This window comes from Panthera leo, chromosome C2, assembly GCF_018350215.1.
Source record: "Panthera leo isolate Ple1 chromosome C2, P.leo_Ple1_pat1.1, whole genome shotgun sequence".
Taxonomy (NCBI): Eukaryota; Metazoa; Chordata; class Mammalia; order Carnivora; family Felidae; genus Panthera; species Panthera leo.
The window spans coordinates 114,637,875-114,926,232 of NC_056687.1; the positions used below are offsets into that span (position 1 = coordinate 114,637,875).

Consider the following 288,358-nt stretch of genomic DNA (forward strand, 5'->3'; position numbering starts at 1 on the left):
CCCATTGCTCTCCTCCATGAACACTGTCAACAATACTCTGTCAACACTTGCTCTGTGCCAAAGCTGGGCAGTAGCCTGGGGCAAAGGGGAAAATGCTTCTCTCTTTGGTGCCTGCTCTGCCTACATCCTCCTTTGAGGGCAGCCACCCTGTCCACAGCCTTTGCTGATGTAAGTAAGCATCCTGAAAGCAAGCCATGTTGTATATCAGATGACCTCCATGCCCTGGACCCAGCAGAAGGAATTGGGACGGGCACCCAAGCCATGGGCAGCCTGTTGTTACCCTACTAGCTTTGACTGAGCCATGAGTGAAACACTATCCAAATGAGATTGGTGGTCATTCCTGCTTGAGAATCTCAACTAGGAAGCCAAGAATGAAGCAACCCAGTCACTGCTTTCAGGAAAATAATTAAAGGATGAGAAAGGATGCCAAAATACTGAGAGTATCTGATTACTCCACCAAGCCCATAAACTTGTCATATCCAGCACGCTCTTTTCTTAGGTCTCCCAATGACTCCTCAGTCCTCTTGTAAACAGACTTCTGGAAGGTCAACCCCACCAGTTTGTCAGACACGTTCAGACTGTCTCAGTCTTATTCAGATTCAATACAGCATCATACCTTGAGTGGACCATGAGTAGACAGACGTCAGCTGAACGACTCTACCACAGAACTGGAAACATTGTCTGAGAACAGGGGTGCAGCCAAATGCAGTACAGTGTATGTATTATTAAATTATTAACACAGCCATCCAAAATTTTGTTTTTATTTATTTTTTTAATGTTTTATTTATATTTGAGAGAGCACAAGCAGGGGAGGGGCAGAGAGAGGGGGACAGAGGATCTGAAGCAGGCTCTGCTCTGACAGCAATGAGGCGATGTGGGGCTTGAACTCACGAACTGTGAGATGTTGGCCTGAGACAAAGTCGGATTCTCAACCAACTGAGCCACCCAGGTGCCTCCCCCAATTTTGTTTTTAAAGAGCATTTGCTAATGATTTACTTTCAAAGAAAAAAGCTGGATACAAATCTATGTGGGAAGTTTGAGCTCAAATTTTTAAATAACCATCTGATTACATGTAGACATGTATAAAATTTCAGATACAGACCAAAAAAGACAGGAACAATACCTAAATGTTAACAGTTAAGAATTATTCCCTAGTGATGGGATTATGACTTATGTTTTTTTATTTGAAATTTTCATTTGAAAATGTATTTCTTAAATAATGAGAACAAAAATCTCATTTAAAAAGAAAGTATCCTCTCATCCTATCTGTAAAATCTGTTTAAAGAGCTGAGAATAGAGAAACCCTAAACATGAAGGCATGTGTGTGATAGCCTTTTTTTTTTTTTTTACTCTTTTCATTTTCTAATTCTCAGAGAGACTGACTATTGCTAGCTCATTTTAATTAGGAATGAATTCTGCTTTATACATTTATGCTTTTATATTTGCAATTTCTCTCTTATTTCTTTTGCTTCAATCTCAATGTAATTTTTCTGACTTCTTAAATTCAATGCCTAGCTTATCAATTTTCAATCTTTCTTTTTCTCTTCTTAAAATAAGCATCTAAGACTTCGTACTTTTTCTGTAAGTACCACTTTGGTTGCATCTTCCAAGTTTTGAAATGTTGTATTTTCCTTATTACTTAGTTATAAATATTTTCTACTTTTCTTTATGATCTTTCCCTGTCTATGTGTTTTTATTTTTTTTTATTTATTTTTTTTTTTTTAATTTTTTTTTCCAACGTTTTTTATTTATTTTTGGGACAGAGAGAGACAGAGCATGAACGGGGGAGGGGCAGAGAGAGAGGGAGACACAGAATCGGAAACAGGCTCCAGGCTCCAAGCCATCAGCCCAGCGCCTGACGCGGGGCTCAGAGCCTGACGCGGGGCTCGAACTCACGGACCGTGAGATCGTGACCTGGCTGAAGTCGGACGCTTAACCGACTGCGCCACCCAGGCGCCCCTGTCTATGTGTTTTTAAATGTGCTTTTAAAATTTCCAATTATGTGAGTTTGGGCTTTTTTTTTTTTCATTGATTTCCAGCTTAGTTATATCGTGATTATACAATGTGGTGTATATGATTCTGATACTTTGAACATTTTTAAAACATGTTTTATGGTTACTATTTGTAAATATTTTATTTACTTTTTTTAATTTTATTTTTTATTTTTTAAAATTTACATCCAAATTAGTTAGTGTATGGTGCAACAATGATTTCAGGAGTAGATTCCTTTATGTACTTTAAAAGTATATGTTTATTCAAATACTGGGTTCAAGATTCAATAGTGTCCATTAGGAGAAGTTGTTAATTTTGTCGTTCAGATCCTTGGTTTCTTTTTGGCTGTTTGCTTGATCTATAGTATCTATGAAGATTAAATGGGTGTATGTATGTATACTAATTTGTATAATCTTATTTACATATTATATATAATATAAATATAGAATCTATTTATTATATATTATTTATCATATATTATATTATAATTAATTATATATTAATATATTATATATTATAATTATATATTATATTATATATTTATTATATGATTATATATTATTATGTTATATATTATTAATATATTATCTATATATTATATATTATATTATTATATATAATAATTATATTATATATTATTATATAGATATATAATAAGTAAATATATAAATACACACATATCTCAGAAAACAGTGTTTGGCACATGGATACAATTTATAAGTAGTCTATAACGTAGTGGCTTAAAAAAATTTTTTTTAATGTTTATTCATTTTTGAGAGACAGAGTGTGAGTGGGGCAAGGGGCAGACAGAGATAGGGAGACACAGAATCTGAAGCAGGCTCCAGGCTCCAAGCTGTCAGCACAGAGACCAGCACTGGGCTCAAACTCACAAACTGCGAGATCATGACCTGAGCCAAAGTCAGACGCTTAACCAACTGAGCCAACCAGGCGCCACTATAATGTAGTGGTTTAAAGATGTACTATGGAGTCAGAATGCTCAGATTCAAATCTGGGCTCTGCCTTATTAGCTGTGTGATCCTGGTCAGGTTTATTTAAGGCATTTGTGCCTCTGTTTCTGAATTTGTAAAGTAGGAATAAGAACAGAGCTGTGTACATTTTGAGTTGGTACATATAAAGCTCTTAGAACCAGGGTGACTCAGAACCCAGTGTAGTTGGAGCAGATTTGCAATGTCTAGGACCTGGAAATACCACAGCTACAACAGAATGGGAAGGGAGTGAAGAAAGGTCCTAAGGTTCTAGGGAGAGAATAGGGTCAGAAGTCTGGGGAGGGAAAGGTAAAGTAGGCAAAGGTAAGAGCAGGCATTGCTAGGCTAGAGAAAGTGCAAGAGAGGCGAGCACTTCATTTTGTCGTTTTGACGCATGTTTGGAGAGTATAAACATAATAGCCATCATAATCTGATTCCTAAAACCCTAGTCTCTGGTGTATATACTTCCATCCCACTGAAAAGGTACAAGGAGGGGGTGTCTGGGTGGCTCAGTAGGTTAAACATCTACTCTTTATCTCAGCTCAGGTCTTTATTTCAGCTCAAGTCTTGATCTCAGGGTTGTGAGTTCAAGCCCCACGTTGGGTTCCATGCTGGGCATAAAGCCTACTTAAAAAAAAAAAGCTACAAGGAAAGGATACAATTATGAAAACTACAACTATTTATATTTAGAATGACTCCTGCTAGTTCTGCTTCCTGCTTTGTGAGATGAAGCTGGAAGTTAGGGACAAGATTCCAGTCCCAGAGGAACTGGGATACCTGGTAGGAAACCAAGGTAAGAAGTCAAGCTTGAGTGTGTGTAATTGGGCAGATAGGGCAGGACACACAAACCTGGCTACTAAAATCCTTTTACTACATGTGATGCCTGGCTACCCTGGCCAGAGCCAGCCCATGCCTGACCCAAGGAACAAAACCAGTTCAAATCAAATGTTTTTTCTGCATTAATATGAAAACACACACACACACACACACACACACACACACACAATCTGATTTCACTCCTGCCTGAAATCACACTAAATTTATAATAAAGGTTTTTTTTAAGATGTAAACCAACAAATATTCAGAGATTAGGGGAGACAGCAGCAATAAAATTACAGAAGCTACAAAGCATACTGATAAAACATAACTGACAAAACCACCTTAAAAAAACATGAAAATCCCAAGCTTTAGGAGTAGGGGTGGTAAGCTGAGAGCCAGCATAATTTACATGTCAGAATCTTCAAAAGACTCCCCGATGGATAGCACCAGATACATCTGGAACTGGGAGTAAAGGAAGACCAACGAGAAGGATTGGGTGAGTCCCTGTATCCCTCTCTATGTCACTGGAAAATGGCAGACACTTGAAAGTTTATCCTCTGGAAAGGGTAAAAGAGAGGGTCTCTGAGTTCACCAAAGAGATGGATATTACACCCAAACTAGAGAGATTAAGTGACTGTTACATCCTGAATGAGGGATACTGAGACACACCTGCCCCAAAGCCCTTTTAATCCACTCAGATCTCAGAGTAACTATTAGCCAGAACTTTCCCTTCTAAGTTGGAGCCTCTTGTAGGGAGTCTGGCCAGTGCAAGAGCGAAAACTTAGATACTAACTGTGGTAGGCTGAATAATAACCCCCCAGAGTGTCCATGTCCTAATCCCAGGGGACTGTGAATATGTTACCCAGAAATGGACTTTGTAGATGTCATTAAATTAAGGATTTTAAAAAGGGGAGATTATCCTGGATTACCCAGGTAAACCCAACATAATCACAAAGGTCATTATAAGAGGGAGACAAGTATCACTTTCAGAGAAAGAAGATACAAGGACAGAAACAGGAATCGGAGAGGAGAGAAGCTGTCAGGAGGGGGTCAATCAAGGAATGCAGGTAGCCTGCAGAAGCTGGAAAGGTCGAGGAAATGGATTCTCACCTAGACCTCCAGAAGGAACTTGGGCCTGCTAACCTCTTGATTTTATAACAGTGAAACTGATTTTGGACTGTCATTCCCCAGACCTGTATGATAATAAACTTCTGTTGTTTTATGTTACTATGTTTGGAGTTATTTGTCACCACAGCTATATGAAATAATATAGTGGCATTTGCAATGCTTCAATAAATGGCTCACCCAGTTTACCCAACAATGAAGTTCAGAGTCAATAAGCACACACTCAACTTCCAATTAGCTCTTCCCTTCCTTCATAATCATGAGCAGATAGGCAAGGGCCCTCACACATCTGAGGAACACGTCTTACATGAAAGATAGAGACTTTTGTTTTAGTCTCTATCTCTATCTAAATGAAGACCTATTCAGAGGAAACCAATTTGGAAAGACGAAAACTTTAAAAATATATATATCATGCATTCCTCAGGAAGATGAGAAGATTTTGTGTTCATGAAGGAAGACAAGAATTATATATTTTTTAAAAGCATTCAATGAACAACAACAAAACTCTTAGAAATTAAAAATAAGATAGCATAAATGAAAAACTCAGTATAAGATTTGGAAAATGAAGTCAAGGAATCACTTAGAGACTAGAGCAAAAAGAATAAGATTTTTTTAAGTGAGCAAAAACTAAGGAAAATTAGAAAACTAGTCAGTCTAAGAAGTCAACACCAACTGATAGAAATTTCTGGAAAGAAAGAACAGACAAGATGGAAGACAAAAATAACAATGCAAGAAAATTTCATGAAACGGAAGAGCATGACTATCCATATAGAAAAGTTATTCCAAATAGAGTTTTAAAACCCCTGATTGAAAGAGGATATTCTACAAGCTTTCAGAGGAAAAACGGAACAGGTCACATAGAAAGTATAGGGAATCATATTGGCTTTAAATTTCTAATAGCTAAATTAGAGAACAACTGGAGCAATGCCTTTAAAAGGAAGGAAATAATTTTGAAGGAAATTATTTCCATGATACATGACATTTTCTATGAGCAACTTCTCAAAATATCACCTTCCTGGAGAATGCACTCCACCAAAATGAGAGAATTCTTCCTCCTTGAAGAGGAAGAATTAAGATTCAGGAAACAGGAGATAGAACACAGAATAAAAGTGAGGGGAATTCCCAGAAAGGAGGAAAAGTGTGTTCCAAAATAACACCTGTTCACCAGGTGTAGAGCAATAGTCCCCTGGAGCAGTATGACTTGAGACACAAATATACATCAAGGGCAGTGATCACAAAGAGCCCTGATGCAAACATACTATCCTTTAACTTGAGGACAGTATGCCCGAGTGAAATTTGTATCTATACCTGGTCTGGCTTACCCATGTGCTGATGATGTTCCTGCTCTCCCTTCTGTTGTCCACTCTTTCAATCAGCTGAGGACCCTCAGCACTTCTGCAAAGTGCTCCTCTGCCAGCTCCTAAGAACTGAGAGGCCATGGGACTGTTCCACTTATCTTCTCCCAAGAGCCTTCAGCCAAAAGTTATACAGTTGCCCTTTTCGAACACAAATGGGTTTATGTTTGCTATTAATTTTTTTCTTCAAAAAGAAACAATATATTGTTTAAGAAATAGATATCTTAAATAAAATGATTACAGAAAAGAGCAGTTTACTTTCCAGAGAATGAGCTGTGTTCACCTAGGCCAATTCAAACCTCTCCCTGCCTGTTCCTGGGTCTTTGACAATAAGTTCTGGATTTCATACAAAATGGTTTTTTGGAAGTCGGGGGAATTTTAGTTCAAGGAAAGTCTCAAGCACAGCAGTGCAGGAACTTGCATTAATATTGAGGTTTGGTAGCCTTTCCCACTTTCTCCAAATTTGTAAGCAATCATATGTGCAACCTAGATCATGTCCTCCATATTCTTCCATGTGCCCTGAGGTGTTTGGGCACCCTTAGGATCTCTGGTTCTGGTAGAGTTCATGACTTTCCCTCTAGGCACTAAGGTTAATATATTTGAGTGATTCTAAAGATTTTTATAAAAACTTATTTTTATTTACAGACAAAGTTGGGAGTCTGAGATCTTTAGAGAACAACTCACTATAGTTTCTGGACTACCCTTCATCCCTTTTATTTTCTGTGAGAATCTGGTTCTCTGTTTCCAGAACCACTGTATCTAATGTCGAGATACAACAGAAGATACTCAATGGAAATTGGCACTCCTTTAGGCTGGGAGCTGTGGTTTCGTCTGCAGACCACGTACATAGATCCCTGCCGAATGAGTACCACTGAGCAATCTTGGCCTCAGGGCGTCCAGTTACAGCTATTCCTGAAGGGCCTAGAAAAAAGAACTCTGGAAAACCAGCAAATGTGAAAGCTTCCATTCCAGGGAGCAGGAAGAGGTACTCTAGCTGAGTCCTGCAGCTCTAGGGAATCCATCGGGTCCACCGTGGTGGAAATCTCCAGGAGTACAAGTGCTGACTGTCATGGAGGAGTCTTCCATCAGCTTCTCCAAACTGGAAAATGAAGCTCCTAGGAGTCATTTGGTGTTCGTGGCTATGACAGGGCCCATCTCACTGCTTAACCTCTAAGTTTAAAGCCTACTCTTCCCCTATTTTGGCAGAGGCAGCAGTATCCAGCCTAGGGGAAAGACAGGAAGATGGAAGAGGAACATTTGCCGGAATCCTGGAGGCAGTTCTGAGTACCTTGCGTCAGCTTTTATGATACTACAACCCCCTAAGGATGAGTTCTTTTGTGCCTGAAGATCTAAAAGGAGAGCCAAGGGGAAAAACTATGGCTGACTCAGAGTTCAGGGGCCCAGATTATAGCTCTTTTGGAGCTCAGTGATCAGAAATAGGGTTTGATCCCTTATGTTAAAGAGTCATAGTAAAATCATTGAGTAAAAAGTATGTTTGGGGAATATGATAATTATTTGATCTCAAAAAGCACTTTTGAAATTGTAAATTACAAAGGGGTAAAGATACCTTTTTAATGGAGATATCTGACATCACTTTCTCTAAGTGACCCAACTGAATGTAGGAGGCATGTCGGTGCCTTTTGCATTTCCCCTAAGTTCACCCCATAGGGCCTCTGCAGATAGTTCCAGTATAGGCAGACAACTTTCTGCATCTAACTGAATATATTCTCTGGATGTAGGGACGTGCTTATACAGGAAACAGGGAGGCCAGAAGTGCCTGGGAGTCAATACCCCAGCAGTGACCTTCAAGCGAGTAAATTTCATAACCTCCATGCTTTTCGATCTGATAGTTCTGAGGGGGTACTATTCAGTTTTTCAAAGAATCCCCAGCCCGACTGAATCCCAGCTACCCACAGCATTAACTCACTTTTTGGCTTCTTTCCCTTCTTTGATTCACTTCCCAGTGCCAATTAAATGTAAATATTGCAGGATTTTAAAGTCATTGAAAGTAATGGAGAACTGCTCAAATCACACACAAGGTTTTGACAAATAAGGATTTGGCAGGTTAGGTTAGCAAATGTTTGAAGAAAAGTAAAAAAAAAATTATGACAGGTTATATGTGTCAAAAGAATGATTTGAATATGATAGATTAAGAGATGCCCTTAGGGGGCGCTTGGGTGGCTCAGTTGGTTAAGCGTCTGACTCTTGGTTTCAGCTCAGGTCATGATCTCACGGTTCGTAAGTTCAAGCCCCACATCGGGCTCTGTGCTGACAGCATGGAGCCTGCCTGGTATTCTCTCTTTCCCTCTCTCTCTGCTCCTCCTCTGCTCTGTCTCTCAAAATAAATAAACTTAAAAAAAAAATTTAAAAGGATGCCCTTAGTATTCCCTTCAATATTTAGCAAAATGACCCTATTTGTAAAGGTACTACATATATCGAAAGTGAAATGAAGGAATCTATATTGTGCTCTCTTAAAGCTTTGTTGACAAAAATTATAACATTTAAATCCAAATAACACTTGATTTGCTTTTGCCTCATCCTAAGATTTTGTCCAGACTTACAGGCCTAATCAAAATTGTGTGTTAGTGCCGGGGTGCAGGTCATGATCCCAGGGTCATAGGATTGAGCCCCTACATCGGGCTCCAATGAGCATGGATACTGCTTAAGATTCTCCTTCTCTCTCTCTCTCTCTCTCTACCCCTCTCCCCCAGTCATACTTTTTTTAAAATAAAAAATAAACAAATAATTTTAAAAATTGTGTTAAATATAGATTAAACCATGTAAAACTTATTTTTAGAAATAAAAAAGTAACATTTAAACTGATATAAAATAAAATAAGCTTATTTTCCCAATTGGTTTCATTTCTTTTTTTAAAAAAATTAATGTTTATTTATTTTTGAGAGAGAGAGAGAGATTGAGAGAAAGAGAGCGTGTGTGAACAGGGGAGGGGCAGAGAGAGAGAAGGGGACACAGGATCTGAAGCAGGCCCCAGGCTCTGAGCTGTCAGCACAGAATCCAACACGGGGCTCAAATCCATGAACCATGAGATCATGACCTGAGCCAAAGTCAGATGCTTAACCAAGTGAGCCACACATGCCCCTATAATGTAGTGGTTTAAAGATGTACTCTGTTTTCTTTGAAGAATTCTGATCTACAAAATCACAGTTTGCTCATTCTTAAAGATATTAGGGGAACCTGGATAGACAGGACTAGCCAACATTGTACTGTTGTGGGAGGGAAAAAAGTTTTCTCATGCACAGTTGTGTCATAGTTGCACCTGAAAGTAGGAAGTAGGAACATTATGAAGGATATGCAATGTGATGTCCCCAGAGCCATCAGTTCCTGGTTCCTTCAAGTCACTATCTTATATCTTAGTCTGAAAACCATGAGCGAAGTAGGTAAAACAGTGAGGCAAAGTGACATACAGTTTTATGAATATGGAAGGATCCTTTAAAATACTGTGGCACAACAATTTGTAATGAAGAGGAAAATGCTTGAAGTACAGAGAGGATAATCTGATTTTTCAGCGTAGCACGTTGCTTATGAACTTGAGCCCTGGAGCCTGAATGGCTGGGTGTTCAAATTCTGGCTCCGTCTCTAATTGGCTGTGCAACCTTGGGTGGGAGTCTTACCTTCTTCCTTCTGCTTTACTTGTCTCACTCTTGAGGTGGTAGAGATTAAATGAGTTAGATTCCTCAAGTGCTTAACACATGTAGAAAGCAGACCAAAATTGTCATTATTGTCACTCTTATTGTTTTTCCAGGTCACAAAGCCAGTTTCAGGGTATTCTACAATGCATTCATTCAACAAACATTCATTAGGCACATACTGTGTGCGAAACACTGTTCTGGATGCTGAGGATACATCAACAAACAAAACCAACAAAAATTTATGCCCTAATGGAGTTTACATTTGGTAAGAAGAGACAGACAACAAACCTGATAAATAAGATTTGATAGTAAATTGGAAGATAAATGCTATGGACAAAAGGAAAAGTAGGGGGAAATCCCACATGCTGGGGAGAGGGGAGGTGGAACAGGTGTTGATATTAAATCATATGGTCAGGGTAGACCCCACTGAGAGGGTGACATACATACATATTTATTTATTTATATTTTATTTATTTATTTATTTATATTTTAAGTAGGCTCCACACCTAACGTGAGGCTTGAACTCATAATCTTGAGATCAAGAATCACATGCTCTACCAACTGAGCCAGCCAGGCACCCCAAGACGGTGACACTTAAATTAAAACCTAGTGGATGTGAAGAAAGGAGCTATGAGGATACCTGAGGGGATGCATTCAGGCAGAGGAAGTGTCAGCGCAAGAGGCTTCTGTTGCAGGTGTGGCTGGTAAGGCTGGGGAGCAGCAAAGAAGCAAGCCTGGTCAGAGCAGAGCAAGCAAAGCAGAGAAAAGTGGAGGTGGGAGAAAAGAGGTAACAGCAGGTGAAATCCTTAAAGAGCTTTGAAAGTCATAGAAGGGACTATGGATTTTATCCTGCAGGAAATGGAGAGCCATTGCAAGGCTTTGAGAAGAGGAGTGACCTGATGGAATTTATATTTTTAAAGGGTCACTCAGGCTGTGTTAAGAACAGACTGGAGGGAGGCTAGAGCAGAAGCAGGAAACTATTTTGGAGGCTGTTACAGTTCCCAAGAGGGACACAATGAACGGCTTGAACCAGGGAAATGTTAGGAGAGGTGGTGAGAAGTGGCTGGATTTTAGATTAAGTAAAACCTTGGATTGCAAGTAAGTTGTTCTGTGAGTGTTCCGCAAGATGAGCAAACATTTCTAATACATTTTAACTTGATAAATGAGTGGTGTCTTGGAATACAAGTAGTATGTGACACGGAACATCACATGATCACAGATGAGCCAATGATTCTTCTCTCTCTCTCTTTCTCTCTTGCTGCAGGATTGTGGGTGATCATCTCCCATGCTCAGATGCTTGGTCTCAGGCTGCGGCGTTTGGCAGAAATCAGTGATTTTTTGGAACATTGGAAGGTGCCCACTACTGGTACTAGTGTTTTTCTGTTTGTATTTTTTTTGTTTGTTTTGTCACTTCAGAGCACCTATGGAAAGTCCTTTGCTTTTCCATGCAAGAGTAAGCTTAGGAAGGCTTTGCTTCATTCTAGGTCAGGCTGCCTGCAGGTAGACCCTTTCTTCTGCTGCCTCACTGCCAGTTACAGTAAATACAGTATATGACAAGAGTTTATGAATACTGTACTGTAGTCAACATCTGTGCGAACGTATACTATGGCTCTATGCAGAAAAAGGTTGAAAAGAAAGGAGGTAAAAAGATGGAGCTGATTACAGTGGAAGTTAAGAAGGAAATCATCAAGAAGTGTTAACGGGGTATGCGAGTGGCCGAAATTGCAAGATTTTATAAGAAGTCTACGTCTTGCATCTCGTCTGCAGAGGAGGGGGAGAAAAAGGCAGAGGAATACCTCACTTCAAATGAGATTAGGGAGATGTGTAAAATGTGGGAAGCAGTGCAAAATTTTGTAGGAAAGCATCACCCGAATAAGGCTGTAGCAGTGAGAGCGATGAATCTGTTTAACGACAATGCAATGTCACATTTACGCGAAATCCTCAAAAGGAGGCAAAATCAATTGTCATTGGATAGGTTCCTTGTTAAAGTGGCACGAAAAGGGAAAGATTCCATTGAGCCAATAGATAGCAGTGATTCCGTTAGTGATAGTGAAAGTCGTCCTACACAATAACCCTCCTCTCTCTTGTCTCCCTCATACCAGCCATGAAGGTTTTCAAAGGTAAGTGCAGGTTAATTTTTCTTCATCTTTTGCATTTGCTTTATTATTTTGTATTATATTAAATTATTGTATCATTTTTATATGAATATTTTTGGGTTGTAGAATAAATAATCTGAGTTTCCTTTATTTCATATGGGGAAATTCGCTTTGATAGGCAAGTGCTTTGGATTACAAGCATGTTTCTGGAATGAATTAGGCTCACAAACCAAGGTTTTACTGTACACTTTGAACAGGTGACAAACTGAATGTGAAATGTGAAAAGGAGAGGAGATAAGGCTAAATCCAACGTTTCTGACCTGGCTTAGAAGGCTGAAAGTGCCATGAACTGAGATGAAAACGGCAGTGAATAAAATGGTTTTCGCAGGATGAGCAAGATCGGTTCAGTTTTGTGATTCTTCTTCTTGTTTCTCTACAGGTAAGATATTTTCCTCTTTCTGGCTTCTTTCAAGATGTTCTCTGTAGATTGAGTATGATATGCTTAAGTATAGGGTTTTGTTTTTGTTTTTTGGTATTTATTCTAGCATTTGTTTTCTGAGCCGTTCGGATTTGTAGCTTAGTAGTGTCTGTCACTAAATTTGGAAACTTCTTGGTCCATATTACTTTAAATATTTATTTTAGTCCATTTCTTTCATTCTTCTTCTGGCCCTCCAATTTTGTTACATTTAAAAATTATCTCATAATCCTGGAATATTCTCTGTGTGTATGTGTGTGATTTGTTTGGTTTTTTGTTTTCATTCTTTTTTCCTCTTTGCATTTCAGTTTTGGAAGTTTCTATTGACTGATCTTTAAGCTCACTGATTCTCTCCTTGGCTGTGTCCAGTCTAATGAAGCATCAGAAGCACTTTTTTTTCTGTTATAGTATTTTTGATTTCTAGTATTTTCTTCTTCTTCTTCTTCTTCTTCTTCTTCTTCTTCTTCTTCTTGTTATTATTATTATTTAGAATTTTCATCTCCCTGCTTGCATTACTTCTCTAATGGGTTCAGGAAAAGTTGTTGATTTCCAGTTTGTCCAGTGTTTCTTATTGTAAGGATGGTAGTGATGACATCCAAGCTCTTAACATGTTGGAGCTAAAAATGAAAGTCTTAGAAATTCATATTTGGGCATATTGATATCGAGATGTCTATGAGGTTGTTGTTACTCAAAGTATGGTTCATGAATCTGCAGCACTGGCATCCCCAGAGAGCCAGCACAGAAATGCAGAATATTGAGCTCTACCCCAGACCTACAGAAGCAAAATTTACATTTTGAAAGATCTTCAGACTTTTATGGGGATTCATCTGCATGTTTGAGAAGTGCTGTATTAAACAATTAGGCGGAGAGGTCCAGGTTGGAGACATAAATTTGTGAATTTTAGTCATGTTGACAATATTTTATTTTATTTGGAAATTTTTCTCTTAATGTTTATTTTTGAAAGAGAAACAGAGCATGAGGGGGGAAGGGGCAGAGAGAAGAAGACACAGAATCTGAAGCAGACTCCAGGCTCTGAGCTGTCAGCACAGAGCCCCACACAGGGCTTGAACTCACCAATCGTGAGATCATGACCTGAGCTGAAGTTGGTCACTCAACCGACTGAGCCATCTAGGCACCCCTATAATATTTTAATAGTAGCTATGTCATAGACTTTTTTTCTAAGGGAGATTAGCCTCAATGCACTCCAACCAAACCACAGGAATTTACCTATAATTGAATAAGTTGTGTTTATTGCTCGTTGCAATGTAAGACAACACATACCGTGGAGAACCACGGAGTATCTCAGACAGAAGGTGTTACAAAGGACGTATAGGATTGGTGCTTGTGTTAGGTGATTTAAGGGATGTTTAAAGAAGTAGGGCTTTAGGGGCACCTAAGTGGCTCAGTCGGTTGAGCATCCAGTTCTTGATTTCAGCTCAGATCATGATCTCACGACTGAGATTGAGCTCTGCACCTAGCTGAGGGTGGAGCCTGCTTAGGATTCTCTCTCTCCCTCTCTCTCTGCCCCTCCTCTATCTCTCTCAGAATAAATAAATAAGCATTAAAAAAAAAAACGAAGCAGGGCGTCTGGGTGGCTCAGTCAGTTAAGCATCTGACTTCGGTTCAGGTCATGATTTCATGGTTCATGAGTTTGAGTCCCATATTGGGTGAGCTCGAGTCCCACTTTGGGTGAACAAGAGCCCCACTTCAGGTGAGCCTTGCTTCTCTCTCTCTCTCTTCCTCTCTCTCTCTCTCTTTCTCTGTCCCTTGTGAGATTCTTTCTCTCCCTCTCTCTCTGCCCCTCTCTCACTTGTGCCCTCTCACTCTCAAAAAAAAAAAAAAAAAAAAAAAAAGAAAGAAAGAAAGAAAGAAAGAAAAGAAAAGAAAAGAAAAAGAAAAGGAATCAGGGCTTTGCTCTAGATTGGATGCAGTATTGATTCTATGATTCAATATCTTAACAAAGCAGTCAGTTATAGCCAGGATAAGAGAATACTTGGTTATTTTAAAGGTTTGGGCAATGTTTGTGTTTTTCATGTGTGTTCAGACATTACTTTGGAGTGGACTTGTTTTTGTCTTGATCCATCATAATCACAGTAGTGTTGTCTGATGTACTTTTCTCTTTATTCTTCATTTTCAACATCTTCCCACTATTTCATTCTATGCCTTATTTTGTGGGCATCTAGTCTCTCATGGTGTCTACCCCATACTCTGAAAGCTTGTGGTTTACGTATTTTTAACCTGAGAAGGACACAGGGCTCTAGCTTAAGTGTACCTCTCTGACCCAGCTAATAGTTGCTCTACTTATTTAACTCTTATCTGGTTGATAGTTGCCCTGAGTTGCCCAGAGTACCAGGCGGGGAGGTTAGTAGTGAGAGCATCCATTAGGCTTTAAGGCCTGGGTTTAACTTTGACAATAACACCTAATTGCTTTGGTAAGTTCCTTACTAGAACCAAGTTCTAGTTTTCTCAATTACAAGGAGCCTAACAACTTTCCTTTCAGGATTTTCTGACACAATTAGAGTTACTGTTTAGAAAGTGACTGAGGATGTGACTTTCAACAAATGGTGGCTATTGGTAGAAGAAACAGAAAGAATGGAAATGGGTGGAAAAGTTGCTAACATCTACCCCACTGTCTTTAAACTCCCCATCCTGCCCCCACATCATTTACATCCCATTGGTCTACCTTGTTGGAAGATACAATTAGAGTTTTATATTCTGAGCAAAACTTAGCATTTATTGATTAATGTAGAAGTACATATGCTTAAACTACTGAAGCCAATTAATAAGGTCACATGGAAGAAATATTTGACTTGGAATCCCGTGATTTCTATTTGAACCCTGCCTGGCACCATAACTTGGAAGTGTAAATCCTGTGGCAAATTACTAGGCCCTCTGAACTTTAGATGCTTCATGTATTAAACAGGTATAAGGGTTGGGTTGAGGGAGAGTGTTTTGAAGATAACATTTTGAAGAATACTTTTAAAGGCATTTTGTATATTGTAAAGCTTTTAAAACATAAGGTGCTATTATCATTAGGTCCCTGTGCATATTTTCATGTGCTCTATTTATTCTTAGACTTATTTTTAGCTGTGGAATAGAAAAACCAGGAAGGAATCCAAATTTTCCTCCAAGGTGTTTGAGCTTATACATTTGAGCCAAATTCAATAAAGCTTAGCTAAGTAAGTTGCCTTATGTTCTTGGGATACAAACCAAGAATATAATCAAATAATGGTTACCAACTTCAAATACTGCTGTACCAAGACGGATGTATTGAGGGCTATGCAGGAAGGGAAGGGCAGAAATTTTTATTTTGCCAATCCATAAAATATAACATTATCTAAGAAAAAGTACCTCCTTCCAACCTCCTCCCTACCCAACCACCACCACTACCACCACACAAAAAAAAAAAAAAAAAAAAAAGAAAAGAAAAAAAAAGAAGTCAGTTTCCCTATTCATTTGTTGAGAAGAAGAAGAAGAAAAAAGAATATTTACCAACACCATTTTCATTGTCTGAGGGGAGGATGTTTAACTTTCTTTGACAGACTAGAAGCTAGGTCCTCACTGGACCACCAAACTTTGATTATTATTACCCTCATGTTACAGATAAGGGGACTTGGGTTCAGAATGATTATGCAACTCATTCCAAATCACACAGCTAATAAATGGTGGAGTTGGGAACTGGAGATAGATTTATTTGATTTGAATACACTAGACTTTTCATTTCTTAGGGTACTTACTGAGTTAAAAAAAAAAAAAACAAAAAAACAGTCAGCTGAATGGGTCTTCTATTATCCACCTTCCAGAATAAAATTAATGTTTCTGGGAGGATGAGGAAAGAAGTCACAGAATTTCAGGATAAAGAGACATTAGAAAACCCATTTAAGGGATCTTGCCGCCCCTACGTGATGGGTAGATTCTTCCACAGCTACTGGTCTAGACCACAGGGAAGGTCCTAAGGTTCTTCCATATCCAGAGCTAAATATGTGAACCAACTATTCCAACCCATGGATTTCCTCCTTGAAACCATAGAGCCCATCTTAAACTCCTCTCTCTCATAAGACCCACATGTCTGACCCATGTCTGGATCTTCTCTTCAACCCTTTCAACTGTTTCCCAAAGGGTGCCACTTGTGAATCCTTTCCTCTTGATTTTTCTATGGGCAGTTTCTCCACACACCGAGGTCCCACCAGGCCCAGCTTTTCTGAATTTCTTCCAATGTCTTCTGGTGACCTTAAAACCTACCAAAGCAGTGGACTGTTTACCCAACTTCCTTTTAATGTTTGTTTATTTATTTTTGAGAAAGAGAAAGAGAGAGACAGAGCTCAGGCAGAGCAGGGGCAGAGAGAGAGGGAGACACAGGATCTGAAGCAGGATCCAGGCTTTGAGCTGTTAGCACAGAGCCTGACATGGGGCCCCAAACCCATGAGCCATGAGATCATGACATGGGCCAAAGTTAGGTACTTAACCAACTGAGCCGCCCAAGCGTCCCAGCCCAACTTCCTTTTAAAACTCACCTAAGAATTCACAAATGTGAATAAGTTTTGTGATACAACAACATAGAAGTTTTGATTTTGGTAGAATTTAGCAACTGTTGCTTATGAGGAAGATTGATAGCCTCTTTAAAAAAAATTTTTTTTAATGTTTATTTGTTTTTGAGAGAGAAAGACAGAGCATGAGTGGGGGAGGGGTAGAGAGAGAGGGAGATACAGAATCTAAAGCAGGCTCCAGGCTCTGAGCTGTCAGCACAGAGCCTGATGTGGGGCTCAAACTCATGAACCATGAGATCATGACCTGAGTTGAAGTTGGACGCTTAACTGACTGAGCCACCCAGGTGCCCCTATAGCCTCATTATTTTTTAATGCAAGAAAGAAAAAATGCAAATACTTTGATTTTTAGAATCAAGTAATATAGAAATGCATTCTCCTTGTAAGAAATAAATATAATAATCCTATCTCTTCTCAGTGCTGTATGTGTGTTTGATATGTACCCCCCCCCCTTTTTTGGCACTTTCTTAAGTTAGTATAGACATCAGTCTGAACACCCAGGAAAAATATACTTTGATCTTGTATGTTTTAAAAAATAAAGAAATTACATTCATGATAAAAACATGTTGCACTTAAAATGAAAGAAGTAGACTTCTAGGCAGTGATATGTAAAGGTGTCTCAAACATGTAGTTGAGAAATAAGAGCAAGCTGCAAAATAATACATGTTATATGATTGCAATGCCTTAATATTCCTAAGTGTGCATTTCTAAACCTAAGTCAGAATACCACTCTAACTGTTGAAAGGCATTGTGGCTTTCTAAATGGAAAGTCTCAAACAAGGTCTAATAGTAACAGATATCCCAATATATGATGACACATAAATCAATGGCAAAGACTCCTGTTCCTTTCCTTACTTACTGTAACTGTGGCAAAGGCACTCTATTTATTTGTTCCAAAAAATTTAGCATTTATTCCTTGACATTCCTAGAGGATATACAGAATAAAAAGAAGAAATCTGTACAATTTACAATCTGTTGGGAGTAAAGAAAGTCCATGAAAATTTAAACAACAGTACAAAACTGTGTGGTTAACTACCAGGCCTGGACACTGTAGCTGGTGAATTCAGAAAGAGAGAGGTGTCTATAGGCCGAAATAATCATGGCAGTCTTCACTGAGGAGGTAAAATCTCAGGAGGCTTGAAAAATGGGAAAAATTTGGATAAGACGAGGAAGGGAGAAGGGGAGGGAGGAAATATCAGGCTGGGGATTGGGTGTGCATATTATCAGATGAATTCAGAAAGCCCACTCTAACAATGGGGAGGAAGAAGGTAAATAACATTTGCTAAAGGCTGACTGTGTACCAGGCTCCTCATGTGTCCCCAAGGTCCTCTATAATGTGTGCTGTTTTATCTAATTTTCACAACTTCCTAATTGGGAAAGTAATTGTTACTATCATTTGATAAGTGAAGGAATTGAGCTCCACAATTACACACAGGTTACACAGCGGGTTAAGTGGCAGAGTTAAGTAAAATGCAAACTCAGAGCTGTCTGATCGCGGTGCTCAGGTATTCCTCCGCACCCTGCTCTGTGTCCCTACTCAGTCAACTTCCCAGAGAGAAGGGATACTGAAGTCGAATTATGGAGACGAACTTGGAATATCAGATTGGGAGCTAGATTATGGATAGTCTTCGATCTCAAGAAATTTGAGAATGATGTAAAGTATTAAATGACAAGGAATTTAAATTAGCATCTAGAGGAACAAATTATTAAAATTAACATATAATGAAGAATCGGGGAATGGTACATAGATGGACTGGAACAGTGGGAAAGTGGAGGCTGGAGAGTAAACTGCAGACAATTCCAGTAATTTAGGAGTAGATAATAATTGTCCCGGGATGATAGATGATCTGGGTAGCCTATGTACCCAGTAATTCAAGCAAGCTCTAATACTGGCGAAGAATCAGTGTTCTCTATTGGTTGTGCAACATTTTACCCAGCCTGACTAATGAAAACTAAATGCATTTAGAACCAAAATGACGTATGTGTAGATGAAACACATGACGGACTCTTATGCAACCCTGATTTATGTAAATGGATACAAATAAAGGAAGAAAGCCTGGATTATAAAAGAAAGGCAGGCATCACTCATTTAGCCTCTCCAGGCTTAGGGCTTCAAAATGAAGGCCCTTTTACCATTAATGTTTCTGTTTTTTGTTAGTTCTCCAGGTTGGGCAAAAGATAGGCACTACAGCATAGGCATCAAAGAAACCACTTGGAACTATGCTCCTACTGGTAAAAATATGCTCAATGGGAAGCCTTTTTCAGAAGATCAGTAAGTAATACCTTTGCAGGGAAAAGTTGCTATCAGAAACAAAAGTTGATAATTGTTATTCACTGATAAAATGCTGATGAAAAATTTCCCATGATTGACCCTTTAAGGGCACATTTGTTATTAGAACCACTTCCTTTTGTTCCTTTGTTTGTTTGTTTTCTGTTTTTGCATTTATTTATTTATTTAGCTAAGCATAGCACGGAAGACAGATATTGATAGAAATCAGAAATCATTCCTTTAAAAATTTTTTTAACCTTTACTTATTTTTGAGAGACAGAGAGAGAGCATGAGCAGGGGAGGGGCAGAGAGAGAGGGAGACACAGAATCTGAAGCAGGCTCCAGGCTCTGAGCTGTCAGCACAGTGCCCAACACAAGGCCAAACCCACAAGCCGTGGGATCATGACCTGAGCCGAAGTCAGACGCTCAACTGACTGAGCCACCCAGGCACTCCAAAATTATTCCTTTTAGAATTGTCACCACTCTTGCCATCATGGAACATTATTTCAGGGATCATCTCTAATTCTGTGATTATCATCAACTTTGTGTGGTGCTCAAGATACGAAACAACATTTTTTCTTCTGATATGGAGGGTGTGATGGAGATTGTAAAAATTGCAGCTGTCTTCTTGATTTCTCTTTTCAAATAATTGGGAGGAAGAAATCTAGAGGTTATGGACGGGGTTCTGATTTACCATGTTTGTTGGCAAAATGACCCTAAGTCTACCAACAAATATACAAATCCATTTAAACATGTAAATAATTCTAAGTCATAAGAATTGATCTAATGCTCGAGATCTAAATTACCCTTCAAGTGAGGTTAGAAACCTTCTTGTGGCTTAGTACAAAAAATTTGTTAAGTCCTGCAAACCAAAATGCCATGTATATTTGTATTTGTATTTGATCTCTTCATCACATACTCCAAACATTCTCCTTGCCTACAGTACCTTTTTTTTTTTTTAAACTCCCTTAGCATTTTCTCTAGTGTCTTGAATTTTGTCTATCAAAATCAGACTGCAAATCTTCTTACTTCTAGTTTGAGTTGATTTAACATTTTTTCTTTCCTGTCAAAATATGTTAAAGTTCTTGCTTTTTGTTTCTTTATTTTTTACAGAGAGTTTCAGTCCTATGTATATCTACAACGAGGCCCAAACAGGATAGGATCTGTTTATAAAAAGGCTTTGTATTTTCAGTATACTAATGACACATTTCAAACGATCATTGAAAAACCATCCTGGTTGGGATTTTTAGGTCCAATAATTAAGGCAGAGACTGGAGACTTCATTTATGTACATGTAAAAAATTTTGCTTCAAGAATCTATAGTTTCCATCCTCATGGACTCAGCTACACTAAAGAAAATGAAGGTAAGTAGATTCTCTTACCTTATATTTCTGAGTTGTTGTTTATGGAAAGTATGAGCCCATCACATCAGGGAAAGCAGGGTAATTATCAACTAGTAGTCATTTGGGATGAATGCAGACTCTTACTTTTGATGTCTTTAAAAAAATTTTTTTTAATGTTTATTCATTTTTTGAGAGAGAAACAGAGCACAAGTTGGGGAGGAACAGTTGGGGAGGGGCAGACGGAGAGGGAGACACAGAATCCAAACAGGCTCCAGGTTCTCAGCTGTCAGCACACAGCCTGATGCAGGGCTCGAACTCACGAACCGTGAGATCATGACCTGAGCTGAAGTCGGACACTTAACTGACTGAGCCACCCAGGGGCCCCTGATGTTTATATCCAAGACAATCCTTTTTCATTTTCTCATCTTGAATAAGTGACTACTCTTCTGCAATTCCTGGGAAAGAAAACATACTTTTTACTTTTCACTAGTAATAATAACACAAACTAACTATATTCATGGCTTAATGGAGAAAGCATGGGTCATTTTCACTATTTTTTTTTTGGGGGGGGGTAGGAGACACTCATGAGAAAATGTTAGGTTAGCAGAAATACTATTCTACCCCCACCTCACTTCACTTCCTCATGGATGAGGATTAGCCTCTTGAAAACATCAGCATCAAGAGCAATGATTTTTTTCCAGACAGTATCTTGTCTCCCAAACATCAACACTCACAGTTGCCTAATGGTGCTGGAAAAAGGAAGGAAAGAAAAAGCCAACAAAGAAGGTTTTGTGTTCAGCGTGGAGAAAGGAGGGTCTTGAAAGATGGGTAAATGTGTGAGCAGTTGACCATGCTTCCAAATCGTCTATTGAATGGAGGAATTTTATTCATAGTTATGAGGGCTCCAGCCTCAAGAGAGAAAGATCTGAGGCAAAATTCTAGGAAAAGAAGAAAGAAAGAAGAGAAAGCCTCCAGATTCAGAACTGGGGTGATAGCTCAGGGTAACGTAAGCTATACAAAGGGCCACTTTTGCACTCTAGTGGACTGCTTGGAGGACACATGGATGCCTCTCGATGCCTGGGGTCCCAAGTCTAATTTGCAGTGAAGAGAATAGGGAAGGCAACTCAGGAGCCCAGACTTCTGTATCAAAGGTCTAGGCATATAGTAGATGCACAGTAAATATTTCTGGAATTCATAATAATGGTGATAATGGTATGCAATCATGCTGCTTGCCTCATTCCACTTTAGTCTAGAAACTGGACAAGCCGGACATTCAGGTGGATGCCAGTTAAAGAAGAAGAGACAGGAAGCAGGAAAGAGGAGGGGAGAAATGCTCACTTGATTCTAAAAATGCAAATTAACATACATTTATGGCTTAACAGAGAAGCATGAGTCACATTCAAAACAGTGCTGCCCAATAGTTATTGTGACCACAGTGCAGATTATGTTTTCTAGGTGCTCTCTATCCTGATAATACTACAGGATGGCAAAAGGAAGATGATCGCCTGGAGCCAGGGGCACAATATACTTACAAGTGGTATGTAGAAGAAAAACAGGGGCCTGGCCCCAATGACAGTAACTGTGTGACACGGATTTACCACTCCCATGTAGACACTCCAAAAGATGTGGCTTCCGGTCTTATTGGACCAATTCTGACTTGTAAAAGAGGTAACATATTTTTTCAAATCTCATTGTAGCAATAGAACCAGAATAAGCGGGCTCTCCCTCGCTCTCCTAGTGGAATTTTTCTATCAAATGAGCTCCCTTTTCCTGCTTTGACCTTGATTCTCCAGTCGAGAAAGTAAAGTTGCTCTCTCAGACTCTGAGCACTAGATGGCGATGGTGAGTCCGAGGCCTCAGTTCAAGTTCAGTGACGCAAGTTGGTCACTAGATGGTAGTCAAACCCGGTAAACTTCACTTGGTGCCACCTTTTCACAAAATGACCCCTTTCTCCTACAGAAATATGTTGAATCAGCAGAGTGCAAGAAAGTAGGAAGATGAGAAGTTGTCTGCCTATTCCTTGCATGCTTTGCTCCTTACGGTTCTGTCTGTAGATGTGCAAGATTTTACTTTTATATTTTAAGTTGAATCAGTTAGAATCACCAGTTTATCTCGCAGCAAAAATAATTATTGCAAAAAGCAAGTTTTGTTGTTCTTTATGTTTCAGGCACACTGGATGGAGACACCGAAAAAAATATCGACAGGTCTTATGTTTTGATGTTATCTATAACTAATGAAAACAGTAGCTGGTATATCGATGAAAACATTAAGAAGTATACTGAATCCGGCAAAGTAAATGCTAGTGATCCTGGCTTCCAGGAGAGCAATCAGATGCACTGTAAGATTAAAGAAAACTTCCTTATTCATAATATCCTGTAATTCTAACTTCTGTGGTTCTATTTAGTGATTTCCTTTTGTTCAAGTTTGTGTGGTTGAGTCTACATTTTCCAGTTTTTCGCCCAGGGCACACTGGTTGATATGCAAGAGTTGTCTAGTAAGTCCTGCTGGTTTGCAAAGTGTCGTAGCACATAAAGTTAGGTAGGTGCATATGTTTTCTATAGTCTGATATTGATCAAAAGTGCATGGGAAATACATAGGAAGGATGTAATTTTAAGGTAATAAAATATTATGGAAGAACAAAAACATAACTGACCAGATATTTTACGAAAATGTGTTTCTACATAGGATTTTTCAAAAAAGATGCTCTCGTTATCCCAGTCACCTCTATCCTTGTTCTCTTCCTTCTGGGACTTAGCTTCTTTCTATTCTTTTCTCCTCAGCTCTACTCTCTGCCTTCCAGCTTACCTTCCTCCTCTTTCCTCTAATCTCTGTGCTTCTAACACTTCTGATTATATAGATATATATAGATATATAGATATTGATAGCCTCTTTGTGTGTGAAACATAAATCAAATCCTCTGGTAGATTATGCGTGAGAAGAATGCTGACATGGTGAGGTTTGTGTAATATGAGGAAATGCGCAGAATGTACAGCATGTGGTCCTGATCTACCACGTGTGATAGATCAAGGCACGTTTGTTTTCTTGGCTTAGTTGGTAGAGCACGTGACTCTTGATAATCGGGGTCGTGAGTTTGAGCCCTGAATTGGGAGTAGAGTTTACTTAAAAATAGATAAAGTAAAATAAAGTATATGTTGGTTTTCAGCAATAAACGGATACATGTATGGAAATCTGCCCAATCTCACCATGTGCTCAGAGGACAGGGTCAAGTGGTATATTGTTGGCATGGGTGGTGTGCTGGACACACACCCCCTCTATCTGCACGGACAAACTCTGATATCTCGGAATCACAGGAAGGACACCATCACCGTCTTCCCTGCCTCACTGGAAGATGCCTTCATGGTGGCCAAGGGCCCTGGAGTATGGAAGCTGGGATGCCAGATATATGGTAGGGATTTATTACCTTTATGTAATATAGGTTCAGAGAACTTTCAAGATTACAACCCACCACGGATGCCTTATCTTCCAAATGGAGAAACTGATTTCTAGGGAGGTGATGGCATTGCCTTTTGGAAAGTCGGTAAAGGGATTAGAACTGGAACCCAGGTGTCTGACACTTAACTCCATAAAAAGGAACCCTTTTAGATATACTAGGATGTTTTGTTTTGTTTTTACAAAAAAAAAAAGTTTTGTATTTATTCGTTGGTGAGCCTTATGAAAAGCCTGAATGTCATAGCACATATTACCATTTGTCTGTTTGTTTTTTAGTTGAGAAAACAAGTTTCAAGAAGTTAAAACACTTGCACAAAACCCTATAAGAAGAATTGCCAGGAATTATGTAGGATCAAATGATTCTAACCCAGAACTCAGGAAACCTACGTATTTTCATTTATTTACCTCTTCATTCACAGTCTCCATTGAATAACACGATGGCCAGTTATGATGTTATTAATCTTTTCTATTCTTAAATAGGATCAAACTGTACACATAATCTTGCAAATGTTTTGTTTTACCTTTCAATCAAAAAACATCGTTGTTATTAGAACTGAAGAATTTCACTTTTCTTTTTTTGTACAAAAATGGGGTTTACTTCTCTGATCAAAACCCATCTTTTTCTAAGTCTCATCCTTTGGTTAGCATCATGCTTCAATTAATTACTTAAAGAAGTATACAGCAAGTATTTATCAGGATTTGTTATATGCTGTGGCCTTCCTAGGGCTATGGGAAAGAGAACCCCATGAAGTTCCCATAACTCAAGGATCGACTTTAATGATTAGAAGTTTCTCACTTAGAGGGGCACCTGGGTGGCTCAGTTGTTTGAGCATCTGATCTCAGCTCAGGTCATGATCTCACAGTTCGTGAGTTTGAGCCCCACATCGGGCTCTGGCTCTGCTGACAGCTCGGAGCCTGGAGGCTGCTTCAGATTCTGTGTCTCTCACTCTCGATGCCCCTCCCTGGCTCACACTCTATCTCTCTGTTTCTCAAAAATAAATGAAAGTTTAAAGAAATTTAAAAAAAAGTTTCTCACTTAGAAAGGAATATCATTTTCAGGTGAAAATGTACACTCAGCCCCACTCTTCCTAGTTATTTACTTTGCAGACGGTGTCTTCAAGTCAGGTCTGGCCCTCAACTCTGCTGAAAAAATAGGGTTGGCCCTAAGCACAATTGAAGAAATTTCTTAGAGTTCCTTGTCTGATTTGATTGACTCTATAGCTTTTCGTGTGTTTAATCAATCTCTTTCTGAGTCCTAGAATTGTTTGTGGTTTTAAAAATTTACCTCCACTCTTTTAAAAGTGTTTAAAATTTATTTAAAATTTTACTTTATGTTGTTAGTAATTACAGGATACATGGGTAGACTTTTGCTGGAAAGAAAGGAAGGACAGAAAGGGGAAGGAAAGAGGTGGGGCGAGGATTAGGTGGGAGACAGCAGGCAGAAAGAGTGAAAGTCTAATGTGATGCATGTGGGCCAGCTTGTGCTAGCTCAAGAGGGCTGAGAGTTAAGTCAGCCAAATGGTAAACTCTTGGTAACTTCAGACTGCCCACAGTGGGAGTGTTTAGACCACAAAAATTAGCAAATAAATCAAATGTTGTGTTTTTTGTCTTTAGAGCGTCTAAGAACACACCGTTAGTCCAACCCTCCCATCACCATCCTTGTCCCTCCCAGACATTACACCCTGGGTACGAATACTTGGAAACCTGTTTCCTATGCATTTTCACATAATGTATGTGAACATGTAGAAACAAAAATACATAGCTATATTTTGTGTTTTGTTTGACATAAATAGTTCATATTGCATATAATTTTCTACTATTTGCAATCTTTTCTATGACATTTCTTGAAATTTTTTCTATGGCGTTCCCCATACATCTAACTTGTTCTTTTAAATTGTTGTATAGTTTTCCATACTGGGAATGTATCCTGAATTGTTTAACCATTTACCTACTGATTGGCATTTGAATTGCTTCCACTTTTTTGGCTTATCACCAATTTTATAATTTACATATTTTTTATTTGTATCTTTCTATGTATATGCAAATATTTTTCTTAGTTGACTACCAATAAGTGAAATTATATACTGGAAGGTGTTTAATTTCAACAAATTCTGTCAGATTGCCTTCCAAAAAGTTACCCTAATTTACACTGCCACTGACAGTGCTCTGAAATCAAAGCACAAGACTGATGCCTTCATGGAAATGTTCCTGCCTTGATTTTCTTTCTGTCTGCCAACTAGTTAATCTAATAAATCAACTAATTCATTTGTGACTGATGGTAGTAATTTTATACCCATGAGGAAAGATGTTTTTGGCCAAATAGACTCTCAAATTCTTCCTGGTACACAGGTGCCATCTTCTTCTAGGGTTTGGTCCAATGGTGGTTATTATTCTTTGGTAATATATGTTCCTCTAACATTATCTTGGTATCCTGCTTTTTGTACTTGCTTCATACATTTTAGGTTTTTACACAGAGTCTGGAAGTAAAATGCTTTGAGTTTCTCAAAAAAGGAGACGTTGCAATATTATTGACTAAAATACAAAATATATATGGAATAAGAAAAATGTTTTAATAACATTCTCTACTTGGGTTTACTGTTTTTCAGATAGCATGCAGGCCTTTTTCAATGTAACGAATTGCCACAAACCTTCAATAGATGTTACTGGGACACGTATTATACGTTACTATATTGCTGCTGAAGAAATTGTTTGGAACTATGCTCCATCTGGTATAAATCTCTTCACTAAAAAAAATTTAACAGCCGCTGGAAGGTAATCATTCAGGGATTAAAATATTTATGATTAAATAAAGATAATTGAACTTTTTCATAACCAGCTACTCTTAAAAAGGATTTAAGTAACTTATAATAAAAAGGTACTGATAAAATAAAAGTAGACAAATAATTATATGGGTAATTAGAAAATATTGAGTCGAAGGATCACTACTACACAAAATAGTTCTCTATTTTACCTGTGCCTTGACAGCCAGTGCAAAGTAAAACATACTTGCTCATTGTTTTTTCTTAGCACTAAATTTTAAAATAGATTTATTATGTATAATTATGAGACATAGTGGATAATGTCATCAATAACAATTTTACAAAGATTCAAAAAGTTGCCATGTATAATTTATACTTTCTTGCTAAGGTCTAAAGGCATAATTAAATAATTTCCTGTGAAATTATTTTTTTTAATTCTTTTAAAATTAAGAATTTAATTTCTTAATTAAAAGAAGAAATGAAATTCTTTTTTAAATTATTTTTTAAAAATTCTTTCCTGTGACATTCTTAAGTCACATTTTATAAATATTTTTTATTTAATAACACCTAAGACTATATTACCAGTTGCTTTTTTAATGACCCAAACTAAGACCAAAATACATTACTGTGGCATCAGCATTTAAAAGTACACAAAAAGTCTTTCTGACTTTTATATTTACCAATTCAAAGATTACAGGAGTTTTATTTATTTAAAAAAAATTTTTTAATGTTTACTCATTTTTGAGAGACAGAGTGATAGAACATGAGCAGGAGTGGGGCAGAGAAAGAGGGAGACACAGAATCTGAAGCAGATTCCAGGCTCTGAGCTGTCAGCACAGAACCTGATGTGGGGCTCAAACTCATGAACCATGAGATCATGACCTGAGCTGAAGTTGGATGCTCAACCAACTGAACCACCTAGGCACCCCAAAGATTATAGGAGTTTTAACCCTTCTGGTCTGTTGAATGAGTTATATGTCAGAAAATATCAAGTTCTAAAACCACCAAGAAATATTTCCCATTATATTTATTTTTCTCCAACTTGCTTACAGAAAATTTGAGAAAACTAAGAATGTTATATCAAGTGAATATTTTTTGTTACATCTTAAATGCTCATCAACAAATTACTCAATCCGTGTAATGGAAATTTTATATTAATTGTTAGAAAGATATCTGGGCTTAGAGAAAAAATTAGATTCAGAGTTAGGTCCAACTCTCATTGTATATTAACTAAAATAGGTATGAATTAGTAGATTTCTTTCTTTCTTTTTTTTTTTTTTTTTTTCTTTTTTCAGCTTGCTTGATTGTCCTGGCTATGAAATTCTCTGATGTCTTAGTATGACAAGTCACTACTTCACTGCTAGGGAATACTTTTTCTCAGGGGACCCAACTTAATTTTATCATAATAACGTTTAAAAATAAGAATGACATCTCTCATCTTAATATTCTAGCATCTCTGCACATAGTTGTTTAAAAAGTAGTGTTTGTTACTACCTGACTGAAAAAGAATGTCTTTTATTCCAGTAGAAAGTGTGAACTACCAGGTAGACAAAAATACCCATGCATAGATAAAAGGCTGAAAAGAAATCCATGGAAAATGTTGACAGTGATTATATGTAGATAATGGGATTATGAAGATTTTTAAAATTTTCATCGTATTTCTTCTCATTTTTCAAATTTTCTAAAATTAACATGTGTTGCTTTTATAAATAAATTGCAAGTACTTTAAACCAGATATATGTAGATTCTTACTTTCTTTTCACATGATCACTGTTAATTTGAAAGTTCTTTGTGTATCTATTTTCTCTGCACAGTGAATCCCAGGTATATTTTGAAAAAAGCCCAACCAGAATTGGAGGATCTTACAAAAAAATAGTTTACCGTGAATACACAGATGCTTCCTTCCGAACACAGAAGGCAAGAGAAAAGCACCTTGGAATCCTTGGTAAAATTCTATTCATAGTTTGCAGGGTTATAAACACTGTTTGTACATATTCTGTGCAATCAAAATAGAAATTTTAGCTGTCATCTTATAACCTTATGAAAACAATACATTCTGATTCACGCAATTCTAAACTATAGTCTTTTATTTCTATACATCCAATAAGATTAATATATTCATATGATCCAAAGTGACTTTCTAAAAAGACCCTGCATCATCTAGAGCTCTTGAAGTTGGAAGTGTTTCTGGTTCATGACATCATCTCTTTAATTTGTTCCTAAAAGAAACTTACTCAAGTAACATACCTGACAATTGTGTTTGTGAAAACCGAGAACAACTGCTAATTCTGTTGGTTTCTAGGCCCTGTCATTAAGGCAGAAGTGGGACAGACCATCAAGATCACTTTTTATAACAATGCTTCCCTGCCACTCAGCATTCATCCTCATGGACTACGTTACAACAAGAGCAACGAGGGCTCATTCTACGAAACACCTGGAGGAGGTAAGTATAGCTCAAGGGAGGTCCAAGCAAGCCATACTGCAGTAGAATGTCATTTGGAAAATAAAACTCCTCCTGGGCGCCTGGGTGCCTCAGTTGGTTGAGCCTCGAACTTTTGATTTCTGCTAGGGTCATGAGATTGAGCCCCGCAGCAGGCTCTGCACTGAGCATGGAGCCTGCTTGGGATTCTCTCTCTCTCTCTCTCTCTCTCTCTGCCCCTCTGCTCACTCACACAAGTGCGTGCGCACGTGCACTGTCTCTCAAGTAAATTTGAAAAATAAGATCAAAAGAAAAGAAAAATTTTCCTAAAATCATTATGAGCCCACTTTTCACATCATAACAGCTCTGTGTCCTTATTATGGCAGTAATCCATCCCTAACACCTTTCAACTGCCACCCAAGGTGCTATGAGGTGAGCAAGATACAGTCTTTGCTCACAGAGATCTCACAGTCTAGCCCAGGGTCCTTCTGGTGTTAGGTCCTATTTCACAAATATTTATTTCTTACTAGGTATCCCTCCACCCTCCTCACATGTAAATCCTGGCATGACATTTGTCTATACATGGGAAGTTCCAAGAGATGTAGGTCCTACCTCCGTGGATCCCAACTGCCTGACTTGGTTATACTATTCCTCAGTAAATATGACAATAGACATCAACACTGGCCTTGTAGGGCCTCTTGTTGTGTGCAGAAATGGAAGTCTCGGAGAGGACGGCAAACAGGTGAGTCATGGAACTATGTCTGGTTATGCCTTGGTGAGAGGTTGCCTGAGACAGAACTGCAGGGGAAAAGCAATGTGGCAATCAACAGTTTCAATTTCTTCTGTGTGCTGATTCTCCCAATTCTATCCTTTTCTTAACTCCAGGCCTGTATCTTCCCCTGCCCGATGAACACCCACCCTACCATGTTCCAGATACCTCTAATTCCACTTGACTGTTTTAACTCTTTATCTCACTCTGGACAACCACTACCTGCCCCTCTCTCCTGTAAATCAGCCTTTTTGCCTCTACTCTGTCTCTTAGTTAATGACATCACCCAGCCCAGGACTTCCATCAACAACTCCTTTCTCACCTTCAGTATTAGTCACCAAACTCCCAATACCCCTGCTTTTTTGAGGCACCATCTCCTCTTTCTGAATTTCTTTAACCTCCTGACTCCTGTTTCCACTCTCATTCTGCTTCAGATTAGCTCCACAACCCTTCCTTCCAAATCCAGCTATAACAGTCTCCACACGAAAAATCATTTTATAGTTTGTTGCCTCAGAAGTCAACATACGAGGCCCTGTTGATCCCTCCAAATCCATGCCTCCTTCCCTGCCACCTGCACACACAATTCTGGCTCCACTGCAAAATTAGCTTGCTAGTTCCTGGGGAAGAGAGTCTAATTCACATCTCTTTGATTTTGCCCTCTTCTTTTACCTGCTGAAACGGGAGACATTTTTAAAACTCTGAAGGTCTCTTCCTGCCCTTCACACAATATTCACTAATTAATGTGGTTTCTGCAGGTTACCATAGTTCCTTGTGTATGTTTCTGTTGGAACACTTATCTATGCAATTATGTTTACTGGAATTTCTGTCCCACTAGACTATAACTTTCTTGAAATCATAACAAGGTTTTATTAATTTTTTTGGAACAACCACAGCCCCTCTCTGACATTGTAGGAGGTGCTCAATAAATGCTTGAGGAATGAATTTCCCTTGTTCCTCACTCAAAATGAACTAATATCCAATTTCTTTTTTGCATTTTTCTGCATTTTTTATTGTATTATCTTCTCTTATGATTTATAAGGTAATAAAGCCTAATAAATCCCTCCAAATAAATATATGTATAATTGAATGTATATTTTACTTAAAAATGAGACTATATATTAATAGGCATCCACATAATGAAAGTGTTTCAAGTCTCATAATTCTTACCGTACATATAATTTTTCTATTTATACAAAAATATAAATATGTGTACAAATTTAATTTCTTCATAAATGCTAAGAATGCAGACTTCTTCATAAACTTCATAAACTTCTTCATAAATGCTAAGAATTCAGACGTTTCAGAATTGAAAATATTTTACTTACTTTCTACAAAGCATCTCATGAAAAGCCACTATACACATCTATGATCACACAGTTTAATTTTATGAAGTTCAGATGTAGGGCCTTGTAAGTTCAGAGAAAAAGCTTTAAATGCAAATAGCTGTAGATAATTCTTGACTTCTTAGTTCTGTGATAAATCCATTCACTGGGATTCATGCCTTTATATAAAATGTCCATAAGTGGATTTTTTCAGAAGTATACAAATCCCTTTATATAGGAAATCCTATGTACATATCAACTATTTGACTAGACTTTGTATATAGACTATATTTCACATCTATTCCTTTTTCTATTCTCATCCACAGAAGGGAAAAGACAAAGAGTTTTACCTGCTCGCCACAATATTTGATGAAAATAAAAGCTATCTCTTAGATGAAAATATCAGAACATTCACTACAGAGCCTGAAAATGTGGATAAAGAGGATCCAGACTTCCAAGAGTCTAACCAGATGCACTGTAAGGGAACATTCAGTTTATAAGACAAATGTATTAAGAGTTGTTTAATTTCATTGAGCCTAAAGGATTATGGATTGTTTAAGAGAGACAAACATTTTCCCCCCAGAGTTTTGGCTACTATGTTTCATGTTTCTTTTAAAGTTAATTTCCCCACAAAAATATTAACTATTAAAATGGTTATGTTAAATTCAATTTACTAAATATTTAACAATGCCTTTTTGGTGCACTATATTGTTTAGCTATTACTAGATGTGAGACAGAAAATTCATGTATTTTTCTACTGCCAAATTAGTGGTATAGGTGGGTGGAGTGTTTATTGAGTTGGTTAGTTAGTTGATTGGTTGGTTGGTTGGTTGGTTGGTTGGTTTTTGAAAACTGTAGGTATAGGGGGAAAGGACTGGTCTAGAATCTAGAGACGTAGACTCTGATCTTAACTGCTCTCAATATTAGCTCAATGACACTGGACAAATAATCGCCTCTTTGGCATTAGTTGCCTTAAGTCTAAAAGAAGGGGTTTAACTCAATCTTGAGATTCTTACATGAATGAGCTGCTTTATGATTAGTCCTTCACTGAGTTTCAAGAGATGGCAAGTTATAATAAATTAAATATTCTTTTCTTTGTCACAAATGTCTTGTAGCCATAAATGGATACATGTACGGAAATCTGCCTGGACTGGATATGTGCTTAGGAGACAACATTTCATGGCATGTTCTTAGTGTGGGATCAGAAAAAGACTTACATGGAATATATTTTTCAGGAAATACCTTCACTTCCTTAGGATCAAGGGATGACACCATCCCTCTGTTTCCCCACATTTCCCAGACACTTTCTATGACACCAGATTCCTTAGGTAAGTAGTGGATATTCTCTTTCAGACAGAAACATGTCCAAATTTTGAAAAACAGTGTCTTTACATGAAGTGAATATTGTTTGTACAGAAAAAAATGAACGTATACAAATGCTTAAAAAACCTTTCCCCTGCTCCATTTAATTTATAGGAGCAGTAGTATATCATTTTCCAGGACATAAAAATAGCCTTCATCCCTCTCAGTTTTCTCTTCTTGGGCGCCAGACTCCTCACTCCTCAAAATCAACCCACACTCCTCAAAAGCAATGAAGATGCCTTGAAGAATTTGAACTTGTTTTCATTCTATTCTATTCTCCATTTCTTACTCTTCTGTGCATTTGCTTCCCAGGCCTCCCTTCTGTTCCTGTCTTCTCTCTGCCTTTGCTCTGTAGGGAAATGTTTTCACTTCAGTGAGGTTGATTGTTGATGGCAAAAAAAAATTTTTTTTTAATAATATTTTTTTTTCGTTTATTTTTGAGACAGAGAGAGACAGAGCATGAATGGGGGAGGGTCAGAGAGAGGGAGACACAGAATCTGAAGCAGGCTCCAGGCTCTGAGCTGTCAGCACAGAGCCCAACGCGGGGTTCGAACTCACGGACCACGAGATCATGACCTGAGCCGAAGTCGGACGCTCAACCGACTGAGCCACCCAGGCGCCCCCCAAAATTTTTTAAAAGTCACCCCATATCAGAAAGTTGTTAGGGGTGTCAGGGCCGACCCTTGATCATCCTATAGAATAATGCTAATTTCACTCTTGAGCTGCCCCCTGCCCCTCTCTGCCTCACCCAGGATTCTCGTTCCTCTTTACACTGTTCTGCCTTCTTCTTTAATCCATAGCTCTTATCAGCTTCCAACTCCATCAAAGTTACCTGCTGTGTTTATTGCTTACCACCCTCCCAGCAAAATAAACCCTAAGGACAAGGATTTTTAACTGTTTTGTTCATTGATGTTTAGAACTATGCCTGGCATCAAGATAAATAAGTATCTGTGAAATTAATGGAAAACAAATAAGTGGACTGTTTTACTATATTACATTTGGGGGTCTATATCCTATAGATGACTTCACAGAGAAATCTGAACCCAGAGCTTTACCCACTCATTTCTTACTTGCCTCTAGGAACTTTTAATGTGGTTTGCATGACAACAGAGCACTATCTAGGAGGCATGAAACATAAATACCACGTGAGGCAGTGTTCGGAGGCAAACCCTGATCAAACACAGTATGAGGAAGAGAAAACCATTTATATCGCAGCCGAGGAAACCGAGTGGGATTATTCTCCCAGCAGGAAGTGGGAGAAACAACTGCAGCATTTACAAGGAGAGAAGTATGGCCCGAACCCGGAAGGGTTCATTCTGGAGTCCCCCAACCTTACTTTTTCTGTCTCACACATGTACGTGTGTGTGCGTGCATTGTGTGTTTGTCTGGTGTGCCTTGCGCGTATGGCGTGCATGTGTGTGACAGGCGTGTGTGCGTGGTATGTGTGAGGCATGCATGTGCTTAGGATGTGTTCCACTGCAAATAACTTCACAGACTATCCGTGTGTCATTCCTTCAATTATAAGTGGCTTCAAGTCCTCCTAAATATCTGCATCACTTACTTCTTTCTATGCTCTGTTTCTTCCTGTCTTTCTTTCAACTTCTTGCTTCCAATCTTCCTCAGGCGTGTTACCATCCAGTCTCACCACACTGAGGTGTCATAAACGTAACTTCAACTACATTTAACCTTTGGCAGATTTTCTTTTTGTCTTCATTTGTTTCTGTCAATCTCTCTTCTTTTGGGAACCTCAAACTGAAGACTCTCATTTTGTGTGTGTGTGTGTGTGTGTGTGTGTGTGTGTGTGTAAAATTTGATTTCTTTCTCTGACTTTCACTTACACTATTTATTCATTTATCAAAACTAAAATTTCATCCTGAAAATATGTTTTGAAGTACAGAGTGAATAACCAACAGCCTTACCAGAGGTAATTTTTTTTTTAAGGAGAATTACTTTCCATGATAAAGTAACCTCTAGACTTTAATCAGTTGTGCTATTTCAATAAGGAGTCCTTCCACATGAGAATTTGTCTACTTTAATGGTTAAATTAACTAGTTTTGTGTGTTTTTTGTTTTTGTTTCTATTTCCATAAAGCAAAACAAACATATATTTGGATAAAATATATCTTGGGTCCAAATACAAGAAAGTCATATACCGTCAGTATGATGATATCACATTTACGAATCAAACAAAAAGAAGTGAAGATGAAAAACATCTGGATATACTAGGTATTGACACATAAGATTGGTCTTCAGGTTTTTCTTCTTGTCTTCAGCCACTAGAGACTGTTGCAAATGTGAGGATATTGTCAACCTCCACCTTTACAGAGGAAAGTGCCTATAATTCAAACTTTAATTTGTAGATAGGCAGTTTTTTAATCAAGCAAATTGATTCAAGTGCTGTTTCACAGAAAATGAAGAGACCCATAGAAAATTAATGTGGTCAGTTTCAGATTACCTGACTTTACCCTGAGAACCCAAGAATTCTAGAGAGACCTTATAAGTAGCATTAGGGATCATTTCACTGATACTAAACTGAAGCCCAGAAGCCCTACAATAGTGAAGAAGGGACCTCTTTGTTTAAGTGTTTAACTTAAACACTTGAAGTGTTAATATTTAGTTTCATCTTCTGTCCAAGAGTGAGGAAAATTACAGCCCTTTCTTCTACCCTTGACAGGTAAGCTAAGGAAATTATAAATCATCCCAATGCATGTACATGTAATATCTCCCAAAGTCACACAGCATTTCCAGAGGTCACATGATGTTTTCATTATGTCCAAAGACATTTCCATATGTTGCACAGTATTTCCAAAAGTCACATGGCATTTCCATATGCCCAAATTTTATTTGGGTCTTGATATCTGTGTGACTGTCTATTGGAGGCTATTTTCTGGTGTGGGACCCTGAGAAGATGGATTTACATGCAGTTATAGAAACTATTACTGTTCTTGGCTCCTCATTGGCCTCATGAACTTCCCTCTTTGTGACCCCAAGAAAGAGGTCTATGCTATCCAGTTCCTACTGCTATTGGGTGGGCTCCTATCTTTAGTAATAGCAGGTCGTTAGTTTTCACTAGGATTCTGGCTGAGTGCATCAAGATAAATAACATAATGTGACCCTCTAGATTCCATTATTATTTATACAAAAAAGGAAAAAACTTTATGGAAAAGAGAAAACAAGCATAGTGTTTGAGAAAGTGGGATGGCCATGGGGACAAAGAAAGGATGTCCCTAGGTACCATCTAGTGTCCACCAGGTATCTTCAGGGCTCTGATTCAGTAATTATAGCACAAGTTTGAAGAGAATTCTTACTGCTTAGTTCATCTCAAAACCAGAATTTTTAGTCACTGATATAATCTGCTCTAAATAGAAAGAAGATTTAAAAGAAATTTTTTACCTCCAGTTCTTGACCTGGATGGAAGGGAGAGAGAGTACAATGAAGGGATCTTCAGTCTGTGAGAAAAAAAATCACCCTTGGTCAATAAAAAGGCCTTCCAGCTCCTCCTAATTCTCCACTAAAGGGGGAAAGAATAAAAGGTTTCAATGATAAGGTTGGTCAAGAAAGAATATAAAAGATTTCACTTCTAAATTGTGTGTTTTTGTAGGCATTAACTGATGCTCACCAAAATAAGTTTTCTAGAGACTTAAATTTTCCAGGCAAAAACATGTTTCATAAATCAGCAATGATCCGTTTGTTGAAAGTGTGTTTTATTTGGCTGCGTGTTAAGGAAAAAGGATAAAAATAAGTCACTGTATAAATACTTAAGGGGACAGATGACTCATAATTTAAAATAAATAACAATTTATTGTAACATTATAACATTTTCCTTTTTATATTCCCTAGGTCCTATAATATTTCTCACTCCTGGTCAAAAACTCCGAATTATCTTTAAAAATGAAGCCTCAAGACCATATTCAATTCATGCTCATGGAGTGAAAACAAACTATTCCACTGTTGTTCCAACACAGCCAGGTAACTGCTTTGGGAGAAAGAACAGTTTCAAAGCTTTTATGCAGGACTATATGCTAATGTTCTTTCTTAAATACTGGTGTAGTTCTAGATGAGAGAGACCAGTGAACTAGTAACAAGATTCTAAAAGAGTTTAGGAGCAAGTTCCTTTCACAAGTCTTGAGTTGGCTTCCAGGATGGGTGCCATGGGCAAAACTCCCCAGTTTACACAATTCTGTCCTAGAACCACCTTCCTTCCCAGCTCTCCACCAGTCTAGCTACCAGGTATTCTCTTTCTATGCTCCACCTCTCCAATTCAAGTGCTAAAGTAGGAGTTGAATATAAGATGTAGTGTGGGAAGGAGGGGGCAGGGGAGAGAATTGAACCACTAAGAGGAAGTAATGAACCTCATGTGCTAACGTTTCTATGGCATCATCACTATACAGCATGCCATTCCACATGCCTCATACAAAAACAAATGCTTTTTAATATAAATGCCCAAGGAGCAGACTCTGAAATGAAAATTTGTGTTCAGATAGTGCTCTTGGGATCAAAGGCAATGGAGAGAAAGAGAAGGAAACAGAATTGGGTAGGGGGAGAGGTTAGGCAGAGATGCAGCTTCAAAAGAAATCACAGCCAACCCAGAAGTTCTGAAGATAGGGTGGCATTCAGCTGTCCTGAGGTAGGGTGAGAAAACTGGGCCTTTCTGTCCCTGCATCTGTCATTGCATGCAAGGTTGGGTGAGGTGGCTCTCTTCCCCCAAGGCTATCCTGAAGGGGGTAGACAGCCTATGGAGCAAACGTTCCTTCATTCTTAAAGGGGATCTGAGTGGGGCATCTGGAGCGTCTACCATATTTGCCCACCAGAACAAGTAATTCTGGGAATTGAAGGTATCACCTAAAGAGCCAAATTCAGAAAGGGAAGACATGTGGGACAGAGGGATGAAAGACAGATTTTGATGGGAGGTGGAATATTCCCTTCTGATTTTAAAAAAGAGATGATCCCATACTGGTGTCAACATGAATCTCCTATTAAGGGAGTTCGCAAGTCAGCACTCTTCTCATTAGTCAGAGAAGGATCACATTACCTACTTTCCACAAACACTTATGAGTACCTGCTGTGCCCAGGCACTGTGTGGTGCTTTGGAAGGGGAGGGTTGGTACTAAGTAGATTGATTGTTAACAATTTGGAAGCAGGGAGGCTAGGGATAGGAGTGGATGTGCTTGGGAAAATTAATTTAAGCCTCTGGAAGTGGCAGATGCAAGATCATTCAACAAGGGGCAGGGGTGGGAAGAGAGGTCCAAAAGAACTTTGCTGAAATAGGCAAGAATATAGGATTCAGAGTCAGTAGGGCTAATGCAAATGCTTTGGGAGCAGGGAAGAGCCACATTTGATCTATAAATTGGAAGGATCAGAGCTGGAATTCAAAACAAGTTCGTCACATTTCAAACCCCGAGTTATCTTCACTGTAGTAAATATTTGCAGAATGAATGAATTAGATATTTAATGACTGCCGTTTTTCAATGACAAAATCACTATAAGGTTTTGCTTCAGTAACCCTGAGAACGTAATGGCTAGCAGTGATGGTTACATCAACTTCACCCTGTGGCCCAAGTAATGCAACACCAATGGCTTCATTTTGCACCATCTTGTCTAATCCCTAAATTCCCATTTTATGTGCATGAGAAAACAGAAGCTCAGAAAGTGTAAACACATTGGCTAAGACCAAAAAAAAAACAGTAAATCCAGGAGTAGAAAACTAGGACTACACTGCCTAATATTTGTATGGCTTTAGGGTTTGCTCATTATCTGGGTTCCCATAAACACATATGCTTTAAAAGATTCTGTTTATATACACCGTATTTGTCTGTTTTAGGAGAGATCCAAACATACATTTGGCAGATTCCTGAAAGAGCTGGTCCTGCCTCAGAAGACTTTGAGTGCATACCTTGGTTTTACTATTCAACTGTGGATGTGGTTAAGGTAAACTTTAAATCAGGTCATGCTTTTCCTCCTATCTCCTCTTAGAAATTATAATGGAAGAAAGAAGGAATTTAATTGTGTTAAAAAAATATTAGTTCTTTGTAATCTTTCTTTTTAAGTAACCTAAATGCTGCTCAGCTTTTATTCTACATAGGTTTGCATTTTTCACGAGCAAAATCATTGCATTATGATTACTTAGATTCGTGATACTTTCCGAAATGCCACTGTGAGCTGAAAATATAATAATATCCTCCTCTTTGTTTCATTGGCTGGGATTTGGATTACAGAAGACAAAGTATGGAATTTAAAATTCTCTGATTTAATGAGAAATAGACACATACACATATATATATTTTTAAAACCATCAACTCTGGAGTTCAGTTTATTTGCATTTAACAACAACAACAAAAGTTTCCTCTCCAAACTTTTAGTTATTTTGGCCCTCTCTCTGCCTTGCACAAGAATCTACGCAGACATTCAACCCAAAACCAAAATGAGTATAAACAAACCAAGGCTCCCAGCTGAAAGCAGCTGTGGGGGCAGAGGCATCACAGGAGAAAGGATCTAAGACCTTTATACTGCCAACCAACTCCAATGCCAAGAAATTCTAATTAAAATCAAAGCTCTGGGTTTTGTTTTTTTTTAATTAAAATTTCAAAAATAGAGCTAAATCCACTGAGGAATGTGTCTGAAATCCCTTTTAGGAGTTAGCTATTCTCTTTAGACTTCAACTCGAATGAGTGGGATGATAATTTTTCCTTAATCAAGGATTTAACATGTCAAACATTTTACTCTTTACTCTCAGGCTTAGAATCCTAATAACTAAAAACTCAGCATCTGACCTCACTAGAACTAACCTTTGATTCTACTTGTTTCACTGGTTGGGGGAAATTTTTAGTTCTGGGCACAGTTAATAATCTTGCTTTCCCTCTTCAGGATCTTAACAGTGGACTGGTAGGTCCTTTGATAGTATGTCGCAAAAACGCCAATGCCACCTTAGTTCACCGTGTTCTCCACTTCATGATTTTTGACGAGAACAGATCCTGGTACTTTGAAGAAAACATCAATACCTATTCTTCAGAACCAAACAAAGTAGACAGGAATGATGAAACTTTTTACCTCAGCAACCAAATGCACGGTAATGTCCACTCACTGACTCATCATCTGTGGTCCATAGGTTGTTTTCCACAAAGGAACAAATGAAGGTTCACATTTGTCAAACTCAGCACCTCAGAGAAGATAGTCACGTAGAGCTGTTGTGCAGATCATGTGGACCAGGGGTTGGCAAACTATTTTTCAGAAACGGCCAGATAGTAAAGAATTTAAGCTTGGAAACTGTACAGTCTCTACCATAAGCTATTTTCTACTCTGCCATGGAGCACAGAGTTACCCGTAGACAGGATGTCAATAAATGGATGTGGCTATGAGCCAACAAAACTTCATTTAAGGACACTGAAATTTGTATTTCATATAATTTTCCCATGTCAGGAAATACTCTTTTTTGTTTTTGTTTTCAACCATTTAGAACTTTAAACCTATTACTCATGGGCCATAGAAAAACAGGCAGTGAGTGGGCTGGATCTGGCCTAAGGGCTGTAGACTTAACAGTGTGGTAAATTCCAGTGCCTCTGGAGCCATGTGGGTGGGTGATGTAAAACCAAGAATACCAGTTATAATTTCTGAAGGGCTTTACTACGCACATTTCTAAGTATTTTACTGGGATGAACACAGGTAGAGGTGGGGCTTGAGGCACACTGGAGAGCACATGGCCCCACCTGATTTTCCCACCAGGGAGAACTTTCAAACACCCCACGCTCATCAACCAAAATTCTTCTATAGTTTGGTTATGATTAGGCATGTCCAGTTTATGTCTTCCCTCCCATCTAGAATCATAGTAATGAGACAATTATTCAAATAAAAAGCACATACACAATCTCAATCACAGTCATACTCAGACTTCTGGTCCCAGTCCTTCCACCTGAGGAAACTAGGGGGTACGACTAGATAAGGGATCTTTAAGTAAGGCAAACCCAAATGTGATCTTTTTCAATTTCTTCATCCCCCCGACCCCAAACATATATAGAAAATTTAAAATTAACCCAAGGACTGTATCCTTGCTACCCATAATCATTTAATAAGCCTCATAGAGGGCTTGGAGTTCCCTACTGAGTGCTAAGGAGATACAAAGGCCCATAAGATGAGGCATCTTCTCTCAAGTTGTTCACAGCACAGGGGCAGCAGACTTGTGCATTGTTACAACGCAAGGCTGACTTTGGGGGGATGCTGAAACAGAAATATAAACACAGTGCTGTGTTTTAAATTCCAATTTGGAAGAAAGGCTTCATGAAAGGGAGGGGACTTTCTAGTTGAGTATTTAAAGATGCACGGGAGTCTGTTGAGTAGAAAGGCAGGGGAATGACATTCCATGTAGATGGAAGAATAGGAACTAAGAAAGAAAAGAGAAAGCCAACAGGATTGTGCAAGACCTTGAATAGCCTGTTAAGAATTTAGACTCCATCTAAACTGGGGTTTCTCAAGCTTGCCACTATTCATATTTTTGGTCTGATAACTATTGGGGGTGCTCTCCTGTGTATCGTGAGATGTTTAGCAGCATCCATACCCTTTGCCCCTGGGAAGCCAGTAACACCTTCCTGCAAGTTGTGCAACACAAAATGTCCCCAGGCATTGCCAAATGTTCCCTGCAGGACAAAATCCTCTTAAGAACCACTGTGCTAAAGGCAGCAAGGGCACTGAGTGAGGGAACAACAGAAATAGTTGTGTACCACAGGGACAGCTCTGGCAGTCAGCTAGGAGTGTGTGTTCCAGGTATAGTCCATGGAATAGCAGCATCAGCATCACTTGGGAGCTTGTTAGAAATGCAGAATTTCAAGCTAAACAGACCTAGTAAATCATAATCTGAATTTCAACAAGATAGGCCAGGCCACATACACATTAAAGTCTGAGAAGCACTGTCTAAAGCAGAGTCTCCTAGTTGTTTCTAGAATATCCCTCCATCAGCTAAAAGGATTAGAACCCAACCTCCATAGATATATGGTTATAAATTATGTATTTGTACCTTTGTATTAATGCATTTTTGGCATTTCAAAAGATGAACACAAAATAGAAGGGTAAAAAAGGAGGATATATTTATAAAACACATATAACTAAATCAATATTTTCTTCCTATTACCCTTTGGAAACCACACCTATAGAGGATTAGACAGAGGGAAGGAAAGACGAAAGGCCTGGACCTCAGTCAATGGACATTCTAGTCATACCAGTGACAGATCACAAAAGTCTGACTTGGAGCAGTTAAAGAGGAACACACTCAACTTCATTTTCTTTTTTTTTTTTTTCTTTTTTTTTTTTATTTATTTTTGGGACAGAGAGAGACAGAGCATGAACGGGGGAGGGGCAGAGAGAGAGGGAGACACAGAATCGGAAACAGGCTCCAGGCTCCGAGCCATCAGCCCAGAGCCTGACGCGGGGCTCGAACTCACGGACCGCGAGATCGTGACCTGGGTGAAGTCGGACGCTTAACCGACTGCGCCACCCAGGCGCCCTGAACACACTCAACTTCAAAGCATCTTGTGATCATCTTAAATATACTTTAAATATGTAGACATCTTTAAGTATCCATCAATTCAAGTATTCTTAGTTGTGAAATATTCTAGTTCAACCTAATTATGTTAAAGCAAAGTCAATGCCTCATTTCTTCAGGCAAGGAAAACTCTAGCGTTAGACTTATCCATGAATGGATGGCTTGGTCACATTTAACAGCTTCCTTAGGCTGACTTTAAAATCCTCATGGCCTCTGAAAACATCTGTGATACTTCTATGAGGTGTTTTTAAAAGAAGCCTACATTATTTAAAACCTTTGTTGAATATAATAAATTGTGTCCCTCCACAGCAATTAATGGAAGAATGTATGGAAACAACCAAGGTCTGACGTTCCATGTTGGGGATGAAGTGAACTGGTATCTGATTGGCATGGGGAGTGAATTTGACCTGCACACGGTTCACTTTCATGGCCACAGCTTTGAATACACGGTAAGAATCCTGGACAGCTTCGTTTAATTATTGTGGTGTCTGGTAAAGTAGTCATTGGGGCAGCATGGCAGGATAACAGGACTAGAAAGGAAATGACTAAGCCAGAACTGAAATTCAATATCTACAATCTATACTATATCAGGTGCATGTAAATAATTATACATTCAGCTCTTTGTGCCCTACGAACACTCAATAAATGCTTGTGAATGCATGACGTGCCTTTATTACTCTAATCTGGTGTCACTTGTTAGATAAATAAGACTTCTATAATCACCTTTAGTTTCACCCTTTATATCCCAACTTTTTTTTCAAACCCTCAGTAACATAAAAGAAAAACACTTTGAACACTCATACACATCTTATCACATTTTCTCTCTCTCTCTTAGTTTTCTGAACCAAACTTCAGAGCTTGCTTCAGATTCTGTTTCCCTCTCTCTCTTCCCCTCCCCCACTCACACTCTGTCTTTCTCTCTTTCTCTCTCAAAAATAAACATTAAAAAATAAAAGTATCACTTTCCTCTTGTAATTAATAAGTAATGTGTGAAGTGACTTTTTTTTTTTTTTTACATATTTTATTCTCCAACCGTATTTCACCTTGTAGCTTTAAGAAGGATTCATCGATGATTCTTGCTGGAATCAAATTTTACAGTGGGAGTTACAAATGGTAACTTTCTACATCTATCATTCCTTCACTAAGGTAAATTGCAAACATCACGACTCTTCACCCCTAAATACTAAAGCCATATGCGTCCTAATACTAAGGAGAATCTCTGCCCCACCACAATAACACTATCACGCCTCCAATGTTAACATTAATTCAGTAATATAAGCTAACATATGGTCCATTCAAATATCCCCAATAGTCCCCAATATGGCCTTTATAACTTTTTTTTTTTAAACCAGGATCTAATTATTTATACATAGCATTTGGTTGTCATTGTCTTATCTTTCCTAAAAGAAGAGACCTTTATTTTTTTTTCTCAATCCTTCATGCCATTTCATTTTTGGAGGGTCCAGGCCAGTTTTATAAAATGTCCCATATTCTACCTTGGTCTGAGGGTTTCCTCATAATTGGATCCATGTTAAACATTCTAGACATGGACACTGCGTATGTGATATTATGTGCTTCCCGGGCATCACATCAGGAGGTGCATGATGTCAATAGGTGCTGACACTGATGAGGCTTTTTTGATAACTTTATTATGGTGATGCCTACCCTTTCTCTCCATTTTAAAAGTATTATCTTGGGGCATGGGTATCTCCGTTGGTGAAGCATCTGAACTCAGCTCAGGTCATGATCTCACAGTTCATGGGTTTGAGCCCTGCGTCAGGCTCTGCGCTGACAGCTCAGAGCCTGGAGTCTGCTTCGGGTTCTCTGTCTCCCTCTCTCTCTTCCCCTCCCCCACTCACACTCTGTCTTTCTCTCTTTCTGTCTCAAAAATAAACATTAAAAAATAAGAGTATCACCTTCCTCTTGTAATTAATAAGTAATCTGTGAAGTGAATTTTTTTACATATTTTATTCTCCAACTGTATTTCACCTTGTACCTTTAAGAAGGATTCATTGATGATTCTTGCTGGAATCGAATTTTACAGTGGGAGTTACAAATGGTAACTACGTCTATCATTCCTTCGGCATTTGTTAAGAAAATAAAAATGTGGAATTAGGTGATAATTGACTTTATGGTAACTTGTTTTTTTATAATTATCTCCATCTTTTTCTACTTTGTGTAGTCTTAGTCTCTTTATATCTCTGTCAGAATTGCTTTCTCCCACCCCACAAGTCATCCTCTTTACAATTATTTCTTTACTGACCACTTTTGCCTGGCCATTTCTCTAATTTATTACATTTTGAGTTTTACCCTTCCCCTTTGCAGTGTCCAAGTCAGTGTCATGTATTTGCTTAGGGAGAATTTTCTTTAGCTCTTCATCCTTATCTCTTAGATAAATATTAATGCACAATTGAGGGCTAATTATGCATTTGACACCAGAAACATTTAGTCTAGCCACTTGGCATAACACAGTCCATTTTTTGGCATCGATAAAAGTTTCAGATAAAGCTTTTCTGGATTCCAGATGTGTATTATGTTTGTGGTTTCTTTATTGCTCAGGGCCTGTTAGACTAATTGAATGAATGCGCTTGACTTGATTTGCACAAAGCTTTATTGGTGTGCTGCTTTCTTTTCTGTCCTTTAATGAACAAATGTATTCCTCTCGAACCTATTTGTTTTGCTTTAAAGCTATTTTTTTTTTTATTCTGGGGGATTTTATATGACAAAGTAGACAGAATAATATAATGAATTCCTTTACCCACCACCCAGGCTCAACAATCATGACCTTCCTGTACTTCCATCTACATTCCCCATATTTTTGAAGGAAAAGCCTAGGTATTAGGGTTGTTATTCATAACTGTTTATGTTAGACACTTTAAAAATTAGAACAAAAGAGAGAGATTTAAGCTTTGGCTATAGTTTTTTTTTACAGTACATTTGATGTTCAGTTCATATCAGTTCAGTTCAGCAAATGCCTCTGACATTTCTAGAACCACGCCGAGTGTTGTGTGGATAAGAGGAAATCAAAGAGTTAGCTTTCAGGGGCTAGCTCTACACAAATGATCGTACCATAAGGCATCAAATTAAGTGCAATTTATGGTAACATTCCTCTAATGATAATTAAAGCTAACCTTTATTAAGTGCTTCTTATGTGCCAAATACTATGCTTAGTTCTTTGCATGGATTGCTCATCCAACCTTCAGAGATAGGGACTATTTTGTCACCATTTTATAAGGGAATGAAATGAAGGATTAGCAAGGTAAAGAACTTTCCTATAAACAATAAGTGGTAGAAGGGGGACTTGTGTTATGCCCAGAATTCGTGATCCCCAAAGACCACTAGGGAGCCGAGTCCGATGTAAAAGCAAAAGAGCCTTTATTCGAGCTAGCTCGAGCTCAATCCCCTACCTGCACCGACGCAGGGGTGAGATACCAGGGAGAGAGCGAGTTTCAAAAGGACAAAGGTTTTATTGGGGCCTAGGGGCAGTTGGTGAGGTAATGGCTGTGGCCTCAGCCGATTGGCTGGGGAAGGGTCCGAGCCCTGTTAGGCAGGTGAGGGGGGGGTTACTCAAGGGGAGGAGGTGTGGTCAAGGTGAAGGACACAGAACAAGATGGAGTTGGCCGGCGTAGGCCCGCCCTTTCACTTGAATCCCCATCTCTCACTCCAGAGTCCCTCACTCTTTTAAGTTTATTTATTATTTATTTTGAGAAAGGGCATGTGCACAGGAGAGGAACAAAGTAGGGGGGTGGGCGCGACAGAGAATCCCAAGCTGTGCTGTCAGCACAGAGCCCAGCCCCATGCTTGATCCAACAACTGTGAGCTCGTGACCTGAGCTTTGAAATCAAGAGCCGATGCTTAACGACTGAGCTACCCAGGTGCCCCTAGAGTCCCTTATCCATACGCTTCACAAAACTGCTCTTTTCAGAACAATTCTATTAAATTGAAGAAACAAAATGAACAAAGAAAAAAAAAGAAACGAACAAAAAATGAGACTCTTAAACACAGAGAACAACTGGTGTTTGCCAGAGGGGAAATAGTTGGGAGGATAAGCGAAATCAAGGAGATTGAGACTACATGATGAGCACTGAGAAATGTAGAGAATTGTTGAATCACTGTATTGTACACCTCAAACTAATATAACACCCTACGTTAATTATACTTGAGTTAAAAAAAAAAAGAGACTAATCCTATTACCTAATCCTATTAAAAGAGTAATAATATCACAAAGCTTAGTACCAGCTGCTGTCAGCTCTAGCCATTCACCCTAAACCTATCACAGATGATCACATGTAGCCTTCCCCTCCCTGGAGGTGGAATTTAGTTATTCCAGCCTTAATGCAGCCTCTGAGCTTTACTCCCTGGAACTCCTGGGTATACCAAAGCAGCCCTCTGGGGTTACTCACTTGGTCTTGGAACACCCAGTCAGTCACCTGTTTCCTAAGAATATGGTCTCCCTTGGTGACAGGGCTCCAGGTACATAGTGCACATTTACTGGTGCCTAGGACATTGTCCATTCTTAGTTAAAATTGGTTCATATCGTTCTCTGCATTTTCTAACATCTTAGAAATGTATCCATGTGACCCATATTGTCACCATGCCAAATTAATCTTCTTAAATAACAGTGACTCAGGCCCCCACTTTGCAGCCAGGGGGAAACAGCTTTGCCTCCTTCCTCTCTATTCTCCAATATCTCCAGGGACTTTTGAGAGCCTAAGTTTCTAGTCACCTCCCACTCTCACTCCCTACTTCCATTCATCTCCCTTGCCTCTCGCCTCCCTCCTGTGGCTGGTATTTTCTTATCTCTGTGCAGCTCCAGAGTGGGACACATCTCCATTTCCTCTGACTCCCCTTAACAACCACAAAAACTAGGCCATTATGGGTCATAGGCTCTTAGCGAAAGTTTAGAGGTAGATGAATTCTTTTTTTCCCCAATACTCCACAATAAAACATTTACCATGTGACATCAGACACCCCTGTCTTCAGTCATCCCTCTGCTATGCATCATCGAGAAATATTGGCCCTGCAGCTCTTTCTCTCACCCTCAGGACTTCTTTCCCCACACTCTTCCTCTCCAGACTTGCGTGACATCTGTTCTCTCCTCAAATTATTCCAGACTCCATCTTGAACTGCATTCTTCAACATGCCCCCATCCTTCAAATACCTCTCATTGCATTGTAGAGAGCACTTCATCTCCTTCCTAGGCTCTTCCAAATCCATCCTAATCCAGCCAGGCCAGGCCCCAGGGCTTTATCTTTCAAAATCAAAGTAGCTCACAGAGGAGGTGGTCTCCTAAACATCCGGTTCTCTGCTTAGGAGAAAAAAGAGCCACTAAGGCCCTTAGTCTTCAGCCCCTGGCCCCAGAAAGCAGATGAGCTTCTCTCCTTCCTGTAGCCCTGAGGTTTCCTGATTAGCTACACCTCAAGGAATGATCATCATGTCACTAATGTCCTTAGAAATATTTCTGTGAAAACTTTTGGTATTTGTAAGACCAGATGTTGTCTGAAATCTAAAGCATTCTTCTGCAGGAAATGCTGACAAGGTATCTGACACTGATAATGACACGAGGTCCCTTCAGACTGAGATATTTCTCTGTGGCCTGTCCCTGAAATGTTCTCAGACTTGCTTTTCCTCTAAACCCTCAATTGAACTCAGAGGAGACATGCAATGTCACCTAATGCTTTCCAATTGTCATCTAACAAAGTATATTAGAATTGATCAAATGTGTAAGTGACTAATCTCTTTTATAAGTTATTTAATGGTGTTTTGTCTCCTTATTGAGGATGCGGGACTGTATCGCTCTGATGTTTATGACCTTCCTCCTGGAGTATATCAGACTGTAAAAATGTATCCAAGAGATGTTGGCACCTGGTTATTTCATTGCCATGTTAGTGTTCACATTGAGGCTGGAATGGAAAGCACCTACACTGTAATCAGATGAAAAGGTAAGCCAACTTAATTTGAAGCGATCATATTTAAATAAATTCTATGTTTATATAAGGATATCTTATCCATTGAACATTTACATGATGTGAAATGCTACTCATTCATTCAAAGGTTACTGTTTTGAGATGACCAAGAAATTCTGGTTTTATCCTCTTCTCAAATTTAGATAACTGTTTCTGATCTGATTAAAGATACTCTGGAGTTAAATATACTATTTCCAGATTCATGTAATATACACATAAGGATTTGAACACACACAACGTATAGAAAATTAAACACAAGTGACTATTGAGCTTGTAAAGATATGTAACTTTGCTAATAATCAATATCACTTAAAATTGCATTTAACAACAGTAAGATACATTTTTCAAATAAGAAAGTTATTGATATTAGGCTATATATACATATATAGCCTATACTTTGGTGTAAGTGTGAAGGCTTTCGACAGCTCCTGAAAAATCTAAATAATGATTATGTATTATTTCATATTCCAGTGATACTTTATTTCTTCTCATTCCCATCTTCCCCTTTCTCCAACACATTTTACTAGCAACTTAAGGATTAAAATATTATCTTTGTTTCTGATTTTTCATCAGCTCCTTGGTTACTTAGGCCATTACCCATTGGTCTCTTGATAGAATGATTGTAATATTTCAATGCAGTTACTTCTTAGAACATTATGAAACATTCTTTTCCACAGCATAAATATCCTTCTGATATGAAGATAAGTCCATGAGCAGACCTACAGTGGCTGAAGAAGAAACACCAGGGATGAAGGAATCTAGAAGGGCCTGATTGAAGACTTTCATGGCAATCTACTAGGGAAACTGCTGGAAATAAATTTTTTTGGCCAACTTTGTATGTGAGCTGCTTCCTCTTTCTTTCTTTTTTTTAAATTTGTATTTAATTTATTTGTTTTAATTTATATCTAAGTTAGTTAGCATATAGTGCAACAATGATTTCAGGAGTAGATTACTTAATGCCCCTTACCCATTTAGCCCATCCCCCCTCCCACAACCCCTTCAGTAACCCTCTGTTTGTTCTCCATATTTAAGAGTCTCTTCTGTTTTGTCCCCCTCCCTGTTTTTATATTATTTTTGCTTCCCTTCCCTTATGTTCATCTGTTTGTATCTTAAAGTCCTCATATGAGTGAAGTCATACGATAGTTGTCTTTCTTTGACTAATTTTGCTTAGCATAATGCCCTCTAGTTCCACCCACATAGTTGCAAATGGCAAGATTTCATTCTTTTTGATTGCTGAGTAATACTTCATTGTATATACATACCACATCTTCTTTATCCATTCATCCATTGATGGACATTTGGGCTCTTTCCATACTTTGGCTATTGTTGATAGTGCTGCTATAAACATGGGGGTGCATGTGTCCCTTCAAAACAGCACACCTGTATCTCTTGGATAAATACCTAGTAGAGCAATTGCTGGGTCATAGGGTAATTCTAGTTTTAATTTTTCAAGGAACCTCTATACTGTTTTCCAGAGTGGCTGCTCCAGTTTTTATTCCCACCAGAAGGGCAAAAGAGATCCTCTTTCTCCGCATCTTTGCCAACATCTGTTGTTGCCTGCGTTGTTAATGTTAGCCATTCTGACAGGTGTGAGGTGGTATCTCGTTGTGGTGTTGATTTGTATTTCCCTGATGCTGAGTGATGTGGAGCATTTTCTCATGTGTCGGTTGGCCATCTGGATGTCTTCTTTGGAGAAGTGTCTATTCCTGTTTTTTGCCCATTTCTTCACTGGATTATTTGTTTTTTGAGTGTTGAGTTTGATATGTTCTTTATAGATTTTGGATACTAACCCTTTGTCTGATATGTCATTTGCAAATATCTTCTCTCATTTTGTCAGTTGCCTTTTAGTTTTGCTGATTGTTTCCTTCGCTGTGCAGAAGCTTTTTATTTTGATGAGGTCCCAGTAGTTCATTTTTGCTTTTGTTTCCCTTGCCTCCAGAGACGTGCTGAGTAAGAAGTTGCTGCGGCCAAGATCAAAGAGGTTTTTGCCTGCTTTCTCCTTGAGGATTTTGATGGCTTCCTGTCTTCCATTTAGGTCTTTCATCCATTTTGAGTTTCTTTTTGTGTAAGGTGTAAGAAAGTGGTCCAGGTTTATTTTTCTGCATATCTCAGAAAATTGCACCACTTGCTGAAAAGATTGTCTTTATTCCATTGGATATTCTTTCCTGCTTTGTCAAAGATTAGTTGGCCATATGTTTGTGGGTCCATTTCTGGGTTCTCTATTCTGTTCCACTGATCTGAGTGTCTGTTTTTGTGCCAGTACCATATTGTCTTGATGATTACAGCTTTGTAGTATAGCTTGAAGCCCGGGATTGTGATGCCTCCTGCTTTGGTTTCCTTTTTCAAGATTGTTTTGGCTATTCGGGTCTTTTCTCGTTCCATACAAGTTTAAGGATTGTTTGTTCTAGCTCTGTGAAGAATGCTGGTGTTATTTTGATAGGGATTGCATTGAATATGTAGATTGCTTTGGGTAGTATTGGCATTTTAACAATATTTGTTCTTCCTATCCAGGGGCATAGAATATTTTTCCATTTTTTTGTGTCTTCTTCAATTTCTTTCATAAGCTTTCTATAGTTTTCAGTGTATAGATTTTCCACCTCTTTGGTTAGATTTATTCCTAGGTATTTTATGGGTTTTGGTGCAACTGTAAATGGGATCGATTCCTTGATTTCTCTTTCTGTAGCTTCATTATTGGTGTATAGAAATGCAACCAATTTCTGTACATTGATTTTATATCCTGAAACTTTGCTGAATTCATGGATCAGGTTTAGTAGCTTTTTGGTAGTATTTTTTGGATTTTCTATATTAGAGTATCATGTCATCTGGGAAGGGTGAAAGTTTGACCTCCTCCGGGCTGATTTAGATGCCATTTATTTCTTTGTGTTTTCTGATTGCTGAGGTAAGACTTCCAATACTATGTTGAATAACAATGGTGAGAGTGAATATCCCTGTCTTGTTCCTGACGTTAGGGGGAAAGCTCTCAGTTTTTCCCCATTGAGGATGATATTAGCATTGGGTCTTTCATGTATGGCTTTTATGATCTTGAGGTATGATCGTTTTACCCCTTCTTTCTTAAAAGTTTTTATCAAGAAAGGATGCTGTAATTTGTTAAATGCTTTCTCTGCATCTATTGAGAGGATCATGTGTTTCTTGTCCTTTCTTTTATTGATGTGATGAATCACATTGATTGTTTTTGCGGATATTGAACCAGCCCTGCATCCCAGGTATAAATTCCACTTGGTTGTGGGATTTTTTTAATGTATTGTTGGAGCCTGTTGGCTAATATCTTGTTGAGGATTTTGCATCCATGTTCATCAGGGAAATTGGTCTATAGTTCTCCTTTTTAGTGGGATCTGTGTCTGGTTTTGGAATCAAGGTAATGTTGGCTTCATAGAAAGAGTTTGGAAGTTTTCCTTCCATTTCTATTTTTTGGAACAGCTTCAAGAGAATAGGTGTTAACTCTTCCTTAAATATTTAGTAGAATTCCCCCTGGAAAGCCATCTGGTCCTGGACTCTTGTTTTATGGGAGATTTTTGATTACTAATCGATTTCTTTACTGGTTATGGGTCTTGTCAAAATTTTCTATTTCTTCCTGTTTCATTTTTGGTAGTGTATATGTTTCTAGGAATTTGTCCATTTCTTCCAGATTGCCCGTTTATTGGCATATAACTGCTCATAGTATTCTCTTATTATTATTTTTATTTCTGCTGTGTTGGTTGTGATCTTTCCTCTTTCATTCTTGATTTTATTTGTTTGGGTCCTTTCTTTTCTGTTTTTGATCAAACTGGCTAGTGGTTTATCAGTTTTGTTAATTCTTTCAAAGAACGAGCTCCTGGTTTCATTAATCTGTTCTGGGTTTGTTTGTTCGGTTTTTTTGTTTGTTTGTTTTGATAGCATTGATTTCTGCTCTAATCTATTATTTCCTGTCTTCTGCTGGTTTGGGGTTTTATTTGCTGTTCTTTTTCCAGCTCTTTAAGGTGTAAGGTTAGGTTGTATATCTGTGACCTTTCTTCCTTCTTTAGGAAGGCCTGGATTGCTATATACTTCCCTTTATGACTGCCTTTGCTGTGTCCCAGAGGTTTTGGGCTTTGGTGTTATCATTTTCATTGGCTTCCATGTACTTTTAATTTCCTCTTTAACTTCTTGGTTAGCCCATTCATTCTTTAGTAGATTGTTCTTTAGTCTCCAATTATTTGCTATATTTCTAAAATTTTTCTTGTGGTTGCTTTCTAGTTTCATAGTGTTGTGGTCTGAAAATATGCATGGTATGATCTCAATCTTTTTGTACCTGTTGAGGGCTGATTTGTGTCCCAGTATGTGATTTATTCTGGAGAATGTTCCATGTGCACTGGAGAAGAATGTGTATTCTGCTGCTTTAGGATGAAATGATCTGAATATATCTGTTAAGTTCATCTGGTCCAGTGTGTCATTCAAAGCCATTGTTTCCTTGTTGATTTCCTGTTTAGATGATCTGTTCATTGTTGTAAGCAGGGTGTTGAAGTCCCCTATTATGTTATTATTATTAATGAATTTCTTTATGTTTGTGATTAATTGATGTATGTATTTGGGTGTGCCACATTTGGAGCATAAATGTTTACAATTTTTAGGTTTTCTTGGTGGATAGACCCCTTAATTATGATATAATGTCCTTCTTCATCTCTTGTTACAGTCTTTATTTTAAAGTCTAGATTGTCTGATAAAATATGGCTACTCCAGCTTTCTTTTGTCGACCATTAGCATGAGAGATGGTTCTCCATCCCTTACTTTCAATCTGAAGGTGTCTTTAGGTCTAAAGTGGGTCTCTTGTAAACAGCATATAGATGGATCTTGTTTTCTTATCCATTCTGTTACCCTTGTCTTTTGATTGGAGCATTTAGTCCATTGATGTTTAGAGTCAGTACTGAAAGATAGGAGTTTATTGCCGTTATGTTTCTTGTAGAGTTGGAGTTTCTGGTGGTGTTCCCTGGCCCTTTTTAGTCTTTGTGGCTTTTGGTCTTGTGTGTGTGTGTGTGTGTGTGTGTGTGTGTGTGTGTGTGTTTTCTCCTTTCAGAGTCCCCCTTAAAATTTCTTGCAGGGCTGGTTTAGTGGTCATGAACTCCTTTCAGTTTTATTTGTCTGGGAAACTTTTAATCTCTCCTTCTATTTGGAATGACAGACCTGTTGGAGAAAGAATTCTTGGCTGCATATTTTTCCAGTTCAGCGCATTGAATATATCCTGTCATTCCTTTCTGGCCTGCCAAGTTTCTGTGGATAGGTCTGCTGCTAACCTGACTGTCTTCCCTTGTAGGTTACAGACTTTTTCCCCCTTGCTGCTTTCATGATTCTTTCCTTGCCTGAGTCTTTTGTGAATTTGACTTATGATATGCCTTGCTGATGGTTGGTTTTTGTTGAATCTTATGGAAGTCCTCTGTGGTTCCTGGATTTTGATGTCTTTGTCTTTCCCCAGGTTAGGAAAGTTTTCTGCTATGATTTGCTCACATAAATTTTCTACCCCTTTTTGTCTCTCTTCATCTTCTGGTACCCCTATGATTCTGATGTGGTTCCTTTCTAATGAGTCACTGATTTCTCTAATTGTTAAATCGTGCTCTTTTGCCTCAGTTTCCCTCTTTTTTTCTGCTTCATTATTCTCCATAATTTTGTCCTCTATATCACTGTTTTGCTGTTCTGCCTCATGCATCCTTGCCACCTTGGCATACATTTGAGATGGCGGCTCAGTTATAGAACTTATTATTTCATTCTGACTAGTTTTTACTTCTTTTATCTCTGCAGAGAGGAATTCTAATCTATTTTCAACCCCAGCTAGTATTCTTATTATCTTGATTCTAAATTCTGGTTGAGACATATTTCTTGTATCTGTGTTGATTAAGTCCCTGGCTGTCATTTTTTCCTGCTCTTTCTTTTAGGGTGAATTCCTTCGTTTCATCATTTTGAAGGGAGAAAAGGAATTGATGAGGTTAAAAAAAAATAAAATTAAATTAAAAACAACACACACACAATAATCAAATAAATGATGCTAAATTCTGGGTATGTTTTGTTCTGGTTATTGAAAGGAGTTTGATAGATTACAGAAAAAAGGGGGGGGAAGGAAAATGTTTGAAAATTTGAGAAAATGAATACAGTGAAATAGAATAAAATGAAATGATGGAAGTAAAATAGAATTTGAAAAATTTACAACAAGGTAAAAAATATAGTAGAAAAAATAAAGAACAATGTTTTTAATAAAAATTTAAAATAAAAATAATTTTTTTCTTTCTGTATTTAAGAAGAAAAGAAACAAAACAAAAGAGAATTGAATAGATGGGCCAGTGAACAGACTGAAATACGATTGAAATTACATTGGTTTCCCCTTGAAGTCAAACTATGAAGAACTTTATAGTCTGTAAACTAAGCAGGCAGAGAGATTTTCGGTGTTCCTGAAGAGCGAGGTTGGCCCACTTGGGCGGAGCTTAGTGTAACGGCTCTGTACTCCACTAGATGGTGGTGCTTAGCTTACTGGGGTGGATTGTTGTGGGACTTGAATGTGTGTTTGTGCATGTGGGGGAGGGGTGAAAGTGGTGTCACCCAGCTACCCAGTCTCTAGTATGGGAACTGTGTGCTCTCCCATACCAGCAATCATGCACCTGTCCTTTGTCTCCGGCTTCCGTCCACTTCCCACTTTTACACTATCTGTGACCAAGCTGTCAGGTTGCCAGGTGGCACCTCTCTCCTGAGTTTTATCTCAGATGCGGCTGTTTCCCGACCCCTCACTTCTGAGGGACTGTGGCTTTGACCTGCTCAGACCTTCTGGGGGAGGGTCTCACTGAGCAATGCCCGGGTGCTGGCTCCATCCAGGAACGTTGGTGGAACCATGCTGTTGCCGATGCCCAGAGACTGTGGTTGGGTGCCAGCCCACTACAGAAAAAATTCACATGATCATGTAGCAGCAGTGTTTCAGAGATTATGAAAATCACAACACACATCTGGTGCCAGGCTTCCCCCTAATGACCTTGTTCCAGCACCAGCGAATGTGGTTGTTCTCTGGGGTCTGCTGGGACCAGGTGGCCACACAACCTCTACCAAATGTCCTTCCAGCAGAGGAACTGCTTCTCCCCATGTGGCCCGAGAACCTCCTGGACCCACTCTGTTCCTGCGGATTCGCCCTTCCCACCAGAGGACTGCCAGGTATTGAGCTGTAGTTTCAGACTCTGCGCTCCCCCTGTTCATAGAGTCTTAATGGAATTTAAACCCTCTCCTTTCTCCTTTCTCCCTTTTTAGTTCAATCCCTGCGGCTTTTTCCACTTTTCCACTTTGTCTCCAGCTGTTTTTGGTGGTGGTGGGGGAGGGTCCCATACTCTCCCCCCACCCCCATCTCCGTCCTCTCTCTGCAAGCAAAAACAACTCCCTGCTCTCTGCAGCTACTCTCTCCCCAAGTTCACCTCTCCGAGACATGTACCTGTTGAGTTCTGTGGTTCAGGTTGTGCAGATTGTTGTGTTAATCCTCAAATCAGTTTTCTAGGTGTACAGGATGGTTTAGTGTTGATCTGGCTGTATTTCATAGATGGAAGATGCAAAAAAAACTTCCATGCTGTTCTGTCATCTTGGTTCCACCTGCTTCCTCTTTCTGTAAGCTGTACCACTGGAGTAGAGTCTGCAGTGGTGTAACAAGGCTTTCAACACATAGAAGTGGGCTTGGTCAAGAGGAACAAAGACAGTGGCTACAAACTGAAGTCTAGCTCAATTAAAAAAAAAAAAAAAGAAGACAGGACTAAACTGCAAACATCAAAAAAATGAAGTTCTCATAGTATGGGTGAGAATTTGAGTCAGTCTTTAAAATACAACTCCATATATTATTGGAAGTGGCAGGTTACAGTATGTATAAGTACCAGATTTCCAGAACCAAGAATGAGGAGTCATGCTCTCACCTTGTATCTAGCAATATTAACATTTGAGATGTGTTCTGCTGCAAGTAACAGGAGACCCAGCTAAGAGGGGATTATCAGTGGTGTTTCTTTCAAAATTTTAAGAAAGGAGATAGGTGGCTGCTAGGGTTGGTTTAGCAACTTGATGATAAAAGGCCAGTGTCTTTAATGCCCTTGGCCTTTCCCTCATGACTGTTGCCTTGCAGTTGCAAGATGGGTGCTGCAACTCTAAATCTTGCATCCACATTGAAGGCAGAGAAGAAGAAAAAAAGAGTAATAACTGACTGCAGCATCTCCTTTTATCAGGAAAGTAAAGTCTTCTGAAGAGACCCAGCTAACTTCTTCCAATGTGTCATTGGTCAAACCCCTGTTATCTGGCTACTCCTAACTGATTAAGGCTGGGAAAGAGCCTTTGTAGCCTTAGAGGGAACAGGAAGTAGGGACTAGACATGTCTTGTGCATTGGCTAACAGCTCATGCCTTAGACAATAGCTAAGAATATTTGAAATCAGGAATTGGTGAAATAAAAGGGTTCAGCATGGGATTTGAAACCAAAGCCAGACTTTTCATTCCTTTTACTTTTTAACTTTGTAAATTCATAAGTAATATATAAATACCTGGAGTCTTATCAATCATATCATTTTGCCCCAAAATACTCTAACTTGTGTCCCCAGAAGTGTACTTTTAAAAATTAATATGCTAATAATGCTATTATAACATTGGATAAAAGTAATAATACTACTTCACTCTCTGTTGTTGAAACCAATGAGAACCTATGAAATATGGATGCAAATAGCCATCCCTCCCTTTCCCACAAGAAACATCCAAGTTTGAAAATTTTAAAAGAATTGCTGACAAAACTACACTACTCTTTAATTTTTGAAGATGTTGCCCGAAATTCACCAAAAACAATGCTTAATTCATCTACTCGTTCACTTAAGAGCACAGTCCTAGACTTTGAGATTCAGAGATGGACAGGAGTCATAGTCTAGTAAAATAAACTCTATTTTAATGGATACATGAAGTGTGACTTGGTGAATGGAGTTGAATGGAAAAGTCCTCAACTGCATGCATTCTTAACAGGAAGAGTCAAAGACTAAGAATGCATCAGTGGGATGTGTCTCCAGCACAACTTTCTGCTCTCATTTTAATGATGAGTACTCATTATTTCAACAGAAATATTGTTAGTGCAAAAAAAAAAAAAAAAAAAACAAAGAAAAAAATAAAGGAATATGCCTTAAGAATATACACTCTTTTGGTCAAATTCTATACTTACCAAGAAATTTTTTTCCCATAGTTTGATTTTTTAAGTAGACTTATAAACAAAAATTTAAAAACCCCAATAATATATGAACCACCTGGCTGGCTCAGTCAGTAAAACATGTGACTCTTGATCTCAGGGTGGTGAGTTCAAGCTCCATGTTGAGTGCAGAGATTACAAAATAATAATAATAATAATATATACACATCCTCCTTTACTTTTAAATGAATACATTACCACATTGATTTATTCTCCAAGTTTGTTTGTAATCAGTGAGCCCTCTAAATCTAGTCATCTTTTTGTCAACTGACAAAATGAAGGTTCTAAATTTGCCAGCTGCCAACCAAACCCTGGCCGGAATCCTTCCACAACACAGAGAGACTGAGAGGCCCAGCCCATAGTCTGGAACCATTCTCTAATGCCCAGAGGATCACAGTGCATCTCTGGGTCAGGCAGGCTTATATTTGAATTCCATCTATTCCACTTGCTAGATATGGGGTCTTCAACAAGGGATAAAATCTCTCTTATCTGTAGTTTCCTTGTCTGTAAAATGAAGATAATAATAATAATATCTATTTGTGGTATACTGTAAGCAAAATAATGGCCTCCCAAAGATGTCCTCATCCTAATCCCCGGAACCTATAAGTATGTTATTTTACATGATAAAGGTGAATTAAGGTTGCTAATCAACTAAACTTAAGATAGAGAAATTATTCAAGGTTATCAGGTGGGTCCTTAATAGTAGAAGAGGGAGACAGAAGAGAAGGTTGGAGTGATGCAATGTAAGGACTCATCCTGCCATTGTTGGCTTTGAAAATGGAAGGGGGCTCTGAGACAAGGAATGTGGGCAACCCCTGAAAACTGGAGCAGGCTAGGAAAAGGTTCTCCCCTAGAGACTCCACAAAGGAATGCAGCCCCACTGACCCCTTCATTTTAGCCTGATGATACAGACATCTGGTTTCTGACATATAGGCCTGTAAGATATTAAATTTATGTTGTTTTAAGCCATTGAGTTTGTGGTGATTCATTAAAGAAGCAATAAAAAAACTAATATATCTATCTAATTGGTTGTTTTGAGGATGAAATGAAATAAAATGTATAAAGCACTGTGCTGGCACACAGTCATCATCTAATAAATGTTATTGACTGTTATTATAGTTAACATTTATTCATTCTTTCAATTTTTATTAAGTTGTGTGTCAACCATTATGCTAAATGCCTAGGATTCAACACAAAACAAGGCATAGTCATTGGTCCGCCAAGAAAGCCCAGTCTAATTGAGGAGACAGTCACATAAACAGATAATTCCAATAAGAAATATGCTTTCATCATGTTTTTAACTTTCAATATTTTATGATGCTTTGACATCTTTGGGGGATCATGCTAGTTGGGAAAAGACTGTCATCATCTTTTGTAAATTAAGACCCAGGCAGATTTCTAAGTGTTAAGAGCTATACAGAATGTATTACCCCAGCATGGAATAGAAGCAAGAGGGAATGGGGTCAAACATGGCAAGAGAGGAAGAAAGTCACATATTTGAAGTTGCATGTAATTAAGCCTTGTGAATAAGTTATTCTTTAATCTTTTATAAAAGTAATTCTAGAGGAGCCTGAGTGGCTCAGTCAGTTAAGCCTTGGACTTCGGCTCAGGTCATGATCTCGTGGCCCGTGAGTTGGAGCCCCACATCAGGCTCTGTGCTGACAGCTCAGAGCTTGGAGCTTGCTTCAGATTCTGTGTCTCCCTCTCTCTCTTTCTGTCCCACTCTCGTGCACTCTCTCTCTCTTGCTCTCACTCTCGCAGGTAAATAAACATTAAAAAAATAATTACAAAGTGATTCTACTATTTTGGTTCTCTTCCATTGCTAACAAATCATATGCTTTGATTTCTACATTGTGCATGGTAGTAAGAAAACAAGAATGGCCATTAAAATATAATGCCATTAAAAAACAAATCTCCTCCATTGTAATGTACACATCGACACCAGCAAGGCTTTTGTGGGATTAGAATCTAGGCTTTCTCTTCCCCCGCCTGTGACCCCTCTACCTGCCAGAAGGTGATGAGCCTAACCTTGACCCACTAATGGGCAGCCAAAGGGGATGGAGCAACCAGAGCCCCATCTATGTGACACTCCCTAAATAGTCATGAACTGAGCAGTAGAGGAGAAGATCAGCCAAGCCGGTGCTATACTAGTTCAAGTCAGGGGCCTTGTTATCAGAGTTCTTCATGTGACCCCACTCGCCGATAACATTCCAGAGTTGCACAATTTCCTGTAAAAAGATAACATCATGGTGGTCTGACTGGTCATGAACAGACTGCTATTTTATAGTGAGTGTTTCCTGCTGTCACAGAGTGAAAGACTGTCCTTGGCAGTTTGTTTCTCAATAATTCTGATTTATCATGTTAAAAGCTTCATGGATCAACCAAAAAGAATCTGGGGGTATAAGCAGGAAATCTTGCCAGAACAGAAATAAAACAAAAGCTTCCTTGATTTTAGCCATTATCAGCCCCAGGACCTTAACTGCTAAATGCACATAAGACTCACCCAATCCAGAAATCTTTCAGACAACAACAAAGAAAGAAAGAAGGAAAGAAAGAAAGAAAGAAAGAAAGAAGAAAGAAATTGTGGAAAATGATTAAAATTTGTGTGATGTAACTCTAAGTATGCAGTGATTATTTATAACAAACTACAAAGATATACCCCAGGGTTCTGAGATAACAACCTTCTGACAGACACAGCCAAGTGGATAAGCTACTTGGTCCCGTCTAGATTCTTCTCTTCTTTCTTGCAATGCTCCAAGTCAGCTAAGCCTCTCCTGGTGGGCCCTCTGCTCTTCTTGTGTCACCCCAGTTTGTGCTGCTGTGACACATTTCTGGAGTGCAGAAATTCTCAATTGCAGCATTATTCAAAGTTCACTTTTGAGTACCAGCTCTGGAATCACTATAAGATTTGCAGTGTTAAATGACCCTGTCAATGGCTGGTTGCTTATTAGCCCACAGTGCTTATTTAGACAGTCCTGAGGCTCAGCGCATTCTCCCTACTTCCTGCCACTCAGCAGCTTTATGGGAAGGGTAACTGTCACAAAACAGGACAGAAATGTGGACTTCCTGACCTTCTCTGCATTGCAACATAAAATATTTACTCCCACTGGCCAGGAGTATTACTGTTTAACCATTTCATTTCACCACCAATATAAGTGGTGCTAGAAGTATACATTCTGGAGCCCTCCATAGTACTACCTGAGCTGCGTGTGTGTGTGTGTGTGTGTGTGTGTGTGTGTGTGTGTGTTAATTAATTAATTTATTTATTTGGTGGGAATGGGGTAGACTTACTGAAAAAAGTGACTTCAGGGATTATTGCTGTGATCTGATCACTGTCCTCCCATCTCTCAGGGCTGAGTTTGAGCATGGAGTAGAGAATGAGAAAGAAGGAAATGCTCGGAAAGCTATTGGCTCATACAGTGGCTTTGTGCCATTCTCCCTTTGGGAGTATGAACTGCTAAATGATGTCCCCTCCAAGTAGAACATTTGGGAATAGGAGCCCCTCTGGACACCAATGTTTAAAAGGAACAGCATCTTGCAAGGCACAGATTTTGGCCAGTGTTCCTCTCAGTGGACATGAGGGCACAATAGTTAAAGGTGGCTCTAGAAGGAGGTCTTGGGGCATACCGAGCATTGGAACTCAGTTTTCTGTATCAGGGCAATTAGTTAAGATTATTATAAGCTGGTGGGAGAAGTATCTCTATGCCTTAACTTAGTAGATCATTTCAATTACCATTCGGACAATAGTCCTCCCAGACTGAGGTTTTACAGGTGAGGAAACTGAGGTTAAGTTTCTTGCCTGATATGACATGGTGCCATCAGATTTTGATCTTCATCCTGCTGTCTTCCCTGGTACTTACTATTGTCCTTCTCTGATTTTTTTTTCCATAGCACTTGTTGCTAATACTAGCTGTTTCTCTCTTCATTTGTACATTACCAGTCTCTTGCAAGCAGAACATAAGCTGATGAAGGTAGGGTTTCATGTCTGCTTTATTCACTGCTGTATCTGCAGCACTTGGAACAGGGTCTGGCACACAGTGGGCTCACTCACTAATACTTATTAAATTAATGAATTATGCAAACATCAGGGTTCTTTCTCCTATGCCAATCTATTTCTATAAATAACTTGGGACAAATACATAAAATGCATTGAAGGATTATATTAACAAAAAATGTGCAGTGTTACAACCAGGATTTTCTGTTAATAAACTTGTATTCACTTAGGCTAATAAACCCCTATTTACTAAGACCAACCTTTGCCTTTGAAAACAGATCTACTTATGTCTGCTTTCTTTAATGATAAAACAGAATTATCACCCCCTGTTATGCTCTGCTAGTTATTTTGCATATAGTAATGCAGAATAATTTGGCAAACTTTCTATGCAGATGTGTTAAGAGCATACAAAATAGATAAATCCTTCACAATAAGATTCTTATTGTGGGATACTTAAATTTGGCATGCTAAATATCGTACTTCATCTCATCAAGTTGCAATCAAGTATTGTTAGCCATTTCAAAAGTAAAGAGTGACACATTTTAATCCATTTTGCCTAATTTCCTCATGATTTATTAACAGTTCACTGCGAGCAGGGCGCTGTACTGTGGCATATTGTTCGAGGAACAAAGGGAGCATTTAGAGATGATTTTTGCCCTCCTGGAATTTACACAACAAATGGAGGAAAGCAGAGTTATGCACACTCTAGCGGCTCCAACAATAACTGTTGGCTTTTTTATTTGTAATCAGAGAAGCCTGGCAACAGAAACCTTTTTTTTCCCCCTGGGCTTACGAGAACTGAGCCGAAGTGGGAAACGTTATTTGCTTTTACGAAACAATTTACTTTTGTGCAACCTGAAGATGTGTCAATCAAGCAAATAAAGGAAGAAAGCCTTATTTATAAAATTGCCTGCTTCTGATTTCACTTTGTTGCTTCTCAGGCTCCACGAGGGAAAAAAAAAAAAAATGAAGATTTTGCTGCTGGGTCTTTTTCTACTTTTATATAGTAACTCAGCCTGGGCGAAAGAGAAACATTACTACATTGGGATTATCGAAACAACTTGGAACTATGCGCCTGACAATGGGGAAAAGAGACTAATTTCAGTTGACAGGTAAGTCACTATTTTTATTGTGTACAGACCAAATTTATAAGTTATCAATTAAAAAATAAAGGGAAGAAGATAAAATGTTTTATTAATTTGTTGTATATGGAAACTGCAAAATGTGGACTTGAAATCCGGGAAACTAATAAAACTCCTCTAAATTCCTGGGCACGTTTTGGTGGGGGTGGGGTGGGAAGGCTGCTCGACTGATTTCCCCTTGGTCCTGGGGGATCTGTGTGGGCTTATTACCTCCTCCGGTCGATGTTGCATCTTTCATCAGGGTTCAGTCTTCTTGTCTGTTTGTGCAGAAGTACTTTAATTTAAATAACAACAGTACAAAATGTTATGTTGATTATACCATTTATTGATTATTAGCAGGTAAGACTAAAATGATTTTTAATCCTTTAAAACATCATTTATAGAAATCAAATACAATTTTAATAACCATGACTGTGCTTAAGACTTGTTAGTTGACTCGCAGTTAATTAAGTTTCTCTCTCTCAGCGTTAGCATGCTAATCTGGAAAATGGCGATCACAAAACTACCTCATCGGGTTCTTTGAAGAGTGGGTACACGTAAAGCTCTTAGTACAGTGCGAGGTACATCAGACATGCACAAAATATGTGAGATAGCTATTGTGATGCTCTCCCCCCCGTCAAAAAAAACTCTGTAACTTAAATGTTTTCGTGTTTCAGGTGAAAGCCCTCTTATTTCAAGCAATAGTCAGCATACAATATAGAAAAGCATGAGTATAGCTCTTGATGTTTTTATAATGAAGTTTATACTGAGGTCATCAGTCTTAATAATGCCAATTAAACATTTGTCACCAAACCCCATGTTTACTACTTTTAAAAATGCATTTTAGGGTTGCCTAGGTCAGTTGAACATTCAACTTCAGCCCAGGTGGTGATCTCACGGTCTGTGAGTTCCAGCCCCGCGTCGGGCTCTGTACTGACAGCTCAGAGCCTGGAGCCTGCTTCAGGGTCTGTGTCTCACTCTCTCTCTCTCTCTCTCTCTGCCCCTGCCCCACTCACATTCTGTCTCTCTCCCTCTCTCTCAAAAATAAACGTTAAAACAAATTTAAATTAAAAAAAAAATCACCAGGACTCATCTCCTAGCAATAAGAGATGCTGGAGAAAAGTTACCCTCAGATGTGAATGGGCCTAAGACTGAGCGGGCCAGGGTCGTCTGGTGACAAGAGAGGAATTCTGTCTTTGCACTGTGAGCTTTGCTACAGCCGTATGCCAGACTAACACTGTACTCTTGCTAACCTCCTTGCAGCACTGAGTACTGCAGGAATCTGCTTTCAATCTCAATGGTCTTCAGTGCCTCAGAATTTTGCTGTTGTTAAAACATCCACTTGTTAAGACCATTTCTGTTAATACGAATGCTGCAGCTTTAAAGAATTCACACCCCTGTCCTATTTTCCTGTGCATTTGGATGCCCTTGAAGTCTCTCTGAGCCTTCCTGAATCCATTTTTCTATTTCATTCTAACAAAATGGAAACCACAACAATTAGAAAATGGAACCAACTGAGAGAAATAAAACAAAGGATGCCTCTTCTTTGTTTTTCTAACTTCCAGCTTGGCTCCCTTCCCATCAAAAGGGTTCATTTTTCGGTGAACAATCTGGAATCCTGGAGTTAACACAATCCAGGAAAAGTGGGGTCTTTGGTATGTGGTGCCAACGATGAGATCCTCATGGTCGATGTCCTCTGGTCAGTCCAGTGCGTGGTGCTCTGCTGTTTCCAACACCTGCTGCCACTCAAACTCAGCCTCCAGGACCACCCCTGCCTCCGGCACTCAGGCTTAATCGGATGTCCTCATGCAACTATACCAACAGAGGTCTGGCCGCCACCAGGGTATGGCCTGGAAACAGATCCTGCCACCCTTCTGTCTCACAGTCCCAAGAAATCCCACTGCCTCTGGGATTAGGCAGCTCTCTTTTCTTTCACTTCGGAGCCTCCCACTCAGGTTACCCATGAGCCCAGAGCGGCCTGCCTGCAATAGAACACAGCTGGGTGTTTGTTAGAAACTATGAATGTCTGGGCCCTGCCCCAGAGGCAAGCAATCAGAATAAATGGGGCTGGGGCTCAAGAGCTTGCATTTCCTCAAGGGCCTCAGTAGATTCCTACGCGCATCAAAATTTAGGAGCTACAGCTCTAGAGTTTTGAAAAACTGGGCCTTTAACCTTTGCAGCAAGGGAAGTCCAGAGCTTCCAGACAAGCCCTCCTCTCGTCTTGAAGAAAAGAAGGAGAAGTATTTCTCACTCTTTCCGAGGAGCTTACAGCTGAGGACACAAAGTTTATTCTTCAGTCAGATCAGCCGGCTCCACAGGAATTAAGAAGAAATGGTGAGGCATCAAAGATCCCTGAGGTGAAAGTCCGCAGCACACACACTCACACGAAGAAGCACAACCCCCAGATCATCAGCCTGAGTGTTAGCAGTTTTTATTCTATCGGAGGAGATCCCATTTGTGGAGGGGCTTGCCAAAGTCCAGGTTTTCGGTGAGTCCTCCTAAATGGGTAGATGGTGTTACTCACCAACAGATCCCAATGAGCTACTTAGAGCCTTCTGTTAAGGACAGCCTAAGAATCACTTTAAAAGTGTGATCACCGAACCCACTTTCTTTCTTCCCTTTTCTTTTCTTCCTTTTTCCACCCACCCCCGCCCCGCACTACAATTTACTTTGCTAACATTTTTAGAAAGTTTCGAGCAACTACTAATCAGCCACAAAGCAGAATATAAACATTCACTAGTCAAACATTTTCGGTAGCAAGGGATTAAAAGAACATAAGGGTAATTTGCAGCCAAAGGTAATTTTAAAACCCACATAAACTGCACACATCAATTCCGATCTTGATTTAGTGCTGCTAAAGGAAATAAAAAATGTAGGATTAGTATAGCATCATTAATTTTATGTATTTAGGAAAACAAAATATATACACACTCTGAAGTCTCAAATATCCGGACTCACTGCTTATAAACTCATTTTCTTCCGGTAGCTGAAAGAGTAATAGGTAAGGTCTTAACTGCTTTACCTGCATTTTACTTTCACTTTGTATTCGACTTCATAGTGTTTCTGTATTGTAACATAAAAATCCTGTAGAAAAATAGTCTGGTGAGATACACCATATATTAATGGTGGCTTCACACATGATTTGCTGCTATCACACCTGATGCGGGACGCCTCACATACTTAAAATAGGAGGGTAAGTGCCAGCTCACCTCTTCATTTTTGGAAGCACCCCTACAATAACAGGCAAACATTTGATGTGATATGGTCATTAATTTCTCTTTAATTACATGAGATGTTATAATGTTATCCCCAGAAATGATGGCTTCTGATAGAGTTGTCTTCTTTTCTTTTGCAGGGAACATTCAGATATCTATCTTCAAAATGGCCCAGATAGAATTGGAAGGTTGTATAAGAAGGCCCTTTATGTTCAGTACACAGACAGAACTTTTAGCACAATTATAGAAAAACCTGTCTGGCTGGGGTTTTTAGGCCCTGTTATCAAAGCTGAAACTGAAGATCAAGTTTATGTTCACCTAAAAAACTTTGCCTCTAGGCCCTACACTTTCCATCCACATGGAGTAACTTACCATAAGGAACATGAGGGTAAGTTCAGCTCATAGTCTAGCTGGAATTTCCTCGTAATTTTCAGTAGGAGCACTTTTTTTTTTTTTTTTTAACATCTAAGATTATGGCCTCCCCTCCTGGAGAAGATGTGTAAGTGTGTTACTATGCTGTGTTTCCCTTGGTTGCACTTGCTTGTGTGAAAGAACTCTTGGGTAGACTATACAGTGAGAGGCAGCAAGAGCTGGGACTTCCCTACCAGTGCCTGGCAACTCGCCAGCCAAAGAGAATGAGAGGACTAGGCAATGTGCATGAAGGCCTAGAAAAGGCAAACATCCAGAGGGAAGAAACAGGACTCAAGATAGGGGTTGTCTTAACTCTAAAGTTCCTACATGTGACCATACTGTGGTCATTGTCATGTAGCATCCTAACTCTGGATTAACTCTGTCCTACCTAAGGCAGTCTGAGTAGTCTCTTGCATCAGTCAAATGGTACACATGGCTGGATGACCCCGGAGTCGCATCTGAGATACAATTAACGGAAAGGTCATTTGAATGTAGGACTTAGAAACCTTAAAGATGGTACAGGAAGAACAAAGAATAGGTTTGGTGTCTGATATCATTTTTAGTACTTGTTGATGATAATGATAAAAAGAGGTGGGGTTTTGTTATGGATAAGAGCGAGGACTTTGAAAGTAATAGACAAAGCTTCAAGTGCAGCCTTGTCTTTCACTGGCTGAATAATGATCTCAGCTAAGTTACTTAAATTCTCTATGCTTCAGTTTCCTCATATATAAAATAGGGACAATGATGTACATGGTAATAGCTCAATGAATGTCAGGCATTATCATAAGCAAAAATGCGGAGACCATGTTAATTGAAATTATAAGGATTAAGTTTGGAAATTAAGATAAAATTAGAGCTTTAAAATTATTAGTTTTCTTTTTTACAGAGGCTTTGCTTTAGAGGGTGAATGTTTTGACCATATATTTTTATTTGTTTTTCTGAAACAAACAGTTACATTCATAGCTTAGAGGCTGACTGCCATCTTATTTCTTTTTTACAAATTCATGGCATAGTAGGGTATTAATCATTTTTAAGGCATGGTAGTTATATTGTCTTCATGTTAAAGGAAAAAACAGTTCTTATCCTTTAGAGGTATATATTCAAGTATTTATTAGTGAAATGATATGATGCCTGGGATTTGCTTTACAATTAATTTGATGGTGATGGGGTTAAGAGTGGGTGGGGGTGTAGATGAAACAGGATTGGTCTTGAGTTTATCATTATTAAAGCTTGGTTGATGGGTAAATGGAAGTTCACCATATTATTTCCTCAACTTTTACGTATTTTTGGAAATTTCCAAAAGTAAAAGTACAGAATTTTTAAAAATCCATAGTTAGTTCATGGGCGGAAATTTGACATCCTATAAGATGTCTCAAATGATAAGAGAGAGTAGCCATTTTGTTCATACTTCCATACCATGACCCCAGAGCAAAAGTGGTTCTTTACACTGCAAACCAGAAGTCACTATGCTCTATTACTACTCCCTTAAGATTCAGTAAGTATTCAGTAAGTTAAAAAATAACAACCAGGGGCGCCTGGGTGGCTTGGTCGGTTAAGCGTCCGACTTCGGCTCAGGTCATGATCTCACGGTCCGTGAGTTCAAGCCCCGCGTCGGGCTCTGTGCTGACAGCTCAGAGCCTGGAGCCTGTTTCAGATTCTGTGTCTCCCTCTCTCTCTGCCCCTCCCCTGTTCATGCTCTGTCTCTCTCTGTCTCAAAAATAAATAAACGTTAAAAAAAAATAACAACCAAATTTTTGGTGAAGCTTCCAGACCCCCTAGTCATTAGCCTCTCACGCTTGTGTGTTCAAATAGGACATCACTACATTCCCAAAGGGGCACATACTACAAGTTGAATACACATTTGCCAAATAAATTAATGGATCATCTATTCTCTCTTTTAAGTTCAAATACATTCACTTTGTAACTTCACTGCGTATTGCTTCTTAGGGGCCATCTATCCTGATAACACCACAGATTTTCACAAAGCAGATGACAAAGTGCATCCTGGTGAGCAGTACACATATGTAATGAACGCCACCCAAGAGCAAAGTCCTGGTGAGGGAGATAGCAATTGTGTGACCAGGATTTACCATTCCCACATTGATGCTCCAAAAGATATTGCCTCAGGACTCATCGGACCTTTAATATTCTGTAAAAAAGGTAAATTTTTTCATTGTTGCTCACAGTGTATGACCAACAGGCAAGAGACAGAGGAGTTTGTTTTTTAACATAGAAGTCAAATCTTCTGTGTTATGACTGAGTAGGTAAGGTTGAGAAGGAGTAAATCTAGATAAAAAGGGGAAAAGAACAGGGCAGGAGAAGAAGAAGAAATAAATGGAACAAGTATTCACACCCATTACCACGCTGCAAGAAACATGCTCTCCTGGAAGATAGGTTTGCTGTATCCAGTTTCCAACAGTGGTGTTGAAGAGATGTGTGACTTTACCAGAAGTGGCTCCCTTAGTGGCACTCCATGGTGCTAGATCTGTAGTTATCTGCATTGCGTTGGTAAATATAATATCACAGTAACTATTTCCAGCATCACGAAAAAGACAATGCAGCTCAAGAGCTTGAAATCCAGGGGCATCTGAGTGTCTCAGTCAGTTAAGCATCAGCTCAGGTCTTGATCTCACAGTCATGAGTTCAAGCCACACATTGGGCTCCACACTAGGCATGAAGCCTACTTAAAAAAAAAAAAAAAAAAAAAAAAGAGCTTGAAAGCTAATTCTCACTTGAACAATAATGAGTTACCTTCAAAGACTTATTGTCTTAGTTTGTGGATGTATGCACCAGAAGATATACACACAACTTTGAATTCCAACCTTCTCATTTGCCAAAAAAGCATTGAATAGTTACGTGGTCAATGGGCATCCAGATATATGAGTATCTGTAAGCTCAGGATACTGAACATAAAGTTTCCTGGTGTTTCCATCTGTAAAACAGAAGTGACAAATCCAGATTGGGGGTGTATTAGAAAAGTAAAATTTTAAAGCTATAAATCACCTGCTAAAAATACATGCTAAAGAGTAACTTCTACTAAAATAGTAATTTTCACTTCAGATTCTCTGGATCAAGAAAAAGAAAAAAATATTGACCAAGAATTTGTGCTGATGTTTTCTGTGGTGGATGAAAATCTCAGCTGGTACCTATATGACAACATTAAAACCTACTGCTCTGAACCAGAGAAAGTTGAGGAAGATAACGAAGATTTCCAAGAGAGTAACAGGATGTATTGTAAGATTACAGAAAGCGTGTTAACTTAATCTTATTTTTCTTGATCCATTAAGTCTGCTAGATCTATTCCTTCACATGAATAAGTAGTGTGTTTCTAATCTCTGGCCCTGATAAGAAAGCTTATTAAACCTGCAACTTCATATTTAGCTAAACAGATCAAATCAAAACTCTGTGCCAGGTAAAACTGGATACACCAAATTGTTCCCAAACTAATAAGGAGAAAACATCATCAATTTTGGTTTAATGTATACGTATGTTATATTTATTTATATGTTTGTTTATTCTCCAAACTCATTCTAAAATTTATTTGAGGCTGCCTACAATTATTAAACTAAATGCTGAAAATTATCTTTATATCATAAAGCATTGAACTATACTTAAGATAGCTCAAACTACAGTTCTAAAAGGTATTTCTTTTATATATACATTGTCCCTCTGCATCATTTTTTTTCTATCTTTTAATTCACTTTATTTCTTCTAGAAATGCTTTCTTTACTGCCTAGGCTCCTCCTTAATTCTCAGACTCAAAATAATGAGCTTAGTAAGGTTGTCTATCACTCAGAATTTGCATAAGAAATTAAATCTCTTAACACCAACTAGACCAATAAGTATGGCTTTTTGTTTGTTTGTATTCAGCTTCTTCAAAATTACCTTTACTCAGAAACCGAGAATACAAAAAAAAACTACCAAAGCAGAAAAACTAACAAAGTGCAGATTTTTCCCCCCAACTTTTGTTTATTTCTGGCTGGAAGGTCCCCTTTCTATACTTCAATCCTGCCTTTGTTATGCACTAACAAAATAGATGTTAGAAAAAGATACTCAAGGTCTAGTCTGGATAGGTCTGGTCGTACCTCTGTTGTATCACATACATTCATGGTGTTTCCCAGAACCAATTTCTATCTTATCTCTAGGACCACCCAGTTTGAATAGTGATCCTAGGTTTCTTTATTTTATTTTTATTTTTTTATATGAAACTTATTGTCAAATTGGTTTCCATACAACACCCAGTGCTCATCCCAACAGGTGCCCTCCTCAATGCCCATCACCCACTTTCCCCTCCCTCCTACCCCCCATCAACCCTCAGTTTATTCTCAGTTTTTAAGAGTCTCTGATGATTTGCCTCCTTCCCTCTCTGTAACTTTTTTTCCCCCTTCCCCTCCCCCATGGTCTTCTGTTAAGTTTCTCAGTATCAACATAAGAGTGAAAACATATGGTATCTGTCTTTCTCTGTATGGCTTATTTCACTTAGCATCACACTCTCCAGTTCCATCCAGGTTGCTACAAAGGGCCATGTTTCATTCTTTCTCATTGCCATGTAGTATTCCATTGTAGATACAAACCACAATTTCTTTATCCATTCATCAGTTGATGGACATTTAGGCTCTTTCTATAATTTGGCTATTGTTGAGAGTGCTGCTATAAACATTGGGGTACAAGTGGTCCTATGCATCAGCACTCCTGTATCCCTTGGGTAAATTCCTAGAAGTGCTATTGTTGGGTCATAGGGTAGATCTATTCTTAATTTTTTGAGGAACCTCCACACTGTTTTCCAGAGTGGCTGCACCAGTCTGCATTCCCACCAACAGTGCAAGAGGGTTCCCGTTTCTCCACATCCTCTCCAGCATCTATAGTCTCCTGATTTGTTCATTTTAGCCACTCTGACCGGCATGAGGTGATATCTCAGTGTGGTTTTGGTTTGTATTTCCCTGATGAGGAGTGACATTGAGCATCTTTTCATGTGCCTGTTGGCCATCTGGATGTCTTCTTTAGAGAAGTATCAATTCATGTCTTCTGTCCATTTCTTCACTGGATTATTTGTTTTTTTGGGTATGGAGTTTGGTGAGTTGTTCATAGATTTTGGATACTAGCCCTTTGTCTAATATGTCATTTGCAAATATCTTTTCCCATTCCGTTGGTTGCCTTTTAGTTTTGTTGATTGTTTCCTTTGCCATGCCGAAGCTTTTTATCTTCATGAGGTCCCAATAGTTCACTTTTGCTTTTAATTCCCTTGCCTTTGGGGATGTGTCAAGTAAGAAATTGCTGCGGCTGATGTCAGAGAGGTTTTTTCCTGCTTTATCCTCTAGGGTTTTGATGGTTTTCTGTCTCACATTCAGGTCCTTTATCCACTTTGAGTTTATTTTTGTGAATGGTGAATGGTCTTCTGCATGTTGCTGTCCAGTTCTCCCAGCACCATTTGTTAAAGAGACTGTCTTTCCACTGGATAGTCTTTCCTGCTTTGTCAAAGACTAGTTGGCCCTACTTTTGTGGGTCCAATTCTGGAGTCTCTATTGCATTGGTCTATGTGTCTGTTTTTGTGCCAATACCATGCTGTCTTGATGATGACAGCTTTGTAGTAGAGGCTAAAGTCTGGGATTGTGATGCCTCCTGCTTTGGTCTTCTTCTTCAAAATTACTTTGGCTATTCGGGGCCTTTTGTGGTTCTGTATGAATTTTAGGATTGCTTGTTCTAGCTTCAAGAAGAATGCTGGTGCAATTTTGATTGGGATTGCATTGAATGTGTAGATAGCTTTGGGTAGTATTGACATTTCAACAATATTTATTCTTACAACCCATGAGCACAGAATGTTGTTCTATTTCTTTGTATCTTCTTCAGTTTCCTTCATAAGCTTTCTATAGTTTTCAGCATACAGATCTTTTACATCTTTGGTTAGGTTTATTGCTAGGTATTTTATGCTTCTTGGTGTAGTTGTGAATGGGATCAGTTTCTTTATTTATCTTTCTGTTGCTCCGTTATTAGTGTAAGAATGCAACTGATTTCTGCACATTGATTTTATATCCTGCGACTTTGCTGAATTCATGTATCAGTTCTAGCAGACTTTTGGTGGAGTCTATTGGGTTTTCCATGTCATCTACATGGAATATCATGCAAAAAGTGAAAGCTTGACTTCATCTTTGCCAATTTTGATGCCTTTGATTTCCTTTTTTTGTCTGATTGCTGATGCTAGCACTTCCAACACTATGTTAAACAACAGTGGTGAGAGTGGACATCCCTGTCGTGTTCCTGATCTCAGGGGGAAAGCTCTCAGTTTTTCCCCATTGAGGATGATATTAGCTGTGGGCTTTTCATAAATGGCTTTTATGATGTTTAAGTATGTTCCTTCTATCCCAACTTTCTCAAGGGTCTTTATTAAGAAAGAATGCTGAATTTTGTCAAATGCTTTTTCTGCATCGATTGACAGGATCATATGGTTCTTATCTTTTCTTTTATTAATGTGATGTATCACATTGATGGATTTGCGAATATTAAACCAGCCCGGCAGCCCAGGAATGAATCCCACTCGATCATGGTGAATAATTCTTTTTATATGCTGTTGAATTCAATTTGCTAGTATCTTATTGAGAATTTTTGCATCCATATTCATCAGGGATATTGGTCTGTAGTTCTCTTTTTCTGCTGGGTCTCTGTCTGGTTTGGGAATCAAAGTAATGCTGGCTTCATAGAATGAGTCTGGAAGTTTTCCTTCTCTTTCTATTTTTGGAACAGCTGGAGAAGGATAGGTATTATCTCTGCTTTAAATGTCTGGTAGAATTCCCCTGGGAAACCATCTGGTCCTGGACTCTTATTTGTTGGGAGATTTTTGATAACTGATTCAATTTCTTCGCTGGTTATGGGTCTGTTCAAATTTTCTATTTCTTCCTGTTTGAGTTTTGGAAGTGTGTGGGTGCTTAGGAATTTGTCCATTTCTTCCAGGTTGTCCAGTTTGTTGGCATATAATTTTTAATGTTATTCCCTGACAATTGCTTGTATTTCTGAGGGATTGGTTGTAATAATTCCATTTTCATACATGATTTTATCTATTTGGGTCCTCTCCCTTTTCTTTTTGAGAAGCCTGGCTAGAGGTTTATCAATTTTGTTTATTTTTTCAAAAAACCAACTCTTGGTTTCATTGATCTGCTCTACAGCTTTTTAGATTCTATATTGTTTGTTTCTGCTCTGATCTTTATTATTTCTCTTATTCTGCTGGGTTTGGGGTGTCTTTGCTGTTCTGCTTCTATTTCCTTTAGGTGTGCTGTTAGATTTTGTATTTGAGATTTTTCTTGTTTCTTGAGATAGGCCTGGATTGCAATGTATTTTCCTCTCAGGACTGCCTTTGCTGTGTCCCAAAGCATTTGGGTTGTTGTATTTTCATTTTCATTTGTTTCCATATATTTTTAAATTTCTTCTCTAATTGTCTGGTTGACCCACTCTTCTTTAGTAGGGTGTTCTTTAACCTCCATGCTTTTGGAGGTTTTCCAGACTTTTTCCTGTGGTTGATTTCAAGCTTCATAGCATTGTGGTCTGAAAGTGTGCATGGTATGATCTCAATTCTTGTATACTTATGAAGGGCTGTTTTGTGACCCAGTATGTGATCTATCTTGGAGAATGTTCCATGTGTACTCAAGAAGAAAGTATATTCTGTTGCTTTGGGATGCAGAGTTGTAAATATATCTGTCAAGTCCATCTGATCCAATAATATATTCTGTTGCTTTGGGATTCAGAGTTGTAAATATATCTGTCAAGTCCATCTGATCCATTAATCATTCAGGGTTCTTGTTTCTTTATTGACCATGTGTCTAGATGATCTATCCATTGCTGTTAGTGGAGTATTAAAGTCCCCTGAAAATACCACATTTTTGTCAATAAGGTTGCTTATGTTTGTGAGTAATTGTTTTATATATTTGGGGGCTCCTGTATTCGGTGATAGACATTTATAATTGTTAGTTCTTCTTGGAGGATAGACCCTGTAATGATTATATAATGCCCTTTTTCATCTCTTGTTACAGCCTTTAATTTAAAGTCTAGTTTGTCTGATATAAGTATGGCTACTCCAGCTTTCTTTTGACTTCCAGTAGCATGATAGATAGTTCTCCATCCCCTCACTTTCAATCTGAAAGTGTCCTCAGGTCTAAAATGAGTCTCTTATAGACAGCAAATAGATGGGTCTTGTTTTTTTATCCATTCTGATACCCTATGTCTTTTGGTTGGTGCATTTAGTCCATTTGCATTCAGTCTTATTATAGAAAGATATGGGTTTAGAGTCATTGTGATGTATGTAGGTTTCATGCTTGTAGCGATGTCTCTAGTACTTTGTCTCACATGATCCCCCTTAGGATCTCTTGTAGGGCTGGTTTAGTGGTGATGAATTCCTTCAGTTTTTGTTTGGGAAGACCTTTATCTCTCCTTCTATTCTAAATGACAGATTTGCTGGATAAAGGATTCTCGGCTGCATATTTTTTTCTGTTCATTACATTGAAGACTTCCTGCCATTCCTTTCTGGCCTGCCAAGTTTCAGTAGTGAGATCCGTCACGAGTCTTATCGGTCTCCCTTTATATGTTAGAGCACATTTATCCCTAGCTGCTTTCAGAATTTTCTCTTTATCGTTGTATTTTGCCAGTTTCACTATGATATGTCGTGCAGAAGATCGATTCAAGTTACGTCTGAAGGGAGTTCAATGTGCCTCTTGGATTTCAATGCCTTTTTCCTTCCCCAGATCAGGAAAGTTCTCAGCTATGATTTCTTCAAGTACACCTTCAGCACCTTTCCCTCTCTCTTCCTCCTCTGGAATACCAATTATACGTAGATTATTTCTCTTTAGTGCATCGCTTTGTTCTCTAATTTTCCCCTCATACGCCTGGATTTTTTTTGTCTCTCTTTTTCTCAGCTTCTTCTTTTTCCATAACTTTATCTTCTAGTTCACCTATTCTCTCCTCTGCCTCTTCAATCCAAGCTGTGGTAGCCTCCATTTTATTTTGCAACTCTTTAATAGCATTTTTTGTCTCCTCCTGGCTGTTCCTTAGTCCCTTGATTTCTGTAGCAATAGATTCTCTGCTGTCCTCTATACTGTTTTCAAGCCCAGCAATTAATTTTATGACTATTATTCTAAATTCACTTTCTGTTATATTGTTTACAACATTTTTGATCAGTTCGTTAGCTGTCGCTATTTCCTGGAGTTTCTTTTGAGGGGAATTCTTCCGTTTTGTCATTTTGGATAGTCCCTGGAGTGGTGGGGAACTGCAGGGCACTTCCTCTGTGCTGTCTTGAATAACTTGCATTGGTGGGTGGGGCCGCAGTCAGACCTGATGTCTGCCCCCAGCCCACTGTTGGGGCCACAGTCAGACTGGTGTGTACCTTCTCTTCCCCTCTCCTAGGGGCGGGATTCACTGTGGGGTGGCGTGGCCCCTGTCTGAGCTGCTTGCACACTGCTAGGCTTGTGGTGCTGGGGATTTGGCGTATTAGCTGGGGTGAATCGGCAGCATGCACAGGGGCAGGAGGCGTAGGCTCAGCTAGCTTTTCCTTCAGTGATCTGCTTCGGGAGGGGCCCTGCGGCACCGGGGGAGAGTCAGACCTTTCGGAGGGATGGATCCGCAGAAGCACAGTGTTGGGTGTTTGCGCAGTGCAAGCAAGTTCCCTGACAGGAACTGGTTCCCTTTGGGATTTTGGCTGGGGGATGGGCGAGGGAGATGGCGCTGGTGAGCGCCTTTGTTCCCCACCAAGCTGAGCTCTGTCGTCTGGGGCTCAACAACTCTCCCTCCCGTTGTCCTCCAGCCCTCCCGCTCTCTGAGCAGAGCTGTTAACTTATAACCTTCCAGATGTTAAGTCCCGCTTGTTGTCAGAACACACTCCGTCTGGCCCCTCCGCTTTTGCAAGCAAGACTCGGGGGCTCTGCTTTGCCGGCGGGCTGCCCCTCCACCCCGGCTCCCTCCCAGCAGTCCGTGTAGCACACACCGCCTCTCCACCCTTCCTACTCTCTTCCGTGGGCCTCTCATCTATGCTTGGCTCTGGAGAATCCATTCTACTAGTCTTCTGGCAGTTTTCTGGGTTATTTAGGCCGGTGTGGGTGGAATCTAAGTGATCCGCAGGACGCCATGAGCCTAGCATCCTCCTACACTGCTATCTTCCCCAACATTTTGGCATATAATTTTTCATAGCATTCCCTGATAATTGCTTGTATTTCTGAGGGATTGGCTGTAATAATTCCATTTTCATTCATGATTTTATCTATTTGGGTCCTCCCCCTTCTCTTTTTGAGAAGCCTGGCTAGAGGTTTATCAATTTTGTTTATTTTTTCGAAAAACCAACTCTTGGTTTCATTGAGCTTCTCTACTGTTTTTTTAGATTCTATATTGTTTGTTTCTGCTCTGATATTTATTATTTCTCTTATTCTGCTGGGTTTGGGGTGTCTTTGTTGCTCTGCTTCTATTTCCTTTAGGTGTACTGTTAGATTTTGTATTTGGGTTTTTTCTTGTTTCTTGAGATAGGCCTGGATTGCAATGTATTTTCCTCTCAGGACTGTCTTTGCTGCATCCCAAAGCATTTGGGTTGTTGTATTTTCATTTTCATTTGTATCCATATATTTTTTAAATTTCTTCTCTAATTGCCTGGTTGACCCATTTATTCTTTAGTAGGATGTTCTTTAACCTCCATGCTTTTGGAGGTTTTCCAGACTTTTTCCTGTGGTTGATTTCAAGCTTCATAGCATTGTGGTCTGAAAGTGTTCATGGTATGATCTCAATTCTTGTATACTTATGAAGGGCTGTTTTGTGACCCAGTATGTGATCTATCTTGGAGAATGTTCCATGTGCACTTGAGAAGAAAGTATATTCTTTTGCTTTGGGATGCAGAGTTCTAAATATATCTGTCAAGTCCATCTGATCAATGTATCATCCAGAGCCCTTGTTTCTTTATTGATGCTGTGTCTGGATGATCTATCCACTGTTGTAAGTGGAGTATTAAAGTCCCCCTAGGTTTCTTTAAAGGGTCTTGGGCCATTCTGCCTTCAAATTTTTAGGTCTTTGTGGCTCTTTTACTGGTCCTTACTATCCTTCCCCTGGATTTCTTCTTTTTGCCGTCACATCTCTTCCAATTTTGACTTATAATCTCTAAAAAAGGAAAAAAAAAAAAAAAGCTTTCCTTGTGTTCTTATGACACAAGGAATTCATGTTCACTGTAGAAAATCAGCAAAGTCCTAACATGCAAAAAGAAAAAATCAAAATTAATATTACCACTATCAACATGATATGTGATTGATTATGAAATAACTTTCAGTCTTTCTTAAATTTACTCTGTGTGTACATTTTGTATATATGCACATATATATGCATTCATTATATTTACAAATACCCATATATACATACTAATACACAGCTACACAGCTAATGTGTATAGCTTATAACAGAGAAAAAATAGGTTTCATCTTCATTGTTGTGTTCATCTGCTAATGTGTTGAGAAAAATCCTGAGACTGAATTCAGGTCCAAAATAAGAGTGTTATGATTGATTAGCAATGTCTGATGTAGGTACGGAGGAAGGAATAGCAGTACATGTGCCAGGTATTTTCCAATCCAAATTGATATCTATTTCTATAGAGATAACTATTACCATCCCAGGCACCAATGTTTTTAATCACAATCTCTGATCTTGACTTACAGCTGTGAATGGATATACTTTTGGAAGTCTCCCAGGACTCTCCATGTGTGCAGAAGACAAAGTAAAATGGTATCTTTTTGGCATGGGTAATGAAATTGATGTGCACTCAGCTTTCTTCCACGGCCAAGTGTTGACTAATAAGGACTACCGTATTGATACAGTCAATCTCTTTCCTGCTACCCTCTTTGAAGCTTTTATGGTGGCCCAGAGTCCTGGAGAATGGATGCTTAGCTGTCAGAATCTAAACCACCTGAAAGGTAAGGCATCTTTACCTGAAATGAGCTTTCAGCCAAAAAAAGAGTCATGTATCTGTTACACTACTAATGGGGTGATAACTGGGAATCAGAATCTAAAAGTAAATAAAATTTTTTAAAAAAGAATCTAAAAGTTAAATATCTTTAGAATAATCTGAGCTTTGAACTGGTAACTTAATTTTATTCCTATGATGGTATGTATCATAATATAATAAAAAAAACTGAAAGACTAGAATTTTACAAAGTAATGAAATATGAAAATATATTAATTTGAGAAAAAGCATAACTGGCCCTGAATTACTTTTCTGTCCTAAAAGTATAGGTACACACTGAGAAGTATATACAACTTCTTCACTTTGTTAAATACACAATATTGTAAACACCAGAAGATTTATATACTGTGCTGAAAAGTAGTTTGTTTGTTTGTTTGTTTTAATTTGGTTCTATCAAACACAACCAACTTTGTTCTTTGAGTCCAGCTACTCCTTGGTTTAACTTGCTAAATACCTCCTTCATCTCTTCAACATAAGAACATTCCCTGTTCTTGAAAAATACTAGTTTGTAATATTGATCTCCTGAAGAAACTAGCTTTAATCTGGGTCTTTTGGCATGTTACTCTGACCTTCAAATATAATCTCACTATTAAATGTCACCTTGGTCTCCGAAGACCCAGCACAGCAGGTACATAACCATTTTGTTTTGTCCAAGAACAGTAATAATATATGCTCATTCTATTCCTCCTCCTCCACTCCACCCCGTCCCTTAAAATATGGCAAAGTCTCTCTTTATTACTTGTCTTTTAATGTGTCCTTTTTTTTTTTCTCATCGAAAGACATCCCAAGTGAAACTCCACAAAGATTGGTACAATATTTTTTGAAAAATACTAGTGCTTAATATCTCTTCTCTGTGCCATAAGGAGAAGTTTTACTGCTCAGATTTTCCATCAGTAATTTATTTACAACTGTTTACTATCATTTTTAATATTGTTTCTAGCTGTCTATTTCTTCAGTTTCCATCTGTCATTTCATCAGCGGTGTTTACAAGGCAATAGGAGGGAGAAACATTGGCTCCATTAACCAATGTCTCCTTCCATGTGATTTTCAGCTGGTCTGCAGGCCTTTTTCCAGGTACAAGACTGTAACAAGCCTTCACCAGAGGACAGTATCCTTGGGGAAAATGTCAGGCATTACTACATCGCTGCTGAGGAAATCATCTGGAACTACGCGCCCTCTGGAATAGACACCTTCACCCAAGAAAATTTAACAGCACCTGGAAGGTAATTCAGAAGAAGGGCTATTATTTCAAAGTATGCCTCCCAAAGAAAAGAAAGAAAAGAAAGAAAAGAAAGAAAGGAAGGAAGGAAGAAAGCATAAAAAACTGATTCAGCAATTAACATTTTAATTGGTACCTGAAACTGAGTAAATAGACTGCTAAATATTTACTAAGGTGTTTGGTATGAGTCCAAGTTTGAGAAATATGACTTTTGAGTCCACGAAAAAATGGATATAAAAAAGTTATCAGATAGTCGACAAAATCCTCAGAAAATACTGAACATAATTAGACTAATTAATTTATTTACTTTTCCTTCATGAAAATACAACATTGTGCAATCCAGCAGCATTAAGTACATTCACAAGGTTGTACAATCAACACTATCTGTTTCCAGAACTCTCATTGTTCTAAATAGAAAGTCTGTATCCATTAAACAGTAGCTCTCTAATCCCTGATAACTTCTACTTTCTGTCTCCATGAATTTGCCTCTTCTAGGCACTTACTACAAGTGGAATAACAATATTTGTCCCTTTTTGTCTGGCTTATTCCACTTAGCATGTTTTTAAGGCTCATCCATGTTGTAACATCTATGAGAATCTCATTCCTCTTTAAGGCTGAATAATATTCCACTGTATGCATATACCACATTTTATTTATCCATCAATCTGTTGATGAACATTTGGGTTGCTTCTACTTTTTGGCTATTGTGAATAATGCAACTATTAATGTTGAAAGTACAAGTATTGTTTACATCCCTGCTTTCAGTTGTTTTGTGTACATACTTAGGAATGGAATTGCTCAATCCTATGACAATCCTATTTTTAATTTTTTGAGGAAGAGCCGTACTGTTTTCCACAGTGGCTGTTCCATTTTACATTCTTACCAGTAATGTGCAAGGGTTCCAATTTCTCTACCTACTTACCAATATTTATTTTCCATTTGTAAAATAATAGACATCTTCTTGGGTGTGGAGCTCTAGCTTATTGTGATTTTGATTTGCATTTTCCTGATGACTAGTGATGTTGAGTATCTTTTCATGTTCTTGTTGGTGTTTGGAGAAGTCTGTTCAAGTCCTTTTCCTGTTGTTGGGTTGGGTTCTTTGTTTTTGTTGGTGGTGGTGGTTGTTAAAGTATATGACTTCTTTATATATTCTGGATATTAATCTCTAATCAGATACATTGTTTGCAAATGTTTTCTCCCATTCATTAGGTTTTCTTTTCACTTTCTTAATAGCGTCCCCTGGGGTACAGCAGCTACTCCTGTATATGTCTAGTGAGTTCCACAGCCTCCCAGCCATTCTTCCCTGCTCAGTCTTCCTTTCCTACTGTCCATTAACCATAAAGCACCCAAAGTGATCTTTTAAAAGTGTTGATGAAATTATGCCACATCCCTGTTTCAAGTCTCTGCTCAAATATCACCTCCTAAGAGATGCCTTCTTTGCCACCTATCTACTTGGAAAGGTTAACTAACTTACTCAATGATGCATGACAGGTCAATAGCTGGGCCTGGCTCTACCCAGGTCTCTGATTCCTGAAGCAGAAATTTAAGTCCCAATCTACACTGACATCCAGAGGCAATGACTCCAAAGCTGTATCACCAGCCCAGAAGGCTCTTGTAAATTGCAGATTTGCATTTTTAATTGCTTAAAAACACCCTGCTTAGATGAGGTTCCTCCAAATCAGCATGTCCACATCTGAACCATTGTTTTCTCCATATACCTGAATTTCCTCCTCTCTGTGAATACTATCATTATCCATCCATCAGTGAAGCCCCAAACCTGAGTACCATCACTGACTCCACACTTCCCACTGCCTCCTTCTCTCCTCATCAAGTACTATCTCACTATATCCTAAACATCTCCAAAAAGTGTCTATTTTTTCCTCACCTGAGGGATCCTTTTAAAACACTAATCCTAAATGTTTACATATTTCAAAGCTTTCCCACTGCTCTGGGATGGAGTACTGAAATTTTAGCAAGGTCCTGCTGTCCACCCCCCATCTTTCCAAGCCTCATTCTCTCTCTTCTCTCCCATTCTCTCTCTTTTGCCCTGCCCTGAACACTGTGCTCCTGTCATATTTTGTAAAACATGACATATTCACTCTTTCCTCTGAGTCTTCCCATAGGCTATTTCCTCTGTGTAAACACCCACCTCATTCTCCCCCACCACCTATACTTCATCTTTTTTTCAAATGTTTATTTATTATTTTTGAGAAAGAGAGAGAGAGAAAGAGAGAGAGAGAGAGAGAGAAAGAAGGGGGGCGCAGAGAGAGAGGGAGACACAGAATCTGAAGCAGGCTCCAGGCTCTGAGCTTTCAGCACAGCAGGGCTCGAACTGACCTGCGAGATCCTGACCTGAGCCAAGTCAGTTGCTTAACAGACTGAGCCACCCAGGTGCCCCTATACTTCATCTTTTTAACTCTACTTCTCTTCTAGATAGTTTTTAAAAATCATTTTCTTTGGAAAGCCTTTGGAGCCTCTTCCTACCACTTCCCCCAACCCCAGGAAAACTGCCGCATAACACCCTGTGCTTATTGCATGTTAATTGTACATGCAATTAATCAATAATATTGATATTAATATCAATGTTATTACATTGATTGGCTCACAGTCTGTCTTCTCTGTCAAGTCCATGTGGACAGGGATGGGTCCAGCTTACTTATGGTTACACCATCAGCACATACCAAGGTTCCTGGCCAAAAGCATGTGTCTTCTACATTTATTAAATGGAAGAAGAGATGAATGGGATGACTTTGGCAAGTCAAACACCTCTCTGAGATATAATTTCTCTATTTGTAAACTGGGGAGAATAATGCCAACTTTGCCGCCTTATTATGGGAGTTTCAAATAATAAATGAAAGCTCCTAAGTACCTGGCGGGTGCTCATATGCAATAAACTAGCTATTGTATTTTTAAAACTTTTATAATTTGTTAAAAAGATACTATCGTAGAATAGCTAATAACTATCAGGGGTTGATGCGAGCCATCTTAAAATTGTTTCACTTCACTTGAAAAAGTGAAACCTCTACACCATGATTCTCCACTCTTCAGTTGAACGTCCTTCTGTGAAGTGCCTAGTACCATCTGCTTCTTTTTAGATATTTGATAAATAATGAATAATAATTACCTCTGAGCACTGGTCATCATTTTTCTCTTCAGTTAGTATCCTATATGAATACCTGCTTTCTGTTTTGTTTTCAACTCCACTGTTAAACCCTTTTTCTCTTGGCAGTGCTTCAGAGGTATTTTTTGAACAAGGTCCTACAAGAATTGGAGGATCTTATAAAAAGCTGGTTTATCGTGAGTACACAGATGCCTCCTTCACAAATCAAAAGAAGAGGGGCCCTGAAGAGGAACATCTTGGCATCCTGGGTGAGTCCATGCAGAGTATCGATGACTATTATACTCTTCTCCTGGGCTACCCAACCTCAGAAAGAATAGAAACTTCAAGAACTGCAGTATGATTTCTATGTATAAACTAGAGTTGTGGAAGGTCATTCAACTATTAAATGTAGCAGCTAATTAATTTTCCAATGTAAATTACCAATAGTAAATCATCATTAAAAACTATGCTAGCTTCAAATAATGATTTTTTTTTCTTCAAGAGTTAAGGAGAATTGTGTATTTATGACTTGGTTTAAATTGACAACAAAGCTGTTAGCCTCTGTTCTTAGCTGAAGGTACACTTCCTTAGAAATAAAATCCAGGCTATTAATGAAAGAGGCTGCCTCTGTCATAGAGCCTTGTCCACAGCCCAGAGACCTGTTCTTGCTCAGGCTTTCAGGCAGAATATAATGGGTGAGCACACAAAGTCTAGATTCAGACTATCCTCACTCCTCACCTATTAACCATGTGACCTTTGAAAGTACTCAGCTTGCTCTGCCTTCTTTCTGTAAAATGGAAACAGTAATAATGATAACAGTCCTTACCTCATAAAAGTGTTGTAAAGATTAAAGGAGTTAATACACATAAAAACTCTGAAAAGCACATGGGAAGCTCTCAATATCATCTTATATATTACATAAAATATGCACTATGTATCTATGTTTTTATTCTATATTTGGTAATAATATTAATTTCGGTGAAGAAAAATCCACAAAAGTGTTACTCTTCACATCCAAGACAATTTAACTTACCCTCTTAGGGTGATCAAGGTTTATAGAACACCCCTGACTCTTGGGACAAATGTCACCCATCTGGCCAACCGAAGACGAAGATGAAAAGAGTATCTACATACTGAATAGTTTCTTGTAGATGTATAAAGCCGGTGAACTGACTTGGATAAAAACAATAATAAATTTTCTTAACCTAAAGTCGAATCAAAAAGCCCTTCTCATCTCTTTTGAGCCTCGCCATGTCAAATTGATAATGGAGTTTTAAAAAACTAGGTTTTCCATTTCCCACAAATAAAATGTTGCTTCCAGTGGTTTCTGCCAGAGGATAAGCCAAAGAACAACTGTCTTATGTACTCTGTATGTTATATACCAAGGGAGGGTAATAATGTTCTCTTTGTCCCTAGGTCCTGTCATTTGGGCAGAGGTGGGAGACACCATCAGAGTCACTTTCCATAACAAAGGAACATATCCCCTCAGTATTGAGCCCATTGGGGTGAGAGTCAGTAAGGACAATGAGGGCTCATACTATGCCTCACATCACAACCCCTCAAGTGGAAGTGAGTACAACATTCTGTAACCAAATAATATTTAATAACCCACTGTGCTGGTCACCAGGGAAAACTGTCCTGCAAAAACTGAAGGCAGGATCTTCCAAGGAAACTGCTCATGTATCATTTTTAGGCATCATGGCAGGAAGCCTTCCTTCCATGGCAGGAAGAGGAAGTTAACCTCTTCTCCTTCCATTTCCAATTGGTTTATGGAATTTTGTTCTGCCTTAATAGGATGATTTTTAACAGTGCTGTTAGTAACTAATTAGGATTACATCAGTTATACATTTCTGGAGTACTCCTCGGGTGATTTTTAAATTTGAAAATGTTCTTGCAATTATAAGATTAGATGAATACTTGAATATTTGAAAAATATAAAAAGGTGTAGCCAACAATATTATCTATAGTTCTACAGACAACCGTATTATATTCTTGTATAGTTCCTCTACTCTTTCATCTGGGTACCTATATATTTTAAATGTGGTTGAGATCACAGTTATATAAATATACTTATCATTGTAATTTTGTACTGAACTTGTTTCTTTAGCATCATAAGCATGTTGATATCATTTTAATAACACAAACTATTCCATTTTATGCACATATTTTGGTATTTGTATATGTCAGGGCTGGCCGAAGAAGACTAGTGCCTTTGTCACCACTTGCAGTATGACTGTGGGCAAGTTATTAAGTCTTTCTGGCCTCACTTTCCCCAAGTATACAATCAGGAGATTTGAACTGGATCATCTGCAGTTTCCTTTCAGTTCTAAAATTATTTTCAGTTCAGTATCATTCAATAGAAAATGTGTGGATTACCTCCTATTTTCAGGTGTTGTTCTAGCCAATAGAAATATAGAGACAATGCTTGCCTTTCAGGAAGGTTAAGTTCCATTGGGTGCTGGGGTGGGGGCAGGGAAATACACACAATCTAACATTAAATGTGCTGGGCACATTCTCAGGGGCTCTCCTAGTCTCTTCAGGCTGCTATAACTAAATACCACAGACTGAATGGCTTATAAACAACAGAAATTTATCTTTCACATTTCGGGATACTGAAAATCCAAGATCAGGGAGCCAGCGTGGTTGGATGAAGACCCTTTTCTGGGTCTCAGACTTCTCATTGTATTTTCACAAGGTGGCAGGGATCAGGGAGCTATGTGGGATCTCTATTGTAAGGGCACTAATCCCATTTAGGATTACCTTGATCACCTTCCAAAGGTACCACCTTCTAACACTATCACATGGGTGTTAGGGTTGCAATATGTGAATTCTGGGAGGACACAAACATTCAGACCATAGAGGCACCAATCGCAGACTGGTTAAGAGGAGGCTTCCTGGAGGAAATCACACCCATCCGTGACCTGGCACAGGAGCACAAGTGGGACTCCATTCAAGGAGGATTTCATTCTAATTCATAATAAGGAACTGAGAAGTGGGTTGTCTTAGTCTAAACCCAGTCTACTTTGTGGCTCAAATGGCCACATTAGAAAGCATATTTAACCTCTCCATTGTGACACTTCTCACAGGTGTGCCTCCTTCAGCCTCCCATGTGGCACCTCAACAAACATTTACCTATGAATGGACTGTGCCCAAAGAAGTGGGGCCCACTTACAAAGACCCTGTCTGTCTATCTAAGATGTATTACTCTGCTGTGGATCCCACTAAAGATATATTCACTGGGCTTATTGGGCCAATGAAAATATGCAGGAAAGGAAGTTTACATGAAAATGGGAGACAGGTAAGTCCAATCAGGGAAAATAAAAATGATTTCCCAATCCCTTTGAACTATCATTATTAAAGGGAAAATTCTGAGTTTTGAGGCAGTAAGGATTTTACATATGATGTTCAGTTTAAATTTTTCTCAGGCTCATGAGAGCTGTACTATGTGGAGTTTCTCTGGCTAATGTGATTATTTCAAGAAGAGCTGGAAACAAACTTTCTTTGGAATCCAAGGTCTTTTATGATATATTTAGACTTCAACACACAAATTTAAAAAATGGTAACAGGTCACTCAACATTCACTGAAGAAAATATTGCTTAAAACATTTTTTAGAAAGAAGGAAATGGCCATTTGACCAGGAAATAAAAATATGATGCAGGTATATTTCTATCTCTGAACTATTTTACTATGAACCTTTAAAAGATAAGTACCCTCTTAAAAATGCCTTCAATATAATTGTCATACCTTAAAATCATCATCGTAATAATCTCTTAGTATTATCAATTTTTTATCAAATTTTATCAAATTTCCAATCAATGTATTCATATTTCCCCAGTTGCCTCTTAATTATTTCAATTTTGTTGTCTGAATCAGTACCCAAACAATTACGCACATTGCAAATAAGTTGTTATGTTTCTCAAGATTATTTCCTTGCATTTTTTCTGTTGCAAGGGTATTTATCTTATGGCAGTTTCTCATGCCTAGATTTTACTGATTGCATTCCTGTAGCATGTTTGTTTCTCTTTCTCTCAATTTCATATAAATCAGTGGCTAGGTCAACAGGCTTGATCAGATTCAGGTTAGATTTTTTTTTTTCAATACAACTTCAAGTGTGGTACTGTGTACTTCCATCAGGGGGTATATAATATATAATTGTCTCTCAGTTGGGAATATTGTCAGCCACTGACAACCATTTCCTAGATTCATAAGCCAACAGGGGTTGCACAATAGTAAAATTCTATTTTACTGTTCTATGGTGGGTGCCACCCACCCATCATTCTTCTTTATTTATTAGCCAGTATACCTCCATAAGTGGGAACTTCCCTTAATGGATTGTTTGGTTAGCCTGAGGTTCATATCATATAAGCAAGGAATGACCAATGTTTGATTCTTTCCCTTTATTTACAAGTTTTCAAAGTAATAGTTCTCCACTAGCATACTTCAAAGATTCTTCATAATTTCTTTTCTTTTTTTTTTAAAAAAATGTTTTTGATGCTTATTTATTTGAGAGAGAGAGAGAGAGCGAGCATGAGCAGGGGAGGGGCACAGAGAGAGGTAGACACAGAATCTGAAGCAGGCTCCAGGCCTGAGTGGTCAGCATAGAGCCTGATGTAGGGCTAGAACTCATGAACCACGACATCATGACCTGAGCTGAAGTCAGACACTTAAACGACTGAGCCACCCCAGGTACCCCTCTTTTCTTTTTGAGTACTATTGTGAACTCACATATTTAAGTATATTTGGTGTGTTTGAATTCATTGCCATTATCCCTACTGATGCCCAAAGTATCCTATTTTTTGCCCCTGAGGGGATTTGTTCAGGTTGACTCCTTGATTTTTACATGAACTTCATAGTCTTTGCAGCTTCCTTGATTTCTAGTATAAAAGGCTATTTAAGGTTCATATTGCACATTTTCTGAGCCAGACCTGGGATCAGCCATTTCTCCCAAAAAGCCCTAGTTCTTTGGGTAAGAAATTATTTTTTGAACCATAATCTGAAGACTTATGGGTGCTAATTTCCATTGGCCTAATCATTGTTTCTAAAGGCCTTTTCAATGGGCAGAACTGGGGGGAAAGTTTAAGATAAAATTCATCATGAGTTTATACTAATACTTTTTATTCAAATTCAGGTCTAAAGATTCTTTTTGTGTGTTTTTTTTTTTCACTTAACCTTATTAATCTTACATGTGTATCTCCCTTTAGCTGCACCGAAAAATCTTAGTTCTCAATGATACCAAGATAAATATTCACTCAATTCTTCACACAATATACCTACCACAGCCTCAGAATCACAGTTACAATACCAGAACCAACAATATAATTACTGAAAACAATTTAAGATTTGTTTGCTGCCCTTTTTTGTCCTTCGAATAGATCCCACTGGAAATATTCAGTCAAATGACAGAGTTAAAGTTGCTTGAAATAGTTCTTCTCTGCATAGTTTTGCCACCCACCAGATACACAGGTTTATTTAATTTATTTTACTTCTATTTCTTTTAGGAATTGTCTTTTAGGAATAATAATTACAATATTATTTTATAATTATGTAACATATTCACCTGGTTCCAACATCAGATCTACAAAAAGATGCATATTCAACAAAGTCTAGCCTATCCTTTCTCCCCTCTCATCTATTCCCTTACCTCTTATTTTTTGGCTTTATGGTTTTAGCTTTATGGTTTTTACCTTATGGTTAATAAACCATAATGGAAACCATTTGTTTTCCATTATTCTTTTGTCAGCTTGATGTTTTAGAACATTTTTTTCTTTTTTTTAAATTTATTTATTGTGTAATTTACATCCAAGTTAGTTAGCATATAGTGCAACAATGATTTCAGGACTAGATTCCTTAATTTCCCTTACCCATTTAGCCTATCCCACCTTCCACAACCCTTCCAGTAACGCTCTGTTCTCTGTTTTTAAGAGTCTTTTATGTTTTGTCCCCCTCCATGTTTTTATATTATTTTTGCTTGCCTTCCCTTGTGTTCATCTGTTCTGTGTCTTAAAGTCCTCATATGAGTGAAGTCATATGATATTTGTTTTTCTCTGACTAATTTTGCTTAGTACAATACCCGCTAGTTCTATCCACGTAGTTGCAAATGGCAAGATTTCATTCTTTTTGACTGCCGAGTAATACTCCACTGTATGTATCTATCTATCTATCTATCTATACACACACATATATATACATATACATACATATACATTGATGGACATTTGGGCTCTTTCCATACTTTAGCTATTGTTGATAGTGCTGCTATAAACATTGGGGTGCGTGTGCCCTTTCAAAACAGCATACCTGTATCCCTTAGTTAAATACCTAGTAGTGCAATTGCTGGGTCGTAGGGTAGTTCTAGTTTTAATTTTTTGAGGAACATCCATACTGTTTTCCAGAGTGGCTGCCCCAGTTTTCATTCCCACCAGCAGGGCAAAAGAGATCCTCTTTCTCTGCATCCTCACCAACATCTGTTGTTGCCTGAGTTGTTAATATTAGCCGTTCTGACATTAGGTGTGAGGTGATATCTCATTGTGGTTTTGATTTGTATTTCCCTGATGAAGAGTGATGTTGAACATTTTTTCATGGGTCTGGTAGCCATCTGGATGTCTTCTTGGGAGAAGTGTCTATTCATATCCTTTGCCCATTTCTTCACTGGATTATTTGTTTCTGGGTGTTGAGTTTGAGAAGTTCTTTACAGATTTTAGATACTAACCTGTTTTCTGATATGTCATTTGCACATATCTTCTCCCATTCCGTCGGTTGCCTTTTAGTTTTGCTGATTGTTTCCTTTGCTGTGCAGAAGCTTTTTATTTTGATGAGGTCCCAGTAGTTCATTTTGCTTTTGTTTCCCTTGCCTCTGGAGACATGCTGAGTAAGAAGTTGCTGCAGCCGAGATCAGAGAGGTGTTTGCTTGCTTTCTCTTTGAGGATTTTGATGGCTTCCTGTCTTACCTTTAGGTCTTTCATCTATTTTGAGTTTATTTTTGTGTCTGGTGTAAGTGGTCCAGGTTTATTTTTCTACATGTCGTTGTCCAGTTTTCCCAAAACACCATTTGCTAAAGAGACTGTCTTTATTCCATTAGGTATTCTTTCCTGCTTTGTCAAAGATTAGTTAGCCATATGTTTGTGGATCCTTTTCTGGGTTCTCTATGCTGTTCCATTGATCTGAGTGTCTGTTTTTGTGACATGTAGTTCTCCTTTTTAGTGGGGTCTTTGTCTGGTTTTGGAATCAAGGAAATGCTGGCTTCATAGAAAGAGTTTGGAAGTTTTCCTTCCATTTCTGTTTTTTGGAACAGCTTCAAAAGAGTAGGTGTTAAGTCTTCTTTAAATGCTTGCTGGAGGGGCGCCTGGGTGGCTCGGTCGGTTAAGCGTCCGACTTCGGCTCAGGTCATGATCTCGCGGTCTGTGAGTTCTAGCCCCGCATCGGGCTCTGTGCTGACCGCTCAGAGCCTGGAGCCTGTTTCAGATTCTGTGTCTCCCTCTCTCTGTGCCCCTCCCCTGCTCATGCTCTGTCTCTCTCTGTCTCAAAAATAAATAAATGTTAAAAAAAATTTTTTTTAAATAAATAAAAAAATAAATGCTTACTGGAATTCCCCTGGAAAGCCATCTGGCCCTGGACTCTTGTTTTTTGTGAGATTTTTGATTACTAATTAAATTTCTTTCCTGGTTATGGGTTTGTTCAAATTTTCTATTTTTTCCTGTTTCAGTTTTGGAAGTTTATATGTTTCTAGGAATTTGTTCATTTATTCCAGATTGTCCATTTTATTGGCATATAATTGCTCATAATATTCTCTTATTATTGTATGTATTTCTACAGTGTTGGTTGTGATCTCTCCTCTCTCATTCTTGATTTTATTTATTTGGGTCCTTTCCTTTTTCTTTTTGATCAAACTGGGTAGGAGTTTGTCAATTTTGTTAATTCTTTCAAATAACCAGCTCCTGATTTCATTGATCTGTTCTGTATTTTTGGTTTCAATAGCATTGATTTCGGCTCTAATCTTTATTATTTCTTGCCTTCTTCTGGTTTAGGGCTTTATTTTCTGTTCTTTTTCCAGCTCTTTAAGGTGTAAGGTTAGGTTGTATATCTGAGACCTTTCTTCCTTCTTTAGGAAGCCCTGGGTTGCTATATACTTCCCTCTTATGACCGCCTTTGCTGCATCTCAGAGGTTTGGGCTGTGGTGTTATCATTTTCATTGGCTTCCATGTACTTTTTAGTTCCTCATTAACTTCTTGGTTAGCCCATTCATTCTTTAGTAGGATGTTCCTTAGTCTCCAACTATTTGTTACCTTTCCAAATTTTTTCTTGTGGTTGATTTCGAGTTTCATAGCATTGTGGTCTGAAAATATGCACAGTATGATCTTCATCTTTTTGTACCTGTTGAGGGCTGATTTGTGTCCCAGTATGTGATCTATTCTGGAGAATGTTCCATGTGCACTGGAGAAGAATGTGTATTCTGCTGCTTTAGGATGAAATGTTCCGAATATATCTGTTCAGTCCATCTGGTCCAGTGTGTCATTCAAAGCCATCGTTTCCTTGTTGATTTTCTGTTTAGATGGTCTGTTCAGTGTTGTACATGGGATGTTGAAGTCCCCTACTATTATGGTATTATTATCATATGGTATCAGTGAGTTTCTTCATGTTTGTGATTAATTGATGTATGTATTTGGGTGTGCCACATTTGGAGCATAAATGTTTACAATTGTTAGGTCTTCTTGGTGGATAGACCCCTTAACTATGATATAATGCCCTTCTTCATCTCTTGTTACAGTCTTTATTTTAAAGTCTAGATTGTCTGGGGCGCCTGGGTGGCGCAGTCGGTTAAGCGTCCAACTTCAGCCAGGTCACGATCTCGCGGTCCGTGAGTTCGAGCCCCGCGTCAGGCTCTGGGCTGATGGCTCGGAGCCTGGAGCCTGTTTCTGATTCTGTGTCTCCCTCTCTCTCTGCCCCTCCCCCATTCATGCTCTGTCTCTCTCTGTCCCAAAAATAAAAATAAAAAACGTTGAAAACATTTAAAAAAAAAAAATAAAAAAAAATAAAGTCTAGATTGTCTGATAAAATATGGCTACTCCAGCTTTCTTTTGTCGGCCATTAGCATGATAGATGGTTTTCCATCCCCTTATTTTCAATATGAAGGTGACTTTAGGTCTAAAATGGGTCTCTTGTAAACAGCATATAGATGGATCTTGTTTTCTTGTCCATTCTGTTACCCTATGTCTTTTGACTGGAGCATTTAGATCATTGACATTTAGAGTGAGTACTGAAGATATGAATTTATTGCCATTATGTTTCTTGTAGAGTTGGAGTTTCTGGTGGTGTTCTCTGGTCCTTTGTAGTCTTTGTTGCTTTTGGTCTTTTCAGGTTTTTTTGGGGGGGGGGTTGTTTTGTTTTGTTTTTGTTTTGTTTTGTCTTTTGTCCCCTCAGAGAGTCCCCCTTATAATTTCTTGCAGGGCTAGTTTAGTGGTCATGAACTCCTTTAAGTTTTATTTGTCTGGGAAACTTTTAATCTCTCCTTCTATTTGGAATGACAGCCTTGCTGGAGAAAGAATTCTTGGCTGCATATTTTTCTGGTCCAGTAGATTGAATATATTCTGCCATTCCTTTCTGCCCTGCCAAGTTTCCGTGGATAGTCCTGCTGCAAACCTGATCTGCCTTCCCTTGTAGGTTAAGGACTTTTTTTCCCTTGCTACTTTCATCATTCTTTCCATGCCTGAGTCTTTTGTGAATGTGACTATGATATGCCTGCTGATGGTCGTTTTTGTTGTATCTTAGGGAAGTCCTCTGTGCTTCCTGGATTTTGATGTCTTTGTCTTTCCCCAGGTTAGGAAAGTTTTCTGCTATGATTTGCTCACATGAAATTTCTACCCCTTTTTGTCTCTCTTCATCTTCTGGTACCCCTCTGATTCTGATGTTATTTCTTTTTAATGAGTCACTGAGTTCTCTAATTATTATTTTGTGCTCTTTTGCCTTAGTCTCCATCTTTTTTTCTGCCTCATTATTCTCCATAAGTTTGTCCCCTGTATCACTGATTCCCTGCCTGCTTCATCAGTTCTTGCCACTGTAGCATCCATTTGAGATTGCAGGTCAGTTATAGCATTTTGTATTTCATCCTGACTAGCTTTTACTTCTTTTATCTCTGCAGAAAGGGACTCTAATCTATTTTCAACCCCAGCTAGTATTCATATTATCATGATTCTAAATTCTGGTTCAGACATCTTTCTTGTATCTGTATTGGTTAAGTCCCTGGCTGTCATTTCTTCCTGTTGTTTATTTTGGGGTGAATTCCTTCATTTCCTCATTTTGAAGGAAGAAAATAAATTAATAAAGTTAAAAATACTAAAATTAAAAATTAAAAACAACGCAAATCAAATAAATTATGCTACATCCTATGTGTGTTTTGATCTGGTTGTTGAAAGAAGCTTGATAGATTAGAGGGAAAAAAGGAAAGAAGAAAAAAAGGAAAACATTTGAAAATTTGAAAAATGAATACAATAAAATAGAATAAAATGAAATGTTGAAAGTAAATTGAATTTTAAAAATTTACAAAAAGTAAAAAATATAGTAGAAAAAAATTAAACAAATTTTAATAACAATGGAAAATAAAAAAATTTTTCCTTCTGTATTCAAGAATAAGAAAAGAAAAGAAAAAGAAAAAAATTATTGAATAAAAGGACCAGTGAGCAGAATGAAATACAATTGAAATTACATCTGGGGGATGTAAATTACATTCTATGGGAACATAGAAGTCAAGCCAGGACACACTTTATACTCTAAGCAGGTGGAGAGACTTGTGTTTGTCAAAAGAGCTGTTGGCCCAGTTGGGCGGGGTTTAGTGTAATGGCTCCATTTTCCACTAGATGGCGCTGCTTAGCCTACTGGGGTGGATTGTTGTGGTTAGTGTAGGCGTGTATACACATGCGTAGGAGCAGTGAAAATGGTGTCACCCATGTACCCAGTCTCTAGTATCAGAACTTTGTGCTCTCACTGACTTGCAGTCAAGCACCCCTCCTTTGTCTTCTGCTTCTTCCATCTACTCCCTGCGTCTACACTTATTTGTGACCAAGTCGTTATGCTGCCAGGCAGCAACTCCCTCCTAAGTTTTATATCATTTGGGGCTGTCTTTTCCAACCCCTCACTTCTGAGGGACTGTGGCTTTGACCCACTCAGACCCTCTGGGGGAGGGTCTCACTGAGCGGTGGCTGGATGCCTGCCCACACCCAGGAATGTTCCCAAGACCTTGCTGCTGCTGCTGCTGCTGCTGCTGCTGATGCCTGGACTGCATGTGGCTAGGTACCAGCCCACCCCAGAAAACTTTTCTGCAATCTTGTAGCAGCAGTATTTCAGATATTATGGAAAATCATAACACATATCTGGTGCCATGCTTCCCCCTTAACATCCTTGTTCCAACACCAGTGAATGTGGTTGTTCTCAGGGGTCCTCTGAGCCCTTTGCCTGTGAGGAGGTCACACAATCTCTACCAAATGTCCTCCCAGCAACGGAACCACCCTCTCCCCCCCCCCCATGTGGCCTGAGGACCCCAAAGACCTCACTCTGCTTCTGGAGATTTGCCCTTCCCACCAGAGATCCACCAGGTATCAAGCTTCAGAGTTTCAGACTCTGTGCTCCCCTTGTGTATAGAGTCTTAATGGAATTTAAACCCTCTGCTATCTCCTTTCTCCCTTTTTAGTTCAGTCCCTGAAGATGTTTTCACATTTCCACTTTCTCTCAAGCTGCTTTTGGAGGGGGGGTGCTTTTCTTATATTCTCCCCCCATCTGTCCTTTCTCTGCAAGCAAAAACAGCTCCCTGCCCTCTGCAGCTTCTTTCTCCCCCAGTTCACCTCTCTGCACTGCATACCTGCTGAGTTCTGTGGTTCTGGTTGTGCAGATTATTGTGTTAATCCTCAAATCAGTTTTCTAGGTGTGCAGGATGGTTTAGTATTGATCTGGCTACATTTCAGGGGTGAGAGACGCAAAAAGAACATTCATGCTATTCTGCCATCTTGCTTTTAAAATCAATTTTTAGAACACTTTAAGGTTAATAGCAAAATTAAAAATAAAGTACAGATGGGCATCTGGTTGGCTCAGTCAGTTGAGGGTCTTACTCTTGATTTTGGCACAGGTCGTGATCCCAGCCTACTTAAGATTTTCTCTCTCTCTCCCTCTGCCTCTCTTCCCTGCTCACACACACACACACACACACATACACACACACTCTCTCTCTCTCTCTCTTTCTCTCTCTCTTTCTCTCTCTCTCTCTCAAATAAAATAAAATAAAATAAAATAAAATAAAATAAAATAAAATAAAAAGTAATAATAGTGCAGAGATTTCCCACATATTCCCTACCCATCCCCCACACCCTCCTCCAATACCAACATTTCCAACAGAGCGGTGCATGTGTTACAATTGATGAACCTACACTGACACATTGTTATCATCCAAAGTCCATAGTTTACTTTAGGGTTCACTCTTGGTGTTTACATTCCATGAGTGTAGACAAATGGATAATGACAAGTATCCACCATTACGATATCATGTAGACTATTTTCACTGCCCTAAAAACCATGTGTTCTACCTATTTATCCCTTAATGTCAATCCCAACCCCTGGTAACCACTGTTCTTTTTAATGTCTTTATAGTTTTACCTTTTTCCAGAATGTTATTTAGTTGGAATCATACAATATATGGTTTTTCAGATTGACCTCTTTCACTTGGTAAAAGACATTTTAGTTTCCTCCAAGTCTTTTCATGGCTTAATAGCTCATTTCTTTTTAGTGCTAAATAATATTCCACTGTGTGGATGTACCACAGATTATTTATCCATTCACCTACTGAAGAACATCTTGGTTACTTCCAAGTTTTGGCAATTTTGCACAAAGATGCCATAAACACTCACGTGCAGGTTTTTGTGTAGACATAAGTTTTCAGCCCCTTTGGGTAAATATCAAAGAGCCTAATTGCTGGATCATATGGTAAAAGTGTATTTAGTTTTATAAGAGATCACAAAATGTCTTCCAAAATGGCTATCCCATTTTGTATTCCTGGTGGAAATGAATGGAAGTTCCTGTTGTTTCACATATTTGCCAGTATTTGGTGTTGCCAATGTTCCAGATTTTGGTCATTCTGATAGGTGTGTGGTGATATCCCATTGTTGTTTTAATTTGCATTTCCTTAATGATATGTGAAGTAGAGCATCTTTTCATATGCTTATTTTCCATCTGTGTATCTTCTTTGGTGAGGTGTCTGTTAAGGTGTTTTGCCTATTGGTTAATTGGGTTGTTTGTTTTCTTAATGTTGAAGTTTTAAAAGTTCCTTGATATTTTTCATAACAGTTCTTTGTCAGATGTGTCTTTTGCAAATATTATCTCCCAGTCTGTGGCTTGTTTTCTTGATTCTATTGAAATTATCTTCTATAGAGCATAAATTATAATTTTAATGAAGTCCAGTTTATCAATTATTTCTTTTATAGATTGTGCCTTTGGTGTTGTATCTAAAAAGTTACAACCAAGGTCATCTAGATTTTCTCTCATGCTATTGTCTAGGAGCTTTATGATTTTGCCTTTTATATTTAGGTCTGTGATCCATTTTGAGTTCATTTTTGTGAAGAGCATAAGATCTGTGTCTAGGTTTATTTTGTAGCATGTAGATGTCCAGTTGTTATATCACCATTTGTTCCAAAGACTATCTTTGTTTGTATTGCCTTTGCTCTTTTGTCAAAGATCAGTTGACTGTGAGTTTACTTCTAGTCTGATTTATTGTTCTATTCTTTTGCCAATTGCCACACTGTCTTTTTTTTTAATGTTTATTTATTTGTTTTGGGAGAGAGAGAGAGAGAGAGAGAGAACGCATATGCAAGCCAGGGAGGGGAAGAGAGAGAAGGAGAGAGAAATCCCAAGCAAGATCTACACTGTCAGTGCATAGCATAAAGTGAGGCTCAACATGGGGCTTGATTTGAGGCTTGATCTCATGAACCATGAGATCATGACCTGAGCCAAAATCAAGAGTCAGACACTTAACCAACTGAACCACCCAGGTGCCCCAGTGCCACACTGTCTTGATTGCTATAGTATTGTAGACATTTTTGAAGTTGGACAATGTCAGTCTTTCAGTCTTATTCTTCAATATTGTGTTGGCTATTTTGGGTCTTTTGCCTCTCCATATAAACTTTAGAATCACTTTGTTGATACCTACAAATAATTTTCTGGTATTTTTATTGGAATTGCATTGACTCTATAGATCAAATTGGGAAGAACTGGCAACTTGGCAGTGTTGAGTCTTCCTATCCATGAACATGGAATTTCTATTTAGGGTAATGTGATAGTGAACAGGAATCCGAGTTTAGATAAGGTGGATGTAATATTTGAGGTAGGAGATCTAAATTTCAAGGAGATAGACTTGCAAGGATCTGAGGGAAAGCAGAGGGAATAGCTAGGGTCAAAATATCAAATTTTATTAAAATTTTTTTTAGATTTCTTTGAAATTATTATGTATCTTTTCTCCTTTGACCTATAAGCCTGACCAACTACATTAAAGATTTCCTAATATTGAACCAGTCTTGCATTTCTTGGGAGAAACATTATTGAGCACTGTGGTTTTTAAATTTTTTTTTCAGTATATTTCTGTAGTAAATTGGTAGTAATTTATTTTCAATTTCTCTCCTAAATGATAAGTGACAATATTTTGCATTTTGTTTGCTTTTTTAGTTATTATATCATGTTTATACTATCTTAATTAAATAAATTGGGAATATTTCCATGTTTTTAGTATTTTGCAACTGTTTAAATAAATAGGAATTACCTGATCCTTAGATTTGAAAGAAATTTCCTGTAAAATTTTTTCGAGTATGTGACTTTTAAAAAGAAGTAGTTAGGATTTTCTTTTTTGTTTTTTTGTTTGTTTATGTTTTAATCACATTTTTATTTGACCCACGGATATTGGTCCATTCAGTTACCTTGTTCTAAATCAACTTATCACATTTATTGTACGTAATGATCTTTTTTCCTTCCCCCATATATATGGTTATAGTCCTTTCTCATTAGTAATGTGGTATATTTGGGTTGTCTCCCAATTTTTTTATTAGACTTGCCAGAGGTTTGTGTGTTTTATTAGTCTTTTCAAAGAATACATTTTTAGGTTTAACCATTTTAATTTGTGCTCTAATTTATTAAACAGTTCTGCTTTTGCCTTTATTAATTCCTATTTTCTTTTCCCATTTTATTTCTCTAAAATTTTCAGATATTCATAAACATTTATTTTTATTTGGTTTTACTTAAAAAGCATTTCAGACTTTCAGTTTGCGTATTTATTTATATTCCATACATTATGCCTTGTTCTCATGGACATTGCTTACTAAATATTTAGTAATTCATTTTTTCTTCCTCTTTTATCTACGAGTAATTTGGATCAAATATGATCTTTTTAATTTTGTTAACTTTTTGTCCTTTTATTAGTATTTTTTAGTTTTGTTTCATCATGACCAGAAAACATGACCTGTAAACTTGTCACTGAAGTTTTTTCTTTTTCTTTTTCTTTTTTTAATGTTTATTTATTTTTGAGAGACAGAGAGAGAGAAAGCACAAGCAGGAAAGGGGCAGAGACAGAGGGAGACACAGAATCTGAAGCAGGCTCCAGGCTCTTAGCTGTCAGCACATGAACCATGAGATCATGACCTGAGCTGAAGTCAGACACCTAACCAACTAAGCCCCCCAGGTGCCCCTGAAGTTTTTTCTGTAGATCAGAATTCAAGTGATCATAGAAGTCCTCATCTGGAATCCCTACATATCTGAGAATGTGTTTTTAATATTTTTTTAAATTTTGTTTTAGTAAGAAAGAGCAGGGGAGACGCAGACAGAGAGAGAGAGAGAGAGAGAGAGAGAGAGAGAAATCTCAAGCAGACTCCATGCTCAGCATGGAGCCCAACGCAGAGCTAGATCCCAGGACCCTGGCATCATAATCCTATGCAAAATCAAGGATTGGTTGCTCAACCAGGACTCAAGAATGTATTTTTGTTGTTCTTTGCCAAATATAGAACTTTCATATCATAATCTTTTTCCCTCAAAAATATAAATGCTACTCCATCTTCTTCTGACATTTATTGTACTAGAGACGTCCAGTGTTTGTGATAACACTTTTAAAATGAATTACTGTAGAAATTGTCTATGCCTGAAATTCAAAAATTTTGCCAGAATATTTTAAAGCATAGATCTCTATAACTGCTTTTGCCTTGTTTTCAGTGAAGATTTTGAATCTGAATATTCTAGTCTTTTCTTTTTATGGTGGTAAACATTTCTACTATTGTTTATTATCATTATGTTTTTCCCCTTTATAATGTCTCTCTTTCTGAAATCATTACTGTGTATACCTTTGAATCTTTTTGTTCTGATTCATGGGAGCTTTCTTAACATTATCTCCATCATTGATTCAGTTTTCTGTAGGATCTAACCTTCAGGTCTCTGCTTTAGTTGGATTTTAAAAATTTTATAATCATGTTTTTTATCTGAAAAAAAAAAAACTATCTCAGAAAAAAGACATGTAATAATCTCTAAAGTTTCTCTTCTATGAGGGAGTATCCTGTTTTCAGGGGCTTGTATGCTTTGATTTCTTAGACTAATTACCTTCTTCTTAACTATTGGAACATTTCATAGACCAGATAGCATTTCTGCTTGCTTATTTTTCACCAGGGACAAGGTGAAAGGAAGTGAGAATGTTTGTCCAGATGACTGAGATTGAATTCCTGTTCCAGCTCATTTGGCACTCTGTTTCTTCACTTCAGACGGTTCCTCCCTCTACCTGCTTCCCCTGCTCTGCCTTACAGAAATTCTTCAAGTTTTCATGTATGCGGATGGCACTTCCCTAATTTCTGGCACAGGCTCATATTCCCCCTATTTTAATAATTGTTTTTGGTGTGTTTACCTGGTATGGGCAGGAAGAGTCAGAACTCTTATGCGCCGAGAGAGGCTTACATCATGTTGAACCAAAAATCTGCATAGATGCTGATGAAAATTCTGGTGGTCAGCTGGAGTCTTTCATGAGCCCCATCTACAAAGAAGAATGGGAACTTCTTATCCTTCCTTGAGTGAATTTGTGTAGAAATAGTATTGTGTACATGCAAGTCTCTCTGCTTCGCTTATCCTATTTTCATTTCCTTGTTCTTGTTTCAATTTACAGAAAGGTGTAGACAAGGAGTTCTATTTATTTCCCACAGTGTTTGATGAGAATGAAAGTTTACTCCTAGATGATAATATTAAAATGTTTACAACTGCACCTCACCTGGTAGATAAGGAAGATGAAGACTTTCAGGAATCTAATAAGATGCACTGTAAGTATACATCATCCATCAATATTAAGTTATTTCAGTACTGCCCATGTAGTGCTTTTAATTAAACCAAAATGATAATAGCTTTGCCCATTGGTTAATTTTAAATAAATGATTATATACAACTCTGAGGGTAATATTGATATTTAAGTTATCAGTCAGTTATTCCTCATTTTGCTTAATTTAGAATAATGAAACCTGCAAAATATATCAATTAGATGCATGGTTCTTAAAATGTAGCCCTTGGATCAGCAGCTTCAGCATCACCCATGGACGTGTTAGAAATGCAAATTCTTGGGCCCCAACTCCTACCTACTGACAGAGACTTTATGGGTGGGGCCAGCAATCTATTTAACAAACCCTCTCCATCATTATGATATTTGCTTAAACTTGAGAACTACTGGATTAGATGCTTTTCTCATCTGTGGCTTCATAATGACAGCCTCATTTTATTATTCAATATGAAGAAAGATACAACCTCTCTTGAAAATGAACTTTAATGATTCTTACCAATGACTATAAATTAGAATTCCCGGGGAGTTTTTCAAAATTGTTAAAACCATCTTTTTAATGCTCAGGGCAACCTCCAGAAATTTTTATTTAATTGAAACCTAGCATCACATTTTCTTTTTAGCTCCCAGTGTAATTCTAGAGGTTTAGATAGTGAGTTAATTATTCAGAATGCCCACACTGCTAACGGACTACATGTGAAAATCACTGTAGTCAGAAGAAACAAATGTAAAGTTGCGTTACAAACTGATACTGGTGGTTTGGTTTTTTTTTTTTTTTTTTTTGAGTTAGTACTATCTATACTCATTAAGATATTCCTTTTGAGTTTGCAATTTTACATTTTGGAGGAGTTGAGAGTATCATCTATTAGTGATAGCAGTGAGAGAAAACCTCCTGCATTTACTCTCCCCTGTTATTCAAGATGAATCAGAGACTTTTCCATCCTAGAGCAGCAACCACATTCTCAGTCTACCGTGCCCAGGAACGGCTGTAATTATTCATACATTTGAGAGCTCACACATATGACTCTTGAGAGGACTAAGAAGTAGTTAGTGGGGAAGAGCAGTGCAAAACTTCAAGGACTCTGTGTTCAGCTCTTCTCCTTCCAGCCAGGGACTACTCAGGGAGTGCTGCATCTAACAAGAAGTCTCAGAGATACTCCAGACACATAAAGAGGTGGGCAGGCATGAATGGGTCTTTCAAAAATTAAATAAACAGAGTTGGCTCTGGAAAATCTGGGAGATCACCGTGTAGTGGGACATCAGATAAACCACTTTCCAAATATTATTTCCCAAATTTTACAGCCATGAATGGATTCATGTATGGGAATCAGCCTGGTCTCAGTATGTGCAAAGAAAAGTCAGTCGTGTGGTACTTATTCAGCGCTGGAAATGAGGCTGATGTACACGGGATTTACTTTACAGGAAACACATATCTGTCAAAAGGAGAAAGAAGAGACACAGGAAACCTCTTCCCTCAAACAAGTCTTACACTCTTCATGCAGCCTGATGCTCAAGGTGAATTTCTTTAAAGTCAAGACAAGTCTCTATGGAATCGATTCATGTCAGTCATTTTGGTTTTCAACCCTATGTTGGGTGATGAACTCATTCCTTCTCTAAACCTCCCAAGTTCCCTTCCTTCCCTTGAAGAGTATGTCTGGGCCACTATTAGCTAAGTATGGGCCAGACAGGTCCATTTCCTGCTTGTTGAGGGTGGGGGTGTGACAAATGAAGAGTAGATTGTGGTTTCTCCCACTTCCACACAGTAGAATCCTCGAGATGTCTCTTTTTAAGTTATGATCCTTTTAAAGATGGCTGAAAAATCAGACTAAAAAGGGAATGACTTCCATAACAGCTCTGCAGTTAAACTTTTTGTCATCTCTCTGTAGCCTACATGTCGTGTTGGCTTGTTGGTTGTTTGCAGTTGAGTGTCCTGTACTAGAACTATAGCCATGCGAATTCAGAGATACCTGCACGTCTGGTTATGAATGAGCAAAACAAACAAAAACAAAAAGAAAGCACTTTAACCAAAATGTGAAACACACTAACTTGCTTCAGGCTTTATTTGGTTCATTATATGCCATTATAACGTAAGACAAGTCCAATGTCACCTCTTTCTTTATTCATTAGACAAGTATAAATACAACAGTGAAGAAAAGATGTAAAAGTGTCCTTGTGAAGTGGAAATTCTAATGCAGGGAGACAGACAACAAGCGATTTTATATGTGTGTGTATGTGTGTGTGTATACACATATGTATACACACACATACACACACACACATATATATACATATACATACACACACACACACACATATATATATACACACATATGTATATAAAACTAAGTGGTTTGAGCAAATAGGGCAGAAAAAGGGGCTGACTGATGGGGGAAGGTGAGTAAACATTTTCTGGCAATTAAAGGGAAGCTTGAATGAATTGAGAAGATGGACTATGTGGATAATTGGGGGAGGAGTATACAAAGTACACTTTGTACAAGTACAAAGGCCCTGAGGCAGGCACATACTTGACTTCTTCTAAGAATAGCAAAGAGGCCTCTGTGACTAGAGCAGAGTGAGTGGTAGGTGATGTGATCATCTAACTGAGGCCACATTGAGGACTTTGGCGTTGATTCTGGGTGAGCTGAGGAGCCATAGAGGTGCTGAACAAAGGAGTGACATGCTCTCTTATATACCATTTCAGGGACATTTGACGTTGAGTGCTTAACAACCGATCACTATACAGGAGGCATGAAGCAAAAATACACTGTGAACACATGCAGGCAACAGGCTGAGCAACCATGGTCCTCCCAGGGACGGCGGACCTACTACATCGCGGCAGTGGAGGTGGAGTGGGATTATTCCCCAAGCAGGGAGTGGGAAAAGGAGCTGCATCACTTACAAGAACAAAAGTAATTCTCCAGATTTTGATTCCTAAGTTTTTCTTTTTTTTTGGTTTTCTCTTTCAGAGAATTAAGAATTACACTCAGTTGTAGAAAAACAAATAGTTGCATTAAATAACAACAGAGCAGTAACCAAATGCTTCCCCTGATCCTTTCCTCATTAATTTCTGTTCTTGCAATTTTATCACAGGAAAATCTCTACCTTATTTGATTCTTTATAGTCATTCATCTCACTTTCTTTTCTGTTGGATTGTCTTTTTATATTCATGTGCCCATATCTTGCTATTGACTTTTAAACTTAAACAAAAATCAATGCCTAAATTCAAAGCTAAAATATTATTTTCCTTATCAGCCATTTGCTGCGTATCTTATCTTTCCTTCAAAGATTTCCTTATCACTCTAGTAATCAGTTATTTTACATTCTTTAAAAGATTTTTTTTACATTCATTTATTTTTGAGAGACAGAGCATAAGTGGGGGGAGGGGGCAGAGAGAGAATGAGACAGAATCCGAAGCAGGCTCCAGGCTCTGAGCTGGAGCACAGAGCCCAATGTGGGCTCGAACTCACAAACCATGGAGATTATGACCTAAGCCGAAGTCAGATGCTTAACTGACTGAACCACCTAGGTGCCCCAGTTATTTTACATTCTTAAAACTATTTTAAGAATATTTTAAATTCTTGAGGGCAGTATAGTAGACATGATCTCTGTCCTCCAAGAATTTATAGGGAAAATATGGTTCAAAACCGCCAATAACATGTACATGATGGATGTAAAAAGTATGTTCATTGTGAATAAATGTAAGTAAATGATCATTATTAGAGCTTCAGAAACTACATTTAAAACAGTATCACCTGACACTTCTTTCAGACTTTTCTAACCACTTTTCCCTCTATCACCTCATACGCCATGTACTAACCTTTCCTGGAAAGGATTTGAGAGATCGGGACGGGCATGTGTTCAGATCTGGGGTGTACAAAATGACTGGTAGCCTATAGCTAAGCAAAGGTTAGCTGGTTAGTTTGACTGCAGTGTAAAGTAGTAAAAGGTTATTTCAAGTGATGGTGAAATAGTCAAAAGGCTGAAGGAGCCATGAAGAGTCAATGAAAACGTTAGATAAAGGGAGTGGCTGGGAACACTGGGCCACTTCAGTTCTTATAAACCAGACAAAAGTAATGAGAGAACACTTCACTGATGAAATATGGGTGCAGAATTTTAGAACTGTAGAGAAACCTTAGATATCATCTCATCTCATACCTCATTTTAGGAATGAGGAAACTGAGGCTGCAACAGGCAATAACTAGCTGGAGGTCATTATCTAATGGAAGAGTCAAGGCCAGCACTCAGATGGCTCCACTCCCTTTTTACCACCCCTATCTATTTCTTTTTTTTTTAATTAATTAATCTTTTATTTTTTAATTTACATCTAAGTTAGTTAGCATATAGTGCAACAATGATTTCAGGAGTAGATTCCAGTTTTTTTTAATTAATTAATCTTTTATTTTTTAATTTACATCTAAGTTAGTGCAACAATGATTTCAGGAGTAGATTCCAGTGATTCAACCCCTATGTATAACACCCAGTGCTGATTCCAACAAGTGTCTTCCTTAATGCCCCTTACCCATTTAGGCCATCCCTCCTCCCACAACCCCTCCAGCAACACTCTGTTCTCTATATTTAAGAGTCTCTTATGTTTTTCCCCCTCCCTCTTTTTATATTATATATATTGCTTCCCTTCCCTTATGTTTATCTGTTTGGTATCTTAAATTCCTCATATGAGTGAATTCATATGATATTTGTCTTTCTCTGACTAATTTCACTTAGCATAATACCCTCCAGTTACCATCCACGTGGTTGCAAATGGCAAGATTTCATTCTTTTTGATCACTGAGTAATACTCCATTGTATATGCATACCACCTCCTCTTTATCCATTCATCCATCGATGGCATTTGGGCTCTTTCCATACTTTGGCTATTGTTAATAGTGCTGCTATAAACATTGGGGTGCATGTGCCCCTTCAGAACAGCATACCTGTATCCCTTGGGTAAATTACCTAGTAGTGCAATTGCTTGGTTGCAGGGTAGTTCTATTTTTAATTGCAGCCAAGGTCAAAGAAGTTTTTGCCTGCTTTCTCCTCTAGGAATTTGATGGCTTCCTGTCTTACATTTAGGTCTTTCATCCATTTTGAGTTTATTTTTGTGTCTGGTGTAAGAAAGTCGTCCAGGTTTATTTTTCTGCATGTCACTGTCCATTTGCTAAAGAGATTGTCTTTATTCCATTGGATATCCCTTCCTGCTTTGTCAAAGATTAGTTGGCCATATGTTTGTGGGTCCATTTCTGGGTTCTCTATTCTGTTCCATTGATCTGAGTGTCTGTTTTTGTGCCAGTACCATACTGTCTTGATTACAGCTTTGTAATACATCTTGAAGCCAGGAGTGTGATTTCTCCACTTTGGTTTTCTTTTTCAGGATTGCTTTGGCTATTCAGGTTCTTTTCTGGTTCCATACAAATTTTAAGATTGTTTGTTCTAGCTCTGTGAAGAATGCTGGTGTTATTTTGATAGGGATTGCATTGAATATGTAGATTGCTTTGGGGAGTATTGACATTTTAACAATATTTGTTCTTCCAATCCAGGAGCATGGATTATCTTTCTTTTTTTGTGTGTCTTCTTAAATTTCTTTCATAAGCTTTCTATAGTTTACAGTGTATAGATTTTTCACTTCTCCGCTTATGTTTATTCCTAGGTATTTTATGTTTGTTGGCGCAATTATAAATGGGATTGATTCCTTGATTTCTCTTTCTGTTGCTTCATTATTGGTATACAGGAATGCAACTGATTGCTGTGCATTGATTTTATATCCTGTGACTTTGCTGAATTCATGGATCAGTTCTAGCAGTTTTTTGGTGGAATCTTTTGGGTTTTCCGTATATAGTATCATGTTATCTGTGAAGAATGAATGTTTGACTTCCTCCTGGACGATTTAGATGCCTTTTATTCCTATGTGTTGTCTGACTGCTGAGACTAAGACTTACAATACTATGTTGAATAACAGTGGTGAGAGTGGACATCCCTGTCTTGTTCCTGACCTTAGGGGGAAAGCTCTCAGTTTTTCCCCATTAAGGAGATATTAGTGTTGGGTCATTCATATATGGCTTTTATGATCTCAAGGTATGACCCTTCTATCCCTACTTTCTTGAGGGTTTTTATCAAGAAAGGATGCTGTATTTTGTCAAATGCTTTCTCTGCATCTATTGAGAAGATCATGTGGTTCTTGTGCTTTCTTTTATTGATCTGATGTATCACGTTGATTGTTTTATGGATATTGAACCAGCCCTGAATCCCAGGTATAAATCCTATTTGGTCATGGTGAATAAGTTTTTTTAATGTAGCGTTGGATCTGGTTGGCTAGTAACTTGTTGAGGATTTTTGCATCCATGTTCATCAGGGAAATTTGTCTGTAGTTCTCCTTTATAGTGCACCCCTATGTATTTCTAGATTATTCTTTATTGCTGGAATGTGAGAGTGATATTAAAAATTAGCATAATTACTTAAATAAAAACTATATTCAAGATTTAAAACTCAACTTCTACTTTCATTAAGACAGATACTAACCTCAGATGTGTGTGTGTTTTGTTTAAGTGTTTCAAATGCATTTTTAGATAAGGAAGAATTTTACATAGGCTCGAAGTACAAGAAAGTTGTGTATCGGCAATACACCGACAGCACGTTCAGAGTTCCAGTGGAAAGAAAGGCTAACGAAGAACACCTGGGAATTCTAGGTACTCTAATCATCAGGGGTGGGGTAACGATGTGGTGCTATGTACATTAAAATACATGTCCCTGGGTTTAATTTCCCAGTTCATAGATCAAAGGTATTCAAATGAAAGTAAAATTTATGCAATAAAAACAAGGAGCCTATACGCACTAAAGAATATGGCATAATAAAAATATTGCTTGTTTCTCTCATGAACAATTTATTATTAGACATTGAGAAAAGAAAATTTCTCCCTCTTATTCCACCCCTCATCCCACTCCCAAGTCATCGCTATTTGCTTTAAAATTGCCATGTAAGTGAGTAACGCCAAGAAAAAGAAATGTAGATGTAGACCAGGAAATATAGGAAAAAGTGTTACCGTGCACAAGGCATGGGAAAAGTTGCCTTCCATTTTTCAGGAACCATTTTAATTTTTTTTTAAAATCTTTATATATTTTTGAGAAAGAGACAGAGTGAGAGCAGGGGAGGAACAGAGAGAGAGGGAGATGCAGAATCCAAAGCAGGTGCCAGGATCCAAGCTGTCAGCACAGAGCTCAATGTGGGGCTTGAACCCACGAACCATGAGATCATGACCTGAGCTGAAGTCAGACGCTTAACCGACTGAGCCACCCAGGCGCCCCTCAGGAACCATTTTAAAAGAGAATGTCGAAGAGTTTGACCAACACTGCTCTTGGGAAGTTTCTTGAAAATCATCAAGGGCAGGGGACATCACTCCCAACCCCACTCTATGTCCATACTAACAGAGTACCCTGGGATTTGATTACCCTTAGCCCCTGGAATAAGACACCCAAGGGGAATGGCATTGTTGCTGGGTCACAGAAATTCTCTAAGCAGCAGACAAGCTAAGATTGGCTAGAGAGGGGGTGGAAATTGGAGGGGTAGACCCACTCACCCTTCTAAATGCAGTACTGCCATCAATTCACACTCAGGAAGTTCTGGAAGCCCAACTGCTGAGAAATGAGAGCAAGTGCTGCACAATGACTTCTGGCCAGGGTAGGGTCACAGCTGGCTCACCAGGGTTAGGCCACTGTCCTGCAGGGGACTTTCAGGCCAAAACCTCCAGTAGGACTCTTGATGAGAGATGCATCCCTGGTTTCCATCTGTAGTGGCAATCATTACTAGTGTTTTTATTCTGAATCCTCTGAGGCCAGATATAAACCTAACAGTAAAGTATGAAGCCACAATGGAGGGGGTGGGGGACACAGACTCTGGCCTTCATGCTAAGAAAGCTACCTGGTCTTTGCTTCTATTACTGAGTTAGAACCTCCAATCTGACAAGCATATAAACCACTCTTCTTTTTTGCTCTTTCCAGGTCCACAACTTCATGCAAATGTTGGAGACGAAGTTGTAATTATCTTTAAAAACATGGCCACAAGGCCTTACTCAATACATGCCCATGGGGTGAAAACAGAGAATTCTATAGTTACTCCAACTTTACCAGGTACTCATTGGGGGGGGGGGGGGGGTGTTGCATTTCATGCATTTTAGTAGACCTTACAGGCTTTCCACAAATGACTGTTATCAGAGAGGTATTCCTTCCAAATGAGTGTCTTGAGAAAGTGAAGGAGGTGGTTAAGAGAGCATACAGAGATGCGTATCCGTGTGTATGTCTCCATGCACATGAGAGGAGAGGGGAGGGGAGATGAGGGGAGGGAAGAGAGGAGGGGAGGAGTGAAAGAAGGGAGGGAGGGAGGAAGGAGGGAGGGAAGGAGAGAAGAAGAGAAAGATCCACAGGAGAAATGTGAGGAAAAGATCTGAGGATACTGGGCATCTACAAATACTCAAGGCTGAGTCAGCAGAAATGATCCCTCCACGCCAAGACAGCATTTACTACACTTGTGTGTGGTTGAATGCTTCCATGCCTTGTATCTGAAGGCAGGATCCTAAGGGCAGAGACTGCCATGTGACATTTTAAAGCCTTCAGTTCTAGCCCCATATCTGGCATGTACTAGGAACTCAATAACTTTAACACAGTGTAAAAGCCAGAACAGATGAAATACATGTGTGTTTTTACTTTAGTTAAAAACTATATTTTTCTTCTATTAGTTGTAAAGTTGGCTTTCTTGGAAAGTGCCATTTCTTAGAAATCTAACAGTTCCCAAATATGTCAAATTAGTGAGAAAAAAAATGAGTGAGAAAAAATAAATTACTCTATGAAGTTGCTCAGGTCAGTTTAGGGGAATGGAGATAAAAAGCCCTTCCCTGTGAGTGTCACATTCTTCCAAAAGAAATAAACAATAAAATGTATACATAATACCAAGCTGTGAAAAGTGCTAAAGATTACAGCGGATGAGAGAGAGTAACAAGGGTGCTATTTTAGGTAGGGTGGTCAGGAAGTCCCCTCTTTGAGGAAGCGCCAGTGGTGAAGATACCTAAATGGTAAGTAATGAGCCACAGGGACTTATAGGGGAAGAGCACCCCAGGTTGTGAGATGGTAAAGGGCTTGGTTTGTCTGAGAAACAGCAAGGAGGCCAGAGGCCAGAGCAGAGCAAACAGGGGGACAGAATGTGACATGATGAGATCCAGGGAGGGCAGGGGCCAGATGCAGTAGGAAGAAGGGGAACCTCAGAGGCTAAGGTTAGGACCTTAGATTTTATACTATTAACCATGTGAAGATTTGAGTCAGAGAATGATGATCTGATGAACACTTTGTAAAGGCCTCTTGTGGCTGAAGTGTAGGTAAGTGACTACAGAGGAAAAGGGCGGAATCAAGGAGCAATTAGAGGGCTATTGCCATAATCTGGGTTAAAAAAATAATAATAAAAAGGCTTGGACCAGGGTGGAAGCAGCTGAAGTGGTGAGTTGTCATATTCGGCTCTATTTTAAAGGTGGTGCTAACAGCCCCTGCTGAAAGATTGGGCATTAGGGCAGGTTAGGGAAGGAGGAATCAAGGACTGTACCAAGGTTTTGGGCATCTACCATGAGTGGCAGAGCAGGTTGGGGAATGGAGAAGAGGAGGAAATATTATTTTGGGGCTTATGAGAATAAGAGCATAGATGAAGAGACAATATGTTCAGGTGGTGAATGTATGCCATATTGTCAGTGAAATGTTCTGCTTAGAAAAAGGGTGAGGAGGTAGGGGCAGGTAGGATGCGGGACTTGAGGAAGACGGAAAGAGTCTGCTGCATCCCTTGAGACCACCCCTCCTGTCCCGCTTGATTCCCTAGAAAAGGCTCGTCAGACTCTGGCTAACTAAAGTCTGCCAGCATGAATATGTAATGGTGAGGTCTGTATAAATGGAGTGGACAGTGGGTGGCCACAGCTGAAAGCCAGGGTCTGGTGAGCAGTGGGACAGCAATCCCTGAGGTGACTAGAAGCCGACATCAGGCTGGAAAAGAGCCCAGTGCAAATGGAAGAAGGTAAAGGCCTTGGCAACAGGAAGGGTAGAGTAACTGGCTATCTCCTAAGTGTCAAGGTCCAAGGTGTGGTGGTGTCCTGTATGTGACAGAGCCGTGACAGAGCAGCGTATTGTACGACAGAATGAGACAGACCAGAGACGAGGTCACGAAATCTAATGGCTCCTCACCAGAAACTGTGGAATTGCTAGGGATGATAGTGAAAAAGGAGAAAAGGAAGGCCATGGTGAAGCCAAGGGAATTACTCAGGGCAGTCCAGATACAAACACAGAGACGTCTTGGGGAAGGGTCTTACACTGCGGGAGATCACTTGAGAGTTGAATATGGTGTTTTACAGAAACATAGTTCAAGCTAAAAAAAAGATCTGTTCCAAAGTTCCCCCAAATTGTGATATTGGTATTGCCACCTCCTGGCTTGGCGGTACATGTGTGTCATGGCTAGTTAATTCATAATTGACAAAGAAAGTCTAAAAGTCTTTCTATGTCAGTAAGTCTATGTAAGTCTATGTCTTACAGTTTGTCTTTAAACTAAATTCCTGAAAATAATTGAGTGCCATTGCTTTTTAAAACTACTTACCTTGACATTTCTAGTTTCTAGGTCACTCGTTTTCAAGACTTTATATATATATATATATACATATATATATATATATATATATATATATATATACACACACACATATATGTATATATGTATATATATATATATACACACACATATATATGTATATATGTATATGTATGTATATATATGTATAACAAAAAAACCAGATACATTAACATTTGATTAATTTAGGTGAAACTCACACGTACATATGGAAAATCCCAGAAAGATCTGGAGCTGGAACAGAGGATTCTGCTTGTATTCCATGGGCTTACTATTCAACGGTGGATCAAGTTAAGGTAAAATTTAGATCCTCTGTGTTTTGTACAAATCCCCCAAATAGACACACAGTTGAAGGAAGATGAGATTACAGTTTTCCTATGACCCAATTCCATCTTAAAGTCCCAGGAAAGTAAGTAAGCTGCTCTACAATTTACTTTGGTTTCATTTTTTGGTTTGTTTCTTTTTAAGGATACAGTTATAGCTGTATCAACACTATGACTGCTGGTTATGGGTAATGCAGAATCAAATACTAATCAATACAGTATTTTATTTTCCTTTTGATATAAGAACACATTAAGCTCAAAGAACTGAGGTACATGATTTCAGAGCTCTATTACTGCCTGGTAATAAAAATGTTGGTCTCAGGAGTCATTCCAGCACAATTAAGGCTATGTGATTAAATATTTCAAAGCCAACAAACCGCTCAACAACTGCAAAACAGAACTTGTTCCAAGATTCTTTCGTAGAATTAAATCTCGAGTCCAAATCTCTCTCCTGAGTTCCAGACCTGCCCATACACCAGCCTACTGAACATTACCAGCATGTCCCTCAGGCACTGGAAACACAGCAACTCTAAAACGGAATTGAGATTCTTCTCCACCTCTTCTTGTGTTTCCTGTTGCAATAAGTATTACCATGAGTTACAAATCTACTCATTTGTTCAAGCTAGAATGTTGGGCAGGAAGTGTCTGATTCTTCCACCTGGCTCACCCAGGTGATTCACCCACCTACATGTAGTTCAGTCTATTCCTTCTGTCTCCATAGATCATGTCCTTGTCATTCATTTGACTACTGCAGTGGTCTCCCAGGCTCCAGCCTCTTCCTCCTTCAATCCTTCCTTCACTCCACCACTAGGATGACTGGCCTAAAATGCAAATATATTGCCATTCCATGTTCAATGTTCAATGGCTACCTATGACCCCTGAGATAAAATCTAAAATTCCTGAACACGATACAGCTCAAAGGCCCTTCCAGACCTCACAGGCCTTTCCTGACACCCAGGCAAATCAAAATTCCCATAGACTAAAGTCAATCATGGTCTTCTTCCTCCATGTTCATTAGCACTTCATGTACCTCCATCACAACAAGTGATCCATTTCTTCTACCCTCTATTTTCCCTACTGACTGAGCTCCTGGACGGCAGGGCCTTTGTTTGATTATCTCTGGTTATTTCAATACTGGCACGGTGCTTGCTAGATGGAATAGGCAGACAAGCACTGTTTATTTGGGGTTCTTTTAAATTGCCACATACATACATACGTACATACTGCTCATTAGCTGAGCCAATATTTGGCCTCTGCACACATTTCTGTTACTTCAGCATCACCCATCCGACCTGCCTACTACTCACCATTCATCCAGTTTAACTACAAGTGGGAAGTGACTGGCCTGACGGCACCACATTAGTCCACGTCTACTACTTAAATCAGTCCTTCTAAATTCCTGAGGTCCCAGTTCTCTGAAATGCTGACCTACATCACAAAGATGACTGAAGTTTTTGCTTGTTTTCAGGATCTTTATAGTGGATTAATTGGCCCACTGATTGTTTGTCGGACACATTACATGAAAATATTCAATCCTATAACGAAACTGGAATTTTCTCTTCTGTTTTTTGTTTTTGATGAAAATGAATCCTGGTATATAGATGACAACATCAAAACATACTCTGAGCACCCTGAGAAAGTAAACAAAGATGATGAGGAATTCATAGAAAGCAATAAGATGCACGGTATGATACATTGTTTTAAACCCCATTTTTCCCTTTTTTTCTTTCAAATAAAATTAGTTTGGAGACTATTCATTTGTTTCATTTTATTTTTTTTATTTATAAAAAAATTTTTTTAACGTTTATTTATTTTTGAGACAGAGACAGAGCATGAATGGGGGAGGGGCAGAGAGAGGGGGAGACACAGAATCCGAAGCAGGCTCCAGGCTCTGAGCTGTCAGCCCAGAGCCGGACGCGGGGCTCAAACTCAGGGACCGTGAGATCATGACCTAATCCAAAGTCGGACGCCTAACTGACTGAGCCACCCAGGTGTCCCAATCATTTGTTTCATTTTATAATAAACCAATTCTGCCTCACTTTGTGAGGTAGAATTCTGTTCAAAGCAAAAAGGGGACTCTCTGCAAAACCATCTATTAACTTCTCTCCCAATTCCAAAGTGTCATTCCCTTTTAAATTCACAATTAGGATAAAGGCTTTTGGCACTAAGTGACTAGAAGAGCAGTGCGACATTACTGACCTTTAAGTATTCATTTCCCCATCTGTAGTGAAGTAATTCCCATTACCTCAAAAAGATCCCATACGTTAACCTAGTAATCATATTTTCAGTGAAATAACTGTTGATTTAAAATATCCCAAAAGGTAGGGGCACCTGGGTGGCTCAGTCGGTTAAACATCTGACTTTGGCTCAGGTCATGATCTCGTGGTCCATGAGTTCAAGCCCTGCATCGGGCTTTCTGCTGTGCGCACTGAGCCCATTTCAGGTCCCCAGTTCCCCTCTCTCTCTGCACTTCCCCCACTCATATTCTCTCTTTCAAAATAAATAAATAAACTTAAAAAAATGTTTTAAATAAAAAATCCTGAAAGGTAAAAAAAGTCATGTGCTTTCCTCAGCTATTAATGGAAGAATGTTCGGGAACCTACAAGGCCTCACAATGCATGTGGGAGATGAAGTCAATTGGTATCTGATGGGAATGGGCAATGAAATAGACTTGCACTCTGTACATTTTCACGGCCACAGCTTCGAATACAAGGTAGGAGTGATCCACGGTCTTTATTCTTGCTCTTTTGGAAAATGTTTGAATACAAATAAAGAAAATATATCCTCAGGAAGACTAATGAAAAGTTAGAGGTTTCAGGAGACAACTAAATTATTTTCAAGGAGTGTGGCACACAGCAATTTCAATTGCTGTTACCACCCTTTGTAACACATTGGGCTTCTCCTTGGATTTACAGTTTTTAGTGGGTTTTCATGGAGTTCTGCTCACATATTCCTGGGCAAGGCATTCAAATAGAATTGTTGGCAGAGAGGTTAGGAATGTTCATATAATGATGAATCAGAAAGTGGAGACAAGACTTTATTGTAACCTTTACTTATTCTAATTTCTGAATCCTAAATGGCCTGAAGTAAACGAGAAGATCATTTTGGTGTCATGCAACTGATTAGGTCCCTAGATCTCAATGCGACTTCTACTTCTCACCTAGCGCTGATTTCAGCAGGAGTCAATAGCTCCTTTTTCTTACTTTTGAGTTAATGTAGAAAAGTCAGAAGCTACCACAAAGCCCATTGCAGAAAAGGCCATTTTGTTATATGTACTTTGGTTTATATAGATGATATATTCTTATTGGACTTTCAATTCTGTCCCTACAGAAATACCCTCCAAGTATCTGTATCTAATCTAGACTCTACCTGAACTTCCCCTGGTTCTGCCTTCTCCACTGGCCTCCCTTTTTTTTGCTCCCTGCATTACCCTCCTTGTCATAAAGTTTCACAGACCAGCTAATCTAGAATAGGTCCAGCAAATGTGAGATTAGGACTGAAGTAAGGCCAGAGCTAAATTCCCTTTTGTAACTCAAGTGCTCTGATAAAAAGGCAAACCAGAGTTGAAGTGTAAGAGATGCCAGGTGGTCCTAATGGATGAGTTCACTCTCATCACATTTTTCCTTCACACCCACCAAATGGACCATCCCCCCAGGCATTTAGCAGGAGTACAAAGACCACATATCTTACTGTTTGTATTAGACATAGAAATGCACAGGGTCAAATGCACAGGGTCTCATTCTTTTTTTTTTTTTTTTTTATGGATTCATCCATTTTTCTAATATCCTTGAAATGGTCCATGGAAGATTACTTGAATGAACTCTCACATATAATAAACATTATATAATATTTGTCATTTTTCTAATTAAGCACAGGGGCATCTATAGGTCTGATGTCTTCGACATTTTCCCTGGGACCTTCCAAACTCTAGAAATGTTTCCACAAACACCTGGAATCTGGTTACTCCACTGCCATGTGACTGACCACATTCATGCTGGAATGGAAACTACTTACACGGTTCTACCAAATGAAGGTGAATATTGAGTTAGTAATTGAAGAAGTCATATATCACCAGTATAATTAAGATGCATTACTTTGCCTAAATACTTCCCCCAACAGGAAGCATTTTTGAATTTGCTGCCCTGATTTCATCCTCCTCTACCTCCAAACAGGAATTTTTTTTAAATTTTTTTTTTTTACTGCTAAATGCTATGGGATACTGCTTATCTTCTGTCAGCAGGTACTGATCATAGCACCAGTAGTCTCTGAGCTAACACAAACTGACACCAATGTGAGGCAGGGTAATTATTCCTAAAACTGATATAAGGGAGTGGTCATATTATTTGCCAAAACACTAACTGTGACTTACAAAAGACACGTTTAAATTTAATTCCTTTCTTAATAGAAAACATTTAACTTCTTTTTCTAGGTAGTACCTGGTACACAAGAAAGCTACCCCCTCCCGCCCCTCCACCCCATCAATATAATTTCAAATAGTCAATCAGGCAGAAATGATGCCTTTCTGCACTTCTAGGGTGAAGAGAAGCATTACTGATTATTGTTTGTCGAGATTGTCTTAGTCCATTCAGGCTGCTATAACAAAATACCGGACTAGGTAGCTTATAAACAGTGTATATTTATTTTCATGGTTCTGGACGCTGTTAATCTGAGATCAGGGTGACAGCATGGTTGGATGAGAGTCCTTTTCTGGGTTGCAGACTTCTTATTATATCTTTACGTGGTGGAAGAGATTAACTAGCTCTTTGGGACCTCTTTGATAAGGGCACTAATCTCATTCATGAGGGTTCCACCCTCACAGCCTAATCACTTCCCAAAGGCCCTACCAGGTAATACTGTCACCATGGGCATTCGGTTTTCAACATAGGAATTTGGGGGGGGGGGGGGACACAAACATTTAGACCATAGCAAAGATCCAGGGGAAAAAAATTGAATCTAAATTCCCTGTTTTTCCCACCCCAGCAATAATACTCCCTCCTATGTGCATACACATAAGCACAGGAAGCACAAGAAAATGAACAGCCCTTTAGTGGATATTCACAAAATGTGTTCTATAGAGTGAAATTCCCACTGTGTGGCTGCAGGCTTTGTGTTTCTTGGGTCTTCTGGGTTCAGAACTATTAGAATTGGCAATGGCAAATCCAATGGGGGGAAACGATGTAGAGAAAACACCTCCTTGTGTTTCCTCTTCCAAATGGGCATAGAAGGGGACATATAGATGGAAGAAAATATAGAAATAAATTTCTTAAAAGCTAAAAGTCACTGAAAGATCAACGATTAGTGCAAACGACAAGTTTTAATTTCTGCTCCTGGGTTTTACACAAACACGTCATAACATGAGAAACTATTCTATTAAAACCCTTTATTACAAAGAGTGGTACTGAGAGCATCACAACACCAAAGAGGGGAACGGGCAAATAAACCACTGGGATTGACGCCACCTACTGAAGAAGGTGAAGAGTCAAAGATGAGAAAGAAAACTTTATAAATAGTGTTTGAAGAATATCAGCACACATGCAAACCAGCACACAAAAGCATGGTCCTGCTCAGAGAAAAACACCCAAGAGTGAGGGGACACTGAGGCAGGCATTCTGGAAATTTGTGTGTGCAAATGCCTGATGTGCAGAGGATGTTGCTACAGGCTAACCCCACACCCAGGCACTGGAAAGTCCTCCTGTAGAAATAGCCTGGAAGGAGAGGGAGATGATTGCTTGCTTAAGAAAGGGGAGACTGTTTTAAAAGCCATAGGGAAAACTGTAGAACAAAGAGCAAATGTGAAGAAAGAACACACAGTGGGGAAAAGATGAAGGAAACTGGCTTTACAAAAAGATAAGGTATTGCGTGGCCTGGAAGAAGCAGTAATGAACAAAAACGATAGTTTGAACTCTAAACAAAAAAATGGAGAGCCACGTTTACCAGTCTGAATTATCTTTAAATAAAAGTTTGATAAAGCTCTGGACAAGTCTACATGAATTCTGAATCTTGGAAATTTTTCTGCTTCCCTGACACAGAAAAGAGAGCACATGAAGTTAGAGTAAAACGTTCCGATATTATGCGCCGGGAGACAGGCAATTTCCTCCACAAGGAAAAAAAAAAACACTAGAAAAGAATTGTGGCTATCCCATTACACTTAATATAGTGCTTCATTTCCCCTACACAAGAAGCATAACCAAGATCTCCTCTGACAAATATAAAAGGTACTTTTTTTTTTAGACTGTGACATTTCTGTGACAATAAGATAACCTTCTGGAGGAGTCTGTGGGGAAAAAAAAGCTTGCTTAGCTTTTAGTTACTTACAGGCAGGGATTATATATTCTGTATTTCTACTAAGTATCCAAATCCAATATTCTGCTTGGTAAAAATATCTGAATCTGTTCAATGAAAAGGAACTTTTTAAAACTTTTTTTGGCCATAATGTCAGATTTAGAGAAAAGCTGCAAGAGCAATACAAAAAATTCCCATGTACCCTTCACCGAAATTCCCCAAATGTTAACATTTTACATAGCCACCTGTGCTTTTGCTTCCCCATTCTACCTGCCCCCCACCCTAACACACACACAATAGTAAACATACATACATCTATTTCCTTAAAAACAAGGTTATTATATATAAACACAATACACTTCTCAAAATGAGGAAGTTAAAAATGATTCAATGCTACAGACCCTTTTCAATTTCACAAATTATTCTCATCACGTTCTTCACAGAAAAAGAAACTCCCAGTCATACATTGTGTTCAGCTGGCATGTCTTCTTAGTCTGAAGCAGTATGTCTTTTACAACTTTGACATTTTTAAAGGATACAGGGCAGTGACTTTGCAGAACATCCTTCAATTTGGGTTTGTCTAATGTTTCCTCATGATTAGATTCAGGTTATGCATTTTTGGGGGGGCAGGATTCTCACAGAAGTGATACTGTTTTTCTCAGTACACATGTCAAGACGCACCTGATGTTGATTTTTTTCTCTTAGTGATTATGTTAACGTTGAGCATTTGATTAAGGAGATGTCTGCCAGGTTTCATTATTGTAAAGTTGTTATTTTTCCCTTTATGATTAATGAAGATCTTGCAGGGAGGAGACATTTTTCTTTAAATAAAGCAGTACTAAAATGAGACATGTGTTTTTAAAAATATTAAAAAATGGAAAAATAGAAATGAATCAAGAATTAAACAAAATAACTAACATCAAAAAATTAGAATACATTTAAACCATATGATAAATCCAATAGTTCCCCGACCCTTATCCATCCTCCCAGGGGACACCTGAAATGACAGATAGTACTATACTCTGTATATATTATTTTTTTCCTATACATACATACCTATGATAAAGTCTAATTTATAAATTAGGCAGAGTAAGAGATTAACAACAACAATAATAAAATAGAATGGTTCTAATATACTGTAATGTTATATGAATGTGGTCTCTCTGTCTCGCTCTCTCTCACACACACACACACACACACACACACACACACAGACACACACACACACAAACATAAAACATACTTTACTGATCCTTCTTGTTCTTGTGATGAGGTGAAGTGACGTGAATGACGTAGGCATTGTGACATAGTGTTAAGCTATTACCTTCTGAGGAACACCTGCTTCTGGACTGCAGCTGACCATGGATCACTGGAGCCATGGATAAGGGGGGACTACTATACTGTTTTTAATAATGGTCTTAAAATTTCTCTTCCTATAGAGACCAAGTCTGGCTGAAAGAAATAAATTGGTGATAAGTGAAAAAAAAAAAAAAGAAAAGAAAAAAAAAAACAATGATTCATAACTATGTACGTGAAAGTGCTGAAGAAAAAGTTTACTTTGGAATGGCTATGAGCATTAAAAAAAAGACTGAAAACACACTTTCCTGCATTTCATATGAAAAGATCAACAGACATCCGACTAACTCTAATACACTTATAACCGATTTACATAGGCCCTTCATACAACCATCAGAAGAACTTTACAAAACTGTTTTCCTCATCCCCACCCCCCAAAATCTATGTCCAAATGTTATCCTTGATGGTTCTCAAAGGATCACTGTTAAGATTCATTGAAATGTTTCCAACCATTGGCTTTCCATCAATCCCTCTAATATGATGCTGACATCATTCCTAATGAATCAGTGGACATGAGGGCATAGGTGTAGAGAAAGTAAAATAAAAAATTAAATTTTAGGGGTGCCTGGGTGGCTCAGTCACCCAATCCACTGCTTTGGATTTTGTGTCTTCCTCTCTCTCTCTCTCCCCCATCCCTGCTTGTGCTCTCTCTCTCTCTCAAAATTAAATATGTTAAAAAGCATATTTTAAAATAAAAATAAACAGTTCAATTAAAATTTTTAAAATTTAAAAATGAAACAAGACAAAAAATAAAAATAATGCCAATCTATTTGGATTTTGTGAACCCTTGAAGAGATGGTCAAAAGGATAGTAATCTGGAATAGGAGAAAGGCAGAACTGAGAAACAATTCTATAAACTAAATCCTGGTAAAGATGAACACTGACATCAGGAGAAAAGTTTCAATACAGAGTTGTGGCAGATGCTGGGTGAGTAGCATTTTTCTAGCCTTAACTAAAGTCAAAGCACGCTATCAATAAGCTGAACTTGGACTCTAAATTGTTTAATAAGAGATTTAAAAAGTAGACACAGTTGTGAATACAATGATATATTTCTTTATTTTCACATACACTTTAGCCAAAAGAGCAAAAGTACACATCAACAAAAAATAGAAACAAGGCTTTGGCTGAAAAACATGCATTCAACAAAATATGTTAATGCCCAGACAATAAGAAAGTTAGCTTTGTAAATTTCTACTTCATTTGATTCAAAGAGAAACCACAGCATGAGTTTTAAAAAGTAACAAAAAAGTAAAGTTTGAAATCTTTTACTGTGGGAAAATATTAACATCTTTCTCAACAAAAATTATTCAAAACAAAACAAAAAAACGAAGTGACCTAATAAAGAAATCTGGAAAAATCAAGATTAAATTCTGGACCACCTGGGAGTGACATGCTTTCAAACATACCTACAAAATGTTTCTTTGTGTTTCTGGGATGAAAAAGATTGTCATGTCTCCAACAACACTGATTTGCTGTTCCTTGTAATAAAAGTCAGTCTCCAGCTTTAAAAACATATGCTTTCTTCGAGGAAATTCTGAAGTCTTGTAGCTTTTACATTCTGGACAATTAAATGGATTCAGGTCATAAATTAAAGAAATAATACTACTACCTGGTAAGGTAAGCAGCCTGAAAGCATCTGCAATAAATGTCCATGTTCAATATGAAAATCCTTTATTTACATTTTTACCTGACATTCAATTTTTCAAAAAGTCAGTCTCCTATGGCATTATGGTACTTTTTCAATGATACCTTCAAGTCAATGATTTCTTTCGACTGCAATAAAGAAGATATGGCAAGAAAAATGCTGCAGTGCCATCTTCTGGGAGGACATTCAAGAAATCCCTTAGTTCTAGTTCCACAGCAACAACTGACAACGTTTCTGTTGGTAGAGGACAGAATACCTGAGTTAGAACTGAAAGTCTATCTTTCATCCAATTTTCTTATCACTCAGCCAGTTAGAAGCTAGTTCAGGTAACAAAATGTTATAACTACAAAGGGAAAACAAAATCAGTTTTTTAAATCCACAGACTACTTATGGTTTTAACAACTTCTTCTTTCTAGAATGCTCTCAAGTTTGTTATATTAGTTCCATGTTATTTTGATTTACTATTTCATTGCTGGATTATTACATTATTTTTCAGTATACTTGTATTAGCCTCTAAAGAAAATACAATCATTTGAATATTGTCTTTAATGTTAGGGCTATATTGCAGCTAACTTACAAAGAGTGCTAGGACAGGAAATACTATTAATTGTTGGATGTCATATTCCTAAATCAGTTGCTCTCTATTATGAGATTTTCATGTTTTAATAAGCACAAATCTGTCTTTATGACTATTTTTTTCCAAACTGTAAAATAATTTGCTCTAGAGTACATCTTTAATTATGAAGGGATTTAGTAAACATTTTTGTAAATAGAACTATGCAAGTTTATAATTCTACTTCGTGATACATGCTGCCCTCTGCTGGGAAGAGAAGGGGGTAACACTTAAGAACAGTGTTAGCAATAAACACCAATGCCATTCCCTGTCATCGTCACCTGCCCTCCAATGACACTATTTGCAAAGTGACTGAAATATAAAATCTCCTGCTCAGATGTATGTGCATCCATCTAAAGTCATCTCTCTAATATTCAGCAACTTAAATCATCCCTTACACAAAATCCCTTACCTAAATCATTCCCTTACACATGCCAATGTTGCTAAAAAGTTAATGAATGGATCAGCAGTGATGGATGGGAAAGATCACAAGCTCTGGAATCAGACGGCCTTTGGAAGGGATCAGACTCTTCCACCTACTGTCTGTGACTTTAGGAAAGTCCCTTAATTAACTTACTGAGTGGTATCATCTGCTAGCTTCTAGAGTCCTTTGAGAATTAAAATACAATGATGTGTATCTAAGATGTTAGTAGAAACTTTATAAACAATGACTACTAGTTTGCAAAATGCATATGAAAAACATGACTTATCAACACCTTCCTATCAAACCGGTTTATTTAGCTTAAATGTGGAGTAGTATCCTAGGTTTAAAAAACTGAGTTGGGGGCGAGTCTAGATGTTATAAAGCCAATAAAAATTGCCACTGCCCAATTCTCCACTTCTGCCAACCAATGAGGGGCTGATATGGGTTATAATTCCAAGAATAAGGTCAATATCTTAAATCTGTAGAGTACTTTAAGTCCTCCGGTGTGTCTAGAAAATATTCATCAGATGCAGAAGATAGTTACTTCTGGCTGATGAGACTTTAAATGACTTTTTCATCTTCAATTTTATAATTTAAACAGTAGTAAAATTTTTTTTTTTTGAGACAGGGAGAGACAGCATGAACGGGGGAGGGTCAGAGAGAGGGAGACACAGAATCTGAAACAGGCTCCAGGCTCTGAGCTGTCAGCACAGAGCCCGACGCGGGGCTCGAACTCACAGACCACGAGATCATGACCTGAGCCGAAGTCGGCTGCCCAACCGACTGAGCCACCCAGGTGCCCCCAGTAGTAAAATTTTTAATAAGCACAGTTCATTACCAAAAAATAGTAACAAACATTTCCTGAAAACAAGCCAATCGATCACTAATACCGGTTTCAATGGCTCTGCATTAGTGCAATGGTTCTCACCCAGTATGATTTTTGCGCCCCCGCCCTCAGACATTTGGAAATGTCTGGAGACATTTTTGTTTATCGTAACTGGGGCAGAGCTACTGGTATTTAGTGCCACGGATGCTGCCAAACATCCTAAAATGCATACGGGACACCTACACATACACCAGAGAATTATCGGTCCAAATGTAAATAGTGCCAAGGTTGAGAAATGCTGCATTAGAGAGAGAAGAAATACAAGCTCTTAAACATATTGTATAGATTCCTGACCTCCATCTCCAAAGTTAACATCTTACGGTTTTGCCTAACACTTATTCTAGAGTCAGTCCTGAGCTTCTCACTAGTCTCGAGATACTAGACAATTGGCTTCCTTCAGGTCACTCAGTAAGTAGCAGATCTGGAACTCAGTTCCGGTCTCCAGACTCCAGTCCTGGTCTCTTCTAGCGTACTGCAGCTGCTGACAAAAAGACCTCCTTTGGCAATGGACCTGAAGTTATTCAGGTGTCTCCCTTCAAATAAGTATAGAATGTTTCCTACGGAGAGGCAAAGTGCTGGTGAGGAGGGTGCAACACGAAAAATGAATAAAATGCTACACCAGCTCTTGAGGTATTAGAGTCTACTAAAGGTAAATCACACACACCACTTAGTCCCATGAGCCACACATGTACATGCATACACACACACTAACGTATTTTATAGAAATATGCATTATATGGAAAAATGGAACATTTGGAGGAATGATTATGGGTAAGTCAGGGGTAGAGAGTATGTAATGCGAATCAAGAAAGGATGAAGTCTTTTGACTAAGATAATGATGCTGCTGACGTATGAAGATGTGGGATAGCTTGCACTGGAAAGTGATCCATAAACACAAATCATTACTCAAAATTATGTGATAAATGTTACCCAAGTGGGACAAGGCAATCATATATCTGACATTTCCACCTCCTAAAAACCAACAATCACTCAGGAAGATAGGTGGGATGAAAGTCACCACATCTTCCCGGTCATAAACATACAACTTTACTTAAATGGGCCTCTTCAGAAAAACCCCCTCCAATGGCCACAGGCTCTGCCTAACACTTAAAAATCATAACTGATTTTTAAAAATCACTTTTAAAAATCAATGGTGTCAGCTGGGAAACTACAATTCCCACACTGTCAATTTCTTCTTTCTTTCTTGATTTATTATTTACACACACACACACACACATATATATATATATATTTTTTTTTTTTTTTTACTTTTTTATTCTCAAGTTAGTTAACATACAGTGTAGTCTTGGTTTTAGGAGTAGAACCCAGTGTCAGTTTCTAATCTTTTATGCACACTGAAATCAATATAACCATATCCTTTGTCATCAGGCCAACAATTATCTAGTGTAATACATAAGACTAGAAAAATTGATAACCATATATCTATCAAGATTTATAAGTGACTATGAACTATGAAAATTCAAACAATAACTACCTATTCTGTAAAACACTGCATGATTTATAGATATTCAATTTTTAAATCCTTGAGAACCTTGTTATTCCTCAATACTTGCTTACAATTATAATTAATAATAATAATCTTAATTTCCTACAAGAAGTAAATTAAGTACTCAGATCATTAATAAAAAATGTAATTGTCTTAATGGATATTCAAATTTTTAAAATACTGAGATTGTGAGTTTCTGTGACTATCACAATGTTAAGTGTTTGAAAAGATTAACTTAAAAGCATCAGCTCCATAGCTGTAAGTAAATATCAAATGTGATGGGGAGCATATACATGCTGATATAAGCTCTTAAGATGATTCTGCTAAGATACTCTTCACCTCATTTGAGAATCACATGAAAAAAAAAGAACAGAGAAAGCAAGGCTTCAAGTTATAGAAATTAAAATTAAGATTCAACTAAATTTATAATTAAGCATAAAAGATCATTTTACCTTTTAATGATGACAGGTAAAGTTGACCTTTCTCTCCCCCACATTTTACTCTGTGACAAAGTTCAGGCAGCAGTTTTTTCCACCACAAAGTCTATCTTAGAAAAAAATGAATAAATTTTAAGTTTGATGCATTTTACATTCAGATGTCCAACAAAAATAAGATGGTGCAAGAAAGCACAGGGCAAAAACACATAATTTTGGTTAAGGTGACAAACTTTGTTACAACAGAAGTTATATGAGCAGCCAGTCTTCTGTTTAAACTATAACATGGGCACCTGGGTGGCTTAGTCAGTTGAGTGTCCAACTCTTGATTTCCGCTCAGGTCATGATCTCATGGTTTGGGGGTTTGAGCCCCGCATCAGACAGTGTTGACAGTGTGGAGCTTGCTTGGGATCCTGTCTCCCTCTCTCTCTTCCCCTCCCCTGTTCTTTCTCTATCTGTATCTCTCAAAATAAATAAACATTACAAATTTTTTTAAATAAATAAACTATAACATAAATCAGGTTTGTAACTTGAAAATCTAATGATATGTATGTTGTACACGTTAGCTATTTTCGAGAAGAAACACAGACGTGTCCTGTTATCATCTCTTAGGTAATAAGAGGAAAAAAAGGGGGGGGGGGGGAGGAGGAAGGAAGGCAGGAGTACTAAAGTTTAAAACTCTTCTAATTTTGAAGGTAAAGACCACATATAGCCCAGAAAATATTTTCTGTCTTCCAAATCTTCAGGTAATAGCCTACTTCATTTCCAAACAAGAGATTTTTACTGTGATCACATACAATCACCATACAGTTTAATAGCCTCTAACAGTACTCAAAACATGTAACATATTAAACATATATGCTCCTCCGACCCACACAGACCTGTGAGGTTGGACTTATATAATTTGTCCCCATTTTGCAGATAAGGCAACGAGATTATCAAATCTGATTATCACTAATCAAGCCTCAAAGACATAAGCTGAAAAGCATACCCGATTCTCTTCTTTCAGTTCGTGATTAGCATATGGAATGATCGCCTCTGGGCATCTTTCTAACAGTGTGTCTATACACTGTTCATACTCTTTCAAACGTGTACGACACAGAACATGGACACTGAGGCCAGCAATAGTGTCTTCTGAGAGTGGCTCCAGGAATGGGATAATGGAAGCTATGTCAAATGAAGGACCACATATAAGAGACTATGAACAGAAAAATGAAATGTTATGGAATGAGGCACCCAAAAGATAAAGTACAACATACAGAATACAATTCTTTTTTAAAGAAGACCAAGCCTTATTGCCAAAAAAAAGGAAACATAAAGAATGCAGTTTTGGAGTTCATGCATACAATATTTATAAGTCTAAATGTCCTGAAGTATTAAATAATCATGAAACCACCTCTAGTTTAAATAGAAAGTCTGTTTAATAGTAATCATATCTAAACTAACATGATTTTAGCTCCTTTGGATATACTGCAAATTAAAACTAATGGGAATGTTTGAGGAGCCTATCCTAAGGAAATAATCAACACTGTGATCAAAGATTTATGTCCAATGATGTTCATTTCAAGAATTATTATAATATTGAACAGCTAGAATCTAGGTTAAATAAGGAAAAGGAAAATTATGGTACATCCATATGATGGAATATTATATAGCCATCAAAGTTATTTCCAAAGGCTAATTAATGAGAAAATGCTCATAACAGAATGATGAGTAAAAAATGTCAATACAAAGTTATATTCAGAGCATGATCAGTTTTGTAAAATCTACACAGGTACATGCACATACAGAAATGCCTTTGGAAGAGCACTGAAATTTGAAACAGAGATCAGCTTACTGGATGGAATGACAAAGCCCACTTTTTATTTTTTCACATTTTCCTCTATCTTCCAAATTTTCCAGAATACACATGCACTACGTAATAGCCAAAAATAAAATTTAACATTTAAGATAACTAAAGAAATTGTTAATAACCTAACAATTTGTGTCTATACTATTTGCCACAAGCTCATAGACATAGAGTAGGTACTATTTGAGTATTCAGAACTTTGCCAGTATTTTACTTTTTAAGCATTTAAACTATAAATACTATTTTTGATGCTACCACCAAAATAATCTCCTCTTTGCCTTTCTTCTGGATAAAGATGAGATGGTAATATCTTGATTTTCTTCTTTCTGTATCCTTTTTTACTACAGCGTCTTCTCTGACATACAAGATGATATGGAATGTGAACTATTCGTTTATAGTCATCGCGATTATGTTATTCCAAATATCTACCAAGGAATGGCTAGGCATATAAGGTTGGTCTCTTTCCTTCCTGCAAGTTTAATAATCACCTTACTCTGAATAATTTCTGTACAAAAGGATAGCAAACATGATAATCTGCCACTTGTAGGATCTCCCAACATGAAAGAAAACACAGATTATTTCTATATTCAACTTTTGATTCATTGGGATAATGGGCAGGGTAAGAAGGAGCGAGGCAGGGGTAACCCAGACCATGGTTAAAACGAAACTAGTCAAAGCTTGATACAAAATTAATTACCCATGAACTTTTACTTAGTTTTATCAAGAAGTTTAAAAATAAGAAACACCAGACAACACATATATTCCTGAATCAAAAATGCTCTAAAGGTTACTACTACTTTTTAAAATACTCTTAATGTTGTCTGCTCCTTAGCAGAATGCTCCTTGTTTTACGTACTGGGAATGGATTCCTTTCCATACCCAACACATGTACTATTTATTGCCTTCTCTGATCTAGATCCTTCACCTGCAGTGAACTCTGCAGGGCTGGAACACACAGACTCTGTCTTCTCTCCCTACACAATCTAAGGAGTGGTGGTTGGCAAGGAAGTGGGGGAGTGGGGAGGGGACCGTGACAATTATGGCAAAAGGCAGGGCATTTACTAGTTACTGTGTGATTCCAAACAGTGGCTTTTTGACATGTAGATGATTTGTAGAGTATTTTTATTTTAGGTTTTCCACAAATATACTATTACAGTGATTGAGGACAAGAGACAGAAACTCCTATCAAATCTGTGTGTGAGGGTGGGGATGTGGGGAAGAGAGAAATCATGCAATTCTGAAAACGCTTTCCAGGTGATTCTGAACCTCCTATTCTTCTAGGTGAAAACAAATGACATCTTTTTGTTTCTGGATGGTTATTTTTTTCTTAATGACTAAGAATAACCAAGATAATCTAGAAGGAGATATAATTAGGAAAAGGATTTTTAAGAGTATAGGCTTACTACATTTCTATGCTTTAACAGCAAAGATTCCCAGAAAGAATGTATTCTTTTTAAATACTTTAAAATAAATTTTAAAAGATCACTCAATTACACTTTTTCAAGCAGTGATTATAAATATGCCTTGAAGCTTTATCAGGTGAGATTTAATAGCACTTGTTACAATTGTGATTTTAAATACGCAATTAATACATATATTCTGGGAGGGCAAGGCCCTCCCTGCCTGGCTTATCTACTGCCACAGACCACATTTATGGTACCTGCTTGAGGAATATTTGTTCAAGGAGCATATCTGAGGCTAACACTTAAGGAGCCTCTGTAACATAAGGGTACTAGAGATAGGAACCAACAAGATTTTTCTCTGGCAATTTTTTATGAATGTAAGGAACTGCATCTCTGGAGATAACACAGGCCTGTCCAGAGGCTGAGTCTAAGCAATAATGGGCTTTTGTGCTTCCATCCCTGACCCAATCCCCAACTTGACATTTTGGTTTCTATAGACAGTAACCACACTTACGCCAGTTCCCAGTATAAATAAGGGGCTGTAAACTCAAAAGCTTAAAGAGGCTGAAAGAGGTGAGGAAAATGCATGAAGTCAGCTGGGTATAAGGAAAATGGACACCAGACGCTGTATCTGGACCGGGAAGACATGGAGATGAGAATTGAGGCAGACAGGACAACACATTCACTGACCATGGAGGGGAGCCACTAGTTGGCTCCAACTCTCAGGTCTCAGAGGCAGTGAAGCCCAGGGTTACTGGCTCTGCTGAACTTTCCGAGAAAAGACTGAAACTCAGAACTCTTCATTTGAAATTTCAGTTTTTATATGTTGGCACTACATTGGGCAGACCAAACAAAGCAGACGTGGGGGTTATGTTCAGTCCTTGGGCCACTGAACTACATTAAATAAAATCACATCCACATCTAGCCCAGCTTGATCCACCAAGGCAAAGGTGGACTTTATTTCTCATTTGCAGTCAAAACACTGCCACAGTCAGAATTCCTGCAGGATGGTCTACATTTCCTGATCATACTTATCTTTTTAAAACTCCGTTTCAGCAGCCAAACTGGCCACTTTAACCTACTTTCTGTAAGACAGATAGTAGTGGGAGGCTTGGGCTAGAAGCCAAACATATATGAATGAACGCTATACAAAAAAATGAATTCCGTCAATAAAAACACCGCTACACATTTGCCATGCTTTCCTTTCACAAACTATTTCCAAGCACACCCTGAAAATGAGGCAAGACAGGTGACCTGGTCACCTCACTCTCATTCTTTACAGGCAACAAAACCAGCCTTCAAGAGCCCTCCTCTCAGCGGGTTCAGGCAGAGGCAGGAATGTCCTCCAGCACTCCCAAGTATACCTAAGGATGGATTTTTGTCCCCCCAAAAGTATATGTTCTAGATTAACAGGCCAAACGAGGTCTCACCAAATTTAAATATGATACTATGTTGTAATCTGCATATTAATAAAAAAAGAGGCATTTTTATTTACCTGTAATTTAGAAAGGTCTTCTGTGTAACTTTTATCCGCTAAGGAATCAGATGATATTAAGACATTAACCCATGGATAGATTAAGCCATAATGACTACAGGCATTTATCTAAAATGTAAAAGAAACCCATCATAAACAAAATAGAACAAAACAAGATTCTCTTCATCCATTCCACAAAAAGCAAGCAGTTGCTAATCTTCTGTCACGTCACAGAATTAGGTGTACAATTGCCTGGGAATGGGAATGAAAGTCTCTTATCCTAAAAGATTTTATTCCCCTAGGAAAGCTTCAGCCTTGCTGCTTCTCACTGAATAAAACTGCACCAAAAATGAAAAAAAAAATGCACTAAATATTTCCTTATATTTTACATTTTAAAATATTCCTAAGAAACACTTTCTAGCAAAAAAAAGCAATACTGCTTTTAAGCTAATTTTACTCAAAAAAAAGTTAACAGTAATAGTGGAATTTTTATTTCTACTACTTTCCGTGGTAGGCAAAAGCTCTTCCGTAAGTTCTCAAGACAATTCCCATAAAGCCCCCTTATTCAAGAAGTTGGTGACTTTTCCAATGAACCCACATCAGCGATGGCATCCATGAGAGGCAAAAAGGACAAGAGGAGGGGAGGGGCAGGAAGTGGTAAAGCAGAGTAGTTAGTAGTTAGGGCTCCTGCAAGGCCTACAGTATAGCTCTTGTGTGCACAGCTGACAGGAAATGACTCCAGTACAGGTCTCCCTCCTACAAGCCTTCTGTAGTTCCTCTCCCGTCAGGGAGGTCTGCAGATGTGTCTTTTCTCAAGTTCTGCTCTGTAACTATCCCCCCAGGGAGTATAGAAGTGTTTGGGGGGAAGCCCTCCCCTCTGCTTTATCTACTGAGGCACCACTGCAAGTGAGTAATATAGGAGCAGTAGGGGGCATTCTTTATAATATAAAATTATTTAAAATGTAAGCAATGTTAGGGGCACCTGGGTAGCTCAGTTGGTTGAGCGACTTTTGCTCAGGTCATGATCTCAAGGTTTGTGAGTTCAAGCCCTGCATTAGGCTCTGTGCTGACAGCTCAGACCCTGGAGCTTGCTTCAGTTTCTGTGTCTCCTTCTCTCTCTGCCCCTGCACCCCGCTCTCAAAAATAAAAATTAAAACAAAAAACATTAAAAAACAACAACCCTGCAAGCAATGTTACTCATGGACAAGTTTTAAGGGTATTTTTAATGCCTGCTTAAAAAAAGATATCTGGTACTATAAATTAGGTTTGATTCTAAGCCATTAAAAATAACAAGGTATACTACTATAATGTGTAATGTACAAGTTTAATTTAACATATTATTCTCTCACCAGATCCTCTGATGTTCGCAATGGTATGGTGTCAGGGGGCTGCATCTTGGATAATCTCCAGATGTATTGTGATGTGAGCTTGAAAAAGAGTTCCTGGAGAACCACATCTGGGAGACCTGCCACCAGCTGAGCTTCCCAGAGGTCTACCAAGAGCTGAGGAATAGTATCTTTATCCTTACCACAAAGCACCTTGAAAACAGTGAGATAAGCCCCCACATCCCAGATCAATATAGTATTGATAAGTTACAGCTAGTCTGAATAACACTCTATCACGTGGGCCAGGCATTTAATAATTTATCATTAGCGTTAGTGCGATGGCAGAGTAGATTGAGACATTTGAACAGAAAACCGATTCTAGGTTGCATGAATGGAATTTTTCTACATACGTTCTTTTAATCTGTACTTGTATAAATTTGTTATGTGTAAGTCTGTTTTTTCAATAAACAAAGGGAACCCCAGTCTCTTATTCAGCTTCCCGTCCGCCACCAGTTTTATCAGGCTATATCCAGAGCCATTACATTTTCAGAGCAACAAACCTTAAAGAAGGAATCTGCTTCTTCAATTCCAATTTTGTTGTTCTTCTGTAAGCCCAGAACTGAAGCCACAAGCAGTCCGGGCTGAGTGTCCTTCAACTGTACTGCAAGTTCAGTTGGAATGATCTGTCCCCTTCTCTGTTGAATCAATAGCCGAGGTTCCAGGATGAAGCCACATACCAACTTCATCTTCAGATAAGCAAGAGATTTAGGATCAAAATGTACACTGCATTCATCTTGAAAATATTTGCCAGTACATTCAAGGTTCATGGTTAAGCTATTAATACTTCAGTCTCAATTTTTTCTTTAACTACAAAGTTCTCACTCTAAGAAGAGCATCATTGTTAAGTACCTTTAAAGAAGTTATTAATATTTAATTCACCATCAGGATATCCTATTTTTGTAGAGAGCTGTATATTTATCTACCTAATTTAAAAATAACATACCTTAAGTTTTTTCAAAATTATGGAAAGAAGATTCATCTTTCTAAAACTCTTCAAAGCAGAGAGGTTACCTCAACGTTGACTCACTCTCTTCATCATCACAAACAACATGTCATTTGTGCAGTGAAAAAGCACTTCTGCTCTCTGTTTCGGAAATTAAGTCATACTGTGCGCGTCTGATCACAGGCAACACAACAACAGGACAGGAGCACAGGATCGGAAGCCATATTGCCTGCTTCAAATCCTGGCTCAAGCACTCACCAGCTACGTGATCTTGGACAATTTACTCAACCTCTCTTTGTCTTAGTTCCCTCATCTGTATAATAGGTGTAATAATAACATCTAACTTAGGGCATTGTTGCAAGAATTAAATAAGATAACATATGCAATGGGCTACTACTAGACTCCCAAGGCTTATGGATAACATCCCACTTGCTGTACTAGAATACACATCACTCTGTTCTGTGTCACTGGACATGCCATATCCCTCACACTAGATCAGACTGTTAGCTCAGGGCAGAGTTTGTATATTCTTTAGTACCAAGTGCTGTGCTTTGAACATAGCTGACACAATGTTGAAAGATCTTTGGGTACCCATTGCTACCATTTACTGTTCTTATTTCTTTTTTATTTGCCAGGTCGAAAGCCCAAGCATTCCCACTTTGGGTCACTTCTTTTCTAACATTAAGTCTATTTTCCTTTATGACTGAGAAAAAAATGAACTAGACAGAAGCCAGAAGAAAGTTAAACACCTCAGTACTACCAGGTCCTGTATCAGGGAACCATACCTCTGGACGGCTTTTCATTTCATTTCTGTGCCTGTCAAGATCTCCCATTTTCAGAGCCATTGCTGCTTTAGTCAACGTCACTAAGATCGACGAGAACCCAGAAGTATCCAGCTTGCTTAGATAGTTCATGGCAGTTACCGGATTAATATTCTTCATAGAAGGACTACAGAGAATATGGGGCAGTTGTTTTGGCTCAGCCATATGGAACATCTGAACCACTTTTGCTGCTAACTCCTTTGGTGAGCATGAATAAGAAATAAAAGGTCAGTTAGCCAATAGAGAACAAAAAAATCAGCAAAAAAACCCAAAACAAAACAGAAATAAAAAGCCAAGATAGAAACATTCCAAATAAGATAAAATTATAAGTATTACGTTTGGATTAAAAAAAAGACAAGGTGCATGGTGATAGTGTGGGAGACTTGAAATGACCTGAAGTGATCTCTTTGCTGAGTTATAATGAAGAAAAAGCAACGAAAATATGTACCAAGATGGGGCGCCTGGGTGGCTCGGTTAAGCATCCGGCTTCGGCCCAGGCCATGATCTCACAGTTTGTGTGTTCGAGCCCCGCGTCGGGCTCTGTGCTGACAGCTCAGAGCCTGGAGCCTGCTTCAGATTCTGTGTCTCCCTCTCTCTCTGCCCCACCCCTGCTCATGCTCTGTCTCTCTCTCTCAAAAATAAATAAACGTTAAAAAAATTTTTTTAAAAAAGGAAATATGTACCAAGTTGTGGCTAGCATTTCAAATTTTAACAAGAGGTCAAAAGAAGAAAATAAATATTTGATTACATTATGCTTAAAAGTCCATTATAAAAGATTGCAGCTAAGTACAAAATATACTTAATGAAGTAACATATGATAAAATTTCATTTATCTCAAAACCTTAAAGCATTTAGTATCATTATGTCTAGCTTTGCATATCTGTATTCAATTCTTTTTGAAAATTCATGAGGGGCTAAAAATAAGCCTTAATGGGGATTGCATGGGTGGCTCAGTTGGTTAAGTGTCCAACTTTGGCTCAGGTCATGATCTCATGGTTCGTGGGTTCGAGTCCTGTGTCGGGCTCTGTGCTGACAGCTCAGAGCTTGGAGCCTGCTTCAAATTCTGTGTCTCCCTCTCTCTCGGCCCCTCCCAACTCATGCTCTGTCTCCCTCTGACTCAATAATAACATTGAAAAAAAAATGAAAAAATAATAATAAGCCTTAATAATGTCTTCAGGTTACTGGGCCAGGATTTCCTAAGTGAAGCTTCGGACATGTGGGAGTGTGGGGAAAGTAGGTTGTGCAAAGGGCTGCAGATGAGAAGGAGGGTGACTCCCTGGGCCTGTGTCATTCTTCTAAAGACACGCCCCTGTCACACTGGGCAGGTCGCTCAACTACAATGCACCACATTCCCCCACCTGTGTAATGAGAAAGTAGGGGAAGGTGATTATAAGCTCTTTTCCAAGCTATAATTCTAGGATTATTAATGAAGACAAGGACACATTCGTTACCTTTTTAGAAAAAGAAGAATATAACACCAAAGAAAAATATTTGGAACTTGACTTCTGAACAGTGTAACATAAAATAAATTGCTAAAATGAAAAGTTAGGAATGTTCGATATAACTAAGTAGAAAACTATTCACTTCACTTAATTCTTCATCCAGGTTTTCATCAAGTGAATGATTAATGTAAAAGATTAATCCCCTCTCATATTTCTGCGATCCATCCTCTAGTGGCCAGTCTGCTCGGGTTAAAACTTCAGCCATAGACAAACCAGACATCTTATAGTACGGCAAGGCAAGGTGGGAATACTGGGTGTCAAGCCTAAAAGGGAAGGAAGCAAAAAAACCCTCAAATCTGTCATTTTTAAGCCTGGACGTCTAACGTACTTGATAATAAAACAGATAATGCTTTCCAGATGACATAAATTTCAAAATACTCTTCTACTGCCATTAGTAGTTGGAAGAAGTTCCTAAGGTTTATTCCACAAAATCATTCTAATTAATATAGTTTCCTTTTGCATGCTCATAAAAAAAATAGAAAAAGAATTCAGTAAGTGAATTTTAATATTTATAGTGCGGCTCTAATGGTGTTGATAGAAAACATCTATTTTGTTAATTTATACTCATTCCGTGCGTCAAGTAAGCCTTTGAAATGATCATATACAAAAAAATCTATAAAGATAATTCTCAAAAATAAAAACCGCTATTCATCCCAGTCCCTTCCTGAAATCATAAAAGCACTGACTACTAAGATTAAAGTCACAGACCAACCAGTATCTCTCTCTGAAGGCTAACAGGCAATAAAGTAGTAATAACAGCTGTCTGAGGGATTTTCATGGCCATGACTGTGCCCAGAAAGCCTGAAAGAAATTTAATTCCTAAATTAAGCAGAGGGAGACTCGTGAACTCAAGATTCACTGTTCGTCTAATAAACTGTAATTCCTATGGGTGCCAGGTGGCTCAGTGGGTTAAGTGTCCAACTCTTGATTTTGGCTCAGGTCATGAACTCATGGTTCGTGAGTTTGAGCCCTGCATCGGGCTCTGTGCCTGCTTGGGATTATCTCTCTTCCTCTCTCTCTGCCTCTCCCCCACACACGCTGTTCTCTCTCTCTCTCTCTCTCTCTCTCTCAAAATAAACTTTATTTTCTTTATTATTTTTTTAAATAAATAAACTTAAAACAATTTGTAATTCCTTGAAGGCAGGAAACAGTTATGTTCATCTTGGAACCCTAAGCTTAGCACAGTATCTGGCACAGAGTATGCTCAACAAATGCTTGTGAAATAAATGAATAAATGAATGACCTCTCTTCATGCCTTCTCCCATTCATCAGGTAAGTACCAGAGATGGAAAAACTAGTAAGTACACCCAAAGCTCAAGATGGCTTCTTTAACAAGTTTCCAAGAGGCATCACTGACCTGCTATAGCAGTCTCCAAGGTGCCCACAGCTTTCCTTAAATGCTTCCAAAAGCTCTGCTTTTTCTCCAGGTTCCAACTGACTGGCATCCATCAGGGCGGCCCTCACTAACAGATGAGCCTCACTAAGAAGGTGGATGCAGCTCTGGGTCTTTGCAGTCTTGTAGGTATTACTGTAGTCTACCTGAAACAAAAAACGGCAACGGCTGATGTTACTGCAGAAAGACACCTAAAAGTTTCCTGGTTCCTAAGAATACCTATAGATTTTGTTACTAAAGTTAATATTTGGATACATTAAATCCCAAAAGCTAAAGAATGGTTATTTATCATTCTGATAGGGCCTAGCTGAAGTGTTCTTTTCCCTCACAATCCACGAGCCAGTTTAATACATACAGGACTGGAAATACTCCTCTGTTAAACAGTGCTAATCATTAGAGAAGGTACAAATAATATTGTAATACTAATAAAACTGTTAACTTGGCAGTGATTTGATCACAGTTTGATAAGGCCAACAAACATATGTGAAACAGTTAACTTTTTTTAAGTTCTGTGATTTAAATCTTTCTCCAGTTCAGACTGAGTATCCTTCCTTTATTGCAATTGCAGTTGGTAAATTTAGGTTCTACATCTATTTCTATAGCTCACAGTGGGCTGATTAAAATTATTGCTAGCTGATCTGAATCAATCAGTATTTTCAGACTCCAGTAAGCAAATCACCCAAAGGAAGTCTAAGACTTTCAGTTAAGCAAGATTAAAAGGACAGGGCAAAGCTGATATAATTATCAGCATTAAAATGCCAGGGATAAATCAGGCAAAATCAAAATTAACATCACCAGTGAAGGGCACGGATATCATGTGCCTCCTGATGTAACACCCTGAGAAAGATACATTACCTGCCACTCATTCTGGATATGAATGAGAATACATAGCCTGAATCTAATCAAGAAATAATAATAAAAAAACTTTAAAGGTAGAGGGTCAAAAATTTATTTTCAAAAATACCTATGCCATAAAAAAACAAAGACTATTAAATTATTCTGGCTTAAAGGAAGCTAAAGAGACATGACAACTAAACGTACTACCTGATAGACTGGACTCTGTACTGAGGAAGGGAAATGTTATGAGGTCATTACTGAGTCAAACTGACACAATTAGAATATGTATCATGTTAAATTTAATAAAGCATATGACTGTACTGTGGTGGTACAAACAAATGTCCTGATTCTTGGGAAACATACCATGAAGTATTTAGGGGCATTAGGCTATGACACATGCACTCTACCTTCCAATGGATGGTGGGGGGTGGAGTGTGTGTGCGTGTGTGTGCGTGTGTGTGCGTGTGCGTGTGTGTGTTTAGAAAGTGCAAGAGTACAAAAAAAGAGAGAGAGAAGCAAAGGGGTAAAATGTTGACTATGAATGCATCTGTGTGGAGAATATACAGGGTTTTATTTCTGCTATTCTTATCCTTGCAACTTCTCTGTAAGTTTGAAATTGTTTCAAAATAAAGAGTTAAAAACATTGCCAGGGATGAGTAGGCAGCTGTCACTCTTAAAAAAAGGAATAAGATACTCTCTCTGGGCTCCTACCCACAGGACAATGCTGCAGATGCTGCAGGACCCCAGGACAATCTGCTAATATTTCAAAGAAGAGTGAGACAGGGATAAATGATCTAAGGTATCTTTCAGCTCCATTTCCTGGTCCTCTGCTAGGGTTCAAAGTAAAGGTCAAAGCCTATTTATGTTTATACTGGTTAATCGATCCTCTTAGGAGGGTGGGTATGCATAAGGAAGTCTTATTTTAGTAAAGGGAATTTCTACTGCTCCTCAAATGTCAGGAGCCATGAAAGTGAGAAGGTGAAGAAAGATACACACTCTACTGTCAGACAGAACTTGAAAGCTGGTTGGCTGTGGCATTCTGAATGCGTGATAATTAGAATCTGTATCTGGTCATGGATTCCACTCTAAATTTTTACAAGTAAGAATTGGAAGTCTGAAAGGAGTACCATTTCCTTGTACAGTTGTACTGGTGAGATCGTATCCACAATATACAAATTCCACCCAGCCTCAGCTACAGGAGGTGTTTTAAACTTAACATTGGTTCCTTTCCTAGAACTGAAAGCAAAACAAAGGACAAGAATTGAAAGATAAGACACAGTATTAATAAATGGCAATTTTAAATGGTAAATATGAGATACCTGAAATGAAATAACTATGAAACCATTTTCATTTACTATTTTCTTCAGTGATTAGCTGTACAGTTGATTTTTATAAAACATTAGTTCTATATGTAGTTCACAATGCTACATAGGCCTACAGCATTTAATATTCTATAGCTCTCATGTATTGATAAGCCAATTGCTTCTAATTTACTCCACAAAAACTCTTAAATGGGCAATAAGGTTAAAGAATAGGCAAGACCCCTCAAGAGGAAGAGAGACTTGGCTATGAAAATCTACCAGTACCTCTCCTGCACATGGCCTTCATGAGTCCAGCATGCCTTGTGCCACAAATCTAAGCAGAAGCTCCAACAGAACAATAGGCCAAATACCCAGGGCTGCTAGGAAAAGGCCAGAGACACATATAACCATGGGTCTGCTTCAAACACTATCTTATCTCTTGCTTTCACCATGTGATGCATTTTCTTTAGTATACAGTCTTTTTATTTTATTTTTTTAAATTTTTATTCTTTAGTATACAGTCTTTTTAAAATGTAAACCTCTGACCTAATCAACTTCCAAATAAATCAGAATTAAAAAAATAATTTAAAGATGGAATATTTTAAAAATGTCAAATGTGCAAGACTACAAGTTGTTCTTCCTCTTGCCAGAAAGCTTTTAGAATCAGTCAGTCTCAGATCATTCTGTGTACACTCTAAGTGACTCATTACCCAAATCAACCTCTGATTATTCCTGTTGGTGGGACAAAGAACACATGAAAAAATTCGAAAAAGCAAAAACTTAGGTTAAAAACAAAAATTGGCATTTGGGTGGAAATACAGCTCTTCCTTGACTTACAATGAGGCTATATCTCAATAAACCCACATAGCTTGAAAATATCCTAAGTCAAATACACTTAACCTCCTGAACAGCATAGCTTAGCCTAGCCTATTTTAAACTTGCTCAGTACACTTATCTAACAGCAATCATCTAACACAAAGTCTATTTTATAATGAAGTGTTGAATATATCATGTAATTTATTGAATACTGTACTGAAAGTGAAAAACAGAATGGTCATATGGGTAAGAATGGATATAAGCATATCGGGTGTTCACCCTCATGATCACATGGCTGCCTGGGAGTAACTGCTGCCACTGCCCAGCATCATGAAAGAATATCACACCACATGTTGCTAGGCAGAAAAAATCCAAATCAAAAATCCAAAAAATCAAAATTTGAAGTACAGTTTCTACTGAATGGGTATTGCATGCAATACCATCACAAAGTCAGAAAAATTGTAAGTCAAACTATAAGTCTGGGACCATCTGTACACTATCTGCTTCTCTCCCTGCAGACAAATTTCTTTCCTGATTAAATTATGCATAGGGGAAGATGCAAAAAATAACAGTAATAACCTCATCCCTACCGCTAAGTTCACAGAATAGATAACGTTGAACAGAAACATAACTAGTCTGGAATTAAACATTCTATTCCAAAGAATGTAAAAACAGGAGACCCAAGAGTCAACCAGAGATTAGTGTTATCAAAATGCAATTTAATTTTAAGGTAGATCAGCACATACCTATACATCATGAATGAGTTTTAAGGTAAGAGATATGTTATTAATTTCTTTTGAATTTAAATACCAGAAAATAATATTTGGATAAAAATGTAAACACCAAAAGGTCAAAGAAAAAAGTAATAAGAGCCTTGTAGCTTGGATTAGCATTCGAGACTCTGTCTTTTCTATTAATTACACCAGAAAGCATGTTCTTTAACTTATCTAAAATACCATAGATTTTTATTAAAACTATTTTATACTTCATTTTCTTCTAAAATTCCAAGGTCAATTATAAAGGATAGTATGGAAATCATTAGAACCTTCTTTTCTTTCTCTGGAAAAAAAAACACCATAGACAAACCATCTAATCATTCAAAGTTTTGATTTTAAAAAAAGATAAACTAGGACACAAAATATACCAGTAACAATTCACTCCAGAAACTTTGGCAGAAATGTATGGAAGTGAGGGGATGCTTACAGGAGCCTCTTGGGTGGTTCTCTTCTCTCTGGAATGGCCTCAGGGTCTGCCTTGGTCAAAAGTATGATATGGTTTTTAAAGTGACAGATGGCTTTCAAGCCTATGAAAAGCTGTATTCTTAAAGCACAGACATCCATACTGACAGGTGGGCAAGCCTAGTAAAGAAAAAATCACAACTTTAACCAAGGAATAAAAGGTATTACATCAACTTTAATCTTCAAAAATCAGTCTGTTTATTTGATAAAATCCTGTTCCCCTCACGAACCCCTCCAAAAAAAGAGAAAAATCCAAATTCCTATTCTTATCAGAGCAGGAGATTATCCTGTGTAAAGTTATGTAACCAACTACCTATTCCATATGTACCTGTCAAAGAGCTACTCAGTATTTGCTGACTGAGTGAAGGCAGACAGCGGTGTACCTGAGCCCCTCATAGCTGTGAGAACTCCTGTGTGGCTTACCGTGTGGCTCCAGGAGTACAGCTGTGGGCTGGTAACCTGCCACCTGGAGAAATCCCCACTAACAGTGGGCTGATTTGGGGAAATGCCCAAAGGTGGCTTCTAGGAAAAATCAGACACTATAAAATGTCATTCTACAGTATAGACAGAACATAAATGGTTTCTTAGTGGATGGGTGTGTACAAGAGAAATGCTTGCATGTTCAGATGGCCCCTGACTGTTAACTCCTTAGGTGTGAACATTGCCTGGAATGGATGACAGGCTGGTGTGTCAGGTAAACTGGAGGAAATCCTGGACCAGGAGCCACAAGGCTCCTGTCACTGTAAGGGAACATTAGTTCAAGTAGAATGGATGAGATAATAAAAGAGCTGCTTCTGTGAGCTCAGAAAGTGATGCTGCCAGACCTGTGCTCTCTCTTGCATTAACACTGTTTTGATTCTGAGCTCATTTCCATTGTCCTTTTGTACAAAGTGATTCGGGAAACACCTCCATCTATTTTTTTCATTCCTAAGAATAGATAAGATGGCCTTAGCTAGTGCTGAGGAGCAGGAATCTCAGAGGAAAGGAAGGTAAGATGTACACTTGGGACCAGATTCTGAGGTTGTGAAATCTTTCCCAGACACCAGAGATCCCTAAGTCTGAGTTAGCAAGAGTGTGTGCTCTTTCGGGTGGTATCTATGATCTCAGAATGGTAGTGTCGCAGGAAGTGGGGAGCCATGGGGTGCAATAGTCACTGTCCTTCCCTCTGCCACCTTCTGGCCTCAAGGGCAACATCCCCAACCAGCTAGCTGCCTGTTTCTCTTCTTTTTTATTAAAATCACTTATTTATTTATTTTGAGAAAGAGAAAGAGAAAGCAAGTCGAGAGGGGGAGGGGCAGACAGAGAAGGAAAGAGAGAATCCCAAGCAGGTTCTGTGCTGTCAGCACAGAGCCAGATGCTGGGCTCAAACTCAGGAACTGTGAGATCATGACCTGAGCCGAAATCAAGAGTCGGATGCTTAACCAACTGAGCCATCCAGGCGCCCCCGCCCATCCCTCTTCTTATCTCCCTCCTTCTCTTCCTTGTTCCTTCCCTATCGTTTTAGGAGACTCTGAGAAGACCTGGAACATGATTTAATTTCAAACGCAGATTGATCCTACCTCAATCTATTATGTACCCCTCACTCCAGCATCACCACCTATGTAAGCCTATGTCTTTCTGAAGTTCGAAAAACAGAAAACAAAAAAGCAAAGCAAGGTGTGGGGAGAAGTAGAATGGGACAAAGAATCTGTCGGCTTTCCATTTTTACTAGGGAAATAAACTTTACTTCTAAAATATGCTGTTAAAAAGGCTATGTGTGTATCTTAAACACAGGCAGAAAGGCATGGGAAAGCTGTGATTCTGGTTTCTTAAGAGGCTGAAGGGAGGTAGCATGCCTGGTCAGCAGCAGAAAGCTACAGGCAGGCCATGGCGTGAAAGAGTTACTGAGAACTCAGATCATATAAAACGCTATCACAAATCAGAATTTGGGAGACAGTGATAGGAGTAGAGAACCTCAGACACATTAAGCACTACAAAGTGCTGGCTTGTCAACATAACCATCATGAGTGAATACTTATTTTTCCAGGAAAAGGTATTCCAGGTGCCAGACAGACATAAACTGACTTATGAAATATAAGCCATCATAATTTGGGGGTTTCCTGAAGCATGTAGCTTCATAACAAATATCCATTCAAGTACCTTATACCTCAGGTGAAAGAGAATGTGACGATATCACACAAATGATCAGTATATTTCTGACAACAGAAATTCAAGGTCAGAAAATATAGAATTTGGGGGCACCTGGGTGGCTCAGTTGGTTAAGCGTCTGACTCTTGATCTTGGCTCAGGTCATGATCTCACGGTTCATGAGATCAAGCCCCACCTCAGGCTCTGCGCTGACAGCATGGAGCCTGCTTGAGATCCTCTCCCTCCCTCTCTCTCTCTGCTCCTCCCCCACTCCCTCTCTCTCAAAATAAATCAATAAACTTGGGGGAAAAAAAACAGAAAATGTAGAATTTTATCATAAAACTGCCTACATTTATTTTGTAGTCAAGACCTTTTCAGAGACTAAGCATATGACTTCTCACTAAAAAGACCTTTTCAGAGACTAAGCATATTACTTCTCACTAAAAATGAGGTTAATGATCTAGCATATCTATTAACTCTTAGATTAAGACTACATAATTACATTATAGGCATATCTGATAACAGTGTAAGTAAGTCATTTTCATGCATTTGTGTTCTGAAACACACTGATTCCCGTACTGTTTTGTTAATAGCTATGTACGACTGCCACCAATATTTCCATTACAGAAGAATAAAATTGTAGTATACCATAGTTGTGAAGTACTACCTCTGAAGTTACACGATACATGTTCTTTACCCAACCTTAAAAGCTATGCGCTATACCTAAATTCTGAGGAAATGTTTTCAAAGTAATCTCAAAAATTGCCATTTAAACCATGAATCACAAAATGCTTATTATTTGATGTGCAAAAGTAGCTTAAGACCTTGGATGTTCACTGACTTTGACCCAAGAGCAAATCTGCAAACATTTATATATTCCTTTTTGACCTTCAGGTTTTGCTGTGGTCATAAACCAGTTCTAACCTTCAGGGTGGTATCCACGTATGGGTCTTCCTCACGAGCTGCTGCCGCACTGCACCGCACTGTGAAACACTGCAGGTTGTTGCTAAGGAAGAGGAGAGACACCACTGAGCAAAGCAGAGGCCAATAACCAACATGCCCGTACTTTGGAAGATATCACAGAGGCAAACAGAGCAACAGTGAGGGTGAGGGAAGACTCAAGTGTTCGTCAAAGTTGATTATTAACCTACTTCTTAAGAACCTCAGAATACCGTTGAGTGCTTTTAAAAATATACAACTGGTTCCCACCTCTCATCTAGAAATCATAATTTCTAAGAGCTGAATCTAAACATGTACATATCTACAAAGCTCCATGTGTGGCTCTGCTGTGCGCTCCTAGTTAAGAACCATGGATCTGGCTCAATATCTCATTTTACAGAAAAAAATCATGCCCTCAGGATCTGCCCAAGGTACAAAGAGATGACTATCAAAGCCAAAATTAGAACTCCAGTTTCCTGACTACTACCTCTATCCTACTCATCTCAGGAAGAAATTGAGCCTGGATTGGGCTATACAACACACTCAGATTATGCAAATACATATCCAATGGTAGAACTGAAAATCATAGAATCTCTGAGGGAATCTTTGGAATTAATCACTCCAGGAGGTTGTTTTAAAGATGAAGGCATGGAAGGTTCATGACTGGTCCAAGACATCTCTGAAGGACAGAGCCAAATTAGATCCCAGTTCTCCCTACTCCTCACACTCCTCTAGCTCTTTCCACAAGCCCAGGCTGCTTCTGCACAGTAAAACGACCCAGGGACCCCACAGTCAGCACATAATAGATGCCTGGTGACTGGTGAATAAGTCAACCCTCCAATACTGACATTAAAAACCGTTAAGAGTTCACTTAGAAACTGCTACAAAACCCCTATTTTATAGTCCTTTTAAAAAATTTATTTATTTTTGAGAGAGAGACAGACAGACAGAGCATGAGTGGGGAAGGGGCAGAGAGAGAGGGAGACACAGAATCCAAAGCAGGCTTCAGGCTCTGAGCTGTTAGCACAGAGCCCGAAAAGGGGCTCACACTCATGAACCACGAGATCATAACCTGAGCTGAAGTTGGATGCTTAACCAACTGAGCCACCCAGGCGCCCTGCTACAAAACCCATCTTGTAGTGGGTTCACAGAAATAATTTTTAGAAACAAATTAAAAAGTAGGAGAATTAAAAATGAACTGTGTTGAAATAAAAAAATAAAGCACTAAAGCAGACCTAGCATTGATCTTAGAAGAAATACTTCTTCAATATGGAAGGCATTTCTGACATTTTCACAGTTGGGAGACTGTACATCAATCAGGGCACTCTCCCTCTGTTTTGGTGGGGGTGGGGGGGCTTCCACTACAGCCTCAGGCCACTGCCATCTCTATTTCCACAAAGTTCTAGGACATGAACTCTGGAGTCATGACAATAGCTGGAACAGTAGCACCACCACTTAGAAATCAGGAATAGGGAGTTAGCACCAGGAAGTAAAATGAATTAGGACTTTGAGACAGTGAGAAGCAAACAAGCACCTGTGGTAGGGCCAGAATGACAGGTGAGAGTAGCTACGACCGTAAAGATAAATGGCTGTTAGGGTCCAGAAATTAAAAAGGCTGGTCCTCTGACTCACCTCCACCTACAGTAATCCCGCTGTTGGCTATTGCTGGAATACTAAGCAGAAGTAGAAGAGAAGAATGAAGTGAACTGAAGAGTGTTGGCATGGAAAGACATCCAGGGTATGCTCCTAAGTGAAGCAGCAAGGTGCTGCATGGTGGACATCATATGATCCACTTCCATAAAAAATAAATCATAGTACTAAACGTACTGTTTTTTTTTTTAAAGTTGGATGAATATACACCAGTTGTTGACATGGTTGACTTTGAGGAGTAGGATGGGGGGGGAGGGGCTTTCCCATTTATATAAGGATGACATTTTACATGATTTTATTGTTCTTAGTTTCTTTTTTTTTTTAATTTTTTTAAATGTTTATTTATTTGTGGAAGAGAGAGAGAGAGAGAGACAGAGCACAAGTTGGGAAGAAGCAGAAGAGAGAGGGAGATACAGAATCTGCAGCAAACTCAATGCTCTGAGCTGTCAGCACAAAGCCCGACATCAGGCTCGAACTCACCAATGGCAAGTTCATGACCTGAGCCAAAGTTGGATGCTTAACCGACTGAGCTACCAGGCACCCCATGTTCTTAGGTTCTTTTAAAAAAAATTTTCTATTGCTTTTTTTTTTAAATATACCAGTCTTCAAGAAACTTTTCAAGACAAACTTATGGCTCAAGATATTTCTAAAATACATACCTATTGGATAAAGCAGTATGTAAAAATGAGTTCAACAATATAGGATTTTAAAAATAGGTGTGGGGATCCTATTTAGGGGCACCTAATGTGAATTTAGGGGCATCTGGGTGGCTCAATTTGGTTAAGTATGACTTTACATCTACGTAATCAGATAAAGATGATAGTGTTTTTGTATCAATATTTTGGGACAGAAATTAATATTTTATTTCTTCTTTCTCCCTCTAGGTTTTCTTTAGTTTCTAAGATGGTATTGTTTCTTAGGTTCTTTTGCATCCTTGAAGATCCTTCTATTCCTTCTCTCACTTTCTAAGCATGACCTTCACCAGAGTTTAGTTTTCCAACTACTTTTCTCTTCTACACACTCTTGGGGGCCATGCTCACTGCTTTGATAATCAGCTCTTTTTTGATGGTAATAAAACATACATTTTCCTCTCTTTTCTAATCTTCGGTCCTGTGTCCAAAAGCCTACTTAACATTTCCCCTTAATATTCCCTAAGTGCCTCCAGCTCAAATGCCTAAATTAAGCTTCTCTTTTGCCCCACCTTACACCAGCCTCCATTCTTTCATAAAAGCAGACTCCGGCGGGGTTTTCCATGGCTCTCCATTCCCACCATCCCATCAGACACAAAGTCTTGTCATTCTCTTGCCAAGGCCTCTCCCATCCATTCTTCCTTGTCCTCTCACTGCTACTGCCCTGCCCAAATACAGCCCCTCATTATCCTGCCTGAACCATTTCAATAGCTGATTCATCTATGTTCAATCCATTCCCCATAACAGCCACCACTAATTTTCCTAAAACAATGCTCTTACTATATCACTTTCTTGATCAAAACCCTAAAATATTTCCTTAATTTTCAAACCCCTGAGCTCTCTCTCAAGCATTATTTGTAACACTTCTCTGCATTTCAGCTTCTTCACAGTTCACAGTTAAAGGACATCACTATGCACAACACGTTGGAAATGAAGACTAGCTACCTCCAGGATGTTCACTTAGGAAACACACAACAGCATTTCTCCTTACACCAGACAACGGGAGGAGAAGGCAGCAACCACAATACGGGTGAGTAGCAGAATCTCCAGGTGAGTTCTATGCTGTCAGAATATACTTCCTGTGGCTACTGATACTACCACTCAGTTGAAAAAATAATTAAAAATCACTGTCCTATGCAATTAATTAGTGGATGCTCCCGCAAAACTAGACGTAGCCTTTGTTTATAGTCTTCCCACTATCTATAATGCCTTTCTCTTCTAATCTACATCTGTCAAATTCCAACTAGCTTCTCTCACTTCAAACACAAAAAACTTCCGGTATGACTCAGCCAGAAGTAATTTCCCTCCTTCCAGTACCTACACCACTTTCACAAAGGCTTAAAATATTTTTCACAAATCCCCTAGTGTTTGTGCCCCATGTATGTGTCTCTGGCCTTCTCTTATGCTATTGCTTTAGAAAGCAAATGCTGTACCTTATTCACAGTTGCTTGGCCAGAGGGCCCAATGCAGTGGCTTGCACATAATCTAAGCTCAAAAAACAGGAAATAGAACCAAAAGCACCAGTTACTGCTGAAATTAAAAGAAATGAGACAAAAATCCTGCTCAGGAACCCAGGTTACATGCCATCATATTAGGGTAAGGCAACTCAAAAGGCATCTGCCACCAATTAGCCAAATGTCCTTGTCCATCCCAACCTCTGGATTATTTCCCCATTTGTACTAATCAGAGGGTAGAATCAGGTAGCCTTTCTAGCTCCTTCACAGTTCTAAGCCATTATGACATAACTCAACTCATACAGAAAGAATATGACAGCAGAGAAAAAAAATTAGGAAATCTAAAAAGAAATCTAGAGATGTCCTGACTGGCTCCACTGACTTTTCATCGAAATTCTCTATGAAAATATTTCCTCAGAAAGAACTGTATACTTCCTTACAAAGACCCCTAGCCAATCTAAGAAAATAAAACAAAGGCAAAACCAGAATCTAAATATTTGGCATTGAAAATGTAGATATGGGCCATCAAAAGACAGAGACACATCATTAATTTATAGTACTATATATAATTTCACACAATTCCCATTTAAAGATTTAGGAAGCATGTCAGGAGTTTACAGAAGAGTAAGTGACTCGAAGGCTAGCAAGTAACACTGTAACATACCTTGTAATGACATGCAAAAATTGTGGTGTGAGCACTGCCTGCTGAGACTTCTCAGGATACTGGTAAACTGACATTAATTCAACAGATTTGACAACCATGTAGAGATAGCCCACATGAGGTAATGAGAAAAAACAAAAGAGACTCAGCAATTCTTTTTCCTGAGACAATTTTTTTCTATCAGAAGTAGGAGAACCTGCATGAAAAAAATGGGGGAGAAAAACCACGAAACCAGTAAATAAAGGGAATCAATATCTTCACTTTTCTAAGTAAAAAAGTCTATCAGTGGATAACCAAAGAGTTGTTTAGGGAATGCCAGTAAGAAATGAAGAGGGAGTGATAGAATTAAAATATCACCATTTTGCAACCCCTAATAAATCCACAGATCTAGGTAATAGTCATCAGTGCTATTAACATCACAAAAAGAGTCAATCAGATACCAGGTACCTTCCAACAGAAGTCAGCATGACTTGTGCTACCCAATCATCATCTTCATAAACATCACCATCATCATCATCTAATCAAGACTAGGTCTAGACCAGCATTGTCAAAAGAAATATAACATGAGCCACATATGTAATTTAAAGTTTTCTAGTAATCACATTTTAAAAAGTAAAAATAAACAGGCAAAATTTTAATAATATATTGTATTCACCCATCATATCCATATTACCATTTCAATGAGTAGTCAACAAAAAAATCAATGAGATATTTTTTATATATATATATATATATATATATATATATATATATATATATATATATACATATATATATATATATATATTTCTGTACTAAGTCTTCAAGATATGGCATGAATTTTACACCTAACACTATATCTCAATTTAGAATAGTCACATTTCAGTGCCCAACAGCAGCAGGTGGCTAACGGCTACCATACTGAACAGTATAGTTTTATATCTAACTACCAAATCACAAGGAAATATAGGAGATACAGGAACATGTTAAATGACACTGTGGGGAGTCAATCAGCAAAATTCAGATTATGGGAAATTCTGTGGTATTAATCCAACTTCTTGCTAAATCGACTGCAAAGAAAAGAGAGGAAAAGGGAGAAGTTGACCCTCTAGCAAGGCTATGGGCCCTGTCTGGTCTCCAGCTTTGTCTAATAACCCCCTCTCCTTTGCTCTCCTCCCTTGCTTCTCTCAGTTCCTCAAATATAAGATTTTCCCTCTACCACAACACCTTTGTTGCTTCCTCTGCACCAACCCTATCCCCAAATCAGCCTTGATTCATTCTTCAGATCCTCTTTCTCAGGAAGCCTTCCCTGACCCCTAGATGAGATTAATATCTTTATTATAGGCTCTCAAGGCAGGGTTCTTTTCCCACAGAGCATTCATTTCAGTGTGTAACTGTATACTCCTTTTTGTGATTATTCAGTTAACATCTGCTTCCCCCCACTCCCAAGACAATAAGCTCCACGAGTGCAAGTACTTTGCCTAGTACTGTTCATTACTGTTCCCTAGTACTCAGCCCAATACCCAACACAATAGGTAATCAATACATGTTTACTAAAAGAAAGAAAAAACTAAAGGAAGGTTATGAACACGTTTAATCAGAATAATATTTATATCGTTCGTTCTCTAGGCAAGATCTAAAGATGCTAAGCAGGCCAGAACTAAGCACAAAACCCAATGGCAATTCTCAGTCTTGGCTGCCCATTAGGTTCCAGGGAGCTTTTAAAAACTACTGATGCCCAGGTGTCATAGTTGACCAATTAAGTCAGAATCTCCAGCATGTGGAGCCTGGGCATCAGTATTCTTAAAAGCATCCAAGCAAACCCCATGTGCAGCAAGGCTGAAAACCACTACTCTGAATGAATTTCCATTCGGTCCATATTTTCCACCTTGTTCATAAAGCCATCCTAAGAAGCTCCGTCAAATACCCAGCTAAAACTCAGCTAAACCCCGGCTATAAAAAGGCTCCAATTTCCCTTTTTGGGCCAAGTAATCATTTCAAAAACAGAAACGGCTTTTGTCTGTCACGTCTTCTCCATGGCTTCTCCTAGCAGATACAACTTCCCTTTTCAGTGCTCACAGGAGCACTCCTTAGCATTATTTGCTAAAGAACTTGTGTAAGGTCCCAGGGAGACTCAGTAGAAGAACCTAACATAATACCCGCAGCAGTCTTTCCTCCCAGCCCAGAGCCTTTTCACCTCATTACACCATTGCACTGACATACTTACCTGTTTGGTAAATGGGTAGCAGCTGAAGTGAGTGCAACTTGATGTCATCAGATAAGACAAGGGATGAAATATCAGGAGCAAAACGTCTGTGAATTTAAAAAAAGAGAGAAAGAAGGAGAGATCTAATTTCCGTGTACTTCTAAGCACGTAAATACATATTAAATGCTGGTGAATAAAAAGCTTTCTAATACTTATAAAGCAGGTGCTGAACGTGGTAATATTTTATGGTTTTATCATCTAATCCAGTTGACTCCAGTGTAACAGATACTCCAGACTGGCTACTTTTTTCACCAAGAAGTTCCACGGGCTTTTGACAGATAACAAAATCATCTGAGTCAAGCTGCAAAGTTTCATTACTGATGCCTTAAAAAATAAAATTTAAGAAAAGAGTTTAATAACTCCAAGTACTACTTGAGTGAAAATTAAATTTCACAACATCCTCATATCAATTAAATAAACATACAGTAACTTTATTTATTTATACATATGGACATCTCATATGTTTACAAGGCACTATGGTTTTGAGAAGCCTAACATTTCCTCATGTATTCCTCACAACTGATAAAGTACAACAGGATATTATCATCCCAATCTTATACATGAGGAAATTGAAGCTCAGAGATGGTATTCCTAACCCAAGGCCATTCACCTTGTAAGTATGAGACCTGGGGCTAGAAACTCCTCCTCAGCTCTTCCATTATTTCTATTGACAGGTATATGCTGAAACACACTGACATGCTATGGAGGAAGATATGGGCAGCCAGATCATAAACCAAAATCCCATGTATTAGGAATAACTGAATCTATAAATAACGTGGCTTGGTGGCATATATATATATATATATATACATTGGTGGTATGTATACACACACACACACACACACATATATATATGTATATATATATATATATACATACATATATGTATATACATATATGTATAGAGCCCTTCAGATATTACCAGAAGGGTTTTCTCTACACCTAAAATAAGAAAGCAAGCTAAATTCATTTACCTTCTGTCTGTCTCATTGGATTGTTGATCTTAAGTGGCTGGTAGTTAACACTCTCTCCAGTTTTAGGGTCTGACTCCAGTTTCACGATTAAGACTTCTAAGTCTGACATGAGAGCAACATATCCAACACAAAATGAAATTTCAACAGGAACGATATTATCTATGTGTATAATTAAAGACCGTTCAAAGTCTAATATTGAGAATTCTTCACTAATGATCTGATACTTCAAACTAAATAAGACTAACTTATTTGTGCAACCAACAAGAAGGTCTCCTTTCACTGGGCAACAGGAAATGCACAAGGGGGCCTCAGAAAGTGGCATTTCAATAATAGACATCTGGTCTCTGAAGGTGTCGCTGAAGGGTGCCTCCACTTTATGTCCAACCATTCGGATACACACACGACAGTTTTCAGTCCTTTTACTTCTCCAGTTCACATATGCACGTAGAAACGTAGCTTTGTTTTTCTCTTCAATTGCTGCCAAATAGTCTCCTGAGAAGAAAGTAAGATTACACTTAGAATGTGTAATTAGAAACAACCACTTACCTTGTGCCATGAAAAGGAACTATTAGTGAATTCTAATGTGAATGGTTGAATTAAACATTGACTCAAACAAAACCTTAATCAATAGGATGTTAGGTATGTGTGTGTGTGTGTGTGTGCGTGTATATATACATATATATATATATGTATACACATGTATATATATGTATATATACATTTAAAACATGTTTTTAAGTGTTTTATTTTTGAGAGACAGAGACAGAGCGCGAGTGGGGGGCGGGGGCGGGGATCAGAGAGAGAGGGAGGCATAGAATCCAAAGCAGGCTCCAGGCTCTGAGCTGTCAGCACAGAGCCCAACCCGGGGCTCAATTTCACGAACTGTGAGATCATGACCTGAGCCAAAGTCGGATGCTTAACTAACTGAGCCACCCAGGTGCCCCCCCGGATCTTAGGTATATTTTTAACTGACATTAGGCATTTAGGTTCTGAAATAAATCTCTCCCCATTATGTCTTAAGTGATTCATGTTGCTTGCATAGAAATTTTAGTTTTCCTTATCTTAGCTCTGAATGTTTCCTGTAGGTTGAACCCCACTTCTCACAAGTCACACTTTCATGTCAACTCTGAGAAATAGGATAAAGCTGAACATATTGAATAAAACTTAAATCCAATTGATTTTCCCTCAATTGTTGATTTTATTATATTTTTTAAATTATAGTTTTGTAGTTATTCTCTGTTGTGAGAAATCAAAGTGGTAAAGAGATGCAAAATGAAAAGCATAAACCCTCCCCTGCAGTCCAATCTGTGAGAAGCTGGTGTTAACACACACAGCCTGGTATGTGTCCTTCTATACCTTTCTCAAACACACATAGATCACAGAGTAGTGTTTTGTCTTTCTTTTTTTTCACCAAAATGGAATCACACCGAATATATTTAACAATCTACTACTTCTAAAAATTACCAATAAATCTTGGCCTCCAGGTCAATACATGGGTATCTAACATCCTTTTATTAAAATTATCTGCATATTAGATGTATACATGTGCCATAATTTATTTTAACAATGCCCTATTGATACACATTCAAGTTTTTCCAGTTTTTCTGCCACTTTACTTCATGCTGTAATAAATAGGCCTATACCTATATTTATTTCCTAGGGGTTTGTTTCAATGGCATGAATTCCAAAAAGTGAGAATATTGGGCCAAAGAGCAGGTACGTTTTAAATTTTAAGATGTTGCCAGATTCAGGGCATCTGGGTGGCTCAGTCAGTTAAGCATTTGCCTCTCAACTTCGGCTCAGGTCATGATCTCACAGTTCGTGGGTTTGAGACCCGTATTGGGCTCTGTGTTGACTGCACAGAGCCTGCTTGGATTCTCTCTCTCCCTCTCTCTCTGCCCCTCCCGCACTTGTGTGTGCACGTGCTCTCTCTCTCTCTCTCTCTCTCAGACACACAAAATAAATAATCTTAAAAAAAACCCAACTCAAAAAAAAAAAAAAAGATATTGCCAGATTCTATCACAATTACATAACAGGAATTCATGTTGCCAGCAGCATCGTTTGAACATGCCTGTTTCCCCATATCCTCACTAGTACTGACTCAATGTGATGGGGAAACATGGACTCTTAAGGTTATTGTAAGTTATATTTTCCAGACCATTTCTAAAGCTGGCCATCTTCTCCTATGTTTATCAGCCATGTATAATTTCTCTTCTGCAAGTTATCTACTTTATTAGGATGTTTAATTTGTTTTCCTTATTAAGAAATAGCAGTTCTCCGGGTAAAAGTGATATTAATCTTTTGTTGCTCATGAATAGCAAATTGTTTTTGGTAGTCTATTCTTTGACATTTGACTTCACTTATGGCATCTTTTACCATAGTAAAAATAGTCAGATATGTATGTAGTCAGATATGTATCATTTCCTGCTTGGCCTCTGAGTTTCCTAATTTGCTTAAACAGTCTCCTATGTCCTCCAAATTACGTAGTTATATTCTTACATGTTCTAGTTTAGCAGCTTCTTAATTTAAATTTTTAATCTTTAGAACTTTGAGGGGGAGAAACATCAAGGTTTTTCCAAATGTAGAATCTACTATTTACTAACAGTATTTGGTAAATAAGTCCTTTTCTAATGAACTGAAACTGAAACGCTGTTGTTAGCATAATGACTTCCCATAGACACACAGCGAGCAAGCAGCCCCTTTCTGCAGACACTTACTGTGCTGGCCAGGTCCCCTCCTCGTCCGAAATGAGCCAACCTTCCAGAAGGGCAAGGCTTCTCCTGATGCTAGTTCCTCTGATACCACAAAAATGGAACCTACACCTTTCATTCCCTGGGTATCTTGGCAGAATACCTAAACGTACCCTGCAGGCTTCATAAATTTGCTCACTCTATTCCAGAGAAGCAGTTTGGATGGAGTTGGGTCCAAAGATGCCTTGTAGCCTCCATCTTCCTAGAATTTCCTCAGTACATGATTTTTGTTTTTATTTTTTTTAAGTTTATTTATTTTGAGAGGAAAATAGAGAGAGACAGAGAGAGACAGAAAGATAGAGAGAATGTGGGGGAGGGGCAGAAAGAGAGAGAGAGAGAGAGAAAGAGAGAGAGAGAGAGAGAGAGAATCTCAAGCAGGCTCTGTGCTGTCAGTGCAGAGCCCGACATGGGGCTCCATCCCAAAAACTGTGAGATCATGACCTGAGCTGAAATCAAGAGTCAGATGCTTAACTGACTGAGCCACCCAGAAGCCCCTCAGTAAGTGATTTTTTTTATTTTATTGTGGTGAAATATACATAATGTAAACGTTACCATTTTAACCAGTTTTGGGTGTACGATTCAGTGGTATTAAGTACATTCACATTGTTGTGCACCAATCACCATCATCCTTCTCCAGAACTTTTTCATCTTCCTCAAAACTATCCCTAAAACAATAACTCCCCATCCTCCCCACCGCCCCCCCCCCCCCCCCAGACTCTGGCACTGACCATTCTACCTTCTGTCCCTATGAATTTGCTCACTCCAGGTACCTCATGTAAACTGAATTGCACAATATTTGTCCTTTTGTGTCTGGCTCATTTCACTTACCATAATGTCTTCAAGGTTCATTTGTGTTGTAAAATGTATCAGAATTTCCTTCCCTTTTAAGGCTGATTAATATTCAATTTTATGTTTCCTCATCTGTTTAAGGACACTTAGGATGTTTCCATGTCTTGGCTATTAGAAATAATATTACAATGAACATGCAGGCATAGATCTGCCATATGCCACATTTTGTTCATCTTTTCCTCAGTTGATGGACATTGGGTTGCTTCCACTTCTTGGCTCTCAAAAAAAAAAAACGCTGCTATGAACATTGGTGTGCAAGTATCTGGACAAGTCCCTGCTTTCAATTACTTTGTTTCTATACTTCCAGAAGTGAAATTGCTGGATCATATGGTAACCCTATATTTAATTTCTTGAGGAACACCACACTGTTTTCCACAGCAGCTCTACCATTTTACATTCCTGCATTGCACAGGGATTCCAATTTCTCCACATTCATATCAACACTTGCTCTTTTCTTTTTTTAAATAACAGCCATCCTAATGGGTGTGAAGTGGTATCTCATTATGGGTTTCATTTGCACTTCCCTGGTAATAATAATGGTAAGCATCTTTTCATGCGCTCGTTGGCATCTGAAGAAATGCCTATTTGCCCATTTTTGAATTGGCTTTTGTTGCTGTCATTAAGTTATAGGAGTTCTTTATATATTCTGGATATTAATCCCTTGTCAGATATATGCTTTGCAAGTATTTTCTTCCATTCTGTGGATTGCCTTTTCAATCTGTTGTTAGTGTCCTACTGTCTTTGATAGATGCAAGAAAGTTTTAATTTGGTGATATCCAATTTACTTTATTCTTTTGTTGCCTGTGCTTTGCATATTCAAGTTAGTAAATGAATTTTAAAACCAAGAATATTTGTTTAGTTAAATAAAATTGTTTTATTCATGCATCTATAAACATACACCTATTTCACTGATAAAGTCTATATACCTCTTATATATAATCTCCAAACTGTAGATAGTGCCCATACTGTTTTCAGCTTAATAACTTGTTTTATTATAATGAATTAGAACTTGCTAAGTGTGTTTACCTGATGAACATTATGATCAGGGATTTAGAGTTCTCTCAGTTAATCCTCACAACAAACCTTCATGAAACTATCTCATTCTCCACTTTATAGATCAGGAATCTGGGACTCAGACAAACTAGGTAACTTGCCTAAGGCAACACAGCCAACAAATGATAGAACTGGGACTCAAACCTGGATCTGGTTAGCTCAAAAGCTGATGCTCATTCCCCAATAATACTATTTCTCAAAATGTTAAAAAAGAGATACAAGTTTAAAGGAGTCTGTGGAGGTTAATAGCTCTTTATGAAAGACAGAAACTAAACTCTTTTTCAATTTAATTTATTTAAACAGACGAAACAGTTCGCCTATTTCTCCCACTGCCCCCACCAATTAGCTTTGTTTTTTCTTCTGTTGTCTTTCTAGTTTTAGATTCTACGTATAAAAAATCATATTGGATTTGTCTTCCTCTCTGACTTATAAACTTTTTTAAGCATTATATGGTCAGGACTTTATTCTACTTATTTTACAACAGCTTCTGTCTTCGTCAAGTAAAGTAGAAAAATGTTCTCATATTTATTCTTTTTTTAATGTTTATTTTTGAGAGCGTGCGTGTGCAGAAACCGGGAGGGGCGAGAGAAAGGGAGGCAGAATCTGAAGTAGGCTCCAGGCTCTGAGCTGTCAGCACTGAGTCCAACATGTGGCTCGAGCCCACAGACCGTGAGATCATGACCTGAGCTGAAGTCGGACGCTTAATCAACTAAGCCACCCAGGCGCCTCTCTCATATTTATTCTTAAGCTAAGAGTCACTGATTTTTAAAAATAAGAAACTTCCTCGTTAACACTAATACAAGATTAAGGAAAAGGCAGCACTCCTGTGACAAAATTGACATCAGAAGGCAGAAATAATATACAACGCATCAAAATATGTTTTATGGCTTTAGAAAAGTTAAAAGACCACAGGGCTTGGGAAGGATGTAATAGACAGACTCGTTTAATACACTTGTGCTAAAGAACAGGCAATGAGGGCCATGTGGTCTTGTCCTCCCTGCCCAACCACCTTCAGACACCCCATAAACAAGTGTCCAGCATGAGAGCTCCCACACAACACTCAACTCTGGCTACCAGGTCTTTCTCCTTTGAGAGCAATAAGTCCTCACATCTCCTCTTCCTCAGTTCACACACAAAGCCTCAATTAAGTTTTCATTACTGATAATGATGTTAGGGGCCCCTGTCCTTCAAATTTCTATCTACATTCTCCCTACCACCCCCAAATTTTATAAAGGAAGAATAGCATCCCGCTAATTAGAGATTAAAAAATGAAAATGTTTTCTACTTGGGTAAGAGAGCTGCAAAGCACTTATAGTAAATATAAATGGCTGATGTAAAATTCATTCTGTGTTTGACAGGGGGAGATTTGCTACAGAGGAAGACCCTAGGCACTTAGAGCAGGAATTCCCATGTCTAAATTACTGTGAATGGGAAGAAAGAAACCAAAAGGAAAAAGCTGGAAAGTGGAAGGCAAGTTATCTGGATATCAGCATAGCGAGGAGTCATCTTTGTGTAGAATAATAGAAGCTGTACCCAGGGGTTGTACCCAGTCGTCTTCAAGTTGAGGATTGAAAGTTACCCTTGAGCTATCTGACCCATGCTAAGGCACATACCACATGACTCCTGAACTTTCTTTAGGACAGCCAACTGGATTATAAAAACGTCTTTGTTTTTCAAGGCCTCATTAATCAGGTTACCATGCTACTCGCTGCTTACAGCAGCCAGTATGGCTCTAGGTGGTTCTCAATCTTGGCTAAATATTGGACCCACCCCCGTGCTGGGCCACACCCCCGAAAACTGACAGTTTCTGTGAGGTTGTGGTCCAGGCATCAGCACTTTTTCAAGTTCCCCCAGGTGATTCTGATGCACAAGTAGTGACATCCAAGGGTCCCCAGAATCACCACTACTGACAGGCAAGAAGACCAGAGGTTTACATAATGTCTGCCGCTTCCAATTCTAGAATAAACATCGATTTGGAAGAATAGGTCAAATCATGTAAATATGTCTGCTCTCTGTCTCTGCCCCTTTCTCTCTTTCTCTCTCTCTCTCTCTCACACACACACACACACACACACACACTCACACACACACACACACACACACACCCCACACCTTGAAACTGGGGAGTTTGCCACTCAGTAGAGCTCTTGAAGGTGAGAACCTCCATGCTTAAAAGGGGAGCCAGATGAGGAAAACTACCAATATTGAAAGATGATTAAAAGAAAGACTTCAGTAGAAATACCCAAATCAGAATCTTCTGCTGATAGAGAACACACAGATCTAATGAGTGGCTTTCAAAAATATCTGTGGATCAGTGGGGGCTTCTGTTGTTGTCTTCGCTAGTCAAAAAGCAAAAATAACAGCACAATAAGTTGCTCATAAAGCAAAGACATCCAATGTTTGAGGCTGTTTTTTCTCTTAGGGTTGCAATCAATAGTCGGGCTTTTCATTTTTAAAAATATGTATCTTTACTTGACAAAATGACCAGTCATATACATCATACTATGGATGATACCCCATAGTTTTTTACTGATCCACAAAACCCCAATGTCTGGAAATCACTGATCTAGTAATTCAACTTTTTTTTTTTTTAAACAGAGACTGAGACCCTAAAGTTTCTATAAACTCACACCCAACCAGTTGCAGACACAGTAGGAATTAGAATGAGATCTCCAGTCCTCCAAGTTCATGCTCCCTACTTTATTAGTAAGCCCCTAAGCCATAGGCTTTTCCACCATAAATACTGCCACTTACACATTTACACCACTCTTGAAAACCAGAAATCCAACTTTAAGTGGATTATTAGGCAGTTAAAAGAATCCTATGATAAATCCTTCTGTAATCTAAATACTACCTATTTTTAAATATTGAATTTTTCTAAAATAGAATATACTCACACAGTACCTGATATACCTCTTGGTGCTGCTTCACATTTCGGTGGGAAAAGGGTAATGGGTGTTATTACACCATTTTGTTGGGGGCGGGGTCTATGGCCTGAGATCCACTTACATAGATTTAAAACCCAGCATATAATGTGAGCTTTCAAAAACCGACAAGAAGTCGATAAAGGTATAGATGTAAAAGGACTGGCCACGAGTTGGCATATTTATTGAAGCTGGAAGTACTGGGGCGCAGGATACTATTCTCCCTACTTTGGTATGTGTTTGAAATTTTCTATACTTTTGAGTTTGGGTGTTTGGAGTTTTATTGTTTGTTTTGAAGTGTCTCGGCTGAGTGGAACCCAGCCACCCAACCACGGGCCTTTCTCCTGAGCATGCGAGATAAGGAACAGTCAGCGATGCAATCCCTCCCCACCCCCCACTAGAAGCAGGCGCTCACCTGCGGTTGCCAGGACTACGGCGCAGCTCAGAGCACCTTCAGCAATCAGCCGCCGGACCCCCAACACCATCCGGCAAGTTCCGGGAAGCACGAAGTCCTCTCCCCACCCAGAGTGCCGCCAAGGACGCTCGGTCCTCTAGGAAGGAGGCCCCAAGCTGGGGTCCAGGCACCCGTTGGCCTCGCCATTACTCACCGGCCTCGCTGTAGGCCAGGCACAGCACCCTGCCCAGCGTGGAAAAGGCGCACCTGGGCTGGCACAACTCCTGTCCCGCCACTGCGAATGCCTCCACCTTACAGCCTGCCGCCACGAAGAGCGCGTCGCGTCCGCCGCCGCAGAACCGCTCCGGCTCCAACTTGCAGGGCACCACCTGCTGCGACCCGAACGGGTGCAGATTGTACAGCTGCACCATCCTGGCGACCCACTGCGGGGCAGCCCGGCGGGGCGGCTCCTCCTGCACGCCCCTCGGGGCGCCTGGAGACCCCGTGCCGGTCACCGGAGCTGGACCACTTCCGCCAGCGATTGCACAGAGCCGAGTCACGTGAGCTCCACCCGGGTCGCCTGCGGCTCCCCTTCTTAAAGTGGCTGCTAGTTACGGGGCAAGGCCCGGCTGGGGAGCAGTCGCCTCTGCCCGGCGCACCCGCGCCCCACAGGCCCCCAGTCCTGGGACTTGGACCCGGCCGCCCTGTGCTGGCACTGCTCCGCGCTGCGTGGTTGACGGGCCTAGAGACCTGTGTGTTCCTTCATTTGTCATTTTACAGTCCTGTTTTGGGCTGGGCGAGATGTTTAGGCCCTTGAGTACGTTTAAACATTTGATCATCTGTGATCTTGTACCATTTTGTTCCTGATTCAGGGGCATCACTCGTGTCTCCCTGATAGCCTGTGAGCTTCTGGAGGATAGGGCTGGGAAAACTGAAGTGCAGTGCACACGGCTCAACTCCGGGCTAAATATACTGAAGAGTTGTTTGTTGGAAGGAGCAACACTTTAGAATGTGCTTAGCAAAAGAAAAAAAAAATTTTTTGCTGAAGAATCGTGGACGTCACCTAGTAAACTCCAGATATTTGACAAAAGATTAGTTTGAGCCCCAGAGGATGGAAGGACGAGGGGTGAAATCCACTAGCTCTCAGTCCAGTGCACCTACAACTATAGTATAATCTGGCCTGTATCTATTCCTGATGTCTCAACGTGGATCTCCTGGTTGCAATCCCAATTTAAAAAACAAAACACGTTTAGATGGGGCTCCTGAAGTGGCTAAGTCAGTTAAGAGTCCAGCGCTTGATCTCAGCTCGGTTCTTGATCTCAGGGTCTTGATCCAAGGGTGGTAAGTTCAGGCCCCACGTTGGGTTTCATGCAGGGCGTGGAGCCTACTTAAAAAACAAAAAAACAAAAACTCACACATTTAGATGAAGTGAGCGTTGGAACTACTGTTTACAATTTACCCAGAAAATAATGTATGTAAGTATGGATTGAGGGATGCTCTCTTACTTTTGGTGTCTCTTTACTTATGCAGAGTTAAAAGAGAGAGCACATTTTTCTCTGGTCAGATTCTATTTGTCACCCTCATAAGCCTTTTCTTCAAAGAATTTACAAATTAGGTGCAATTGGATTGAAGTTAAACTCTACCTCCATTTTCTGTGCCATCTAGATGAAGAAAGTACCCCTTAGTAGTATGGTACTCTCCTTAACCTAATCCAACCAATAGGAACTCTTTGGGATACAACCATTCACCAAACTCAGTGAGGCAGAGATTTGGACAAGAAGTTACTCTGTTCATCAAGCTAGGGCTGAAAACTGACAGAAGGCTCCTATAGAAAACAAAGAGCCTAAGAACTGCTTACAGTAACTCATTCAGATACAACACTCATGAACACCCCTTTCTCCACAAATATATGCCATATTGTTCTTTTTAAATTTTCTCCTTCAAGACTGAAAATTACAATTTCTTTTGTTTTTATTTTTTTTTAATTTACATCCAAATTAGCTAGCATATAGTAGATCCTTAGTGCCCCTTACCCATTTAGCCCATCCCCCCTCCCACAACCCCTCCCGTAACCCTCAGTTTGTTCTCCATATTTATGAGTTTCTTCTGTTTTGTTCCCCTCCCTGTTTTTATATTATTTTTGTTTCCCTTCCCTTATGTTCATCTGTTTTGTCTCTTAAAGTCCTCATATGAGTGAAGTCATATGATATTTGTCTTTCTCTGACTAATTTCGTTTAGCATAATACCCTCTGGTTCCATCCACATAGTTGCAAATGGCAAGATTTCATTCTTTTTGATTGCCGAGTAATATTCCATTGCATGTATATACCACATCTTCTTTATCCATTCATCCATCGATGGACATTTGGACTCTTTCCATTTTTCCAGAGTGGCTGCACCAGTTTGCACTCCCACCAGCAATGCAAAAGAGATCCTCTTTCTCCACATCCTCGCCAACATCTGTTGTTGCCTGAGTTGTTAATGTTAGCCGTTCTGACATTAGGTGTGAGGTGATATCTCATTGTGGTTTTGATTTGTATTTCCTGATGATGAGCATTTTTTCATGCATCAGTTGGCCATCTGGATGTCTTCTCTGGAGAAGTGTCTATTCCTGTCTTTTGCCCATTTCTTCACTGGATTATTTGTTTTTTGGGCATTGAGTTTGATAAGTTCTTTAGAGGTTTTTGATACTAACCCTTTATCTGATATGTCGTTTGCAAATATCTTCTCCCATTCGGCCGGTTGCCTTTTAGTTTTGCTGATTGTTTCCTTGGCTGTGCAGAAGCTTTTTATTTTGATGAGGTCCCAATAGTTCATTTTTGCTTTTGTTTCCCTTGCCTCCAGAGACGTGTTGAGAAAGGAGTTGCTGCAGGCAAGATCAAAGAGGTTTTTGCCTGCTTTCTCCTCGAGGATTTTGATGGCTTCCTGTCTTACATTTAGGTCTTTCATCCACTTTGAGTTTATTTTTGTGTCTAGTGTAAGAAAGTGGTCCAGGTTCATTCTTCTGCATGTCGCTGTCCAGTTTTCCCAGCACCACTTGCTGAAGAGACTGTCTTTATTCCATTGGATATTCTTTCCCGCTTTGTCAAAGATTAGTTGGCCATATGTTTGTGGGTCCATTTCTGGGTTCTCTATTCTGTTCCCTTGATCTGAGTGTCTGTTTTTGTGCCGTGAAAATTACAATTTCTGTACTAAATTACAATTTCAAGACTAAAATTACAATTTTATTGTAATTTCACCTACATTAAAAATGTCTATTTTGGAGAAAGAAGTGAGATTTGGAACCCCAATCCCTTCTAGAGATAGCCACTGAACCTGGATTATTTAAGATTCTTAGGAAATAGACATGCTAGCCAAGGGAGGGTGGGGGATGTGCCTGGTTTCTACAAGCAGGAGTCGCATCCTTGTATTCCTGTTACAAATGTAGGGACAGCAGGGGGCACACCATAATTTCCTTATGGGAGGCTATGTTGGTCTGCTAGGGTAGCCATAAGAAAATACCACAGACTAGATAGCTTAAATAGCAGAATTTTTTTTTCATAGTTCTGGAGGTCAGAAGTCCAAGATCATGGTGTCTGCAGTTCTTTCCTAAGGCTTCTTTTCTTGGCTTGTAGAGAGCCACTGTCATAATTCATTTGGGCTGCTATAACAAAATCCATTTGGGCTGCTACAATGAAATACTAGGCAGCTTATAAACAACAACTATATTTGTCACAGTTCTGGAGGCTGGGAATTCCAAGATCTAGGTGCCAGCATAGGGTAGGATTAGAGACCTCTTTGAGGTTGTAGACTGCTGACTTCTTGCTGTGTTCTCACTTACTGGAAGGGACTAGGGAGCTCTGTAGGATCTCTTCTATAAGAGCACAATTCCCATTCATCAGAGTTCCACCCTCATGACTTAATCACCCCCCAAAGGCCCTACCTTTTATTACCATTGCATTGGGCACTAAGATTCTAATATGTGCTCAACAGCATTGATCATTAGGGAAATTCAAGTCAAAACTGCCATTAGAGACCACTATACATTTATTGTAATAACTAAAATTAAAAAGACTGATCATAACAAGTGTGGGTGAGGACAGGGAGCAACTTATGTGGATGTAAAATGGTATAATAGCTTTGGAAACAGTTTGGCAGTCTCTTAGAAAATTAGACATACACCTACCATATGGTTCAACCATTCTACACCTAGTTCTCTTACCCAAGAGATCTGAAGACAGACATATATCCTTAAAAAGACTTGTACACACATTCTCATGGCAGCGTTATGTGTGATAGTAAAAGATCGAAAACAACCCCAAAATCCATCAACAGATGAATGGATAAACAAGTTTTGTTTTATCTGTACAATGAAATACTACTCAGCAATAACAAGGAATGCACTACTGATACAAACAACACACATAGATCTCAAGATAATTATGCTGAGTGAAAGAAACCCAATAAAAATAGAATATACTCTTATTTAAATAAATGATTACATTTATATAAAATTCAAGAAAATACAAACTATAGTAACAGACAACAGTGGTTGCCTGGGTCTGAGTGACGGACAGGGAGGTGACAGAGATTACAAAGGAACATGAGCAAACTTTTGGGAATGATGGATATGTCCATTATCTTTTTTTTTTTTAATGTTTATTTATCTTTGAGAGAGGGACAGAAAGAGTGCAAGCTGAGGAGGGGCAGAGAGAGAGAGGGAGACACAGAATCCGAAGCAGGCTCCAGGCTCCAATCTGTCTGCACAAAGCCTGACGCGGGGCTCGAACTCACGAACTGTGAGATCATGACCTGAGTCGAAGTTGGACGCTCAACTGACTGAGCCACCCAGGCGCCCCAAATATGTCCATTATCTTGATTTTCATAATGGGTTTCTTGGTGAATACATATGTCATATCTTATCAGATTGTGTGCTTTAAATATGTGGATTTTTTTTTTTTAAGATTACAAGACATGTAACAGGTAAGAGACTTACCCAAATCATACTGCTAATTAGAGGCAGAGTAAAGCTCATTGTATGAACCTCAATTATATAGTAGGTACTTCATAAGTATTCCTTTCAGAATTTAACGTAAAAAATGATGTGGACTGGAGTTCAGTGGTAAATAATGCGTTCTAAGATATTTGCTATGTTAAGGAAAACATTTTAAAATTCTAAAGACTAAAAAAAATTTTAAATAAAGGGGGGTACCTAGGTGGCTCAGTTGGTTAAGTGTCCAGCTTTGGCTCGGGTCATGATCTCAAGGTTCCTGAGTTTGAGCCCTGCATCCAGCTGTCCACTGTCAGCTCCACGGAGCTGCTTCAGATCCTTGGTCTCCCTCTCTCTCTGCCCCTACCCTACTTGTTCTCTCTCTCTCTCTCTCTCTCAAAAATAAATAAACATTGTCTTTAATTAAAAAAATTTTTTTAAATAAGAGAAAAAGAAACAGTGTCACGTTCATGCTCAGAAATTTCCAATGGCTTCCCACAGTATTCAGATCAAAACTGAATTTTCTTGGCCTGTGAGGCCCTGCATGATCTGGTCAACCTCATTGTCTCTGTCCAAGCTCATTTCCTACCATTTCATGGTGCCACAGACACAGAAGCCCTCTCTCTGTTTTCTGAACATCCGCTACTCATTCTCTTAGGATTTTAGCACTTGCTGTTGCCTGTACCTAGAACCTGTTTCCAGATCTTCCTTTGACTTACTGTCTTGCTTCTTTTTTAGGTCCTCTCTAATATTACTTCTCTGACATTCCTTGTAACATGCCCTCCAGAAGAAAAGTGTAGACTCACTTTTCTTCTTTAAGGTTTTGCTGAAACAAAGAGTAATAATCACAAATGTAACTCTAGAAAACATATTATTTTAGTAGAACCCTTGTTATTAATAGGAATTGTAGAGGCCTCAAGCAAAAGTAGGTTCCAGCTGTGGAGCTCTTTTGGAAGACTACCAGGACCTTGCTGGGCATCCCTGATCTCCACTGATAGTCTGGCATTGAGACCCTAGCATGTGCAAAGCTAGGGCATTCAGAGACTGTCACTCAGACAATAAAGTGACACAAAGATCATTATCTCTTATTCAAGTGGATCCTACTACATTTCGTGTTTAGATCAGTGTGGCGGCATCTATAGAAATGTAGAGTTGCTCTCAAAATCATGCCATGCATTTCCTTTATTGATCAACCCACACTTGTGCTATGGGTGCCCCTGCCATTTGCTAGCATCCCATCATTTGTTAACAGACTGGGAAAGGATAGTGAAGTTGGATTGGCCGTCTTTCAGCCTGAAGAAAAGTTTGGGATAGGTTTCTACATTTGCAGGATTGATAAATATAACAAGCCTGGAGACAGACATCAAGGCATCATGCAGAGACCAGAAGGAATACAGAGCAGTGCCTCCTTGAATTTTCACTCCTGAGCCTCTTCCACATAAAATGCAATTCTTTCAATTTTCTGCTGTAGCAGAAAGTTGGTCGCCCTCTTTGACCTCCATGACTTTCCTCTTTTTTCTGGTAACATTCCCAGGCTCACGGAGCAGAGTAGAGTGTGCAACAGTACCCAGCAGATGTTCATCTGATGTCCTCTATATCCCAATTCCTCACTGAAAAAACTTTTAGGGTCTTTCACATTGTTTTGCTTTCATGGGTAATTTGTAGTTATTTTATTCATTCCATTTAAAAATAGAGAAGTCAAAACACACTGTGTTTCAAAAACATGTATGTTCAGAGCATCTTTAAGAATCTCTACTCAGGAAACACTTATCTAAAGGAACAAAATATCCCAGCTCAGAATTTCTTACTGGTATATCACCTCATGTCTTTTTGCAGTTTGTCACTTAAAGAGGCCAACTCATTAGGGCACAAAGCAAGGTGGGCAAGCCATCCTAGAAGTTTAAAATACCAATGTTATTAAAGTAGAAAGGATTTCTATAGCAACCCAAAGTATAATGGTATACAGAACTTGTCTTGGGCTTTAAAGAAAGTGTGAATGATAGTTTAGAATGTCAGGTAGTGGGGTGCCTGGGTGACTCAGTTGGTTAAGCATCTGACTCTTGATTTCTGCTCTGATCATGATTTCATGGTTCCTGAGATCGTGCCCCACGTCAGGCTCCATGCTGAGCGTTTGGAGTCTGCTTGGGTTTCTTTCTGTCTCCCTCTCTTTCTGCCCCTCCCTTGCTCATGCTTTCTCTCTCTCTCTCTCTCTCTCTCTCTCTCTCTCTCTCTGTCTCAAAATATAAATAAACAATTTAGAAAGTCAGGTAGCAACTGCACATATGCCCAAGTTGCCACCAAAGCCAACTTTTACTCCCATTTTTCTACTGTCATGTATGGCCATAAGACAATCTCCACATGGGCCCTTTGCTTTGTTCACCCTGGTACCTTCACAGCCTATTGTCCTTTCCTTTCCTTCTGTGGCTTCCATCCGTACCCACTCTTTGCCTTGGGATTCCTTCTTCCACAAGACTACTCTTAAAATCTATCTTCGGTTACTCTCGCTTTTGAATGTATTTGCTCTTAATTAATGCTAGGAAAACAAAACAAACAGGCAGAAACAGTAAATAACAAAGATAGGTAAATTCCAAAGGTTACAAAATCTCACAGTGTTCTCAGAATAGTCCTCTGGGCTATAGTTGTCAATTTCCTGAAAGAAAGTAAATTTCTCCTTACACTCAATGCCACACGCGCATACACACACCCACATTTCCATCTCTACCTTTTCACTCAGTAAAGCAGGGCTAATGCAGTAGATGCCTTCTTTGCTCAGAGGGACAATTTACATTTCTGGTGACCTCCAGATTGGGTTATGCCTAGCTCACTCAGTTTCTGTTGTAGTCAAGAGCAGCCCCTTATGGGGTGCCTGGGTGGCTCAGTTGGTTAAGAGTCCGACTCTTGGTTTCAGCTCAGGTCACAATCTCATGGTTTCATAGGTTCCAGCCCCGAGTTGGGCTCTGCATTGGCAGAATGGAGCCTGCTTGGGATTCTCTCTCTCTCCCTCTCACTCTGCCCTTCCCCAACTCACATGCAGTCTCTCTCCCTCTCTCTCTCTCTCAAAATAAATAAATACACTTAAAAAAAAAAAAGTGGCCCCTTCTGGAATTTCCATATATAGAATGACTCCTAACTTGAAAGAACTGGTAGCATCCTCTACTGAGCTAGGTCATTGCTGAAATTGTATGAAAACTGTTTCCTAACTAATCACAGAGCTCTCTGATTGAAACATTCTAAGTGCACATTCCCTTTTTCCCACACAGGCAAACATATATAAGTTAACTATACCTCGTATAAATATATTTATTTCATGAGTTGACATTATTTTCTTTGAACTATGAACTAACAGAATTTTCTATGAACTACCTGTATTCATTAACAGGTACATCTTGTTAAATACATATACTTGCAATTCCTGGCTTTTCATTGCTTCTGTCATGAGAGTCTAATCCTATATCTTTTCAGAAAGGTTTATTCTAGAGAATAATTTTATGGTAGAAACTGAATTTTTGACAAAATATTTTTTAAATGTTTATTTTTGAGAGAGAGAGAGGTAGACAGAGAGAACGAGAAGGGGAGGGGTGGAGAAAGAGGGGAAGTCAAAATATTTCAAGTGACCATTTTCTTGTTCCTGGGCCAGACAAGTCCTAATAAAGGTAATATGTAAGCAGGTTATCTGATTTTTTTAAAAATCCCATTATACAAAATCTTTAGTCTTTTCATTGGTTATATATTTCTTAAACCAAACAGACCCTTCACACCAAACCGGTGGTTCACAAACCTGACTATGCATCAGACATTCCTGGAGGGCTTGTTAAAATACTTTTTGCTGTGCCTCGCCCCCACTTCTGATTCAGTAAGTCTATAGCAGAGTCAGAGAAACTGCATTTCTAACAAATTACTAGGCAATGTTAATGCTGCTAATCTCCAGACCAAACTTTGAGAACCATTCAGTAAACTATTTGGCTGAATGAATCTGAAATCTTATTACAGCCAAAAATTATTTACAGTGGTAACTACTTCATGAAATAGTCTTGCGTTTCCACATGTATAATGTATTGTACCAATCACATTACAGGTTATTTTGACAGTAAAATAAATCAATCCACACATCAACAAATATTTGAGTTTGGAAGAGTGCCAAGAGCATTCAGCTGATAGTCAATTCTATTTTTTCTTTATTTTTTTTTTTTAGAGAGAGTGAGTGCGGGAAAGGGGCAGAGGGAGAGGGGCAGAAGGAGAGAGAATCTTAAGCAGGTTCCACACTGAGAGCAGAGCCCGGCTGGGGCTCAATCCCGCAACTCTGGGATCATGACCTGAGCCAAAATCAGGAGCTGGATGCTCAACCAACTGAGCCACCCAGGTGCCGCCAGCTGATAGTCAATTCTAATGCCAGCTTTACAATAACCGTGGTCTTGGTGCCAACAATCTCCCTAGACCTGAGTTTCCACATCTGTAGAACAAGGGGAATGAGCAAGATGAGGTATCATCCATATCTAAAAAGCACCTGATGATTCTTTGCTACTACATATAAGCCAACATGCTGAGTGAAGTGAGGGAGTGGGAGACACAGAACTTGCTCCTTAGTGGGGGACACAAGATAAATACCCAGAAGAAGATACCAGCCTAAGCCAAAGGCAAATCTCACATAATGGTGCTTCAGAATTCCATCCTGGTGGAATGACATTAGGAAAACCATCTCCTCACTCAGGCTCAGACTAAGGGAATATGGACCTGTTCTAGAATATTCATAATATCTTTAACAGAGAAAAGCTCTTCCCTCTTTTCTTTCTATCTTCCCCCTTTCCTTTTTCTTTCCTTTCTTTTCTTCCTTTCCTCCCTTTTTTCCCCTTTTTGATAAATACTTACTGGGACTCGTAAGACAGATGGAAATGCCGGGGTAAACAGCTTGAAACCAAGTCATATCAGCTGAAAAAGTTACGTCACCTCACCCAGCCTGTTTCTTCAACTTTAAAACTGCTATTGTAAGCCTCATATGAGATAATACACATAAAGTTTTTAGTGAAGGGCCTGCCACATGGTGAGAAAATGTATAGCCTTGTATCTTCCCAGAGTGTTATATATACAGTGCTAGAAACTTGAGTAATCTGAAAATGAACAACGGCCATACATGTAGGCCTTGGAGATGAGTAGAGAATGAAGGAGGGACAAAAAAGGATGTGAAAACTAAATACATAGACCAAGTGGGGAGAAAAGGAAAAAATTCACTACTTGTGGATTAGGAAATAGAATAGCACGGTGATTAAGAGTTTGTGAGGGGTGCCTGGGCAGCTCAGTCAGTTAAACATCCAACTTTGGATCAGGTCATGATCTCACAGTTCATCAGTTCAAGCCCTGCAACCAACTCTGCGCTGACAGCTCGGAGCCTGGAGTCTGCTTCAGATTCTGTGTCTCCCTCTGTCTCTCTCTGCCCCTCCCCTGCTTGTGCTCTTTCTCTCAAAAATAAATAAATAAACATTAAAAAAAAAAGAGTTTGTGCTCCAGGAGACAAGACTACTGGATTTGAACCCAGGCTTTGCTAGCCGTATTGTGTGATTGTGGCAAATTATTCAGCCATTCTGTACCTGTTTCTGCATGGGTAAAGTGGAAATAATGATAGCTTCTAGCCTTTTATTCTTTTATTTTATTCTAAATGAGCTAAAACCTGTTAAGGGTAAGATATATTTGGCACATTATAAAAGCTTAATAAATGAAAGCTGCTATTATTATCATCTTTCAACCTAATTCTCTAGTCACTCCAGTAAGGCTCTTGTTCTTGGGAACACTAAACAGCACAGAGAGGCTATCATTGCTTCCAGTTGGAACTGCATCAAGTGCATTCCTGGAATTGCTTCCCTAAGGACTCCTGCTTTTCTCTTATGAAGTTGATAACATGTAACGTTTAGATCAGGTTCACACTCCTTTATTAAAACTGAGCAGAGGACTTGCTGCCTTTCCCAAATCTTGCCGCACATTAGAATCACTGGGGAGCTTTTTAAAATACCGAAGCTCACATTGCACCCCTTAGCAAAATGAAATCGGAATGTTTGGAGACAGGGGCCAGGCATCAGTAGCTCTTAAAGATTCCAATATGAGACAAGGTTGGGAACCTCTGGTTTAACAGACTGGTTTTCCTTCTGATGTTGGTGCTAAATAAATTAATGACATTACTGGGACATTGTTTCATTTTTCTATGTAATGTGTGTAAAAACTATGACAACATAACAGGGCTGATGAAGTTGTAAACTAAATTGCTCTTCAGACAGTCGATAGTGCCCTCTGGTGGTGTGATTAGAACCTAAAAATAATCTACTTTTCTTGCCTGGTAAGAATGCCTTTAACGCAGTGAAAAGGTGTCAAGGAGGACTATCCTCCACTTCTATGCCCCTTTACCATTTATACGTATATCTAGAAAGGGAAATTTAGGTCTAGGATGTAAGCTAATCAAGATCACACAAGAATCATTGATAGCCGTGAAACTGAAATGTAACTGGTCCTCTAACTTCCCCTTCCTCTCAAGGGCGTCCTCCCCCAGAGCAGCAATGTCTTCATAACCTCCCAGTAACAGCACCACCCATGTGCATCAATAGCTTCCGGGTTCTATTTCTAGCTCCCAAGCATGACCTTGATTCCTGCAATTGCCAAACACAGTCACATAACTGACCCGAGCCAGAAGTACCTGGAGAGGAGTAATGAGGCCTAGGGTTTTTACTTCTTCTGTGGGGTAGAAGGAAAAGGTTACACTCCTGGCTAGGAAAGTCTGACTGACTGGGCCCTCTGGTTAAGGCAATAACTGTCTCCATACCCAATGAAAGGTATTGCCATCATCAGTAGGAGGTGATTCATCTTGACATATCTCTTCTCTGTGTCCTGAATCCAAGAGGCTTCATATGGGGCTTCAAGTAGGGACACTGAAGCCCAAATACAGAACTATTTTCTCCAGGCAGGTTTCTGAAAGCCCCTGGCTAACCTAGAGTCTCAGCACTAATGGGGCACTAGAGATGTGGCATTCTCAATATGAGGGAACAATGAATGATGCCACAATACTAACAAAAAGCACGCGATTGTAGGGTCTGAAAGAAAGTAAGAAACTGTTGGAGGGTAGAGGCTGAAGATTTAGGGACTAGGGGATGGGAGAAGCAGGGTGGGGGATGGGGATCCTTGCAGACTTGCAGAGTTGAGTCTCTGAAGCAGAAATACAGTAGAATTGAAGATTAGGAGCAAGGGAGAAGGGAGGTCTGGAGCCCCGTTAGGTCGTTTCCCTGCAGATTGATACTGAGAACAGTAACGACTCCACTGCCCCTACGAAGACTTCGGGAGCTGAAGCCTGGTGGCCACCACAGTGTGACTCCCAGAACATTAGGGCTTCTGGGGACCAAGACACCATCCTGGCCAGTGTGAGTTGAAGAAGATCTGGGCATCCTCAGCCATCTGCCCTTGCTTGGCACAAGGCTGGGTCGGGCGCAGCTGTCTCCCTGCTTCTTCTTCTCCTTGCAAAATCTCGATTTCTCTGAACTTCTAACGACATCATGGTCTAACAAACTATGACAAGTCTAAACGAGAGGCTTCGCTGACACCATCCCGGGAAAACTAGGGATTGTCTCAGCTTCGGCAGCATAAGGAAACATACGGGTTAATCCTGCCTTTTGCATTCTGATGAGAGAAAAGCTTCCCAACACGGACTGAGATCCTGCAGGGCTTTCTTGGAAACATAGTCCTGGATAAGGAGGATGCATGCCCACAGAATTCTGGGATAAGTAGTTTTTGGTCTCCAGGTCCGCATTCCCAACTCCGCATGCGCATTGCGAGCTGGAGCCTGGTATCTGCTCTCGCGAGAAGTGGGCACGTGCCGCCTCCCGCCGAGGCTCCGATTGCTGTAGCCTGAAGGGCTGCGGACGTTCTGCTTCTTAATCGGGGTTCTGCCTGACCTTCGGATGGCGTGGGGTTTATTCATTCCAGAGCTCACAATTTGGAAAAGGCTAACAAGCTAGCTGACAAAATGGCCTGAGTAGAAGGGCATGTATTTTAATTGCTGTGCTGAGCGGAAGCGAGTGGGTGAGAAAGGTTTCCCAGAGCAACTGAAGTTGGAGCTGAAACCAGAAGGACCGCAAGGCAGGAAGCCGGGCAAGGGGTATGCAGGGCTAAGGCTTCTGTCAGAGTATAACGTGGTTTTAGTGTTCTGCTCCCACCTGAAATTTGTATCCTATTTTAGTAAACCGATAATTTCTCAAGTACTTCCTAAGACGCCCATAGTTTTAGTAAAACTAGTAAATTTTTGTGTCTTTAGCTAAGTTTAGCCTGTGTGATGCCACGTACAGATGTTTTTGCGTGTTTTTTGTTTTTTGTTTTACTTTTGACTTTTGTGGGACTTTTAATGTCTTTGTGTATATTGTCAGTTGTTAAATTGTATGATGTGAGGTAGAACATTACACTAGTCTTAGAATCAGGAAATGGGGATTTAGACGGTAGGCCTTGGGATAATTAATCCTCAGTGATGACGAAGAAGAATATGTAATTTCGTTGTGTTTGTTCTGGGACTTTGAACTACCTTTGAAATCTAAAACAATAATAATTGTAATGATTCCCTAGCTTAATGAGTGAGAATGTTTAGTAGCTGGAGGAGGAAGATGACAACATCTAGTTACACAGCAGTATTCCAGTAAGATTTTTAGGTTGATGTGGACTTTTATTTTACTGTTTGCGTGGTGTTTAATGTGGAGGGAGTAGGAGAGGAAATATGTTGGGGCACAGGTCAACCATGCAGGGTCAAAGCTTGCTGTGATGGTCTCTTAGTTTTGTTTTGGATTTGTGTTTGTTTTGTTTCATATTGTTTTTGTTTTACAGGCGATCACAACCGTTTGACCTAATGATTTTTTTTTTTTTTTTTTGTCTTTACTGTGGTGCAGAAGCGATTACATTCAGTAGCAACTGCACTTCATATTTTGAATTTGGATCTTTTTCTGGGCTACTGATAGGCATTGCGATACTGTCGTGATGCTAGGCAGCCTCCCAGTCAGCCATGTGATCCCAGGGACAATCAACTGGTGAACTTACAACTATTCTGTTTTTCACTTACAGTACAGTATTCAATAAATTACATGAGATAATCCACACTTTATTATAAAATAAGCTCGTGTTAGAGGATTCTGCCCCACTGTAGGCTAACAAATCTGAGCACTTTTAAGGTAGGCCAAGCTAAGTGATGGTGCTCTGTAGGTTAAGTGTATTAAATGCATTTTCAACTTAAGATATTTTCAACATAGGATAGGCTTATCAGGAAATAACCCCATAATAAGTTGAGGAAGATCTGTAGTTTGTTTTGGGCAGAGACAATATCCATTAAGGAAGATTCTTGCTAAGTGTGGCATTGATTACAAGGGACTCTTGCGGTGGGTGGTGGACAGCAGGACAATCCCTTGGCTAATTAACATCAACAAAATCATGTCAAGTCTTAGTGTTTGGGAAAACAGTTACTCTCTTGTTATTTCTGTAGTCCAGCCCTAATTCTACATTAAGTTGATATTGAGAAATATAGAACTGCATTCTTTCTGGGTTTAGTTGGATGACATTTTCATTTCTGTTTTATAGTCTCAATAGACATTCTTTTACCCAAAATAAGCACTCCATCATATTTTAAATGGCCTGCTTCTCTGACTTGGTGCTTTTTTTCCTCCAGCTTTAACGAATCCTTTGCAACACACCCATTGAAATCGTCAATCCCCTCTAGTTTAGCTGCTTCCTTATCCGTGAAACCTCCTTTCCCTAGTTTCCAGAGCCCAGTATTTTTTTTTTATCTGTATTACCCCACTTTGTTAATCTCCCTTGCAGTTTAGTGATTTGTATCTCATTGGGTGTGCCTTTCTGCTTTATAATCCCATGTAAGACATGCATTATTTTGTTTTGTATAGTTAGAGACTATGTATTCATTATCTTTTTTTCCAGTTATTTTTTTAAATTTAAATTTTAGTTAATATACAGTGCAATTTGTTTTCAGGAGTAGAATTCAGTGATTAATCACTTACATACAACACCCATTGTTCATCACAACTTATCTTTTATTCTCAACCATGTACTATACACTTTTGTATGTGTATATACAAGTGTCTGGCACATAGACCTCTGTAATTCCTAGCCTGAGGCCAGGAACCCCTGGCAAAGTTAATAATATTTATCCACCTATTTTTGGTATAAAAAAAATTAAACGTACCTCCTCAAATAAAAATGTATAGGTTTAAAAAAGCTTTTCAAAAGTATTTTTCCTGAAAATACATGATTTCAAGTTTGTTAAAAGCTAATTAAAAACTCTTGATTAAAAACCTGAATAAACTAAGTTTTAGGTGATCCTTCAATAATAAAGGGATTCTTGGGGTAAAACATTGAGAACTATTCTATTTAGTACTTAGAAAAAAAAAAAAAAATTAAGAGGTGCCCAAAAGGGATTGTGGAAGAAAGCTCTTTTCCTTTCCATCTGGCAGCAGCCATTTCACTCAAAGGTCAACCAAGATGGGCGCTTACACGTACATCCTGGAGCTATGGAGAAAGACACAGTCTGATGTAATGCGCGTTATTCTCAGTACTGCCAGTTACTCTGCGCTCTACAGGGTACCCCATTCAGCCTGACGTGCTAAAGCCCCCAGACTGGGATACAACGCCAAGCAAGGTTATGTCATGTATCGGATTCACATGCACTGCGGTGACTACAAATGCCAAGTTCCTAAAGGTGCGACCTATGGCAAGCCTGTCCATCATGGTGTTAACCAGCTAAAGTTTGCCCCAAGTCTTCACTCTTGCCTAGGAATAAGCTGGATGCCACCATGGGGCTCTGAGAGTCCTGAATTTTTACTGGATTGGTGAAGATCCCACGTACGAATTCTTTGAGGTTATCCCCATTGATCCATTACATAAAGCTGTCAGAAGAAATCCCGACACTCACTGGATCAGCAAACTAGCTCTCAAGCACAGGGAGATTCAAGAATTGACCTGTAGGCCCCAAGAGGCGTGGCCTTGGAAAGGGTCACAAGTTCCACATGAGGCAGCTTGGAGAAGACGCAGTACCCTCCAGCTCCACTGTTACTGCTAATGTAAGTAAATTAAAATTCTTAACCTAATAAACAATTTATGACGTCAATATTTTTTAAAATATGTTTGCCACTTCTTTCCTAAATTCAAAATTTTCTTTCAAATAAAGGGTAATTTTAAACAAGGTTATAGTGATTTCTCTCTTACCAGAGTATCTGAAAAAGCACATCTTAGAACACCAGGCTAGCTTTGTTTCGCATTGTTTCAAGAAAAAAAATCTGTATTAATGTTACCGGTAAAACTGTGTCTTGTCCTCTCAATTATCTTTTTTTTTCACAAATTTATAATGTAGCCAACTGTTGTTTCCTGATAAGCTCAATTTTCTGAATATTTACAGCCATCTGTGTTGACTTAGTATGGGGGTACATCTGACTTTAATCTCTTTGACCCAACACCTTCTAAAAATATTTGAGAAATGGAAATTTCATTTGTAAATATTACAAAGTTAGCAGTTCAAGCATGATATTAATATATTCTCATCCTAAAGTTTCATCTGTTTATGAACTTGAGTCTCTTGGAATTTCTAATTCTATTAGGTCAGGAGATTAAATTCCTCCAAATATGTATTCAAATGCTCTTTTTTTCTTCAAATCTGAGAAATGTGTTTGACATTTTGCAGGATTTTTAACTTTCTAAAGGATGGCAAGTTAACCTTAATTTTGGATTAGCCTATGTATGGTTGTAGGATGCAGCAGTTTGGTGAATTGTGATGATGACTAAAAACTGATTTGCTAATACTATATAGTTTCCCACATTAAAAAAGTATTTTTCATAATATCTAAAGTATATTTAGAGTTGAGGTTTTGTTTTTTTAATTTTCCAGCCATAAAGGAGGCAGAAAAATTTTCACCAATCCTTGCAGTATTCATTAAAATAAGAATTTTCACCATGGCCATGACAAGAACCCTAAATAATTCCATGGCCCAGAGTTGTGCTTTCCTGAAGTTAGGATCCCAGACAGGCCTGATTCTTCAGCAATTCTGGTCTTCTGCTGAGTAGGAGCATTAGTCAAGGCCTGAAGGAGGAGGAAACAATTATCTCCTGAGAAAGCCTTCTGTAATCTGGAACACCACAGATTTCTCAGAATGGGAGTTGAGATCAGAGTGTCTCCTGGTTCTTGATGAAACAATTCAGTCCGATCAAGGACACACACCTGGGAAAATGACTGGCTTCTGGAAACAGTGTTATTCTGGTATTTAGGAATAACCCAGCTGCTGAGCACCAGGAAATTCTGGTATTTAGGAATAACCCAGCTGCTGAGCACCAGGAAATAAGCTTCAATCAACTATACTTCTTGTTAAATGCTAGAGACTCATTAGATAATAATTCTATTTCAATAATAGTAACGACAGAGCATTTATTGAGTGCTTATTTCAAGGCAGGCACTTGATATTCATTATATTATTGAAGATTTTTATTTGGCATTTTATATTACTTCCTCTGCCCTGCCAGCTGATGTACACAGAAATCTGCCCCAGTATCTGTTGGGGTCCTGACTAAGTCTGAGAAAATTCTGTTGTAAATAAGCCACAAAAGATTTTATATTTGATCCTTTCCTCTGTATTCTGTATTAAAAAAAAAAAAAAGTTCAGAAATAGTATTGTATCAGTGTTAATTTCTTGATTTTGAAAATTGTACTTTGGGATGAGCACTGGGTGTTGTACGGAAACCAATTTGACAATAAACTTCATATATTGAAAAATAAAAAAACAACAACAAAAAAGAAAATTGTACTGTGATTATGTATATTGTTAAAACAAATGGGGTAAGAGGTATGAGGGAACTTTTTGTACTAATTTTGCAACTTTTCTGTAAGTAACAAAAACAAAGTTGAAACACTTCATAATTTTTTTTTGTTTAAAAAAATTTTTTTTAATGTTTATTTATTTTTGAGACAGAGAGAGATAGAGCATGATGAACGGGGGAGGGTCAGAGAGAGAGGGAGACACAGAATGGGAAACAGGCTCCAGGCTCTGAGCTGTCAGCACAGGGCCCGACGCAGGGCTCGAACTCACGGACCGCGACATCATGACCTGAGCCGAAGTCGGCCCCTTAACTGACTGAGCCACCCAGGTGCCCCACTTCATAATTTCTTTAATACAATTTAGTTTATATTTTTTTATAATTTTCTTATGGCAAAAGGGCAATACATTTTCAATACAGAGAACATTTTACATGCATATTATAAAAAAGAAGAAAATGAAAATCCCCTAATTCAACCATATAGAGGTATCTGATATAAATACCTAGGTATAAATTCACTGAGGTATGTGTATATGGATGTGTAGTAGTATGTATTAATTCAATCACGGACTCCATTTGCAGAGATAATGCTTTGTATTTTTTTATTGAATTTAATTTGTCTTACACCTTCAGTTTGCCTAATGGGAGGTAACTTAGTCACTTCCAAGTAGTTTGGGCATGTTAAGATTTGAAGTCAATTAAATACAGGTTTCAGATTCAGTCCCCATTCTGTTACTCTTTAGGGGGCTTATGTTTGGGTTCCATTCACCTTCAGCAGGCATCGACTACCGATATAACTTGTCCCACCTCATCTTTAGGCACCAGCCTCCTGCTTCTGTTGGCTAGAACTATGACCTAGTGAAGTCCTCCAGCCTTCACAGAGCTGGAGAGTCACTGGGGACTGTCGTAAGATTTTGAAAGGCTGCCATTGAGCCCTTTAACAGAGCCCCTTTATTAGCCTTTATTCCTTTATTGCCTTGGCACATTTCTCATCTCTTAAGACTCCAAGATCTGCAGAACCTTGAGGCTACAATCTGGAAAATAAAACATAGCTTCCTTTTTTAATGGGATCTCAGAAATTATTGAGCTATCATCCCTCCCTTTGTCATGCTTGGCCCAGGGTGATGGATGGCATTCAGGCCCTTTCCCTGAGATACACTTAAGAGATTTACTCTATAAACTCTCATATGTCATTCCTGAAAATTCTCCTCTTCTATTGAACTTTGTCACTATCTCCATATGGGTGAACAAAGCAAACAAGCAAAAACACATCATATATAGTCTTCCCGAGCCTGTTAGTTATGACATAAACTTGGAAGTTTTTGTATCATAGCAAGACTTTTGGAAATTAAGATTCTTAAAGTTGCTGCAAATTACATTTCTCTTTCCACTGCTGGTTCATGCTTACAGGTGATAGTTTAGGAAAACGAACAAATGGCTCTTGAAAAACTCATTGAATACCCCTCATCGTCTGCTGTTGGAAGAGTAAAATGGACTACTCTATGAAGGGCAAATGTCAACATCGCTCACATTCACAAATACATTTCCTCTGATCCTGCAATTCTCTTATTAAACTTATGGACCCCTAAGTGCAGTTCAAAGTCACTATCAGCTTCCTACTCTGGTGCAGCTCCCGCACCAGTTAAAAGGCCGGCTGAATTAGCCTCTTCTAGGCTCCCAAGGTGCAGAGCCCAGCCTTGCCAGCCCCGCAGTTGCAGCCGGGCCCCCTGGCCAACCCACCCCAAATCCAGTTCTCCTCTGACTGTCCTCAGACTTGTTCACAAAAGCCAATCGTGGAGCGCAGTTCCTCCTACAGTTCCTTAAGGAAAATAGGCTTCTTCCCACTATGCACCTGGGCAGCGACGTGCTTCAGGTGAAGCTGGTCCCCCTCACCACTCCCAGCAATCACCAACAAAGTTATGCTATGCCTTTAATCTACTAGAAATGAAAATTTTCCTTAAAAAAAAAAAAAAAAAATGCAGGAGGTTCTCCTGAACTCCGTATGCTCAGATTCGATAGCGACACTTCAAATGAATAGTTTGAGGGCAAAACACTCAGGGTTCGCCACAGGAAGTGAAGGAAAGTAACTCCATGCTATCTCCAGAGCTCGGAAAATCTCGGGGCTTATTTAGAAGACTCCGTCACAGGTCACATCAAATGAGGAAATTAGAGGCAGGATGAGGTAAGGCCTGAAAAAGGGGTCTGAGACGTGAGGCCCGGGGCAAACAGTGGAAAAGAGAGTCGTCTCCCTGTGTTTGAACCAAGGGATCAAGCAAAACGCAGACACCGCCAACACGCCACGCGAGCTCCAAGGGCCGCGTGGCTTTCCCGCGCGCCCGCCTTGGGGGCGGGGAAGAACCCGGATGGAACCGCCCCTGCAGCCGGGACCCCCTACAGTCTTTGAATCCCTGCGTGGGGCGGAGTTGCCCTCCTTTCTGTGCTCTGATTGGTTCATTTTCCTAGGCCCCTTCCTCGCGATTGGACTTTGCCAATGTCAGTCACGAAGCGTCGCTGGTCTCCCAGATTGTTGCTAGAAGGCGACGGCGTCGACGTTTGACTAGCCTCGCGTCTTCCAGTCGTGCGCTTTTCCTCAGGCGCTCGGAATCTGCCCTGGGCTTCTCGGCTGTGGGGCCTGTAGGGAGGCGTATCGAGGCGGCTCGAGAGCGATTTGGGGCGCCCAGGCGTTCCGCTCGTCATCCGCTCAGCGCCATGTCCTGGATGTTCAAGAGGTGAAGGGGGCGGAGGGGGTGGGGCGTAGGGGGTAACGGCCTGTCGGCGTCCCCAAATGAACCTGACCTTCCCCGCGTTCCCTTCGAGCTCCCTTCGCGTTCCCAGTGCAGCTTGTATTCGTCCTGCTGGTGGCTCGTATCGCCGCGGGAGAAATAAATGCATAGCCTTGGCTGGAGAGGGGAGGCTTCTCTGGCGAGCCTCATGCCAGGGCCTTGGGGAAATCTCTCTCAAGGGCTGTGGTGGTCCTGGGGTTCAAAGCTCCTCTCTTTAGCCCGGACCTTGATTGAGCAAACACCGGTTAGATGCCCCCTGTGCGCTAGGCGATGTGCTCGAAATAAAGGGCCGATTAAGACAGCCCTTGTCCCCCAGTACCTCACAGTTTATGTGCATTCTTAGGCATGGAAATATGTATTTTCAGTGGAGCCAGGAGATTAATGTACGGCGTAAAAGGAAAACGCGGGGAAATAGCTTCCATCTGTTCTTGGCAGAGTGGAAACTTCCTGGAAGCGCCTCAGCCGGCTTCCTCTTATTTTCCATTTTTCAGATTGGTTTACACGCCTATTCCTGAAACAGTTATCCATGAGGGGTTTGAGGATACCCTTAAACCAACGGAGTGGGAAGCTTGAGTTCAGCTTCCCGTGATGGCGTGGTTTGGGTGCCTGAATAAAACAAGGGTTCTGTTTGGAGAGAATTAAGGTAGTGGATGCTCGATTTATCTGTAACGATATAAATAGCTTCACGTATAATAATAGTTCTATATTTGCAAGCCTTTTCTAGTTCAATTTCTGTTGAAATTCGGTATGTAATTAGAGTTACAGACATCACATACATCGCAATTTAAATAGATGGTCTTCACTAGGAAGGAGATTTGCAAACCCTTGTTGGAGTTTTCATTTTGAGTACTTGGTGGGTAGAAGAGGCATTACTGAACAGGTAGGGTTCTTGGAAACCTTCCCCACTCCACACCCTGCTTTACCCAGAGAAACTCTATCAATATGTGGCAATTCCCACTAAAGATTTAACATGTTGAAATGAGAAAACAAATGGCCAAAAATCTAGTATCGTCTTTGGGAAATACTTGATTAAATATTGTATCGTTTTTCTGTGCTTTTTTTAATAGAGATCCTGTTTGGAAGTACTTGCAGACTGTCCAATACGGAGCCCATGGAAATTTTCCACGCCTCTCATATCCAACTTTCTTTCCCCGTTTTGAATTCCAAGATATTATACCTCCAGACGATTTCCTAACTAGTGATGAAGAGCTAGATTCAGTTTTATTTGGAACTTTGAGAGGTCATGTAGTTGGACTACGCTATTACACAGGAGTAGTGAGTATAACATTAGATATTAAGATGAAATATACTTAGAAGATAATATCTAGAAGATAAGAATTGGAAGGTGGCTTTATAATTAATACTTATTTTAAGTAATTAGAGTGTATCTGAGCAAGAGATAACAAATAACCTAATGACTAATTGTTTTTTTCCTTTTTCTGGGCACTTGTATCCTGTTTATAATATACAAAACACTTTTTCCTATATGGTCTCATTTGATGGCTGCAATGATTGTGTGGCAGATAGGACATCTATTATCCGCCCCCCCCCCCTTTTTTTTTTTTTTAATTTTTAGAGAGAGGGCACGAGTGGGAGAGAGGGGCAGAGGGAGAGAGAGAGAGAGAGGAGAGAATCTTTACCAGGCTCCACTGGGTGCTTGATCCCATGACTCTAGGATCATAACCTGAGCCTGAAATCAAGAGCTGGACGCTCAACCAGTTGAGCCACCCAGGTGCCCCTATTAGCCCCTCTCTATAACTGAGGAACTGAAGCTTAAGAAGATAAGATGATTTGTTCAGGAAGTACAGATACTAGGTACATTTGCAAAGTGACTTCCAAGTCAGTTCTTTGCCTTCTCTTGTGTCCCTCAGGATGTTTCTGTACTCTAATATTTTTAATTTAGGAAGATTAATTCCTACTAGATAAGGGAATTATCTGTTTTTAGGTCCTTTTTTTTTTTCCTTTCTGTAGTAAGACTGTCTCCCAGTTTTTCTCCCTACGTCTGTCTTTCTGTGTCTCTGTTTGCAGTGTGTATGTGTATGTGTGAGAGAGAGTATGTGTGTGTGTGTGTGTGTGTGTGTGTGTGAGAGAGAGAGAGAGAGAGAGAGAGAGAGAGAGAGGTAGTATATAGGACTTTCTCTGGTCAGTAATTTTCTTTGTTATGGTTATGTAGTATGTTTCTGTGCTCTTTGGATGATATGTCTCTAGTTTTATTTTTTAACTTTTTAGGAAATGTTTTAAACGTGTGAAAGTAGAATAATGTAGTAAACCACATACCTGTGATCCAGATTCAGCAGTTAAAAAATTTTTTGCACATTTGTTTCATCACTTTTTCTTTTTCTTTTATCCTTTAGTCCTAAAAATCTCTATTGTATTAGTTTACATCCATTTAATTCAGTATGTATCTCTAAAAACATTCAGACTTCTCTTGTCATTTTCATACTTAACAAAATAATAATTTCTTATTACATCCAGCAACTAATCCATAATCTGTTTTCTTGATTGTTTAAAAATGTCTTTTTATAGGTCATTTTTTTAAAAATTGGTATCAAAGAAAGTTCATACATTACCTTTGGTGGTTATGTTCCTTTTCTTCATGTCATTGATTTGTTGCAGAAACTACATTTGTTTTGTGGGTTGCTTTTTTTTTACTTTTTTATTTTACATTTTTTGTGCTATGCAAGGTTCTGCATTTGTCAGTTCTTCTATTCCCTCATATTTTTCTTATGTCAAAGCTTCTCAAATAATTTTTTGGTTGTCTGAAGCATATTCTTAGGAAATTCTTTGGGAAAGAATTTCATGATATGGATTTGTCTAGTGTTTAATTCTCCTGTATTTTCTTTATATTGCAGCTTCTTAGATTATTTTGTAATTGTCTGAAATGTGTTATCTAGAAGATTCCTTAGGAAAGAACAAGATTTCCTGAATTTTTGTATGTTTGTAATTGTGATATTTATACTTAAAGAGCACTTTCGGCTGAATATAAAGTCCTTGACCCATATGTTCTCTCCATGATAATTTGATGTTGCATAAATGTTGCTGGTGAGAATTCTGATACCAGCATGATTTTTCTCCCATATATAAGTGAATTGGAAATTTTTGCCTTGATGACTAAAGGGCATTTTTCATAAGCTTGAAGCCTAGTAGTTTTATTAAGGTATGTCTTATGATTGCTCTGTAACTTCATTTTCTTCTATTTCACAAAAATTTTCTTTAATTACAGTTTTAAATACTTGCTTTGTCCTTTAGGGACCCCATTCTACTCTGTATGTATTAGATCTCTTCTGCATATATGTATGCCTGTGTATGTGGTTATTTCTTTCTCTGAAATACTTTCATATTTTTTTCACTTTTTAATTTTTCGTCCTTTATTTCCCTTACCATGTTTTCCATAAAGTCTGTGGACTTTTGTGTTCTTCTTTAGTTTTTAATTCTGAAATAGTTTTTCATTTCTGATTTTTTCCTGAAGTCAGTTCTTATCATGTCCATCTCTTCTTTAGTTCTCATATCCATCTCTGAGCTTTCCTATTTCTAATTTGTGTTTTTTTCAAAAGTTAGATTGTTTTCTAAATTATTTTAAGCCATTGTGAAATGCTAGATTATGGTTGTTTCTGATCTCAGAACATTCACTATTTGTTGATCTTAGAATAATTTCTATGACACTGGTAAGCTAATGTAAATGTGGTAAGCTCATTAAAAGTAATCATCGCTTTTTTAATTTTTCAAAATGTATTTTATAGGTAATACATATTCATTATTTTAAAATGGCTAAAAGAAAAAGCACTAAATCTTCTTGTAGTCTACCATCCTGGACCATAACTTACTCATTTTATTTTTCTACACTTTATTCTGTGAGCATATGCATGTAAATTGAAATCACGTTATGTATTTAAAAAATGAGATCATAATAAGCCCATTACAGTGATTATCCTTCTTTCTCTTGGTAGAATATTAGGAATATCTTTTCACATCAATACAAGTCTATATGGTACCTTAAATTTCCTTATTGATGGACATTTTGGAGTTAATCATTATTATGAAAATGTATTGTAATAAAAATTGAGGTATTTATCTGTTCATACTTACTATTTTCAACTTTTTTCCAGCTCTATTGACATGTGGTTTACATGAGAAAATGCACACATTTTTAAGTATATTATTCTAATAGTTTTGACAAATACATATATGTGATAATCACCATTCCAGTCAAGGTATAGATTATTTCCATCATCCCTGAAAGTTCTCTTGTGTCTTGCTGCAGTCATTTCTGCTGTACCTGTACTAACAACTACAATCTAAGTTTGTTGTTATTGATTAATTTAGCTTGTTCTGGAACTTTATATGCATTAAATCAAACAGTGTGTACCTTTTAATTCTAGCTTCATTCAAACTGCGCATGATTCAAATACTTATTGAGTCAATTTTGGCAACTTATATTTTTAAAGAAAAGCATCTATTTTATTTAAATCTCCAAATGTATTGCTACAGAGTATTAGTAACATTTATACTTGAAAATATTTTAAGTGTGTTTATGGTTATATACAGGTCTTTATTCTTTGTGTTCTATATTTGTGTCTTGTTTTTTTGTTTTGTTTTTAAGAGAGAGAGCCCAAATGAGGGAGAGGGACGGGGGGGAGTGAGAGAGAGGGAGAGATAAGGGCAGAGAGAGAGAGAGAGAGAGAAGGGCAGAGAAAGAGAAGCTTAAGCAGGTTCCATGCTTGGGGTGGAGCCCGAGGAAAGGCTTGATCCCATGACCCTGGGATCATTACCTGAGCTGAAATCAAGAGTTGGACGCTCAACTGACTGAGCCACCAAGGCACCCCATATATTTGTGTCTAGTTTTTATTGATTAGCCTCGATAGAGATTTATATGTTTCATGTTTTCAAGCAACCTTTCTTGGATTTTTTTTTTTCTGGTTATTATTTTTCTTTGTTCATTCGTTTTATATTCTGTTATCCTATTTTCGTTTTATTTTTAGATATTTGATTTGAACTTGTAATAATTTAATACATTTCAATCTTTTAAACATTCTTCAAAGTACTGCATTGACTGTATCATTTAAGTTTTGATATATAACGTTGGCATTGCTAATTTTTAACTTTTTTTTAAGTGTGTTTTTGGTAAGTTCATGGTTAAAGTTTTTATATCTAGACGCATCAAAGTATTTTATAATAAAGTAGATTACTTCTTTCCTATTCTGAAAGTATTGTTATGATTAGTTGTAATTCTTTTTGTTATTTTAATTTTTTTTTTTAAATATGTCCTTTCTTGTCTTGGTGCTTGGACCATGTTTTCTTTGTTTTTGTAGTCTCCAAAATTTTGATTTGTATGTATTATATTTTACTTATTTATTTTAAATATTTATTTTATTTATTTTATTTATTTTGAGAGAGAGGGAGAGAGAGAATCCCAAGCATGCTCCACATTGTCAGTGCAGAGACTCACACAGGGCTTAAACTCACAAACCATGAGATCATGACCTGAACCAAAACCGAGTCTGATGCTTAACCTCCTGAGCCACCCAGGCACCCCTAACTGGAATGTTTTAATTTCTCCTGTACTTTTGAAGGATAGTTTTATCCGATATAGAAATCTTGGCTGAAGTTTTTTGAAGCACTTTGAAAAGTTATTCCACTGTCTTTTGGCCTCTGCTTTCTGATGTTAATCTTACTAAGGATCCCTTATAAATGAATTGTACCTCTTGTTGCTTTCAAGATTTTTTTTCCACAGCTTGATTATGATGTGTCTGGGTTTGCATCTTTTTGAGGTTAGTTTATTTGGAGTTTGTTGCACTTCTAAGTAAGATGTATAGATTAATGTTTTTTATCATATTTGGGGGAGTTTTTGGCTATTATTTCTTCCCCTTTTCTTCTCTTCTGAGACTCAGTATGTGAATGTCAGATAGGGTTGCTGTTGTCCCACAGGTCTCTGAGGCCTGTTCATATTTCTTCATTCTTTTTTCTTTCTATTCCTCAGACTCTGTAACTGTTCCTCAGACTCAATAATGTAACTGACCTGTCTTGAACTTCATTGACTCTTCTGCCTCCTATCTGCTGTTGAGCCTCTCTAGTGAATTTTTTGACTTTATTATACTCTTGACAACAGAAATTCTATTTGGTGAGACCTACTTATTTATTGTGCTTTCTCCTTTAGTACATGGTTTTCTTTAGGTTTTTGAACATACTTAAAATTAAAATTTTTTTTCTAGTTAGGGCAAACACCTGTGCTTTCTTAGGGATAGTTGGTAGCTTTTTTCCTATGAGTAAACCATACCTTCTCATTTCTTTGCATGTCTCATTTTTTTGTTGTTGAAAAGTGGACATTTAAGGGCGCCTGGGGTGGCTCAGTCGGTTGAGCATCCGACTTTTGCTCAGGTCATGATCTCCCAGTTTGTGGGGTTCGAGCCCCGCATCAGGCTCTGTGCTGACAGCTTGCTCAGAGCCTGCAGCCTGCTTCGGATTCTGTGTCTCCTTCTCTCTCTCTTTGCCCCTCCCCCGTTCATGCTCTGTCTCTCTCTATCTCTCAAAAATAAATAAATGTTAAAAAAAAATTTTTTTTTAAAAAGTGGACATTTAAAATAATGTGGCAGCTGTAAAAATTAGATTCTTCATCTCCAGAGTTGTTTGTTGTTGCTGATTTTGGTAATTGTTGCTTGTTTAGTGACTTTTCTGAATTAACCCTGTATAATCTACTGACGTCTTTGCATGGTTAGCTTAATGGTCAGCTTATGATTATACCAGAGCCAGTACATCTGTCAGTCTTTAGTAAGAGAGGGTCTGTACATCTGTCAGTCTTTAGTAAGAGAGGGTCTGTACATCTGTCAGTCTTTAGTAAGAGAGGGTCTGTACATCAATCAGTATTTAGTAAGAGAGGGTCTGTTTGCATTTGAGGCACTCCTTCAGCACTCAGCCAGGCAGTTGACAACTCTGCCTTAACCTTCATGTCCTGGTTGTTCAGAACCTCAAGTTTATCCAGAGGTGAGAGCTCAGGGTCTTCTCAGGTCTTTTCCTGATCATGTGTACAGCCCTATGCATGTATATAGCCCTATGCTTGCATATGGCCTTCTACATTCCCAGGAATGTATTGGAGCTTTTCAAAGCCCCTATGAACATCTTAGTCCTCAGCTTTCCTTTTAATCCTTTTGGTTATTGTATTGTTTACTCCACTTGTTATCCACTGCCTATAAAATTGTTTTTGACCAACATTCACCCAAGGGAGTTTTTTTTGTGGTGGATGAGCTGAGAGATCAAAGAGAAATCACTGCAGGTGGGGATCTTCTGGAGCACCTAGATACAGGTCAAATAATGACAGTTCTTTGGGAATGAATCTCTGAAAGATTCTGTTCCATTATACTCCCTCCAGTGACTGCTAGACTACACCAAGAATTTTCATAGGTTATTATTTTTTTTTAATGTTTGTTTATTTTTGTCTGGGATGGGGGCAAAAAGAGAATCCCTAGCAGGCTCCGTGTTGTCAGCGCAAAGCCGGAGGGGCTGTACCCCATGAGCCATGATGAGATCATGACCTGAGCTGAAATCAAGAGTCAGGCATTCAACTGGCTGAGCCACCCAGGCACCCCCAGAAGATTGTTATTTTTAAAGGCTATCATGCAGCTGAAAGCTGGAGATGGTACTAGGGCACTAATGTTCAGCTGTTTTTCTTCCTTGTTTTTTTTTTTTTTAATTTTTAAAAATATTTATTTTTGAGAGAGAGACAGAGACTGAGTGGGGGAGGGGCAGAGAGAGAGAGAGGGAGACACAGAATCTGAAACAGGCTTCAGGCTCTGAGCTGTCAGCACAGAGCCCGACATGGAGCTCGAACTCACAAACTAGGAGATTATGACTTGAGCCGAAGTTGGATGCTTAACCAACTGAGCCACCCAGGCGTCCATCAGTTGTTTTTCTTGAATTAACACCCCTGCCCAGGGTTTCTCCAATATTTTGGCTGGTTTCCAGATGTCTGGAAAAGTTGATTCTGACCATTTCTGTCAGTTTTTTCATTGCTTTTATGCAAGAATTTTCAAAAGTCCTTACTCTTCCATTTTCAATGATGTTATCTTCAGCTAACTTTTAGTCAAGTGAAATCAGAAACGGCATGAGTTGAAGGTTGGATATGTTTTCTTATTCAGATCCATTCTGACTTATAATTAATATCTTTTCCCCTTTTAGAGTCTGGAGAAATCAGACTTAGGAACCAGCCTTCCTGGATTTAAATTCTAGCTCTGCTATACTACTAGCTTTGTGACTTTGGGCAAGTTACTTAACTTTTCTATGCTTTAGTCTTCATCTGTAAAATTGGGTGTAATGACAGTATCTACCAGTAGTGTTGTGAGGATTTAAAAAGTCAAATCTCTGTTATGTACTTAGAATAATGGTATGTAATAAGTACTCCATAAAGATTACCTGTTTCCAGAAGTTATGATGTTGAAAATTTTAGATAGTGTGAATCTTTTATTTAGTTTTGATTGTATCTTTCAGATATCAAGGATTTGTTAACTTCCCAGTGAATGTAAGTTAAAAAAATGTTGTAAAAGAATCATTATAAAATATGCTTTTTATATTACAAGTATGAATCCAAGAAAATACATATTTCTTATATGAAGTGTTATTTGGTAAGCATTAAAAAATGAATGGAAATCCCAGATAAAGTTTGATGAAGAAAGCTCCTATTGTATGTTTATTATTTATAATAATATCTGTTCATTATTTCATTAGGTTAATAATAATGAAATGGTTGCATTACAACGGGAACCCAATAACCCCTATGATAAGAATGCAGTTAAAGTAAACAATGTGAATGGAAATCAGGTTGGCCATTTAAAGAAAGATCTAGCAGCTGCTTTGGCCTATATCATGGACAACAAATTGGCACAAATTGAAGGGTAATGTACTTTCAGAGTTTAGTTTTAATAATTGTAAGTTGCAGTCTTTGAATTTGTTAAGAGTCAGTATAGTTGCCCTGACATCTTTTGTCACTGTGCCTTTAGTATGTGTTCAATTAATATGTTAATTCTTTTCTCATCTGCCTCTACTACCTTAACCATGAAACAACTGTTCTTTCACTTTCCTATTGAATTATTACCACAGAGAAAAATTGACTTTGCTCAGATATTAGGAAGCCCACACCATCTGTCCAAGCCTTTTAGTGCATAGTTTTGGGAGTTGGGAACTGTTTGTTTAAACCTGAGGTGGTAAACTGGTAGCCTGTGATCATATGTAGGTGCATTTCATTTTGCCTACATGTTTTACAATTTTTCGTTTATTTCCAGTATTCAAATACCTGGATACCCTACATTTTATACAGGGTAACTTTTTCCCTAATGTAAAAATTATTTATGAATATTTCTGTTGACAAATGGCAGATCTGACCTTCATTTTCACAGGACATTAGTTGACTGAAACAGAGTAGCAGCTCCTGCTTTAATACCCTGCGTAACGCCCTTACTGCCTCTCCCAGTTCTACCACTTCTTTTTTTTTTTTTTTTAAACTCCCAGTCTCCTTGGTTACCTTTTCTCTTTTAGGCATTTAGTTTGTGATCTCAGTTGAAGTATGGAATATTGAGGATATGAAAAGGTGAAGTTTGATGATGAATGTTCAGTAATATCTTCTCACTTTACTTGTTTTCTCCAATCTCAGTTTATTAAATTTTTCGGATACTGAGAATAAACTTTTAGTGAATCCTTGATCAGAAAAACAGTTGACCCTTGAACAAAATGGTTTGACCTGCCTGGGCCCAATTATATGCAGATTTTTTTTTTTAATAAATGCAGTATAGTAATGTGAATGTATTTTATTTTCCTTATGATGTTGTTAATGTTTTCTATAGCTTACTTTAAGAACACAGTATGTAATTCCTGTAAACTACAAAATATGTATTGTGTTGTTGGTAAAGCTGCTGGTCAATATTAGGCTATTAGTTGTTTTGGGGGAGTCAAAAGTTATATGTGGATTTTTGATGGCACCAGAGGGTCAGCGTACCTAAACCCCATGCTGTTCAAGAGTCAGATGTAATTCTTGCAATTCAGTCCCCATTCTCAGAATAGTTGCTACCTATAGTGGTTCCTTTAGTGAAAGCTCCACCTTCTCAATTAAATTTACTATTTTACCTGTCTTATAATCTCAGTTATAGGCTATTCTGCTTTATTCCATCTTCTCCGTTTCTTCTGGCTTTCTATTCCTAAAAACCACTCATTTGTTCTGGTTGTTTTTGATCCTGTTCCCTGTACTTTTTCTGTCTTTCTACTTTGCCCAAATAGTTCTTTATTTTACTTCTTTGCAAGATTAAAATGCAACACTTCTAATATTTAATAGTCACATTCAGTTCTAATTCCCTGCTTTTTTTTCTGCCTTTAAATATAATAGGGTCGTTCCTTTTGGTGCAAACAATGCTTTTACCATGCCTCTCCATATGACTTTTTGGGGAAAAGAAGAAAATAGGAAAGCGGTTTTAGATCAGTTAAAGAAACATGGATTTAAATTGGGTCCTGCACCAAAAAGTAAGTTTAGGGTTTAAGCTTCTATTATTTTGATATCATAAGATGCAGGAATTGTAAAACATTTTTTCTTGAGTTTGGCTAATAAATTTGTGTTGAAGGCTCTGAGTTGTAACTTTTCTCAGGAATCTTTTTATAAGGAAATCCCTGAATTTTTTTCTCTTTATTTTGAACTAATTACAGATTTATAGGAGGGAGTATGTGTGTTCGCGTACACGCACACATATGTACAAAAAGGTCCTATATTCCCTCCTCTAATTTCCCCCAATGATAATATCTGGAAATCCCTAATTTGCAAGTATTGTCTTTGATAAATTATAGACAAAAAGAATCTCCCAATAGCGAATGAAGTAGAAGTATTTATCTGGCAAGAGTTTGTTCAAATAATGTGGAATTATTTTAATAATGTATTTTTTAAATGACTTTTATTTTTTATTTTTTTTAAATTTTTTTTAATGTTTATTTTTGAGAGAGAGAGAGACAGAGTGTGAATGGGGGAAGGGCAGAGAGAGAGGGATTCACAGTATGTGAAGCAGACTCCAGGCTCTGAGCTGTCAGCACAGAGCCTGACACGGGGCTCGAACTCACAAACTGTAAGATCATGACCTGAGCCAGAGTCAGAGTCTTAACCCGCTGAGCCACCCAGGTGTCCCTGAATGACTTTTAGTTTTTAAAAAAATCTTTGAAATATATTGATTTTTTTTAATGCAACTTATACAAGTTCTAAAAGTTACTTACTGAAAGGTAATTCATTTGGTGATTTTATTATTTTCATTTGTAAATTGCAGCTTTAGGATTCAGTTTAGAAAGTAGTTGGGGCTCTGGAAGAGCTGGACCAAGCTATAGTATGCCAGTTCATGCTGCAGTACAGATGACAACTGAACAGGTATGCTTCTGTTTTATAATCTTAAAAGTAAATGTTAAATGTTGAAGATTGATGTTTAAAAGAATAAGATAAATATGTATATGCTAGTATTTGTGATCTTCAGATATATTAAGTTATGAAACATGCTGTAGAATAAATAGAATATATATTAAAAACATTTATGTAAAAGGAAAGTAATGATAGGTAATGCATACACATTCATACATATTTTAAAACACATGCGTTGTTGTATAGATAGGCATGGGATGTTTTAGTATGTTTTAATATTTTTGTATTACATGAAATTTTTTTAATGTCCAAATATTAATTTTAAAAAATTGAAGCTTGAAACTTTTCATTCAATAAGGTTGCAAATGGAATGCAAAAAGAAATTAATTCCAAATCTTAGCGTTAGTATAGTTCTTACTTTGTCTAATTTGTGAGCTAAGATACTGTTAGGCTGAGTTAACTTAGAAAAAAAGATGTAAAATAAATCAACGGAGATTAGTCTATAATTCACATCAAATCTTTTTTGTCTTTACCCATCCGTGTTAGCCTTTTTGTCTAATTGCAGTTGCCATATTTTACCTGATCATTCATTATTAGTAGGGCTTGAGCCTGTGCTAATGTTTTTATTTATTTTTGAGAGAGAGAGCATGAGTGGGGGAGGGACAGAGGATCTAAAGTGGCCTATGCACTGACAGCAGCAAGCCAGATGTGAGGCTCAAACTCATTATCTGTGAGATCGTGACCTGAGCCCAAGTCGGCTGCTCAACTGACTGAGCGACCCAAGTGCCCCTAGACTAGATCAATTTAAAGAACCAGCTAAATTAGTGTAAGATTGAAATCATCTCTTAATATTTTGTAGCACATAGCAAGTTCTTTGTTTTAGTAATAGTAAATGAAATGTCTTTGACATGAAAAAAGTCAAATGTGCCTGGTAGGATCTGCCAAAATGGTTTGAATACAACTAATAGGCTCATAGAATTTCAATGGCAGAAGGAACCTTAGAGACACTCTAAATCTAAATTGTCCCTTTCATTTTACAGGAATAAGATAAAGGGCCATAAAGGTTAAGTCTCTCACCCAATGTTGTATATGGGTTAGTTTGTGATAAAACTGGGACAAGCCTCAGATTTCTCTCTTCTGTATTCTTTTGATTCTAACACGGTTACCTTAAAAAAAATTTTTTTTTTAATGTTTATTTATTTTTGAGAGAGAGAGAGAGACAGGGCATGAGCATGGGAGGGGCAGAGAGAGGGAGACACAGAATCTTAAGTAGGCTCCAGGCTCTGAGCTGTCAGCCCAGAACCTGATGCTGGGCACAAACTCATGAACTTGTGAGATCATGACCTGAGCTGAAGTCAGTCGCTCAACAACTGAGCCACCCAGGCACCCCTATGGTTAACCTTTTATACCCAAAGCACCTATTCATACTGCTTCAGTGAACAGTGTAGCAACTCAAAGAATATTTTAGGTACCTTTTGGTATTCAAATCTTTTAGTTAATTAAATGATTTGAAAAGTCTGAAGTGAGATTATTTTAATTTGTTTCATGATGTTTCTTGGTATTATTTGTTGTAGCTTAAAACAGAATTTGACAAATTGTTTGAAGATTTAAAAGAAGATGATAAAACTCATGAAATGGAGCCAGCTGAGGTACTGAGCCAATATTTTCTATTTAAAACTATTTGGAATTTTAAAATATGCTGTGTATCTATATAGTTTTTAGCACAAGATCAAGTGTTTTCCAGAATCTGCATGGGGGAAAAAAAATGATTTGTTTTATTTCTATTTAAGACATTCCGTTTTTTTATAGGCTGTTGAAACACCATTGCTTCCACATCAAAAACAAGCTCTAGCTTGGATGGTTTCACGGGAAAACAGTAAAGACCTTCCACCGTTTTGGGAACAGCGAAGTGACTTCTACTACAACACAATAACAAATTTTTCTGAGAAGGATCGACCAGAAAATGTCCATGGAGGAATTTTAGCTGATGATATGGGTTTGGTAATTATTTTTTTCTTGAATTAATTTTATTTTATTTTATTTCTAAAAAAAATTTTTTTTAATGTTTATTCATTATTGAGAGATAGAGAGAAACTGAGCATGAGCAGGGGAGGGGCAGAGAGAAGGGGAGACACAGAATCCGAAGCAGGCTCCAGGCTCTGAGCTGTCAGCACAGAGCCCGACGCGGGGCTCGAACTCACCAACCGTGAGATCATGACCTGAACCGAAGTCGGCTGCCCAACCGACTGAGCCACCCAGGTGCCCCTTGAGTTAATTTTATTTTGTAATTATGATTTTATAGAAGTAATTTTGAAGTCAATAGAGATATGAATATGTTGGTGTCAGTGTGGGACTAGATTTCACTTTCAGTATGGAACAGTTTTCTCTAAGTCTTTTCACTTAAAATGTGGCTACTTTTTTTCTTTTGGTTTGTTTGGTTGATTAGCAATAATGTGTAAACATGTGTTTCTCAGTTTTCAAATTCAAGTAGATTATCTTTCATGGATTTTCTTTAAAAAAAGGGAAAGACAACAATGTTACATGAAACTGTATTCTATCATAGTATTGTGATATACAGAGTATTAAATATACCTTTATGATGCCTTACACCAGCAGTTTTTATACTTTTTGGTCTCAGTAACCCTTAATACTCTTAAAAATTTTTGAGGATTTCAAAGAGCTTTTTGTTTTTGTGAGTTATATCCATATTTATAGTATTAGACATTAAAACAAAAAAATATAAGTTATTTTAAAATAATAGTTAATAAATACATTACTTGTTAACATAAATAGTGTATTTTTAAATGAAAAAGGACTATTCCAAAACAAAAGTAGTTTTGATAAGAATGGCATTGTTTTACATTTTTGCAAATCACTTTAATGTTTGGTCTAATAAGATGAATTTTGAATTGTCCTAACTGCTTATTCATTCAGTCTGTTGTAACATGGTGTTTTGGTATAAGTACATAACGAAGATTAGTTCTCATGCAGATATGTAGTTGGGAAGCAGGAGGAGGATTTTAATAGCCTTTTTAGATAACTTTTATAATTCTTTGATACAACAGTGAAATTAAGCAAGTATAAGTTTATTAAAGGTTAGTAGTTACAATGTAGAATTTAAAAATGGTATTAGAATGGTTTTGTATTCTGTTCCATTAAAATTCATTGGTTTAGCTTGCCCATTGAATGGATATTTTAATCATGCATGATTTTATAACATCAGGCATTGCTTATTTAGAAAATATTGGTTCATTGAGTTACACACATCTGCCAGATGTTGATGCATTTCATTGTATAGGATCAAAAGTTTACACTCTTTGATATTACTGCTGATCATATTAGGCATTTATATTTTGGGAAGCTGCCTGTGCTCATGGTGTCAGATATAAGTGTTTCAACATTCTAATTTTTGCTTGAAAGTTCAGATCTTACCATTAACAACAAATCTGTTTATTTGCCCTTCAAGATAGCCTTACTTTGTTCATTTTTCAAGAAAAAGCCTACCACTCAGTCATGAATAACTGGTTATTGGTCATTCTTTCAAGTAGAAATAATGAAGCATGAAAGAGTGATGATGCATGGTGGTGCATGGTGGCTAGTTGAGGGTGTAACCTCAGTCTCACAAGTAATGTTTCTGTAGATAATCCTCATATTTTGGTGTGCAACAGAAGTAATTTATATGTATTTCCCATCTTGTTATACAGAATATTAAAAAGGTGTGTACTTGAGGCAAGATTTAATAAAATTCATGTGTACTGCTTCATCAAGAATATTCTTACAGGGGCGCCTGGGTGGCTCAGTCGGATGAGTGTCCGACTTCAGCTCAGGTCACAATCGCGCGGTCCGTGAGTTCGAGCCCCGCATCAGGCTCTGGGCTGATGGCCCAGAGCCTGGAGCCTGCTTCTGATTCCGTGTCTCCCTCTCTCTCTGCTCCTCCCCTGTTCATGCTCTGTCTCTCTCTGTCTCAAAAATAAATAAACGTTAAAAAAAATTAAAAAAAAAAAAAAAAAAGAATATTCTTACAGAACATTCTTAAAATGAAACTGGCTTTTTTTTTTTTTTTTTTAAACTGTGAGTATGTGGCAGCTAAAAATACAATGTATAATGTAGTGCCAGAGGCTTTGATTCATGCTAAGGCACCAGCAGTTTTACCCACAACTCCCTTTTGTGGCATTACTAAAGATATAACACAAATAATGTCTTGGTAGTATTATGAAAATAGATTTGACTGCACATACACTCCTGAGAGGGTTCTGGGAAATCCTAGGGCCTGTGGACTACACTTAGAAAACTGCTGCTTTAACTTTTAAAATTGCCAGAGAGTTCTGTCTGTGTTGCTAATTACAAATTCAGCTATGGAAAATAAAGATTATGTGTTTTTATTTAAGAAAAATGCATAAGAAACACCATGTCCTTTATGCTTGATAAGTTACAGGTTTTAAGTATTACAGTTATCTTTAAATGAAATAAAATGATTATATCATGTGCATATTGGAATTACTAACCATTTTAAATTAGCCCTGAACTACATGGCAAGCAAATAGCTGTAGTTTCATGATAAAGCTATTAGTTCAGAGTTAAATGTAAAATCTTAGGACAGCAATCACTTAATAGAATGACATTTCTCAGGGATGCTTATAGTATTTTATGGAGTACATCATTTAATAATTCTTAGTAATACAGTGTGGGAAGGCATTTCCTAATCAACAAAATACTTTTACTAATACACAGATTATTTAATACAATAGTATGTTCCTATGGCCTTGAATACTATATAATATTTGCTTACTTGATTTTTAAATTGGTTTTAGAATGTTCTATGGCCAACTGAGTTTCAGAATCTGACCATTTGTCTTTTAAAACATTTTTTAAGGGCAAAACTTTGACAGCCATTGCAGTAATTCTTACCAACTTCCATGATGGCAAACCTCTTCCTGTTGAGAGAATTAAAAAAAGTCAACTGAAGAAGGTAAAGTATTAGAATGTTTTCTCCGAAGTCTCTGGTTCATTATAAGACCTTTTAATTTTACCATTAAAAAATAATTTGCCAAAAAATTGATAATATCCAGTGTTTTCAGAGAAATGGTGAGAGGCCTCTCTTATGTGTTGCTGATAAGAGTGAAAGTTGGATACTAAATTCTTGAGGGTAATTGGGTAATATATATCAAGAATCCTAAAAGTGTTTATAATCTGTGATTCGGTAATGCCATTTCAGAGAAACTGTGTAAGAAAGTTATTAGAAATGTATTTTTTTCAGAGATAGAAAAGTACAAATCTCTCCCCCGAACCCCAGCATTATTTTAAAGGCACAAAAGAAACTACTTTCAATAAGGTAACAGTTAATAAATAGTCATAAAATTTAATATTATGCAACTACAAAATCCTGTTCTTTGAAGAATACTTATTTTTATGATATTTTTAGTTTAAAAAAAAAAAGGCCAGGTACACATTTATGAGTTGAGTCCTCATTTTGGAAAGGCATATTTATGTATGTCTGAATATAGTCATACACAGTGCTAATTGTGTCCTAGTGATGATAACATGGGTAACTTTCTTGGTACTTACCTAATATATATTTTTACACATGACATACAAACACAATATATTTATATTTAGTTTCTAAGAATTAAAAGTGAATTCATTTTAATGGAAAAAATAAATGTTAGAATGAAACAATTGTTTTTCATTCTCAGATGAAAATCCAAAGAACTTAAAGTAGGAAACAGCTGAGAAAATGGCATATGCAAAATACCTCTTTTTTTTTTGTTTGTTTGTTTTGACTTTTCTAAGTTTTTCTTTATTTTTTTAAGATTTATTTGAAAGAGAACAGGGGAGGGGCGGAGAGAGAGAATCCCAAACAGGCTCTGTGCTGTTAGCACAGAGGCCGACATGGGGCTCAAACCCATGAACCATGAGATCATGACCTGAGCTGAAACCAAGAGTCAGACGCTTAACTGGCTGAGTGACCCAGGTGTCCCGTAATTTTTTAGTTTTTAAAGAGGCTGCATATCAGTTTCCTGCCACTGCTAGTTGCATTTTCTTCTTTGTACTTTTATTGGGAGTTTAACTCTGTCATTTGAATGTCTGAGATTCAACTGCTTACCATGAGTAGTTTGATGCTTTACATCCTGTTCTTCCTAATTTGGTAATTAAAACAGAAGAACATCACCTAAGACTATACTGACAGCTTCGGTAGCAATTAATGCCTTAAAAAATTATCATCAGTAAGGCTTTCCCTCCCCACCACCCCCTGCCCCAGAATCAGCCATGCATTTAAGGTATTGTGTTTAAGTAGGAAGGTTTTAGGATATTTAGTTTGCCACATTCCTTAAAATTGAGGCTAAAAATGTGATTTCTAGCTAAGAATTTATTGCAACAAAAATTACACTGTTTTAAATAAATTTAGATATTCCAGGCTTACAGAGTGAAATGTCACTGATTTAAGTTCCATTAGATTGGAATGTAGTATGATTTAATAGGCTGGACTTTGTAGGTTTACATTTGAACTCTCAGAAGAAAAAACTTAGCAAAATCATTTAATATAAAACAGTAACATAAAGGACATTTTTTTTTTATCATTTAATATAAAACAGTAATGTAAAGGACATCCACATTTATTTGTGGATGAATCTCTAGATTCTTTTTTCCATGTTGTTAAATATAAATGGTTGTACTAATTATTGAAGAAGACTAGGTATAACATTTGATGAGAAGCATTTTTAGCATCAGTTTCTTGCACTGGGTGTTGTATATAAGTGATGAATCACTAAAATCTACATCTGAAACTAATATTGCACTGTATGTGAACTAACTGGATTTTAAATAAAAACTTAAAAAAAATCCATTTGTCTAGCTTGTAAGAAAAAAAAACAATGGTGTAATACTGCTATAATAAAAATGACAATTTTGGATTGTAGTGTATCGTATTTAATATTTAATGGCTGTGCAGTCTTAATAAATATTTGACATTGGTTAAAGTAAAAATACCCTGAGCTCTGAAAAAAAAGATAAAAACTTATTTATCTAAAATAATTCCTCTAGTTACATTTTTCTACCTGTTATATTTTAGATTTTCAACATATTTAGACTCATACCATTAGAAGGAGATGGATCTTTTCAACTACATTTTTAGTAAAATTTAACTCTGGGATTCTATAAGATGTTTCAAATTTTATTTTTTTTAAACTAAAATCAAACTATCCATTATTTGCCCTAATCTCAGCAGAAATTACTTTTTACTCTTGACCACCAGTTCTAATCTCCATTCAATATGACTTCATCACCTCTCTTTTTCAATGGGAAGAATTAAATTCAAACCAATTGGCATTTGTCATTCCTCCCTACAGAATCATTAAGTCAAGAATTAAAGATTGGAGGAACCCTTCCCATTAGAATCATTTAAAAATATTTTTACAAAGAGATATAAAATTGTACTTTTATAGAAGTTTTTGTACACATGTCTGCATTGATACATTTTGAACCAAAGGGATATACATGAAGGGTAAAAGAAAAAGTCCGGGCTGGCAAGAAAATCCTCAATAGAATATGATAGAATAGAATATCCTAGTACTCTAGGATCTGTACTATTGCATCTACCCCCTGGGAGTTCCAGAGAACAAGGATGGCAATGAGGGCCTCATTAAAGATAAGTTATTTACTGAGTAGGGACTCTTGGTTTGAAAGTTTGTAGTCTGAGAATTACTTTTAATTCTAAAGTAAATTCCATTTCACAAGTGTTTCTTACATTAATGAATATGCCATTTATAACTGAGTTTTGTTATTTGTATTTTGAACAGATAAAGACCAACTAGTGTTCACTTTTGAGATAGCTGTGAAAAAATTTTTAATTGGTTTATTTTTCCTCTTCACTTAATGCATCTCCCCCAATTGCCCCAGAATGGGATAGCAATATAAGTACTTTATTATGTAAAGCAAAGCAGTATAAAATAGGATGCTTTTTAAGTTTATTTAAAACTGACAGCAGTGCTTTGTAAGAAATATGCCTTTTCATCCAGGAGTGTAATGTTAACGATCAAACTATGAAACTTGGAGGAAATACCAGTGAAAAGGCAGATGGACTAATCAAAGGTAAAGTTTACTTTTGAACCATGACCCCATATTTGATTTAAATTTTTCCAGTTTGATGATGTAATTCAAGCTCTGGCTTTGTAATATACAAAAAATTTAGATATTTTTTTCTAAAAATCTCGGGAGAACTGGTAGGAAAAATTTCATCAAGGAGGTCATGATGGAATTGGGTGGTTGTATACCAGTCAGAGAAGCTAAGGAAGAACATTTTTGGTTGAGAAAAAAAATTCATGAAAGGGCAGTAAAAACAAAAGAACAACATAAAACCTATTTTGTTCTGGGACCTCAGAGTAGTTTATGTTAATAATGTAATATGCATGAATAATAGCAGATAAGAATAGAAAGATAGGTTAGAGCCAAATTGTGAAGTTAGATGATAAATGAAAAGAGAACTCTGGATTTAGCAGTTAAATAGCTGGTGTAGCTGTTAATGGCCTTTGGAAAATTAATTTCTGAAGATTGGTTAGAACAGAAAAACTGAAAATATTTTCAGATAGAATAGTAAGTGAAGAATTGGAAATGACAGTTGTATGCTATTATGTATTTTGCTAAGTTTGAAATAGGAGAAACAGAAAAATCGTTGGAAATGAAGGCAGAGTTGAGGGTTTTTTTTTTTTTTGCAGGGGAGAGCATTATGAAAGAAATCCGTGGGTAAGAGATGTGGGATAAAATGGAGAGAATAATTTTTAGGCCTCTTGGCGGGGGCGGGCAATGAGACCAAGAGCATAGATAAGTGAATTAACGTTAGAAGGAAAGAAAGTAAGGTTGATGGGAAATATTTAATTGAGGGAATTTTAAAAAGGTAGGAAAATTGGGATTATAGAAAATGGTATTCAGTTTTCTTTGAAGGTGAAGTAGGTCATCATCTAGGAGTCAAGGGAGTGAAGAATCTAGGCAAAGGGTCCAGTATATACCACTGTGGTGAGTGGGTAGGGAGGCTGAGTGATACATAAAAGAGTTGCTAAGTGACACAGGCAGCAGGTGAGATTTGAAAATGTAAACTTGTAATGCCACCTATTTATTGTTCATTTTTTTCCAGCAGCTCTTAGCTGCCTTGGTGTACAGCAGGAAATTCAGCCAGCCAGTTTGGGAATTGGCTGGATGACTACAGGGGAAAGACTGGGTACAAGAAATTGAAGGTATTTTTTAGTGAGAATATACTATACTTAAAAACTAGTAGAGAGAATAGCTGGCTGATTGAAAGAAAAGGAATGAAGATACTAAGAAAGTTGAACTATTGAGTTGGAAAACCAAAGTTTTAAGGATACTCAGTCAAGACAGTTTACTAATACTCTGTATATTTGTCCTTTTCTTTGAAATGAAAGGATCTAGATGTAGTGGAGAACCCAGTATTTCAGATGTCAAGGGAAAGAATAAATATCCCAAGTCAGAATTGTCTAGCTCCCGCCCCAAAAGGTAAATTTTGTTATGGTTTGATTGTATGTAATATTTGTTTAAACTCTTTCTCCATTTTCTTATATATAGGAGAGAGATAAGACCATTATATCTCAGTTATATAGTTCTTTCAAATTCATTCTGTTATTTGAAACTACCAAATCACTGTTACTTAGGCAGGTTGGGTGTTCCTATTTTATAGGTGAAGAAAAGCAATACTAATCTATAAAAGAAGTGAATTGATAGTTTCTAATAATCACTTAACCTTTCTACCACTTTCTTTCCTGTTCTTTTACATAGGAACTAAGATCTAGCTTCCGAGTTTTTTGTTTTTGTTGACTTTGGAAGAGTTTTCCTATTATTTTCAGGAGATAAAAACTGACAGCTATTTATTAGATGACTTGGTAGAAACACTCTGTTCATCTCAGTTCTTTCTCTCTTCACCTTTAGTAGAAATAAAATATGATGAAGTTATTTATGGAGACTATTGTGTTAATGTAGACTAGAGGGAGAATTTGAATAAAGCGCATAATGCTCCTCTGATGTTAACTTGAATCTGTTAACTTTATAAATTTCATTTACCCTCTGAAATAGGTCTAAATGACTTTTATTTGTACTGTATTTTCTACCATTAATATCTGCAGATGTGATTTCAAATCTGAGTCTCTGTTAGCTAGTCCAATAAGGATCTCAAAACTGGGGCTTTTAATTATTTTCTTCATTAATACCTGTCTTAAACTGAGCACAAAACCAGGGCACCTCAGTTTCTCATCTGGATCTCAAATCTTACAATTCTGAGCTGACCATGATGAGCCTGAGAGTAGCACTATTAGGTTGACCAGATAAGATTAAAGGACATGGAAATAAAAATAAAGAGGACATGGGAGAAACTAATAACCAATACATATGATAATTTATACGTGTATGTTACTGTGCAACAGGCACTATTTTAGGGGCTTTGCATATAGTAACACATTTTATCCTATGAAGTGAATTGTATTTTTGCTCGTATTTTCCAAATGAGGAAATTAAAGCATAGATGAATATTAAGTAACTTGCATAAAGTCACATAGCAAATAAGTAGCTGAATGGGATTTGAATACAGGCAGTCTGACTCCAGAGGCCATTATTTTTAGCAACTTAATCACTGTAATGTACTTTCTACACAAAATACATAAAATTTTTCATTGTGAAAGAATTACATTTTTCTCTTAGCTGCTCATTTTATTATATTGGAATTATTTTCTTTGATAAGAGTTATTCTTAGTTCTAGTTTTATATAGGTGTTTCGTTTGAATTACTGAATATTAAATTCAATATTAAAATGATTATTTTAGGATGGTTTTCTTTTTCAAATTTAATAATAGTGGTACTGCATTTTGTATATAAATGTATCTGGCTATGAAAGCAAAATGCTTTTTAGGAAATTTTACTTTCATTTGTCAAATTTCCTTGAATTAAAACAAATAATAGGAAGCATTATACTGCTTTTATTAAAACTTATGTTTTCATATCTCATTTTATTGTGGTTTGATAAAAAATTTGTGTACACTTTATTTTAGAAGAAAAACTGTTGTCCAGTATGTTGAAAGCAGTGATTCAGAAGAAATTGAAACAAATGAATTGCCACAGAAAATGAAAGGTAATGTGAAATGGATTTGATTTGATAATGTGTCCTTTATTCTGATTTCCTACTGTGACTATTTTTATATTTGGTTTTGTTGTAGGCAAACTGAAAAATTCACAGTCTGAGACTAAAAGAGTAAAAGGTATGTATATACATCTCAGTATCCATAATCTACTCTTAAAGATTATTAAAGTAAAACTCCATAGGTTTGTATCTCTCTAGCTTAGAATTCTTTAGTAGCAGATCTTTTTTTTAACTTATTTTTTTCTAATGTTTATTTATTTTTGAGAGACAGAGAGACAGAGCACGAGCAGGGGAGGGGCAGAGAGAGAGGGAGACACAGAATGTGAAACAGGCTCCAGTCTCTGAGCTGTCAGCACAGAGTCCGATGTGGGGCATAACCCACGAACCGTGAGATCATGACCTGAGCTGAAATCAGACACTTAACTGACTAAATCACTCAGGCGCCCCTCTTTAGACTCCTGTTCACATTTGAACTATTCCATGGAACTTATCAAGGGTGGTAAATGAATGAGGTAAAGTGAAAGATTAGTTTCAAATTAAAATCTAAGAGAAATATTTAAACTAACTTTAAACACAGTAATTTTTACCACTTATAAAATTACTTCAATAAAACTTTATTTGTATATATATAAATTATAATTACAAAAGTTGGGTGGGAGCATCTTCTGGGTAATAATTGTTCGTATTGTCATACAGATGTAAAAATAACCAGTATCATTACTTTTGTATGTTACTTTAAAACATAACTCTTTATTTTTCTTTTCTTGTAAATCAGATCATATTATATTCCTAATTAGTTGAGAAAGTGTATTGCATTTGGAAAATAACTCGTTACCACTAACTGATCTGAAAATTTGGCAGCTTCATCATTAGAAGTCAAACACCTGTTTCCTTGAAAGTATTCTTCCACCTGGAAGCTGATTCACTTTGCATATGGCTGCTCCTACTTTCACATCTCTTCTCAAGAGAAGTAACACTTTATGATAAGTGACTACATATTCCTTCTCTGAGTTAGAATGATTCTTTTTAGTGTCAGGTCACCAGATATTTTGTTTTTATTTAGTAGTATAAGCTCTTAAGATACAGAGATATAAGCACAGGGGAGAGTTCGTTTTCTAGTATCTTAATGATTCTGTGGTTATTTCAGCAGGATCTTCTAAGGTTAAAGAAGATGCAGAATTTGCATGTGCACTTATTTCATCTACCCCTGCAACAAAAAGGAGAATGTTGAAAAAAGGTCAGTAAATCTTACGGTTTTTTAGCTTTCGTTTTTTTCACTGCAAAACAATTTTAACATGGTACAAGAAGTTTAAAAAGTAAAGAAAAGAATGGGGTGCCTGGGTGGCCCAGTCAGTTAAGCATCTGACTTCAGTCTAGGTCATGATCTCTCCATTCCCAACTTCGAGCCCCGCATTGGGCTCTGTGCTAACAGCTCAGAGCCTGGAGCCTGTTTCAGATTCTGTGTCTCCCTCTCTCTGCCCCTTCCCCACTCACACTCTGTCTCTCTCAAAAGTAAACATTAAAAGAAAATTTTTTTTAAAGAAAAAGGTACAGAATCCTGTTGTTCTTGGAAGTGCATGTTTATGTGTTTTCCTTCTAATACCTTTTCTTTTGTTAATTCTGTTTATTTTAGTTAGGTCAGAAATATGATGGAAAAGAGATCCTTTACTTATCTTAGTAGCAGAAATATTTTCTTCTACTGAAGGCCTAGAGCAATTGATGGCTATTTATTTTTTTCATTAAAATATATATTAGTGTTTATTTATTTTGAGAGAGCACACATGTGCAGGGAAGGGGCAGAGAGAGGGAGCAATGGCATCCTAAGTGGACTTTGCTGTGTCAGGAGCCCTATGTGGGGCTTGATCTCATGGACCAAACTGTGACATCATGACGTGAGCCAATATCAAGAGTTGGATGCTTAACTGACTGAGCCACCCAGGTGCCCCTTGATGGCCCTTTAAAACCTAATTTAATATGAATTCTTTAAATTGTAATATTCAGTTCTTAGTATGAGTAGAATTTTTCACTTATGAATGTTAGTGACCTTTATTATAATTTTATATTTTGTAATTCATAGGAAAACACTGTAAGACTCTAAATATTTGAGATGCAAAGAGATTGATCTCTAGGGTTAAGGAGATCTGGGATGAGTTACTATATTTCTGTCCCTTAGTCTCCTCTGTTTTACATTTTGGGGATATACCAGATAAAAGTCTGTTTCATAGCTTATGTCTAATGGTGGGGAAACATAAATAATTGAACACAGAACTTTAAATAATAAGCACTGTGAATAAAATAAAGGTGGATAGTAAAGAATGATGAAAGGGACCTGTTAAAGAGGTTATTTGACGCATCACAGAATGATGTTGGTCTAAGAATCAGACAGGAATGGAAAATAGGGGTGCCTGGATGGCTTCATCAGCTCAGGTCACGATCTCACAATCATGGGATCAAGCCCCCTGTTGGGCTCCACACTGAACGTGGAGCTTGCTTGGGATTTTCTGTCTCTCCCTTTCTTCTGCTCTTCCCCTGCTTGTGTGCACATGTGCTCCCTCCCTCCCTCCCTTCGTAGCTCACTCTCTCTCTCAAAAATAAATAAACTTAAAAAAAAAAAGGGATGGAAAATACAGGCATTTCAAGTAGAATACTCAACCCTAATTTTAGAAATTTTAAGAAATGTGGAATTTTCTGTTGAGATAGAATTAAGATAGAATTCAGTTAGAATTAAGTTCACACACAGAAAGTTCTTTTTCCTTGCAGGCACACAGCCATAATAATAGAAGAGAGAAACTGTAAAAAATCATAGCTGTGAAAAAACCCCAAAAAACAAAATAAGCATATTTCTGGAAGAAAAGCAGAATAGAAACAAAAATCAGTGAGTAGAGACAGAAGTGGTATCGTGTGGTAGACAGTGTTTTCTAAAATAAGACACAAAAAATTATAAGGAAAAAATTGATGAAATTCTACTACATTTTAAATTTCCATGCATCAAAGTGCACCATAAACGAGGTAAAAAATAAGACTGAAGAAGATATTTCTGGTAAGTGTAACTTACAAAGGATTAGCATTTAGAATGTGTAAAAAAACCTCCACAAATCCATTGGAAAAAGACAATCCAGTAGAAGAGCCACTAAGAATACAAATGTACATTCCAAAGAAAGAAAACACAACCAATAAAAATGTGGGGAAAGATAGGCAGATTCAGTCATTGAGGAAATCAAATTAAAGGAACAGAGAGGTACTATCTCACCCATTATATTTACAAACATTTAAAAATCTCACAGTGCAAGTATAGGCAAGGTTGTGCAGCAACAGGAACTCCCAGGTACTATGGAGTATAAATTACCATGGTATGAGCAATTGGGGCAAAAATAATGAAGATAGATAAATCACCTAGATATGTAAAAGGATACCTGAAAAAAAAGTTTTTATTGTGTTTTTTAGAAAAATGTTGAAATAATATAAGTACTGTCCAGTAGGGAATGGAAAATAAAATTGTAGTGTGTCCTTTTATAGGGTGCCCGAGTATCCTTGCAGCATGGCAGCTGGCTTCTTCCAAAGGGAGTGATCAGAGAAGGGGGGTGGGAGCAGTGGGGGGGAAACTTAATCTCAGTAGTGGTGTATCACCATTTTTGCCATATCCCTGATAGAATGTGGGAGGGTACCATGTGAGGTTGTGACAGTCAGAAAGTGGATATTATTAGGGGCCATCTTGGAGTCTGGTTACCACATTAACTATAGCACAGATTCCAAAAACTGCATAGAACAAATGTTATCTTAATAACTATGAGTAACAAATACATATCAGGAAATATTCCAGATTTTTTCCATGTGCCCCCTCTCAATCATAGTTTTCTACCTCCCATAAGTAATCAGTGTCTAGATTTGTAGTTATTTAAAGTGACAAGGTAAAAAATAATAAATCGACAAGGTAAAAATCTAGTTCCTGTTACTTCATCATGGCTGGAAACAGAAGTCTATCTGCTTCATTTTAATTCTTCCTAATTACTCTTTTCATAGAAGCACATATTGCCATCTCTTTATTGACTTCATATATATGCAAAAAAAGCTGAAGACTGTTTCAACTGATTCACTCTTTTAGGAGCATCTGCAGTAGAGAGTTCAAAGAAAACTGATGTTGAAGAGAGACCAAGAACAACACTGATCATCTGTCCACTTTCTGTGTTAAGCAACTGGATTGTAAGTCTTCACAGCCTTTTAAAATGTGACATAATTTGTATTTTAGTTTTCATCTTGAAAAGTATTTTGTTAAAGTCATTCATTAGGAGAAATATGTTTGGTCAGCACTCTATGTCTAAGTCAAAATAATTTGTTAGGTGACTCGGGGTTTTATTTGCTGAATTGAAGTACTTCTTTTTTTTGAAGATTTATAGTAAAAGAAACATCATTAATTATTATCATAAGATTTGGTTTATAGTTCTTCCTCTGCCATTTCTGTCCCCCAAGGTAGGAAAAGTATATAATTTTAAGATTCCACTATGTTTATGAACTATTGAAAACTCTTTTCTAAGAACTACACTAGCAATATCTTTTGTTTATATAACAACTTGTAACATTTAGTGAACTCGTATGTACTCCGTTATTCCCTAAGCTCTTCTCATAGACTTTCTCGTTTAGTCCTCACAACTATTATACTCATTTTCCCGGTGACCAAATTGAAACACAGAGAAATTCAGGAACTTGCCTAAGATCATCCAGCTAATAAATGATAGAGCTAAGATATAATCTCCAACATTCTAATTCTAGAGCCTATGCTTTTACGACTACCAGAAAATTTTTTTTCTTCCAGATTGAATTCTATTCTAGAACATTACATTAGAATAGAACCTCTTTCTGTGTTATGTATAAGGAACAGCTTGGTTGTGTTTCCTTTCCAGTTTGAGCTTCAAGCTGCATGTTATAATGAAATAATGACTATAGGAAGCATTGTGAACATAAGGACCACTGGATGTGAACTTCTGTTCTTGCCATGTCAAAGGTTATTTGCATCTCTCCTGGCCTTTTCTCCTCTAATCTCAGAGGTGGAAGAGGTCCCACTCTTTGTAAGACCATTATCTTAGTCTAGGCATTGGATTCCATCTCTTTCCACCTTTGCATTTTATCTGTTATTTTTCTCTTTCCCTGGTTATTTAGTCTCTTCCCAGTGGCTTTTTCTTGACACATACTCAGATCTTTTTCATTTTTAACTACTTCCTCTTGATTATTTCTCACCTTTAAGTTGCTGCTCTTATCCTTTCCTTCTCTGTCGTACCTTTTGGGGTTTAATTTCCACTTTGTGCTTTTACTTCTTAGCCTATAATCTGGCTTCTGCCACTTGTTCTCTAACTTGATTTGGAAAAGATTAGTAGTTATTGTCTAATTGTCAATTCTGTGCCTCTTTATTTTCTTCTTGACTTTTATGTACTTGTGCCTTCTTTGGTTCTTTTTATTATAAGTTTTTGGTGTATATATATAGATATAGATTTTTAAAATTAACATCTTTTTCTGATTTGTGTGTCATTTTTCCTCTTGAGACCAGAGTGAGGTTTAGTTCCCTCTTGCTCTTTTTTTAATTCCAAAAAAACTATCCTCTTTTTTTTGAGATGTAGTTCATTGTGGGAAGGACAGTACACAGGTACTAGAATGACAGTTTCAGGGTGAGGTTTACAAGTATTAAGGAAGTATAAACAGAACTATGAGTCTTTAAGAGCTTGGGTTCAGGATATGTTTTTTAAAAGTGGCTGGTCAGTATTTCATTATAATTTAATATTTGGAAAACAGCAAAATTTTTATAATATAAACTTCAGAAAGGAAACCTTGGCAAAGTCTTGCCTACTGAGATTATGGAGAAAACTGATTTTTTAAGGAATGAGAGCTGGTTGGGCATATATGGAATCCTGGCTGAGATTAAAATTTTGCAATCTCTCAATAAGCTAATTCTTCCTAACCCCCAAGTAAATGACCTAGCACCCTAATGAGTAGGCTAGAACTACCTTATCATCCTTTTGTTGTCTTCAGATCTGGGAAGGAATACAGTTAAAGCTGTAAGAGACCATCACACTTCCACCACATATTTATTCTGAATACTTGGACAAGTTACTTCTCCTCCCAATGGAAAACAAAATAGTATCTATTTTATTCATATACAGCACTTAGCACAGTGACTAGAAACTCAATACTGTAACTCTCTTTTTCCAGGAAAGTTAATTTTTTTCTATTTCAGTTCTAGTCCTTTCACAAATACGTTTTTTTTTTTCCATTTCAAAGCAGCCCATTGATTCAGTTTTCTATTGGATTCTTTCTCTTTTCCTTTTCCACCGGTTTTCTTAATAAAATTCTCTGCATTTTCACCTTAAGTCTTTCATGTTTTATCCTCTTTTCTTAATATTTATTCCTTCACTATTTCAGGTATCATTCTCTCTTCAGCTCATAGTAGTCTGGTTTTTGCTCTCACCCTCTATAGTAACTATGAAGGCCTTCAGTGACCTCATTGTTGCCGTGTCCGCTGAGTTCCCTTTTTCTTTACTTCTGCGCTTTTTCTTTTTACAGCATTTTGTTATGTTTTATTTTGTAAGACATCTGTAGGCTCCGTGCAGTGAGCCTGACGTGGGGCTCAAACTCAAAACCATAAGATCATGCATGACCTGAGCCAAAATCGAGTCAGATGCTTAACCAACTGAACCACCCAGGTGCCCCTAAACCTTTTTCAGAGAGAGGGAATGAACATAAATTACAAGCTAAAAAAATCTACCTTGTATTCCTTCTTGAAATTTTAATACTTTTCCCCTCCCCACCCTGTCCAATTTTGTTGCTCCCCCAGGTTTCTGACCACTACTTTTCTCCCATGGTTTCTATTTAGTCTGCCTTTCCCCCCTGCTTAACAAGCACAGTATCTTTTTTGAAATATTAGAAAATTTTTTAAGCAAATCTGCATTTACTTAAACAAGATTCAAGAATTTCAAAAGTTTGCCACATTTGCTTTGTTTTTTTCTTTGCTGGAATATTTTAAATCCTGTCCTAGTAGAAATAGAGGCCGACTGTTTAAATACTATCATTTTGTAGGCTCTTCTCCTAACCTTCTTTTCTCATTATACATGTTCTTAGAATATCTTACTCATTCCTAAGCTTCGTGTACTGTCTGCTGATAACTTTATAAAGTCCATCTCTACATTGTATTACAGGCCAATATTTAAATATTTGTAGTATACATTTCTAGTCAGACATTCTGTAGTGGCCAAAAATTTTAAATGTCTAAAATAGTAATACTATCTTTTTCTCATTTTTATACCTACTTTCCCCTTCTTTTTTTAAACTTATATCTTTATCACACAGTTCTAGGCACTCACTTTAAGTATTAAGGGCTTTTTTTGTTCTTTGTTTTTTTCATATCCCATATTTATGAGTCCTCAAGTCCCATCAGTCTCTTTTTTTTGGTATTTTTCTTTCATACCTGTCCTTTTTATTCTCTTCTTACTTCTGACATTCTGGTTTAGGGGTTTATCATCTCCTACCTAAGAATGAGAGCTTTGTTTCTCTGGTGTCCTTTTTTCCCCCAATCTAATCATGATTTTTTTTTTCCTGCTCAGTCTCTCAGACCTATTGTTTTCATGATTTAAAAAAAAGTCAAGTGCTTTAAATTGATTATGTCCTCAGAGAGGGCAGGGACTAGGTCTTATTTTTCTTTTTAGCTATACCACCCTTCTGGTTGATAATCTGACCGATAGTAGGCCTGTGATAAATGAATAAAAGTAGATACTGAGCTTGAATCTCTGCCTACATTCTTGAAAATATTTGTTGTTCTTTTGCTGTTTAATTTTGATATTATCAGGTTTACTTCCTGGGAGCAGTAGAGCCTTTCTATTAATACTAAATTTTTAAAAAATTAATTACTGTTTAAAAGACTTGGTTGTTTTTCCTTCTAAAAATGAAGTGGCTGCTCATTGGTAGGGCCAGGCAAAATTTATATAGTGTATTATTATGGCATATATGTCAGTTTTCCTGACAATACAATAATAATTAGTGTTGTTATTATCATGGTTGTTATTTTAGTTTAGATAGCAGGAAACTTGATTTTATGCAATTTTAATAGTTTGATTTGTGATACTACTGCCAGGACAATACTTTTTTATATTATACCTGACACTAATCTGCTTACTATTTAAAATATTTCTAATTTTCTTCTAGGATCAATTTGGACAACATATAAAATCAGATGTGCACTTGAATTTTTATGTTTATTATGGTCCTGACCGTATAAGAGACCCAACCTTGCTTTCAAAACAAGATATTGTTTTGACTACATACAACATTTTAACTCATGACTATGGAGTAAGTATGCTGAGACTCCTATTTCAGAAGTTGAATTTGAGAAATACACTTCAGGTTTCTAAAGTGTTCTAAAAATCAGACTTTGTGCTCTTTTTTTCTAAATACTTAAGAATATGTAGGAAGTAAATAGGAGATTGTTTCTTAATACTCTGCAAAAAAAGTTCAGCTTTCTTCAGCTAATTATGAATATTTTCCATTTAGAACACTTAAAGCTACAGTTTTACATTAGAATTGTAACTAAGTTTAGATAGCAGTTTGTAAGTGAATTCTATTTTTTCTTGTATTCTAGAATATTATTTTCTATCACAATGATTTAATTATCTCAGTTTAAAAATAAACTTTTTTTTAATAGCTGAAATTTATGAGTTTCCTGATTCATTTAAAAGTTTAATTTTTGTTTGTTTGCCTATTCCAGTCATTAAAATGTTTTTCAAAATACCTTATTGTCAAAATTTTGGTCTTCTGGTAAGAACGTTAACTATTACATAAAAGAAACTAATTATGTTAAATTCAATAATTCTTACTACTGAAAATTTTTCTATCATTACAGTTTTAATCTGAGGTGAAATTAGCTCAGTGTATTGAACCAAAGTCGCAGTAGAGAGCTAGACTACCTAGGTTTGAATGCTAGCTCTGCTATTTCCTAGCTGTAGTACTTTGAGTAACATACGTACTTCACACCTTGGTGCTTCAGTTTTCTCATCTGTAAAATAGGAGTAACAATAATATTTTGTAAGCTTTTGAGCATTCAGCAATTAAAAAAATTGTTTTTAATGTTTATTTTTGAGAGAAAGAGACAGTGTGAGTAGAGGGGCAGAGAGAGAGGGGACACAGAATTGGAAGCAGACTCCAGGCTCTGAGCGGTCAGCACAGAGCCCGACACTGGGCTCAAACTCAAGAGTGGTGAGATCATGACCTGCACTGAAGTTAGACACTTAACCAACTGAGCCACCCAGGCACCCCGAGCATTCAGTAACTTAACGTGTGTACTGCTTAAAGCAGTATCTACCACATAGTAAGCATTGATGCTAAAAAATAGTAGCAATGTGTATTTACCAAATTACGTGAAATACTGTTTTACTTCCCTGTGTTTTTAATTCACATGAAACATTTATTTCAGACTAAAGGTGATAGTCCATTACATAGCATAAGGTGGCTAAGAGTGATCCTGGATGAAGGACATGCGATAAGAAATCCAAATGCTCAGCAGACAAAAGCTGTACTTGATTTAGAAGCAGAGAGAAGATGGGTATTAACAGGTAAAAAGGTTATATTTAAAAAATTCTCAAATATGTATCATTAAGTGAGTTAGGTAACTTGTAAGTTTTATGTGAATATAAAAAGTTTGTTCTGTAATTAATCATTGAGGTCATTTAATAAAATATTTTGACTTGTTCTTCACAGTTCCCCATGCTATGGCAACATTGAATAATATAATGGAACAATCACTAGATTTCTTTTTGAACCTTGGAGATTGATTAGACACTTTAATTCTCAATCAGAATCTTGATTTCCCTATTTCTCATCTTGAAGCCAAGCTTGTGTGCTACTTGTGACGCCTGTACTAGAAAATGGGGAAGAAGATATAAACTCAAAGTCATTTTTTCCTTCTTGTTAGTACTGCTGGTTTAAAATCAAATAAATACATGTTCTTGGATAAGGAGAAAGTTGAATTCACTGGGCTGTGGTTTTTTTCTTTATTAGTATGGCAAGTAAGAGCTAAAAATTAGAGCAAAACTGTATTTTGAGATTGTGTATGTATTTAACAAAGGATTATAGTTACAGCTTGATAGAGGGTGTGCCTAGTACAGAATGCCTATTTTCAACTGTTGTTTTCTCTGATTGGGTCAGATGGATATTCTGAATGGATATTCTGGTTGTGGAGTTACAACAGTTTTCTGTTATTTTTAGGTACTCCGATTCAGAATTCTTTGAAGGATTTGTGGTCTCTTCTTTCCTTTTTAAAACTTAAGCCATTTCTTGATAGAGAATGGTGGCATAGAACAATACAGCGTCCTGTCACAATGGGAGATGAAGGGGGACTTAGGTAAGTAATTTCATGAAAACGGATTAATATTAGCAACAAATAACTGTAAGCAGCTTGAACCAATTGCCACTTTGAATACTATTTTAACTTCACTGTTGGCTTTCTTCTCCCAAAAGCATTTATAGCTTCATGCCTTTGGCTCTCAGAACCTAATGATTGTTGGCTGGGAAGACAAAGATTTCTAACTACCACTAAAACAAGCTTTTCCTTTCTTTGATATTAGTCTAACTAAAAGGAAAGGCAGAGCTTTATGGTCTTTGTGTGTTGCTGTTACCCCTGAAACCACCATTAGTTGGTTAAACAGTGGCAGGAAAAACTATATGCTCTGAACATCCAGTATGCACTAAATTTTCATAACTTACCTTGTATAACTTTATATAGTGGTAATCGAATGGTAGGATATACACTCGCATCAATAAGAGAGAAAGCTATTTCTCATGGAGACATAAATAAAATTCAACTTGGTGATAGCCATTTCACAGGGTACTCCTCTAATAATGTGGTTTAAGGTTTTTGGCTAGAGCAGTGGTTTTCAGCGTTTGGGATCCATTAGCAGGTTGTGAAATCATTATAAAGATGGCAGCTAGCCTTATAAAACAAAGTGAAGTAGAATAGAAGGTTTAAGAAAATAGAGCATATCACACATAGTAAGTATTGTTTTTGTGAGATGTTTCTGTTATATGTGTATGTGTGTTTATATAATAATTTTTGCTGGATGGTATGTGTTTCTTACTGTGGTTATAGGGAAAAAGGTTCAGAAGCCACCAACCTAGTTTGTAGTACTGTCTGCTTGCTTTTCAGAACCAACTATGTAAATTATAATTTAAGAAATTTTATTTATATTTCAGTGTTAGGAAAAACTTTCCCTTAAAGAATTGATGTGCCTCCTTTTTTTCTGATAATGAGAAGGGAGTATAAAGGTTGTAGAACCTAGAAGGCATTTCTCCCTTCTTCTGAATTGTCACATTGTGTTTTAATTTTTTTGGCAATTTTAAATTTTTTTAAATTTTTTACTTTGTAAAAATTACTTATTTTGTACTGTGATTTTCATATTACTGAAAAAATATTTTTGAAAGTAAGATGTTTTCTCATTTGGAGTTTATGAAATTTGTATAATGCCTTGCAATTACTGTAGGTACTTAAGAATTTGAGTGTTGAATATTGAGTGATGTAGTTAACAGAAATAAGTAAAAAAGTTAGTGATTAGAACAAAAATGGGGAGAAGTTAAGAAAAATAAAGGCAAGATAGAAGATTAGACTGTGACAAGTATTGAGTTGAGGGCAATCAGTGCATCGTTGCTACAATTTTATATTTGTAGAATATATTTCTTATGATATCATATTGGATAAAACTCCAAATAAGGGATTTTTAAAAAACTTACTAGGTTATAAAACAGTAATATATTAAAATACTTTTTTTGTTGTTAAGTCAGCTTACACAGAAATGAAAAGTTATGTAATTATTTGTTTTATTTTGACTAGGCGTTTACAATCCCTAATTAAAAATATTACTCTTAGAAGAACAAAGACCAGCAAAATTAAAGGAAAACCTGTTTTGGAGTTACCAGAACGTAAAGTATTTATTCAGCACATTACACTTTCAGATGAAGAGAGAAAAATTTATCAGTCTGTAAAAAATGAAGGCAGAGCTACTATTGGAAGGTATGGAAAAAAGAAAGCCATTTTAGAAAATAATTTTTATTTTCTTTCCTATTTAACTGAATAGTATTTTTTAGAAATGTCAGCAGTAAAGTCTGAAGTATACTGAAAGATAATATGCTTCTTTATTTAAATTGTTTTTCATGAATTTGTAGTTGGAAGTAAATGAAATTGTATTACAACTTACCAGGTAAGTAATTCCTTAAGTTAGGAAAAAAAATGAAATGATGAATTATGAATGGCTAGTTAGACCTTGTTTGTTCTATTCCTGGCTCTCTATCATGGGAGTAGATAAAAACATTGAGGGAAGTATATATATAGAGAGAGAGACAGAGACAGAGAGAGATAAAAAACCTATTTAAGGACCAAAACTTTGGGGAATGTCCACATTTAAGAAGTAGGAAAATAGGGGCGCCTGGGTGGCGCAGTCGGTTAAGCGTCCGACTTCAGCCAGGTCACGATCTCGCGGTCCGTGAGTTCGAGCCCCGCGTCAGGCTCTGGGCTGATGGCTCGGAGCCTGGAGCCTGTTTCCGATTCTGTGTCTCCCTCTCTCTCTGCCCCTCCCCCCTTCATGCTCTGTCTCTCTCTGTCCCAAAAATAAAAAAAAAAAAAAAAAAAAAAAAAACGTTGAAAAAAAAAAAAAGAAGTAGGAAAATAAAGAGAAGTTTATGTAGAAGATTCTATCAAGGGCAGAATTATGAAGAAAAGTAAAGAAAACTGTTGGAGAAAGAGGGAATGGTTAGGAGTGTCAGATAGTATGGAGACTTAGAAAAGCCATTTAAATGGTGATTCAGGAGTTATTGGTGTAAAATCTTAACATAGGTTCACCAGAATAGTGAGGTGTGTACCAAATTGTAGGTGTAAGGGAATTGCAAAGAAGTAGCAGCTGTAGGTAGGGGTAGACCACTTTCATGAAGTTTGTAAACGGAAGAAGAAAGTGAGACTGGTACATAGGATTGCTGGTTGGTTGCTCTGTCAATGTTTTGCATTTTATTTGAAAAATCTGCCTTGAGAAAAGAAAGCATAGAAGAGACTACACATAGAAAAGAGAATAAAGCAGATTGGTGGATAAAAATGAAGCCTAGTGGGGGGTAAAGAGTGCAGTCAGTGAAATATGAGACAAAGGGTATCTACAGAGAAAGGTGGTGGGAAGTTGAAGATAGCTGGATTTGCAGCCATTATAAAAAGTTGTTAAAGTTCTTAGAGTGGGATACAGGCTTCATGTAGTATTGAATATATGTAGACTTTCCAACAACACGTGAAATCTGGGACTTTCCAACAACGTGTGAAATCTGGGGAATAGGAGCTGATGACGTAGATTATAAAGGGATTGGGGATTGGTAGAAGGTGAGAAATTCTAGTCCAAGCAAGAACATGTTTGATGGTAGTGCTTATGGAACCAGAATGAGTAGGAGACAAGTAAAGGCAAAAGAGGGCTGAGAAAATAGGCGAATCTTCAAGATACGAGAACTTCATTGAAATACGAAGCAGGTTTAACAGGAATTAGTTTGAAAAAGATTATTCTAACTAAGTAAGTGATTTCAGATATCAGAATTTTGCAGTGGTGATTGAAATTTCATTCATACTCATTCTTTCAATCAGAATTTATTAAGTGCCTGTGTAATACATTTTGAGATACAACATAATAAAATAGACAAAAGTCTTTACCCTCAATGAGTTTATATTTTAATGGCAGGAAACAGACAATTAAAAAAAATTAAATTTTATGGAAAAAAACTAAAGCAGAGAAAGGGGATAGGAAGTGTTGAAGCTAATAGGTTATTCAGTGAAGACCTTACTGAGGTGATATGTGGGAATAGGTCTAAAAGAGACTGGAATTGGGGACATTTCAGAGGGAACAGCAAGTATAAAGACCCTGAGTTGGGAGCATGTTTGGTGAGCTTAGAAAGCAACGGAGGCAAGTGTGGCTGGATGATATGAGCTAGATGGAATAGCAGTGATGTCAGAGAGAGATTGGAGTGGGGACTACATGGTGGTTTTGTAAGGCATTACTGCATATTTCAAGGACTTTGGCTCTTACTTTCTTTAGTTTAGAAAACTTTGAAGGGTTTTGAGCCAGGAGAGTGATATAATCTTACTTATATTTTAAAAGGATCACTGACTGCTGTGTTAAGATTTAGATTCTAGGAGTACGGGCATAGATAGGGAGAAGAGTGGCAGTAGTCAAAGTAAGAGATCATGGTGGTTTTCACTACAGTAGAGTGGTGATGAAGGGGGTGAAAAACGGTTGGATTCTGTCATAGTTTGAAGGCAGAGCCAACAGAACTTGCTGATGGGGAGGGAGACAGGAGTCAAAGATAACACTGAGCTTTTTCACATGAATGTGACTAGAAAGTTGAAATTACCATTTGCAGAAATAGGTCTGTGGGAGGAGCAGAGTTTTTTCAGGAAAGATCGGAAGTTCAGTTTTCTACCCATTGACTGATGCCTGTGAAACTTCTAAGTGGAGATGTCTCATATATAGGAAACTAGTGTTCATGGGAAAGTTCTTAATGTAAGTTTGAAAGTCACCTGTGTGTAGATGGTAATTAAAGCATGAGACTGGATGAGAAGAGAGCTAACAAGGAAGACAGGAGTGGCTGGTGGAAGAGGAGTGGTGGAGGCTTCTACTCTTATCTGGGACTCAAAAGAGATCGGTTAAACGGAAATGCTGACTATTAGTGTAGTAAGTGACCATGCCAAGGAATAGACTAGTTGTAAAGGTTATTCTATTTGAAAATGTTGAGAAGAGTTAACTATTGAAACCGCAGAAAAGAAATAGATTGTTTTAAAAGTTTTCTTTTTCTTTTTTAAATGTTTGTTTATTTCTGAGAGAGAATGAGCAGGGGAGGGACAGAATCCAAAGCAGGCTCCAGGTTCTGAGCTGTCAGCACGTGGGGCTCGAACTCAAGAACCGCAAGATCATAACCTGAGCCAAAGTTGGATGCTTAACTGACTGAGCCACCCAGGCGCCCCTAAAAGTATTTTCTTACTATGTAATACATTTAGTAACATTTATTGAGCACTTACTAGATGTTATGCATTCAAGTGCTTATATGTTTTAATTCACAACAATCTTACCAAGTCAATACAATGATTACCCACATTTTCTAGATAAAGAGTCTGAGGCACAGTAACTTGTACTAGGTCACACAGCTAGTGAATGACAGAGCTGGTATTTAGATTCAGGCAGTTTGGTTCTAGAGCTTGTGAGTTTAACCTTTATATTATATTGCCTCTTCTTTGTACTGTTGACTATTTAGAATTATTTGTTGACATAATACTACTATTACTAATAGTAACAGCAGATAGATAGATGGATAGATATATGACTTAACCATAGTCCAGACACTATTCTGAGTGTTTTCCATGTATTAACTTTTTTTAATACAACTGTCTTATAGTGTCATGGTAATAATACATACCTCATAAAGATGTGACAGCTGAAGACACAGGTTAAAAATCTACCCGGAGCACCTAGGTGGCTCAGTTAGTTAAGTGTCTAACTTCGCCTCAGCTTATGATCTCACAGTTTGTGAGTTAGATCCCTAAGTCAGGCTCTGTGCTGACAGCTCAGAGACTGGAGCCTCCTTTGGATTCTGTGTCTTTCTCTCTCCCTGCCTCTCCCCGACTCATGCTCTGTGTCTTTCTCTCTCAAAAATAAACATAAAAAAAAGAAAAACCTACCTAAAGTTTCACAGTTAAATTGGCAGAGCCAGGTTTTCAACTCAGTCTAGCTCTAGAGTCTGTGCTCCTAATCATTAAGCTGTACTTCTTCTATTGCCTTAATATACTTATAAATGTGATTGTATATAATTTTTGGATTACCCATTCTTCTTTCAGAAACCTGTCATTGTCCTGCTGAATTTTCTGTTGGATGTTTCTATTGAAAACCCTGATTTTATTTTAGGTTTTTCTTTAAAGTCCAGCACCAAGACCTCTCTCTCTTGATTTTTTTCTGGAACATGTGATACTGTTTAAATCTGTAGATTCTGGGCTTTTCCACCTCCTCCTTTTCCTGGAAAGTTTTCTTTAAATGTTGTTTTCTGTTCCATTTTTTTATCTTTGTATGTTTTAGATGTTTTTTTGTTTTCCATTGGTATCATTTTATTCTAATCCTTTATATCTTTCTGTTAAATTTTATTTTTTCTAAGTTTATTTTTGAGAGAGCGCATAAGTGAGGGAGGAGCAGAGAGAGGGGGAGACACAGAATGTGAAGCAGGCTCCAGGCTCTGAGCTGTCAGCACAGAGCCTGATACGGGGCTCGAACCCACGAGCTGGGAGATCATGACCTGAGTTGAAGTTGGACTCTTGACAGAGTCACCCAGGCGCCCCTGTTTAATTTTATTTTTTATCTTTCTGTTTCCCACATTCTTGTTTATGTTTATGTCAGTGGCTTGTCTCTTTTATGCTGATTGCAATGTGGCTTTCATTTCTCTGATGGTTCACTTTTCTCTTTCACACTTCTGAACTGTACCACCTCAGTTTTCATTTGTTTTGCCATGATAGTAAATCATGGCAGTATCCTTGTTCATAATTTTTATTTGCTCTGTGGCAACATTTTTTTGGTGAGTTTTCTTTCAGTGCCATTTGTTCCTCCCTTGCTCTTTGCTGGTTATTATATTTGAATGTCTCGAGTTCTTTCTGGACTATTTATAAGAAGTTAATATGAAGGGGGAGGGCCACAGCTATGTCACAGACTAGTAGGAAGTATCCCTATATAAATTATGACTCAGGGTTATATATGAGCCTTTTAGGTTTTATTTGTGCTTATACAACAGAGATCAGAAGCTGTAGATTCCTTGTAATATGGAATTTTATGCCCATAATCTTTTCTGTAAACACAGTAGGTCTGTTGTATTTCCTTATTTAGCTGGTCTTCTCTCTTTGGTATAAAACTTGTCCAGGGAAGTTCAGACCACAGCCATGTACCCTGTTCTGTTTTTGCATATGAAACATGTTGATTTTCCCCTAAGGGTTGTGCCATCTGTTTTGAAGAACTGTGCTCTGGCAGGTCTCTTTGAGATCTGCAGTCATCTCTCTCGGTATCTTCTATCCAACTTCTATTGTAACTGGCAGCCATTTCTCATATATCTTGCTTCATTGTTACAAGTCTCTTATTTCATTAAAGGTGGTTTGCTTTTCTGTTTTCCACTGTTTTGATTTCCAGAGAAGAAGGGAACAATGCCATTTTTATTCCACTATTTTAGAATAGGGAATAATATTGTTTAAAGGCCTTCATAATATTTAACATTTTTATCTCTAGGTATTTTAATGAAGGGACTGTCCTTGCACACTATGCAGATGTCCTGGGTCTTTTGCTTAGATTGCGGCAGATTTGTTGTCATACTCATCTTCTTACGAATGCAGTGTCTTCCAGTGGTCCCTCAGGTAAGTAGATGTGATTGGTTTACACTATTATATTGGTTAGGGATATTTAAATCAGGATGAGAAATTTTTCATATTACCTGAATACAGTTTCTTATTCGTCAGATGAACATTGTTTTTAGAATAGGACTCAAGAATATACCCACAAATTCTTACCAATGAAATGGAGTAATAATGATGTCTTCCAGGATTTCCAGTGACAGATAACAGTGACAAATTGGATTTGCTTTTTATTCTGTGGTAGTATGTGCAGACTATAATGATGCTGTTGTGTAAGGTATATTATGTGGGTTAGCTACTATTCTAGCATCTGAATTTTTTTTTAATTTAAACCATGCTTTTTGCCTATGATAGAAAAAACCTAAATAAGGACTACCCAAGCAAAACTTTTCCCCATATAAGGAAGATTAACTTGTCTAGTCATATTACAAATCTTGCTGTGAAATTAATTTTTCAGCCTTTTCTCTAGGAAATGATACACCTGAAGAACTACGAAAGAAGTTAATAAGGAAGATGAAGTTAATTCTGAGCTCAGGTTCTGATGAAGAATGTGCAATTTGCTTGGATTCTTTAACGGTTCCTGTCATAACACATTGTGCACATGTCTTTTGTAAGCCCTGTATTTGCCAAGTCATTCAGAACGAGCAGGTTAGTTTATGCTAGGTACAGAGTCAGTGTTTGATGGAATGGTGCACTAGTGAGTCTTGAGTGTAATGAAAACCGAAGTCCAACAGATTGTAAAGAGTTGGATTTACTTAGACTTACTAGTGCACCTTTTATGGTTAATTATGTCAGTATTTTATAGATAATCTGTTTCTTATAATTAAGTCCTTTTAAACATAAAAAGACACCACACATTTGGAGGCATGTTCACAGTTAATATCCTAGTTCTACTGTTAAGATCATTGCTATCCAATAAATGGATCAGTAATGTGAGACACAAAGGTAATTTTAAACTTTCTAGTAGAAATAGGTGCAGTTAGTGACATTTTTGTTTATCCAGTATATCTAAAATTGAGATTTTTACATGATTTTTTTACTTTAAGTGTTCAGAGTGTGGTATTGTACAGTTACAGCACATCTCAGTTTGCCTTTGCTGCATTTCAGGGGCTTGCCACATGTGTTTATTGGCTATTGGATAAGGTAGGTCTAGATTCTTAGATATGGTAGAATTTTTGAAGTGGAATAATCCTTTAAGCAGTTCTTCAGCTGAGGTAGAGTTTTTTTTTAAACATTTTTATTGGTATACTTGTAGGAAAAAATGCCTAAGTCATGATTGTGCAGTTGAGTGAATTATGAAGTAAACACATTCATTTACTACTCTGGTCTCCCTGTGTCCCCTTCCAATCATTTACCTCCTCCCTCCTCCCCAAAGCTAACACCACTAAGCTGACTTTTAACATTGTTTTAGTTTCACAATCTTTTTTATTATAATAGTATTTGGTATGTAGTTATTTTGGAGACTGTTTATTAGCTTGTGTTGGTACAAATGGACACAAAAAATGAGCCTGATAGGATTTAACAGGTCTTGACTAGCTTTGTAAGCCATCTAAAAAGGAAAAAAAAAATTTAAGTTTATTTATTTATTTTGAGAGAGAGAGAGAAGCAGGATGGGAGGGGCAGAGAGAGAGGGGAATAGAGGATCCAAAGCAGGCTCTGTGCTGACAGCAGAGAGCTTGATGCAGGGCTCAAACTCACAAACCATGAAATCATGACCTGAGCCAAAGTTGGACACTGAACCAACAGAGTCACCCAGGTGCCCCAGAAATTTTTTTTTTTTTCCCTAAAGAACAGTTTCAACTAGTGTGCTGTAATGTAGTTAGGTTCAAGATACTATTATTTCTGATTTCTTTACTTGTCTGCAAATAGTACACTTCACCCTGAACAAGGCAGGGGTTGGGGTGCTAACCCCCTGTGCAAAAAATCTGCCCTAAAACTTAACTACTAATAGCCTACTGTTGACTGGAAGCCTTACTGATAACATAAACAGTTGACACATATCTTTGTTATATATTATATGTGGTATTCTTACAGTAAAGAGAAAATACTAAAATCGTAAAATTCATTTATAGTACTGTACTGTATTTACTGAAAAAAAATCCTCATACCCATGTTCAAGGGTAAACTATATTATAATATTTGTTTCAAGCTCCTGTTGCTAGTCAAGATGACATACTTTTTGCTCCTTTTTTTTACCCAGTCCCACTTGACACATTAGAACATTACATCTGCCTGGAGTTTAGCATGTACAGATTTATCTCAAGTGGATGAATCTAAAAAGTCTAATAAAATGCTAGCTATTAAGGTTTTAGAATTTACCATGCTTTTTAAAAATTGAGGTAAGTTGGGGCACCTGGGTGACTCAGTCGGTCAAACATCTGAGGTAAAACACCCTTGATTTTAGCTCAGGTCATGATCTCACGGTTCGTGAGTTTGAGCCCCATGTCTGGCTCTGTGCTGATGGTGCAGAGCCTGCTTGGGATTTTCTTTCTGCCCCACCATCGTGCGCTCACTTGCTCTCTCTCAAATAAACTTGATAAAAAATTTTAGGTAAGTTGATATTTGTTCCTCTGATAAGCTTCATTCATATCTTATTCTTTTCTTATATAGCCACATGCTAAATGTCCTTTATGCAGAAATGATATACATGGAGACAATTTATTAGAATGTCCTCCAGAAGAATTGGCATGTGACACTGAAAAAAAGTCTAATATGGAATGGACATCCAGTTCAAAGGTAAAATATACATGGGCAAATATTTGAGTATTTGTTTTATATTTATATAAGGATACCATTTATTAAAATAATTCTTTTCATCCTGTCATTTAAATATTATGCTCTGTTAGTGTTAACTTTTTAATTTTCTAGTGGTGCATTTGAGAGCAAAGAAGCTTCAGTTTATGAGTGCATTTTTTCAGTGTTTTTAAAAACATTGTCTTTTACTTTTGCATTTTTAGGGAAATAATGGGGCAGGGCCTTTCTTTTCCTAATAAAAAAATTATACGTATTTTGCCTATTCAAAATGGAATCCAACAGGTGTTCTAATTTTTTTTGCAGATTAATGCACTAATGCATGCATTGATTGACTTAAGAAAGAAGAACCCCAACATAAAAAGTTTAGTTGTTTCTCAGTTTACAACATTCCTGTCTTTAATAGAAACACCACTCAGGTAAATTCAGTATTGTTTCTCACTTTGAGTAAAAGGATTTTATGTAAGTGTTTTGATAGGGATAGCAAAAAATAATTGTCTTACCAGTTACAGTCATTTCATTGAACTATGTAAAATGATAGAGTCACAATATTTCCTGGGAGCATAGGATTTTAAAGATAAGTCCTGAATTTATCAGAAAAAATACTGACTGGTGGTTAGTAAATATTTGTCAGAATAAATGAGTGGAAGAATTGGTTGAATGAAATTTGTAATTAACATGTTTTTAAAATAGTATAGAAGGTGTTACTTGTCTCTTTTGTCCTTCCATTAGAGCCTCTGGATTTGTGTTTACTCGTTTGGATGGTTCTATGGCACAGAAGAAAAGAGTTGAATCAATTCAGTGTTTTCAAAACACTGAAGCAGGATCTCCAACTATAATGCTTCTATCTTTGAAAGCAGGTGGAGTTGGTTTAAATCTTTCTGCAGCTTCTCGCGTGTTTTTAATGGATCCAGTAAGTAGTTCTGTAGATTTTAAACTTTTTTAAAAAATGAACTGTTTGGTAAATACCTTTATAGTTATAATTGATTGTGAAAACTCTGAGGCAAACTTTAGAAATAGATGATAACTTAGTAAATGTGTATTGAGGGCTTTTTCTTAAGCACTTTACATATATCAAATGAAATTGTCACAATATCCCTATGAGGTCAATGTATTACTGTCCTTACTTTACAGGTGAGGAAACTGAAGCACAGAGAAGTAAAATAACTTGCCCATCAAAGTCCATGTTTTTAATTTGTGTGCTGCAGTTTTCTACTTCTATATATATGCAGTTAGTTTCTGTTATCTGTCATGCTTTTAATGTAGTGGTTTCATCCATTTGGCCAACAAATAATGCAGTCCTATGTTGTGTCAAGGAGTCTTACAGGCACTAGGAATCTGGCTATAAACAAGGTAGACAAAGTAGCTACCATCATGGTGCTAATAGTCTCAATTTTTAATGTGCAAAGAATTAGGTAAAATGTAATTTCTGACCTCTATCCTCAGAGATTTAGGAGTTCTTAGATGTGACCCAGGAAGCTGTTTTAATACAGACCATATGTGATTCAGGTGCAGGTGTCCAGCATCACAATTTTAGAAACTAATACCATTCATGGAATATTTTGGATAAATTCTAGCGTCTAATAGGGTGCAGTCACTTGTGGTTGGTATAATATAGGTTTAGCTGTAGAGTGGGAGCTAAAATTCAGACTGAATTTTACTCACTAAACTGACCTAGGAGGAACATCCACAGAGGAGCAGCACCTTGTTCTAATTGCTCAAAGAGGCTGTTTGAGCTGCAGGCATTCTGGACTAATTTAGTTTCTAATTTGTACTGGGTTCTGTTTGGGCTAGAGGCAACCGTATTTGCTATTTCTGTGATTCATAGATTTGAGATTTGTGGTTTTAGAGCTTGTTGCCTGAAACTCAGAAAATTTCATAACCAAGTTTACTGAGCTACAAATTTGAGTTCTTCTGGTTAGGCCATCTAGTTTATGTATGAACGCACCTCTTACCAAGACTTTTTCCTCACCTGAGGGTAATAACACCCACCCAGTTCAATACTAGCCAGAGCCATATTTTGGCATTCACAGACATTAATGTCATGGATGAGTGGTCTGTTGTGTTTTCTTGCGTTAGTTTTGTGGATGAAGTCTTAAATCTTTGCTAGAGTCTTAACTAACCTGATGATATTCTTAAAAGATGATTTTTGGACAGATTCCCAAATTATTTTTCTCTTCGGTTATAATCTTAATATCTGATAAGGAAAAGATTGATACCAAATATAGTTTTATAAAACTGATGATCAAAAACTATATTCTTTTATCAGTTTACAAAAACTTCTGGAATGTTTTAGTAATTCATAGATTGATTTTCATTGAACATTTTAAATGTTTCTAACTTTGAAATGGAAGCCACGTTCCAGGAAAATAACTCATGAAAATCTTTGACCTTTTCATGGAATATTGCATAAGGGCTAAGGTGTATTTTAAATGTTTGATTATGAACTTTTGATAAAGCTAATTACCTTCCTTCATCAGTACATGTGAGAATGAAAACTGTCAGTTTTAGATCATGAGATAAATTTAGATTCCTGGTAGTCATACTATACGTATATTGTCAGCTCATTAGAAGGTTCCCAGATAAAATACAACAGAAAGAACATTTTACCTGGGCTCTTGGTATAACGGTTTCTAAGCGTGTCCAATTGTGAAATACAAAATATGTACAAAATATGATTATCAGTTTTAGAAAACCATAAGCTAAATATTTCCTTAAAATCTGATTTCTGTACAAAAACCACCCAAAACTCAGATTACAACAGTAGTAAAATCTCCTTTTCCCTAGAGCTCAAAGGAACTTTAAATAGAAGAAAGTAACAGCCTGAGTATGAATCCTACTATAAACTTACTTACATGTGCATTTATGATTTTGTTTCATTTTCAGATAGTACTTTGCTGTGTAAATGTTACTTTTCCCTCAACAACCCATTTTCAGCTTCAAGAATCATCCCATAGTTTAAAATTTAATGATCCCTACACTGATAGTTCATGATAGTATTTCCAAACCATTTGACTCCTGTATTTCTAGACTGAAGAACTCTATATGTTTCTGCTTATTCTTTTCTTCGCTTCATTGTTTTAGTCTTCACTTTAAGACAGTCCCCAAACAGGTGCCTGGGTGGCTCGGTTGAACATCCAACTCTTGATTTCAGCTCAGGTCATGATCCCAGGGTTGTGGGATGGAGACCCCGCCCCCAGCATGAAGCCTACTTAAGATTCTCTGATTCTCTCTCTCCCTCTGCCCCTCTCCACAGCTCTCTCTTTAAAAAAAAAAAAAAAGTCTCCATGAGAATGCCTTTGTTTAATGTTACTTTTAGTTCAATTTTGAAGTCACATTCAAATATAGATACAAAAAATTACATCAACAGAGCCATTAGTTTTAGGACTTTTAACAAATGGAAGTAAAAAAAAACAGCAAAAAGAAAACTTTTTTTCATAAATGGACCCAATTATGTATCTTTTCTGATGTAAATTAAGCCATTTAAGAGGATGTGTAACCTTTTATTCCTTTGTTAAACATACATCAACTTCAAAATGAAAAAGAAAAGATACTATTCGATGACTTAATCACTAATGCTGGGTGCTTTCTATGCATCAGGCACTGTTATTGGATACTAGAAGCAGTGGAGTGAAATGATGGAGAGTAGCTGCTGGTCATAGTAGCAGGGCTGGTGGGGTTCCCAGAGCATTTATGTCAGTATCTAATTCAGTTAGAGAAATTTGAGTCAGTAATAGATAAATGAGTAATACTGAAATGAAAGGATATGTGCAGAAAACTCACAGATCAGGGTGGTAATAAAGCCGTTCATATTCTTGTTAGGCCTGGAATCCAGCTGCTGAAGATCAGTGCTTTGACAGATGCCATAGACTTGGCCAGAAGCAAGAAGTTATCATCACAAAAGTGAGTTTTTAAGCCATGTGTTTTAAAATTAAGTTGATTTGGTTTTTAAAATTACACAAAAAAATGTATGAATATATTATTATAAGATTGCAGAATTATGCAGAACAAAATATGAAGATCACCTTTAATCTCCTCTAGAGGAAACCACCATCAGTAGTTTAACATGTTATTCAAAGTCCCTTTCTCTACTTTACATAGATTTATTTGTATGTATACACCTCTCCTTTAAAAAATTTCTTTTAAGGTAAATGGGATCATACTTTTATTTTTCTCCCTTAGCAGTATATATTGGGAACTACCATATAAGTACATATAGAGCCTATTCTTTTTTTTTCCTATACTAGTAAAGTATACATAAAAATAGCTGAAGTAAATACTGTGAAGTGTCCAGTTCAGTGGCAGTACTTACTTCCATACTGTCGTGCAGTTATCACCATCATCCATCTCCAGAACTTTTTCATCGCAACTTGAAACTCAGCCCTCAGCAAACAACCTTCTGCTTTCTGTGTATTTGATGACCCTACAAAGCCATTTTCTTTTAACATCTGCATATAGATACATCATAAGTTCTTTAACTAGTCTAATGTTTTGCTAATAAAAACAGTGCCAGGGGCGCCTGGGTGGCTCAGTCAGTTAAGCGTCCGACTTCAACTGAAGTCACGATCTCGCGGTCTGTGAGTTCGAGCCCTGCGTCGGGCTCTGGGCTGATGGCTCAGAGCCTGGAGCCTGCTTCCGATTCTGTGTCTCCCTCTCTCTCTGCCCCTCCCCTGTTCATGCTCTGTCTCTGTCTCAAAAATAAATAAACGTTAAAAAAAAAAAATTAAAAAAAAAAACAGTGCCATAATTGACATTATATTACATAAAAGTACTTCTTCAGGATAGGTTAAGGAAACTAGAATTCTGGATTTAGAACTCTTACAGCTTTCAAGTTGTTTTCAAAATAGGCTTAATGATATATAAGCATGATATAAATTTTTCCTTACGTGATGGTCAAAAAGGTACCCTTTAAGGGCACCTACGTGGCCCAGTTGGTTAAGCATCTGACTTCACCTCAGGTCGTGATCTCATGGTTCATGAATTCGAGTCCCACGTCGGGGCTCTGTGCTGACAGCTCAGAGCCTGGAGCCGGTTTCAGATTCTGTGTCTCCCTATCTCTGTCTGTCCCTCTCCCAAGAGCTCATGCTTTCTCTCACAAAATGAATAAACATTAAAAAATTTTTTTTAAAAGTCCCCTTTCAATTTACGTATACCTAAGACTTTGAGTATATTTATATTTCGCTTATCTGTTAATATTTTTTTCTATGAATTGGTGTTTGCCCAGTTTTCATGAAGTAAAAATATAGTCTTATAAAATAAAGGACTCTTTAATACAGTCTGATTTAAAATTTGGTAGGTATATTGCAGACGGTTTGTTATCAAGCTTTTCCTTTGAACTGGTTGTGTTTTTTATGATTTTAAAACAGGTCAGCTTTTTAAAAATACCTTATGGATTTTAAGATCTTAGAATTTATCTTCGAATTTAAAAACAAATCCCTCCCATATTCTTTTAAAATGTTTTATCTTTTAGGAGTCATGATATGCTTCTTTTTTCAAATGAAGAGCGGTGTGCTCCATCTTTTTTTTTTTTCTAAAGTATATCCTTTTTTTCTCCTTATTTGAAGTGTCACTTTTATCATAAACAAGTTCATATATATAAACGTGAGTCTCTTTCTGGACTTTTGCTCCTGTGTTCCGGTTTCACTAATTTCTTTTCCTAAGCTCAGGACAATATCACTTTAATAATTATTATGGTTTTTTAAAGTATGCTTTGATAACTAGCAGGACAAAGTGTTCTCATTAACCCTTTTTTTTCAAGATTGGTTAATATGATTATTTACTCTTGAATTGAACTGTGGATTTATAAGTTACCAGATCCCATTTAAGAAATCTTTTTTGGGGTTTATTGAATTTATGATCAATTTGAGAATGGTCTCCTTTATAAATAAGGAGTGTTCCCATACAAGAATTTAGTATGTCTCTCTACTTAGGTCTTTTCACATTGTATAGTTCATCTTGTTTAATTATTACAGTTACTGGGATCTCTACACAATGTTGAATAGTAGTAGTGATAGTAATCATTCTTGACCTGTTCCTTTTATTGTTTTAAGTGTACTGTACTTGGTAAAGTTCTAGTGGGATACATTTAAGATTGAGGACATTTATTTGTAGGTTAATGAGGATATTTTTTAATCAAGGTTTTTATCAGAAATGTTTAATTTTTTTATTTTTGAGAGAGCGCATGAGTGGGAGAAAGGCAGAGAGAGAGGGACACACAGAATCTGAAGCAAGCTCCAGGCTCTGAGCTCTACACAGAGCCCAATGTGGGGCTTGAACTCATGGAAACCATGAGATCATGACATGAGTCAAAACTGGACACTTAACCTGACTGAGCCACCCAGGGCGCCCCTATCAGAAATTCTTCTTAGGCATCTTTTTTCTCTTTAACTTTTTCAGATTGTAGGTTAAACCAGGTAAAGGCTTATTCCATTTCTTGGAAAATCTCATTTGGCTATTTAAATATAATGCTAAATTTATATTGCTAATTCCAGTTACAGAGTTGCCTATAAAGTTTGCTGGTTTTGGTGCTGTTGTAAAGATGTAACTTTATGGCCTTACAGCCATATTCTTTATACAAGAAAGCCATACTGAGTGATGAGGGAAAGCAGTGTTCAGCTGTAGTTACTATGTCATGTTCTGAATATACTCACTGCATATTGAGGAAAAAAAAGAGCTAAATAGTTTATAATAGATTATTGAGCAATTTTAAAAGCTTTGTAATACAGTAGAAAAGCAGATTTCCTTATAGTGGACCAAGATTTTATCATGTCTTAATTTTTTTTTTTTTTTTTTTTACATTGAAGATTTTAAATATTGTAACCTAAAAGTACTTACCATTTTTTTTTTTTTTCTTTTTAAAGTTCATTGTGAAGGATTCTGTTGAAGAAAATATGCTGAAAATACAAAACACAAAGAGAGAACTTGCTGCTGGAGCCTTTGGAACTAAAAAAACAAATGCTAATGAAATGAAACAAGCTAAAATTAATGAGATCAGAACTTTAATTGATTTATAATTTGTGGGATTTTGGTAAGGTCAGTTTGATTAGATATATACAGAAATTTTGGAAATGAGAAAATACAGAGTTTTAGAAATGAGATCTAGAGAGTATGTCTTCTAAAAGGAGCATATCGTTTTATATTAGTAAAGTATGATCTCTTCTATATATGAACCTATTTTTAATGATATTTCAAATAGCAATAAGTTCTGTTACATACTGTGGCCTCAATTTTTTGAGAAAAAAAGTTACTTTTTCAATTTTTCATAGTATCTTTGCTGAGTATTTTCATAGATCTTTCAAGTACTCAGCTTTTTCATATTTCAAATAAGGTCAAACCTTTTATACTTTTGACTGAATAAAGAGTTATTTTCTGTGTTGGACATACTTCGTTAGTCACTAGAGCTTCCCATTTGTGATGCTATATAGATTCACAGTCCCTGTAAACGATTAGTATGTATAGACTACATACAAGAGATTTTATTACTTTGAAAAACCGTATTTACATTCCAGAATCAAACCTTAAACGAGAGACCCAATTCCAGGTTAGCAAGTTACTTACAGTTTTTTTTTTGACAGTTGGAGATACAATTCACATTGGTGACTTGCAGTTTTATGTTTATGAAAATATTAGGGACTGTGTTAGAACACTTTTTCTCCATTTTAGTCCAGTTAGTACTATTGTTGTTTAAATGTAATTTGATGTGTTAGTGTGTAAATACAGTCTGTGGGGGTGAGAAGTAACCAATTCTACCCAGTTTGATTTGAATATTTAAATTATGGCATTGCTGAATAGATATTTCTATATGTATAATTTTTATTTATGTAGCTTTTTTTAAAAAAATAACTTTATAAATTTTTATAATTCAGAAGACTACTATATGTGAGAGGCGTGATATCTGGATGGAAGTTGGGCTGGATGACCTCCAAAATCGTTGCAACTCTTAAAGACATCTTAATCCTGAATGGAAAAATTTCTTTGTTACTGTGTTTAGAATCAGACTTTGATTTTGGAACTTCAGTAATTCATCCTTACATTTATCTATAAAATTAGTCCTCTTTTTCTTCCTTTTTGTTAATAAGCAGACTCACAGTAGTTGCCATGGCATTCTAGAGGACTCTGAGTCACATTTAAAACAAGCTCTACATTTGGCAATCACATTAGGTAGTCAGTAGTGTTTTTCCTTAAAAGAAACTTTGTTCCAGAGACAGATTAATTACTGTAACAGAAGCTTCTGTTTGACGATACAGACTTAAGAACACCATATAGTTTATAGTGTTAAGAAATGACTTAAAGAGGATCTTGGAGGCAGTGTTGTGTTCCAGGGCATACATCTAGATATGTGCTAAACCCATCAACAGCTAAATTCTCCCCTCCCTGTGTTGTCTCTTGCTCCAAGGGCAGCAAGAATCTTTCCAGTCTCTTTTCTCTTTGGCATCAGGTAAGGCAGAGGGCTGGTTAAAAGATCAACAGACTTTTCTGCACAGATAAGAGTGGAATAATAACTTCGGGTTAGTCCCCTGGCATTAGGAGCAATGGGGAATTTCTGTACCTTGTAGAACTAGCATTACACAAAATCAGGTTGATCAGAATCTGATGAAATACAGTATGTGGATTTCTAAGTGCCAACACACTTGTGAGATTTAAGTACAAAAAGTTTTCAACAAAAAAGACATAATCTACTCTTCTTGCTTTAAAGGCAGAGCCTTGCAAACATAAAAGTGAAGATTTTGCTTGCTTCTTTACCCATTTATAGACTTGTTTTAAAACTCATAATGATAAATTTGGCAAGTCATTTAAAAAATATCTTTTTTGTGAAGTCCTATTAAGTGGTGTTAAAAAATTTAATTCTGCCTAAGAAAATCTATAAACTACCGGAATGAAAAGTTCATATTATGCAATGCTGTTTCATCATTATGTAGAATAATAGCTTTAGAAATATCTTGAACACACTGTATTCCCACTTGTGGTTCAAACTGAATTTTGTGGTTCAAACTGGATTTTGTTTTGAATTTGAAATCAATAAAAGTTTTAAAAATTGGCTTCAATGCCATAATTTTGGTGACTTTTTCTCTGAAGAAAATTTATCTCATGCTGTGAAGATACCTATATTACACAATTGTGTTTTTTACTGACAGTACATAAAAAGTACTATGAATAACAAGAGTTTCCCCATTCTTCCCACCTTTTTTATTTTGGTCAATTAGGTTCCATTTCTTGTTTAGAAATCAGAGTGTATATGTGTTTAAAGTTTGTTAAATGTCTTGATCTTCTAAAACATCGGTTCCGAGTGTTTTTATTTTCTCATCTGCCAGAAAAGAGGGATGGTAATACCTATGTATAGTGGTATCAGTAGCATAGCACTCTGAATTGTAGGTTTTGCCTAATCTAGGATTGAAATAGTAATATCAAGAAAATGTTTATTACTAGTGAGTACCAATGAAATTATCTTCAAGCAGTATATTCTGTTGGGAGAAGTCAAAGGCTTTGTTTTTTTTACATTCTTTATGGTACTTGCCGAAAGTTCTGTTCATTAGGATTTGGAAGATGCATTAAAAATATGAGGATGGCGTGCCTGGGTAGCTTGTGCTCGGTTAAGCGTCTGACTTCAGCTCAGGTCATGATCTCGCGGTTCATGGGTTCAAGCCCTGCATCGGTTTTGTGCTGACAGCTCAGAGCCTGGAGCCTGCTTCACATTCTGTGTCTCCCTCTCTCTGTCCCTTCCCTGCTCACACACACTCTCTCTCAAAAAATAAACATTTAAAAAAATATACGAGGACAAATTTTATGTTTGGTTTAATGAGAACTCAAATGTTCAGTCTTAAGTTTTTAGCTATATTAACTTTAAAATATTTGCAAAAGGCATAATACAGTTTTCCCTCATTCATTAATAAGTGTGTAGTAACCTTCCTTACAAGTTCTACATTCTGGAATGTGGAACCTTATTTGTGCAGTACTTGTGAATAAGAAGAGCCAAAAATACTGGTAGCTGTGAATAATGACTGAGACGCTTCCGTGCAGTAATGCCTACTTCAAAGGGGAAACTTGATTAGAAACCTCGTAAGCAGACAGGTTATCGTCCCGTATTAATATATTCATACTTCTTATAAGGGAGAGTAGTCTTTTATATGAAGCCATAATAACTTATTCCTTTTTAAAGGATAAATGACTTATTCTCAGTTTTTGATTAAAATGAGGTATTTTTTTAATGTTTATTTGAGAGACCGAGCACGAGTGGGGTAAGGGCAGAGAGAGGGAGACGGAATCTGAGGCAGGTTCCAGGCTCTGAGCTGTCAGCACAGAGCCCGACGCAGGGCTCGAACTCAGGAACCCTGAGATCATGACCTAAGTGGAAGTCGGATGCTTAACCAACTGAACCACCCAGGTGCCCCTAAAAAATGAGAGGTTTCCAGTTCCTTATTCAACCTTCCTGATCAAGAGTCTCCTGACAAATTTAAACCCATTTCTACTTTTAATATAAAAATTGATTTCTATAGGAAAGGAATACAAGTTTAATAATGTTTGTATTTCAATATATATGGCATAGGCCACCCTCATTAACCTGAACCAAGTGTCCAAAAGTTTGTATTAACTAAGGTTACATTGGGACTTCATTTAGAAGGCCATCAAATGTCAAAATGATTGCTTAGATTGATGGCTAAAAAAGAAAAAATTCTAGGACAGGTCTTTGCAGGTTGAAACTCAATTCTAAGAGGCTATTTAATGGAACCAGAAAGGATATTAAGAGTCATCAAAGAGTATATGTATTGTTAAGTATGTGCTGCACTTACTGAAGAGAGAGGAATATTTCAAGAAGGTTTTCACAGTAAGTTTGCTGCCTTTTCAACATTCTAGTTAATTAAAAATAAAGGCAGATAAAATTAACCAGGATAAAGCTTCCTGAATGCTTAATTTATCCTTTTTATTAGGCGAGGGAAGGGCTATTCCCTAGTGGTACATTGTAGCATTTTAAAGAAATCTTGCCCTGGTATCATTATGTTGATAAAGAAAAGGTAAATTAAGTATTTCATGAGAAACATTCTAGTGAAGGAGATGGAGACCTAATAGGCCGCTTGCACATACAGGTGAAGTAAGGAGCTAAACATTTAATTTTTTTATTTTAAAAAGTATTAGCAGAAGAGAGGGACGGGAGGGGGGGGGAGGGGGGCGGGGGGAGAGAGAGAATCTCAAGCAGTCTCCACACTTGGCACAGATCCCACCTGGATCATGACCTGAGCTGAGATCAAGAGTTAGACTCTCAAGCTACTGAGCCACCCAGGGGGCCCAAGATAACCATTCATTTTGTATATGCATTATAGACCTCGAGCAAGCATGGAGCTAATCTCCAAAGGCATGAATCTGACCTTTGTGTAGGCAAATTTGTCTTACAGCCTAAAGCTATTCTACCACTGTTCACAAGTTTTTTTTTTTAAAGGATATATTGATCCTCTACAAATGTTCTTATAATCCGAGTTATTTTTGCCATTTTACACATCTTACTAGGTGACCTTTGGTATTTTAGGATCCCTGGAAAAGATTTTACAGTGTAATTGTGCAACTTTGCATGGAAAAGTTAGTACTTTACCTTCATTAAGGCATATCCTTGGAAGATAAAGGAAAGAAATCTGTCTAGCCTAGTTCAGGGACTTCTCATAGCCTCTTGACACTTTTATGCACATGTTATGCTATTTTCTATAGTATGCTTATCCTTTCAGATTCCAAGTTAATTAGCCTTCAATATATACTTATTTAAAATAAGTTATGTAAGCCTTTTTAGAGTTTTAGCTCTTATGCAATGTAAAACAGGAAACAAAATATTAAGGCAAAAAACATGGAGTCATAGGTTTGATTTCCCCCACACCAAATTTGAGGCTTTCATATCTTTTCTCAATGGTAAAAAGAAAAGGCTTTGAATCTTGTAGTTCTTTTGCTACAGATAAGTTCCAAAATACACTTAACTATCTGGATTACCTATTGCATGGCCACAATAAAGCAGTATTCGTTGTCTGAAGACTGGGTTTCTGTTCATCTCAACCAGGGAGGGACCCAGGAGCCAGAAAGGCCTTGACCACCTAAAATAATAGGCTTCAGTAAATCCATATACAGTTGACCTTTGAACCAACTATATATGGTGCTGACCCCATGTGCTGTTGAAAATCTACATATAACTTGATTCTCCAAAAACTTAGCCTACTAATAAATAGCCTACTCTTAGCCAGAAGCCTTACTGATAACACTCAACACATACTTAAAAAAAAAAAAAAAATACAGTATAAAAAGTATATATAAAGTTTGTGCGGGGGGGCAGGGGAAGAGCAGAGAGAATCCTAAGCAGATTCTGCACTGTCAGCATGGAGCCCAATGTGGGGCTTAAACCCACAAACCATGAGATTATGATGTGAGCCAAAATCAAGAGTCAGGTACTTAACTGAGCCAGCCAGGCACCCCTATTACATACTGTATTCTTAAAATGAAGCTGGAGAAAATTATTAAAATCATAAAGAAAATACAGGACACTGCGTCCAAAAAAAAAAAAAATCCATGTATGAGTGTACCCTCACAGTTCAACCTGTGTTGTTCAAGGGTTAACTACTAGCATTCAAAGGCCCTATTTCTGAACATTTGACTCTTCCTAGAATTTTTATTCTAGGCAAACAGTAGTGAGAAATGGTAACTGTCAGAGACTGAACATCAAGAAACAAGTGAATACAGAGTAAGTAAGTAGATGACAAGAGCTGAACTCCTTAGAAGGTTTAAGGAGCCCTTGTCCTTATAGGTAAATGTTGACCCTGAATACATCACAATATTATAGCATAGTCCTATAACAGAAGTAGTGTCTCTTTTAGGCCCATAAAACTGCTGAAAACAGGATAAAGAGAGTTGTAGGAAACAAAGTATGTTCAGAAGCTGAATCATGTTTGTCTCAGCCAAAACTCACAACAAATTCTATCCTTGGGTTTTACCCATTTATTTTTACATTATAATTTCAGTCAGCCTATTAAGGAATGCCTTTGTGAAAGGTATTTCCCAAGTCCTATTTCAAGCCACCGTCCTTATCCCTATAGCAAAATGAAAGCTTTTCGATTAAATTGTGTTACTCCCCAGAGATTACTGGCATTTGTATTTCTGGTTATATAGAGGTTTCTCTGATCTCATGGTCTGTTCTAACCATACATTTGTTTAAAGCAGAGCAGAGCTATGGAGCTTGGAGTACAAAAATTTGAATCGTCTGCAGAGTATTTACCTCTCTTATTCTCTGATTATCTGCAAAATGAGGACACTATATATACGTCATAGGATATGAGAATTGAGATGTAAATGCCCAGTAAGTTTTCTTTCCTTTTTGCTTTTTTTACAGTTTTATTTATAGGAGATTGAATTTCAGCAGCTGAAACTCAGAGAAATAAGTTAATCAAATAACTTACCCAAGTATAAAAAGACTGTAATCCATTTGTGTATTTGTAATAACAAGCCGAGAAAAAGCAACCCATAGCAGACTATTTTAAGGACAAGCCAAATCTTACTTAATGCTCCAAGTCTCAGTGACATTAAAAAGGTAAACGCTACACAAATACATTTATAGATGTTATTTATGGTAACGTTTCCTCTATTACTCACAGAGCCAAGATTGTCTTTTGGAAAGGCTTTAATCAGAAGGTGGCCCCCCGGCTATGCAACAATCACCTCACCGCTTCATGCCTCTTCTGCTGAAAACCTCACTCCCTATTGTATTGGTATAAATACCTCAATGTATCTAGTGGTTCTCAAATGTCATTTGGGACAGTCTTTTGGATTGCCTAGTAGTTACTTGAAATGGAGATACTATGGCCTCAACCAAGACCTACTGAATCAGAATTTGTAAGTGATGAGGTGTAAGAAACTGTACTCACAATTAAGTCTCCAGTGTTTTAGGGAGCAGTGAGGTTGGAGACACAGTTGCTCGAGCGCCTCATCTTCTGTTCCTCCTTTCTCCTCACTCCTCATCCAAGCCATCGGCGACTTTGCTGCCTTCATCCTGGTGAAAGTTATGCTGCATTACCACTGTCTCTCTCCAGGACCACTACAGTAAACTAACTGTCCTTCCCATCAAGTCTTTTGTCCTTCATTCAAGCTGTTTTCCACCAGTTGCAAAAGGAGTGTTCTTAAAACGTAAATCCTAAACGTAAGGCAATTAGATCTTTAGGAACAACTGCAATGGATTGAAACTAACCACATTAAAATTCATTAATTCATAATGATGCTTAGAACATAATCCCCCCCAAAACCACACTGGTTACCTTTGGAGGATGCCAGCAAACCAGTTCCTTATTTGTATACACATCTTCCTCAACTTATGATAGGGTTACATCTCGATAATCCCCCCCCAATACAAAGATCCTGGGATTTAGGAGTATCTTGAGAAGAGCTATCAAAGCACCTGATGCATGGAGGCACTTAAATCTTTGGTAAAAGTGCTTTGTATACTTGAGGATTATAGCAACTCATTCTCCACCAGTCCAAATAATTGTAGTGTTATCTTCAGAAATCACTTATTTAATATTCTACAATTTTAGGGAAGTCCTCAGGTTCTTCTGGAGCTCTCCGATAGCCAGCCTCCAAGGTGGCCCCACCCATTCTTGCCTCCAGAATTCCATACACCCCTCTATTCATTCACACCCACATTGAATAGGGCTCACCTGTGTAACCCAAAGGATATTGGGGAAAGAAGGGCAACCTTGGTTGATTAGGCCATAAAAGCCATTGCAGTTTCTGCCCAGTTAACGCTCTCAAGTTTCTTCTCATCATGGTCTTCTCTCCTGTATTTTTGTTTTTCCCCAGTAGAATGATCTCTGATTACTCACATTGGTTTTAAAAGGTCATTTTGGGGCACCTGGGTGGCTCAGTCGGTTAAGCATCTGGCTTTAGCTCAGGTCATGATCTCATGGTTCGTGGGTTCGAGACCTGTGTTGGGCTCTGTGCTGACAACTTGGAACCTGGAGCCTTCAGCTTCTGTGTCTCCCTCTCTGCCCCTCCCCCACTCATGCTCACTCTCTAAAGAATAAACAAACATTAAAAAAAATTAAAATAAAGGTAATTTTGGATCCTGCCCTTCCCTGGCTTGCCACATCCTTGCAGCCTAGAATCATCTGTACATTTAATTAATATCCTTTATACTTCTCATTTTAATTCATGAAGACACCGGTTCCAGTACTAACTGTCCTGAAAGATTATCAAATATGTTCAGAGACTGATAATGATTTGATGCTATAATATTTTCCAAAATCTGAATACTCAATATGGACGTAAAATGCGGGTGACAGATTAAATACATTTGATCTCACTTTCCTCCATCAATCACACCCATTACCATCACTGGAGAACACAATATTTAAATGTTTCTAGATATCTAGAAACCGATTCCAGTGTCAAGTGTTACACTGGTTTTTAAAACACTGACCAATTCTAAAACTCATGAACAACTACTTGATGCGTTTTTTTCAAGGGGAATGGGAATCCTTTATTTAGACAACCAGGATATGGCAAGAAGTCTTTATTTTCATACAGGGTGCCACTGCAGGTAACCATCAGAGAACACATGGCTGTTTATAGATACAGAGAACTGAACAAAAGCGTTTTCGCATGCTGTAAACTGTACATAGAAAACTGGTGAACAACTTCAGACACTGAAATTAGGAAATACAATGGGTTAACACCATCTGTTGATAGGTTTATGAATCCCTCAGCAGTGTTCTAGGCTGTCTTTACCTGGAAGCACAATTATAATCGCTCTGGTGGCCTCTGGGCAATTCTAAACTGTGGGTCTAGTCAAAGGTATAACAAGCAAGCACGAGAGAGATACCCTGTCCCAGTCTGAAGAGAGGCGGATTTAGAGCCTGTCTTGGCACGTTTCTAGAGTCGATACAGCCAATTTAATAGCTTGAGTTTCCCTTACCACATAGGTCAGCAAAATCCAGACTCTCTGACCGTCTGCTGAATAAGCCTAGGGTTAAAAAGCAGAACACTGTCCACACATAACAGAACTGCTACTTCACAACTTTTGCCCAGTTCTCACCTGTTGTCCTGCCAAATCCCCTCATCTGATGAATTTTAATTTTAGCAAAGCTTCTAGCAACTGTAACAGACCTTGCTTAACCCAGCTCTAGATACTAAGCATCCGAAACAAGTGCCTGTGAAATGGATGTGTCCATGGGAAAATGGCAGCGTTTCTACTGGAGGTAAGTGTCAAGTTTCCTCTTGATGTTGTCAAAGGAATCTGCTCCCATGTAATCGGCCTGGCCCTGTTCCCACCGCTCCTTCCGTTCTTCTGAGGACACAAAAGGCTGTGCTGTAGCCGGGATCTCCCCGAGGGACAGATGTGATACGGCTCCCGAGACACCTTCCTAAAAAGGAGAGCATAATTAGACTCCTTGAGAGCTGCAAAACAGACTGTTTTAAAAGAACGCAGGAAGTTGAAGAAGGTGAGAAAAGCCAGGATGAATTATCATGCAAAGTAGCAAAAACTGAAAAGTATTACATGAAACAAACAAACAAAAAAGACACAGGAATACAAGGGTCATATGATTTTTTTCCTAACGAAATGAAGACTTCTGGACTCAGTGAAAACATTGGGAGAACAAAGTAATTAGGGTTAATGTTTAAGTTCTGCATACCTTTCTACAGAAGCCACAAGAGAAAGCCAGTGTATAGACCAAGTCTGAAAGCTGCAAACAGTTCATTAGAAAGTGTAAGATGGATGGACAAGGGAACACAAGTCTCACGATAAATTCTCGATCTGTGTGGGCTCTGAAAGGTTGAGAACTTAAACAAAATGATCCCTCAGAGTCTAAGCTTCACAAAGGACCTAACCAGAGAGCCACACCACATACACAAGTTGTCAGGTTAGAAACGTGAGAGCTTAATTGTTTGAGACTATGCACCAAACGTCTCTGCTTGTTGAAGCTTATTATCAAGCATCTCATCTTGTAGCATGTGTGAATTTAATTGGCTTAATCTGGATCAACTGTTTCCATTCCCATCGCTTTTCCTTGGTTCCTAATTCTCAGTCCTTGGGTTGTGGAAGCAACAGGGTAAATGTGCAGGAAATGGAGCAAACCTACTCTACGTTAAATTAGGTTCTCATGACTTATACAAAGGCAATTAACTTCAAGTGCACAATAAAAGGATATCAAAGCTATTCTTCAAAAAGCTCTGAGGTGAGAAGGTACTAGAACTAGCAGAGAAAAAGGAAGGCAAATGAATCCATACAGGTACTGCTCTATAATGGAGGAAACGGTAGAACGAAATTTTTGATTACTGGTTTTTGTTGCTATACATATGTAAGTGTGTATGTGTGTGTTTATATATACTGGAACTCCAAGGCATCTGGGCAGATTCCAGAAGATTATTTTATAGCTGAAGCAACATTAAGTCCTTACCCTAGATTAGCCCTGCCTTTGCTTCCACTTGCAACAGGAATGATACAGGGAGTTTCTTCCAGAATTCTCTACTTCATGATATCTGTCAGAAGGTAACAGTCTTGCAGACCTAGATTTGAGTCCCAGTTCTGCTTTTGATGAGTATGTTATATAACTAACAGAGGTTATTTAACTTCTTTAGGCCTCAGTTAATGTTAATATACAAAAAGAACATAGTAACAATAATACTTGATAGAGTAGTTGTCAGGGTTCTGTAATAATAGCTAACTTTGTTTAAGCACTATGTGCCAGGCAACATTCCAAGTACTGTGCCAATATTATTTCATAGTCCATAGAAAGCAATTAGAGTAAGAATGTTAGTGTTATTTATTTTTCCCTTTCTCCATTTTACATATTGGTACAAGTGCTAATAAGTAAAATGGCTAAAATCTCTACTATGGCAAATAAAAGGATCTCTTACAACTTTTAGCCTCTTATAATTATACCAAGGTAATTAACTGATTAGATTGGATTATCATTCACTCATTCAATTCTATTCTTTATATCTTAATATGCAGCATAAAAGTATAATTTCTCATCCTCTTCCCATTTTTCCAAAAGAATAAACCTCACAGGAAGACTTTTAAAGTCAGAAGAGTCTAAGCAGTTTGGTGTTTTAAATGTTAATGTCATCTTCCTCTTACAAGGAGATTTTTTTCAAGATCCTACGTAACCATAAGAGCACAAACACAGCAAACCAAAATAATCCTAGAAAAGTATCTGTTGTTCCATGTTCATGTTATTGTAATGTTCACTGAAAAATACATTCTTCTAAGCAGATGGCAAAAATAAAATACATATATTTAAATGTTTGCAGTTTCTTTGAAAAAGTGTCCATTCATCTAAAGCATGAAACAGGGCACTATCTAAACCTTAGGAATAATCTCAGAACCTTAGGACAATGAGCTAAGAATTCTGTAGATTACACACACACACACACACACACACACACATATATATATATACATACCTCTAAAACCCTTTCTTATGCTCTCAGATCTAATCGAAATTTGCCACAAAATCTACTACTTTAATCTTTGCTGGCACTATTTCTCCCCTCTAAGATGGACAATTTTCTACAAAAATCTTTTTATTTATGTATTTATTTAAATTTAAATTCAAATTAGTTAACATACAGGGTAGTACTGGTTTCAGGAGTAGAACCCAGTGATTCATCACTTACACATAACACCCAGTGCTCATTCCCACAAGTGCCCTCCTTCATGCCCATCACCCCTTCAGCCTATCCCGCCACTCATCTCCCTTCCAGCAACTCTCAGTTTGTTCTCTGTATTTACGAGTCTCTTATGGTAAAATACCACTAAATACTCTACCTCTACCAGTCTATCAAGTTAAAAAAAATTACAGCATTAAATTACCGGAAAGGGTAAAACAGAACCTACCACATTTAGGTACGAGTGGGGATCTTTGACAAGGCCAAACTGTTGAAGCAGAGGTAAAACGTTGGTGGTGAAGATGTCCCACCACAGGTTGAGAAACTCTGGATGAGTCATGGTGGGATCATGGGACTCGCTTTTGACACTTTTTGTTTTAGGATCATAAGTATAATTCCATGGTTTGATTCGCCCCAGGAAATGCACAACTTTGGCATTTGCACCAAATCTGCCAAGGGAACACAAGTTGAAGCCATTAGTGGATTCCGAGCACTGACAAAAAGATAAATAGCACTTTGTTCTGTAGCCTGAACAGTGCACCTTCCATCTTGTAGTAGTGGTTGGTTGGAAAAGATATGAAGCTCACAGACAAATTTTTAGACATGCTTTTTAAATCATTCAATTGTATGTTAAATATACACAAAAATCCCAGAGTAGTGGTGGATCAGTGCAACAACCAACACACCAATCCACTGCAGGAAAGGTACAGCACGTGGAAAGCCATTTGGTATTACCTCGTAACATTGAAAATGCTCGCGCCTCTGGCCTGGAAGCTCAGCTCCTAGGCACACATCCTAAAGAAGCTCTTAAACATGTGCAACAGGAGACATACTCAAAATGTTCACGGCAGCAGCACTGTTTGAAGCAGTCATCACTGGATACAACCCAAGTGACCGTAACTTACTGGGTTAAGATTGCTCAGGAAGTGTTCACTCCGTTTCCCAATCTCCACAGCAGGAATGAGATTCCTGCCTCACTGATAAATTGGGCATGCTCACAGCACTTGCCTTTGGCCATGAAATGTGGGCAGAAGTGACACTGCCTTTTAAAAACAGTCCCTGCTTGTTTCTGTTCCTTCTGAGAAGCTGTGACCTCTTCCAGCAGAAGAGTGGATGAGACCCATGGAGCAGATCTGGATCAAACCTGTGGCCTGGCTCCAAACCCTGCTGAGATGATCAGAGCTGCCTCAGCCTACCCACCAATATATGAGCAAGAAATACATACTTACTGTTGAATGTCACTGAGATTTTATGATTACTTGTCCATTTTTTTTTTTTAATGTTCATTTATTTTTGAGAGAGAGAGAGAGACAGTGTGACGGGGGAGGGGGCGGGGCAGAGAGAGAGAGAGAGAGAGATACAGAATCTGAAGCAGGCTCTAGGCTCCGAGCAGTCAGCACAGAGCCCGACGCGGGGCTCGAACCCACGAACTGCAAGATCATGACCTGAGCCAAACTCAGACGCTTAACCAACTGATCCACCCCATTTAATCTTTTTAAAGGATAACTTATGGTGTATTCAGATCATGGGATGTAATACAGCAGTCAAAATAAACAAATTGTAGCTATACATATCATGTAGCAAATGGATAATTTTTTTATATTACAACAGCAAGTTTAACTGCACACAGCTACATTTTTTTTCTTGTGATGTGATGTTGTAAGATTTACTGTCAGCAACTTTCAAATATGCAATACAGTACTGTTAACTACAGTCATCATGATGTACATCACATCCCCAGGTCTTTTTATCTGATAACTAGAAATTTGTATCTTTTCACCACCGTCACCCATTTTGCTCCCTCCCTACCCTCTGCTTCTTTCAGCCACCAATTTTTTTCTTTGTATTTATGAGTTTGTCTATTTGTTTTTAGATTTCACATATAAGTGAGATTTTATAGTACTTGTCTTTCTCTGCCTTCACTCAGCATAATGCCCTTACAGTCCATCTGTGTTGCCGCAAATGGCAGGACTTCCTTCTTTTTATAGCTGAATAATATTCCATCTTACATGTACATATACATTTTCTTTATACATTCATCCATCAATGAACACTTGTCTTAGCTATTGTCATTAATGCTGCAGTGAACATGGGGTGTGAAAATGGATGAATTTTAAAAATATGATGAAAAATTCAAATTCAAATAGAAATACATGCACAGGAATCCACTCCCATAGTGCAAAGCAAAGTACTGCTTAAAGAGTAGAAACCTGATCAACATATAAGTGTCATGATGTTGGTTACCTCTGGGGGAAAGGGAAGCATGATGGGAAACAGACACACAGGGGCTTCTGAGGTACTGGTTGTGTTCTATTTTTTAACTTGCATTTAAAAAAAAACACATTTTTTATATATACCCTTTTGTGTATGCACTGCATCTCACAATAGTATCCTAAAAAGACTAAGAGTTAAGAGTGGTCCTGTTCTGGCTGGGAGGAAATCTGTGTATATAAAACCAAATAATAAAGGTAAAGATAACATGTGCCAGAAGAAAAATGGGAACAGTGAGTGCTCTGGGAATGCAGAGGCAGGGAGGTCGTGGAAGGTAGGTTCACTGGGGCAGAGACTTAAAGCTTGTACAGCAGACTGGATCTGGGTAGCTAGCACTAATACGGAGAATTCTAGGCAGAGGGATAGCAAGTATCAGGTGAGCATATGTGTGTTAAATGGAGGGTCCTCCCAGTGGAGCCAAAGAGGAAATTTTGCTAGGAAAGGAAGAATGGGACAGGTACTTGGGTGTTGGGCTCAAGTGTTGGATTTTAGTGGATTTATCCTATAGGCAACCAAAGTAGCTGAGCATGATGTACAGACTGAAATAATGCAAACTCTATTCATGTAACTTTTCTGATCTTAAAAAAAAATTTTTTTTTTTAATGCCAGAGACCTATTACATAGCTATCACTATCAGAGTTTCCTATGTTTGGGGCCCAAATTCTTTTAGGGACATGATTGGGAATAATAACAGTCTGGCACGGTAGACCTTACTAATGTGTTAACAGAGGCTCTTAGAGGCCAGTGAGTTGCCTGCAGCCCTATAGCTATTAAGTAGCAGAAAAAGGATTTGGCACATTTCTGCTTCTTAAGCCTGTCCTCTTAGCAATCCTACCATGCTGCCACTCCAAAACTGAGAAAAATAGAGCCTATCGTAAACTTCCTCCTAAAACCGCTGGACTATTCCACAGTTCATTTCTTCTGAAAACGCAGTAGATACCTGGTATCCGCAAGTTTACTCTTTTATTTTACATTTTACACACCTACACACATAACCCACAGGTACACAAACACATGCATACAAATACTCTCAACTTTATCCTTAAAAGGATAGAAGTCCTAATGCTCAAAATTTGTGCAGATAGGGCTATCAACTAAATAAGCACCTGCTACGCATAAGGCACTATGCTCAGTGCATGACCCCAAATGATTTTCGTCCCAACAGGGAGAGGGGTCATCTAACGTAAAAATAAGAAACGAGCACAAACGAGGCAACGAGTCAGGGCTAGCAGTGCAATGCTGACATTAGGGTCTATGAAAATGCCAAAGCAGTTAGTGCAGGTGGGGATTTTCAGAAGAGGCTTTGTGCAGGAAGTGGGGTCCAGAGGAGACCCCGGGCAAGATGGCAGTTAAGATAAAGGCCTTCGACAAACATTCTAATGGTGACGGGGGAGCCCACAGCCCAGAGACCTGACGCTTGTGTTGATGGGGCTGGCGGGCACTGCCTCATCTACAACACAAACACGCCTAAAACCAGAAGAGAGCACATGTGAAAGAACAGGTGTTGCTTCCGCCTTCTCAGACATCCCGTCCTCCCGACTCGTCTTGCCTGGAGCAAGAGCCTTGTGTGCTCCTCCTAGAGTAACTGGCCATTAATTTCAATCCACGATTTCGCCTAGACCTAATATGAATGTCATAAATTATATGAAAGGTAATACTACTTAACATATATTAAAACGTGAATATAGCATAAACTCTATTCCTTTCTAACTTGCTCTTGGGACGGTTTGCAATAGATCAGGCAGGAGAAACAGTAATAGCTAACATACATGGAGTACTCACACATACCACACTGCTTAACATCTGCATGGTTTATCTCATTTAATTTCCAAAACAACTGTGTGAGGAAACCAAGGCATGAAGGTAATACCTTGTCTAGGATCCCATGGCTGGGATCCCACCCAGGCGGTCTGGTTCCAGAGCCAAGGTTCTTAACCACAAGTAGGCTGTTACTGAAAGACACTCCCAGAATTTTAAGGACATCACCTGAGAGTGACATCTGTTACCTCAGGAATTCCCTGCCTACAGATGGTCAATCTGGAAAGTGGAAAGGATGTGCCTAATGAACCATAGAAATACTCCAAACATAGTCAAAGACAGGTAAAAGTAACTACCAGGAAAGAAAGCTACAGAACAAGCAACTTAGGGCCACCTGAGAAAGACTGTTCTCAGAAGGGTTCGGTTTGCACAAAGGTCAGGGAAGGTGGGCGGGAACAAGAAATGGATGGTGGTGTGTTTAGGACCAGCAGCTGACCCCTAAGTGGACTGTGCTAGACCTTGTCTAAGGGCCACCTCAGCCCATGAACTGGGCCTTTAAAGCTCATGCAGAGGCAAGACACAGTGACCCAGTGCGGTGCCGAATGCCACTGGGGTCTGCAAACACCTCACAGTGAGACCGTCCCATCTCTTCTGGAGGCAGGAGTCTACACTTCTGCCCCTGGCTCTGTCTGTGCCCCCAAGGTGGCTCGGGGGCCTCTGCAAACTGCCTGGAGACTGGGCTTCATGCTGCTTAGATCCCACCCCATGTGGCTCAGGGCCTTCCCCTTGCAGGTCAACAGAAACACCATTTGGGGGCATTCCACATCCTGCATTTCACTGTGGCTCAGACCTGGGATCTACCTTCCTGAAGCTGTGATCCATAGTGTGTCTTTAATGTGAAATCATGGATACCCTCTGTGGCTAGAGGAAGCATCATCCTTCCTCAAAATTACCTTCTTTACCTAGTCTATCCTAACACTGTGAAAAATTGTATCCACTGGACAGTCTTTTCATAGACAGGGCAGTCTTAGTTTGAAGAAAGACCTTGATAAGCCTGTCTGAGGTAGAAGCCGAGATCATAAGGGATCCTAAATGTGGACGGAACTGCCCTTTGTGCCCAAAGGCAAGGGATTCTTTGGTGCCGGTAAGATGGGGGGAGGGAGAAGAGGTGAGCAGGGTTGTGGAGATGTGATGTCACCGCCCAAGAGATACCCAAATTTCAGGAAAAACAAAACAAATCATGAAATGCATGATATGAATAGGTTTTTATTGCAGCCCAGGGGTACCAAGGGACAGACCAAAAAGAGCTCATGAGGATTCAGGAGTGTTAAGGCCAAAGCTGCAGGTGAGAAGAAGTAAGAAAGATGCTAGGGCACACAGGAGTCATGCACAGGCTCCAGAGGCCATGAGTTCAAGCCACGATTAGCCCTACTTCTGTATGGTGAAGAACGAGAACTCTTTTTTTCAGGTATCTGAGGTATTCCTTTAACCTAGCGGCCACACACCAAACAGATCTATGGAAATGAGTAGGGGCAGGAGAAAAACAAGTTTTAGAGCAAGGATTCTTTATGAGAAGTGCAGGCCTGGACAAGTCACTGAATGTGGAAGGTTCTGGCCAGCCCACAGGCCCTTTGAGGGTGGGAGGATGGGGGCAGGGCGCAAAGTAAGGCAGCTGCTGAGTGGGAAACATGGGGCTCTGATAGGAGGGTAGGAGGAAAGTGAAGACAGTCCTGCAGTTTTGCGTAAGGTGGTCATACACAGCTGTGTTCTGGGAAATCACCTGGGGCAGCCCTTGGCTTGATAGAAGGCAGACTGTTAGGCCTAACACTGGCCACTTTATAGGATGATGCGTGAGTTATATCGGTAAAACCATGTAACTGTGCTCTAGCTGTAAAAACAGAACAGTATTTATTTACACAGCAGAGCAGCCTCAACGGCTTGCTCTATTAACTTTCATAATAAAGCGCTTTGTTTACAAAACAGATGAGCAAAAGGTCTCAGACACTGTTTTTGTATCCAGAGTTTCAATTAATCTAGATATGAATTTCATGTAATTATGTTTAGGTCTTAATCCTGCTCCCCAAGGAATGTTTCTAAAGATTATTTCCTATCATTTTAATCAATTCTACTTTTCAGTTATTTATGAAAATCCAAAACAACGATATCAAAATGAAATAAGTAAAAGCACAGGTCATAACTGAAAGGCGAAATTACTTGTTGCTTAAAAGAATTATTTTAGTCTGGCACCCCTGGGTGGCTCAGTTGGTTGAGAGTCTCTTGATTCCAGCTCAGGGCATGATCTCACGATCAATCGTGGGATTGAGCCCTGAGTCAGGCTGGGTGTGGAGCCTGCTTTGGATTCTCTCTCTGCCCCTCCCCAGCTCTCGAGTGTGCACTCTCTCCAAAAAAAAAAAAAAAAAAAAAAAAAAATCAGCCTAAATCCAAAATTTGGGTATATTCTTACAGGAGGGTAATTCTCTCCCTCTCTCTCACCAAAAGCAGCAATCAGGTACCAGTCAGAATTTATATCACCTGGCTAAAGCAAAATAGGTAGCCAGTGAATAAGGGGACATACTGATGTCAAAAGATAAAGTTTAACTGACCTCGACCAGGAACAAGGAGAACTAGAAGATTCACTGACTCACTGCTTGATTTACCCACTAATTTTATCAGCCAGGAATAAAAACAAACAAACAAACAAACAAAACATTGGGTACATATTACAATTGTCTCTAAATTACTGAGAGCCATTCATTCTGACCCAGTAATGGGGATTTGTCTCAGCTTGCATACATCTCTTAAAATAAGTGTTCTAATTTTAACTTGATAGAATCTCAAAAGAGACGTCCAGATCACAAGACATAGTTTGAACCTGAGCCAGCAATAATACTGCTTATGTTAGCCGTTAAAATAATCCCTGTGACCTGATGTTAGCAAAAGATCAGATAGAATTTTCATGACTAGTTTAGCAGCTGGTAACGTGTGGATAAGACTACAGAAGTGTTTAGCATGGAAAAGGAACTACCTCCGTGACAGTGCACACGGGAGCCATTTTACTTCTCGTGAAGCGTTTTTACGTGTGATGTTCAATTAGGCGCCAAAAACAAGAAACAAGGTACTGCTTGTGAGAACTTTCTCTGCGAAATGGGGCAGCACTCCCAGCCACCCACTGCCCACCTCAATGACTCCTGTTCTCTGGCACATGACCACTCACGCCTGTACCTCCTTACGCACAATCCCTTCTCCCACTACCAGTCAGCCACCCTTCCTCTCTCACCCTCTCACAGTCTAAATCAAGGGTCATGAGCCCAGTGCCCAAGGGGTGTGCTGGTCATGCAGAGTAGGAGTCAGTTTGGTGAAGGGGACCACAGAGCACAAGTGAATACATGTTCTATCACCAGAAGACAGTAGATACTCAGAGGAAAACATCTGTGGCCACCAGGGACCCACCTGATTTTTCCTTGCCTCTCAAGCTAAATAACTTTTCTCAATCATGCCCTGGAAATCAGAACAACATCAGTACTCAAATGTGGACTTTAATAACCTACACTAGGACCTCGTCAACTACTTCACCTACCAAGGTGGCCTGTCCTCAGAGTAGGCCTGGCCACTATGGAGACTTTCCTGGTAGTATGTCAATCTCAGTCCCTCCTGGCTGACTGCTTGCTCATTCATTCATTCAACCAAAAAATATACCCACCTACCTTCATCTGTATCCATACCCTCTGCCTTCCTTTGTGTTACAAGAACTGAACCATCCTGGCTCATAACGGACACCAGCTTCCCCACTTGTGCACCAGGACACATCCTCTTTCAGCTTCTCAAAGACATGACTTCAGTAAGTCTCCCTTCAGTTTCCTGCATTATTAGTGCACTCACTCTTTCTCTTCTTGATCATGCCCATCAAGATACCAATATGCTTGAACTTCTCCCATCTTCAAAAAAAACAACCCCTACCACCCTCTCTGGATCCTGTATCCCTACCTAGCTCCCAGCCCATTTCTCTGCTCTCTCTTAAAGATGATGCTTCAGAAGAGCAGTCTACATTCAGGATCTCTAATTCTCCCCTCTCTTGGATCCACTTCAAACTGGCTTCCTCCCACCACTCTACCAGACATGCTCTTGTCAAAGTCACTAGTGACCTCCACATTCTAGGTCAGTACTCATTCTCAACTGTCCTCTTATAGGAGTTATCACAGCATCTGAGACAGATGGATCCCTCCTTCCCCCTTGGAACATTTTCTTTGGCTGGCATGTGCAGCACCTCACTTTCCGGGGTCTCCTCTTGCCTTACCGTTCTTAGTCTCAAGTCCCTGCTCCTCCACATTTTCCTATTTCGGGACCTTCAGGACTCTTCCATCATAATCACTCTCTTGGTTATCAGTCTCATGGCTATAAATATCACTTATATGTTGACACTCCCATACTTAGGTCTCACTTGGACCTCTCTCCTCAACTCCCCACTCTTACATCTACTTACTTTTCCACCCTTTCACTATGATGTTTAAATTTTTTTTAATTTTTTTTAATGTTTATTTACTTTTGACAGAGAGAGAGAGACAGAGCATAAGCAGGGGAGAGGCAGAGAGAGAGGGAGACACAGAATCCAAAGCAGGCTCCAGGCTCTGAGCTGTCAACACAGAGGCCGAGGCGGGGCTTGAACTCACAGACTGAGAGATCATGACCTGAGCCCAAGTCGGACGCTCAACCAACTGAGCCACCCAGGCACCCCTCACTAGGATGTTTAATAGGCACCTCAAACTTAATATAACCCAAACTTGATACACTCAGTACATCTCTGGTCAACCCCTGCTCCCACAAACCTGCTTCCCCCACAGTCTTCTCCATCTCAGGGAATAGCAACTCCTTTACTCCAATTGCTTAAGGCCCCAAACCAGTAACAGTCATCAAACAGCTTTCTCCCACATCCCACCAAATATCTGATTTTTTTTCAAAAGAAACTGACAATCTAGGTTTCATGTGAAATTTCCTGATTTCTAAGCACTGGCCACGGAGTACAAAAAGAAGAAAACTATGTAAGGAAGACAAAAACACACTGCTCAGACAAATACAGTTTGCAGCCCACCAGTCTGAGACCTCAGAGGAAGGTATGTCTTCTGCTCAATCCACACACTTTTCCCCTCCCAGCTCCTACTGAAGGCATTTCTCACTTAGACTTCTGTCCACGAGATATCACTCTTTGTGCCTTTTTTGCCCAATGTCAGAGCTGCTTTTAAAGGCTGGGCTGGGACTGATGGGGAAGCTTCTCCCTTGGTGATAAGGGCTGAGATAGGGGAATGGAACTGATGACAGTAATATCTGAGGACAGATCATCTGATGAAAAGAGATGAGGTCAGAAGGAGCAGAGGGCCATGCTGGAAACTGGGGTACCTGGGGCCCAACAGGCATCACTGACACCCATAAAGGAGGAACAGGACAGTCATGCAGCCACTGCTTGATTCTTCTCCAATGCTCAAATCATGGACTGTGCCACGTGACATACAGAAAACCCTCCACATGTAAGCAGATGCAAGGCTGATTAGACTCTAGCTCCCTCATTCATCTTTGCGGCCCTCAGTGAGCAGATTGTGTGGTACCAGCTCTGTGCCGCAGGCCTACCGACTGAATGAACGGGTGAGTGAACAAACAGAAGGCAGAAAAAATAAGACGGATCCAAACTATAGGGCCTCAGGGTTTTAGGTGAAGATGTAAGAGTGTGAAAGTAATGAGCACAGAAAGGCTAGGTCTTCAAGGACAATAGTCACAGTGGGGAGCTGGACCCAAGGGTGTCTCAGGGGCCAAGGAAAAATCAATCGAATCAGAAATACACAAGAATGACAGAATTCAGGACACCAAAGGTTCAATTTCATTTTTGGAAAACACTGATTTTAAAGAGGTCTGATAAGGTCTTAGTGAATAAGCCACATTCCTGAAAAAGAAATAATGGACACGAACATCCTCAGAAGAATTTAAAGCAGTAAACAAGTGGAGAGAAAGAAATCTTTTAGGTTTCTACACTTTTCTGAGACTAGACCAGGCCAGGTCTCAGATCATATCTAAACTCAAGTAAAAATATAAAGTTAAAATATTTGGAAATTATTTGGTAAAACAAGCTCTGTAGTCAATCAGTATGACTAACTAATTTGCATGGCAATTTGAAGCAAAACCAGTGAATTCATTCCCTTTGCTTTAGGCCCATTTTATATGGCATGAAATACCATGAACAGCTTTCAGTCAGCAGACAGAATAGAAAGTGAAAATGGAAGTAAATGGCTGATTTTTAAAAAGGCTAATGAGATTTTGCCTAGCACTATGCACCAGCCAAATTCTAAGTGACATCAATAAAACAGACCCTCTAGATGGAGAAAACTTCAAAGAAACTAATGTTGACTAAAAGCCTGTCATTTCCTAAACATCATGCTAGGCACTTTCAGAAGTATCATTTCATTAAGAAATGCATATATGAACTTGTTTCTCAATATGTATATTGCAAATTACCTTAAAAATTACTAAACCAAGTATTTTAGCTCTCAAATTATGTTGTGTTCAAGAGGGTCTTCTATTATAGAAAACAGTACTCATTTGTTTTTCAGAAGCTAGATTTGAGCATTCATTCAAAGTGGTAGAACCATTAAGTGTTTCCTTTATATTTTGTTCTATCTAAACGGTATGTAGAGGAATGCATTAGAAATGCTACCTTTGGGTGCCTGGGTGGCTCAGTTGATTAAGCGTCCAACTTCAGCTCAGGTTATGATCCTGTGGTTTGTGGGTTCGAGCCCCACACTGGGCTCTGTACTAACAGCTCAGAGCCTGGAGCCTGCTTCAGATTGTGTCTCCCTCTCTCTCTGCCCTTCCCCCGCTTGTGCGTGCTCACTCGCGTAAGCGCTCTCTCTCTCTCTGCCTAAAATAAACACTAAAAAAAAGAAATGCTACCTTCATGGCTCAAATTCATGTCAAATAGGATTCATATTAGGCCATCTTTAGCAGAAACTTCACATAATAACAAGGCTTCACTGTTATAAGTGTAGCATGTGTTCTAAGATCTCCAAGGCTCTAAGATTCTGGGGCATCTAAATACTGCTTTGGTGACCTCATGGCACATTGTCGCTTGGAGCTGGTAAGACAAATTCTCACTTCTTCTGCAAAGCCCAACTTGCCCTCAACCACTCCATGGTTTCTCACTCCGCCTGCCACCACCCATATGCTGTCCTAGTGACAGCACACCACAGGAAGGCTCTGTCCCGAAGACCCCCAACACTATTCTGAGCCCAGCAATGGAGCTTCACATTCATGCTGAGCTCCCAGAGGTCCACAGGGCAATCTGTGGAGTATCCCTGGCAGCCCAAATGTTCATCATCATCTACTTCAGTTTAAAAGATCTGGGTCACAAATTTTGCATTAACATGAAACATATATACATACATTTATACACACAAATATATATGTGTGTATATATATGCATATATACACACTACACACACACACACACATATATATACACACATATACATATTTATATATAAACTATCTGTCTTTTTTAGCTCTTCCCAACTGAATGAAAAATCTTTGGAGATGGATCCATCTTTGCAGATGGATCTCTGTAAGAAAAACAAAAGCATTTTCTGGCAGAGGGAAGGGAAAAATGAGTTCTTTGATCTGGTTTCAACATTCCTACATAGGCAGCAATGGGGTGAGACAAAGCATCACCCCGGAAGGTCTTATCACAGAAATGTGGAGCTGACACCCCCCAGGGCGGACTGTACAGAAGCAGCAGCGGCTCCTATCAGGCCACAGGCCAGCTGACGCGCAATGGACAGAGTTGCTCCCAACTTCCCCAGTGGTTCATATACTCTACGGTTATGGAAATAAACCAGGGAGATTTCCAAAATTAGCATTAATTTGTTGAGCCAGGAAGAAGAAACCATCCTAACCATTTTGGTCATTTAGATCTCAAACCGTTTTTCTGGGAAATTCATTCAGAGGATATAAAAACAACTGGGTTTCTGAGAGAGGGGCCATCGTTCTAGCAAGTGAGTCCCTCTTCCCACAAAAAACCTAAGTCCACTCTACCTGCTTCTTGTTCTTCTTTGTCAAAACAAAACAAACGCAAGCAGCATCTGTGCAAACAAGGGTATCACTGAAAGGTACAGTGTGTTCAATTTTGGTAATAAGGAGAAAATCAAATGGAGTCCAAATGAACCATAGGGGAGACAGTTGCTAGGCATCAGGGGCCACATTACACGAAAAACACAAACCTTTAAACATTAGGTTGACTATTTAGGAACTGAGACCAACTGGAAGGAATTTCAGATTCATGCCTCCCCAACATATTCATCGCAAGACACATGCTCACTGTGCAGAATTAAGTGGGATGGTGGGTGGAATCGCTCACACTACTAATTATTCTTGCTCCTTCACCCTCTCATTTTTTTTTTTTGCTTGCTCAGCTGAATCTAGTCAATTACATTAAGCGACTGCCCTATTATAACAAATTCAGTTCTAGGGGGTCAAGCTATCATGGTATGCAGGAGCACGGTTGAAAGTAGTAGGGCGAGTTATGAGGCAATACGAATTAAAAGAATCAGGCCCACATTTCCAAGCAAGACAGGTTGGTACTTGACAAGGCCAAGGACTGAGAGACAAAATAATAATAAGAAGAAGGGGAATTAAAAAATGCTTCTCTGAATCCACCCCTTGGTAACGAATCCTGTTCTACTTGCTTTACTCAGACTACAGTTGGTATGTTTCAGAGTTTGCCTGTTTCGTTCTAGACAGGGAAGACAATCAAGAACCTATAAAATGTTGGAGACATATACCGAGAGAGAACAGTTAGGGAGGAAAGAACACAAGATACTCGAGACCCTTATCTGGGGGAATGTTGACAGAGTTTTCCCAGAAAAGAACAGAAAAGGAAACACTTCTGCCACAAAAAGCCAGACATGCTCATTACTGTGGTGGGAGACTTAAAGAGAGGACTTTGGATAATGAAACATGAGGAGTGAAATAAAGCCTTTTGTTTTCTGCTCACTCAGGAATGCCCATGTGGGACAGAGAGTGGAGAGCTGAGCCCAACTCAATGAAGAGCTTTGCTGCTCACGGCTGTGTCTCAGATCAACCTGACAGGTTGGCCTCCTTTCAAGAAGCCTGAATCATCTTCTTCGTTCAACACAAATGAGTCAGAGGCTAAAGAACAGGGCTCAGGCCCTCACTGAGACAAGCACTGCAACTAGGTTGTATTAATTGCTAAATCAGAACCACACCAGGGGGAGTGCCAAATAAGTAATGCTGCCAAAAACAAGATGTTCACTGAGCGCTTTGTGTATGTATGAACTCACTTCATCCTTATGATAAGTCCAGAAGGTAGGTATTCTCTTCCTTCTCATTTTGCATATGGGTAAATGGAGGCACAGAACCTAAGCCATATAGTAGGTAAACAGCAGAGTGACGACACACACCCTGCTTTTCTGGCTTCAGAAATTACTCTGCTAGACCACCTCTCAAACAAAAAGGACTAATAACCTGACGTTTACTGAGTGCTAAAGGTAGGTCAGGTCCTCTTCTAACCACTTCATAAAATTACCTCCCTTAGTGATCACAATTAGCTTTGGAGGACCCACAGGCAGACAAGTTCAGTAACTAGTCTAACTTCCAGTGAACTACAAAGTTCAGTAATTTTTAATTTTTTTAATGTTTATTTATTTTTGAGAGAGAGAGAGAGAGAGAGAGAGAGAGACAGATAGATACACACAGAGTGTGAGCAAGGGAGGGGCAGGGAGAGGGAGACACAGAATCCGAAGCAGGTTCCAGGCTCTGAGCTGTCAGCACAGAGCCCGACACAGGGCTCGAATTCACAAACCATGAGATCATGACCTGAGCCAAAGCTGGACGCTTAACTGACTGAGCCACCCAGGCTCCCCCAAGTTCAGTAATTATTAACCAATCAGGAAGAAGCTACTCCAGAATGTGAACTGAGGTGGTTTGACTCCACAGTCCCTGCTCTTGACCATGACACCACACTGTTGCCAGCACTTGCTTGGTCTCCATAATAACCATGGAGAAAGCTATTAACACCCTCATTTTAGAGGTGAGGGGGCTGAAGCTCAGCAGCCAATATGAAGCAGAAGTTGGGTTTGTGCCCAAAGTATGTATTTTTTTTGTGCCCAAAGTACGTATTCTTTTTTTTTAATGTTTATTTTTGAGAGAGAGAGACAGAGAGACAGAGTGAGAGTGGGGGAGGGCAGAGAGAGGGGCAGATACAGATTCCAAAGCAGGCTCCAGGCTCTGAGCTGTGAGCACAGAGCCTGACACAGGGCTTGAACTCATGAGCTGTGAGATTATGACCTGAGCTGAAGTCAGACGCTCAACCAACTGAGCCACCTAGGGGCCCCTTAATTTTTATTTATTTTTTTAATGTTTATTTAATGGGAAACTTTTCCCATAAGGCAGGTAAGTGCTCTCTGGGTCACCGCAAACAAAGTAATTGATAACATCAAGGGCTTTCCAGATACAGCCATGTTTCTCATAAGAGAAAGACTTCCCCCAAAGTCCCCACTTGTTATTGCCCTCAGAATGATCATGAGGAACCCCCAAAATCTTAAATCCCACTCCCCTGCCCTGACCATCTCCAGTAACAGTTAAACCATTTGCACTTACGCTTTAAATGCTGGGAGGTAGGAGTATATAGAAATGCTGCTTAGATTATAAATAAATGGCAGGTGTTTTCTGATATCTGTTGTTGCCCAGCCACTAAAAAATGTGTTCAGTAAACCCTGGTCCCCACCTGAAAGAAAAAAAAAAGAATTAGTTATATACTTCAAAGAGATATCACTTTTATATAAACGTATAACTGGATCTTTAAGAACAGGTACGAATTCCATTGTTAAAATAAGAAACTCCATGTTAAACCTACCAAGGTCACCAGTTTTTTTTAGTTAATTCACTAATTCAACATTTGCTGAGGAGCTGCTATGTGCTAGTCACTGTACCAGGTACTGAAGACTCAACAGTGAACAAAGAAATGGTCATGATCTTCATGATGGGCAGGGCAGGAGGAGGAAATATACACTAGTACCAGCATATTAAGAGTCCATAAACAGTATCACAAATGGGGAGAAGGGCAGCAAAACCAAGTACTGGGTGCTGAGGCACGTGTGAGTGGCTCAAGACCATATATGGGGTCAGGGAAGGCTTCCATGAGGAAGTTGTATTGAAGCCAAGATCTAAGGGGTGTATAGGAGTACTTGACTAATACAGGAGGAGAAGGGGAGGGCAGATGGTGTTTTAGGCCGAACAAACAGATGTACCAAAGATCCAAGGTGGACAGGAACACAAAGCTGTGGTAAGAAGACCATGAAGGTGGCCTGTGTAAGTGGACTGCAGAATGTGGGAAGGGGTTACAGAGCACCGGGGGAGTCTCAGAGAGGCAGGCATGGACTAGACCACACAGGGCTCACACTATAGACCTTATCCTCAGTTACAGATTTTGGACTTTATGTTAAGAACAATGGGGGAAAGGGAGGGTAGTAAAAAGCAAAGAGAGCAAACTGGGATAATGGAATTGTTTTCCAGAGCCCCCAACCACTAGCTCATCAACAGAGACCTAGAAGGACACATCACCCCAGTGTACTTTCCTACCACCGACCAAGCCTCTGGACAGGTCCAGGCCAGTCATTTCTGGGACCACAACCACACAGCATAGTACATGATCAGCCACTGGGGGTTCCTGATCTTCAGGTTTTCCTTGGAAAGTGCCAACCATGGCCATTCATTCAAAACAAGAACAATAAAAATCTAAACAGCTAAGCACCTGACCTAAATCATAAACATATCAATAACCAAACAGGTCACTAAGCCACCTGAAAACATATTCTGTCACATAGCCCATGTCCTTTCAGTTTCAGGCTCATGAGAGTTCAGAAAACATGCACAGAGCCAGAGTCTTCCTATATAGCAAAACAGTAGTTTGGGTATATAGGTGCGTGTGCATGCGTGTGTGTGTGTGTGTGTGTACACACGTGCACAGGGGATGGCAGGCAGGGAGAATCCTGCTCTTTTGAAGTATGAGGCTAGTAACCTGAGCAGTTACTTTCCTCCTTTGCCCCAAGACCCAGTTTCCTTCCTAAATATACAGCAGGCTCAACTGGCTGTCATTATTTGGTTTTCACTGGTTTTGAAAGACTTAAACAATCTGGATATTTAATATTTGGAACGAAGTAGGAAGACCAAGCATTAGGTTTGAAGTCCAACTGTACCTTATCCATTTTCCGTATATCTCATCCTTTCTAAATACCCTCAATCAACTCTATGGACCAAAGGTATTTGTTGTACAAATGTCTATGGAATAACTTCTTTGTATTAGGAGGCTCTGATAGCTCCCCACTCCTCAAGGGACAAACAGCTCAACAGAAAATCAAGATTTTACCCTCATAAGTTCTAAAGGACAACAAAGATGGCATCAGGATGTGCTTCACTGGTTACGTGAACAAGAGCAGAGTTTAGCTGCATTGACATATCAACATTTAACATGTTGAGACACAAAATATTAAACCCATTCATCAGAGGCTTACTTGGGATTCTACAAAGAGACACCCCAACTGTGGGCATAGACAGTGGTGGTTGAGGTACAGAGACCTAAAGGTTTACTAATTTACTTTACATATAATAATCAAAAATAAAGGTTGAGGAAATGTTTACAGCAGTTTTATTTATAACAGCACAAAAGTGGAAACAGTCCAAATGTCCTTCGACAGGTGTATGAATGTGATACCTCCATACAATGGAACATTACTCAACAATATAAAGGAAAAAAGTACAGAAACCCACAGCAACTTGGATGGATCTCAAGAGAATTATGTTGTATGAAAAAAAATCCAGTCCTGCAAAGTTACATACTATATTGTGCCATTTATAGAACATTCTTTACATTACAAAATTATAAAGACAGAACTTGTGGGTACCGGCAGTTAAGGAGCAGGGAGATGAAGGGAAATGGCCATGACCATAAAGCGGGAGAATGGATCCCCGTGAAGGAACTGCTCTACTTCAACTGTGTTGGTGGTCACACCAAACTACACACATAACATTGCATAGAAAACACACACACACACAAACATGTAAAACTGGCGAAATGTGAAAGGTGATGGATCCCATCAATGTCAATTTCTTGTGTGTGGAATTACGTAAGATGTTACCATTGGGGAAACTGGGTGAAGGGTACATGGGGCCCTTCTGTATTGTTCTTACAACTGCATGTGTATCTACAATTCTCTCAAAATAAGCTTTTTTGAAAGTCTAAGGATTAATGTGCTTAAAATGCAAAATACAATCAAGAACTGTTAGTCATCAGACTCTAAATCCACAAGGACTATGGCTCCTTTTGCTTAGTACTATAATTCTAGCACTTAGCAGAATGCCTTACACACACGTAAGTTACTTAATGTAATGAATATACTTGATGTTCTTTAATAGCAGAAAAGTTGAAAGAACCTGAATATCCCATTATAGCAGAATGGTTAGTACATTAGGATACTAACCACTCATGGGAATATTATTCAGCCATTAAAACTAACGGCTATAAAGATGATCAGTCCACCATGCAATATAATGATTTACAGTGACACACATCATTATAACTAAGACTATAAACACTCGTATTGGAAAAAATAAACAGTAATAGTATATAAGGTGATTGGTATTACAGATATGCTCTCCCCATGACTTTTACTTAGTATAGTTTTATTACTTTTGTAATTTTATAACTTTAAAATAGTATAATGAAGGGCAAGAATGAGAATTGTGCTAAGCCTTTTTCTTTCTAAATATTCTTTACCTGTTAACTTATTTTCATTATGAAGTATGAAGCTATCAAGAGAAAATTATATGTATAGTTTATAAAGCACAAAATTGTATGCTCAATTTAAAAACTTGTACATTACCAATGCTGTTTAAATTCTGTGTGTGCTCCCTAATCCAATCCCACTACCCCTCCCCCAGAAGTAACTATTAATCATGAGGGTTTTTTTTCAGATTTTTTAAATGTTTATTTTATTACTTATTTTTGACAGAGAGACAGTGTGAGTGGGGGAGAAGCAGAGAGAGGAAGACAACAGAATCTGAAGCAGGCTCCAGGCTCTGAGCTGTCAGCACAGAGCCCAATGCGGGACTTGAACTCATGAACCGGGATATCATGACCTGAGCCGAAGTTGGACACTCAACTGACTAAGCCACCCAGGTGCCCCTGAGTTTTGTTTCTAATTATCTTGATATCCTTGGTTTTACCACATATGTATGTATCCCCACACAACATATGTAGTTTCACTTGTTTCTGAAGTTTGTAAAATTGGGGATCATGCTATATATTTTCTACTAGTTTTTCTTAGCGCCACATTATAAGACCTTTTTGAAATTAAGCAATTCTACTGAAAAGGACTACTGAGTACACGCAGCACAATGAAGAAATCTAATTCCATGAAGGTCAAAATAGTAGTTGTAAAGCAGAACTTCCCAATCGGACAGGATGATCCTGGTAAAGAGGAATCAGAGCTGTTGATCCCTCAGAGCCCCTGGCCGGCTGCCTCTGGCCACAAAAGGCTGTTTCTGTTTACCCTCAGGTACCCTACAAACATCATCAGTCCCTCAGCCATGTGCCACAGCAGGGCAGAGATGCCCTGTGGGAGACAGGCAACGAGAGAAATGAAACAGGCAGAGACAACTTGTGAGTCAGTGGAACCCATTCCAATCATCAAATCTTTAAACATGCAGCAAGGACCTTGAAACTTCCACGGCCACTAACTTCATTCTGTGACTACACAGGGTCAACTTCTAGCCAAAAATTGTGGATTAAAAACAGAATTGAACTCTGCCTGGAAGGCTGTAGCTTCTCATATGATTTTTAAGTTTAGCATTCCAAACCTCTTTTTCCAAATGCCCATTTCCATATTTCAAGGTCAGGCAAATAAATGTTTTAACTTCATCAGAAAAATCTATGTTTAATGTTATCAATAGCTTCTTTTTAGAAGTCCCTAAGAGCACAACTCAAAGCAGAATGCAAATCTAAGCACATCTGTGCTACATAACATACGGGAGATGCGAGGAAGACGGCTAAATTTTCACTACAAAACCCCCAGGACTTTTTAGTCCAGCACATTTTAGACTTCCCGAGGCAACATTATTTATTCTGACAGGTTAAGATACTTTTAATCTCAATCATCTATGAACCGACAAACATGATTAACAGCTGTGATCCACCAGGCCAGGGCGTGGCAACACAGGTGAGAGCTAGAAAGGAAAAGGAACAAGGGACACATGGCACCTGTTTTGCAAACAAAAGCAAAGATCAGATTCTACATCATCCTTCCACCTGGCTACCCAAGTATAGTAATAACCTTATAACCACTAGGTATTTTCCAGGCCTTTTGACCAGGGTCATGAACCTGGTAAGCATAGACACATCACAGCATTTATCAGTAACTCAGTCTAGTATTTTATAAGAAATAGAGTGGAGTGCTGTCTTTCAAATTTGTGCATTTGTTTTTGTGCTCTTCCATAGTTTGTTGGCAGTTGTCTTGCCTACTGTGGGTAATAGGGAGGGTGGGTCAATTCTGGTTTAAACATGAAGGCTAGTAGCTTAGCCACAGGAATGTTCCCCCTAGAATCATTCTCCTCAAAGCGGTCCAGGTCTCTGCACCAGGAGCATCATCTGAGAGCTTGATAAATGCAGAATGTTAAGCCCCAACCCAGACCTACAGAATCAGAATCCACATTTCAGTTCCCAGGTGACTTCTTTGCATATTAGAATACATGAAGCACTGGTTTAGAATCTTTCAGAGAATGACTCTTTAAAAAAAAATTAACATTTTTTAATTTAAAAATTTTTTTAACGTTTATTTTTACAGAGAGAGAGAAAGAGAGCATGAGTGGGGGAGGGGCAGAGAGAGGGGGAGACACAGAATCTGAAACAGGCTCCAGGCTCTGAGCTGTCAGCACAGAGCCTGATGCGGGGCTCGAACCCATGAACCATGAGATCATGACCTGAGCTGAAGTCAGGCACTCAACTGACTGAGTCACCCAGGTGCCCCTCATTTATCTTTGAGAGGAACAGAGTGAGCACGAGTGGGGTAAGTACAGAAAGGGGTAAAGAGGATCCGAAGTTGGCTCCACGCTGACAGCAGAGAGCCAGATGTGGGGCTCAAACTCATGAACTTTGAGATCATGACTTGAGCCAAAGTTGGACGCTCAACCGACTGAGCCACCCAGGTACCCCAGGAAATGACTCCCCCCCCCTTTTTTTTTTAAACTCTTACCAGAGAATGCAATGCTCAGTGTCATTTCTATAGAAAATGTCTGAAGTTATCTAAATTAGGTATAGGCATTATGGATAGGATGCTTAGTAAGAGAAGTTTCAGCTCTCAAATGGTTCTCAATCTAATAAAGGAGCACAGGAGCAGATACTAAGCAAATAAAGTAAAATATACTTAATATTATGAGAAATATAGGCAAGTGCTGAAATGAAAATGTGACTCACTTGTTAATACTGACTTCTACAATATACTAATATCATTTCTGCCTACCACAAGCATGCCAAGGATTATAGCTTATGAATGGCCCAGATCTTGGGAATATTTCCATGAGGTTTACTAAAGATGAGAGGATTAACCCCAGGTAGTTCATGGAAATCCAGGCACTTGAAATTTGGGTTTATCACTGCATCTCACCGGCCTCAACCCATGTAAGTCAAGAAAAATTGATTTTTACCACTTCATTATAGCTTTTTTTTTTTACTTCTTTTAAAGAAAGATTCTTAATCAAGATGTTAAAAAATAATATAAAAATGCAAGGAAGCCTTTATTCTTAGCTTAAATTTTACTTTCTCAATTTAAGGCAGGTCCTCCTAGTGTAGATTTGCTTAGCATTCTGAATTTATCAGAATCACAATCACATGATTATATGAGTTATGTAATTAGTTATTAAATTCCTGTAAGGTCTCCTGTAAGCTTTATAGAGGCAAGGATAGAAGTCAATTATTTACCAGTCTACTGCTGTCCATTAAATTCAGCATTTTGCCCAGATTAGTAAATTATGTAAATGCTGAATGGACTAAAGACATGTAGCGAGTAACACTTCCAAGAATTCTTCCAGACTCACAAACCAATGCAAGACCATCAACTGTGCAGCTGATTTAAAAAGACAAAGTACTTCTAGATACTGTGGTTCACTAAAGAGCAGTAAGCTGTAGACTACAGACTAGTAAGCCGTAACTGTAGCCTCCTTGTGGTAGACTTGAGCTTCCATTTCTTTATCTGTACAATGCACAATGTATCAGCTGTGCACCACTCAGAGGAAGGAATTTTAAGTAATTAATCTGTAATAAGGGCTGTGTAATAGACATTCTCCTCCATCCTGTATCATCACCAGGGTACATTTTTGTGAATGCTGCAGTATGGACTAGCGGAGAGAAGAAGCGCACGTACACACACACACACACCCCAGCTACAGAGTCAAGGAACACTGTCTGGTTCAGACCTGGCTCTGCCAGCAGCTAAGGAACACTGGGCAAGCTGCTGTCCTGAATCATTATAGGAGGTTTCTAGTACTAGTCATACAGCAGGCCCTCAATAATTACCTGTCAAATGAATACATTAATGAGTGAGTGGGTGAATGAGTACCCTCACAGGACTGTTGAGAAAGAAGTAAAAAAAAGGAGTACGACCAGAAGAGCCTGTACATACTAACATGGACCATTAGTCCTTTCCTCCTCGTCAGTTTCTCACGGGGTTTATGATCTGCTGGTTACAAGGCTAGAGACAAACAGATGGCTAACTTAAAAGAAATACTCATGGGTACAATGAGATAAAAATAGCTCTTGAGAAAAAAACATGGGTGCTCATTTGTCTTGATATTACATGTCATGACTTTTGCTTTTTTCACTTATTCAAGACACTTATTACTCGATCAATTAAATGATATAAATGCAAGAGAACGGAGTAATTTTCAAAGCAATTGATGAAATACCCTACGGGCCACAAGCAGCCTAGTGTTTGGGCAGCTGGTGCAAGCCTCCAGGCAGCTGTCAAGGTAGAGCCCATCAAGTCAGCAAACCAAGTGAGGCACACTTGAATTTCTGAGCTCATTTGGGTTGAACAAGACAAGTGCTATCTGGAAATACCTCTCACCTTGATTCCTTTTTTGGGCAGGTCCAATCTGAAGCCTAGGTAACTTCAAAGATTAAAAGGAGGTCAATTTTACAATTTATAAGAATTTAACACCAAATCTTTTGTTGTAAGTTATTTTAACAACTTTTCATACTCTCTTGGTTTACTACATCTCTAAGCAGAGAAAAAAGGTCTTCTAGTTTAAGGGTCTCAATGACCACTCAGGATATGGAACATGTAGGTATAAGGATCTCACAGAAGATCTTGGATTCTACTTAAAGTCATAGCTAATATTCTACTTCCAATTTATTGTCTCCCATTCTTTCTGAAAATTCAACCATAGACCAAAATCTCATTACTCCAATAACAAGTTTTGGGTGTTTAAGTTACAGTAACATAATCTCCAAATTTTTTTCAAAAGAACATTCCAAGTTGGAAAATATGAATTCCTCTTTTTGACTTAGGTTTTTGAAACACATACAGATAAAATTTAACACAGTAATTATCAAGCACTAAACTCTTCAACTGTACAAGTACCCTTAATTTAGGAGGCTTCAGAGTAACAGAAAAGAAAATAAGCCTCAACTTGCATTCAGATTGGTTTCAAGAGCCAAGTGCATCATCTTCATCGCACTTGAGTATGTAGAGACAAAACTGTCACTTAGTATCTAATATAATCGCTCTCTTCCTCTCATTCCTGAATTAACCTGATCATATCACGCTCTCGAAAATGTTAGTGCATATATATTTCACAACAGCCATTGTTCAACTTTCAGGAAACATGTAACGTCAGCTATGACGTAAGTGCCAAGACAGTCTGCAAATACAAACGGTATAGAACTTAGACGCTTCATTACGGAAAATCAGACATCAGTCATGAACGAGGTGTGCAAGTCACTCGTAAATTCTAATACTCTATTTATATTTGGAAAGAAAAGTCAAAGTGTCTAGCGTGATTGCCATTTTAGGGTTATTCTCTTGGCCAGAGGCCCTGGGGCAGGGGCGGTGGAGGTAGTAATTAGAGGGCTGGTGATTAGAAGTATGACAGTCACATTCCTCTGCATTAGAAGGGCTGGGAAAGCAGCTGCCAACACTCAGCCATCAGCAGCCTGTGTGGCTTGTCAGCAGACACCAGGCCCCGTAGTTTTTGCTGAATGTATGCAAGAGATTAAGCAGGACTTGCAAGATATTCAGACTAAGATACAATCACCTACAAATGGGTTTTCTTTAATACCAGTCTAAAGATGCTGGGTCCTAAGCCCCCTGTGGAGTAAAAATAGGGGATGAAGGTGGATGGTGAATACTTATGGAGATTAGACAATGTGAAAGGAAACATCTGAAAACGTTCCTATCTCAGTGCCTAGGACAGAACATCTAAACAAAATAGGGCAAAGCACTGAAAATCTGAAGCAAAGCAAGGTTACCACTGTCATGAGAAAGAGATGTAGCTCACAAAGAAATGTTACGTGTAAGTCTAGTAAGTCTTTATGTCGTACAGGTATTAATTCAATAGGACAGTAAACTTCTCCAGAGTGGAACAGGCTTCCCCAGTATGTTGTGAACTTTCTTTGGGAAGTAAAGCTTATCACACAACATGAAAACTACCTTTCATTTAAGAGCTGCTAGTCTTCTGTTGAATTTAAACAACATATTGAGAATAACTGTCAGTTTCCATCTGCATAACTGAATTTTCAACTCCTTTGGTTAAGCATTTCTATTAACAGAGAAAACTCTATCCTTCGCCACCAACAAGCCAGGAAATGGAACACCTTAGAGGAAGACCGGCTCCTGGAAACCTTGCTGAAGACTAAAATATGCTACCAGGCACACAGGGAATCTCTCAGTGGTCTCAGATTCTGGCTGAAAAAGCAGACAGTGCTTTCTAGTTGAGCACTTTTCACACATTCTGGCTTCTTAAAGAATTCATCAACTCCTCTAGTACCTCCTGTATCTCAAACAAGGTAGATGATCCAGATTGGTTTCTACCAGTTAATCAATTAGTTTTATATGCTAAAACTGTAACCTGGTACAGGTACCAGGTTTGGTACCCAAATTCTTAACTCTCAACAAAATCTAGTAGTACTCTTCTGGATTAGAAATTGAATGGATTCTCTTTACGCTATTACAATCATTGGGATTTCAGGCTGCTCCATCTACTTGAGAATGCAGTGTGTTTACTGGAGCAGAGAATTTACACTAATTTTCTGGCATATTTCCCTACTTCCTTCAAATCTGAGCAGAGGAGGTGAAGAAAGCTATATTTTGCCAGGAAGGTTAACAGTGGACTTCCTCTGAAAGTACGCTCACCTTCTTCCTTTTATGGCAAAGGTTTTAGTAATAGCAGCACAAATAGGGAAACGTATGTTTTGAACTCAAATACTAATACACTTTTCATTTCTTATATGGAGCTAAAAAAAGTCCATCAGAAAAGAAGTTGCATTTGGCCCTGACCACAGTGAACGTTCAACATGTTATTTTTTACTTAGGGTGCTTAACAGAAGACTGCACTTTTCAGATGCTGCCATTCATTACAGTTCACATATTCCTGCTCGTGGTTCTAGAGCATGCAGTGTCTTGGCCTAGCACAAAGTTTCTCAGCCTTGGCACTACTGACATTTGGGGTCTGATAATGCTTTGTCATGAGTCTGCCCTGTGTGTTGTAGGATGCTGAGCAGCAGCCCTAGCCTCTACCTGCTAGATGCCAGAAGCACCCTTCTTCCCAGCTGTCACAACCCAACAGGTCTCCAGACGTTTCCAAATGTCCCTTGGGAAGCCAAAGCAAACCCACGTGGAGAGCTCCTGGTATAGAGCATAAACTAGCCAAATCATGACTCAAGATCGAGACTTACACTTTCTTATTTTCAATGACATTTCAAAAGCTGCATATCCCAAATCAAGTGACCATTTTCTGTGAGTAGCAACAACAAATAGCAACCCAAGTTCAGTTCTTTGTATACCTTTATGTTTTAACTTCAGCAATCTGACAAACTTTTAATCTTTTAGTTTAAAACAAGCAAACTGGAGATTTTGACTTTTAACTCTATAACTAGTTAATGGAAATGAACCTTCCTATCTATATTGAGGGCAAAACCCAAGGTCAAATGAAGAAAGCGGTTTCCCCTAGTTTCAAAAGATCTACTTCCTGCAAATCTCAGATCTGCTCTTGGAGAGGAGACAGGGGAGAAAGAATCCCCTGGAGCCAAGGCTCTGCTTCAGGGCTCAGGGCTCTTTGCCATGATGTCAAGTATCTGACAGTAAGTCACTGCTGAGAAGGCTCCTTCTTGGAGCATACCCTTCATCTTTGATACAACTGGCTTTCCTCTTTATTCAAAAGATCCATCAACATTACTGTTAGACCTGCTTTTGTCTTGGGATGGTTTGTTGTTGTTAAAAACAAAAACAAAAACAAAAAACCAGATTATTTCAGAGACTGGCCTGAAATGGAAACAGATCTAATTCATTCGATTAGATTTCTCAAAAGGATGTGGGGCCTTAAATCCACAAATAGTCAGGACCTTTCTATATATAGGTGTAACTACAGATACACTTATACATTATGGAAAACAGATGCTGACCTTGCCAATGTTCGGTTCTTTGGCCTTGCAAACACCACTCTGACGTGCAGCCTTACAGAGAATGAGAACTTGGAGACAAAGATTAATCATGTAAAGTTTCTATCTTCTATTTTTGTAATGTTTCCCAAGAGAATGAGAGCCAAATTATCAGGCTTGTTCCTCCAATTTCCACAGAGACAATGCTTGGTCCTCCTGTTAGCTCTTCCAAGTAAGCTTACCCGGGTTTCAAGATAGTTGTTAAAGCTTTTAAAAATAGTCTTTTGAATTCTTAAATAACCATGGTTCATTTATCATACTCTTAGATGCAAGAAAGCCAGTTAAAAGCAGGTGTGTAAAACTGCCTCTCCTCGTTTAGGTTAATCCCATGTACTTAATAGAAGAAAGAGGCATGTATGCGAACACACAACAGTATTTCCAACAAAAACAAATGACAGTGTTTACTACATCTCATGCGTTGCTGTCTTCCAGGCATAAGAAATCAAAGCAATTAGATCCCAGAGAAGAGCAGCCCCTAGAAGTTACTAACAGCTCAAATATAAAGATAACAGACACATACCATCGAAACTGCCCTGCTCGGAAGCAAGGTGCAACAGCTGATTGTAGGTTTCAACTGAGGGCTGATAAACAAAGACTCCAGAATTGAAGCAGTCAGGCCACCCTGGGTCTGGTGCCGCCGACAACTCTTCTCTCTCAAAAAGATCATCAATATTTGCTAGGACCTAATTCAAAGGGAGATGGGAGAGGAAACATTACAGAGATGTTCTGCCCCAGCATACTCTTAAGTTCTCCCTAAGTTATCCAACACAAAAGATGCAATCTGCTGCTGATCTTAACCATTCGGATGACAGCTGTAAGGCAGCCTGGGCCAACTCTCCTTCATCACCTGAAGCTTTTAATGAGTGGCTTTATCTGAACTTTACAGTCGAGTCTTAAGAGCGTTCCTCAAATGCCTAACTGGTCTCAGTTACTATATACATCTTTTCAGTCATCAGACTTACACTCACCAGAGTATCTGCATCCATGAACACACATTTTGAATACTGTGTAAGTGACCAGCAGTGGAGTTTAGTTAACGTGACACCCAATTCAGGCCTCCTCATTAAGGTTAGATGAGCAGAATCGCCACTGTCTAAGACATCTACTGTGAGGACTTCATCGAAGATGGTCTCTAAAACTTTTCTGTCAAGATAAAATCCAGAAAACAGCGCGCTTAGTGTCTTTTCAGACAAGTAACAAGTAATCCATTATTACAGCCTTATTAGTCTATCCGTCAATTACTAAAGCCATCTGTTACTTTGATATACTATCTTAAATAGGTCTTAATTTACTTCAGGCCAAACTGTATTAATTTGCATATGTAGTTAACATCACTAATAAAAATTGCTTTGGTGAGGCTGAAACACTGGTCTTAAACTTTATTACAGAGGTTTCCTAATTTTTATTACACCACTGAATGCCAGGCAAATTGTAGCAACAGCCTGTCAAAATGGGACTCCCATTTGGAAAGAGCACATCTTTACAACAGCCTATGTATTTAACAATGATACTTCATTAGAATGGATGCTTGCTGGCTACTGCATGTTTTTATAAATGATGCTAAATGCACAGAATACCTGCAGTGAAGCCTACAACTACCCATTTTCGCTAAAGCAGATGACAGAACTATGTGTCCCAAAAGAAGTTAAAGGACTCAGTTATTCAGTTGCCAAGTTTTAGCACTGAATATAACCCACACTTATATGCTTAGCACTTCTGGCATGGTGAGAGACTCACTGTGGTTTGTGATGTACAACACTCCTCCGTCCCCAAAATTAACTCAAGATTTATTTTAGAAAGCAATCTTGAGGTGGGTTAAGTGGGGGTATACTTCCATAAAACACTAGGCTCAGCACAAGGGAACACATATGATAAAAAGATCATTCAAATTTATAACAATATGAAACATGCAGAACAAAACTGGTGTTGTATTATCTGTCCCCAAGCTGTAGAAAAATATGTTCTAATTCACATAGTAAACTTGATCTTTTTCAAAATAAATGGTCACTAGAGCTATTTTCCACAGCAAAGGGGGATCTAAGACTCCATCTGTCTTCTTACACACATCCTCACTAAATAGACTGCAAATTAAGACATACACATTAGGAAACAGTCTTTTTGGCATTTTCCTAAATTACCCTTTAGAAACAAGGTTAGTATTGAGATTATTTATATATACATAAGTGGTGTGTGTGTGTGTGTGTGTGTGTGTGTGTGTAATGCCTTTTCAGAGATCCCTGGCATGTGCTTACAAATCTTGTAAGAAGTTGCAAAAAGTGCATTTCAATTTCTAAGACAAATAGAAAAACTAAACACCATACAGAGCTGTAAGTGTGCCCAGATATTTTTGTAGTATTAGGATCTAGGCAGTTCATTCAAATACTTCAAAATTTAATACCAACAAATCAAAGTGAACTAACCCAATCACAAGCAGTGTGTGTCCCCCAATCCCCACCCCCAGGAGGCTCACTTAGCATAATCCTTAGTTCAGAGAGCCCTTTGGTAAATATTCTAGTCTATTAAATGGTAAATGAAGGTCTTTAGGTTACAAATGTTAACTGACAATGGAGAAAAATGTTCCTTACTTTCAGTCACCGAGAGGTTTCCCTAGTTGGGAACAGGAAACAAAGTAGCCCTGCTACATTTGGGGAAAGGAATGTAAGTGAAGTGTGACCACATAAAAGGAATGCCTGGACTAAAACTTTCACTCAGGTCATCCTAGAAAACTTGCTTACTGGAGAGGCCTTCTCCCAGCTGGAATCAGTTAAAGCATGGGTCAGAATAGCACCTTCCAGAAGGAAGATCAGCTGGAATATCTCCCAAGAGCTAGGAAGAGGTTTCAGATCCAGGAATCCTTCACTCAGCAACTCTGATCCTTCTCCACCTACGGCTCAACCCCTGGAATGGGAATGACCTCAATACCCACTGACACCAGAAGTGGGGTAAGGATGTGGGAGCCCCACCAACAGCTAGGCAGGGAGGTCCTCACCTCATGGAGTCCGAGACCTGCGGTGTGGCAAGCACGACCAGCTTCCTGGTTGTCCTGTGCTGTTTCAGAGAGGAGCCCAAGACCAAGGCTCCTTTGGCATAGGCATCGTTTGTGGTCAGTGTCACAAAGGCCTGATCTTAATACAAAGAGAAAAAAAAATCCACACTCATTATAATATCCTACCCGGAGAAAACTACCCCAGGAGTCTTTTCAACCACTAACTTGGGAAAACTTAGCTCCTCTGAGATCAATTTCCTTTGTTAATGAAGGAGCAGCCTCTTTGGGAGTGGGGGAAGAACTTAAATGACCACTTTAAGACTAACTCAAGACCATTCTTTGGCAGAAGCACAGGCCGAGTAAGTTATAAAAATTAAATCCAATTTAGAGTTCGAACATGCACAATTCTCAGACTAAATGGTAGCTTAACACCAGGTGAACCTCAGGCAATTAACAGGTGGTAATGAAGAAATCAAGAAGTACATTTTCTGTTTCTCCTACAAGTATTTTCAGCCAAGCACAAATCCAACTAACGACCTCAACTGAGAGCACCTGAAAGCAGAGGACACATTCTTCATTCTGATGCTTAGGCTTCTGCCGAGCCTCGGGCTTTACAGACAATTTCCTCAACCTGGAGCAAAGGCTCCCACACCACCCACCACATCTCAACAGTCACTTTGAGTCTCTGCTCAAAAATCACCTCCACAGGCCTTCCCTCCTTGGTGCTTCTATCTGAACAGTGGCCAATCACTGTTAATTGGATTTAGGGACCACTTCGTAATCACAAATAAACCTGCTTCCTTTTCCTTGGAGAAGCAAGCAGCACCCTTACCCTGCACCCTGGGACCCCCCTCCCCCAACACACACACTCAATAATCACTCAGTTGCCAGAAGGGAAGGCAAATACACAGATTATTCTTCCTACTGAACAAGCCCCTCCCTCCCAAGACCACCACCCAGCCTTTAGGATTTCTCCAGTTCTTCCCTGGGAGGATTCTGGGGCACTCTATCTCTAAGGGGATTTTGGCAAGTTGGTAGGCATCCAAATGTATAGGATACATTTGGCAGGGGTCACCTGGGACACTGTGTCCAACCAAGGAGTTGGGACATTTTGTCACGAAGTCATGCGCTTTCTCATTCTCCCCTTGCCCATTTTCCAATGTGGAGGCTAGAGGCAGAGCAAATTCCATGGAGAAGTGGGAGAAAGCTGTAGGTTATCAAAGGGGCTAGCACATGAGCCAGCCTCTAACCAGAGGGCATCTTCATACCCTGTTGGACTCTCTTCCCAAACAGGCTCACTATTAAATTGTAGAAAACTGGTGTCCCTCAACACCTCAAGGGCCATGGGCTTCCTGCCTAGTCACATTGTAGGAAAGTTCAGAACAATGACACCTGTCACTTGACATCCCCATCAATGTCTGCCTTTACTTGTTCCTTAAAACTATCGTAAGATGGCAACATTTCAGGCAGTCGGTCCAAGAGTATTTAATATGGAGGGGCGGAGGGGACGGAGGTGGGATAATGACTAATGTTTTAACTGAAAGGCAGTCCTGATTCCAGGGGAACCTGGATAAGAGTTTAATAAGGTAAACAGGATTTAAAGAAACAAGGATATGTATGATATCCAAAACGAAGTACAGGGCAAATGCTTAAAAACATAAGCTGGAACACCCAGCAAACATTACAAATGAACAGAAAAGACCAATGACAGTTGGGTAGAATATAACCGAACTCTGGGTACATCTGCAATCTTTTAGCAGTTCAATTGCTGTAACAACCACGCGATTAGCCTCGTCAACATTGGAAGGACCGGTTATCTTGGAGCTTCTTTTTCTCGGGGCAGATTCGACCCCTGCAACAAGTGGGCCGGCGCACGCCCTCCGCACGGGGCCCGCTCCCCCAGGGCACTCCCCTGGCTGTGGCTTTCCGCAACCCAGCCCCAAAGGCCTAAAAATAGTCTCAGCGTGGCGGCCAGCGCCGGGGCGGGCTGCGGAGGTGCCGGGCCGGGGCCGCAGGCGTCCCCGTCTCGCGGCCGGCCCTTCTAGGTGTTCCTGCTTGTGGGAGGCGGGGGCGGCCGCCCACGATCGCGCCGCGCTCCGGGGCTCGGGACTGGCGCCCCCAGGAGCCGGCTCCCCACCCCCACCCAGCCCCGCCGCAGCTGCTCCGCCCGTCCGCCCTTCACGGCGAGAGCAAGAGGAAGGGCACGGAGACGGAAGCAGGAGCGGGGGCTTCGGCAGAGGGCCCAGGCCCCGCCAGGCTGCCCCCCATGACGGCGCCCCGGGCTCCAGGCGGCAGCTCCAGCGCCAGGGGCGGCCGGGCAGCGGCTGACGCAGGAAGCGGCACGCCCGGCTGCAGCCAGCCTGCAACTTTGCGGCGGTCCTAGTCCTGCCGGCAACTCCCCCGAGGCTGAGGGGCGGGGAGACGGCGCGGGACTGGGAGTCGGAGGTCCGGGGTCGGTGGGCGGCGAGGCGCGTTACCTGTCATGGTGCTGCCGGGTAGGGGCGGGCGGCCGCCGCAGCCGCAGGTTGGTGGCTGGGAGAAGCCGGGCGCCGGGCGGGAGCGCGGCCAGCGAGGAGGCGCGGCAGGAGCTGAGCGTCCGCCCGGAGCGCTCTTATAGCGGCTGTCACGTGGCCGCGCACGCTCCCCCGCGCCCGCCGGCATCCTCCCAGCTGAGCGGCCGGCCCGGGTCCCCTGCCAGCCCCAGCACCTTCGGGGCTGGGCCCGGGTCCAGCTCCCTGGCACCTCTGGTCCTGCTCCCGAGGGGCACCTGCCTGGGACCTCGTGCCTCCGCATCCCCCACTAGACCGGGGATTTGGAGCGGGACTTTGGGACCGAGCGTGACATCAGCAGCACCAACTCCTGAAGAAGCAGCCTTGGGTTAGAGAACCCTAAGACACAAAAACCGACGACCACTGTGGTCACAATAATTCACTTGAACTGTTTGAAATAAAGTTTAAATTTCACTCTTTTCACCTACCAATCAAATTACAAATCAGCCTCTGTAAACATTTCTCAGTGTTCTCACAATGGTTTTGTGGCTTTGACGAATGAAACTTCACTATAGGATTTACATTCTTGGAGCCCTCTGCATCGATTAGATAGTATTTCATTTTAATCCTTATATCAGCTCGATGAGGTGGGTATTACAGTCCTCATTTTACGGATGAAGAAACTGAGTTGCAGAAGGGTGACATTACTTGCCTTGTGGTCATTTCACTAAGTGGAGAAGGTAGGCAGTTTGGTTTACAGAACTGACCCTTCCTGCCAGTATGGCCATGACATTGCTGGTACCTTGGTGCCCTAAAAAATTTAGCAAATTATGGTAACTGTTGTTGGGTAATGTACTTGTTCAGGTTAATCTGTTTCACAAATCATTTCCCTAGGAAGTTGAGAAATGTCTCTCTGTTGTGATCACACCCTTCTCCTCTCACCATCCCCTCCACCCAGTCCAAATATACCAGGAAAGCAGCAGGTAGTACATTTCTCTGCAAATATTAGTTGCCCTGTAAATGCTGAATGGGAGCCAAATAGGAAATTACCAACATCAATACAAAAAATGAAATATATTCTTAAGAATAAGCATTCTATTGCAAAGGTGGTATTACTATTTCTTAAATTAATTATCTCACTGTTTCCTCAAGTGTAGGCCTGGACCTCCTATATCAGAATGCTTAGGGCACTTATTAAAATGTTAAGTTTTGGTCCTAAGTCCAGACCTCCTGAGTCATTTTTTTATGTTTATTTATTTATTTTGAGAGAGAGAGAGAGAGAGAGAGATTGAGCAAGTTAGGGGCAGAGAGAGAGGAAAGAGTATCTCAAGCAGGCTCCCCGCTGTCGGTGCAGAGCCCCACATGGGCTCCACCTTATGGGCTCCACCTCATGAACTGGAGTGGAAATCAAGACTTGGTCACTTAACCAACTGAGCCACCCAGGTCCCCCCTGAATCAGAATCTTAAGGGCAGAACCCAAGAATCGGCATCTTAATTATCATCTTCCAGGAGACTCTCTTGAATCCTTCCCCTTCCTCCAACCCCACCCTGGCATGGAGACCACTGATGCGCTTGGGAAGACATCCTGGTTAGCTGGCTTTATCAACTTCCTTTGCAGAAAGTAGAAATGGGAGGGGGGGGGGGGCAAAGGTACCGTGCATGGGTTTCCATATATTCAAACCCTGTGGCTTTAGAACAGTTGGCACTCTTTAAGGAATATGAAGCCTGTACTTGAACTGTACCTACCCGGGAGAGAGAAAACAGTTGTATTTAAGGTCTAGATTGTTTCTTTCCATGCTGGTAAGTGGACCTGGAACAGTGAGGTTTTCATCTTTCACTCAGGAACTGTGCTGCCATTAGTGACTTTTTTACCACCTACTGCTTGACAGCTAAGTGTCCAGGCTGGGCTTTCACAAACGGTGAAGCTGGGCCCAAAAGGGCAAAGCCAGGAGGAAGGTCTGGGGACAACTAGAATAGCAAGGAAGCTTTCCTAAGGAACAAGTTCCTCTCTCTCCATACTCCAGGATGTTTAAGTAAGATTGGTCACCACAGCCTTCTTTCCTGTGTTTCATGCATATTTACAGTGAGAGAAAGTATATAGCTTTCCCCATTTTATATCAAATAGGGGCATTTTGAGGTTGCTACAATGCTGTCTCAACCAAGATTACTAATAGCGGCCCACTGCCTAGTTTTCCTGAGGCTGCTCTACATTGAGGTAGGAGGGCAACGCCTCTCAAACTGTAATGTACACACAAATTGGGGAACTTGTTAAAATACAGATTCTGACTCAGTAGTTTGGAGTGGACTTCCCTGGGTGATATCCAGGTTGGGGACCATTTTGAATAGCAAGGTGTTTGAACATTCGAGTTGTAAGGATTTAGAAGCAGTGGATACATGTAGTGAGACAAACATTTGAGAATTTAATTTGTTAACTTTTTTCTGGTGAAATTTGTGTAGCAGAATGTCTAAATCCTAAAAGAAAGATTTATATAAGTTTCAAAAGAAAAGCTACCTGAGTACTAGTAACTATTAACATAACTATTAACCATTTAAACCTATGCTCAATGTGTATATTTAGCATGGTTGGTCCACAATTCATTTTTAGTTAGTTTTGGAATGCATTATGTAATTTTTTTGGCAGGATGCTTACCTTCCTAATTATGTTTTGTTTAAGATAATGTTGAAATCAGTTTGCATTCCCTTGAGCACACACTCTAATTGGTGGAGGAAGCAACTGACCTGGAAATATATTGTAGAGCAGAGGACGATCTGCTGGCCTAAGACACAAACAGTTCCCACGGATAGTCCATGAAACAGATACACCACATCTGGCTAGACACAGGAACTAACTGGTTAACTAACTATTTAAAATTTTGCCCTTAATTGGTAACACACAAAATCTGCACCCAGAATTGTTGCCAGTGATTCCAATTGAAAGCTTATTCAAGAAACATTATCCTGGGAGGCCCAAAGTTGTTCATTCTTCACTTGAATGAAACTGGAGTCTCAAACTCGACAAGTTGCAAGGGCCTGTTGACTAGTTACAATGCCTTTAAAAAAATTATTGAGATATAATTCACATACCATAAAATTCAGCCATTTAAAGTATACAATTAGATGGCGTTTAGTATATTCACAGAATTGTGCAAATATCATCACAGTCTAACTTTGGAACATTACACCACTCAAAAAGAAAACTATAGCTATAAGCAGTCACTCCTCGTTCTCTCTTTCCCTAGCCCTCAGCAACGACTAATCTTTCTGTCTCTATAGATTTGTCTAGAAAGATTTACCTATATGTGGTCTTTTGTAACTGGCTTCTTTCACTTACTTCCATATTTTCATGGTTCTTCCATGTTGTGGTATCAGTGTTTTATTCCTTTTTACTGCCAAATAATATTTCATTATATGGATATATAACATTTTAGTTATTCATTTCATGAATAAACATGCTGATGAACATTTGGGTAGTTTCCACTTTTCAGCTATTACAAATAATGCTGCCATGAATATTTGTGTCCAAGTTTCTGCTCACTTGTTCTCTCTCGCTCTCTCTCTCTCTCTATATATATATATATATACATATGTTTTAAATTATATAGTGAGGTATATATTTATTTATATATAATATATATTAACCTCCTCCTGGATATATACCAACCATGGAATTGCTGGATCATATGGTAACTCTATCTTTAACATTTTAAGATGGCCAGACTGTTCTCCAAAGTGCCTGCATCATTTGGCATTACCCTTGGTATGAGAATTTCTTAGCCAATATTGTCTTGTATTATAGCTGTCCTAATGGGATTGGAGTAGTAAGTATCTCGTGGTGCATTTGATTTGCATTTCCCTAGTGACTTACGATGTTGAGCATTTTTTCATGTGCTTATTGTCCCTTTGCATATCTTCTTTAGAGAAATGTCTGTTAAAACACTTTACTGATTTTTAAATTGAATTGTTTTTTTATCATTCAGTTGTAAGAGTTCTTTATATATTCTGGGTACAAGCCCTTATCAGGTATGTATGATTTATGATAAAGATTATAAATATATTATACATTTTTATTTATTAATATATTATAATTATATATATATATATACATATGGGTGTGTGTGTCTGTGTGTGTGTGTGATTTGCAATATATCCTCCTATTCTGTGGGTTGACTTTTTGACTTCCTTGATAGTATTTTTTGGTAGCATAAGAGCTTTAGATTTCTACACAATCCAATTTATTTATTTTTCTTTTTGCTTATGTTTTTGGTGTCATGTCTAAGAAACCACTACCTAACTCCCCATCGTGAAGATTTGCCCTTATGTTTTCTTCTAAGAATTTTACAGTTTTAGCTCTTAAATTTAAGTCTATAATCCATTTTGTGTTAATTTGTGTGTGTCACATGACATGGAAGTCCAACTTCCTTCTTTTGCATGTGAATACTGAATTGTCCCAGCACCATTTATTGAAAAGACAATTGTTTCTCCTTTGAATGGTCTTGGCACCTTTTTTGAAAATCAGTTGAACATAAATGTGACAATGAGTTCTGGACTCATTCTACTCCACTGATCTATGTGTCTATCCTAATGCTAATTCTAGATTGTCTTCATTTCTGCAGCTTGTAGTAAGTTTGGAATTGAGAAGAGTGAGTCCTCCATTTTTGTTCTTTTTTCAAGATTGTTTTGGCTATTCTGGGTCACTTGCATTTCCATATGAATTTTAGGGTCAGTTTATTGATTTTCGCAATAAAAGAAGATGGGGTTTGACAGAGATTGTATTGAATTTTTTTTTTTAACGTTTATTTATTTTTGAGACAGAGAGAGACAGAGCATGAACGGGGGAGGGTCAGAGAGAGAGGGAGACACAGAATCCGAAACAGGCTCCAGGCTCTGCGCGGTCAGCACAGAGCCCGACGCGGGGCTCGAACTCACAGACAGCGAGATCATGACCTGAGCCAAAGTCGGCTGCCCAACCGACTGAGCCACCCAGGCGCCCTGTATTGAATTTTTAGATCAATTTGGGGGAACTGACCACTTAAAAACTTAAGCCTTCTGATCCATGATCATGAGATGTTTTCTCATTTATTTATATCTTCCTTAATTTTTTTCAACAATGCTTAGTAATACATTGTCTTTTAAAACACATAACAAAATTAAAATAAATTACATCTGTTACTGGGGTGCCTGGGTGGCTCAGTCGGTTAAGCGTCTGACTTCAGCTCAGGTTATGATCTCGTGGTCTGTGGGTTTGAGCCCCGCATCGGGCCCTGTGCTGACAGCTCAGAGGCTGTAGCCTGCTTCAGATTCTGTGTCTCCCTCTCTCTTTGCCCCTCCCCCACTCACACTCTGTCTCTCTCTCTCTCTCAAAAATAAATAAAAATTTTACAAAATTTAATAAATTAGATCTGTTAGCTGTATAAACTCCACAGGCATGACAACTGATTTTCACATCTAGTAGAGACTCTAAATTTATATTCTTGACTCAAATGGGATTTTCACTGAGCTTTATACAAGGAACAACACTGTTTTGCTTCATGACAAGACAATCTTTACAAAATTCCACTTCGGCATTGTCATTAGTGACAGCTAACACTTACCTGATGCTAAGTTTTTTATACATGTTAAATCATGTAACCTTACCAACAATCTAATGAGATAGATAGTCTCTAGCCCCCAATATAGAGGTGAGACACAGAACCTGCCTAACATTATGCAGCTAATAATTTGTAGAGGTCCTTCCCACTGCTTGGTTATGTGTGTAGGTTGAATACTATTCAAAAGCTGCAAAGGAGATGTGTGCAGTGAAAAGTCACTCCCCTGCCACCTTTTCCCTCCAGACACCATGTTTCCCTCTGTAGAGTGGCATTATGTTCTTGGCTTTTTCTGTGAATGGAGGATGCCACAGAAAAGTCACTGCGGCTTTTCCTATGTGCTGTTGATGATATTTGCTGTGTCACACTGTTTCTTCTTTCAGAGGATCCATCGGAAAGCTTTCATCCTGGTCTTAGTATCAGAAAGAATGTTGCATCTTCTTAATAGTTTTTTCTTTATCTTGTAGACATTTTGAATCTTATATCTATACAGGTTTCCCCGTTTTTTGGTCCGCTTGGAAACTCATGGCAAAAATTGCAGCTACTTCTAGTTTTTACCCTGCACTGACTTGTGCTTTAAGTTTTTCCCTCATTATTACCCTTGCCTCATGTATGAAGTGGATCCTTTGGAAGTGGGGGAGGCATGTTGAATTAATTAGTAAATAATTAAATGATCAGAGCTTTCTAGTGGGAGTAGAGCACAGAAAATGAAATTTCAGCTCAATGTGGGTGACTCTGGAGATTTTTGTAGTGGTTTGTCAGTAAAATGAAGATTCCATAAATTAGAGAGGCTGATTCAGACATGGGAATAACTTTCTGTAATTAGTTTAAGATTAGTTAAAAAGACAAAGTAATTGCTTGATCTTTCAATCGTACTTTTATTACTTATTTTACCACTAACACGATAACAACATGGTAGGTGCTCAAAAAGCAGGAATAAAGTTGTCCAGGATCTCTAACCCTGAACACTTTGAATATATACCACCTTTATTATTTTTTTTTAATTTTTTTTTAACATTTATTTATTTTTGAGACAGAGAGAGACAGAGCACGAACAGGGGAGGGGCAGAGAGAGAGGGAGACACAGAATCTGAAACAGGCTCCAGGCTCTGAGCTGTCAGCACAGAGCCCGATGCGGGGCTCGAACTCACGGACCATGAGATCATGACCTGAGCTGAAGTCAGATGCTCAACCGACTGAGCCACCCAGGCGCCCCTTTATACCACCTTTAAAACTTTAGTTACCATATTTGTTATCTTTTAGTTTCTGGGTTAGTTTCTGGGTTAAATCCTTTAAATTAGTTGGTTATAAGACTAAAACTTAAGATAATCTCTTTGGCAGTTACCTTTTCTTTAAAATAAGCTTTATTATAGCATAATTTATATATAATAAAAATTACTTTTTAAAAGTGTACAATTCAGTGAGCTTTGACAAATATATACTATCATATGACCATCAGCATAATCACCCCCAAAACTTCCCTCTACTGCCTTTGTGGTTAATCCCATCCCCCTATCTTGGCCCCTGGCAAACACAGCTCTGACTTTTGTCCATTTATCTTTGCTTTTTCTAGAGTCTCATATAATTGCAGCCATACAGTATGTAGTCTTTTGCATCTGACTTCTTTTAGCATAAGGTTTTTGAGGTTTATTCATGCTGTTGAGTATCAATGGTTCATGCCTTTTTATTGCTGAGTAGAATTCTTTTGCATGCATAGACCAAGATGTATTTATCCATTCACTAGCAGATGGACATTTGGGTTGCTTCTACTTTGGGTTTTATGAATAAAGCTGCCATGAATACTCAAGTGCAAGGAGCAGGATTACTGGATTGTATAGTAGGGTATGTTTAAGTTTATAAGAATGGCAGTCAGCTTTCAGAGTTCATTGCCAAAACTGGACGAGTCACGAAGAATGGAAGTTATTGTTTTTATATAAAGTTGATTATCTGATCTGAGGTCCATTCATAATACACTGAGAGGGCAGGGGACATAAGTCCCCACACGTATTACTGGAGAATTAACTTTCCTTTAGCATGCCAATGCCATCTGCTTCTAACTCTCCAGCATGTGTACGCTCAGAGCCTCATCTGAGAAGGATTAGAGAAGATGACCCCAAAGTTCATTACGATTCAAAGACGTAGTGACCTGTCAACTGTAAGCTTTTGCCTGAAGAGAGAATTCCATTGTCACCAAACCTCTAGGGCACAATATATATTATAGAAAGTACTCTCTTGTGGATTGTATCATTTGATCCTCAAAAAAGCCTATCAGGTAATCTAGCTGGATGCATATTTTCACAAGGCCACTGGAACTCTAGCAATAATTTTATTCTTAAAAAAAATTAAACTTCCAGCTTAAACAACATCAAAACTATAGGTTGTAGCAGGCATCTCTGCACAGTCCTGAGCCCTCTTACATTACTGGACATCACCCAAACCCTCAGGCTCACCACGTCTCTGAGCTCCGTCCCAGCCTTGAACCTCCAAGGTGAGTGTGAGGTTGAGGGATGTCTGTTGAACACAATGTTTAGAAACCCAAAAAGTTGTTTTGATTTTTCTTTTCCACCAGGCGAAAATGGCTTTCTTTGGTTCGTGCAGAACTACTGTCCCTATATGACAGATGATATAACTGAAACTCAGAAAAGTTAAACAATTGCTCGAGGTCATTTGACTAGAGACTGGCATGTCTGGGTCTTCTTAAACTCCACTGCCTCCCTGGAATTTGAGTGGGAAGCAGAGCATTCCTCGGAATTTGGGACCTCAGAGACACTTGTTGCCAATTCAGGCAGTGTGTCAGAAAGCTCTCTCCAGCTGCTTCTCCTTTTGAGACAGAGGAAATGGAGGAATGAATGAGGCACTGGATTTTTGAAGAAGGATCAAAAGGGGCAGAAAGTAGAAGACAGACAAATGTTGCAAGCAGCTTGAGAGAGTTTCTAGCCCACAAGCTGGCAGGGAAGGAGTGAGTTGAAGTGAAAAAGAGCCAAGAAGGCTCCAAGGTCCTGAAAAAGCTGGTGTCAAAGGATACCGCTTCACTTTCGGTAACTCCTAAGCAGCTTCTAGAATAGTTCCAGCCGCCTCTTGTTCCAGGGAGGGGGCTCACCTGAACAAAGACTTAATGATTTCTTGGAATGTCCTAAACTCCTAAAATATCTTTATCCATCTGGAATTCCTTTTACAGAGGACAAACTATTTCATCTATAATTAGAGAGAAAAATAAGTTCTGGTTGAAGGAGAAGAGACATTTATTTGAAGAGCTAATTTTATAAGGCACAGTAAGGAATACATACTACATATATATTCTCGTTTAATCTTTTCAACAGCCCTGTGCAGATTTTATTAGCTCTATTTTGCACACAAAATGATGAAACTGAGGGGTTAAGAAACTGTTTACCTTTGGTGTGTGAATATGCCTTTTATGGGCCAATAAATAGATTCTGTGTCCAGAGGTATTTTTGTCATACATGAATACACACAGTTTTGCTTGAAATGATTACTGAAGATTTTTGAAAACAAGCTTATTATTAAAAAAAAACTTCTTAATAAAGCAACATGTTTTCAGAAGATCCATTCATTGATGTATTGCTATTTTGCACACAGAGTAATTATAGTAACATATAATTCTTAGAATGATGAGTCCCTAGCGCTATTGTGGTCATTTATAAATTAAAGAGGTGTTTATATAGAAATAGACGTTTACTGAGTCCTGGCACTACAATTTTTTAAGGAATATTTAAGGTTTTTTCAAAATCTGTATTTTAAGGATTTTTTAAAAGTAAAGTCAGAACAAGTAACTTTTTATTATTCCACACAGATCAATATAGCCCTTGAGCTTTAAAATACTTCTTCATGGGGCACCTCGGTGGCTCGGTTGGTTAAATGTCCAACTTCAGCTCAGTCATGATCTTGCGGTTCATGGGTTCAAGCCCCATGTTGGGCTCTGTGCTGACAGCTCAGAGCCTGGAGCCTGCTTCAGATTCTGTGTCTCCCTCTCTCTCTGCCCCTCCCCTGCTCATGCTCTGTCTCTCTCTGTCTCTCAAAAATAAATAAATGTTAAAAAAAATACTTTCTCACTTTTGTTTTACATGGCTCTTAAACATATGCTTCTGGTTGTTTTCACTTTTGCTTCCGATGAACTTTCAAATTCTTTGTTTTTGGATTTTTTTTTTCTTGGTGTGATAACCAGATAAATCTTTGGCTCCCAAAGTTGTTCAGGTTTTGTTCTGTTGGATGATTGAGATAAAAGTTTTGATTTGGATTTAAACAGCTCAAAAAATGTACTAAAATGTCTACCACGTTAACTTTCATTGGCAAGTATTTAGGAAACATCATCTACTAACATCTATATTCCGGAAACAGATTTGTGATCAATAGTTTAAGGGCTGGGGGGTACACGGAATCTGTGCAGTTTGGACTGACCTTGAGCTGAAGATTTTTTTGCTGCCAGTACGCATCAGGAAAACCCTTCCTGCAGGCCAGGATCTTCCTTGACTACTACAGAGCTGAAAGCTGTTGCCAGAATTTGATAAAACTACACCAGACTATTGCCAAACAGGGCGCTACAGCCCAAACAGTTCGGTCACGGTACATCATTGGGATACACCCAGCTTCTGGCCGGGCCAAAAGCTTAAGAGGTGGTGATTGCATCTAACCTCACTGGGCCTATCAAAAAATCAGCATGTGAACTCTTTGGCAAGTTCTGTTGGTGTCAGCTGAGGGCAGCCCTTTCTGGAGGCAAGGGAGTGCTCCCAAAGGAAGGAGGGGCAGAGCCGCCCTGCCACCTGCTAGAATCAAATTCAGGAAAGCCTGTGACCACTGTCTGTGAAACTCATAAGGGCATATCTGTAAGAAAGGTATAACTACCTGACCGACAAGCAGAGGAACGGCTTTTACCAAACATATCCATTACAGCAATTTGTCTGACAGACCTGGACTAATCGGTTCTGAAAGAAATGGCATTTGTCTAGAGAAGGTGTGTGGATGTTTTTTGAGGTCAGGAGAAAAAAAAAATACTTTTAAAGGTCCAGAAACCCCGCTACTAGTGGTTCCCAAGGAATATGCTCAGCTGGTGAGGACAGCTGGGTGTTTTCAACACGCCCACGACATAGCACAACATGTTCCCTGCCTGCAGAATCTTTTGGAGTGGAGGCTTTACAGTTAAGACCTTAAACAGCAGATAAATCATCAAGACTGATAGTTGATGTTTAAGGTAAAGTTTAAATAAGAAAAAAAAAAAAATGGTGGAGGGGCACCTGAGTGGCTCAGTAGGTTAAGTGTCCGACTTCGGCTCAGGTCATCATCTCGTGGTTTGTGGGTTCGAGCCCTGCATCGGGCTCTGTGCTGACAGCTCAGAGCCTAGAGCCTGCTTCTGATTCTGCGTCTCCTCTCTCTGCCCCTCTCCTGCTTGTGCTCTGTATCTCTCTCTCTCTCTCTCAGAAATAAATAAACATTAAAAAAAAATAAAAAATAAATTTAAAAAAATGGTGGAGGGTCATACAAGAATCCACATTCTTTTAAGATCTGATTTTTCTCTTTTGAAGATTTTATAAGATTTTCTTTATACTTTTATTGGTTTCAAGAAGATTGAAAATTGGGCCCAAATTTTTAGGGTTAGAATAAATAGATCACTGTGTGATGGTCTGTTAAAAAAAAAAATGAAAAGAGTTAACTGTTTGAGGCAGTATTTCAATGCTGAGATTTTTTTTTTAACTGACTGTAAGAAAGGGATAGGATAGACTGTTTTCATACATTTTTAATCATTCTAATTTTTTGAATAATTTTTTTAATCATTCAAAAATAAGTATAAAAAGGTGTATGGTAAAAAGTCTTCCTCCAACTCCTGTGCTACTCCCCACAGGTAACCATTTCATGCATCAGAAAAGTGAATATATAGGTAATCCCTTCCCCCAGTTTACGTGAAGGGAACATCTTATACATCTTGTTATGTGGTATGTTTTTTTTTAACTAACAAAATTTATTTTTAGAGTGGTTGTAGGTCACAGGAAAACTGAACCGAAAGTACAGAGTTGCCATATACCCCCCTGTCCTCACACACGCACAATCTCCCCTCATCACCATCCCACGCCATAATGCCATGTTAGTTATGATCAGTGAACCTCCACTGACATATCATTATCATCCAAAGTCCATAGTTTACATTAAGATTTAGTCTTGGTGTTGTACATCCCATGGGTTTAGACATATGTATAATGACAAGTACCCAGCATTGCAGTATTGTACACAATAGTTTCAGTGCTCTGAATTTCCTCTGTGTCTGCCTATTCATCCCTCCCTTCCTCCTCACCCTGGCAACCACTCATCTTTTAGATTGGCTTTTTTCACTCAGTAATATGCATAGAAGATTCCTTCACGTCTTTTCATGAAAGGCTTGATAGCCCATTTCTTTTTAGTGCTGAATAATATTCCATTGTGTGGACGTACCACAGATTATTTGTCCATTCACCTCCTGAAGGACATCTTGGCTGCTTCCAAGTTTTGGCAATTATGAATAAAGCTGCTGTAAACAGCCACGTGCTACGTTTTCAGTTCCTTTGGGTAAACACTAAAGAGCATATTACACATACAATGGAATACTACTTAGCAATGAGGAAGAATGAAATCTGGCCATTTGTAGCAACATGGATGGAACTGGAGGGTATTATGCTACGTGAAATAAGTCAGGCAGAGAAAGACAGATACCATGTGTTTTCACTCATATGTGGATCCTGAGAAACTTAACAGAAGACCACGGGGGAGGGGGAGGGGAGAAAAAAGTTACAGAGAGGGAGGGAAGCAAACCATAAGAGACTCTTAAGTACTGAGAACAAACTGAGGGTTGGTGGGGAATGGGGGAGAGGGGGAAGTGGGTGATGGGCATTGAGGAGGGCACCTGTTGGGATGAGCACTGGGAGTTGTATGGAAACCAATTTGACAATAAATTATATTTAATATAAAAAAACTCTAAAGAGCATAACTGCTGGATACATGGTAAGAATGTGTTGAGTTCTGTAGAAATTGCCAAACTGTCTTCAAAACTGTATGTGCCATTTTGTATCCCCATTAGGAAAGGGTGAGGGTTCTTGTTGCTCCGCATGCTCACCAGAAGCTGTTGTTGTCAGCGTTCTAGATTTTGGCCATTCTAATAGATGTGTAGTGGCATCTCATTGTTTTAATTTGCATTTCCCTAATTATTATTTCCTTTCAAGTGTTCTTTGTATATTTTGGGCAACAGTCTTTTATCAGATAAGTCTTTTGCAAGTATTTTCTTCCAGTCTGTGGCTTATCTTTTTATTCTCTTGATAGTGTCTTTCACAGAGCGGAAAATTTTAATTTTAATGAAGTCTAGCTTATCAATTCTTTCTTTCATGGACTGTGCCTTTTGTGTTATATTTAAAAAGTTATTGCCAAACCCAAGGCCATCCAAATTTTCTCCTATGGTATTTTCTAGGAGTTCTATAGTTTGGTGTTTTACATTTAGGTCCATGACCCATTTTGAGTTAATGTTTGTAAAAGGTGTAAAATCTGTGTCTAGTCTCGCATGTGAATATCCAGTTGATCTGGCACCAATTGTTGAAAAGATGAATTTTTTTCCATTGTAGTGCATTTGCCCCTTTGCCAAACATAAATTGATTATGTTTGTGTGGGTCTACTTCTGGGCTTTTTATTCTACTCCATTGATCTATTGGTCTATTTATTCTACTCCATTGATCTATTGGTCTATTCTTTTGTAATACCACATTGTCTTGATTTTTGTAACTTAATAGTAAGTCTTGAAGTCAGGTAGTGTTAGTATTGCAACTTTGTTCTTTAGTCTTGAGTTTGTTATTTGGGTCTTTTGCCTCTCCATATAAAATTAAAAAGAAATTTTTTTTAATGTTTATTTATTTTTGAGACAGAGAGAGACAGAGCATGAGTGAGGGAGGGGCAGAGAGTGAAGGAGACACAGAATATGAAGCAGGCTCCAGGCTCTGAGTTGTCAGCACAGAGCCTGACATGGGGCTTGAACTCACGGACTGTGAGATCATGACCTGAGCCGAAGTCGAATGCTCAACTGACTGAGCCACTAGGCGCCCCTCTCCATATAAAATTTATAACCAGTTTGGTAATATCCACAAAATAACTTCCTGGAATTTTGACTGGGATTCTTTTGAATCTATAAATCAAGTTGAAAAGAACCTACATCTTGACAATATTGAGTCTTCTTACCCATGAACATGGAATATCTCTCCATTTATTTAGTTCTTCTTTGATATCTTCTACTAGAATTTTATTGTTTGCCTCATATAAATCTTGTACATACTTTGTTAGATTTATACTTAAGTATTTCATTTGGGGGGATGCTGAAGTAAATAGCGATGTGTTTTAAGCAAATTCCATTTGTTCACTGATGGTATATGGGAAAGTGGTAAATTTTTGTATATTAACCTTGAATCCTGCAGTTTTGCTATAATTGCTTATTAGCTCCAAGAGTATATATATATATTTTTTGGTCAATTGTTTCAGATTTTCTACATAGATGATCACGTCATCTGTGAACAGTTTTCTTTCTTTCTTCCCAATATGTATACCTCTTATTTCCTTTTACTGTCTTCTTGCATCAGCTAGGATATCCAGTGTGATGTTGAAAAGCAGTGGTAAGAGGGAACATCTTTGTATTCTTCCTGATCTTAGTGGGAAAGCTTCAAGTTTCTCACCACTAACTATGATGTTAGGGTTTTTTTTTTTTTGTTGTTTTTAATTTATTTTATTTTATTTTATTTTTTTATGGTGGCTCGTTATCAAGTTGAGGAAGGTCTGCATTTCTAGTTTGCTGAGGGTAACTTTTTTTTTAACAATAAAGTTTGATGAACTTTCTATTATGAACATTAAGAGATGTCTTATTAGTAGTATTGTTACTTACAGCTGCATAGTACTCCATTGCATGGGTATACTATAGTTTATTTAACTGGGTCTTTGTTAATGAGTATTTAGGTTATTTTCACATCTTTTGTTACCACTAACAATACTTCAGTGATTACCTATATAAATAGATCATTTTGCCTGTGTAAAAATTCCTAAAAGTTGAAATAGTGAATAAAAGCATGTATACACATTTGTTATTTTAATTACTAAATTTTACTCTATAGGGGTTGTACAAATTTATACTCCTATCAGGAATATATGAGATATTTGAAAAGTTGTATTTCTAATGCTATTCTCTCTCTTTTTTTTTTAAATTTGCTTTCTTAATGTTTATTTATTTCTGAGACGGAGAGAGACAGAGCATGAGTGGGGGAGGGGCAGAGAGAGAGGGAGACACAGAATCAGAAGCAGGCTCCAGGCTCCACGCTGTCAGCACAGAGCCCGACATGGGGCTCGAACCCACAAACTGTGAGATCATGACCTGAGCTAAAGTCAGTCGCTCAACCAACTGAGCCATCCAGGTGCCCCTGAAAAGCTGTACTTCAATGTGGTTTTAATTTGATGAGTGAAGTTTAGCATATCTGTGTTTATTTCTTTTTATGTTTATTTATTTATTTAGAGAGAGAGAAACACTAGCAGGGGAGGGGCAGAGAGACAGAGAATCCCAAGCAGGCTCTTCACTGTCAGAGCTATTATGTAGTAGCTCTCCGTGTTATAGATTATCCATTTGTCTGATATGAATTGCAATTGTGTGTATGTGTATAGACTATTTTAACACAAAGTAGATGCTCTGCTCCAGAGTTCACACATATGATTACTTGGGGGGCACCTGGGTGGTTCAGTCGGTTGTGTCCGACTTCAGCCCAGGTCATGATCTCACAGTTCGTGAGTTCGAGCCCTGCGTCGGGCTCTGTGCTGACAGCTCAGAGTCTGGAGCCTGCTTCGGATTCTGTGTCTCCCTCTCTCTCTGCCCCTCCCTAGCTCACGCTCGTGTGCACTCTCTCTGTCTCTCTGTCTCTCTCTGTCAGGAAATAAATAAACTTAAAAAAAAAAAACATATGATTACTTGGTAGGAGTATTATGGCAGGTATTCTTGGATTAGATCTCTGGATCATATAACTTTTTTAAAGTTTTATTTATTTATTTATTTGAGAGGGACAGAGACAGTGCGAGTTGGGGAGGGGCAGAGAGAAGGAGAGAGAGAATCTCAAGTAGGCTCCACACTGCCAGTGCAGAGCCCAACGTGGGGCTCAAACCCATGAAACCGTGAGATCGCGACCTGAGCTAAAACCAAGAGTTGGATACTTAACTGAGTTCCCTAGGCACTCCAAGGCCATATGATTTTTAAAGTACATTCCCATTCTCAGCTTTTATGATTCACTGATCACACATTGCCTTATTTAGACTAGCAAACATAGGTTTGATTAACTATTTACTCTCCACATAAAGCAGTTTGCTTTAACATGGTCTACTCAGCATCTCCTTAGAAGACAGAGCCTGAACACTTGGCAATCACACGTTTGTCAAGTATCCAGTGCCTCGCATCTTTGCACCATTTTCCTTAGGAAGAAGGAAGCAGCTGCAGCCTATCACCTTTGTGTACTTTGGCCCGAAGCCTGGCATCTTGGGAATTTATCCCGCATGCGTTTCAGAGGTATTTGGGCACTTTTAGAAGAAAGCAGAGTCACTAAAGGAAACCAAGAACATTAAAGATTTATGCATCTTGTGTAATTTGGCGGCAAGAAACAAAGCCAGTTTCTGCTCAGCACTTAATCTAAGATGAGCTGAAAACTGCAAAGAAACATGTTTAAAGGTAATTAATAAATTTGTATAATATTTTTGTCAAATCACTCACACTCCACATTCTACAAGCAGCTTGAAAACATTTTTCTTACTAGAAAGATGAAAGCATTTGATATTTGTTTCCTAGAGGTGGAGGGACTAGAAGAGTCCGGGTTTTTGGAGTCCCCAGAAGATGAATCTGCATATATTGCACATATATTACCGACTGCTTGAAATCAGCAAGGCCTCATTTGGGACTTTGGACATGTCAAGAAACAGTATGGGGCTGATTGAAGTGAATGGCAATGAGAGATCAGCAATTGCCAGGGATTTTTGTTCAAGTGGTTTTTTTTTCTTTCTACTTTTTACTTTTTAAGTTTAACAGCAAGACCTCACTAACTTAGAGTACTTAAAGGCAGACATTTTTCTGAAAAGGAAGAAGTTAGTTCAGATGATATCAAACAGTTTGGCACTTCATTTTTTTTTCTTTTTTTTGAGAAGTTTTCCTTCTCTCAACTTTTTTCTAATCAGTTTTCTGAACCCTATAACCCTGCCCCTCACTTTTTCCCCTTCAAATTTCATCCTTCCCTATCTCCAGCAGGTCTAATCAAAGGAATATGTTCTTTTACTTTCTTTTCGCCTTCTTTCCTTGAGGGCACATCCCCTGTGTTTATGGACGACCTGACATTGTTCAAGAAGGATGAGTTCTGGATCCAAAAATAGTGCTAGATGCAGCAAAGTGCACAGTTGTGACTACAATGCTCCACTGGGAGGTGGTGTTAGGAGAGGCCAAGAATGAACTTGGTTATTCTGGGCATTTGTCATGGCTGATATGAAGGCTGATCGGCTCCATAATGGAGCTGATGCTCTGGGAAACTGTGGACAAGCCAGGCCATGCTAGGATTCATGAAAGCCAAATAATAGTTGGGCCCACTATATTTGGCCCGCCATGAAGAACGCCCCAAGACACCCCACCGGTTATGCACCAGGTAGAAACAGCCAATCTTCTCTGTTGGTGAAAAAAGTGAGGAGGGTGGATGAGAGGGAGGGAGCAGGGGAGACGGAGAGAGAGAGATTAAAAAGCAGCAGCATTTCTTTTCTCTCCAAAGTTACAAGACTCCCAGGTTGAATTCACAATAAAAACAGGGAGGAGAAAGTTCAAATGGATATATCCCACGCATGGCATTAAAAATGGAGCCTGAGCATATGCAAACAGCATGTCGACTGCAGATCTGAGGTGATGGCGAGGCACGGGCTCTGGGGGTGAGAAATAAGCTTGTGCTGAGAAACCATCTGGGAAAACTCTTAGACTAATTTGAATTGAACCAAGCTGAGACCTTAAGCATTTCTTTCCAATGAGATCCAAGCCAAACAATGACACGAGCTGATGTTCAGTTGTGGAGATGC

At 38.5% G+C, this 288,358-nt stretch overlaps 5 protein-coding genes and 1 long non-coding RNA gene across 13 annotated transcripts; 3 read left to right on the forward strand and 3 right to left on the reverse strand.

The window, feature by feature from the left end:
- Window positions 1–19,159: 19,159 nt before the first annotated feature.
- Window positions 19,160–49,049, forward strand: LOC122230074 (ceruloplasmin-like). The gene is made up of 21 exons (XM_042955740.1): window positions 19,160–19,296; window positions 19,334–19,358; window positions 20,429–20,675; window positions 22,110–22,322; window positions 22,822–22,992; window positions 23,818–24,060; window positions 26,711–26,876; window positions 28,678–28,808; window positions 29,166–29,310; window positions 29,745–29,752; window positions 29,813–30,024; window positions 31,700–31,850; window positions 32,489–32,701; window positions 33,816–34,023; window positions 34,827–34,960; window positions 36,575–36,703; window positions 38,556–38,662; window positions 39,599–39,800; window positions 42,573–42,712; window positions 48,043–48,205; window positions 48,907–49,049. The coding sequence occupies exons 1-20, from the start codon at window positions 19,160–19,162 to the stop codon at window positions 48,199–48,201; spliced, it is 3,141 nt and encodes a 1,046-aa protein (XP_042811674.1). The 3' UTR covers window positions 48,202–48,205; window positions 48,907–49,049.
- A 13,152-nt stretch (window positions 49,050–62,201) lies between these two features.
- Window positions 62,202–130,422, forward strand: LOC122229498 (ceruloplasmin). 3 transcript variants are annotated; one of them, XM_042954690.1, is made up of 20 exons: window positions 62,203–62,532; window positions 65,897–66,144; window positions 68,115–68,327; window positions 69,228–69,401; window positions 77,831–78,085; window positions 79,187–79,358; window positions 82,584–82,723; window positions 83,871–84,023; window positions 85,541–85,752; window positions 99,614–99,764; window positions 101,075–101,287; window positions 102,474–102,681; window positions 106,313–106,452; window positions 107,762–107,890; window positions 110,601–110,707; window positions 112,203–112,419; window positions 113,308–113,447; window positions 114,605–114,767; window positions 126,078–126,182; window positions 129,960–130,422. In XM_042954690.1, the coding sequence occupies exons 1-19, from the start codon at window positions 62,387–62,389 to the stop codon at window positions 126,179–126,181; spliced, it is 3,285 nt and encodes a 1,094-aa protein (XP_042810624.1). In that variant the 5' UTR covers window positions 62,203–62,386; the 3' UTR covers window position 126,182; window positions 129,960–130,422. The 3 variants fall into 3 exon arrangements, with proteins under 3 accessions (XP_042810625.1, XP_042810624.1, XP_042810626.1); XM_042954691.1 differs by lacking the exons at window positions 126,078–126,182; window positions 129,960–130,422 and adding an exon at window positions 116,764–117,869 and having other exon boundaries at window positions 62,202–62,532; XM_042954692.1 differs by lacking the exons at window positions 126,078–126,182; window positions 129,960–130,422 and adding an exon at window positions 118,456–118,501.
- HPS3 (HPS3 biogenesis of lysosomal organelles complex 2 subunit 1) lies at window positions 119,410–158,084 on the reverse strand. 2 transcript variants are annotated; one of them, XM_042954693.1, is made up of 17 exons: window positions 157,767–158,084; window positions 149,583–150,074; window positions 148,761–148,932; window positions 148,570–148,655; window positions 146,367–146,559; window positions 141,895–141,976; window positions 138,809–138,963; window positions 136,616–136,724; window positions 134,616–134,797; window positions 133,341–133,521; window positions 131,721–131,954; window positions 130,493–130,678; window positions 129,957–130,145; window positions 128,629–128,736; window positions 124,873–125,079; window positions 123,900–123,990; window positions 119,410–120,251 (listed from the first exon to the last, which is right to left on the reverse strand). In XM_042954693.1, exons 1-17 carry the CDS (start codon window positions 157,981–157,983, stop codon window positions 120,124–120,126), a joined length of 3,012 nt encoding a protein of 1,003 aa, XP_042810627.1. In that variant the 5' UTR covers window positions 157,984–158,084; the 3' UTR covers window positions 119,410–120,123. The 2 variants fall into 2 exon arrangements, 1 of the variants encoding a protein (XP_042810627.1); XR_006207004.1 differs by having other exon boundaries at window positions 120,165–120,251; window positions 123,900–123,994.
- HLTF (helicase like transcription factor) lies at window positions 131,878–229,850 on the forward strand. Of its 4 annotated transcripts, XM_042954684.1 has the most exons (32): window positions 131,878–131,959; window positions 134,399–134,530; window positions 134,686–134,776; window positions 136,206–136,287; window positions 141,865–142,076; window positions 145,128–145,278; window positions 172,994–173,599; window positions 177,804–178,069; window positions 179,191–179,398; window positions 186,839–187,005; window positions 188,487–188,620; window positions 189,406–189,503; window positions 191,066–191,140; window positions 191,301–191,492; window positions 194,365–194,460; window positions 197,507–197,579; window positions 198,905–198,995; window positions 200,537–200,616; window positions 200,702–200,743; window positions 201,773–201,862; window positions 204,728–204,825; window positions 208,810–208,953; window positions 210,074–210,212; window positions 210,865–211,000; window positions 212,483–212,662; window positions 217,926–218,050; window positions 218,505–218,695; window positions 220,658–220,783; window positions 221,105–221,217; window positions 221,531–221,711; window positions 224,621–224,701; window positions 227,659–229,850. In XM_042954684.1, the coding sequence occupies exons 7-32, from the start codon at window positions 173,546–173,548 to the stop codon at window positions 227,809–227,811; spliced, it is 3,333 nt and encodes a 1,110-aa protein (XP_042810618.1). In that variant the 5' UTR covers window positions 131,878–131,959; window positions 134,399–134,530; window positions 134,686–134,776; window positions 136,206–136,287; window positions 141,865–142,076; window positions 145,128–145,278; window positions 172,994–173,545; the 3' UTR covers window positions 227,812–229,850. The 4 variants fall into 4 exon arrangements, with proteins under 4 accessions (XP_042810618.1, XP_042810622.1, XP_042810623.1 ...); XM_042954688.1 differs by lacking the exons at window positions 131,878–131,959; window positions 134,399–134,530; window positions 134,686–134,776 and having other exon boundaries at window positions 134,791–136,287; window positions 218,517–218,695; XM_042954689.1 differs by lacking the exons at window positions 131,878–131,959; window positions 134,399–134,530; window positions 134,686–134,776 and having other exon boundaries at window positions 134,791–136,287; window positions 201,776–201,862; window positions 218,517–218,695.
- LOC122229500 lies at window positions 224,711–233,083 on the reverse strand. Its single transcript, XR_006207005.1, has 3 exons — window positions 232,766–233,083; window positions 227,633–227,691; window positions 224,711–225,221 (listed from the first exon to the last, which is right to left on the reverse strand). It is a non-coding gene; the product is annotated as an uncharacterized LOC122229500 (long non-coding RNA).
- Window positions 233,084–236,265: 3,182 nt separating this feature from the next.
- On the reverse strand, window positions 236,266–270,797 carry GYG1 (glycogenin 1). Of its 2 annotated transcripts, none has more exons than XM_042954749.1 (7): window positions 270,675–270,797; window positions 268,201–268,336; window positions 266,180–266,354; window positions 265,732–265,894; window positions 254,105–254,231; window positions 239,652–239,871; window positions 236,266–237,174 (listed from the first exon to the last, which is right to left on the reverse strand). In XM_042954749.1, the coding sequence occupies exons 1-7, from the start codon at window positions 270,679–270,681 to the stop codon at window positions 237,001–237,003; spliced, it is 1,002 nt and encodes a 333-aa protein (XP_042810683.1). In that variant the 5' UTR covers window positions 270,682–270,797; the 3' UTR covers window positions 236,266–237,000. The 2 variants fall into 2 exon arrangements, with proteins under 2 accessions (XP_042810683.1, XP_042810684.1); XM_042954750.1 differs by having other exon boundaries at window positions 268,201–268,331; window positions 270,675–270,791.
- Between the last annotated feature and the right edge of the window lie 17,561 nt (window positions 270,798–288,358).

Coding starts and splice junctions, on each gene's coding strand:
- LOC122230074 (XM_042955740.1), top strand. CDS start 19,160: ATGAAGGCCCTTTTACCATTAATGTTTCTGTTTTTTGTTAGTTCTCCA. Junction 28,809..29,165: donor AAAGCACCTTGGAATCCTTG/GTAAAATTCTAT, acceptor GTTGGTTTCTAG/GCCCTGTCATTAAGGCAGAA. Junction 42,713..48,042: donor GCCACAGCTTTGAATACACG/GTAAGAATCCTG, acceptor CTCCTTATTGAG/GATGCGGGACTGTATCGCTC.
- LOC122229498 (XM_042954690.1), top strand. CDS start 62,387: ATGAAGATTTTGCTGCTGGGTCTTTTTCTACTTTTATATAGTAACTCA. Junction 112,420..113,307: donor AGAAAGCAATAAGATGCACG/GTATGATACATT, acceptor TGCTTTCCTCAG/CTATTAATGGAAGAATGTTC. Junction 113,448..114,604: donor GCCACAGCTTCGAATACAAG/GTAGGAGTGATC, acceptor TTTCTAATTAAG/CACAGGGGCATCTATAGGTC.
- HPS3 (XM_042954693.1), bottom strand. CDS start 157,983: ATGGTGCAGCTGTACAATCTGCACCCGTTCGGGTCGCAGCAGGTGGTG. Junction 134,798..136,615: donor TACAACTGTACAAGGAAATG/GTACTCCTTTCA, acceptor TTTTTGTTTCAG/GTAGACTACAGTAATACCTA. Junction 120,252..123,899: donor TTACCTGTCATCATTAAAAG/GTAAAATGATCT, acceptor CTCTACCAACAG/AAACGTTGTCAGTTGTTGCT.
- HLTF (XM_042954684.1), top strand. CDS start 173,546: ATGAGGCAGCTTGGAGAAGACGCAGTACCCTCCAGCTCCACTGTTACT. Junction 178,070..179,190: donor ATGTCCTGGATGTTCAAGAG/GTGAAGGGGGCG, acceptor TTTTTTTAATAG/AGATCCTGTTTGGAAGTACT. Junction 204,826..208,809: donor CTGTGTTAAGCAACTGGATT/GTAAGTCTTCAC, acceptor ATTTTCTTCTAG/GATCAATTTGGACAACATAT.
- GYG1 (XM_042954749.1), bottom strand. Junction 266,355..268,200: donor CAGGTCTCGGACTCCATGAG/GTGAGGACCTCC, acceptor TTATCTTGACAG/AAAAGTTTTAGAGACCATCT. Junction 254,232..265,731: donor CGAGCAGGGCAGTTTCGATG/GTATGTGTCTGT, acceptor TTTTTCTTTCAG/GTGGGGACCAGGGTTTACTG.